This window comes from Achroia grisella, unplaced genomic scaffold, assembly GCF_030625045.1.
Source record: "Achroia grisella isolate CSIRO2021 unplaced genomic scaffold, CSIRO_AGI_Agris_v1 utg558, whole genome shotgun sequence".
Taxonomy (NCBI): domain Eukaryota; kingdom Metazoa; phylum Arthropoda; class Insecta; order Lepidoptera; family Pyralidae; genus Achroia; species Achroia grisella.
This window is the reverse complement of record NW_026712938.1, coordinates 7364-254612: the sequence shown is the minus strand read 5'-3', so window position 1 is coordinate 254612 and position 247249 is coordinate 7364. Positions and strand designations below refer to the sequence as shown.

General features: G+C 33.4%; 7 protein-coding genes and 1 pseudogene across 13 annotated transcripts; 4 read left to right on the top strand and 4 right to left on the bottom strand.

Annotated features, from left to right (window-relative positions):
* The first annotated feature begins 4627 nt into the window (after positions 1–4627).
* Positions 4628–120778, top strand: LOC131848521 (ecdysone-inducible protein E75). 5 transcript variants are annotated; one of them, XM_059198413.1, is made up of 5 exons: positions 4628–5003; positions 106822–106910; positions 114582–114726; positions 118545–118780; positions 118888–120778. In XM_059198413.1, the coding sequence occupies exons 1-5, from the start codon at positions 4733–4735 to the stop codon at positions 120439–120441; spliced, it is 2295 nt and encodes a 764-aa protein (XP_059054396.1). In that variant the 5' UTR covers positions 4628–4732; the 3' UTR covers positions 120442–120778. The 5 variants fall into 5 exon arrangements, with proteins under 5 accessions (XP_059054396.1, XP_059054397.1, XP_059054399.1 ...); XM_059198414.1 differs by lacking the exon at positions 4628–5003 and adding an exon at positions 66998–67181; XM_059198416.1 differs by lacking the exon at positions 4628–5003 and adding an exon at positions 73323–73383.
* Positions 120779–190837: 70059 nt separating this feature from the next.
* On the bottom strand, positions 190838–198475 carry LOC131848510 (pre-rRNA 2'-O-ribose RNA methyltransferase FTSJ3). The gene is made up of 10 exons (XM_059198398.1): positions 198339–198475; positions 197496–198253; positions 196985–197134; positions 196444–196563; positions 195825–195986; positions 193566–193773; positions 193164–193424; positions 192441–192659; positions 191792–191991; positions 190838–191342 (listed from the first exon to the last, which is right to left on the bottom strand). Exons 1-10 carry the CDS (start codon positions 198403–198405, stop codon positions 190917–190919), a joined length of 2571 nt encoding a protein of 856 aa, XP_059054381.1. The 5' UTR covers positions 198406–198475; the 3' UTR covers positions 190838–190916.
* Positions 198476–199341: 866 nt separating this feature from the next.
* On the top strand, positions 199342–203406 carry LOC131848393 (probable Bax inhibitor 1). Its single transcript, XM_059198224.1, has 5 exons — positions 199342–199627; positions 200563–200789; positions 202192–202418; positions 202611–202781; positions 203230–203406. The coding sequence occupies exons 1-5, from the start codon at positions 199581–199583 to the stop codon at positions 203260–203262; spliced, it is 705 nt and encodes a 234-aa protein (XP_059054207.1). The 5' UTR covers positions 199342–199580; the 3' UTR covers positions 203263–203406.
* A 983-nt stretch (positions 203407–204389) lies between these two features.
* On the bottom strand, positions 204390–205950 carry LOC131848509 (probable palmitoyltransferase ZDHHC11B). The gene has a single exon (XM_059198397.1). The coding sequence runs from the start codon at positions 205744–205746 to the stop codon at positions 204670–204672; it is 1077 nt and encodes a 358-aa protein (XP_059054380.1). The 5' UTR covers positions 205747–205950; the 3' UTR covers positions 204390–204669.
* A 90-nt stretch (positions 205951–206040) lies between these two features.
* LOC131848488 (tRNA-dihydrouridine(16/17) synthase [NAD(P)(+)]-like) lies at positions 206041–209867 on the bottom strand. Of its 2 annotated transcripts, XM_059198368.1 has the most exons (7): positions 209511–209867; positions 208601–208760; positions 208146–208341; positions 207786–208034; positions 207074–207329; positions 206817–206981; positions 206041–206364 (listed from the first exon to the last, which is right to left on the bottom strand). In XM_059198368.1, the coding sequence occupies exons 1-7, from the start codon at positions 209724–209726 to the stop codon at positions 206215–206217; spliced, it is 1392 nt and encodes a 463-aa protein (XP_059054351.1). In that variant the 5' UTR covers positions 209727–209867; the 3' UTR covers positions 206041–206214. The 2 variants fall into 2 exon arrangements, with proteins under 2 accessions (XP_059054351.1, XP_059054352.1); XM_059198369.1 differs by lacking the exon at positions 207786–208034.
* A 181-nt stretch (positions 209868–210048) lies between these two features.
* Positions 210049–217575, top strand: LOC131848431 (sphingomyelin phosphodiesterase 4). 2 transcript variants are annotated; one of them, XM_059198280.1, is made up of 13 exons: positions 210049–210265; positions 210775–211074; positions 211516–211618; positions 212055–212271; positions 212856–213033; positions 213176–213468; positions 214101–214284; positions 214364–214485; positions 215083–215300; positions 215763–215893; positions 216039–216143; positions 216391–216513; positions 217236–217575. In XM_059198280.1, exons 1-13 carry the CDS (start codon positions 210248–210250, stop codon positions 217557–217559), a joined length of 2316 nt encoding a protein of 771 aa, XP_059054263.1. In that variant the 5' UTR covers positions 210049–210247; the 3' UTR covers positions 217560–217575. The 2 variants fall into 2 exon arrangements, with proteins under 2 accessions (XP_059054263.1, XP_059054264.1); XM_059198281.1 differs by lacking the exon at positions 210049–210265 and having other exon boundaries at positions 210987–211074; positions 211520–211618.
* A 556-nt stretch (positions 217576–218131) lies between these two features.
* Positions 218132–226170, bottom strand: LOC131848385 (DNA-directed RNA polymerase III subunit RPC2). Its single transcript, XM_059198213.1, has 12 exons — positions 225906–226170; positions 224270–224601; positions 223706–223818; positions 223314–223489; positions 221890–222077; positions 221426–221810; positions 220913–221276; positions 220264–220722; positions 219275–220069; positions 219048–219184; positions 218777–218940; positions 218132–218392 (listed from the first exon to the last, which is right to left on the bottom strand). Exons 1-12 carry the CDS (start codon positions 225978–225980, stop codon positions 218176–218178), a joined length of 3405 nt encoding a protein of 1134 aa, XP_059054196.1. The 5' UTR covers positions 225981–226170; the 3' UTR covers positions 218132–218175.
* A 13409-nt stretch (positions 226171–239579) lies between these two features.
* Positions 239580–246119, top strand: LOC131848422 (mitochondrial Rho GTPase-like; annotated as a pseudogene).
* The last annotated feature ends 1130 nt before the right edge of the window (positions 246120–247249 follow it).

Sequence of the window (247249 nt, the reverse complement as noted above, 5' to 3'; positions counted from 1 at the left end):
TTATCAATCACAAACCGTGAAATTTTGAATGAACGTGTCATTTCGTTCACAAAGTTCACAATCTGTCCAATTTTATTATTCGCAAAATTGTGGACCACCGTGTGATTGGTCTGACTTATAAATACCGCCACCCATTAGTTTGAATGATCAACGTCGTTCGTCATTCCAGCACTTACAATTCATTCATTCATTCAGTACTGTTACCGAGTACTACAATACATACACACGCATTTCAATACTTTATGTAGTTACAGTTGTATACTAAATCTAATTTTAGTGCCACATGATTTAAAATACTTATTTGAACGAACAAATATATATTCATACTGTTATATGGGACGAGATACTATATCCAGGGGAAGAAATACATTGTCTCGCCGCTACATATCGATCGGCGACCGCCACACCGGCAGCGGCGAGACTACCGCTGTCGGATGAATTCACACCGATAGATATTGAAAGCGTTTCAAACAAGTAATAATAAAAAAAGTTCCACTAAATAATTAGGTACACTACGAAAGATTGTAATTGTAATAAAGTAAAATGTGTATTGCACTAAAATTACAATTCGTGAATGAATGTAGTAATGAAAATCTTTAATCTTGATCATTAGTCATCTAATCCGTATGAGCAATGAAAGTCTATTTACAATTGGCAAAGAATCACAAATCTTTACTATGCTTATTCGCAAATTCAAACGCATGTATAGAAGTTATTTTCAGATAATAATTAATTTTAGAGAACAAATAAATATTTTTACCATGTCGGTCCTACCTGGAAACCACTGTGGTTTCTTTCTGGCGAATTAGTCACGGTGGTCTTAAAACAAAATTAACTAATCTTATTAAAGAAAACAATTATCTTTTAATGTATTATGTACTAGAATTTATAATTTCTAATAAACAAGGATGTTTAGATTATACAACAGAATTCCTGAAAACAATAAGTAATAACAAGTGTAAATATTCATGTATAATTAGGGTATTACAGTTAATGTACAAGAAGTAGTATAATAATAAGGGAAAAAAACCTTAGGAATACTTGTGTATTCCTAAGGTTATAGTATAATAATATATATATATAGTATAGGATAATAATAATAAGACGTAGGCTAAAAGGATGTCGCCACAAAGAAAGCGACAGATAATACTTTAAACATAAAATTGATAATAGTTCCACGGTGTGAATGCATGTCATGCAAGCCATGAACTTGCACTTAAGCCGCGCATGCGTGCTGCCTCTACGGCACCCTTGTCGATTGCTTGCAACAGAGCGCTGTCCTGATGCCCTTCCATGCCATCAACTTTCACTCCCGAATCCGAACACGGACATAAAAATACTACGAAAATGAAATGATTTATTTTAAATATAACTAAAGATCTATCTTTATTATATATATTAATTTTAGATAATATTACTACTATAATCTGATGAGTACATTTAATTGAGATTACAGACTAGGTGTTTCGTTTAATTGAAAATTATTTTATGGGAATATACCTAATAGTTCCATTATGTTTTGCTTTATAATAATACAGTCACAAGCTTTATTGCGTGTTTCGATTTAGAAAAAAAAAATTAACTACATTTCCATTATCAAATGTTTATTCAACTGCGGCAGCTATTTTGCTATAATTGCTGTATATAGCGATACCTATTATAATACACTTTAAGCAAGTTCATCCTTAAAATTATGTACCTAGGTTGAAAAATTATGAATAACTATTAAAATATAAAAACCTGGAATAGGTAATTTAATTATAAGTATTAAAATAAAAATCTATTTAGATGAAACTGCAGTAAATGTATATAATTATTATTATGGTAATATCCGTGTGACTGTACATTTAAATTTGAAATAATGAATGATCCAATAATAGTAAAGTATAAGTAACAGTAACGATTAAATAACTACCAAAATAAAATTCTACTAATATTATAAATGAGAGTTTGTGAAGTTGGCGTGAAAGAGTTGCAAACACACATCCTGCCGTGTTTGGAACTCTTTCACGCCAAAATTACTCGCGGATTGAAATGAATTTTATTACATATAACATACGTGTTATGCGAGCAGCAGCGCGGGATTCAACTAGTCATCAATAATACCAATTAAGGTGTCAGGTCATTGATACTATTTGCCAAAATAGAAGTAGCATGTGCGCAGAGCGACGAGCCAGTGACCGCCTCGTACCCTGATGCACCGACCCGCCTCGAAGCCGCCCGCGTCTGAAGCTGCAATACTCACCCACCTCACATATAAAATATAAGTTTATTAATTTTATAATGATATTATATTTATAATGGTGAGACAACAAAAATATTAATATATTATTGTTTTAAATTTTCATGTTATTTAATGGAATCGTTCAGTACCAATAAAAGTCTACATTATAGCATTATAGTAACATAATAAATACTAATTATATTTTCTCAAATGTTTTTAGAAAGTAATAAAAATTGTAATAGTAAAAATAATAAAAAAGTCAAAATAGTGCAGGCAAAATATAGAGTTCGCAACTATATGGGTACGAATTCTAATATTTTACCTCATTTAAAATATCCAAAACTCGTCGGTTATGATATATTTTTTATCATTTAAGAAATAAAAATATTTTTAAACACTTTATTTTTGCCGTTTTAGTAATGCATATTTTAATGAATACCCGCTAAATATGTCACAATTCGTCGATTAAATAGAAAAATGTCATTTTTTCCAAAATTAGAAGCTAGAATTACCTCCTTTTATATATATAACTCAATTAAATTAACCAATCATTATCTAAAATACTTACTTTTAAAATTATATAGAATAATTCTGTATAAATTTAAAACTTTAAAGGGAAAAATAATTTAAATAAATTCAAAAACTTTAAATGCTTGTCTACAAGACAAGACAAAAATGTACATTTTGAATACTGCCATTTTTCTATTTAACCGACGATATGTATATGAGTAATTTGATACTCATTTTAATTATTACAAAGAAAAGTTCACGAGTGAGCAACAAATCCGTGACTTTCCGATGAAGTCAATTATCAGATGATATGCTGGCCGATAAGACAATCGTGTAGTATCTCGGATGATCGATAAAACTTTTTAGGCGTTGTAGAAACACGTTGCAGTTAATACGGTATCTGTTAGATGATTATCATATCACTGCCTGTAATCAGCGAGCGTGCCTCTATGATCACTCAGTATCGATTGTAAAAGTAAATATCGCTCGACATACGCCATGTCGGAATTAAAACAGTAGGCTTGTTATCATAGATATTAACATTGACCGAGTTCAGATTTTCAGATTACTACAAATATCAAAATTAATTTATCACAACGGATTACCGTAAGAAGGCTCCTTTGAAATTAAATCAAAAGAATTTTGTTCCAATTTAAAATTATATTACATGAAAGAACAGAATGCATGTCAGAATAGGAGAATATTATACGTAATGTGTGTAATGTTTATTATAATATAGGTAAACCTGTAATCTCCTCCTCAATTTTGACTAAACTCAATTATCAGTTCCAAAATAAACTAATCATGGATTCCTCCCTTCAATTCTGATTTTCCGTCACATATAGAGTGTGTATAAGAGGATATATATTTTCTAACAGTGAAAAAAAAATATATTTTTATAATGGGGAATTGTATAACAGGGAATAATGGCTTTATTACTAATAATGTACTATGTCAAGTCGTTCTTTACACGGTCCCCCTCTAAACAACTACGGTCAATTCCCGCTGAATTCGCTACACAAGTATCTTCATACACAAGAAAATATCCACAATAGGCCAAGTGAGACTTTATGGTCATCCTATTATCCTCGACCCGACATTGTTTACCCACAACGCAGTTGGTAATTCCATTATCAATCATAAAACAATAAAAAAATATTAGGTATACAATCGCAATATTTACAAAAAATATCAACAATGAAATATGCATTCCGATGTATTTCTTTCCCTACATCTCATAGCGAATATGGGCCAACATTAGTGGATATTCGTGTGGTCATAAGTCAGTCAGTCAATCGTATCAGTTAACATTTAATCATGTTATGGAAATATTTGATGGACTGTGTAAGAAAATTTTCTAATTACTCAATGTACTAATTTTTCAGACATTCTTCCGCAGTTACGTAAATTATGTACTCACGAGAAAATTAATAATACATGACATTAGACGGCTGCTCAAAGATATTGTTTTAAAATAGGTGTACTAAGGTATCATTGTATCGTGAGTGCAGTGCACTCGAGTAAAGGTCAGAGTTAAGGTTAAAGTTGATGGCGGATGGGCGTTGCATCGGCATCGGCGGTGGCGGTGGCGGTGATCGCCTCTGGGCGGGCGGTGCAGGGTGCAGGGCGCACGGCGCAGGGACACCTGAAGGCGAGGCGAGGGGTTCGCTGCAGATTCACTTTCGTCCGCCACCGCCCGCCACGCCAGTGAGAGAAAGTTAGCCGCGGCGAGCGAACGAGTCTCGCGGGTCGAGCGGCGCGCCGCGCACGCACGATACGCGCTCGAATACCGGCGCCAGGCCTTGCCGCCCTTGCACTTCCCATGCACTCGACACAATCGTGCGTTGAAATGTCAATGAAAACTATACGATCAGAGAAGATTTCCGCATTCTTTGTGAAAACTTTGTAAAGCAGTTTTGTTTATAAGCAATTGTTTTATTTAGCAAGACTATCATACTATATATATTGGGTTAGGACTTGTCAGTATTTTAAAGAACAATGCAGTGTTATCCTAAGATGTCGCCTAAACGGGAGCCCTTGGACCTGGGCTACGAACCAGAGATGATGCCGGGCGTTCGCCGGCTGGAGTTGCCGGCGCCGCCGGGCAAGGAATTCCGTGCACCAGTGCTGATAACGGCCCCAACACCTCCATCAGCACACTCGGTGATCCAATGTATGCGACCTCCACCGCCACCACCGCCGCCACCGCCACCACGCCTTCACAAACCGACAATATTCGAGGAACCATCCAGCTCTATTCCTGATTTAGGTAAGTGCAGTAAAAGTTTCTCAATTTTTGTTAAACATTTAAAAACAAGTAAGATGTATCTATACTATATAAAAAATCAATTTTCGTCTTGATTTACTTAAAGTAACTACAACATACGAGTAATTCTCGCTAGTCCTTCAAACGTCAATACCGAAACATCTTGTAAATAAAATATTGTCCATCTTGAAGAACCATTTTCTAAAATATGTAGTATGGGTAAAATATCTCACATGCTAGAGAATTGTATCGCTTTTCCTATAAGTATATTATATTTCACATTTTTGATAACAATCATAGTTACATAAATTAGTGTTATTATTCTCAATTAAAGACTCAATTTAAAATTGCATTATTGACTACAGTCGTGTTGTAATAAAGTTTCATACGACATAGATACGGCGTCACAAGGAATTCAGGATAGTGGTTGACAAGATTGATAAAATTTTAGTGGAATATTTACAACGTGCAAATACATACCACATGTACTGATATCTAGATGTTGCGATTAGTAGATACAATTTTACTTTGCCTTGGCCGCTGCGCTTATACTTCCTGCTTCGGAAAACTGTAACGCGCGTTTACATCTATAAAGCAATTTCCGGGTGATGATGACGAGGTCTGACGAAGGTCGCTTATTGAAATAACATATTTATTAACGATATATGTTGTGTGTTACTAACAACACGAGGGTCACGTGTTAGGACACGAGGATATGTGTGGTTCGGGGTAGAAGGACGAACATTACAAGAGATTAAAAATTCATGTGCGTTTAGTAAGTGATAGGTACTGCGAGCACAACAACTACTGCTAAAAATATTATGAGAGATAATGTCTGTTCATATCTAATTAAATATTTTAATTGCTTACCTACACACTTTTTACCTAGACAAATAAATTTCTTTGTGTATATTGTACAAAAATGATAAGTGATACGTGTTAAAATTCATGTACTAATTCTCAGTCATCATTTAAAAACTTAAGGACCAGTCACATTCAATTGTTTTAAAACTAACTCTAAATTAAAAACAGCAATTCATTATTTACGATCCCATGACCTTAAATCTGAGCTATAACAATGTAAATATTTCCCTATGGAAAGTAATCTTTAAATAATATCCATTTTCGCAAATGTTAGATTAGATAAATATCATACAAGGTCAGTAGGTACATCCTGCAGTGACGACGCGTCATGTCATTAAGGTCACTGTGACATTGGACCGATAGCAGTGACAAAATAATAGCCGTATCTTATCTCTGGCAATGTCAAATGCGCGGGCGCAGGTGCCTGCGACCTCTGTGCCCTGCTTGTTTGTAAACCCTCAGCCAGTTTGACAGTGATCTGTCGGATGAGTCACATTTTTAATATAGTTAATGAAGCAGCATCAATCTGTTCCATATTTTTATGAAAGATTTGAATTAAAGAATTGAACGAAATATGTAATGTTGGGCTTTTTTTCACCAGTATTTTCCACCATTGAGTAGTAGTTAGTACAGAAATATATTATATATAATTAATTACACAGAATTTTGAATATATATTAAAAACAACACGAGGTACAGGCATATAGGTAGTATATACATGGTACAGGTAAATAGTATATATATAGATTTTTTTGTAATATCATCAAATCAGCATTACAACTCGTTATCTTCTGTTGGGTTATAGTCTCTACTTATGTACAAGAGGCAGAATTACCTACTTTTGCCACGCCGGCCTCCGCAGCTCGGCATAGTATGATTTCGACATTTAAATCTCTATTTTTAGCAATATTAGTGCTTTTTCTACACTTGAAATTTACGATATCTAGATTGGGATAAAAGGATGAACCATAATATTTTTACACCGTTAAAAATATTATACAGAGATAGCAAATAATATATGGTAAGTTGGTGATAATAATGACATTTAATTTCATTATGCAATTATTTTATTTCTGGAGCATTCTCCAGAAATAAAATATGAGATGAGCACAGAAAATTATAGTCAGATTTTATATGTACTAGAGATTTAACATATTCTAGTCTATTAGTATAAACTAGCTTCCCGCTCTGGTTACGCATATATAATGAAATAAACTAAAACAAATAAACTAAAACAAAGTGAGCAATTGAACAAGTTACAACTAGAAGAAGCTAGAGTTACTAAACAAGTAAGGAGAAAATAAAGGATTTCAATTCAAAAACTCCGTCAATATTTTTATATCTATGGAGATTTAGAACACAAATTTTCACTTCTCGTGCGGCATTCTACACATTTTATTTCGTTACTCAAGCCTCTGATATATATTAAGTAAATAGACTAATTACGTTTTCTATTTACTTCTACTAACATATTTGAATTAAACTTGATATTATTGTATATTATAGTCAAAATTATTTATAATCCGAATAATTCCAACCAATTAATTTTATATTAAGCGATGTACTCTACAAATCTGCTGAATGCAACTTAATGGAAAATTACACTTAGGTAACAAAGCTAGTAGTTAGCAAAAAGTTGCCATAATAAATTAAAATCGGTTCATTGAAGCAAATATTCTGCGATATATCTGTACCCACGCTTTACCTGTGAATTGAAAAACGTAATGAAGTAGGATGAAAGTTATAGAGTATGAGGTATTTTAAAGACGATTTATGTCGGGCGCATTTTATGTCTAAAGTTTTTGTTGAATATACCAGAACCTATATTTTAGGACAAATATAGTAGGAAGTAGGCATTTCGATACTGTCTTAGTAATAAAATGAACATATATAATATGCAAGACTCTAGTCGTAGTACATTGTGATAGACGTCAGCCTGTCAGCATAATTAATTTTATTACCTAATATTTAAATTATTCGGAGATAGACAATAGTAGTGAATATGAATTTAATTTATTACTTCCTAAAAGTAAATAACAATTTTTGTTTTATTGTGACAAAATCTATACATTTATATAACAAAGTTTATTGTCCCATTTGTCTACAAGTTTGGAGTAGTCTCTAAATTAAACGAAATGCTAAGTTTCACAACTATGAACAATTCTGATTTCTTATTATGCTGTTCGTGTACTATTATTAAATAAAGTAAATAATAGGTCATATTTTTGCAAATAGTAATATGCCGCATGATGTTATCATATCACCATGACCTTCTTGGAGAGTAAATTACTTCCCGCTGATAATCATTTGCGATATCATCGTACTACACTATGATTTCCTCGTTGCAGAAAATAATTAGCTATATTTGCTTATTTTACGATATCATATATTATCAACAAGGTCGCTATATTAATCCAATAATTTATATCATCGATTAGCAATTGCGTAGAATTCTAATATAGCTTTATACTTTTTATTAATTTACACGTTTGTTGGTGTTGTTCCATGTTTTATTTGTCAATTTATAGTGTTCAAGAACATTTATAACAGCTCAGCTGTAAAAAGCATACGTAATCTATATGTATGTATAGAGATGCTATAAATGACTGAGTACACAGTACACAGGGAAGTTGTTGGTTGGCAACCTTGGGCGAGGTCGCAGCGCGGCGCGTCATTTGCTACACTAACAATACAACGGTTTCATAATAGGTATGAATTCTATAATTTTGCAAAATCAGGTGATGACATTATAATGAAAATGATTAATAATACATACCGTCATTACTGTTATCCCGGATAGGGTAGACAGAGGAACGTCAACTGTAAATATTGTGATAAACGCAACATTTGAAATACTCACATTTCGGTCACACAATTTAGATCCAACGTGCCAGGGGCGAGCCTACCGCTGTCTCTCGGGTTAATTTTTGGTTTGCTATCAGTGTTTTCACCTTCCTTTACCAGACAGTAAATGAAAAATATAAATGACACACAAAGATTTTTGGTACAGACCAGAATTGAACTCAAGAACTCGGGTGAAATTTAAGACAGTAAACCACTAGGCCAAGACGTTCTTTCTATGATTAATAATACGTTATTAGTTATTATGGAAATAAATGAAATTCAGAAAGCCTCTCACCACTTCTCTTCGCCCACCACCCCTCATCGTTTCTCTCTTTTTACCCCTCCCACGCGCGCTCAACCCAGCTTCATGTGACCGGGCAGGGGGTCACGGCCGCTTGTATTTCTGAAGCACGTGTTTCGAAATTTTCTAATAATTACGTCTCTCTTTAAAACAATTCGAAAACATTTACATTTAAATAAAACACGACTATAGGCCACAGGTACAAGTAGGTTATAGAAATAGCTCATTGTAGGCAACAGTTGCTATATTTAATTGACTGAAATATCTACAATATTTATATATGATAAAAAGGTCCCGGCCATGCCATAAGGAGCAATTGTGACATTCGTGTGAAAGATAAAATGTCTCATTTAATTACAATCAAATAATCAAAAAACACAGAAAACAATGTAAACATGCGCTATTTTTATTTGCATGATTGTGGCGAGCGGAGCACTGAAGGTCATTGATAAGAAATCAGTAATATTACAAACTTCGCACATACTTCATGTAACCTCGACGCCATGTAATGGTATAATCTTACACGTGCATGTAAATACAAAGGAACCTTTAAATGGGATGTGCTATAATTAACAATACACTCTACACCAAATCATTGGTGAAATTGTTTTCTTACACTCACAGGTCAGTTACGCCATTTGTTTCTATTACTGTCAACTACGGTATGATTCCACCACATTAACACAAAAATTATGTTCCCTGTGCATTAACCGATTTCCTGCAACAAAAATAAAGTCGTCATTTCTTCTAGTGGATTTATCTATCTTACTTACATTGCATTTGCCTATACGAGACCGCCTTTGCAAAATTGTGAACAGTGAATGAACTAAAATGGGTAGGTAATTGTTAATGTTACTATGTACTACATAACTTAACATATACATATAACTCATGTGTTTAACTCACTCAATGTGTTTAGCACATAACCCTGTTTCAGATGGTCGCGGGTTCTATCCTCGCACGATATAAATATTTAGAGATTATTTAAATATTTGTATCAATTGTCTAGTATACATAAAACATGCTCTACTTAGCTTGGCACTAGAGGGCACTGTGTGAGTTATCGTGAGTTATTATTATTATAAATTATTAAAACATTTTTTAATTTTGATTAATAATTGTGATAAAAAAATATTATAATTACACATATAAATAAATCGATACAGAAATTATAATAATATTGTTCAAAATCCACAATAAATATAATCTATTATTTTAAATCATCATTATTGGTGTAACTAAACTAAATCCAGATCGTAGAGTAGTGTAAAAGGAAATACTTATACTATACAGTATAAGAATGTCGGGCTCAGTGTTCAGCGCCCCTGACCCACGCACTTGAGCCCGCGTTGCCATGGTCACGGTCGATCAATGTGGCGCGGCGCGCCGGCGGCGTAGGGATGCACCAACCAATAATGACATGTAGTTTCCTCATTCCTGTTATTGATATCATTTTATATCCACCTTAGGCAATTGAATAGACCTACATGCACTTGTACCAGTAATATTGAATGTCTTACACAGATAAACGGTTTATTAGTATCTATAGTACACATATAACAATAAAAGAGAAATATAGTAACATTAGTTACTATAATAATAATGTCTGTAATTACAGTGGAAATTGTCATCGGTTTTTTACTTGTGATGTGTTGCGGGTGAGTGTATTTAATGCAATTATTATTTTGATGTATCTAGGTGACTGTGTCCCATTGATTGAAAGTGGTAACCACCATCTGCAGAGGTAACATCATAATAATTTTCACGGTAATCTGTGCTAACCTTATTTATTACCTATATTAATGAGGTTAGCCTAGTGGTTGGCTACCTAGCGGAACCACTCTCCTTAGGCCTCTTAGATCCGCAGGGATACTATAATTTTATCATAATTGTTACACAAAAATGTAAAATTAATTACCAATGTACCACTCTACTTGACCACACGTCGCCGCGTCGCCTAAATTTCAATACAACATGATAAGCTTAACGTCGCGCGTTTGTTCGGGAATTATAATCGCAGGTTTACTCGGACTCAAACAAATAAGCAATTTTTTTAACGTTGCATTTGAATACTTTGGTGTTTATTCACTGGGTATCATAATACATAATAATATTATCCAGAGTGAGCAATATATTTTTATATTATAAATCCTTTTATATCTTTCTTTATATGTCAAAAATGTAGAGTTAAACAATCAACATAACTCTTAACATATACTTAATATTGTCAATATTAAGCCAATAATTTAGTTAAAGGTTGAAGAAATGCGGAGGTTAACTGTGACCCATTTTTTAAGGGATAAAAAATGTAATTTAAAAGAAATCAACATCAAATCAAGAAGTTATGACTATAGAATATAAATATTTTTATGAATATATTTAGTATCTAAGCATTTAACCTTGGATATTGCATAAAATACTCAAATGGAATATAATACACATAGAAGCTTCTTGTCTAGAGGAAAATAAAATATCTAGTATTGACAGTTAGTAGTCTATGTGATCGTCTCTATCTAAACTATATGCGATATAATCGTTACCCAGACGTAGATAGATTGGGCTGATCCCGCATCTGCCCACGCTGTATATTGTAAACGATTTTTGTAAACACTTTAGATTATATATAGCGAACGCTACATTTCAACGTTTCATGAAAATATCTAATTCCGCCGAATCCCATTTAAATCCACACGTTGTTAAGATAGTCTATATGTACCGAATAGACAGAATCAAGCTCTAACTTTGCCGAATGACGTAATTATTCTAAACTTATACATGTTCAAGCATTGATAATCATTGTCATACCCATTCTTCTCCTCTCTATACCAATCACGATATGATACAAGTGCAGAAATCCTGACTTGAAAGTGCAGACAATATGCAGGCAGGGGCATGGAGAGAATATTGTTGGCATTAGTGGCCTCATTGCCAGTAATGTATTCTGTCAAGTCACCTCCAGGTGATCACCCCTGGATTCACAATAGTTAATTCCGATTAAATTCGCAATAGTATCTTCATCATCCATTAAAAAATAGTGCATGTACTAAATATGACGAAAGTTATGCAAAAATAAAGTAAATGTATGATGACCATCTAAATACATTTACGTTCCCTTTATCCTATTCTTGTAATTGGACGAGTAGGGCAATGAACCTCGTATAAAAATAAAGAGCTCCCTAAATACTGTACGTATCTACCATATTTAGTATATGTATGTAAGTAACATTTATACAACACGCGTACGTATCGGCTGAAATCTCCTGAAACTCACGCCTGTTTATACGATACTATATTTTTTGTGACTCGGTATATCCTACAATGAAATAGTCTATATTAATAAAACATAATAAATAATTATCTTGCATATATACAGGTAGAAACCATCTCTAAACTGCTATATTTATATATTTTGATATACAATTTATAAATCTTTAAAAATAATATAAGGGGATTCAGAGAACATAATGTTCTCAGTTATATTTGAAAGATTATACAGTTGCCAACTCGACTCCCAAACTGTCAAAAATTTTCCAAAAAAAGAAGCAGGTACAAAATTTTTGAAAACTCAGGTATCTCAGGCTATCTAAGCTATTGCAGATCGTCTAAATCTTGCAATGGATAAAAACAAACTAATGCGTAATCAATGAAATATGAATAGGTTCAATGCCAGAAATATAAAGCAGAATAATAAATAAATAATATTAGTAAGAATGAGTTAAGTGACTTATTTAATGTTAATATAAATAATAGACATTGATATCGGATTAAATAAAATTTAAACCCAGAAAAGGGTTGTATAACAAACAAACCTTTAATACCAGGGAATCAGAAAAGTAAAAGAGATGTTTATACCACGGCGCGCGCAGCGGCCCTTACGCTTGTAGAACCGAGAATGCATAATATTGAAACATTATTGCAGCAGTTCGCAGTAGTAAGTACCTACTTGTATCAAGTCGTTGTGTCGTGACATCATTGACTGTGAAATAGGCGCGCATACAGCCCAGACGTCTAATAAGTATTAAGAGGTGAAGACTGTTAAAAAAATGTTTTATGTTTGCTTTTAAAAATTAAAACATTTTGCAATTTGTTTAATCAAAAAAAAAACATAAATTTTATAAAGTAGTATGAATTTGTACTTATATATAATCAAAATCATCAAACATAAAATTAATAATAAGATAATAAATAAATGTTACTTAATAAACAACTATTTTTTCATGTCTTCACGTGATCTCGTGATAAAATCTATGTTCACGTAAACCAACTTTTATTTTTAAAAAAGTAGTAAAGTTTTACAACCAATTATAACTTTTATTTTAATTCATGTTTACGTATAATTTATTTTATATCAATGAGTATTACTGGTGTTATATTTAGTACGAACGAGACGAACACACTACCACACAGCGTGGTCAATGCGTTACTGGCTTACTTACTACTGCAAATGCAATTTCCACGCCATCAAGATTGGCAGTGCATGCATACAGTCATGATGTCTCTTTCGCACGCATAGGTACTAGTAACCTCGTCGAGTTGCATATAACTGCAATGACTATACCACGGCATTTTCTTGGCCAGAACAACTCTTTAATGAGTCAGTTACCCTAGTACTATTCCGTTTGGGTTAGGTTTACGCTGTTTTGTTAAACTCTGAATGAAAACTTTTCTTTTGAATGGAATGGATGAATTTTTGAATTGAATGGAATTACTGTTTATGCTTATGATTGTTTAAAAATTGCTAATTTTATTAAATATAACATAAAATTATACTTTTAAAAATTATGCGTATGACAGGTAGGTAACTGAATTAATTTTATACAGGTTCCAATTAAAATAATTAGTTATGTACAATACTTATTACACATATAACTATGTATAAAAAATAAACATAACTATTTTACAACAGAATAAAGTTAGGTAGGTAGATAAAGACAGATAAATAACTTTCTTAATTGGTAAGTACATAGTTCAATCTATAATGATGAATATATGTATATGTAGAAAAGAACAATGATATCTAGTCAATCTGCAATAACTATTATATTAAACCTCAATAAAATATGAAGTATTAGTGTTTTAACACTTAATTTAGGCTATATGTCAAAAATATTTAATTTAAAAAAAATATAAAATATGGCGTGTTTAATCTTAAATAATATGCTACTGTCACTTTATATGAAATACCCTATCCCATGCGTAATGAAGAGATGAAATCTATAAGACTGCATTGAGAATATAAGTACGAAACATGACACAGTCATATAAATTTACTTTATAAAATCGTATTGATTTATTATTTAATTTAAAAAAGTGTTTAGTATTTAAAAAAATAACTAAAGTATGCAGTTGTGTAAGTAGTATGAAGTCGGCTGTTCAACGAATACGTAACGTCACCGCGACTCTTAAACGAGAATGTATTTCAGTGCAACGACTTACCAGGACAACATAATTCCCCAAGAATTCTTAATGCACTTTTGTTATATAATTAATTCATCGCGGGTTTTTCCAATATATTTGTGTTAGTGGTTTAGTTTTATTATCATATAGCGGATAACTACAAGATATGATTTTACACTATGAATTAATCAATAATTAGATACATCAATTAATACACACACATATATATATATAAATACTTATTATTTATTATTGTAATTGTGCTGTTATGTTTACCGCCAAAGACAGTATACTTTTTCATTTAGAATAAATGTTTTGAATAACGCACCTCATTGGGCATTTACAATGGACAAAACCCAATTTCATTGAGATATCAAAACACACTCACTTCTACAAATATTTTTCTTTACTGTCATTCATGTACTTACGTACTTATAAGATTTGTTATTGAATATAGTTTAAATGTTTGAAAAGCGTGAAAACAAACTGACAATGAGTATGTGCATTGAAACTGTGTTAAATCCACGAAAGAAAAAAAATATTACGCACTATATAATTTTTTTAGATGTGTAGTATTTATCACAAATGGTATAACAGATGCGTAAGCTCTCGCTTTTATCCATTCTAGTGTAGTGGCGAGCGTTATCTATAATAGGTGTTGCTTTCTAAGCAGTGAAGGTGAGGTGCACACAGCGCGTCCGCCGCATTGCTCCTAGTTCAAGTTTGTTGCGCGAGCGCAGCGATAATTGCAGAGATCGTTGCACTTCTAACACTCAGCCCAGGGGCAACGAACGCGTGCAGCTGCCCGGGAAATAGATCCCGTCTCGACTATTTCAGAGCACGCTCGTTTAGCTTAGATACGCCGTCCTGGGTATTGCATTTATCTTTACTAACAACTCGCCTGTAACGTGAGAAGGTGTAAAAATAAAGAGTACATCAGTAATTAATACCTACTAAAGATTTATGGCTACAATAACCGTTTATTATTAGATGGTATGTATTGCTTATATTTTGCTTGTTATTAAATATTGCTTGTTTACCATCATTGTAATATAAATAAAAGATATTAATATATATATGTATAAGGAAGTAAATGAATAGATAGGCAAAATATTTTCTCAACCTAACAACTACTAAAAATGGGAAAAAATTATTGAAAAAATAATATCATAATTGTATTAAATATAGCCTGTTTATTATATTGAGGTAAGTAAACTCATTATCACAGTGTATGTATATCTGAAAACAACGTGGCAGGTGACGAGCCTACCCCCGATTGTATAAAAATATATTATTTTTGTCTTATTACCGATGTTTAACCGAAGAATAATCAGAAATATAATTTGACACACGAATTTTTTTTAGTGGCTATGAAATCATGTCTCTGGTAAAAGCCGAAGTAGTAATAATATATATATAATATATATTTACATGAATAAATCAGTATCATTGAATTGAATACCTTCACATATGGTTACGTGCATAAAGCGACGATTGTAAACATACCTGTAGATAGGGTTACGAGGTATTGATGTTTGCACCAGCGACTTAGTAGCGCGAAGTTCAACGGGGCGTTGCACTTTCGATGCACAGCGGCGCCCGCGCACTCGCGCGAAAGTGATTGATAAAATGCAATTTGAGCATGGTATACCCACCGTTGACGGCATCCATTCATTATATTATATTTCCTTTAGACACTTGTTTTTTTTACAGGTAATCTTTTCATATATTTATTTTTAAGTAACGAGTTAACTAATTACTAGCATAAGATACTAAATGGTTTGCTTAATTATATAAACGGAAATGTATGTTTTGTATACTATATATATTTCATGCTATAAATAAATACAAAATAATAATTTCTCAGGACAACTCACACAGCACCATCTAGCTCCAAGCTAAGCCGAGTTTGTGTTTAGGTACTAAAGAAATATTTTCTTTATATTTCCTCATTATTTCTTAGTAAAAGTAATTCAGTTTCATGAATATTATTATATGGTTTTGAATAACATTATTCATTAACGATTAGGCTAATAACGATTGACCCGGGGAGGGTCCATTACTTATTAGTGTAGGATATAGTTAGTATATGTTTATGTTGGCTAAGCATCTCGATAAAGTATTTCATTTCGGCATGGATTCTCTTCCACTACTGTGTTGTGTACTTCAGCCTCAGTCACCACAACCCATTGAATTAAAGAGCCGTGATACATTGTATTCTTCTTTCACCATAATCAATATTGATTTCTATAAAATTTTTCACCATTCTTCTTCATTTGAATGTAGTAAAAGTACGAAGCACAATATATGAATAATATAGTTAATGAAAAAAATAATTACAATAGTTAACTGACTAATGAACGTCCGAAATTTGGCTTTACAACAGAATCCAACTTACAGTTTCTTTCTTTGTCAGTTTTTTCTGAAATTGTTTTTTTTCATAGAATACTTCAGATACAATTTAACCTTCTATTAAATAATAATATATCATAAATATTAAAATTGCAAAGAAACCGGAGACAAATAATTATATATCTATCTAATAGAGGATAAAGCCAATACAACAATTTTCTGCAGGTGTGGTTTATTTTTATTACTCAGTTGAGCCTTGTAAGTGCCAGAAGGCTGGCGTGGTGGGAACGCTGGCAATAGAAAAAAGTTGCAACGTTAGAAATATCTAAGCAAGGCGGGTGCAGTGCCCTAGCAGTGCCAGTGACCCGTAAGCGAAAGAGCGTTTGCGTTTGCGCATCCCGTAGCACCACGCTACGAGGTTGCTACGAACTGCATATAACTTTAGTTAAAACTTTTGTAGTATATATATTTGTATATAGTATTTTAGTGTTATATATTTCAATACATCAATACGAAATATCTCTTGAATATTTATATATTGTTATAATAAATATATTATTACTTGTATTCTATAATATAGCAGTATATATTAACTAACTTAGTTAGTTAATCTAATATAAACTCTCCAAAATAAAAATTTTTGTCTCCTTTGGGTAACAATTGTAAAATGAATATATTTTAAAAAGACTTCTAGCGTATGTACCTTGTCATATGTCAAATTATGTTTTCCGTAAATTAGATAATTGTATACCACACGTGTGAGCATGTAATGAATTATGGCATATCAATTTCTTTTTACAATTAAGCTTTCCTAGGGGGCAGCGTTGCTCGCGTCCGTAGGATTTACCATCTTTTCCTAGACCCACCCTACACGTGTCCCCCGGGTGGTGCTAAATGAGCAACAACGCCGAGCAACAGGCGGCGGTGAATAACCTGTATTTGGCTTACACAAGCCCTGAGGAACTAAATACCCTCAAAAAGTAGTGGATTAGAGAGTAGAGACGAAACAATCATGGAAGTAGTATTGAAAAAGAAACTACCCCAGGAGGGTATATAGAATCCCTCCCTGAGTCATGCCCCACGTATTCTGGGGGGGGCACAATCCTACCTAGTGATAATGAGGAGAACAAAAAAAAAACTCCAAACAGTCCGTTCTGGTTCAGCAAGCATTTCATCCCAGCATGTTCAATACCAGGCCAAGAAGTGCCTCCATGGGAAATATACAAAAGGAAAGTGTACCAAGAACTTGTCAAGATAAAGAACCATACCAAAATAAGGAACTGCAATTAGAATCTTGCGAAATTTATATCGCAAACGAACGAACACAAACTTATCCGCCACCATGGCAAAGGGTTCCACAAACTAGAAATCCGAAAAGAAAAAAAACACGTAGCCCATCTCCTGATAGTATCAAAATTTCTAATCGATTCAGTACATTACCCTTAAGTGAAACTGAAAATAATGATAGACAAGTACTAAAAAAGCAGAATTCACCTCCACCTATAATGTTATATGGTATAGATGATATACAAAAATTGACAGAGCTACTTGAAACTACTGCTGATAGAAGTCAATTCACATTTAAAATTATAAACAAAAATCAGTTACGAATCAGTAGTAAAGATGTTGAAACATATAAAAAACTAATAAAGATAGTAAGAGAAAAGGGTCTAATAGGACATACATTCAATAGAAAGGAAGAAAGATGTTGCAGGATTGTAATAAAGAACCTACATCACACCACCCCACATACCGAAATCAAAGAAGCTGTAGAACTCAGTGGAAATACTGTTATCGGTGAAATAATTAATTCCAGATATGGACCTGATAAGAAACCAACTTCAACCTTCTTCGTAAATCTCAAACCTGGACCACAAAATAAGGCTGCCAAAGAAATAAAACACATTTACCACCAATCTGTTATAATTGAGGATCCACAAAAAAGAAGGTCGATGACACAATGTCAGAGATGCCAACAATATGGTCACACAAAAAATTATTGTATGAGGCCATTCAGATGCGTAAAATGTGGACAACAACACAAAACTTCCGAATGTACCAAAAAGGATCGAAATACACCCGCACTATGTGCTCTCTGCCAAGGACCACATCCTGCAAATTACAAGGGTTGTGAAGTATATAAGGAAATCCTTGCTAGAAAAACATTAAGAAGACAAGTAAGTGAAGGAGTGAAACAAAAAGCCACAACTGACCACAAAGATGACCACAAACTACCACAAGCTAATGTTGACTATACTAAACGAACTTATGCAGATACATTGAAGACTGATATCCAACATATAACTGAATCTTTTAAATCCTCTCCTCCAAAACACATAAATGATACTATACAGCAATTACTCGTAAAACAAGCCGAGCGATTTGAAATAATCTTACAACAAATGACTACCCTTATGGGGCTCATAGCCAAACTTGTCGAAAAACTCACAAAGTGACTGTCTTTCGATTAGCAACCTGGAACATCAATGGATTGACTCCAAACCAACACGACGTATATACTGCTGAACGAATACAAGCTTGACATAATTCTGATCACTGAGACTCACTGCACAAACTTTAGCAATGTAAAATTTAAAGGCTACTGCACTTACCTGACTAACCACCCAGATGGTACCTCTCATGGTGGAACTGCAATTGTAATCCGAGAAACTATTAAACACCATGTAATGGCAAATTACGAAACTGAACATATTCAGGCAACTACAGTAGCAGTGGAAGACAAACATGGCTTCTTTAACATCTCTTCTATATACTGCCCACCCAGACATAAAATAGATGAGGAGAGCTTCTCCCAATTCTACAGCACTTTTTATTGCAGGAGGTGATTATAATGCAAAACACACATACTGGGGCTCTCGATTAACTACCACAAGAGGTAGACAACTTAAATCAAGTGCAGAAAAAAATAACTTGACATCCATCTCTACCGGGGAACCAACATACTGGCCATCTGATCCTCACAAAATGCCGGACTTGCTGGATTTTTTTATGATTAAAGGAATGTCTCAGCATACTTTAAAGCGGAGACATACAGTTCATCTGATCACAGCCCTGTTATCTTAACTGTTAGTGTTAACATAATAGTTCGGGAAAGACCAGAAATCATCAGTAATAAAAATACAGACTGGGACTCATTCAGAGAACATATAGAGAAAAACTTAATGCTGAATATCTCATTAAAGACTATCAACGAAATCGAAGAAGCTACTAAATATATAACAACTATGATCCAGGAAGCTTGCTGGAGAAGTACCCCACATCTAAAATACCAGGAAGCATTTACAAACTGGCCACAAATAAAAAATAAAATTCTCGAGAAACGTCGTTTACGTCGTACGTGGCATCGAAGCAGATGTGCTGAAGATAAAACTATTTTAAATAGAGCTATTGTGGAACTAAGAACAATGATACAGGAGCACAAAAACTACACATTACAGCGAAAATTAGAGGCACTGACGCCTACTGTTTCTACAGATTACTCATTATGGAAATATACGAAATCATTTAAAAGACCACAACAAACCAAGCCTCCCATAAGAACAGAAAACAATATCTGGGCTAGAACAAGTAGAGAAAAGGCCAATATTTTTGCCAAACACCTATCTGAGGTATTCATCCCGAATCACGTACCTAATGAGGGATTTGAGAACAATGTGAATTCAGTCCTAAACCAAGATCTACAATTAGATCTCCCACCAAAGCCTGTAACAGTACGAGAGCTTTGGAGGACCATAAAGTCTCTTAAAGATAAAAAGGCTCCTGGTTTTGATCTTCTCACCAAAGAAGTGCTATGCCAATTGCCAAGAAAAGCTGTAGTTTTCCTAACCATTCTGTTTAATGGTATTATAAGAGTTCAGCACTTTCCAGAGCTATGGAAGGTCTCAACCATCACCATGATACACAAACCTGGAAAACCTTCTCAGGAAGCCTCATCCTATAGACCCATTAGCCTCCTTCCAATCTTGTCCAAGCTTTTTGAGAAGATACTTCTGCGAAGAATCCATTCTCAACTTGCACAAAAAAAAATTATTCCTGATCACCAGTTCGGTTTCCGGCATCAACACTCAACTGTGGAACAGGTTCACAGGGTCTGTGATAGAATTCGAATGACTCTCGAAAACAAAGAATACTGTTCGGCTGCTTTTCTTGACATACAGCAAGCGTTCGATCGGGTATGGCATGAGGGACTACTATATAAAATCATATTTGTCACACAGTTATTACCTCCTACTACGATCTTATACAAAGACTCTTTCAGGTATAGAAACATCATCATTCTATGAGATCAAAGCTGGAGTGCCACAGGGGTCAATTCTCGGTCCTATGTTATACCTCATATATACAGCGGACATTCCGAAAGTGAAAGGTGTCACTATAGCCACCTTTGCGGATGATATATTGCTAGCTAGTAATAAAACACCTGACATGGCTTCAACCATTCTCCAGAATGGCCTGGATCATAAAGATGGAAAGTCAAGACCAGCATTACAAAATCTGTCCAAGTCACCTTTACTCTAAAATGGAAATTGTCCACCAGTAAGATTGGGAGATTATGCTCTACCACATAAGGACAATGTTAAGTATCTTGGAGTACACTTGACCGCCGTTTGAATTGGAGGGAACATATTAAAACCAAGAGAGAATGCTTAATGATTCGCTTTAAAAACCTTTACTGGCTTATGGGTCGAAATACAAAACTGTCTATTGACAATAAACTACTGATATATAAGTCCATTCTAAAACCTGTATGGACATACGGCTTACAACTTTGGGGAAGTGCGTCAAAGTCAAATGTTAACATCATTCAAAGGGCCCAAAATATTATACTGAGAACAATATCGGGTGTCCCTTGGTACATCACCAACAACGAAATTCACAAGGAACTTGGCGTACTGACAGTAAAGGAGGAGATCCTCAATTGTAAAGAAAAATATAAAAAGCGACTATGTGACCACCCGAATCAACTGGCTGCTCAATTACTACAAATACTTTACCCCAAGCGACTAAAAAGAAGCGACATTGTGTAATGTTTGCAGCATGCTTAAGGAGTAGATTCGCCCGCTGGGGTGGACACTCCATTCTTAGATCCCACACCCAAAAAATCTGCTCATAGTTCCGGGACTGATTGCAGATAAGAAAAGAGAAAAAAAAAAAAAAAAAAAAAAAAAAAAATTAAGCTTTCCTGAATTGATAATAATAATCTATAATTTAATAATCTCTTGTCAATGACATATTTGTGTTGAGTACTGTATTAAACATAACTCTGAATACGATTTTTGTTATTATATTTTTAAGTATATATTAATAATTAGGCAGAAAATAATACATCGTGGAATATCCTTGTGTATTTATATGTCCTTCGAAATAGTAGATAATAAAATTTCACATGAGAAATTAAATATTTGTGTATTACAGTAATACGCGAAGTAATAATTTATTCGCGGGCAAATTTATATATGTTTTATCATTCTTTGGCTGCATATACCTTTATTGCATATACTGATAAAAAAATTCTGTGCCCTAGTCTTAGACATACCAAATATACACCAAAAACTTTATAAAAAATGTTTCGGAGAACTTGGATAGGAAACACTATGATTTATATGTGCGTATATATAGATTACATAAAGAAAATATCGTTAGAAATTCAAATATTATAAAAAGAAATTATACGATTTTTTTTTTTAAATATTGTACAAGTAAACATAAAACAATACATACATTGGTATTTACCAGTACATGACTAAAAAGACTGATTTGATATATGACTGATTTATTAACATTAAATTAAATACATACACATACATAAATATTTTATTTTCAAGAAATGAAATTTAATATAAATAAATATTAAAAAATACGGTGTAATTATAATTCTGTTTAATTTTTTTTTTACTTGTAAATGCATATTTAAAATTTTTTAGATAATTTTGTTTCTTTTTAATGTGTGTTATCTTAGTCATGTAGTTCTTAGGAATGGGAATATTATATATGCATATTTCACCTTTATTTACAGTAACTTTGGCAAGTAAGCTCTGATTTATGGGGAAACTCCTGAAAGTACGTATTGTAAAAGGAACGTATAAGCTGTGTCATCTTATTTCTCTCCCGGGATGACCCATGGCGTGTCCAGATCGATACCGGAAAACCCTCTGACTCTATTCAGGCAATGAGTCATATACATTAATATTATAAACGCGACATTTTGTAAGGATGAGCGGATAAATGGTTATTTGGAAGCTAAAGCTACTGTACTAATGCGAATAAAATCGGATAGACAATTAAATCATATTCCAGATTAAATAAGCACCCAAGGCTGGACTTCCAAAGAATTTTAGATTTTCGCGTAGAAGAAACATATACGATTATCATGTGATCATATATTTTGTTTAAAATATAAGCGTTTAAGTTTGTAACCACTTAGATTCTATACGAGTATAATCTACGTATATATTGTAATGTAAATACTCAATGGAAAGTGTAAGTGTCATTATGTACCGTATCATTAGAGAACCATATGTAGTTACTAGTTAGCTAAGTTAAGTATACCGGAATACAAGTAAGCATATACCTAACTACATTTGCAGTAATATCAGGTACAAACCCTTATTTGCGTAAATCGTTATTTACCTGAGAGCGTCACGGCCTAGTGATTTATTACCCTGACTTACACCAGGACTTTAAAAGTTCAAATTTAACCAAAAAAAATGTGATAAATTATATTTTTGACTGGAGTCAAGGAAATACCGATATCAAACTAAAAATGAATTCGAGAGACTGTGGAATGCCCACTGTCAAGTTGGATACAAATATACCCTGCGAAAACATTTGTTATGTATCACCATAATATTACAGTCGACAATGCCTCTGACTACCCTATCTGAGATAGCTTCGTGAAGGTGATGTCTATGTCTTAATTATTTACTAAATGTCCTTAAAGGTAGTTTTAGTTATTTTTCATGTTATCGTCATTATAAGTATTGACATAGTTTTCGATTCAGTTTATAAAGAAACTTATAAAAAGTAATTGGTTAAATAGCGTAAAATACGACTTACATTTAGCTGCCGCCATGTGTGTTTGTATTTCAAACACGTACACATGTTGGGCAGTAAAGATGATAATGGAGTTATGTCGCGATATCAATTCAGTGCGGAGATCAGGCGCGGTCAGTTTTTGCTGTTGGAACCAGGGCGCATACAGATGCGGTGCATACGATGTCGACCCGCCACCGGCCGACGACCCGTCGCGCCCGGCGGTTGACCCCACTATACAGCACGCCAACTTCACTACACGGTGCATACACAGCTTTCTCGGTATATACCAATATTTACCTACATCTGTATATACAAAAAAATATGTATGAAACAAGTCTGTTAAAAAAATCTTTACTAATTTTGGAGATAGTTGCATCAGATCAAACCCTTACTTATTTTTTAATATTATAAATTCAAAACTGACTCTGTCTGGGTACTAAAATTACTGAATCGATTTAAATGAAATTTGGTACACAGTTAGTCTAGAGTTCTAGACCTTTAAAAAAAGACAGGCTACTTTTTAAGGCGAAAAAAGATTTGTAGGGAAAGGGATGAAAGGGATGAAGTAGCTATAAACTAGAAAACTATTTTGTGGGTTGATGATCAAATAAAACTAAATATGACATTCGTAGTTTGTATGGAAAATGAAACACTGCAAACAGTATTTATACGGAGTGAATTATTTGTAAAATTAAAAATACTATCCAAGGCCATTATTCCACGTGCACACCATATAGGTTTCTATTACCTTTATATATGTATGTAATTTTATATCAGTAAATATATATTTAAAGAAAATGAAATAGAGATGCCTGCAATAATTGTAACAAAAAATATTGATTGTCCTAACATTAGAAATAGACGCTGGACCGTCCAAGTATTGTGTCGATGCCCGCAGCCAAGGCCTGCCCGGTCAGGGCCGCGATACACCAGTCGATTGATTACACAGTAATACTAACAATAATTTATATTATAGTTCTCCATACATACATATATTTTGACAGCCTCGGAGATCTAAGAGTTTAGCAAACCGCCTTACTTCTGGCGGTCACGAGTTCGATTCCTCGCACGGTATTAACATTTGTATGAATGAGTAGTAGAGTCTGGATATTTTTACTATATGTAATAAATAGCTATGCATTTACAAAAAATATATAATTTATATCAACTGTCTAGTACCTCTAACACAAGTTCTGCTTGCCATGAATCTAGATGTGAATTTCAATTACATAAAAAAATAAACTATTCAGTTTTATTATATATTTATTTATATGTAATATAAAGGAATAACAGAATCTTACTTTGTTTTAGTAAGTTCTGGATATTTCGTGAATGTTAGCGGTTGAACAACCACTATGATTAAGGAGATTGAAGAGTAGCTAATAGATGGTAATCATTTGGCAGACATTCGTCTACTTACACATGTCTTCTTTTGCAGTTACTACTGACACTCACTCGATGTTCATAATGACATTCACCGTATCTCCATGTACACGTAAAATATCATGCAACACGTGTTTTTTTAAATGTTTGTTTTCTTCACTTTAATAATTTGTTAAAATTATTTCATCTTACCAGAGTCTCTTAAGAGCAGAAAATTATATTAAAAAACGACACTAAAAATAATTAAAAACATAAGCTAACATTTCAAATACTTTAACAATTTATTTCAATCTCCTTCGTGTTTTCTTTTACTTCAAATTCTAACCGACTCCTACTCATTTAATGATTTTTTATAATACGTTAAGGTATTTTTTAAAGTTAATATTTTTATGATCAATTAAATAACAATAGTCAACACAAAATATACCATTATTATTAAAACATTGAAGAGAAAACGTTGTATACTCGTAATTAGGTTTGCAGTCTCACAGACCTACTGTAGTTTCTAGCTCGAATATCGGCAACATTATCATGTTTGTGACTGTATGCACGTTCGTTACACGCCAGCACGGAAGCGAGGTGCGTCGGCTTCTCCCGTCTGCCCCCATACCATGAGCCCACCCTGTCTGCAAGCCACCCTCTCGTCCCTTCACCATGACTGCACCACACGGCCCCCCTCTATACCTCCGATGTAATTCACTCTCACTAACCCACTGCAGAACAGTCAATCATGCATATCGTCCTGGCTGTCTAATTCAAGGTGATGCAGTTGCGGTATTTGTATACTGCATGCAATCACACACTTGACTACATGCTAGAGTGCACTAAAATTCGTAGATTCTTATTAAGGAAAGAAAGTAAGATATAATTCGTACATTTAATAGGAATAATATTTATGATAAATTATTTAAATTATAACGCTATTAAGAATTTATTGCTTAAAACTCTGCAGTCTATTAAAATTTTAAACAGAAAATTTAACTTTGCATACAAATTAATTAGATTCATATTGTTATGTCACTACTATGATACTTACTTACGTACTTATACTATATTAAATGTCAATTTTATGTTTAATATGTGACTATTGTTGTTTAGAACTGTTTTGTCAACTATAGAATGTACTGAATAATACTTCCCATTCTAATGAATGGGAAGTATTATGTAAAATAGTTTATTATTGATCCATCCTATATATCTAGTTATATATACGATGGATCAATGATAATATATTTTATATAAAAAAAAAATAGATAACACATTTTTACATAATTCTTCACAGTTGTTAAAGCCTTAAAATAGTGTGTATATTTCATTATATTGTATTTTCTTTATATGTATAATTAAATTTTAATCGCAATCACTATAGGAATATCACAGAATATGCGCAACTTTAAATGCGACTGCAGTATGTGTGTGTGTGGGTGTGTTTTTGTGTAGCCGTATTAAGTTTTTTTTTATAATTTTATTTTTAATTTTATAATTTTATCTGATCCGATCGATAAAATTGTCTACCTTCGTTCTGAGTTCATGTCTTCCAGTGGTGGAGTGACTGTATCTATATTATTTGCATATCTATATACCTTGGTTGCTATTAGTTGTTATTGGTATTTATTATTTTAATTTTAGTCGTATCCCCATCTAGCATCTATGTATACATCCGATTATTGTTAATTATTCCGATTATATTAATGTATATTTGTATACGAAAGGTAACGTCTCGTACAAAATTGTGATAAGCTATAATTATCATTTAACACATATTGGACAAATAATTACAGCTGTCACTATTCCTTATAAAAAAGTTATTAAGAACTTATTAAACCTAAAAGTAACAAAGACACGCTTTTTAATATTGAACAACCTGTAGTTTTTATGGATTTTGATCTGGTATATATTTTTTTGAATATAAATATGATTAAGGATATTTTTCTAAAATTAAAACGACCTGTAATTGTACCGAAATTTGGATGGGATACGCGGACTAAACCCTATCTATTGTAAAAAGTCTTATTATAAAAGGGTGCATAATTGATCAAGACAAAATGTAGTCTAACGTACCTACTGTTGAAATTATCCCTTCATTTACGTTTTTTAAGTCGATCAAAATCGAATTTATAAAGTAAGTGGATACTTTTTTCTAATCTCTCACATGTTTTTTAATTTCATCACCCTTGATGAAAGCTGCATTTATAATTCTCAACAACGCAGCACTCGGGCTACACATAAGTGGTATGTTGAAAAACCTTTTGTAATTTTTCATCTCCATTTCCTCGGGTTTTTTGTTCGCATGTCACACACCGCATCACTCAAAAGCATCGTTGCGTTCTCTTTTTACAATGTCTGCAAGTCGGTGAAAGCGCCAGGGTAGCGGGGCGGGGTTGCGGTGGGCAGGGGTCGCGGAGGGGAAGTGCCCCCATGTCTAGACTGGGTCGGTAGTTTTCCGGGATTCAGCGGCTTTGACTGCAGTCTGCACTGTACGTAAAGATATACACATAGACCGTCTGAGGACCCTCGTCGCGTCAGACGCAGTATATACTACAAATATAGCTACTTTACCGAGCAGGGGTGGAAGAATGTAGCCTTAAGTCAGTAGGGAAGCATCGGAAAATAAGATCAATAATGAATTTATTCATTTAATTTAGTAGTACACATGCCGATTCTGACAGGATTTTGTTGACAATATTGATGAAACGTTAACAGTTTGATAATAAAAATCATGTACCGTTATAAAGCTTTATTAATATTTATGTACTGAAATATTTTCTGTTTCTAAACATTATGATAGTACCAAGTTATAATCAATTGAAACCAATTGGAATTGAATGACATTTACATCTTGTACGTGGAGATAGGCCAGGGATGGCGAATTAATGATACCATAAATGACACGCGACGTATTTTCGGCACCCTTCCGATTAAAACACTTTGCAATTTAGTTTAAAAGGACAAAGTTCACTAAGTATATTATGATAATAAATGAAAACTGTTGAAGTGATAGTATTTAGTATTAACATTAAGGTAATGGCCCATCTATAGCCTCATTAAATATTTTTCTTGAAAATAATGGCATGTTGATACATAAAGATAACATATGTAATAATCCTATATTCAAAATTCAATGCATTGAATGCCACAATGTGTTTTCACAAAATACACCTACATACATACACCCACTCTAATTCTCACAACGGCAATTTTTAGTTGCCTGCACCATCCGCATTGCATGATATTTACGTAGATAACCAATAATAGCTTAATACAATAGCGGCATGCTGTTTTTAAATAAACGAATTATGAATTATTTTTATGAAGTATTTTTATTTTTAACCAACTTTATAAACCTTTATAAATCTTCATCGTGTATTTAAAAGTCACGCGTAATCTAAGTTAATCGTACGCTGAATTTGTTCATTCTTTTTGCAATTATGATTAGGTTGAAGACGATTTTTTAATAATTACGACGAAATAGACGAATTTAATTTTAATAATAAATTAATAATTTATTTCAAGTCAAATGTTACTCACGTATGTACGTAACGATGCATCACTGTATACGTCCAATTACGAGTATATACGATTTCCTCGTCTGTTACGGTTTTAATATATATATTTAGTACAAAATACAACAACTATGACATAATTATAAAATTGGAAAAAAAAAATATTCTGCAGACATGCGTATTATTTATTGATCACACCAAAATATTTCAAGTACACGTATAATGGCATGATTTGCTTACTCGTGTAGTCCTGAAAATGCCCAAGACGAGGAATAGCTTCTGCAGCAACATTGTTGTAATGTGGGCTACATTATAGTTTTAGCAATCAACTCATTAGTTAATGTTGTATTTACAGATATAAAATAATGAAAAACTATAGACCTGATTTAATTTATATACAAAATACTAACATTTCTAAGTATTGTTACCGTTTACATGAACAGGTATAAATGTAGGCGCTATTTTAACAGGCTGACATTTCTATGAACTTATAGTGGACAGTATACCATCCTGTGTATTCTAGCAATCCTGTCTCTAGTTGCAAACAAAACAGCTCATTCAAAGATTATAAGGTGGTGTACAAGCAACCATTAACAATAGATACTTTCCTATAACAAGCCTTTGTGATATCGAGTTATCTTTAGTGCATGTATGTAGGTAACTACTTAGAAAGGTTTTAACTAGTATTTTATATATATAACTATGTTTTGGTCTTTCGCGACAAACGTTTCGACTTCATCCTAAAGGCTTCTTTAGGATAAGTGTAGCGTACAAATATATTAATAAGTTAAGATATTAGTGTAAAGTGAAAAGTGTAGTATTTTTAAAATTATTAAAATTTTTAATCAAAATCCCTGTTTTAGTGTCTATTAGTTAGACACTAAACAATTAATATCAATAAAAAATGATAGTTACTAAACATACTTATATTAGTTAGAGCTTAATTCTCTCTCTGCTAATCAACCTTTGGGAAGTACATTAAAACTCAATTGCGGCATAACATTGAATGGACATATTATTTACATGTTAATAATTATATTTATGTATGTTTATAATGTTGTAAGCAAAGAAATATCTATCTAATTTATTTTACGTGTATCAATGATTGTAAATAATAGTAATAATTTATTTATTTGTTAGAATATGTTAGGTAACAACAATTTGATAGTAAATATGAAAATAAAATTCATCATGTTCTACTATTTCTAGCGTATAAATATTCTTAATATATATAATAAAATATTATACAAATATATAAAGGGAAAATAGTACCGTAAATATTTATAACAACGAGCATATATAGTATCCATGATTATTTATAATGAAATATTGTTATTATACCTATCCTATATCTAAGTCAACCTCGCAAGAATTTATTTACATCCAAATAACGTGAACTTGTTTCCAAAAGTCATATTTGTGTTGCTTTTGTTATAGTCAATAATAAAATCGTCTAGTGAACTTTAGCATTCCTTTTGCTTATTTTGTATGAATTAATTTATTTTATTCCTCGGCTTAATTCTTAATATTCGATGCAGTTTCACAATAACTAAAGACTTCCTGGTATGTATACCGGTTACTTACAGACGTTCAAAAAACTTAATTTCGCTGACATACTGGAATTTGAAACTCTGAGCTATTAACAAGGACTAAATAAAACGTATACGACAAAGGTATAATATAATATATACATATAGATAAAGAGGGAAAGACTATCTGTAGTATATACATTTCATTTCACGTAAAACATGCTGTAACTGGCCAGTAATTAGGATACAGTATAATTATTACTTTACCAATTTATAGTTATATTTAAAAATTTTCATAATTTAAATTTAAAAAAATGTCTGTAGTATGAATTACCTACTTTAAAATTAATATCTTACAATGATAATTATATACCAGTAATAGTAATAAAATAATAATAATGTAGTCTTTTTTAATTTAATAAAAGGCATCTCCTCACATCCGAGAGTTATTTATTAATAATTTCCTGTGCTATATATGAGACATTGTTTTGGTAAAGCGGTAGGTGTCCTTTTTTACCTTCTAATTAAAAAAAAATATATATTCTACTCCCACTAGCTATAACGCGCAATTTCGTCTGCGTCACATAATAAAGCTCGCAATAGGAAAAAATACGTTTCTGCAATATTTTCATTTTCTTTTGGTCGTTGAATGAAGATATATAGCCTATAAATATAATATTCGATGAATGGGGTTACACACTATATAAAGTAACACTAAAATAATAATTCAATTCGATCCAGCTGTTCCTGAGTCTATCAAAGGAATTGAAATTTATTGAAAATATAATTCAATGTTGTACATGAAAAAAATAATAATTGCTTTAAGGCAAATTACGTCTATAAATCTTTCTTTCTCTTTTCTAATTTGCCATATGAGAGTAATTAACTAATTATGGTTATTAATTATATTTATTATTTAAACACGGTACAGTATTGACCTAAATACAATAGTATTAAATCATTCGAACGCTTAATACCACAGTGTATATAATTATACCATAACAGTAATTTTGTATTACCGTAGACACAAACAAAATACTGAACTGAAAATAGTAAGCTAATCGTGTTTCGTAACAGCGGACAGAAGGGAGCGACGTACCTATATTTAGTGAGGCGCGAGGGGGTAAGCGGTAAGCGGTGCGGGGGATGGTGGTGTCGCCGGTGACGCGGAAGCGTAGGGCGGGCGGAGGGCGTTGACCGTGAACGTGGGGCGGCATCGATCCGACAGCCATACCCTCGCGCAATGGGAAAGTGTACTCCATTGCCACCAAAGTTATATCTTAAGAAGATATAAAATCTTAAGAACTAGAATCCCGCAACCTCTCTGACATGTAATGACTGTTCTCTGTACGTACTGAATTAATATAAACGTAGGATAGATAGATACCAGATATTAATTCACTTTTATAGTGTGGACACTAATTCACAAGAAGTCTATCTAGAGTTCTAGACTTTAGTCTCAAAGAGATAAATAAATAAATCTAAACATTAGTCAGTCCGACATGCTCGTTGGTTTCCAACAATGCACTATGTGCTCACGCTGCCTTTGCTTATGGAGAAGGGTATAAATAACAATTCTCTAGAAATATAGTTTTTATACATTGAAATTACTACTTTAATTACTCTTTATTTATTATTCTGTACTCTAATATTGCTAGACAATTGAGTCTGACGTTAAATAATTTAATAAACGGTGATATCTTATTCAGTTATTATATATCTAACGTAATTTTTTAAGATGTTTCATTGTTGTTTTTTGTCTACATCATCTTTGTCTATCTTTTGTTTTTTGTCATTTCTAGCTTCCTTCCCTTGTTTCATACTTTTTCGTTAGTATTAAGTGATATAAAACTACATTAAAGAGGCCAACAACTGTAATAACTTCATGGCACTAAACACTACACAAATTATTAATACCTACAGCCAGCCAAGTAGACAAACTTGGGGAACGCGTGCTAAACGCGTCTGAGTTATTTACGTCTCAGGTTTAATCTATATATTTACACAAAAGGTTTTACTATATATAAGTTTTGGATGTTTCACTAATATTATTATTTTATAAATGTCAAAGTTTGTATGCGTGGTTAACGCATACGTAGTGTTTATATACGGGATTTGAGCATAATGTTACATACATAATACCAAAATAATTTAATTATGTCAACAGATTGACTTTATAAAATCCTACCTGTTAGCTAATCTGTTTTTTAAAAAATGTCAAATAGTTTCTATTTGAATGTAATGTAAATTTTAATTTTGTAATTTAAGTAAAAAATATAAAATATAATTGGGCATATCAATTATATAGGTTCGCGATTATTATGCATACGGGAAAAATTAATTTTATACTTTTATCAATGAACAGTAAACACATATTCTTTATTATTATTACATGCATATACTAGTGCATTAGAAGTGATATGTGTGTTGCATGAATAAAGCACATTTTTGTTAAATCAGATACACACGAACACCAAAATATTTCATTATTATATTTCTACCTCCCGTACTTCCCTGAGCAACGGTAAAGTAGAAGAAAGTTGGGACGAGGACGCGCCCTCTTTTCTCCGTCCCTTCGATCTAATAACGGAATAAAAGTTAGTAGGGTGCCTTGGTCACGAGGGTAACTCATAGAACCGTGCTACGTTTCGTTTCTTCGTTCTTTTATACGATTCTTAAATATGAACGCAATCAGACGAATTTTATTTCATTTAATTAAGATCCCATTGAATACCCCATGAATAATTAAGAAAACATTAATTACTTAAGTTACATCATAAACATAGATAACATTTTCGAGTAGTATTAAAATACATTAGAATAAATTATGGTACTCGAATCTCAAATAATCATTATCATAAATACGAGAATATCTACGTGATCGAAATATGTTTATTAATGTTCATATAAGTGTTCTTGTCATTATCAAATACTACGTACTTTTATGTCAATTTTTACGAGTGGTTTAGCTGTTAAGTTAACATTAGGTGACAAACCAACAAATTCACATTAAAAAGGACAAGATTATAATACGAAAGTTTGATTTTGTATTATAATCTTGTCCTTTTTAATATGATGTATGGTTTATAGATGTTACTTTCTAATTAATTTAACCAATCACTATTACACTATTAGCATAGATAATAAACCAGCCCCTTTATTACAATAGATGGGGGGTTGGTGGTGATAACGCGTGCAACGGGGGTGTTGGGTGGTTGAATGTCGGGCAAGGGCGGCATGAGTCATGGCCGCGGCCGCCTGAACAGATCAATACTGCAAAAGATGTATGCACGCAAACTGCACTATAAAAGTTAAAATAAGACTGAAGAATAACAACATGAAGAACAGATGAAGGAGTTTTTTTATCGTTCCCACTTATCTTGCGACATTGTCAATCCGTTCGAGTATTCATCAGACATAATGTTGTTTCAGAAACGTTAAATATTATCTATACTAATATTATAAAGCTGAAGAGTTTGTTTGATTGTTTGAACGCGCTAATCAGGAAGTACATTACTACTGGTTCTAATTTAAAAAATCTTTTTGAATTAGATAGTCCATTTGTCGGGGAAGACTACATTACGCTACGATAAATAGTAGAGCGAAGCATCAGCAAAAACGCGCGCATTACGCGAACGACACAGCTAGTCTTTGATAAATACTAACAGATATCATTGAAATGCTATAAAATAACATTTATTTATTTTACAATTATTCTTTTTATGAACTGTATGTTCTAAAGTTTTAATGTAAGTCACTATCAGAGTAGTGAAAAGAAGAGAATTTTTAGTAATGGATACTAATGGACCATTTTCTAGTAATGTACTAAGTCACGTCATCTTAGATCCATCCTATCACACTCCGCTGGTGCTGCGCCAGCCACACAATTAGCTGAGACAAATCTATCAGTCCATTCAATTCGTTCATTAAAAAAACTACCAGTGTTGTACCAATAGGGAATCAGTTGTAAATTTCTAAACACATCTCTATTTTGTTAGCAAATAGCCTTTTTAGAAATTGTTACACAAACATTGTTATCTAATTCTATTTCATGACTACATATGGCTTAAAATGAGAATCCTGATATAAACCTGAGTAATAAAATAGAGTCCATTGGTTAGGATCCATTGGTTTAGTTTACTAAATCATGTTGTTGAATACTTACATAAAAATTAACCAACATCAAAAATTGAAGGAGTAGTACCTACAACTATTTTTGTATAATGCAGGTGGTGACTATTTTGGAATCCGGCCATTTGGCGGTAATAGTGTTCCTTGTATATTAATATAGTTTACTGTGTTATAAGTAAGTATACTAAATTAAACATTAGTCAACAGTTTATCAACATTAAGAGGGTCAGCATTATGGTATGGCTCTAGCGGGCACGGGTTTCTCCTTATAAGACCGGAATTAAGCTTAGACATCACTACGTAATGAGGTACCGATTCTAACTCTCGTGGGAAAAGGATACAATAACACTAGGGACAATAACAACTGTCCTATACCCTATATTTTCACTATAGCACCATTACCTGTAAATCAAGAAACAAGGCTTACATACAGATCAAGTGTGTAACAATGATTTATATGAGATAGAGGTACCCACGCAAACGGCTTTGTACAGTCAACAGACTGTAACTACAGTACACTTCAATGTCAAGCAACATTATGTTTTCAGATAAAAATAAACAAGTACCAAGCAGATTTAAAGATAAAAATTAGGAACTTAAACTGTACAGCTAAATTTGTATAAGGAACACATTACTTTTTGATGTGCAATTTTACAACTACGCGTGAAGTCAGACACCTTAGGCCACCGGCCACAAACACAACATTATCATCATTAGGTACATAGTATAAAACAAAATGGCTGTCGCTGTTTGTCCCTATGTATGCTTAAATCTTTAAATGGATTTTAAAGCGGTTTTTTTAATAGATAGAGTTATTCTAGAGGAATGTTTATATACATAATACATGTATACCCGTGCGAAGCCGGGGCGAGTAGCTAGTACAAAATATAACGTGAATAACCGTCTATTCTGTAACACACATAGGCTTAGTTCATCTGTAATAATAGCAACGGTTATTATTTTCCATCAGGTAGGCCGAAGGTAAATCTTCATTTAATATCTAAATCATGTAAAAAAAAAATAAGATTTTTCGCGGTTTTGAAATATCTTCTTCAGCTGTACAGTTCACCGTGCAAGCATTATTTGATGCTGTATATATAGCATTAGATTTATTTATATTATTAGAATTCCTGATATACCACTCAAATATTGACGAAAATTTAATCAAAGTTTTTATATCAATGATTATATTATATATTTAAAAACGGTTGTTCAAAAGGCTTATATAAGTATGCTTATTTCGTACTGCACTGTAAGATCAAACAGGTTGGTTATTTTCGTTAGTTTTGGTGATTAATTATTGCCAGATTTTCTAAGAAAAGTATTCTCACTAATTCTCACAATCGCATTTCTGCCTGACCACAGCACACTGTTATGCCTATGTACTTGCGTGTTTCATGGCATTGAACACTAATAATAATCGGTGAACTTGACATTGAGCACGGAGGCTCGTCAACGTAACAAGATTCAGCGTCTCTTCCGCACTGCACTGCTATATAGTGGTGAGAAAAGGAGAGACTATAATGTTATGTTCCTACGTTCGCGACTGTTTGTAGGTCAGTCGTGTATTTGTTCCGGACGATAGTCCGAAAGTCGGCTGGAGGTTACATTACGTAGGATACATATTTACTTTAGCACTCTACATATATGATTCGTGATGTGCATTCTAATACACCAAACTGAGAGATAATTTGCACATCAACAGCAGAAATATTTGCGCAATTTTATTACCTGATGCCCTCTTTGTCCGCTTTGTCTTACATACGTACCTTTGTCTTATATTAGGAATCTAAAATTACAATGTTAAGGTCGATAGGTGCGTAATTATTTAGATAAGATTGCTTGTAAATTACATATAAAAAATATATGATAAGTTCAACGTAATTTACATACCTACCTAGGTTTATGTCTACATTAATAAATCTATAAAATAGCCGTAGTAATAGTGAATTAATATAATATTCACACAATATAAACTTATATATAATATATATGTACATAGGCTTTATCGTAAAGGGTATACCAACCAATTTGAAAATCAATAAGGGTACTTCTACAATTTTGACAAAGAAGCAAAGTGGAAATTGAAATTATATTTTTAAAGCCTTCATACAAGTCTAGCCTTTAGTAATTCATACTACGCGGACACGTGATAAACTTACAATCAGTATAAAAATTTTAAATTTTCACACTGATCGTACTACTTTGCGTTTTGTTAAGTTTCTTAGGTATTCTTCCTGACTTTCTGAAACTACTTATTTTATAACTAATCCTGTATGGAAAATAAATAATCGTTATATTGGACTATCTAGGAAATTAAAATCTGTATATTAGTTATGTCGAATACCCTTGCTTGCGTTCTTTTTAAGTCCATGTACCACATTTTAAGTTAGAAGTACAATAAAGGGTACTTATATAATTAACTTATATCACTTTTGAAGTCAATGGCTAACAAGCTGATGGTCAGCTTAGTGGTGAGCGATAACCGTCTACTAATGTTCATTTTGCCCAATAATTTCACAACACGTTTAGAATAAAAATAGCATCTATTATACTATATCTATATATCTATTTTTTCAAAATTTCAGGAAGACTATTTGACGTTTATAAAGTGGCAGTAAATATTTAATTGAGTTTGTTTCGGAAATAAAAATGCCATATTAATCGTAAATAGATAATGTTTAATTCAACATATAGTAAGACATTATATATGCAACTATATTTCTTAAACACAAAATTATTCTTAAGGTGGTTACATATACTGGTAAAAGCGAAATCTGTTAGATTCTATGTAACTTTTTTCGCAATGCTCACGCAGTAAGGTAGAGTTGTTCGTTAACGAAAATTCCGATAGATGGCGGTGTACGATTAAGCTAGTAACTTTCAAGTTATCATGTTCGTTAAAAGATGGCGCCACTAATACTTTACTCGGCAAATATTTAATGTCCATATTATATTAGAAAATATCCTAAAATAAAACTACTTCACTTCTATCAAATAGTTTTCAAAATGTAAAATATCCTATTGTTAGCGTTTGTACAGTAAAACTACTTCACTTCTATCAAATAGTTTTCAAAATGTAATTGAGTGTATTTTTGGAATAAGTCTATTGTTAGCGTTTGTAACATTAAATATGTCTACTGTAACTGACCTAACTCAATAATACAAGATACCACAGAATATATAGTCCATGTAGATGTCGCAACCACATTTATTTTGCGTGTATATATGTATGCATATTATTGCATAAAAAAACATAATAATAAAGTTAATATACTTGTAAATTAGAAATATGAAAAAAAAATATAAGTTTCTAAGAAAAAAATAAACAATAATAATAATTGAAAGTTGTATAAATTCTAAATTCTCAGTGCTGCGCTAGCGCTCGTCGAGGTAGGACCTATGCCATTTTTTACAACACCGCTAAGATAAGACATTCGTCAGTGAACATTAGTATAGAGCGACTAAACCATTTTGATAATTTAAGTAATATTTAATTAATTTTGCTAATATATATCTACATATTAATTTAATTGATATATATATATATATATATAATATTTATTTTAGAAATTAGATATAGTTTAATTGACTATTAATCAATTTTGATTCTGAATTATTAGAGTACATACCCAATCACCTTTCTAGTTAGCAGACTAAATAAAAACATAAGTAACAACAGAGTGGTATAAAGTTCTTATATAATTTAAGTAGGTATATTTGGGGATATGAGGATTAGACGAGGGTGTAAATTGATTATTCTTCTCCATTACTTATTGCACGGCCCGTGCCGTGTGTATTTTTAAGACTTGAACGAATTGTTATGATTAAAAATTTTAAATCTTTTATTAGTTTATTACAATAGGGGGTGTGTAGAAAGAAACGACCTGCGCCCGAAAGACTTGGACTTATAGATCTGCGAGTTATTCAGGTCTAAGTTTGCATTGAATTATTTTCTCTTACATTAAGGTGAAATCGACTAATACCATATTTGACTAGTGACACATCTTTTTTCATACCTACCAATGCAGTATTATATGAAATAGAGGAGAGATCAATATTTATTTCTATTTAATGATAGTAAATAAATGTGAAAAACACGGCCGGTATGGCGTTTCGCGGGCAAATTGCGGGTCATGAGTTGTTGTTTACGTCAGCAATTCATATTTGCGTGAGCCACGTAGCACCGCCACCGCCGTTCGCCCGCGCGCCGCCGCGCCGCCGCGCCGCGCCGTCACAGCGCGTGCGTGCGTCATACAGCGGTCGTCGCTCCCCTTTACAGAAACAAATGACGGTGTGACTCATTTTATTTATTGCTTCTTTCTACTACACGTGTATATTTAAAGTGAACTATTTTTAATAACCACATTACACTACACATTACTTATTGGACCAGATTATTTTTAGAACTAGCAGACTTGGCACATAGCAATAGTATTGTTGGAATTAGGCAACCGATCATATGCTAATAGTTAGTAATAACAAATAGTAATATGCATGACACAAAATTTTTGTTTTTGGATAGGTACTAATGTGAAATTGAAGGCGGGATCCCACAAAGTAGTAATAATAATAGTAGTTAATTGTTTATATGGAGTAATGTCAATAATAGTATTCGATATATTTAAAACAATTTAAACAGAGTAACAAATTTGTTCTAACAATATAGACGCCTAAATATATGTAAAATCATACAAAACTTACAAATAAATTCAAATTATAACAGAATGGTCTATATATTATATGCTGTATATAAATTTATATGGAATGGTCTGGAATATTTTATCAATCTCTGAGGATACAGTAAATAAAATCTTGTTTACGCATTCACAATACCCATATGTACAACCATAGTTTCATATCAGTTACATTACAATAGCATCATAAAAGACTATCATGTAAATCTGTTTTCAGAACATATTTGTTATATATAAATTTAAGTATGAGGAATACAAAATTTATTAAGTATACTTTTCATTAAATAAAACCATATTATTGTTTTTAGATATAAATTATGCTACAGCTACTCAACAACAGATGGCGTTACTTGTACTTAAAAATTCAGCACGAGCATATAATATCGAAATGTACAGTTTCACAAATTTATATTTACTTAGGTACACAGATGTAACTTTTACAACATAAATTATATTTAAAAAAATATTATAGTTAGTTTTTATAGCTATTCCTTAATTTTAGTCGGTTAGTATATCTGAATTTATCTACCTGTAGAACATAACACTAATATGGACTGATTCGATTTATGAAATGGATAATATAAAATTACATCCTTTCTTTTTTATTTAATATCGTTCAATATTAGCATTTTCAAGAATAATTAAGAAAATTATTCTTTTTGTGTTATAAAAGGGTCATATAAAAAATTACAATATGACCTATCTAACTACCTATCGACTTGAATTGAAATAATAATCGGTAAGACCTTCTAGGATAATATTAACATGACAGCAGTGTAATAAAATAAAATAGTTTACGTTGGAGAAGGGCGAGCGATATCGTAACTGTAGCCAACGATAGCAGTCGGCCGCCGCAACCTTGCAGAGTTTGTTGCTCCGGCGAATGCGAGGGGAGAAGGGGGCGGTATAACCTCCACTGACACGCTCTAACTAAACTGCAGTACCACAGAACATAAAACATCAGTAGCCCATTGTCCTCAATAATATCAAATCCAAACGTAGATAGATTTAAAAATCCCAACTCACATAAGAGACAATATGATAGTGCTTGCTATGAAAGAGAGTTCCAATATCATTCAGAAATGAAGTATATTGTACTGTGCGATATTCTTCTTGTGTTCTTTAAATACAGTTTTATTTTAGATTCACGATCTCTTTTGTTATTTTTGCATTTACTTATATTTCACAAAAATGTTAAATTTAAAATTATTGTTGAACTACTGATTAATATTCTCTATGTTCATTATATACCTATAGGTAAAATCCTACTTGCTCTAGGTTACTCTAACATTATTTTATACCTATATAAAAAGAAATAAATACGTTTTATCTCATCTATTACAAACATAAGCATTTTAATAGGTGTAACTGTATGTAGTTGCGACTGTATTTCATAGTTTTCTAATAGTATTTTGTCACCTAATAGTACTTTTCATGAAATTAAAAATAAGTAACTTCTTTACTAATAAATAACTTGCTCTTTTTCGTCAGTGATTAAAATAATATATACTTTGAAAGCAAGAGAACCTATATTGTTTTCCGGCGCGTACCGTAATGTGTCATATAAATAAATTACACACCTGTAGCGCCACTAACGGGGAATAATGAAACTATTTTATATTATGACCTTATAATATATGTGCTTAGACAATTTATAGTTTATTTATATTGTAAAATAGTTTGTAATCACAGATTTGATCAAACCATATCTGTTATGCTTGAATAAAAATATTTAATACAATAACAGTACCTCACGAATTAGTTAACTGCTATATGAGGTAATTATGCGATTAGGTCAAATTCCTATGTACGTACCATTTTGAACTGTAGTTTGTCGATACAACTTTCAAACTATATATAGGAGTTGTACATGTAATGAGGTACGCAGGTAGCGACAGCAGTTTGACGTCAAATAATTTTGTCCTTGCATGTAAAATGCGTGCTTTTATATGCAAATAACGCGATAAATACCTGCCGGTTCGAAAACGTAATTAGATAATTATTTAATCATCATACAAATTATCGTTTGTACTTCATGAAGTTTATTGTCCTAAATACAGGTTGTTTACTCCGCATGTTGCATCGCTCGTGAATAATGCCACGCGATTAATTAATAGTACATGATGTTCTTCTGAAACATCTTCATAAGAGCTGAAATTTGAATAACAAGTCGTTCTAACAACAAATAATTTTATAACTGACTTTGTAAACACAGAGGACATTTTAATCCGGATAAAAGTAATTCTAGTTTAATTCAACTATCGCGTAAGCTTAACCGAAATGTCAAATTTCATGACGGTTGGTTGATCCTTTAGGACGTTAATGTATCATAACAAACGAAGAAACTTTCAACTTTATAGTATTTTGTGTTAATAGCAGGTGTCATTTACCTGTTAAGAATTTACTTATGCCAATTGGGGTAGTCTGAGTTATTATCATCTGTCGACGACGTACTGAACGCAGCACTTTACATGACCAAATTTTGCGTTGTATATTTGAATTTAACGTCTTTGTGTGATTTAGTTTAGTTGTTTGTTAACAATATTTCCAACACTGGAGAGTGGATATAAAGATTTTTGGTGTCGGCAAGATTCCAATTTATAACCACCATCTAAAATGTATGTAGAAAAGTCACGATGCTCTGAAAATAAATGAAATAAATAATTGGAATGACGATGGTTTTAAATATTACACCTCCCTGTCCCTTGATACATTCATTTATTTATAAAAATAACTGAGTATAAGGAAAACTTTTCAGCTAAAATTACATCTATAATTAAACGTTTACCCGCAGAGAGTCTGTTACCAATAGGGCTGCTCTACTTTTAAACAAATCGGTTAGCTTTAGTGAAGATTAATCCACCGTCCCTCTGAGCTGATGCCTGCGGCTACAGCTGTTTACGCATCCGACACCCGCGTGACCTATATAATAACGACACAATAGAATTATTCATGAATCCTGTCACTTTGGTTTTATTGCAGAATGAATAATGTTATTACTATACTATGCTATAAAATTCCACTGACATCCCACTATAGCGCGCGGGTATAACCCCATAAGATTGAGCCTTACTTAGCCGACCTTAACCTACTATTAGTACATTGGCCAAACGACTTAGTACAGTATATAGTGGTAATATATCTAGTTTTCCTTCTATATAACCGACAAACATGCGTTGTTGCTCTGGGCAGTTTTAACGACATCCTGGCCAAGAAAATCAGTGACAAAATGTGTATTCCTAATCCTGGACTACACAGAAATAAAATAATTAATGCTTTCTGCATGCAATATTTTGATTCCTCGGGTATTGTTAAATTGTTAATGGATTTGCTTGAACAGAAACTTTACTTACCCGCGATTGAAAGGTGACGTAATAATGTATTGAAATCAGTGTGAGTTACACAACACTGAATATTTTCTAATTCTATTTTTGAACGAGTGTTTGTGATGCGCAAATCGTGTGCAACAGTCTCCCGGTGACCCACATGCGCATACCTTTATGTACTCCAACGTGGATGAAAACAATGTACGTACATTCGTTTTTTGTTTATGCGTCTGCATTTTTTTCGATATCAACATCGTATAAGCATTAATTGTAATTGTTTACTCGTAAGTGTAAAAAAGTACTCTTAATTCTAATCACACCAACTTGTTAATTAAACTTTACCAAAAGTGAACCAGTTGATTTTGATTATAATATTTTTTTATCAATAGATTTTTACAAGGAGCGACTTTTTATTATAAAATAATAAAAACAGCAATGAATGTTATGCTTTATGTAAAATAGCTATTGGTATATTTATTTAATCAAAACCAATTAATATTATGGTCGCTCTCAAAAAGATGGCTTTCAGCAATGAGGCCGCCTCAATGTAATTAATTATACATGTGTAACTAAACGTATTATTTGTGTCTTTTCTCTCCATAGTCCAAACAACGTATACTCTATATATTTATTCCACAAATCACAACAACAGTAAAATAAAAAAGTTATAGCAAATAAGTTTCTATGGTACGCTATACAACTAGAATAAGAAACTCCAAGAAAGCTACACATTTCATATTGTTGCTAAATTATACTACACATCTATTGAACGACTTCATTTCAACGATTTAAAAAGAGAGAGTTCTTAATTCTGGAGTGTTTTTCTTTTTATATATAACTTTTGGGTTTTACTGTTAGTTGCATAAAGTTATGCCAACATTATTAGTATAAATAAAATATTATGTATATATACGTACATTTAACATATTCCAAACATGTCGAAGAAGTATGTGTGTATAATTTCTTTAATTTCATTTTATTTGTTTAAGCTTTTATATTTGCAGTGGTGACTAAAAACGAGAAATTGTAACAAGCATTAAATACTTTCCCAACCCATCATTTGGACTGTAAACAATTTGCGCTTCAGTGCGCTGTTTATACACCCTACTTGTTACAAGGTTGAACCGAACCCCAATGTCCTTGACTCGCCACTGGCTTTTCGTAACTCTCTCTTTAAATTTATTTCATAAAATTTTAAATAAAACTTAAATATTTGCGTGTACCGATAAAAAAAGTGACCGTTAAGTCCTGCAGCAGTATTACGTTGTTTAAAGTTTTGATGACTTTGTGACTAATTATATTATTGTATTATTTATTAGTTCGTGCTAAGAATAATTATATATTGAAATAATTAATATAATTTATACTATATATACATATATGTATATAAAAATAAATACCTATTTCTAAGAAAAATACATAGAATTAATGTTTATTTATAATACATAACTTAATTGTACTACTAAGAACCTAAAATTAAAAAGCTTAAAAATATGATACAATAACAAAAATATATTATTAAATTATTTATTAATATTGATTGACTGTGCTCATATAGTATAAACATCTATACAAAAATAACTCAGATTAGGTATTTACAGAATTCAGCGTGATTGTAACATCACCAAAACCATAAATGACTAAATTTGTTAAAAAATATATTATTATAAGTCCACACTTTTCAATTTTTGATATAATGGTGTCATCATAAGACTGTTAACCCTCCATCGCATGAAGTAGTTTAGAATGTGGAGTTCTCTTGTAATAAAATTTAACTTCTGTAATAATAAATAAAAATAAAAGAAGTGCGTTTAGAAATATACCAATAATAACGGCCAAGAAGCCAGAATTAGACGAAAAACGTGTATCAAGAATCTCATGAAATCTATTTTTTTTCTATCACTCATACAAAGCTATTGCATATTATAAAAAACTAGTAATTAACTGACTAAAGATAGTATATATCGACATTGATATTATTTGGATATGGATTTTTTTGTGATTTTTAAAACGTTAAGCTACATTACATAGTGTACATATGACCCCTCCCTAACGTTTTAAATATATTCTATAGCCTATATCCATCAGGGATAATGTAGGATTGTAATGGTAAAACAATTTTTCAAATCGGACCAATAGTTTAGGAACCCATTCAGTGCAAACAAACAATAATTTTTTTTCTCGTACGATAGAAATATATCAAAAATGTATATATTATATATTAAGTTCAAACAGAATTGTTTTTCCTGTATTTGTAAAATCTACAGTAAATTAAAACCCATCGTATATATTTAAGAATAAACAAAACACATTGAAATCGATTGATTCATATTAAAAATCGCAAAATACAACAAACAGTTTGAAAGTAGCTCGAACTAAATATAATCTAAATAATAATGTAAATGTACAAAATATCCTTTGTTTAGCATATATGTAGATACAAAAGTAAGGTATTACGTTAATCCAGTTGGATATAAAGTTGTCTTGTACTCGTAATTATACCGGTACACTGGTAACATTGTGTTGCTGGCTTTTGTAATTGTCATTACCTATATGAGAATGAGTTTCAAACAGCGCAATTGGACCTAGCGAGGGCGATAATTGCGAAGGTCGTGGCGCAGCTGGATCCAGAATCACACGCCCAACTCCTCCATGTGATATCAATAGTTAGGTAGCTTATGACGATATACAAACTACGCCGTGCAAGCGAAATTATTAAGTAACATTTGAATAATAAAGTACAGTTTAGAATGTACGTTGCTTCGGTCGGTGGCCTTACCTCATTTGAGTTCATGCACCCGCGCAAAACTGGGGCACGTACCGCGTGCTCCCCCCTCCACCCGAGCCCGCTGCCTCCCGTGGTCGTCCCGTTACCTACCACTGGGTTTCATTGAAATTATATCCATTACCTACTTCTTTTTGAAATAATATCTAAATGTATTGAATACAACACAAGCAACAGCCGCACCTTATGATAAGATTGGTCGCAGATTTGGGTTTCGTATTGAAGCCAATGTGTAGTTTTGAAATATGTATATATTTCCCGAGTTAGTATGCAAAATAATAAACATGTTTTGCATACCTTCATCTACTTATAACCGAACTATCTGATTTATTCATAGCTAATATTGTTTGATCAATATTGTTTCATTCCAGCAATCATTTTAATATTGCAAAAGGGCGCTTGTCGCGAATTTTTTGTATTTATAAAAAATAGTAATGTCAAAATATTTACTTTGTTATCTAAGTTTTAGAAGCATGGAAAATAAATGGAACGCTAAATTTCGAAGGTGATGTGGTTTCTAAGTACAATACGACGAAAATTAAAAACAAATCCAAAATTAAAACCAGAACAAAAACGTTAAAATACACATAGTTTTTTATGCTTAATGTTATACAATTAGTTTAAGAACACGGACGCCCTCAAAACAAGTGTAGATTCGGAGAAACCTTAGCGGATGGCAACCCTGCTCATAGATGCTAAAATTATGTGGACGTAAATATGACGAAGCTATTACTGGAGGTAGGGGAAATGCTGTCACCACATAGTCGACGACTGAACCAGTATTGCGCTGTCGAGAGTTGCGCAAGCGCACCGCGAGAAAGTGCGAGTAAAAGTTGACGCAACCCGTGCGTCACACCACTCGCCGCAGCCTCGCCACGTCACACATGCTCATCCTGTATATCAATGTGTGTAAACATATGCGTCTACTGTACGATATGTCTTTAGTACGTGACACGCACTGACGACACTCGATTGCAATCCAATATGTTATACAATGATTCTATTCTAATAATGAACATTACGAAGACGTTACGGCATGAATAGGACGTATCTAGGGTACCTTTTATAACATTTGAATTTCATTTTTCTTAATGAGGCATTAATTAAGCAATGTTAGCATGTCCTTTTACTGTAATTAATCGATTAAAAATAAGAAAAACGAAATAATAACTCATAATCAATACCACAATGCATATTCAATTAAAATTTAAGCGTTATTCTAGCTGCTTGTTCATTTTATGCACCATTATTTCGACAAAAGACATGCTAAGATTGTTTAGTACACACGATATTGAGATTAATGATAGTTTAACTAAACGAGCAGTTTTATAAATAGATGTCATAACAACAGTTCACTAATAAAAATATAATTTTTTATCACGTATTATACAGCTCTTACAGGGAAAAAAATAGGAAATAGTTCATTACATTCTAAATAATTGAAAAAAATACTAATGTATTATTACAAATACAAATATCGTGCGATGTATGTAATCGAAACTTTTTTACCTAATTCATTATACACATATTAGATATGCATATATACTACGTACATGCAATAGGAGGAAAAAGTATCAAAAGTATTTTCAACACACTTTATGATATTGTTTCTAGTTAAATCCTAATTCACTGAAAATTCTCTTACAAAATTACATAAAAGAAGTAGGTCTCTATAATATCTAATTTTTAGAAAATTTTACTTGGAGGGTTGTTAGAAAACCGGTGAACGCGGCCCAGGGAGCGGGGAGAGAGGGGAGAGGCCTGTGGCGACAGAAATAGGGCGCGGAGGACAGAGCAAGGCTGCCCCGATTGCGGGCCGTCGACCCGCGCAAGTACTTGCCTACGATAGCGGCGCGCTTGTGTGTGTAAAACTCCGTAGACTGTGTAGCAGTTACTACGGTGTAGGTACTACGAGAAAATTATGCACTCTGACGTACTCGTAGCAGTTAGCACTCGCTACGATAAAAAAGCATTCGTTTTAGATCATTCGCGGTCTATTTTTTGTTCCTGCATTTTAATTAAAAACACATTTTAATTATGTTAAGCATAATTAATTTTATACAGGCTGTAATTTTCAATATGTGCGCTACACAAATTTATTTGATTCTTATTATGAAGTTTGATAACTTGAAAACTCAAAATCAAAATCTGTTGATTCATGCACATCGATTATTTTATCCATTCATATCGATCGATCATGGATTATTTTACAAAATTATAAAATAATCCATAATCGATCTATATAAGTTATATTATTACTATCCCTACCGTCCAGTTCTGTTAACTTCTTCAGTTAAGAAAAACTGGCAAAAAACTCAAATGAGACTTTTGTTATTATATTTTTCTTTATGTATTTTATTATAATGTCTCATACTGGATAGATATAACTAAATGTCTTCGTATTAACTAAATATAGTAACCGCAGCCTACATTAATTCTGCTTGAACAGTAATATACGGACCAATTGAATAATTATATTACATCATTCATTCAATAGTAGCCTCAAAGATTCAAGGACTTAAGTTTTATGCTTCTACTGTTATTTCATTGATATTTAACCTTTTTTAATTGTTTAACTCTGTCGGCATTTCAGTATATAATTAATTATTTTGCAAACTCAAAGCTTGTCTTTTAAGTTGTTATAAATATTATAATTTATTATTATTATTTACTTCTTGAAAAAATCTGTAAAAGAAATAATTTCACGATTATTTACAAATAAATTAATAGCGCCATCTATCGCAGAATAGTTGAGTTTTAGAGTATCGAGAGTTGCCGCGCACGGCGTTCACTTCGGCCCGCTTTTCCCTACGCGATAAGGGCACGAGTTCGTTGCCCCGATAGAAGCTGACCTCAAAAACGAGGACACTGCAAAATTAGGACGATGACAACGTAATGACTCGAACGCCAGCTCAATGCAAACGAATTTCAACTTAAATCTGGTGGGTTATGAAACACTCCTAGCAAACGCAGATTTGACTACACGTATGTGATCAATTAGGCGAATATGCTGAGTCCGACAGAAGTGAACTGGTTTGCAGTGTTACACTGCTATGCATGATAATATTAAAATATTTAGTCTAGACTTTTGAAATATACAATACTCTTATAATTATCTGACGTGGTAACAACGGAAAAGTGGAATATGGTTATTGGTACCAGATATCTTATCTACTGTTTTGTACATTTTTTTTATATCTTACCTAGGTCTGTCACTTTTTTTCAATATTTATAGAAAGTACTGATTCATTAAGTGGACACTATGACTAATATCCATTTATAATCTTTAATAGCGTAAATACTAAAATGTTTTTTTGGTATATGGGAAAATTGTAGGTAATTGAACGTTAGTAATTTCTTCATGAATATGTGTATTTTATTGAATGTAACTTAACGTACCAATAGGTAAGAAATGTCAGAATTGCAGAAATTGTACAATAGTAATAATATCGTATTTTTGTTATTATATATGAATTAAAATAATATATCGATCTATGTATAATTTGTTAGTTTTGTTCCAAATAAAATTTTATATAAAATATTGTAAAATAGTTATGGATAGAGTGAGTGAACTGACGACGGCGACGTAAGAGTTGAGAGCTCAGACAATTTATTATATAACATATAAGAACAAATAAAGGGTTAAATATAATTGGAGGTATGTAATATTATATTATCTGTGAGTATTGGAATAAACAGACTATAAACACTATAAACACACATATAATAAAAGAAATATGCAAAAATTGTACTTGACTGAGTCTGTCGTCTCTGTATCAAATGCCTAAGCTTTACTTATAATAAAATTGAAAAATGACGACTATGCGATTACTGTCTGTTTGTTTTCAGTCAATAGTATGATATATAATATTTTATGCAAGAGGTTAATTTTCATAGAACATATTGTTACATATAAGTCGACATATAGATTAAAGAGAAATCAGAAAAATACAAGCAAATGTAATATAATTATTTTTGTCAATATTTTTTAATACGCCGTCTACTATTATTAATATATAATTTATTATTATTATTATTAAAATAATAAAGGATGTTGTATAGATGTATTATTTATTATTGTAGTTTGATTGCCGTTAATAGATCTACGACTATAAATATTTAGGCGCATGAAGTCGGCCATAACAAGTTTCCAAATATAATCATGATGATATTATTTAAAAAAAAACCTAATATTTAATAACTTTTTTAATTACAGCAAAATAAATAAATATTGTGACTGCTGTATTAGCCTGGAATTTGGTCAATAGTTCCATTGTTGGTTACGTTATCACTATAAGAAGCTTTATGTACTATTGGATATCGGTGTCTGATAATAATCTTTTGTTTCAGGTAAGTGCGGTCATTACACCGTTGGATAATCAACGTACGTCATGTATATTATTAAATGTGAGTGCTCTTTTTTGCATTTATTTAACTTTGTACATTGTATCCGTGTCCGTCCCTCTATCTTTTAACTAGACACAGATATAAGCCATACTCAGTATTTAATAATATAATTGGATTGACACACTTATGCATTTATATGCGTGTATGTCTGATTGTTACATTTTCTCTACACACGGTTAAACGGATCTTAATGATATTATTAGTAAATAAGATCATGATGGCGAACATAGGTTGTATTTTGTTGTCTTCTATAATAGTGGAATGGCAAATAAAAGTAGTATTTGACAAGATATTCTTGTCAAAATATAGTTTATATACAAATTACGAATAGAAATAGCGGTAAAAAATTACTGTAATAGGCGTGACGTTAATTTATGAATGAGCCCTTACTTGCATACGAAAAAACTTTTTTCAACGGCTTCTATAATGAGTTGGCCTCATAAGGAGCTTTGCAATAAAACAACACGCAAGTCCAATGATGGACTCGCTTCAATGAAGTATTGATTAATTTTATTAATATCAGCAGCAATATTAATCAGTGTCTAATCATGATGTCTAAAGATCATCATAATGTCATAAAATGCTATTCTATTCTTTAATATATAAGGGCACTAACAAATCACATAATGCCTGCACTATGAAATGCAATGGAAAATATATGTTGGATGCACTGAGTGTTGGATCTGGGAGCCCGGGCTAAAAATACCCGCGGTCGTCGAACTGCAAGTAGGTCGCCCGTCGGTCCCTCCACCACTACCCTCTTAGAATAATGAACGCCGTATACCTACACCTACCTATTCATCTACTTATATTTACTGAGACAATAATAGTACGCGAGTCTGTAGGTACTTTCAGAATATATGCATGAGTATTCAGAAGCTTTTCCATCGCACTTTATGTACTGCACTGGCATAATAGATTTTTTGCAAAATTTCTTTTATTGCATATTTGCAATGTATCATAGGGGTATGCTGCTTGACTTTTATTACTATTTTACGTTTTACCTATTTATACGATTCACATGAAACTATATCTTATTACATTAATGGTTATTTCTATTTATTTTATTATTTATTAAGATATTATTACAGGATATTGTTTGACAATTTATAATATTTAGTATAGAATATCAATAAACACTGCGAGTCTTGCAAGTCTCTTTTTTATGTCATTGGAATGGAGATAAACCTGACGGGCTGATGATGGACGACCTGATGGTAAGCAGTAACCGTCGCCTATATTTATGAACAGCACAATTGAGACCATATTTTCATGTCACCGGTACGTTTTCATATCATATCACTAAGATGTCATATCTCTTATTCTGTAATTTCACTGTCTAATCGTACCCTACAACATTAACACTGCTTACAAAGCAAGCTACTTGGTGGCTGAAATAGGCAAGACTGAGGTACCCACGCAGATTTAATATAGGTACTGAGCGGATTATTGTCAAACAAATGTGCGCACAAATGAAGTTAAAATATTGAAACTTGTGTACAGAAGTTTATTAATCCTTGTCCGAGATGATCTTAGTCGGTTATTTAGTTTCTGACGTCAATGTTGTGCTGATTATGATGAAACTTAAAAATAAGTGGGTCATAGACATTGGATCGATTGAACTGTACAAAACGACTCGTTAATAAGATAGAGATTCGTTGAAGATAAAAAACTCAACCACAATTATTACATTTATTTTTATCCGTTGCGCTTCACACGTCAGTCGCCAATTAGTAAAGCTCGGTTGTAAATATGTACAGTTGGATTTTAAGACGAGTGTTACTTTGCTCTACGCGTAGGTGTAGTAATATTTTCACGTATTTCAGTGTTTATTTCGAACACGGTGACGCAAGATCGTCCATTTCTAGGCCTACACGTATGCAGTTGCTGCAAGTAGTTTCATGATGTTTTCAGTTATTCCCCTATAGATGACATAGTTATGTCGTTCGGTGTGAGCGACGGGGGCTGCGTTGCGGTGCGCGGCGGGTGTCGTAAGGCGCGGGTGCATGGCCGGCCGTCGGCCCCGCGTCGACCCTGACTGACTTATCTTGCAAACGTGCGCCGCGAGCAAATTCGCATTCTAATGTTAGCGAATTCAACAAACCGTGGGCTTATCGTTGCATTACATCGGACATCTCTGAAGCCACCACGCATGTCACAATCATCTGTAATCCTAACTAAAAGAATTGATTTATCCATCCACTGTAACAATATGTTCTGTCTAGAAACTTGAATTTTTTGAAAAAATCTCTTAATTTATTATTAACGTATATCTAAAGTCACTGTTAAGAGTTGGAAGACTAATTAAGTTTACTTTCGCTATTAGTAACGATGTATCTATTATAAATGCTTAGTATGTACTTGCATTGACAGAAACACCACACCTGATCAACTATTTGTAAATGTATTTAAGTGCATCATTCAATCACCAGCCTCAGGGAATTTACTACTTACTTTTATAAAACTAGTGTAGTTCGCCTGCATATAAATTGTAATTGTTGAGCACTTGAAGATATTAGTCATGAAGTCGGTAAAAATTTAAACAGTAGGAACACAAAATGCAGCCTTGAAGATACACATATATATCATGCAATGTCGTATTTTTTACAATACCAATGAGTAAAGTACGACTACAGTAGATTAGCTGATGAAAATATTCCTATATTAAACAAATGTAAAGATAGCAAACACAATAACATATCTAAATAATACTTAGTCGATGGCTCCAGGACAAGAGCTTATTCAGTTCATAATATGTACACTGCACGCAGTAGATATAAGAGCTATCTGTAGAAAAGCAATCTTAAATTTTGTCGTTTGAATAACATTCATATATACTTTTCCATCAATTGTACGTAGCAAAATATATAATAATAATCCATATAAAACTTTGTCTATGTTTTCGCTGTATAGATATATAAATGATATTAATCAAATGCATCTTGTGCTCGTAATATTATTAATCAATTGTGTGCGTGTCATTGATCGTGGTAAAATGCAGTTGTCCTTTTTGCATGACAACCTTCATACTCCCTGGCATTTAATGGATACTCTGTATAATAATTGAAAGTAAAACCGTTTGAGCCATTCACAGCTTTGCAACGACATTCATTATATTCCTAAAACCGCGACTTTGTCCGCTTGAACAATTTATTATTGTCACAAATTGGTTTAACTTGGATGTTATTTCATACAGTCATAATTATTTCAATTTTGTTTCACATAATAACCATCTTGATAACAATAAATAATATGCCTACTTTTCTTCTTTTTTTGATAATAGTTAATACATATTTATTTTACTATTTGAATTACCTACTGTCGACTATTTGTGCATATTACAAATCAGATAAGAGAGAGATAGAAATTTATTTTTATAAACGTTAGGCCCTTAGTCTACTAAAATTTTGTAAAATCTTGTTCATTTTATCTTCGAGCGATGTGTCACGCAATCCTATTGTCTAATTCCAAAGGTTTACAATGTTTCATTTTAGATTATTTTTACTGCATAATGTCCTAGTACTAGATTTTTATTTATAGACTTTCAGAAATGGAAAATGAGTGCACATGTATATAATTATGAGCTCTTACCCTGAGCGCTAAGTGACATAGATTATTAACATGCATACAACTTAACCCTTACAATTTTCACATTGAAAGCATTATTCGAATAATGCTTTCAATGTAAAATTTTTAAAACAATGAATGATTTTTCCTATGCACGTTTTAAAGTAACTTCTTTTTTATCTAACTTTTTTGTCTACATTTATTGTAGATAAAAAAGTAAGTCTTAAGAAAGACCACATAACGTATTGTTTGTAATACCAGTATCTCTGCTTTTATAAATGAACGTACATAATTAATCTATCTAACCATATTGCTTGATTATTGACTTGATTTTGACATGAAATATTTTACACACCATTCTCTAACAACAGCGCTGATAGTTATTGTAACTCCGATTGTAGGCTATTTATTTCACCTTGATGTAATGAGGTGCAGGCATAGGCTGGTGTGCAGTAAGAGGCAGCCTAGGCTGGATCTCAACGGCAGAGTGGCAGGGAGCGGTCGCGGCCGAGTCGGACTTCGTTAATACATTCGGCCTAGTCAGCGTTCGTTGCCCCGTAGTACTCGAGGTCGCTGCATAACGCGGCGAGCGACGGTGACGAGCCGAGCTCGGCCGATTACCAGCGGAAATTACCGATTGGATTTATGGCGGGAATTATAACTCAGAGATAAAGAGCGTAATACGACACCGAAATTTTATTTACAGTTAATCATATCGTAATGATTAACTGTAAATAAAATTTCAGTAATGAAAAAATACATAAAATGTACAAAACATTATGATACTTAAGGTAAATGCTATTAATTTCACATTTAAATGTATTCAATGTTGTACTATTTTATTTGCGTAGTTATAGATAACTTCTATATTGTGCAGACTACTTCTGCGTATCGTTATTTATAATAAAAGTCATAATTATGAGTTCTTATTCTTATTCTTATAGTAGAAAGAAAATTGTAATAGGGCTTATTCAAATTACTATACATAATACGCATAAAAGAGCAAAAGTGACCAATCGTTGCATAATCTGTAAGTGTATAACAGATGAGAAAGCAGTGTGACACTTTAACCCAGTGCTGGAGATTCCGGAGTCAGCTGTAGCCAGTCCAACGCACCCGTTTTGCACTCATTAGTATGGAGACAGCGAGGTTCACCACTTTCACTCTCATCAATAACAAGTATTACGCAAGCTGCCGTCACCGACAACTCTCTACTTGCTACTATCTCCACCTTGCGCGCTCCCACCAGCGAACTAGCGGTATTTTGAAAAGAACATAATTCTCGCAATAATGGTGCAACTCCGAGACAACGTAAGACGCATCCTCGAGCCTAATGATAGTCTCTGCAGAAATGAAAGTGAATAGTGTTTCGGTTAGTTTATAGTGGGTCAGCGGAGTAGGGCACCGGGGGTCGACGCCCGCGCAGCCTCGCTAGGTGAAAGTGGCCCTCCTCGTCCCCGCGCCCTCCCATTCCTCCAATGGCGGTAAGGCGCCTCGACTTACCTGCGCACGCGCCGGCTTTTTGCAACTTGGCCATGGAACCTATTACGATAACTGCGAAACCACACTCCAGCAGCAAATGTAAATGCATGGCCTTTATTCGTTCAATCACACGACATACTTAATATACCAACCAATCAATAACATATTAACTATTTATACAATATAATCTCATTTCATAAAAAAAATATAATTTTATATGTACTCTTTGATAATATTACTATGTAATATTATCTTATCTGTACTATTGCTATATCTGAGAGCTTTACTATCATATTAAAGCTCTCATAACTCAAATATTTAAAGTTGCTTCCTAGCTAACACCTACAGTACCTGGTCCGACACCTTAAGAGCAATTATTATAGGTACCCAATTCTATGCAAATGATAAAAACAAAATGAAAACAGTACCTTGAAAAACGTGTAACTGACAATTACTGTATCACGAACCCATAGCCCATTTTTTGTTCTGGAAACTGTTTAAGTGTTACGTCTAGTCAAACAATTGTATTTATTCTTTTAGCCTTTGAATGCCTTAGATAAATGCTATTAGCTTATCCATTCAAAAATAGGTCCGTAATTTTCCCTAATATGACGTCAATGAGTACAGCTTAGTGCTACGGTTTCGTGCAAGTTACGTGTTCATTGTTAAACTGCAAAGAAGAACGAATTAACTGAACGATACGCGAAACTGTTTACGTAATAAGTAGACAGTAACAAGTGATTGACTAGACTCATCTTACGTAAATGTAACGTACTTGCCTACATAGCAAGTATCCCTTATGTAATATTTTAAGGATATAACTTATAATCATTGTGTATTCCTGATTTTTTAAAGTTTTAGACATTTTATTCATTTCAGATATACCAATAATACTAACTCAGATGTCTATCATATCCTATATATAATATTGTGTACTATATAGGATAAGACGTCATGGCTAACAATTGTTAAGAATTGCAAGTCGCAAGGTTATTCGTTGGTATAGTGTCTTATTTGTTTCTGTTCAGAAAGTATGTAGGTCAGTTATACATTAGAATATGAAGTTTATTAAAAAAACTAATTACATTAGCAATGACATAATGACCTACAAACTCTGTCGGCATTTTCAGATTAAATATTTCTGGCAATTCGAAATAACTTCAACCTTTTACGCTCCAACTTAGACTGCAACTGATGTTTAAAATTAGTTCCATTAGTTTTTATAAAGATTTCAATATTGAAACGATGTTATACCCTGCCTCAAGGTGCTATGTGTGTCATGTTCACTTTAAATTATATATATATTTAACTATTAAGGACATTTAAGTTTGATCCGTCTTTGATTATTGGTAGATACTTGTTAGAACTTTGAATCCAACTTATATACTTATGCAGAAAGCACATTAACTTATTCCGCAAATGTAGAAATCTATGTAGATAATATGTGCGTCATAAAATATATCAAATTATTGAAACTCGATTGGTTACAAAAAGCAAGGCAAGTATATGTCGTTCCCAACGTTCTAGAATTACTCATAAATTAACAAAGAATAATTATGCAGTTACGTCGTCAGCGATTAGGTAACTAAAACCATCTGGCGTTAAAAATGAATTGATTCATTTCGTATACAATAATAGTTGGATTTGTTTAACACGGAATTGGGTTATGGAGTGTAAGCGATTGTAGTTTAGATGAGTGAAGTGAATAAAGGCTTAATAAGTGATCCGAGGCTAGCCCGAGCCCAGTTGCGACAGCATGAACAAAGAAAGCGGCAGCGGACCGGCCTTGCAAAGTTCATCGACCGACTTTTGCAGGTCGCAAGGTTTCGCCAATCGGGCTTCTTGTAGCTCCAGGATATTGCCAATTCAGCGCGATCAAGGCTGCGCTGCGCTGCCAATTGCCACTACGAACCTCTTACTTTTAGTTTCATTGTGGAAAACATACCAGGTCCCGGGATATCATTAATTGTTTGCTGACTATAACATAAACTAGTCATCTTTATCATTAAAACCGTATTTCCAATCAATTAATATATTGAAGACAACTCCGAAGCATATTAATTTTATAAACTTGACTTGGCTTTAAATCAAAAATGTAAATCATAACCCTCATGGTGTGATTTTATCCGGTAATTCTAATTTACCAATTTTTAGATACTGTTGCCACTTTTATAGTGACAACAAGTCTTTTTTTCCCTAAGTTTATAATCTTTCAATCTTATAACAAAAATCATTTCGTTTTTTTATTATTTACATTTTTACATTCATACCTACTTATATTCAATTTCCAATAACTACACTGTGTTTTCACTATGTTTGTTATGATTTATTCTTTTTATTTAGGTATATGTTATTGATTTAACTATATGTATTTTATACTTAAAAGCAGCCCAGAAGCCAGCTTCAACAAAAGTACGACTGCGGTCTACACTATATCCTAGGAATTTTTAAAAATATATACTACAAATATTGGACATGCCAAGGACTATCTCCACACATTACCTTAAATGTAAAACATTTTAATGTTTTAAATTCAAACACGTATCACGTATAGTATGTATTAAATATTCTGAAACATTCTGAGCTTTATTTCTACAGAAATATAAATTCATAAAATCGCTGTAATAATGTACAAAGGTTTGTTTCAAATATTTATTGACGAGCGTTCCTATTTCATTTTCACGGCTATTTCATAACAATGAAAAACGACTATATTTATAGTCAGGCGATATAATGAAGGCCGTCCATGTAATACACGTACAAGTGTTCATACATAGTTAAAACGATAAGATTTATTGCCAACGGTAAATCAGGGTCACTGGCTACTCAGATACTACCGTCAGCATTCACCTTGCATGAAAGAACTGAATAAGCAATGGTCGCCGCACATGGTTTTCAGCATAGAGTACGTCCCTATATAAAAACATTATAAAACCTGACATGATAAGTATTTATTTATTGTGCTTTAATTTGACCAAGGCCCGTTTCTTCGTGTGCTAGTCGTAACACCTTAAGGCACTATCTATAAGAACCAGATTCAAATTTTATGAGAGTATTATGAATGTTGGTATGTGTGTAGATTGTGGTAACTACCGAGGTTTTCTCACGAGACTACAGCATGGGGTTTTTCAATAAGAGTATATTAAGGTTTCTTGAGGGTCGGCAACGAGGACGTGACACCCATGGTGTCTCAGATGTCCATAGGCTACGGTAACCGTTTACTATCAGATGGGCTTATGCTTGTTTGCTAACATCTTAGTATAAAGAAATGTAAGTTCTGGACAAATTTTACCTGAGACGAGACTAAATATATCTAGATTGATTTTTTAAATAATTTAACTCCATTTTATACCATACAACCAATTTTTTTTGTATAAATAATAAATAAATGACTAAATGTAAACAAATACGTGACATTTAAAAAGTAGAACGCTATCCAAAAGTATATAATCATGGTCTGTTGTTCTTGACCTACTTATGAAAGGAACCCTCAGTATTTCAGAGTTTTGTTGCTTTGCTTTCTTTCAGTTCCTCATACCAAAATTTTAACGTCGTATTTTTAGAAACGGATCTGTCCTTAATAAGAGAAAGTTAAACTTTTGGCTCTGAAAGGATTTTTAGTAATAGGGAATAATAACCTTTTTTAGTTTAGCTTTGTTAGCAATGTACCATGTCAGGTTGACTTCCTCACCATCCCTCCAGGAAATTATCGTGGTTCATTCCTGGTGCCAAGATAGGCTAATTGATCTGATTTTGTCTTCATTGTATCATTCACCACTGGTGCCCATTACCGTATTGCGTCAACGCAGATGGGTGTAAAATTTTATTTTCAACTATAATAAAGCCTAATGATCACATATTACCAGATTGTTAGAATCGACAAAAGATTATGTTAAATTTTTCCTTATCTTATACTGATTGGTATCAGTATAAGATAAGGAAAAAATTATTATTTATCCTATATATAGGATATATATTATTTATCCTTCTGGATTCCAGGCCTTCGTACAAATATAATATTCCACTGGATAGATGAAGTTCTTTGTTCTCAGGTCCGCTTACATAACCTAGGGATAAAAAAGATCGGTGCAACTGTGTATTCTTGCTTCGTCCCAGCAGGGCGAAAAGAATATTGTGCTTCGACCATAAGATATATTATTACGATAAAAACAAAGAGTGGAGTACGCCGGCGCCCTCGTTCTGTACTGACATACATACATACATTTAAGCCTACATCCATACAAACCCACGGAGTTACGTTCCGAAAACCTAGATGTCGAACGGCAACACGGTTAGCTTTATCTGAACCGATCAGATTAGTCACTTAATCGCATGCCGACACAGCAAATCGTTTAGGAGTGGACTACCGTATACGGAATTCAATATTGCAATGGAATTAACGTTCATTACGGTTTCATTTAATTTAAACAGTTTTGTTCTACAACTCTACTATCAAACCAATCACAGGCGGAGATTTATACAGATAGTGTAACTATTGTATATTCACTTGGCCTTGTCTGTTAGCTAAGCTCGTATGGTAGTACCTGGAATAATATTAAATTAAATTTGGACTTATGTCATTAACAACAAAAAAAAATGTCTCATCGACATTCATAATGTACCGAATAATTTTTTTTTTTATAGTTTTATGTTATCTGTGGTTTGTGTGATCTGTCTTCTTTTTATGTACTCATATATCATATATATACTTTTACAAAAAATATTGACTATTTCTAACAGGGTTTCTCTGCCTAGTTTGGAATTGTCGCTGTATGAGTCTGTTTGATATATCAGTTATTTCTTTATTTGTATATATTAAATGCAAATAAATATTATAGCTATTATGATATTATTGTAAAAAAATACATGTATGATCGTATTTCGACTCGTGGGTTACGAATGAAAACTTATGCCAAACCTATGAAATCTTTTTACATAGAATCACAGTTTAATTTTTAATTTCCTAATAACGACATTTAACAGAAATTAATTTGCCATAGGTTTATTTTTTAATTGAGTGATCACTCTTGTAAATACTTAGCAAATTTCATTGGATCCAGGGGAGAGGATTATAGGCCGGATCGCAATGTAACTAGTCCTAATAATATTGTATATAGCATAATGTTTAAATATATTTTAAGATTCAATGTGTACATATATATATACCTAAGGTAATATATGCAAATTAAGAGAATAAATGAATTAAAATTAACAAATCTTTAACGGTACCTACGCTTTAATTACGGCACAATCGAATTAATGAATGGGCCATCAACCTCTTTTATCTAGGGCTGTCGCCGTCATTGGACAAACCAGGTCGTAATACCACGAAACGTATACGCATGCAATGATGTAACATTACATCCGTGTCACTAATTCGATTATTGTTGTCTTTCGCATAGCAAGTACGTACTATTTTTATAAATCTCTGAAACAGACGTGGTACTTTCGTTTATCAGTACGCACACTAACAATACTCGTATGTTGACGTTTCTTTTGATGAAGCCTGAATGGTAGAAAACCGGTAAAATCTCAGATGCTAATATTTAGTTGAATAAATCTCACGGTTATTTCTACTTACAGAAAAGGTAATTAAATAGGAATTTCAAATTACCTTTTTTAACTTTATAAGTATATATATTATATTAACTTCGTTTGACGTTCAAATGTAGTTATTATGAGATAAATTGCTGTGATATTTTTTTTATATTATACTTTTTATTTAAAGAAGTATTTTATATTCAAAGAAGAATTTTTATTATGAAAAAGTTATTTATTACTCAGTATACTAACTGATAAAAAATAAATATACGTTATTAACCTTTCATGTACATTGGATTATTATGGTATATTGGATGATTATACCGCATTAATATGGTGCCGACCCTGGGTACAGCAACAACCAGTCCCGTTATTCAAACAAAAGACTGAATATGTAGTTTTTCAAGTCATTTCCTGTGGCACGTGAATGCATATGCATACATACTATTATACGAGTGTATATCAAGAGGAAAGAGGCTCATTTACATTGAATACGGCCCTTGGTGACCTGTTTTTAGGGCAGGCCGATCATCAGTAAACTCTTATAATGTTGTTCTAAACATTATATTCAGTTGTATAAAAAATATTTTTGTATTGTATTTATTTCTATGTATGGTATATTCCTAACAATATATATCTAACATGGGGTAGAGGATTACCGCAGAGTAATAAAATATAAATGTCTCGATCAAAAATACCTAATTGTCTTACATCGGGTACAAATTAAAAAATCAATGCAAAACAGATATCCTTGTGTATAATAGACGTTACCGTCATAATTTGAATATATGTATTTCGGATAAAGTAAGGAAATTTCGTAATCGTAGAAATGAAATTCTAAGTTAACCAAGCTCTACAAACCAGTCACATTCACGAGCTGCGTGCCGATTTGAAAAGTGAGATGTGGTAGTGAAATTACTAGATACGGCATGACAGTTTAATCCTCAGGCATGCAACGCTATTTATGTAGATAAAGTGTTCTCTGTAGTGTCATTCATGTATATAGGTGACAGTTACCACTTTTCATGAAGTGGGCTGTCTGCTTGTTTACCATTGTAGTTGTATAGTATGATGTATTGTACACCTACCCTTAATATTGTATTAAAAATATTGGGTATACAACTTGTAACCAAACATTTTTTAGGAGATTTGCTTTAAATATATATTATATATAAAACCTAAATTATTACGTTCAAATTACAGATTACTCGGATGAGTATATACGTATTTGTGAGTAATCAGCTACCTACTTTCAATTACATTTCTCTACGATCTAAATAACTAAAGTTAAAAAAATACAGCTGATAGTCAATAATATTTTATTTACAATTAAATAAAATATGGGCATGTCAAGTTGCGTTTCCATCGATAGTCGAGAATACGAATACCTCTGACTATCCTATCTACTTGATAACAGTCGTGATGGTTGTTCTTAAGTAAGTATAGGCACATGAACATATGTGCGTTATGCACTTTATGTCACGATTGGTTGTTTTTGATGCACTCGTGACATTTTATTCCACATAGCTTAATTGTTTTATAAACTGATCTGAAATGTCATTAACCTCTGGTGATTACCATATTTCTAAAACGACACTGTGGTTTGTATCTAAGACATTGTAATTAAATTCTAATAATGATATTAATAAATTTATAGACATTAATAATTAAAACAAAATTTATAATGAGTTATCTGTTATGACTAAGTTTTTTAAGCCTTTATAGAAACACAAATAAAATGAATAAGAATAAAATTAGAGATTTTCTATTATTACGATCAACATCTACAATATTTTACTTCGTTTCGTTTCGTTAAATTTATTGTTTCCTTTTTAATTTCAAATTTTATTCATCGCGTTATCCTGTTAAAATTTTTTGTAGGGTATTGAAATTAGACTATGCACTCTTTAATAACATATTATTATACAAACGTTAAGAGAATTTTCACAAGTATTACCTAGTTCATAATAAATGGAAACCATTAAAAATACATATTTAGTATTGTTTTTTTATTATTTATTAACACTTTACATATGTAGTATATATATGATATGTGTAAGTGCATGCAATTTCATGTATGTAATTCAAATAATTATTAAGGTAATCTAAATTTCCTAACAGCTATGTAAATTTACTATATTATTCAACAAAAATAAAAACTGACTTCAATTGTGACATATTCGTCTGACACAAGAATAATCACAATCTGTAATTACAGAACCGATGATGATATCGCGTAACTATTCTTTTTGAAGTCGGTTAAAAATACCTATCCATTTTGTATCTTGCCGTTCGGATTGACGTCTATGCAATTGTTTACGAAAGTAGGGCAGCGAGATGATGTTTTTCATAAACTACATCGCGATCATAATGCAATTAGAAAGCGAGTTGCACAAGTGTTCACTGGTATCAGAAGAAAGCGCGTCCATCACAGGAAAGTTGTATTGCTGGAGGGGACAGGTGGGGTAGGGGGCTTTGGCCTGCGCGCACGCACCAACAAAAGTGGTACACTTTCGATCTCAACTCGCGTCGGTGAGAGTTGTGCGAAAATGAAAGTGGTGGTGTCATTATGATCCACTTTCCACGTTCGGGTCAACAACCCACGGGCCCTGTCTCTAAGCTGCATTAATTAACTGCTTCTGCCGCTTTGCTGTTATGTCAAATTAATAATTAGATATATTTGAATTATACAATTCATTATTTTTAACAGACAACGTTTTGGGTTTTGTTCACATATTTAATGAAGACCCATTAATTATTAAATTCTACGTTTCAAGTAGCAAAATTATTATTGGTATATTAAAATTTCATTCAATACATTTTAACTTATATTTTATACAAATTCTTAATTTCGGAGTTGTGTCTAATTATATAGCATTATAGCCTTAGTTATCACCTTTATTATCGAATTTGAATAGAAGGTCGGATTATTAATTAATTTTGTATCAAATTCAAGGCTTTATTTTAATATAGTAATACATTTGTGTGAAAGATTAACTAATAAGCTTTTGGATGCAAAGCACCAGCGCAGCATGAATGTGGAACGGGTCAAAGCTGTATGAATTCCAGAGGGGGTGGAGCAGGGGTGGTCGACCTGTGATGACGTCAGTGCGACCTGATGCTGCCCGGATCAGCTTAACCCGGACTCTGACCTCTTCCACTTGTGAATATTACATAATACAATATGAATTTTGTATAAGTCTGCATTATTCTGCATAATGCAAAATGTTATCTCGGATTCTCTTGACGTCATAATACTGATGTTATATCTAGATTGTACAAAAAGAGTGATTTTAATTATATCTCTTATATCTAATTATATTATTATCTATTATATTTATACACCGATTTTAGATGATTCACTAGTGGGGGCGATACTGATATTACTTATTAACTTGTATATAGGTTTGTCAAGTTTGAGATATAAGAGATTGCTTTGAGCACCTCGTAAACATATTTAATAAAGTTTGTTAAGGTCGTTTTGTATTTTTAAACACTATAAAGAGTATTATTATTAGATATGAAAATTATTACATTAGTAATTTAGAACTTTTTATTCTTAGATGTAAAGTATAAGAAATAAACTTTCACTGAAACAAAACGTAATAATTTATAACTTTAAATTTTACCTACTAATTACTTGTTCACTTGTAAAGGTCGAGTACCTATATAGACATGTAGTCATTGGTATGTTTTTTTGGCCACTCTATGGTCACTTTTACTAATGCCGCTGTTTATTCCATTAACATTACATCAAAACTTTCTCAAACTCACTCTACGGTCGTTCAACTCGTACTTATTGTTACGTCTTATTCTGTAACATGAATTTTACTGAATACAAACGAAAATTAAACCTACTTTATATACAATATTTCTTAGAGAATTAGAAAGAAAAGTTAATTAATGTTTCATTATTAAACATACTGTATTACTTTTTCTTTACACCAAAATATAGATGTGAAAGTTTATAAACAAAGATATTTTTGATATTTGGATAGTTATTCAATCATAGGAGGCAAAACATTAATGAATTTTAATATTTATTCAGACGACTAATTATATTACTAATTATATATTCATTTAAGAGGTTGAGGCAGCGGCTTATTGTTACTAGTAGTTCCTACTAAATAATTTTTCATTATTTTTTCAATTACAAGCAGATGCCCCAATTATTGGTAAATGGCAGTGATCTATTACATGAACAGAATCACGGTCACAAGTCATCATATGACGTCCGCGTTACCCTCATACGTTGCCATTACGAAGCACTAATATTCTACGTCTCTGTACCCTATAATTTCTACTACTAGCTACTTGATAGATGCAATAAGAGACAGAGGTGTCCACGTAGACGACATTATCAAGTCTACCCAGTCGTAAAATAATTTAAATTCATTTTCATAATAAATTGTTTAATGTACACGAAATACAAAAAATGGAATAAAGTTGTTTGCGTTGATATGAACTTGTGATACAACGGAAGGATGAGCATGTAATCAGGCAAGTAATTGTCATTGTGGAAGGCAAGCGGGTTCTCTGTCCCGACCGTCCACCGATCTGGGCTCGACCATCCGGCAAGATCTTCAAGACCTGAGATGATCCAAAATTGCAAAGAGTGTCGGACAACAACTAAGTAAATAGCCAGGAGAATGACGAATTATAGTTTACCAACAGACCCGGCAACGCATTGCTGTGGCTAAGGTCCTTGAGTAAAATAATATTGCGACTATAAATTGAGATGTAAGCTATCCTATCTTTTCGAGTTGGATCAACTTGCATACATTATGCAAATCAGATTTGCAATCGGTTCGGTAGTTTAGGAGACAATCGCGGATGAACAATGTGACACGTAATTTTTATATATAAAGATTAGTTTTTGATTGTAGGTTTGTTGTTAATTTCAACGATGGTATTATCCAAAGATGGGTAGAGCTAATGGCAGTTAATTTGGCGAATACAGTGAAATGTTAAAAAATATTTGAAGATGTAACATCCAGAATAGAATATCTACACGTGAACAGATTCCTAACGGCATAATTGGTTGCCTTGGCCTATAAACTCGCCTCTCTGTTCACCGAACGATTCGCCAATTCTAGATTTAGGTTTTCAGTTCAGTGGGTTGGGTAGGACGCTTCCGATCTTGTCGCGATCATATCAGTCGATGATTATTACTTGTTTGTGTGTGATATATTGTATTACAAGAGATAATATCTGGGCGACCGAATTCGCACACAATTTATTTATTTTTTATTTCTCAGTAATGTTTTTTATCATTCCATGTAAAAGTATTAACAGAACTTGAATGGTCCATTGTCCATGTGTTTATTATAATTATTATCGAATAGTTCTGCAGAGTAATAAATAAGAAAGTCAGCAATAGAAAAAATATTTTCCTTTCTTTTTTTTATACGCTGATTATGATTATTTTAAGCTGAATTTTTTTCTACCATGATTATACTATTCTATAAAACTTCGATTTATGCGCTTCTCAACTTTTTTATTTCTAATACATATTGCAGATTGTCTATTTATCTGTATTGCTCATGACTTCATTCGAATTACAAGGTTATACCTATTTTATTACAGATCTGTTAACTTTCAGAACAAACATACAAATCAATACATACATATATAACACTTCCCCTCTATATGCAAAATAACTATTCAAAATTTCAATAACATTTTATGAATGATTTATCTATACATTAAAAATAGACAAAAAATATATTTTTTATCTATAAAAAAGATTAGGATGTAAAGAAGTGCCTTTCCATGGAGACAATGAAAAGAGGACGTAACAGGTCACTAACTACGCTGACTAATGACCATAGAGACATGAAGCAATTGAACCTGTCAGATAACGATGCTTACCGGCGAAATGCATGGTGCCTCAAGATTAGGAATGCAGACCCCGCGTAATAGGAAGAGGGTGAAGAAAGACTATTAGGATGTCAGTTAATATCAGTATGTACATTAATTAGTTATTGTAAAGAGTGACAGTACGTTATAGTGCTTAATTCTAATAAAATGCTAACGCGCAAGCGTAGGCGGTGCAAGGTGGCATGTGACAGTTGACGAGGACCACGGATGAGTGTAATGATGAGGATCACCATTAGCGAAATCTAAAATGTTCACTGAATAGATAGATAAATTGTTAGCGTGAACATTATTTTCTTTGGATGTCTTACAAAAAAATAGGGTTTTGTTGACCACATAAATGGAGGAATGTTGATAATTAAAGGTGAAGAATAATTCGAGGTTTTTAATGAGTTCCATCCATTAGAAACGAGAGAAATTTAATCTTTCCTCTTTATGATATTAATTTATATATACAACAATATTAAAAATTAAGCAAAGTTTATACTCAAATGCGAACACTGCAAGTATTGTTTTTTTTCTCTTAATTTACAATAGATCGTTATTAAAGGTTGAAAATTAAACAAAAGAATTATCTATTACAAATACAAGTGGTTGTTACTTTATATTTCTAACTTCTTGCTTATTTTATATTTCAATTCTTCCATATAATGTTTTCAATAACTCCAATTTCATTATGAACTATTTGTAATCTCGCTTTTAACATGAAGTTCATTACCAAAGATGAGCTTTGCATTGATAGAGATTATCTTCGATTTAGGTAGGTAATTGCGGATTCAATTTAAAAATCGGTATGAAAACTTTAAGATTTTAACTCAATTTTAGTTTAACTCCCCGTGTGTAATGGGGTGTCAGGGACGTTGTAAGGGGAGCCCGTAGGGGCGGGCGGCCCGTAGAGGCTTCTACGAGTCGACGGGCGGCGTAGCGAGCTCGCGCCGCGCGCCATTCGCGTTGACGCCGTTGCCGGTCGCAGGCGCCCCTCTCGCGCCGGCCCATGCGTCTACCGTCGTTACCAATACCAGATATGACTGTGACCGAGTGTCCTCACCACCACCACCTGGATCCCTACGAGAATACTGAACCACCGCAACCGCCACCGGCGAATGACTCCGACGTGCTCCTCGGCAGGGTCCTAGCAGGTGAGCTGTCAACAATCAGCTGATTGAAACTGTCATTCAAACCTGTTGTTATGCCACGGTCATCTTAGGAATTATTAATTTCAGATTACGATACTAACACTTAATTTTTAATTACAAATATCTGCATTGTTATTTAAAATATATATATGTACATATATAAGTAGAATTATATATTTTTTATTGTTAATACAATTTATATATGTACAGTTGACACTTTTCTTATCCTAATTTCTAGGCTTTAGACTTTATTTATCTGTGGCGCATTTAAATATATTTGGTAGGAATTATGCACGTCCTTTTCACTTTCCTGCGTCGCATGGTGAGCGAGGGGGTGCGCGGGGCACGCGGGACGGATTACAGATCTGGGTCAAGCAAAGTTCGTTGCCCTCGGCCTTCCCGGCTATATTCGACGTCGCTAATCACCGCCACCTCCCGCTGCCCCCTCATCGCCCGCGCTCTCCCGCGTTGCCGTAAGCGCAGAGCCGTACTCAGCAAACATTTATCTATTTGTCAATTTTATTTGGTATCGTATTCAACATATTATAGTTTTAACAAAAGTAATATCTCGTCTATTCTTTATTGAAGAGAAAAAATAAGTTTTACAAATAATTTATTATCTTATCTTTAATTGCATAAGGTACTAAACTATATTTGCAAAAAATGTAATTTACTCTATCTTATATATAGATTATGTTTTACATTATTTATTTATACTAAATCTCAAATATAAACATATTAGTCAATCAATAATGATTGCATTATTTTGCAAAGAGGAATTAGTCTCTGTACTCGACATCATGGTCGAGTCGTGTTTCGCAAGTGGAGCCCATCGCTGAATGCCATTTTATTTTGGAGGCCGCGCGCGCAGCCGGAGGGCCCGCGGTCATCGGCCCCGCGCTATCTAGGTCGCCTCAGAATAACCTAGCGCCGATATTCTAATAATAATACATACTGAACCTTGCAACATGTTGTTGTCTCACTCTTACTCATGATAGCTCTGTATCCGTGAATAGTAACGACATCTCTTTCACAAGACCCTCTGTAAACTTAATACGCGCAGCCACTAGCTAGATTTAACTATCTCTTTTGCTCATATCAACATGGGGAACCTGACATAATAAGCGAATAGGAGTTTCTAAACTTCGTCTCGTATTACTGGATTAATAACTTAACCTATTCATTACGTAACACCTGTTTTTTTTACATTATTCAAGTTAGGTCCCTATCCGTAAATATTATCAATTGCTGGTTTGTAGTTCATTTATTTTTTAAATATATTATAATTATAATTAGTATTATTTACTACACATTAATATTGAAAATGAGTTAGTTTTTTGTTTTAAGATGTACAGTACAGTTCCAAATTTTTGGGAATTTAATTCCAGTATTTCGTGTTTTATGTATTTTGAAAGAACTAAGAAGGATTTATTTGTTATCCTCTTTAAAGTCAAAATAATTTGAAAAAAAGGTTATAAGTAAACCAATAGTATCAAACAAAACTTTAATCGTAATATTAATTTAGTATATAATATATTACATATAATATACACCTTCATACTTGTCTCTAATATGCAATTATTTATATAAATATATTTCATCGGTATTCGAATTCAAAATTAATTCCGTATATATAAAAATGAAATCAAAAATTGAAATTTAGTGTCGCAATTTTTTTAAATACTAGAACAATGCGTTTAGTACGTGTGACGTACACTGCATGCGGCAAAGGCGACAGCGGGCGGTGTGGGGGGCGCGCGCGGCAGGGGCAGCACGGACTCAGTATTGCGATCAAGGCCCCGAGTTCGTTCACCCAGTCGCAAATTGGGTCACGCTCGCCGCCCGCCCCGCGCAAACCACACAAATAACTGTTTAAATCACACTTAATCCTTCCCTGTAATGTTGGAGCTTAATAATTTATTCTATAACATTATTAGGTTGCATTTAATAAATTAAAATACATAATATCATAGATTATTAAGAAGAATAGGACAATTCTGCAATATTACAAATATTCGTAATTATTAATGACTATATTAAATTAATAGAATTTTCATGAAACATTAAAGAACGCCTTTAAGAAATAGACCAAGTTCGACAAACACTTCATTAGAGAAAATAGTTTAAACTTTAAGTACGAGTTTCGCAAAACTATTCCTTTCACCTGCGTGTACACATTATGCGACTGTATTATTGTGACGAGAAATGGAAATCACAGTCACATAATGTTACGCTACAGTCTTTATCTGTCAGAATTTCAATGACCACTTAATATTGGTATAAAACGTTCGTCGCCTTCAGCGAAAGTTTGAAGGAAAAGTTGCAAGTTAAGCGAGGGCAAATGGGGGTTCTGACGGAGTGGGGATAAGGGGGCTTTGAGCCGCGAGAGGCTGCGGGTCGACGCCCGCGCCGCCCTGGCCTCAATTTGATGTGCGCTCGCGTCATACTGCGCGGACCTCGCGCCCAGCCACACTAAGCGGAAAATACCCATCATTTCAGGAACAGCCACATGAAGCTTATAATAATATAAACATTTATTCACAGCATTACATCAGCATTCGTTTTTACAATGTTTCCTATATGACTTAAAAGCTAAAATATACTATTAACGCTGAATGTGACTTCCACTCGGCATTGACATATACTGTAGTATAACTGAATTATACCACATCGCTGATTTTCAGCGGGGCCACCAGACACGAGAGAGCGTACGTACGGAACTTCATAATTTTATGTTTTATTTATTCATGTTTTAGACTGTAAAGAATCTGCATGCGTATCTGAGTTTCACCTATTTCAGCCGCCATGCAGCTTGGTCTTTGATTGATCTCTATTACGGTTGCTGGGTGACATGACATCTTAGGCCTCTAAAATGGCAACGCATAAGTGGTATCACTGGTGCTACATGATAACGTGATATCTGCAATGTTCATGTAAATTACCATCAGGTGGGTCGCAAGCCTGTTGGATATTGTATACATACATAAAAAATAAGAAATATGTAGCCTAGAGATTTACTACTACGAATGAAAGCTAGTTAGTTCAATTTGTTTAATTAAAAAAAAATGTTAATCCATTTGTGTTTCTGACTGATACTACGATGATAAAAATAATGATGATGAATCAAAATTATCCGAGATAGGCTGTAGATTCAAGTATGAGACACCAAGAAGTCTAGCTATGTATATATCTGACTGTGTTAGTATTTCTTATCGGGGATGACAGTTGTAAATGTATTTATTTCTTATTATTTGTATTTATTGTCTATTTAATAAGCTGAGTATGCACGCAGCAGTACGCACAAATTAACTCGATGAACGGTAACTGTGCCAATGGCCTTACACGATGAAGAAATGGCAGTCATGCTCTTTTTCGTGTATTATTTTCCTCGTAACCTGCTAACCTGGCCATGTCAGTATGCAAATATACGATTTTTTTAGCATCACTCAGTCTTTTAAGCACAATACTAATTATAAACACTATACTTGAGTTTCCGAAACACAATATATATTTATTAAAGAACTAGTAATTATTTTTAATAATCGACCCCTAAATTATATTCAATTGGTTGTGCTCTCAAAGACCGTTATACCACAGATAATATAATATTACATAGTTATACTTTCGCAATAATATACTATACTATACCAAATATCCGAAAAACTTCTACTACCGTCAATAATAATTACTTATGCTTTATATTATAAAGTTATTTATACATTAGTTATATATTATATTTACATAATATGATTATTTGCATGGTGCATAGAAAGTAAATTGTTATTTGGAAATTATATATTTTGTTACTCAGTACCGCATTCATGAATTCATTCCAAAGGTTGAGTGATAGAGACAGGGAACTAATCAATAAAGAAATTTTTTAGCATTGTCATTTATCTTATATAAAGCAGGCTTGTAACCTTCATGTAATCAGGTTGTTTAAACAGTCAGGTACATAAGTTAGATATTAACACGTGTATAAATAACATAAAATTTATCAGAGAAGTCATTCATTCATACTTCGCAACTTGTTTGGTTTGTCTTTGTTATTAATATACACAGATTGGTCAACAGGTTTTGGTGTGTTGTAGATGAATCACACTGACCGCACAAAACAACTACAATTCTATATATATGGCCATTTAATATGATAACGTAACCGTTATGCTTACTATATGTTGATGATTAAGTAGTAGGTCATGACGTGAGTCAGTGGTGACCCAGATGTAGCAGGCTGTATCGGTAAGCAGGAGCCGTGCTCTAAATACTGCGGGAGTAGGTTAGGGAGCGAGGTCAACGAACTCAGCCCCTACGTACCCCGCCAAATTGTAGACCTTAATACGTTAAGGAATTCAAAGCCATTTTAATATGATAAAAATAATATCAAATAATTGAAGTAAATGACTAGATCACGCAAAAAGTACTTATTTATTAATGCTGCATTACTTTATTTTTTTATCATATCTACTTATAATTAACCTGTCATCTTCGTTAATCCGTTATTGTTAATTTTAAAACAAAAACCACGTTACTTCCTCGTTGTTAACAATTGTTTATATATTTATAAAGTATTAAAATAGGCTTTCGATTTAATATTTAATTATTTATTTTTTTATCAGAGACCTAAATGCTACTAAAACGTGACATATAAATATTATAAAAAACGTATTACTACTCAATTTAAATATCATCTAAATAATATTTTAATAGCTCTCAATCTCACTTGACAACCTGTTGAGAAAACAAGTCTGTATTAGCGCCACCTAGTGTCGAGTAGATGACTTCATGCGATTGGATAGATGTCGCTAGTAGTCTTAACTGATAGAAACATGGAATACAAATTAAATTCTAGTCGGTTCTTGAATAGTAAGTTATTCACTTAAAATGAACTTACAAGTTTTTCATTGACATATTATATAGTGATAAAGACTAATAATTTTCCATACATATAATATGTAAATATTTTAAGTGTAAGTACTTCGTATATTTACATATAATACTTTTCTCAGTTTAAGAACATTGTAATAAAAATTGTATAGCTATAATGTTAACTTAAACAATATAGTTATAGATTTTTAATTAGTAAATAGTATAGCTAGTTTCCATTTATATAATTCTTTTGATTTGTAAAAGAAATGGTGAATGTACGATTTATACTTAGGTAAATGTAAATAATTTAGTCGATAATGAACATTTCAAATTTATTAGTACCTTGCATAAAAATATAATATTCTTGGTCTTATAACGCAACTTCATCATCAACATAATGAAACATTTAAATACATACTATAACAATTATTTTGACAGAAAATAAATATCAGATGTAATTTGTAACGGGTTAATACCTAACCTGTAAACTCTGCTTAGTTTAGAGCTAGTGTGTTGTTGTGTGTGTGTGTGTTACTTACACACACAACAACACATCTAGCATCTAATCTAAGCATAAGCATCTAAAATACATTTTGTATTTAATACAAAATGTACGAAAATACATATATATACATATATAATATCTATATATATATATATTAATAAGGATTATTTAAGGTGTTGAAATAACCTAGCTAGCAACCAAAAATAGCGCATATTATGGGTTCTGAGCGGCAGGTGTGGGGGCGGGCTAGTGGGGTGCAAGAGGCGCAGGGGTGGCACCGCCGAATGGCCGTGAACTCCGTCGACCTCAGACCCCGGCCCACCACCGCCTAACCAACATTACCTTACTATTGTTACTGCTCACAAAAAAGTAAGAAACAATAGTCTGTAACTGTAATTATCACTATTCTTGACAGTATTTGTCAATATTTTACAAAAAATAGATTATTGGATGTTGATTCAACAGATAATAATAACATTATTTGAGGAAAGGTATAATTCGCGACATCGCATAATCAGCGGTAGTATTATACTTATATTACTTTTACTGTAATTGGTACAACAAAATTTTAATTTTAAAATAGTGCTTTTATAACATTAAATCAGCATTAATTAAGTATTATGCGAGGGTGTTATAGGGGGTTATTCATTGACGTCACGACGGCGCATGCGCGCTGTTCGCCCACGCGACATCTTTCCGTTCTCTGTGCTTTCGCGCCAATCCACTTTCCGCCGCGCGTCGTTCCTAACCTAACTTTAAAGTAATAAATCCGATATTAAAAGAAAATGGAACTAAAAAGTGACGGCAGCTCCTGTTATATTCAGGTTGCAGGTGAGTCATGCATTTTTGCTAGTCGGACTAATATAACATTTTTTGTAAGCCGGTCAATGAACCTTATCTTTAGTTAGCGCGTGATAAGTTTTGGCCTCCAACTTATATTACTATTCAGTAATAATAATACGCAACTGAACATTTAATGAACAGAATATAATTTATCTTACAATAACTACTATAAACTGGTGATTAATTTTATTCCACCGATTTTTTTTTCAGCTTATACTTAATTATACTTTATATAGATACAAGATACGTATTTTTTAAAATATTTAATAAAGTTCGTGAGTATGAATGTATACATGGATGGATAGATGCCTTCTTCTGAAGGACTACTAAACGGATTTTGAAGAAACTTTACAGTAATATATATAGCTTATACATCAAAATAACACATAGACTGCAAATTTCATGCAAGTGAAACCGCGAGCATAGCTAATATATTATATATACGAGATCACGTTACTATATTATAACATGAACAAATAATGAGAATAGGCAATCAAATAGCATATATAGCAATATCAAATAGCATAGTATAGGACACATTCAATAGTTTTATAGTTATAACTTAGAAAATTTTATAATAAATCAAGGGGCTCCGGGTTCTCTCTTTAAATAACGACAATAGTAGGAACTGAGAATGAGTAAATAAATATGCCTAATTATATTAAAGAATGACATTGCTATGATTCGTTGGGAGATATTATAAACTTCATAAAAAAATCATAGGCTGTGTTTTGTACACAATTTACACGCAATTTAGTAATTGTACAGGTGAATAATTATCATATATAACTTAATTATTATGAGAGATTATTAAGAGAACAGCCCCGGCCAGGTGGTCAGCAGTGATGCATGGCACTGAGTCGGTGACTCACGTGCATTCAGACCGGAACACAGAGCCTATTACCTCATTGCACCCTGCGCCTGCGCCGCGCACGGTCACCCCGCTCCATTGCACATTATGCATATTTCATTGTAATGCACCAATATCCGTTCCACTTTTACACATTGTATTACGTATTCTATACGTGATCATGATATGATTATATTACTTTAAACATCATTTGTTGTTAACTTATTATTTGTATATACATAATGTATAAGAACTAGGAAAATATTGATCTAGTATCGTTTATACTCCATAAACTATATATATTCACTATTCCAGAAAAGCACAGATCATGTATATTAATCTCAGGACAATTCACATAGCGCCATCTAGAGCCAAGTTAACCTATCTAGAGCTTGTGTTATGAGAACTAGGCAGATGATATAAATACATACATATATTTTTTTCGTAACCACATACATATTATACATAGAAAACACCCATGTACAGGTATGTTTTAGCCTTTATCATTTTATTTATAATTACGAATACAACGTAGTGCATTCATAGAGTTTTGAATCCATCACTGAAATCTTCAGAGTGAATGCGTTCTTTTGTAATAAAGTTTTTGTGAAAGGCTTGACGTCGCCTTACACTGCATAGATAGAAAAAAATGGTGTGTGAGCCTGAGTATGCGTGGAGTACGCGCTACTATGGGTATGTACTTGGAGTGCATCGCTCCCGGGCGTCGTGTCGTCGCACTGCATATAGGCCAGTGCACGCGAATGCCCGCCCCTCTTCGGGCACGCTGCCACTTCACCCCCGCACTGCACCTCGCGATTTTCCATTTCCATCGTGGTTGACAATTTCGCTAATGTCATGTCATCTTTAGCCAATCTCGTATGTATGAAGGCCCTTATACGTGCCTAATTATTAAAAACTAAAATAATGTCAATTAGTCTTATCTATTTGGAATAGTTTAATTTTAATTCTCGAATGATAAAAATCTTATTCTCAGTCTTATGATTAATGGTTTCTAATTAATATATATTTATAAAAAAGTCTTTATTAATAAATATTGATAACGTCTTATATTTTAGTTGTGTGTCGTTGTGTATTTTAGTTACCAAAAATTCTAAAAGGTTGAATTAAAATGCTAGAAATTTGGAAAAGATTAACAGTTATTGTACACAACCTTGTTGGATATCCCGTAATATGGCGTACAGATACATCATGATATCATATATTGCACTTAAAAATATAGCAGCTTAAGTTTAGTGCCTAAACATTATTAACATTAAAAAATTACTATGATATAATTTACACGTGCTTTATATATGACAACATTTATAATGACTGTAGTAATAAATGACTACTTAGGTAATTTAATACTTTACAGGTTTTAGGCGTTAAACTTAATACCCGTATGGTTTTAAAATTAGCACGTTATAATGCGGAAGATCTATCAGTATTGCGAAGAACGCTCGTGCCCTGTCGAGTGCGGGTTCAAAGCGCTCAAAACACTGCTCGCGGTTTCACAACGTCGGAACAGCAGTCTTCAGCGCTACAGTTGCGTCACTTGCGTCCTTATGAGCTTGGTGAGTTGTATGTAGTTACAAGTTCCCGCGGTCGTTGCCCGCCCGATGCCAGTGCGTGCGCGACTCCCCTATATCGGCTAACTGTGGCGCGGAAACTAAATGCCGTCACCCGCGCCATATGTCGTTACTCGGTCGGTATCGGCACCTAGACAAGCCACTGACAACGCTTTTTCTGTTTCAAGCTAGCAGCATGGCTGTCGGTTTACATCTTTATCGCTATCGATATAAATGTATCGAACAGTGAAAATTGAATTCTAGGAAGATCTGTACGGTCAAAACGAAATCGAATCTTCTTTCCCATTTGATCTAAGGGTACTCACCAATTTCGACTTCGTACGATAATGTAGTTTGGAATTGAATGTATGTTATATCGATAAGTAATATACAATGCAGATGCGAACGCGTGGACGCGGAAACGGGTGGGTACCGTTAAATAACAGTACGGGTCTAGTCTAGAACAATCCTGTGCGGACATGGCGATAGGAACGAGCGACACGTCCTGAATTGATGAACTTTCAGCAATATTTGATAATAATTATAAAAACCAAATTAATATCTTGAGTCAATGAAATTCCGCCAAATTATTAGTGTGAACTTATATAATATGAATTAATGGATTTACCATTCACCCGTTAAACATAAGTAACAAACATTCATACTTTGAAAGCTCTAACTTTATAGAAAAGTAACGATAATTTTAAAATGCCTAAAGTGAGCTACAAAAATACAGTAGAATTCTTAGAGAAAATTCGAGAAAAATTGGAAAGTAAGGTTAGTGTAGATTACAAAATAGCGAAAGTAATTTCGATTATTTTATTACTGTGAAAATAATTATGTAATGCTAAAAAATAATTGAAATAAAATAAAACTACTTATATTTAATGTGTTACAATTTTCCAAAGAAAACCATTGCAACAAACAAGTGTGCACTAGAACAAGTTTTTTGTCATAAGGTGGGCAAAATAAGGTTCGGAACAATATGATTTCAATAAGCATTTATGAATTCGTGGAATAAATAGATAGTAGAACTATTTCACGAAATACTCATCAACCTACTAAACTAAATAATTCTCTACGAGTAGTTGAATGGTTGGGGGTGGATATAGGGTGCTCGGGGAGTCGCGTAAGTAGGGTTGAACGACCTCGCCGACAACATCGTCGCTTTTGTTGTTCGTCGCGGCAATCACACGTTGACTGTGCTGCGCTTACATGCACTAACCATATAATCATATGATATAACACCTAATAGACATTACGTTAATTAGGACTTCTGCCTGTAGTGACGAAGTAGCAATACAATAGTAGTATATTACATTTTTCTTCAAAGCAAAATGCTACCAAGGAAGGGACATACAATATGAGGAAAATAAAACCCAATATCGAGCTGACTGGTCATCGTGATAATAGGCTAAATTCTCGTCTTATTAAAAGAGACCCGGCCCAATAGGCCGATAAAGGGGTAATACTCGTACAACGATGTTTAACTAGTCTGGGCTACATTTATTGCATGTAGACCTACAAATGATTACGTGGTAGGTTAGGCATGTCGATATTATAGTAATTCATTTCATATTTAATTTTATCAAATCTAAATGTTGTAATCTATTCCTGTAGCACGAGTAGGTACATACATGTGCAAAAGATTCATTGACCTCCATAATTCGGTGCTACCTAATCTATAAAATACCGATCGCTGTTTGTAGAGATGTTAGGTTTACTTTATTGAAATGGTATAAGGTAAAAAGTCGCTTGATTTATTTAATAAGTCGATTACCCGAGCTGACGTAAACAATGTCCTTGAAGCGATTCTACAAACACAATTGTACAAATATCTACCACGACTAGGTCACTCACCTTCCACGAACAGCTTCGCGCATTATGAATATATACATACATATATACAATGTTTATCCACCTACATACGTACCACACACAAACACATATGAACAACCTAGTGTAGCTAGAGCTATTTATACCACAGCACGTAGGGATAGCTATTGAAACACATTCATAAAGTAGATGACAATTTATTACATAAGCGACCATTACTAAGTTAACATAATTCAATACTTTTGCCGTAATGTATGTCATTATGGTTATGTTATGGATAATGTTTACATATGATTACATTAACGGCTTCAAGCAATATAGATAAGACAGCGTTTTATTGGCAGTTATTTTTTAAATAAACTTTCTATTTCTTGTATATCTAACGAAAATGAAATGATGGCGCGGAAAACTTCATGCACTATAAAATTTAATTACGCTATGTATGTAATGCAATTATATTTCGTAGCTCTACGATGAAAATGTCCCTTGTACATCACGATGTAATTCACCGATTTTCTTTTTTTTAAATTATAAAATAATAATTTTATTTATTGTCAATTTAATTTCAATTAATACTGTAGATCCAAGTTTAAAGTTCTTTGTACTAAATACTCCATAGCGTGGAAAATTAAAACTCCCTTAATTATAACAAGTAGCCATTTAAAACTGAGATTCTTAGTAAAGTTAACATGTTGATTAAAATTAATCAAATTTTGTGTATTGTATTGTTGTAGAATATTTTGTATTGTGTTCAGTGTAGCTAATTGCTAATAGCTAGCGCGAACCTTATTATGTCTTTAGTATTACAATGTACAATGCAGTACGTATTCATGAGTGCTGTTATAGATATATATATACGAAACTTGCTGTAACAACCGCTACACGAACAGGGTCACTCAAACATTGACTCATGCAGACCACCATAGCTTATTGACATGCAACTTTTGAAAGAAATAATCTACCTAAGTGTATGTATGTCCTAAATGTACATATTGTGCAGGGATGCCAACTGTTCGAGGAAATTTTTATTCTCCGACGAGTTTGTACGAGATTTCGTACCGTATCGTTTCGACCTTTGAAAATTAACTCAAGCAATATAATGTTTGGTTAGGTTAGTCCAAATTCAGCTAATATTCACTTAATATTTTTAATTTCTTAGTAGAAGGCTAAATATAGCTATATTGTGAGACATTTTTATTTCACTATACATACTTTTATCTAGGCTATTGCTAGCTGATAGCCGGTACATGATGAAAATGAGTAATTTTAACTTTAAAATTATTATGGCTGATAATAAATCACCTTACAACGTTCATAATACCACCAGAAGTAAGGCCTTCTGAAGTGTCACCTGAAGGCGCCTAACATCTGAATAGCAAGTCTGTTCCGGTTCCTTGTTTATTAGGTACGATTTTATAAAGAAAGTCTAAGTCATCAAAAACAATCAACTTTGTCCATTGTTGTAAAGAGTATACGTTAGTATCTGTAGATTAGATAGAACAAAATATTATAGTTCTGAATGGGAAAAATTGAAATGAAAAGATATAATAATAATCTTTGATAACCTTCACCCTTAGCCGAGGACCCCGTGGAATTACAAAAGACATTTCTTTGTTTAAGTATGACAAACAAGGGACCAACAGCACTATCAGTGACATACATAGCTTGCTCGATAGTAGCGCAGCCCGATAAGCCGAACAAAACATCAGCTCGGTACATTGACCCAGAATTATATAAAAATGTCCTCGGATTTGATAACGCACTGGCAATGACATTTCGTGATAAGCAACGCTTTTTGGATTCTTTATTATCATACCTACATACTATTTTATTGGTAATTAAATATTTAATACCACTAACACTTATTTGATAATCGAAAACGTGTTCGAAATTTGGAAAATAACATACAAACCTCATGGAGAAATCACAACCTAGATCTGGTATTAGTCATTGTCGATATTGGTGATACGATATTACAAAACATTGCTAACATCATAGAAAAATATGTACAAGTTTCTTCATCACGGATACACGTGTAGGCATTAGTGATCAATCTGATTAGTTACGTATTATATTATTTATATTACAATCAGTATCAACACTACAATTTCGTATTATCATGTCATTACCGAGCACACAACAGAAATAAGCGTAATTAACTTGTTTACATAAATATCTCTTCATGTTTAAATACTGTCGCATTCGGTTAAACCTGTAAGACATGGATACCAGGAAATTTCTGCGTATCAATAGAATGCGGGTAAATATAAAAAAACACCATACTTAGTCTCAAACTTCTGCCCTTCTGAATAGGTTGGATGACTATAAATGTCGACTCTAGACATTTTTTTAAATGTGTAGTTTAGTTCGGAAACATGGGTTCGTTTGACATTTACAAGTATTACCATTATTAATCTATGATATCCCACAACTCTCCCATTTCTCTCTGCGTTGCGCCTGCGCCACCAACACCCGATCTTGTCGTATGCGTTTACATTTACAAGTAAATTATAAATAAATATTGTCCAGATATTCTGTGAAGCCAATCATAAGGTGCTGGTTGTTAAATTCTTGGTGCGTCGACTTGCTCTAAAAATGTTAGCCAGAACGTTACACGGCGGATGTCAACTTTCTCGCGGTTGCGTAACTCGGAGAGATGGGACTGGAACGTTCGAAGTCATCGACCAAGACACCCGCTTACGAAACATAAACCAACCGCATGTGTAGGTACTCAATATTTCTATCTACTTATATGATAGACTAGGTGTTACCCGCGGCTTTTAATGCATGTTCTTGAGAAAAAACATAAGTATGGTAACCTATATCCGCCCGTTTAATATGTTATCTTTTCAGAAAAGGAATTTTCGATATATTAAATATGTTAGACGTATACATTTACACTTATACATTGTTATCTTACTTAATTTTACTATGTTATCTTATTAAATATTGAAAATTTAAAGAAAATTGTACCCATTGAGTTTTCTCCTTTATTCTAGTAAGTTCTGTTCTTATAAATAGTTATCCAAACTGGATGATAGGATGATATGAAAATAATGACGTGTATAAGACGGAGAAGGGACCTGTATAGACAAATATTTTTTATATTTTTCTAATCTAACTTTAAGTCTATTGAGATCCGTTCAATCATGAAAAGATAACAAATAAACAGGCATGTTTTCGTATTTATAATATTAATAAGGATGTTAATGGACAATTCCTAAATCTTATTATTTTAATACGTTAATAAATTTAAACTGTGAAGGAACTGAATAATATTTTATTACAATTAAAGTACATATATATTTAACCTACAGGACGTTTCGAGTATGTTCCACTAGCCGTGGGCTCGAGAAGTTTATTAAACAAATAAAAGTAAAATTTTAACTAATTTTCTAATTCTATGTAATAGTAACACATGACTGGGTTGTCTACTATTATAATATACTAGTAAGGCGTATTTATTATTTTTTATAGTTGTGTTTAAGTTATCGTTATATACAATATAAATACATTAAAAGTGAGGCCTTATTAGACATCAATATATGGAGTGCAGTTCGTTAGAATCGTTACTAGTTGGCACGGAACATTGGGTCGTCGTTCGCGGCTGAGGTCAACGCCGCGGCGCCATCCCACTACCACCGCACAGCCATTGGCACCATGACAGCCCGCCTGTGCTGCTTTCACGTAACAAACTAGACCCACTGCCCACCGATCTTTACCAAGACTTTGTAGGCATCTTATCTAAACTTACACATTCTTTAGTACTTGCAACCTTTTAAACCCTAGTTTGAAAGTACGACTTAAATCAATTATTTCAAAGTATTGATTGTTGTGTTATATTGTACTACAATAAATCTTTTTGCCTGCTCGTAAAGGCGCGATGCAACAACCATAAGTTAAAAACATTGGTTTAGACTTAAGTTCGAAAAATAGGTCACAAATAATCTTAAATTTCCTTTCTTAAGATATTAATATTTATTGTTTACCTCCAAAATCGTCTGACCTCATACTGCTTCCTATCTATATGTAAAGTTATTGTTGTAAAGAGGTCAATACCAAAACAATATTAGTATTTCTTTTGTACCTATATGAATTATTTATTGACTGTATTTGTTGACTTTCTTCGTTATCTGTTTTGTAGGTCAGTGGATGAGTAAATATTGGGGTGTTAGCTTGCCCTTTCTTAATCATTGGTCGGTAATTTAATATAATTTGGATCTTATTTGTATCAATTTAACAAATAACAATACTTTTATACTATACTTCAAGCCATTCTTGGAAAATATGACCATTATAGGTCCCTCAAAATTTTGGTTAAAATATTTCTATATTCAGAATATGTCATTATAGTATCAAATCATTAATATTTTCATCAATTTCATTTAATGAATAGCTAAATGCAAATATTATTCATATTTGCATTTAGCTGAAATGAAATGAAATATTTACCTTTTAAGTGGTCAAATAATATTAGTAGGTACAACATTTTACTTAACATGTAACAGTTCTCGAAACCTAAGAATTTTCAGTAATATTTTTGGTCAATCGTAACCAATTTTCTTTTTACTTCTATTTACAAATTATTTTTTGCTGCATATCAGTAATTTTAAAGATTAACCTTACAAATAAAATATTATATTTTTCTGTGTAATATATCAATTTATTATTATTTATTTATTGAAGTACCAACGAATATGATCAAAAGGGTTATGGTTAATGGGTGAGATGCCGACAATCGTCCTTAAACATTTTACCAAGTAGAATCACGGGTTTTGTTTTAAAAAGTGAAGGGGCCGAGAGCAGTCATGACACGCCAGCAATTATAAGTACGCAGGCGTCACTGAACCCATGTTATTGCGAAACAACGGAAACCAGTCCAGTGTGCCCGCGCGGACCCCTCCCCCATGCTCCCGCCCCCCTCCCCGTTCACGACTCACCTGCTGCGAATTTTTAAAATCCTAGATTATGTAGGCAGTTGACATGCTGCTAGCTGACTCCCAACGTGATTGGCATTTGAAGGCGATCGGTTACATCACCTCTCTTCTTTACTCGGCAGTATGCGTATCGTGGTGCAATTTTTTTGCGAATTTACTTAGTATTGAATTTTATTTATTAAGGGTCACAAGTTTGCTGTGTTGTTTCATGTGATGTGTTCGGCCGTTCCGAATGGATTATGTTGGTTCTTTTTGGATCGACAGGTTCCTTCTGGATCAGTCCCATATTAAATTTATAATTCTTAATTTAGATTTTTTGTCAAATCAATACAAATTTTTGATTGGCCTTTGCACTCCAAAATATAATACAAATACTGAATACATATCAGTGATGGTACAAAACACTATTTTTTTTTATTGAATACCAACCTAAGTAAAGTATTGTATTATCTTTTTATGGTGTCTGTACACCGCCTAGCACCGACCTATAAAGATACGTACTTGATAGTGGTACATTCAGGGACAACGGCCGAGCTGCCTCATTCGCAAGAATCGCAGGTAGGCTAAGGGGTTAAAGAACTCCAGTGTACTATATCAAATACCATTGAACTTGCTGCATCTCGCTCGAACACTGCACATCGTAGTGCATCGCCTGTGCACTCCACACCGTGCGAATCCTGTCACATTACACGCTACGCATACGTATGACATTATCAACTATAATAGTGTACAACAACAAACCAGTTATTATAACCAGTATGTAGTGAGGAGTGACGAGAAAAATTGTTCAATATACGTACGGTGACTACGTCATTTATGATAGGTACTTAATTTGAAACCATTCTTTTATTCTATTCTATACGAAGCATTATGCATGACCTTTGTGATCCCGTGTGATCTTTTTGAAATTTCTTGCATAATTTTCTTAGCTAGAGTAGACTTAACTGTGTGTTAGTAAAGAAGATAAACCAAGATAAAGTAGAAAGTTCAAAGAGGGCATCGACATCGAATTTGCCAGCAGTCCCTCGTAGCGTTGTAGTGCAATTATTAGAAAATAGTGTGCGCGACTTACGTTGTGCTAGTGAAATATCATGTGATAGAATTGCTTGTGTCATATTACTCATATACCAATGTGAGGTACAGACATCAATTTTTTTCCATCATACGTAATACCAACACGTAACAGTAAATGGGTAACTCATTTACAGTAGAGAATTGTTAGCACAACCCCAATACCATCCATGAAGACCATTATGGTCTACTCCTGGCCAAGTTATAGAACAGTCTGTTACTTTCATACTCATAATTTCATACTTCACTGGTGTCCCGCCAATGTATGACATTAACAAAGGATCTCCATTAACATTATCTATTATGAAAAACAAAAACTTATATTCTCCTACCAAGCATATAATGTATTTGTTATAATTTCTACTCTAATCGGTGTACTACGAACGGTTTCACTGTTACTCTACTGAAATGTTTTTACAGTATCAACATGAGTATGACTAATAAGTCTCATAACTTTATGATCTTTAATACTATAATTTAATATTGTCTTCCACGAACTAAATCTACTTCCGCATACTAAGACTAATTGTAAATAATTACAATCTAAATTGGTTACACTATTTAATGTTCTTCAAAATTTAATACGCACTAAATATGAGAAAATATGGCATGCTTAAAAAATATTTAGGTAGACAGTGACGATAATTTCAAGGTAAAAAGATAAAATGTCGTTGAACTTGATATCATGACAAAGTAACACATGTATCAAATGCGTGCTTTTTTCGATGTAGATATTTTATAGAAATATATTATATTGACTATCTAGTTGTAATAAGTTGTATAAATCAATGTGGATTTATTCGACCCATATTTCTATTGTATGTAAATAATAATAATTATATATTAAACTAATTATACATGTAATATTACTATAAAATATATTTTAATATATTTCACCTATAGATATTACTTATACATACTTCTTTATCAAGCATTATTTTCTTGTCAGAAAAATTAAATATGCGGTAGGCATATTGTGTTTTTTAGGCATATTATATGTGATAGGTAACAAACAGAACAAAAGGTTTTTCCTTTTGTTCTGTTTGTTACCTATCACAGAGCAATTACCATTACGTTTTAAAATAGTAAGCACCGCCCTTATAGAACTATACCAAATTGAATCTATATAACAACCTGTAACACTTCTAAAAGAGAAACGTTTGTTTCCCACATATTTCGCTAGAACAAATACTTGCACCTGAATATGTTTAGATCATATCATTAGTGAATCTAGTCCATTGTCCCGTTAGAATAAAAATTATCCGTGTAGCGCAGTTTCGTGTGCGCACGGCGTCCGTGACCGTCGGACCACTGGACCATTTCCCCAAATCGCCTCATCTCCCAGATACCTCGCGAGCTACCAGCCCGCTGTGCTAGTACAGTGGCTCACTGACCGTTTGTCCCCCACCTCCCCACCACCTCTTGCCTACACTTCGCGAATATCCTACAATACAGCGTTCGTAGACCGTAACCAAGTAGAGCTGATGCTACGCGCGACGTAGCACTGTTTCATAACTCACAATACATGTAAAGACACTCTCCACTGAATTATATATCTACTAATTAGTTATTTTAATGACGATAAGCGGTCTATTATTACACATTAATAAATCTTTGATAATTAATAGTCTTTAATTAATAACAATAACAGTTGTTATTACACCAATACTCATTTTATACTTTGTTGTATGGTATATCAGAAATAAATAAGTTATTTATTTGAAATATGTAATGTAAATGTGCTGATAGAATTGTATCCAATTTGAACACGGTTGTTTTTTTAACTAGCTCATATATAAAGCATTGACTTCATTTGCAAGCGATATCGAACTTTCGATCACCTAATTTTCGATTCAAGGATATATTTTTTATACGTATTTATTGTTTTTGTATCATTCCTATTTACTATTTCGCTCATTTATGACTGCGGATATTTTTGTTTTCAATACTGAACTTGTATTGTTTAATTGCAATACAGTTTCAAGTAAACTTATGTAATGTAATATTTATATAACATTAAAATAAAACAAAAATAATACAATGTGTACTTACCCATATAAAAAACTCATACCTTTTAATAAAGTTAAAATATTATAATTATAAATAAAAAATAGTAATTTTATTATAATAACTAATGGATTTTTTTTAAATAAAGTTATTTTTATTATATTATTATTACTGATTATTTAAAATGTAATAACAAAAATATATATAATTTAATTAAAATAGGATACATATGTATTTTGTTTAGATATTTTAATAAATAAACGTCAACAAAGTAACAAAAATAATGGAGAGTTGAAATACGCACTTTGTATGTACAAACATGATTATATAACATTCAAAGACTAAATTATAACAAATATTTGTATTTTAAATTATCGGTTTTCGCCCTTGTACCTGGTCTGATGGATATAGCCGTAGTTACGTAAGCCACATCGGTTGGGGGGGGATTTATCTACGTCGTCGGCCGACACTTGTTTACTGCGATGTGCGCAGACCTTGAGATTCGGCAGCGGTCACTGGCCCGAGGCCTTGCCTAAAATATGAGTACATCTTTTTATTATTACCACTTATTTCCTCTTTCGCGAATACACAATTTTAATCGGAAATTAGTCAGTCTACTAAACTCAACTATTTATATTCGTCACAACTCACAAAAGTGAACATGGAAGCCTTAATATGAACGAAGTAAATACCTATCACGTATCTACACTTTGAAGGCCAAAGAATTATAATAAACACAATAACAGTCCAGCCTACGATGACACGTAGAAAACAAAATTTGAATACGTATATTCATGAACTCTATTTTTTATTCTATCAACAACGATGGAATATTTTACTACGTGGTCTAATTACTTACATCACCCTTATAATAAGGGTGAGAGTGAGCTTAATTTGAGACAAAATGATATTTACTTAGGATATTGTGTATTTTTAAGATAATTGTGCTAAGTATATTGTGGTGTTTGTGTAATATGACTAATACAAATTATTAACGTAAGACCAACGTAATTATCGTGTTCTGTTCGATTTTCACTGCGTCGTCCGTTGACTCCGATCTTGTATGTGGTAGTTGGTGTTGGTAGTAAGCAAATTGGACGTTTTACGCCCGCCATTTGACTGGTGTGGGTATACTTTCTTGAGCTATATCTGCGCGTGTGTGCTCGATACAGCTTCGTGAGACACGAAATTTCAAGTGCGCTCTGGTGATTGGCGATTTTTGTGGCTGTTTCAAGGACGACCAGCCCGGGTTCAGTAGCCACCTTCGACAGTGAATGACACCATTCCGAACGTTGACCCTGCCCGTTTCCTGTGCCAACTAAAGAAATACTCAATAGATCAGTTAAAATTCTTATTTAAATACTAATGTATGCGTGCTGTTTAATCGACTTTGACTTAGAAACAATACACCACATTAGCATATAGAATGATTATCTTAAGTGTTAATGGCCTCTGTTATAGTAATACAACAAACTTTACAGTGTATAAAACAATAAATATGAGGTAAATAAGACATAACATATTAACAAATTAGAATAATTAGCTTATAACCATGTTTCAATCATTTTAAATTTCAGTAAATTTAGATTATAAACCTTGTGGAACATTATGTAATGATTTTTTATTGTTTTTGTTACAGGTAAGATTCAGAAATGTCTTGGCTATTAGAACTGACATGGACGATGCATCGGTAAAGTATTATCTTCAATAATTACAATTAAAAGGACAATCTGTCGCCCGGTTGTAATTTAGACGCTTACATAGCATAGTAGGTCGTCCTTTGTGATTAGAATCTGTGAAATGCTGAAAACAGGAACCATGAGATGGTTGTAATTTTATGCAATTTTATTAAATTTGTATGAACTACACGTGAATCGGCACAACAATTGAAGCGTAGTATTTACCACGCCTATTCTTCATAATAATAGAAAAGAAATTTAAAACGACACATTTGCGAAGAATGCACTTTCAAACCGGTATTGTACAACATTAATGATATCCAAAGTCCGAGATTCCCGCTGAGCTTTTTACGCAAAACCCAAAAATCATTACGGTTATGGTTAAACTCGTAAATATCACCCCATTTGCATTTCTAACGCATTACTGCATGACAAAGACGTTTCAATACTAGACGTTAGTATTATTATAGTTCCTTTTTGTTTCAATATATTTAAACAAATATTTTTTTATTATGTAATCCTGAAACGGTATTCAGTAATATATACTAAGTAAAATATGGCTATGCATTCACCACAACATCTATACTTGACAGTAAGTCTGACTACCACATCCCACTTACCAATCGTGAGGATCCTATTTTTTATTATATTTATGTAGCATTTCACCCGGTACAAAATTTGCTATTTAACTACCCATTATAAATGTCTATGATATATTACAAACTACCTAACTATATACCTACCTTAAATATTATGAGAATAGGTACAATGTTGTGAAAATATTGCAAGGCATCCCGCTGATATTTTATCATTAAGACGCAGATTTAAAAAGCATCCCTTAATCGTGATATCGTTTAGTGACGATACAATACATCTTCTATCTGGGAATGTCGGTTACGAATTCGAACAACAAAGGAAGTTAAAAAAGTATTCTTAAAAACTTCCATGGATGCAGTTTTTGTCCTCAAAAAGGTTTCGATTAAACAATAATTCTAATACTTTTTTCACAAATTCACAGAAGAGTTGAATATCTCGCAAGCTTGCACAAAGATAGACATTCGGCAAAAAGTTGGACGTTACCTGTTCGTGAAATCCGATATAGAAAGAAAGGGTAGGCTGAAATCCGTCGTGATTTTTTTTAACAATCATTGAGCTCAAATTTACCTGGGGTTTTTTTGCAAAAAAAGGCAAAATATGGAATTATAAAAATCGAAATTAAAGGGAAGACAGCAGCACAAGGGTTAGCAGATTTCAATTGATCTATTATTAAATAGAAGCAGATGGCAATGGCTCGTTGCTTTCTGATCCTTTTACAATATGGGTCATGACCATCGGGCAAACCATATATACCTTAACTTAACCCGCATTATAATATTCATTATTGAACAATGGACACCATAAAAACTGTGGTATTTATTGTTCAATATTTCTTGGAGAAACTCTGACAACTATGATCACTGTCCTATTAAAAACAAAGGGCTGTTCTAAGAAAATAAACTATGAAGACATTCCTACCAATAATTTGATTTATAATATTAATTCTTAATTATAGTTTCCGTATTATATTCTCAACTTTTAGGATTCCATAACCCGAATTCGTAACGCAGAACGTCAATTTATCAGCTGATGATTTAATTAATCTATATTGTAAAATTAAATTTAAATAATAAGAAACATATTTGTGTATACAGACGTACGAAGATTTCGCACAAAGGATGTGATTGGCGTGATAATGTTATGTACACCATTTCAAACCACTGAAACAAAGTCAAACAGTCCATAGGCTAATATCCGGTTAGAAATTAAGGGATGCTACTGTATTGATAAAAAAGAACATTTACTTTCATTTCGAAATTAAATTCACCACACCTTGAATTACAAGCATATATTTATATAAGTAGTAATAAGATTAGTCACAAAATATGCTAAAAATAAGAAACGGAACCTAAGTGAGTCATGAGTAATAATGTTTTATATGAAAGACATGGTCGTCGGTTTATTGCATTGGCATTTATTTATTTATATTAATAGAAATGTAATAAAATATATTATTATGGCGATAGTAATTTTTTAATTGGATTATATTATACTAAAACCACAGATAAGATAATATTACATATTAAAGCTTTTTAAAAGAATTTAATAAACATAATGTAAACATGCATACATATATATATATATACCTTTATATGTATGCATGTATACATGTTTATTTATAATAGTATTTCAGAAGCTTTCAAAGAAAAAGTTAACACTATAGTCAAATTACATTTATAATTTTTTTTGTTATACTGTTAATCTATAGATTAAAACACTAATTTTAATGTAAATTTCCAATTGCCTACTTTATAAGCCTAATATGTGATGCTCATATGTATATTATAACAGTACATCTTATATTGGCATCAAATAAGGTATTATTTGATGCCAATACATTATTTTTATGAATATACATTTTTATTAAGTTTCGCTGTCGCCATAGTAGAATGAGCGTGCCTACAGTACCACAGATTAAATAATAGTTACCGACGTTACTGTACAGTCAAAGCGTTAGTGCACCGTTACACGCACTCACGGAGTTGATTGCACGCGCAAGCGGTCGCCGACACCACCTGCTAATATGACCCATGTCCTCAAGCCCCCCGTCCCCTCCCCCTACCACTAACATTTTTTTCTAATGGTTGATAAGGGAATGGTGCACCGGATTACGCTGGCGGGGCACCAATGGATAATGATAAGATGAATATGAGGTCAGATCAGTTAGCCCTTTGTGACAAATTCACCACGAATGGAAGAAGGGGAACTGCCCTCCCACTAAAATGTTACATATAGTAACAATGCAATTTAAAATTGCGTTTCCAAAACAAACAACCCACTTTATAAGATATGCGTTGTAAGATATTATGGGCAAAGACCGACATAAAATTAACTTGCAAAAACAATCATCGAAATCTGTTGCCAATAGGGATCCGGAAGAATCCGTTTTTGAACTCGGTTCTAAATAGTTTAAACTTGATTACTTATAATTTATCGTCTGATATGTGAACATTCTCGATGCTGGACGGGTTTTGATAGATTTTGGTGTAAAAAAAGTCTTCTCACGGGAAGATCATTTACTATTTACAGAGTATTAATGATTTTTTTTTATATACTTAAATATAGGTACATTACAATATTTATTTTTATTTAATGATTTACTCGTTAAATATATAGGTTTAGCGAATCTAAGAAATAACTAAGACGGACGGACAGGAATTACAAAATAATAATAATAGAGTTTCTTTTTTGCCATTTGGCAGCAAAAGCTATATTTAAATAAATATCATATATTTTTACCAAACCACTTTTTTAATGACAAGGTGCAATGTGGTGCCACGTTTCTCCGCCAGCTGGGACACGAGGAAGTGTGCGCACAATGCCAGCCAGCACACAAATTATTACTTGTTATTTGCCAAAAATAATATAGATTCAATATTATTGCTTTGTGTCCAACCATACGCCCGACAAGATTTTTCATTGGCAACTTTCATACAAACAATAAACAATAAAAAACATACCTTCCGGACTGTAATCATGAGATTCGTTAGCGGCAACTGTAGATGTCGAATAAACAAAACTCCTGGCGTGTTGATTTTTAGCTGAAGGTGGCAATTTAATTAAATAAGAAAATAAACATATAGTATATTGCGACACGAAGTTATTGTATAGTATTGTAAATAAAAATTGTCTATGTATTTGTTGTTGCTAGTCTATGAAAGGCCTGGACCGATTTTGACGGGACTCACTCGCTGATAGCTAATAAGATTAGCTATCAGCGAGTAATAAATAATAAAGGGTATCTTAATTTAGAAATCTTATTTGTTTTAATACAAAATAATTTCTTGAACGGTCTTCATACTACCTGACTTATTAGATCCTGTCACTGCTGATAATACTACTAGTATTGAAAGTACGACTGGCAACTTTGTAATATTTCGAAATATGTAGAGTTTGTATACAAATTGATGTGGTAAGTAATATTTTAATCAGTACCCGAATAAAACCTTGATATAAATGTACTTAAATTTAGTATCACATTAGATCGATTAAATTCTCTGATTCTGAAAATGCTTATCACAATACATTGATCAGTTGAATGCTCCGTATGTATTTCGCTACATAGTCGTCAGTTGTACACACATTAAATTACTTTGTAGTCAGGAAGTGCCTACTAGTTCGCAACATCGTTCGCTTAATTAGCATCATAATTAGCAACATATTGATTTAATGGGATTAAAAATAATAATCTTATGTGTAGTAGTAGTGTCTTTCTCCATCTCAACAACGAATATGGCGGAGGATAAGGGAATTGTAAATAATGGAGATTAGACGCTATTACTAGCAATGTACCATGACAGATCGAACTCCACGCACTACTACGCACTCCTAGAAGCTATTGTTTTCCTTTGTTACCACGAATTCACCAGGATTTAACTACTCCTGCTTACCGTATCATCCTCCACTTGTACCCCAAAGCGTTTATTAGTAGTACAGGCGAATGTACCATCATATTATCATCTATTAAAATAAATACTTTGTGATTATGTAATAAATTTCAACTTTCATGACATGTGACAAATACAACGACTGGCCGAGTTTAAACGTTAAGGCGTCAAAAAGTAACAAACACATCTTTCTTATATATGTGTAGGTATCTTATTAATGGCTGTATTTAATTACTATAATATAATATATGCAATATATTTGTTAGTAAGTAAATCTAACGACAGAAGGAAAACTAGGGCTTGTGTGGAAGGGTAGTATAAGGTATACTCTTATTTTTACTATCTAGGTCACTTATTATTTTTACTATCTACTTATTGACTCATAAGTATTCACGATGTATATATTTTACTAGGACCACTCTGCGTTTATGAATATTATGTAACATATTGAAGATACTGTGTTGTATAGTGAAGGAACAATTAGAATGATAGAGCTAAATATTTACGTGTGTGGTAACACACGTAAACAATTTCAGATTTACACTTGTGTTAGATTATATGTTACGTAAGTTATGTAGCAGAATATAATAATAAAATAACGATGCCGATGCCCCTAAATTCAACATTGATGTTTGTCGTACGGGCCACGGGGGCGCCATGCAATAAAAAAACTGATAGAAACCGGTCTGTGATAAAATGAAAGTTGGTTATAGGTAATGTACGCCACTTTCTCCGCAAACCACGCTCGCATATAAACACCATAGTTTCGTCTATCCCTTTCGTTATATAAATACTTAGTTCTACTTTATTACGCCACACTATCGGAAATGTAACACGAAGTTGCGAATATGCTAGGAACATTTTGAACGTGGGAACTATAGATGATTTCTATTCATGTATTTTTTGCTAACCTGACATGAGTATACCCGATGGCATAATATGTATTTGAAAGATTTGCCTTGCCTTATATGAATTCTTTATTTTTTAATACATATCTAGTATGGGTCAATGATATGATTGGAATGGTAAATAAACTTATATCTGAAAGAAATATGATACAATTATTTCCGGTTTTTACAATCAGGTAGACCGTAAAAACCGAAAAAAATTATTGTGAATCTGTCTATTTATAACCAATGAAAGCAGATCATTTTAGAATTTAATAAGTCCTTACTTAATATTGTAAATGTAAAAGTAAGTTGAAATATTTGTTATTTACATACTATTAAAATTATATATTATTTATTTACGGATTTATTTAATAATAATAATAATAATCTCAGGACAATTCACACAGCGCCATCTAGTCCCAAGTTAAGCTAGCTAAAGCTTGTGTTATGGGTACTAGATAACTGATACAAATACATAGATATTTTTTTTTTCGTAAATACATACATATTATACATAGAAAATACCCAGACCGATACAAACAATCATACTCATGAATACAAATGTTTGTGCCGTGCGAGGAATCGAACCCGCGACCATTGGATATAAAGCGGTGTGCTGGACCGCTATACCACCAAGGTCGTCATATTTATTTATTCTATTTCTTATGTTCTGTTTTCTTGTTTTCTTTTCTGACTTTAAAATACGGTTGCGCCTTAGAGACTATTGGTGAGGACGTGTGCTCAACACAACACTGCTCGCATAAGCTTAAATAGCTAATCTAATATTTAGCTAATGAAAATATTAAATTAAAAATAAATAGTAAAATAGTAGAATAAAAGGTATTTTTTGTTTTTTATCATATTTGTTTAAGTTAATACAAAATTAAGAACAAGATAAAATGGAACCTATGGAGGAGGTACATAGATTAATCACTTTTATCTTTGTAAATCTATATTTATGTTGCCGCGGGTGTGGGAGATTTACAGTAGAGGGACGTAATAGTTGGTAAAAAGACATAAAATAAGTATACAATCTAAAAATCGTTTATTTCTATTAATATTCTTAAGTCATATTAGATCTATCAAGGTAGGAATATAAATGAAATATCTTCACAATACCTACTTCTTGACATTTTTGGCAGTTTACCAATATCAATTCTTATGGTGCTCAGAAAGTCATTACATTTTGCAATACCTACAGTGTGTCACGTAAGCAAATAGATATCCTAGATAAGTTTTAAACAAAAACATATTCAGTATTTTAGTGGTCGTCTATTACTGAATTCTAGCTTTATCTACAAAGCCGGTTGCCTGGATGGGTGATTTAAATAAAGTCAAGGGAATCATTTGCGTCGCAAACAACTTTGGGGTCAGTAGACTCGAGTGGCGCACAACTGCCAAAATTATCGCGGGCTGTACACGCGCGCACCGTGCCACCGCCACTGCGGCCAACGAACGAGCCAAGGCCAACCCCCTGGCCCCCGCTATATGCCCGTCCCCTTGCCTCTAACTCCCATTCCTCAGCCAGCCTCCATTACCTAGCGATTCTATGATCCAATCAATCTCCCATATTCCTAGTCTATGTAGATAGAGAATTTATAGTAAAGATAATATTTCATATTTCTTTTATTTTTTGTTACATCATCCACTTTTATATGGTAGTGGATAGGAATACGACTACATCATAAACTACGTGTTCTAATTTACACACACACATGCACATAGTTGTCTGCCACTCATCCTTTTACAAATATGCCCCAATCACTGGAATATGAGTTTTTCATACCTAGTCTAATTTATTATTGTGATATTCAATAATAAATGAGAGTTCGTTCTATGTATTAAGTGGCGCGAATTTTGTATTTTAATCTTCCTTAAAGTCATCAACAGTAATAATCAGGAAATCTAAAAATATGTTTTCAGTATTGTGTCCAATTTGAAATGATGTTCATCCATACATCTGTGCAAGGTACAAATAATTATCATCCATACTTAAGAAAACCACTAGGTCCTGTCAAGGACATCAACTTGTCTATTACGATAGTACACAAAACTGCTTCTTTTGTATATTTGTAAAAATTAACCAATTGATAAAATTTCGCCATAACATACTCCGCTATTGTATAGACTGATAGCAATTAGATATTGTGAGTATATGTAGTGGTATGTGGGCGCGAGGAGCGAGGTGAGTTCGGAGGCTGGCCTGGCCGGGTGCGGAAGTGCGGCGGGTGGAGCGGCAGCGGCAGCAGCGGCGCGGGGCGCGGCAGGTGGTAACGTCAACGCGCGGCCGTGAACTTTCTTTGGACACGTTTTCAGGAGCAAATGCTGCGCAATATTCTAGCCGCGACTCAGCCTGCCGGAGCCCCCGGCCCGGCCGCTGCCGGCCCCCTCGCACCCGCTCGCTATATCTCTCCTAATCATTAAGTATTCGTGGTGATGACAACTGACAGATGATATCACAGAAACGGAAAACTATTTAACGAACAATATTAAAAGCAATTTTTTGTTGGCATTGAAAAATTTAGGTAAATTATAAAAAAATTCGCGTTGTATCTTAATACAAATCTTAATTCAAAAGCCAAAAGGCGTCTTTCACTTCATTACATTTTAATAAACATGAACCTTAATTACTACCTGTATCTATTACCTAGTATCTGTACAAAACTGTAAAAAATAGTTCATTACGTACCTGTCAAAGTAGAGCATTAATACGTACTAGGAAATGAGTATTCTTCCTCATTCTTGTGCGTGATGCCTTGTTGTGTTGATAGAAGTTATAATGTAACGTAACAATGTGTTGCGCGTGTACTTACCCGCTGCCCCGCTGCCGTGAGCGAGGATTATACAACTTGGTGCATCACATCACACATTTGCAGCCGCCAACGCACCTACATGAGCTGGGACATACCTGGTACCCCGAACTGCTCTGATTACGTAGTTAATAAACGACTTTTCTCCCATGCAATACATAAAATTCCTTTAGTCCAACTATTTGCAACGTTCAATTAATCATACACAAACTCTAGAACCCACGTCCAATATCCGATTTATATGCTCTAATTGCCACGTTCGCGTTTGAGTGAATAAACTAGGTGGGGTTTCTTTTTAGTTTTAATCATTCTTACTGTTTAATAAAAACAAGTTTCTGTAAGAGAAATTATAATAAAAACCATTCAGAACTTACTTTAGTTTTTAATATTTTTGCACTTATAAAATTTACATAATGTAATTACTACCTACTACCGAGTACTATTTCTGTACTCAGCCAAATTGAAGGAAATAGAATTCTTATTAATATTTATTGTCCTCTGCTAAAATTTAAAACAGAGGAAGTCGAATGTTGTAAATATCAAGGTGAGGTCATATTTTACTCATAAAACGTAGCTACTGATTCGCACTTTATACATCAAATCATTGTATTGTCTGTCATATTGCCTACACAAGGTGATATATTTAAAAAATAATTATTAAACAGACACTGCATACACACATAATTGCGTAACATTATTTAATGGAAATGCATATATTATGACAGTTTCAGTATTTATTACAAGTACAACAAATTATTTGGAAAATTACGAATGGCAAATATCAAACATGGCATACATAGCCTTGTGCAAATTAGTTTAATGTGTGTGACGTTAGAACAGTGTAGGTAACCTACAGTTTCCTCATGTCGGCATCACCTTGAAGCTGACATTGTGTTTAATTCGGTAGTGTGACATTGACATGTTCCGATATTTGTACGAGGAAGTTATTCCTAGCTCAGTTTTCAATAGTGTCATACAAATATTATAGTTTTAGTACGTTTTGCCTTGCGTATGTTAAATTAAATAATCATTATCAAATTTTCAAACTACGATTTGTTCTTTAAATAGAATACACAAATGATGTAATCACTTTAAAATATATTTAGTAACTTTGATAGGTAACGACACAAAGTAAAATTATATTGGATATTTTATAGTATCCTTGTTATTGTACATATATAAATAGTGTAACATAAATACTTATCGCTATAAACTTGCTAACAAAATATCACCTCGATACGTCACAGAACTGTGCTACACCGGTCAGGGTCGCATGTGTCAAGGAATCAGTTCCTTCTCAAGCAGTGAATGCACATAAAAATCTATATTATGTATATAATAATATTAGATTGTATAGAAATAAATATACATAACCTGATATCGGTATCATAGGTATGTATAAAACTACTTCAGATATCTATGACATTTCTGAAGTAGTTTTATAAACATCACAGCTATCCGTAAAAATGGAAAGAAAATAAAAAATATGGCATTTGCGTACAAAGATCAACAATAGTTCAGACAACTCTAAGTAGAGCTTGTTAAGGAGCCCTAAAACTTGTAATTCTACACTTACTTACTACTCTTATAATTTAATATACACAGTAAAATCCTAATGAGCCTGTTTATATACAGTTTAATGCATTTATGTCATGTAATTTATTTCTTTCAAAGTATTATAAATACCTATATAGCCACCCCATATACAGATCGTTTTTAAAATAAAAGTGTAGCAGTATAGAACATAATACTGTAGACGTGCGACCGCGGGGCGGCAGCGAGGCCCCAGGCAGTTTGAGCTATTAATTGAACGCACCCGATTCGGCCTTGGCCTTGCCACGAGTTGCCGAATCAACCGAGGTCGGCGGCGATTGAGCTCGTCCGGATCACACGGCCTGTATGCTGTCATACCTTCACAGCTCTGACTATTTACGGTAATAAATGACCCCGATTAAATCAATGTTTTAACAACACAAGTTTATTTAAATGTGATGAAATCTAACTAGTATACTTATATACGATCCACTTCCCTTATTTGGTATATGTATGTGTATATAGAATATAAATAAAGTTAGAAATATCTTGACTACAGAATTTTTTAATCTATGTCATTTAAAATATTGTCCCAACAAATATCGTTCCACTGTGTAGCATGCGTCTGTCTTAATTAGAGGAGAATTTATTTTCTACTATTACCACGCTGGTTGGGCGGTTTGGCACAGAGCTTTGTTTCGAGTTTTCCTTCTCTTGTGCCGATGTTTTTGTGCTTTGTCCCTAGTAGCCTCTTACGACGCGCATCGTGCTAAAAAGGAACGGTGACACATTGTATTCTCACTCTGTCATCATCACCACATGAAATAAAAGAATAATTTTCCACTATAATCATAGAATATGATATTGAAATGTATCTTTTCTGTGAGGACAGTGACGGAGCGGTTTGTACCTATGGATTTTTCGTAGGATCATAAATATATTTCTCTCTGCTTAGAAAAAGTTGTATTTCCTCCTTCAATTCGAAATTGAGAAATAATATTTGTTCATGACGTTAGTTGCTAAAATATCTTTTCAGAAAATCTCACAGCTTCACAATTTTAGTATTACACTATTTCTTTGTTTAAGAAGAATGTAGTTACACATCAGATTATCAACGGGATACGATTGGTTGATTTTAACTGCCAGGAATTATTATTATCTTTACCCATCATTATAATTTTTCGGTATTACGAACAAAACATTCATGGCTATTATGGTTGTTGTTGTGGTAACTTGTTGTTTGTCTAAATAGAAAAGTTATTATTGGGGTAGCCAGTTTTAGACTCGTCATCTTCTGATGAGAAGAAAAAAATATTAGAATGAAGTGAGCTAACAGAATCAGAGTCAACCACGCCTGTGCGGGCGGCGGCGTCGTTGACGGTCGCAACTCCGCAACAGTCCGTGGGGTAATTGACTTGTGCTGACCTCGCACTGCTTCGGAAAAACTCGGCGAAGATCGGCCCCCTTCGACGTAAGCGAACCCAGCCCAGGCGCACTTTTGGAAAAGTATTAACTAATCTTTGTCCTGCAACTTTGCTTAAGCATACATTATTTTTCCTAGAAAAGGTTATTCTAAATTGTCTGAACCAAATAGGTAACTTCTGCATAAAAAAGATATATAAATAGATAACCCTGATATATCTCTTTATCGTGTTTAATTAAAAAAAAGTGTTTCTAAGTGACAAGTAATAAATTCGTATTAAGATCTTTTAGATTTTATTTTAGAGCCAGCAATATCGGTCGGCCAACCTACCAACAATAGAAATATTTTCGAATATAAATACTTATTGCATAAAAAGGTGTTTATTAACATTTGATCGGTATTTGAAACGTAGTAAATTTGGTTGCAAATTTACAATAACAATAGGCGGATCACGTTACCGTAGTGCGCATCAGTAGTTGCTGCCTCAACGAGACCTTGACCTCGCTTCAAAACATTCGGCATCGGCTGCCGATTCGGTGGCGATTGCAGACGAAGCTCCTCGTGACTTCAATATACTTCCCAGAACTTTCCGGTCAAACCGCCAGCATCCAATTACAATGTTATTGCGCCTTAACATCCACTGTTTATTTAGAGAACACGTGCACATTAACAAATTTAACAATAATTATATATGCTTAATAGGACACTCATAAGTATGCAGTTGCAACCATAACCTCGCACTAGTTTTTGTTTGCGGGTGTTTCTATTTTACGTAAATTTTGTCACGAACTATAATAATTATCACGTATAACTAATCGATTAAGTTGACAAACATCTCATTCAAATTATTTAACAATAATAATTATGTGTTTAATACAAAAAATATTATCCAGCGTGCGTTTTTATTTGTATTATGTTGCCCTAATTTTTCTTTTCCGAGCAAAATAATATATCACACCTCACATTTCAAAGCAGACCTTGCGGTTTACGATCGTAAAAAGGGATCCTTGACCACCTTTGAACAGAGTTGTTAAAGTTATTTATGACAGGATAGTAAATAGGTCCCGTTTGGCAGCGGGCAGTGAGCACGCTCACTCATTGTCCGAGTGTCCTTCGTCTGTCGCGAAGGTCACTTGCTCCCTTCGTATTATGGTATTGTATTTATTATATGTACTTATTTTTGAGCCCTTCATTACTCATTGTGTATCTTTCAAAAGAGTATTATTAATCTTCTTTTGTTGCTTGACAAATATGTTAATGGTATTTTCATTAAGTGTGTAACTTTAAATTATTATGGCTTATAACAGTTGCGGGTTGATAATCCGGAAATGCGTTTTTTGCATTTCATCAGAAGCCTGTATAAAACGGAAACCTTCATAGTTAAGTTTTACGAATTATAAAAAATGCGTCTATCAATCGAGATCATCAAAAGTGAGTCTCGCCTGTGGTCACATCGAACAATGTAAACTACACATGTGGCTGCCGTCTGACGATGCCTGTCTCCATGTTTTTATAAGGTTGGACAATAAATGGAAATGTTACAAAAAGTTAACACAATAGAGTCTACTTTCGGTCGCATACATTTAGGATTTTCGCTTTGAAATTCGATATTCGCACCCGGGCATTAAAAAGTGAGCGCAGCGGAAGGAAGTAAAAAAGTGGGTTCCTATTCACTTTCACGTTTAATCGTTACGCACATATGTCGCAAACTTTTTTTTGATGGTTTAACCACTTAAAGACCATTATAGGAACACAGAAGGTCAACATAAGGATATTTTATGATGTTACATATTATAGATTATACATTACTAAGAAAACCACAAAAATAGGCAATAACGCCACAAGAGTATTGATAATACAAAAGTTTTTTATTTAAAAACTCTTTTTTTTTCTACAATAAAATGGTAATTCCAATTCTGTTTTTATCAAAATCTCTAATATTTATAGTATAATGAGCGGTTAAATCATTTAGGCGTTAAGAAACAACATACAATCTCACTTTCACATTAGTAATTGGTAATACTGTGGTAACACATATAGTAAGTACGCAATATAACTAATATTTATTAACGTGAAAGTGAGTTTGTTTATTGCCTATAGTGAAATTATATCATTCTTTCATATATAATAAAGTAAATCGTTTGTCGTAGCGATTACCATGTATTTAGTTTTTATAGTAACTATAGTACTTATTATGCTTATATACATAGCATCGTTTTAATAATTAAAAGTAATCTGAAATATTTATTGTGTTTATTTCTGGGTGTAAAGAAGTATTGTGCCAACGTTTTTAGATGAATTGATACTTTTTTTGAAAGAGTTACATCTTGGGGTGCACGTGGGAGGATATTTGCGAAACCTTTAAAAAATGCTTCCTTTTGTGCAAAAGGGAAAGTATTGATGCGAAATAATTGCGGCAAAAAATATAAATAAAGCTCAATAAGTGAACACCTTGTGCATTGGCGCACACATGGGTTATGGAGCTATGAACCAACCCTTTTTCGGCATTTGGTTCCATTTTTATTTCACGCAGTGAAGACACGCGGATGTGTGCAGTATATTTTTAATTTAATTTCTTTTCTATCTCTGTTCTCTTAATGTGTAAAGAAAATAGATTACATTATATCGACGTAACTTCGAAATATGATCTCTAAAATCGTCTCTCATATTAACATATTGCAGAGATTCATATAGACTCGCTTTCGTATGTATAACAATTTACTTAATAAAAGTAGAAGTAGAAGAATAAAAGAAGAAAACAAAACAAGTTAATGTGAATGATATTGTAGATATTAATACTTTAGACACTTATATTTTATAACACAAATCAAACAAAAACATTATACAATGTAATACGTAACTAATCGTACTAAAATAATGTATTTAAAGTAGTATGTGCTATGAAAAACGAGTTTCCATATGTCTATAAAATTTACTGATATATAGTATCAATAAATTAAGCGCTACGTCACGGAAATATAATGTAATCAGTTCAAAATTATTTATGGCGTTATACATAGATCAAGTGTATTCGGACTCTAACATAGTCGCCGTAAAGCGCTTGCGCGCCAATGGCCTTGACCGGCCTGCGCCAAAATTTCCAGGTCGTTCACCCGCCTCGACGCCCACTGCCACACGTTTGATCTTTCATAAATAACCGCGGCAGTACACTAAATTAGACTCTGTGGGTATGCCTATAAAGTCTTAAATTAAAAAATTCAGTAAAAGCCACGCTGTTATATAAAGTTGCGTATATATGTATCAATTGTTGATAGAAACATGTTTACCAATATCACGTAAGTAACAACGTACCTATACTGATGCGAATTTATCTTACGTTTCATTTTTAGATTATGTTATTAATGAATGTGACTTATTATACTTATGGAAGCTATGTTTTTATTACCTGTACATATCATTAATTTTGGGTGGTGGTACCTAAGGCCGTATAATGTTCCTTACTAGGTAGGTACCTACCACATTTTTTTTTATGAATGGTTATGGAAAGGTGCCTTTGTTGTTTACGCTGGCGGGGCACCAGTGGAGGATGATAGGATAAGCATGAAGTTAGGTCAGTTATCCCATCGAGGCAAATAGGATGGATGGATGGGGATTTTTACGATGGTTTCCAGGGGTACCAAGTGGAGCTCAACCTGACATTGTACATATAACTAGGTACCACATTGTTTTATTGTTGTAGATTAGAAACATCCCTACACTTATTTGTGCCAATCGTAGCACTTTCTACGTTACATCTTCATCAGTCAATACAGATAGACCTAAATGTAATAACAGAATCTATACATATTTATATCATTTTAATTCTCGTATCTACCAGCAGGAGTTCTAAGAAACCTACATATAACTATTATATGTATATGTAAATACATACAAATAAAAGCTGGTTAATATCAAGTTTAAAAATACATAATTATGTATTTGTAAATAATATGTGTAATACGATTAGGTGAGTAGTGAAATAATATACTTATATAAACTATTTAGATATGTATATATAGTGTAAAATAGATAGTCGAGACAATTGGTACAATCGTCGGAGAGCTTAATAATCCTAGTGGTAAACAAAACGGGGGCAGTTTGTTTAAATCCCGGAAGTAGGTATGTCCCAAAGCGGGAAGGGGGCAAGCAGGCTTACAGGCCGAGACGGCAGCGGGTCACTCCGTCACGCGGCGACCTACACAGCCAATGCGCTTGCCATCCATTAGCTCGATTTCGTATTCAAGTTCACTCGCGTTCCATCACCAAAAATATTTTTGTAGTGTGACGCAACCAACAGCGGCTTCGTCCCACTCGAACGCCCCGACGGACTCTCTGTCCGTGCCGCTCTCACGCGACCTTGGCCGCGGTGCGCCACAAGGTTCGGGTCTTCGAACTCCAGCTCGAGCAGCGGGCGGCGGGGTACGAGGCGCATATCCCTCCAATGGCTAGCCGCGCACGTCTGCGCGCGCTCGTGATTGGTTCGTTAAAGGCGCGGCAATGACCTCGGAGACCGGAGTTCGAAGCGCGTCGATCCTCGCTTCGAAGCGCAGACCGTCAGGCTTCGTCCGTCGATAGAGGTGAATTTTGCTTAACGTACTACGCTTCATTGTCGAAGCGATTGTATCGCACAGAGCGCTGATCTTTTTGCAGACTTTCACTCTTAAGGGGAGGCTCGCGCGGCTTCGAGCAGGAGCGCGCGCGGCCCTCACTCAGTTCGTCGATCGAGCTCGAGTGAGACGCACGTAGCACGCGCAGTGACGGAATTACGTGTAGCGACCTTCATCCCTCGCGTCGTACCGGCCGTGCTTTCGGCTCATGCGCTCCTGTCCTATATTCGGTGATCGAGCGTGGACGACGTCTGTGACAGGGAGTCAACAGGCTTGGATGTGGCTTACGTGTCGTTTAGTGTAGTGTGAGAGAGGACAACAGAATAGTTTTAATACATATGACTTTAGTGATGTCTCCGGACAGCAGTTATGGGCGTTACGATGCGCCTGCGCCGGCTGACAACAGAATTATGAGCCCGGTGCACAAGGAACGGGAACCCGAACTGCATATAGGTAGGATAGTTTATAAAATATAAATGGAAATGATACTTTTGTACATCACTTCATTAATTCGAATAAGTTTTAATCAGTTACAGCTGACTATATTGTGTATTATAATTTATAATACCCAGCTACTTACCTTATTTATATATTAAGGAATGTATTGGCCCAATTTCCAAACATAACAAAGTTTGATTTGAAAATAAAAGTAACAAGTTACTTGTAATCTTTTTACATGTAGGTACTTCTCAAAAACGTATACGCTAGGCACCATCCTACGTCTTTATAAAATATAGTCACACATTTGACACCGTGTAGGTACGTTATTTTGAAACATAATATGCCTGATATTATATAAACATTTTCAGTAAGTAGGTCATATGCTAATGTGAGGACTTTTTTTGTGTTAAATCCGTGAAAATAATATCACAAAAACAATCGATAATTAAAAGTATTGAAACATTGAGAGTACAGCACATTAGACAACGATCATTAAATTTGTTATAATTGATTAATAGCATTCTACCCACTCTGCCCTTCAAAATATGAAAGGGTATAACAATTAAATGCAGTTACTACGTTTTGTCAAAACGAATGGTGGAACGAATATTGATGGATTGGTTTTAAAATTTTTGCACGGAAGGGTCCAGCGGAAAACAATTAGAATTTTATTGTGTAACGTTAAAAGTTACTCAGTCGTAATGATATCCACATCTCCCCCTTTGCCGGTTTTTGAATGTCAAATGGGAGTAATGTCACACCGTGACTGTAGGGTACAAATATAGATTGATTTAAATTCCTAATGATCTTATCGTTTATTGATTTATACTTTTATAAAATTTTCTCTTGTGATTTTTTTTCTATTATTAACAAAGTTAACCGTTACACCATTGAATAAGCCCTCGTGGCGTAAACACAGAAGTATTAACAATTAATAATGTTACGCCAGTTGTGATGTAAGGAAAGTAAATATTATTAGTGTATTCGTGTACGCGCTCAGGTTGTCGTAGTGCCAGCTGTTCGCTGTGTTACTTTTACTTTTCTCTCCGTCGCTTTTTTCGCAACGAGCAAACGAGGCAAAGTAGAAACTAATGCTAATGTTTGAAATCTTGCCAAGCATTTGTAAAAATAAATAGGCAGGTATACTGATTGAAATCACTTCTATCAATATCGCTTATACGTATAATTATAAAAAAAAAAATTTTTTTTTTATAATTACGTTGTATCTATTTTATCAATGTCGTGTCATTGATACCTATGTCCATATCCTATGAATATACCAATAATTTAAATTTCAACCATTTTCACTTTCGATAACTGTCAATGTAAAAAACTGTGCAGCTGCCATCTAGATAATTAATATAGAATGCGGCTCATTGATTAAATGTGCTATAAGATAATATATCCCCATATAGACTAACAAATTATTTACAAACAAACATCGCCCTGACACAGTTTCGCTACGTGTAAAGTAGCCCGTCAGTATTTTGCACGCTTGGGCGGAGTTTGCGTTACGTGCTCTAAAGACTTTCTCGCGCGCTTTCCTCGCCTTTTAATTGACGTAACGAACGAATGACTCTCACACACGCCGCCACTCAGAAAAACGCGAGTTGCATCACACGAGGAGAAATGGCTGCACGCTACTGAGTCTATTGCAATTGCACCAGTTACGTCTCGCAGCGCTTTCCCCGAGCTATTGTGATCCCCACTCGAACTGAACACGCACCGATGAAAGTGTTGCTTTAAGATGAGACCAAAATTACACGCCGAGGGCGGCCGCCGCCTCATAAAAAAAGAAAGTAACACTGTTAGAAAGCGACGACGACGTCGAGCGTCGACCCGCGGCGAGTGGTGCACGCCAGAAATAGAAAGTACCTTCCAAAACGCCTGTAGTAGCTGTTCCTTTAAGAAATAAATAAACGGCTGGAAGAGGAAAGTGAGAGTAGTCAATCGGGGGCGTCGCCCGAACCTGTTCCCTGATCGAGAGCGGAGTCTAGCTAACGCCTCTCCATTCCGAGTAATGCAACGGAGCCCCGTCGCATATCTCTAATTCAACTTCAGATGTTATTTTCGCCCCGGGTCTTTGTCTACTGCTGACCTACTAACAAAATTACCTTACCCATTAACTGTTTCGCCCATATTAAGTTGTATACTTTGTCGACATTTTACTAATTCTTTGTTCAATTATCTATTAGATAATGTAAAGTGTTCGATCAATGTCCGCAGACAGTTTAGATCACTGTTTTGCTTAGATTACGTTTCAGTTCAACATTATTATCGTTAACAATATTGTTGTTGTATTATAGAGGTCGTTGACTTCATCTAACATGAATAGAGAGACTTGCCACTTTCTAAAATAACTATTCAGTATCACCTTGACGCACGCAACATGATACTGTTACGTCATTTATTTTATTAATGCAACTGACTTAACTTCCTTTCTTTCTTACTTGATACTAAGGTATTATGTATATTATAATAAATAATCTTTCTAAGGTACATATTTACAACTAAATAAACAAAACAACCACAACAGTTGGTATAATATAGGGATTGTTAGTTTGTTACTGCATAATTTTTATGGTCTGTCACAGATAAAAATACTAATTATTCTCAAATATACAACGGCAATACTGCATGCATGCATGTTATTAGGCAACTGATAGAATACAAGTGCTTCTAAGGTGCGGGAACCAACACTCAAACCATCGAACGATGAGGCAGTGCAGTATTTGAAACCGTTACACAAGGTCGTAATTAAAATATGCAATGAGCATGCAAAATGTTGCCTAGTCAAGAAATGCAATATGCATGCACATTGTGTTTCAGTACTTATGTGATATCTTGACAAAGTTGTGCATATATGAGCGATATAGCATATACTTGACGAGAGTCAGCGCCGCAAGGTCGCCAAATTATCATCGAAATCACGTGCGTCGGCGTGGTAATGTTTGTTATACATAACCATACTAGCCCGGATGTTTAGTAAAACGCAAATCAAACTCGTAATATTTGCAACTCAGCTGACAACATCAGTGTGAATATAGAACAGTACCTGACCCGCTCAACTTCGTATGCGTCACGTTTCTCCTTTTTTATTGTAACATTTTAATTTATATTCCGCTCCTATTGGCAGTAGCGTGATCTTATTAACTTTGCAATCCAACGCTGAAATATTTATTCAATTAGGAACGGTAGTTTTTATGTCTTTATTAGGGTTTTTGTAACATTATTTATTTGTACTAAAGATCTGTCTATAATTATTATTAATGAAACTTTTCTTGTTCCAGAATTTGATGGTACCACGGTGCTGTGTCGTGTGTGTGGTGACAAAGCAAGTGGATTCCATTATGGTGTGCATTCCTGTGAGGGCTGCAAGGTAAATATAAACATTATGTTTGTAAACAATATATTTATAAGCTATGTTATAATGCTCACCAGCACCGTATTAATATTATGCCACCATCACCGCTGTCAGGATGTCAGAAATGATAAACTTTATTTGAATGTGCAATATTTTAAAATAGCAAAACAGGAACCTCACTTGACAAATATCTCATGTCGCACCTTTTCACAAAGGCCAAATTTCGATTGTCAGGTGTGTACAGCACCAGTAGTATCAAGGTCGCTCCATACGGAAGACAATCTCTGTGCACTTTGAAAAGCCCGACCCGTTGACCTTATTTGCTGCGAAATGTAAAATTCAATTGACGTCACGTTATTCGGTGCGTATCTTAAAAATCGCTGCATTAAATCGTGTTATACTGAATAGTAGTGATAACTAGACGGGTACCTGCTAACCTCGACTCACGGGTCTGTCGGTCAGCCCCATGCGCCCCAATTCTATTAAACACATTTTATTTATGTTGTTGATACCTGTTACGGAATGATCTCACGGGAACGAACAGACAAATAACTTTTGAACTCGCTTACCCACCATATAAACGCATACGTGTAGTTACCGAGGCCGTCAAATACATGCTGACATCTCTCTACGTGATAAGTTCCTGTTCCTACTATGAAGGTAATGCAACTACTAAATACTTAATTGAAATACATTATTGTATTACTACTTATAGCATAGTTTCGGCACTTTATAAAGATAACAGGCCGTTTCTCTTTCATGACCGATATGCGGAGTAAGTAATGACCAAAAAGTTAATAATAAATTAAAATTATGTTATCACAATTGACATCTATTTCTAGGACTATAAATATCATAAATAGTTACCGCGAAACTCGTTAGTTTCGGTACGTAAAAGTTGCCTAGCGAAAGCACATTACGTGATCAGTGAACGTTCAAGAGCATTGCAGTTCACAGTAATTACTTCCTCGTCTTTGCTATTCAAACGTGTACAAGTACATAGTTAAATAAATAATTATATTTATTCACCTTCTCTTATTGAATAAATTATATGAGGTCGTCCCTATTTGTACCAGTGTAGGATGTTTCTTATGAATCCAATTAGATTTGTATTATTTGGCAAGACTCGACCTGTCAAAGGTCGTATTCATGAGTGTGAAAGCGACGCGAAGGAGCAAGCAGACAGGAATATAAGTGCAAGTGAAGTGAGTCTATTGTAAACTGGTTTATAAGTTACGAGTTCGGTCTGCAGTCGACATTCGACGGGACAAAGCTTGTCCTTCAGCCACGGACGTCTGGTCTGGTGCATTGTGCAGCTATGAACGGACCGGACGATAATAACATTAACTCGGAGACCATTCTTGACACGAAATTTAAAAAAGATTTTAAGCATAGAGTGTTTTTTTTTTTATAAATAATCTGTAAAACCAGGCAGAACTCTTTATAAAGTACTCCGTTTATTATGACTACGGAAAATGGATCGCTTATATTTGCATTTCAAACTCTCCAGTGTTTTTTTGTTGGTTGGTTGGTTTTTTATTAATTTAATTTAACTGTAAAATCAAATCAAAATAAATTCGATATAAATTAAATAGGATTGTAAAAACATCTGTGATGATGATTGATGTTAATATAAATCGTCAATTAGCCTTTAAATCTCAAAAAAATTTTACCTATAGGTTTTTTGCAATAAATAAATGAACTGATATTATTTGAAATAAGACGAAAATGTCAGCTGTTTTTCGTTGTAATAAATCACAACCCGTGGGTCCATTAATGTAATGAGGTTTCATGTGTAAATGAGAAACTGATAAGTTTAATTAAATCACATTCGTGTACAGAATATATTCATGTTGACATCCTAAAGAGTCACTATGTCGTCGTCACGCGCGCCAGCTAACGATAAAGTTACGAAACATATATGGAAGTTCAGCTATTCTACGCTAGATGGCGCTGTACTAATAACTATATTGCTACAGTGCTGCCACTACGTCAGTGAGTAGAAGAGGAAAGTGTCGAGTTGAATGACGACCTAGTGTGTAAAATCCAATGAGTTACGCGCGTTTGTGTACGCATCGGAGTCAACGAACTCGTAATTGTTACTACTTGATTACAAATTACATAAATGAATAATACTATATATAATTATTTTACTACTTGGTAGTTAAGTTAATATTAACTTAATAGCTGTGCAAGATTTTGAAGTCAGAATTATTTCCATACCTACTTATGAATTTAAAAATTGTTGTTTCGTATTCTTTAAAGATAACATACCTATGTATCTTTTAATTACGTTTATGTATTTACTTGAATAATAATAGTATTACAATACAAGTCTGTTATAATGTAGGTCTTTAAGTAGGTATTTCTAGCTCGGGTTACATTTTTATAATGATACACTTATAATTCTTAATCCTTTGAATTAGCGATGATGTCGCGTAGGCGAATATACAGTTGCCACGACAACACCGGTGATGTGCGCTTTGTTCTTTGTTGGGCGGCTTCTTTCCGCGTGTTGTGGGTCGCTTATTTTTCGGCACTAATCTGCGGTGCAGGGCGCGCGGGCGTCGACCCCGCTGGAAGCGCCGCGCCACGCCGCCCGTCCGTCCGTAAACAACTTTTACGGACAACCAATGTACGCGCTACGTGAACGTAACCCACATTATTTTTGAACTGTCAGCTTAAAAGTTCATTGATCTTTGAGCTGCCATATTTATTGAGAGCATCGCGCGCTTGGGTTTGCATTTATTATTTCCTGTTCACATTATTATGTGTGTTATTTATTTACTAAATCCGAATTCGTTAATTGTAATTGTATTATGTTTGGGTACTCAGCGATATTTAAAGTTTAAATAAATAATAGTATTTAATGCATACCTCAGCCTGACCTCAATTTTTTATGCAATATCACTTAGGTTGTGAAGTTCAATGAACGTACTAAGTCCATTAGGTCTGAATACTAATTTTATTCGCCCACCTACCTCACCTGTGTTCCTAGGACTCAAATTAAAAACCAAGTCTGTCATAACAATGTCCCGTTGCTTTTTCATTGTTTTAATGGCCTCATGTAACCTAATCTATTAAAAATATACAAACGAATCAGGTAGGTAGATACCTTTATAGATTACGTTATTGCTTTTGTACTTTTGCAAACGTGAACGGGAAGTGAATCACGAACGTGAGTCAGCTGGGTGTTATCAAGTAAACATCTGCACCGACAGGCACGTAGGATAAACTGTTATGTATGTTTCATACTTGACTAACCGATATGTGTAATATATTTAAAATATTCATCTTCCGTATTTTCGTGTCCGCAAAATTATAAAACTACTCCATACATTGAAATATTTATAATAAATGCTGCATTTTAATAACAGTGTTTCAACGGGAACAAGACATTAATAAATAATTGACAGACAAAAGGAAATAATAGACAATCACCTTATGCCATTTATTACAACGGCATAAACCCTTGATCAAACAGAAAGCACTTATGTGGAAGTCTTGAATTATCCAGCGATGTCGCGATTATTAAAAAATTCACCATACAAATTATAATTATAAATTGAATAAAGTAGTAGCAATTAACCTTTTTAGTGGTAGAATTAATGAGACAATCTTATATTCATATCATACACTAGCGAATCGCTACAAATTCCCATGGGTGTATTTATCGTAGCAATCTTAATTTTTCTTTTGTATGAAAATACAACACATAGTTCTTTCATATAATGCAGCTTTCTATGTGAAACAGTTTTTTAATTGATTTATATATATTTTATTTTATTCATTAAAGAAAAACAAATCTTTCGTCTTTATATAGGACACAGTATACATTAGCTAATATCCTTATATGAGAGTAGAAATAGAATAGAAAACATCTGTAAAGAATAAACACTTCAATAGACGTGTTTTTGATACGACTCACAAATTCACAATAAGCTATAAAAGATAGCCTATATCGGTGCTCATGGTACAATTTGTCTTCTCCTTAAATTTCATTACGAATTGTTCAATAAACTCAATTTTGGATAATTATAAATTTTAATACGGATGAGTTTAAATGAATTTATTTACCAGATTACGGTTTCTATGAATATAAGAATAGGTACGTTAGTTTAGGAGGTTGATTCCACGGAAACAGAAGCGATGCGTCAGCTTGTTTTGATGGCAGCAGTGTTGCGTAGACGATGGTGTCGTTGCCCGGCCCGCTGCACCGTTACCTGCTGTAGCTGTCAAAGCAAGTTGCGACAGAGGCTTCTCCGTTCGCAACATGGATGATATATGTATACGATTGGTTTTCCCTATTAACTTATGTCTCTGACTGTAACACAATTGTTAATATTTAAATTCATAATAATTATTAATTTTGTTCATGATTATTTTATTTTAAATATATTATCTTATTTTAATATTATAAACGCGAAAGTTTGTGTGTATGAATGGATGTTTGTTACTCTTTCACGCAAAAACTACTCAACGGATTTTGATGAAACTTTACAGTAACATAACTTATACATCAGAATAGCAAATAGGCTATATTTTTTGTTGAAATATAACGCGCGAGAAACCGCGGGTATTGCTAGTAAAATATAATAGCCTAATAGATCTAGATATTAATTTTTAAAATTGGAATTCATGGGATATTTGATAACTTTATGCCTCTCAATACATTTTCTAGGTAGATTTTCCGGGCTTAATTTTGTAGTATCGATGAGTGTTTCTATGTAATAGTTATTAGTAGGTACTTAAATGTACAAACTGTGTCAATATAACGTTAACGATAAAAACGTCAGTCAATCGCTTATCGTTTGGCGACTGAGAAATAGCGCTATGTCGAAAAATGTACATAGATAAATGGATGGCGAGCGCGACCCACATAGCTGTACAACTATAAAGGCACATAGTTTTTATACAATCAATATATTTGTATGTACATAATCCGTTTGTGTATCAGCAAGGTACTAAGGTATCAAGCAAGTGCAGTAACAGGAAACTACTTGTCAAGTCGACAGTCTAAAATTTAGATATAAAGACTTTTTCTCATCTTATAGAAAATATCAGACACTTTAATAGATTCAGATACTGACCTCAACAAAATCATAGTAATGAATTCCTGGTGCATTCGCGTTACGGTAGGCAGGAGCACAATATAAGTATAACAAAATATCCCCTTCCACACACACAAACTCTTACAAGGAAAAGATAAGTTGGAACAAATAGCGGAATACCTATGTACCTACTACCAAAGGCACTCGTAACATGATTCATATTATCAAAATGACCTAAAATGTGAGGTACAACAAACAGCTCTAGCGTTATTCAGTAAGCACCGGATGCAAATAGAATAACATTTTTTAGGACTCAAAACGAAGTCACCGTGTTAATTAGTTAGCGGTCGTTGACATATCGAGGTTATTTAATTCAAATGGACACGCGTTCTGTTCTACGTATAGATAGGTGCCTTCTGTGGTTTTCATTATAATATGACATAATTCTTTATACCTACTTAGGTTAAAGATAACTAAAAGTGACCGATAAAATTTATGAAATTGAAGTAGAACTCGCGTCACATGGATTCCCTGTTATCGCAATTCACAATTGAATTTATAACAATACAAAAACGGTCTTTAAATTTTATAAAACCGTCACCTGTATTTATAATAGGCATTTACATGCGGCCAGCCATGAAATACCATCCTGATCATCTGGATGAATGGCGGTCTTCCACAGTACGGTATTCTAGAAACTTTTTGCCTCGCACAACCACATTGTGGAATCACCTTCCAGCAATGGTATTTCCGAACCGATACGATATTGAAACCTTCAAGAAAAGAGCTTATTCCTTTTTAAAAGGCCGACAACGTACTTGCAATTCCCCTGGTGTTGCGGGTGCTCATCGGCGGCGGTAATCACTTACTTACCATCAGGTGAGCCGCATGCTCGTTTGTCCCCTGTGTTATAAAAAAAAAAGCCAGGCTGTAGAATTATATGAATAGACTCGGGAATAAAATGTGTCCAAATAGATTAAAAGGGAAATAAATAAACAATTACAAGGTACTTTTTAACACACAGAAGCACAGACATTACGTTCAAAAGAAATTAGGAAATATTTTTAAGCATTTTCTATTTTTAAATGGTTACGTCATGACATACGTAACATATACACAGACTTAAAATTTAATATTACAGTTATTACTAATTATCAAATAATTCGCAAACGCTTTATCGAGTAGTAGGTAGTAAATATTCTGAAGCCGTCGCTCGTACTCGAAATATAATTCGAGTGATATTTATCATAGATGAAGTGATGAGGAATAGTGCGGGGGAGACGGGCAGGGAAGTTTTGTTTTCGCGGCAGCGGGTCGACGACCGCGCGGTCGGTCACTGCCCGCACTGCGACCAATTATGGGCCACTCGCACAGCGCACAATGGATCGATGGCAGTGCGAAATTGGGCCACCGACCCGAACGCCTCTCGCACCGCCCGGCCCGGCTCGTGCTCCTCATTTGCCCTCTGCTTTACCGCGCAGCCTCCGTACCGTACTACTATGAATACAAATACGAAGATTCTAGCATCTAGCGAATGCAACGTGATCAATCCTCATTGGGAGTCCCCATTTCAATGTCTAGAATATTCACAATTATTTTTCAAATAAATAACTAGTCAGCTACTTTTGTATTAACACAGTAATATTGTCAAAGATTTTAATTATGATTATAAATTAGTAGAATAGTAAAGGTCTATTAAAACTTATTATGAAATTGAAAAAGCATAATAAAACCGCAAATTTGCAGTTTACGAGTAATAACGAAATATTAAATTGATCTATCAATCTGTGTAAACAATAAAATGTGCTTTGATGTATCTTTGTTGTCTATGTCCAAAATTGCTTATAAATAAGCAATACTTATCAATATATACGACCGGTGTAGAATTTTTAACCAAAATCTACATATGAATTGAATACTTATAGTAGCTATATTGTCGTTATAGTGACCGGCACATTAATTAGATCATTACAGCCCCTAGAGGAGCGCGCGCGCATTGAGGTAGGCCGTGACGCTAGTTTGACGTCATCGGGCGTAAATCTGGTCGACGACCTGCACGGGCTGCGCCCTAGCTCCCGGGTATGGAAGGGTGCGGTGGGGAGGGGCACGTTGGTTGTGCAATCGAACGGTCGACGACCCGGGGTGAACGGCCGCGCGCCGCGACGCCGCGCCGGGATGCGCCCGGCCTATATCCGGCGCACCGGTGCAGCGACGGCAGCGCATTCTAGAGCGACGTGGACCGTTAGGAGCGCGTAGGAGAGGCAGCGGGGGCCGGGGGCACTCTCACTTTCTCGGTTGGGTCGGCGGCCTGAAAGTAGGTCGCGCGGGTAACTGTGCCCCGCGCGGCGCAGCGCCCGCACAGTCCACTGTCAGTCGCCATCGGTGTCGGTGCATTGCGCGATAACCCATTGTAGAGTACAGTCACTGCAGAGTTAGCGAGGCGAGTAGTGGTGTTGTTTGTGGCGAGTGTCTTACATAGTGAATAGTGCGTGCCATGTCGTGCGGCGCGGAGCTGCGCGAACGGCACTCGGTGCTGGTGAGCATGCTGGAGTCTCGCCGGGAGTCCAGTGACTCTGGTTGCTCCAGCGACGAGAGTTCCGACGAGCGAAACTCTAATTGCAACTGTGATTCCCAGGGATTCTTCAGACGCTCCATACAACAGAAGATCCAGTACAGGCCCTGCACGAAAAACCAACAGTGCTCCATCCTTAGAATCAACAGAAATCGGTGTCAATATTGCCGATTGAAAAAATGTATTGCTGTTGGCATGAGCAGAGATGGTGAGTTGACCTACATTTTATTATTTATTTTAGCAAATAATTTACCATTTTATTCTAGTAACAAAATTTGCTTTAGACTTTAGTTATAAGGAAATTTATATCAGAGTCTATCTATTGCAAAAACTAGCAAAAAAATGTGTGCAGAATTAGTAATCATTTCGCATAAATACAATTTTATTCAAAGTTTCCTTGTGAAATCGTTTTCCTTGCAATCAAATAAAAAAAGTATACAAAGGAAGAGTTATTGTAAAACAAGCTATTAAATTTAACAATAATAAATAAATTGGGTAAAAGCATATAAAATTTATGTTATTTTCGATATCAATGAAAAATTCATTGATATCGAAAATAAAAGTAATGTTAGAATCAATTGTTATTTTTTCATATTATGCAGAGATATCATACGTACACAGAAATTAGGTCATATTAATTTGGTACTTGGTTTGGTAAATAATGTTGGCATACAATTTTAATAAAAAGGTTTTTGGGTCAATTGATTATGTATCTAATTATTTGATTGTCTGTTTTCACGACAAAGTCTGATAAAATTACATGCCACTATTGTTTACTAAATATACCAAGTATAGTGTAAATTCGTGAAAATTATGCAACTGTATTTTATACGACGTTAATTAGTTGCACGTCGGGCGGCTACTATTTACGTTGCGTATTGCGTACGTGCACATAGTGTATGTACACAATTAGCATGGGAAGGTCGTTTTTCACGCGCCATCTCGCTACGCCAAGTGGGACGTTACGCGTCTGCTGTTGCGGACAGATCCTATTTCGTGAGCGGGGCGCGGTATCGCAGTGGTCGTGCTGCACGCGGGGCAGGGGACCGGGGGCGGGGGGTGTGAGGTCGGTTATGCAAGCGCGGGTGAGCGCACGCTAAGCGGGTCGACGGCCGCAACACCACCGCTGCCGCTCGGCTCGTTGCGACACTTGCTCGCCGCGCCGCACGCCGTTGCTCGGCCGCGCGCGGTGAAAGCGGAGAAAGGCCCATTTCGTAAGCGTGAGAGTGAAATTTATATTTTCACTTTCGTAATGCAGTTCGTTGCCCTCTTATAGTTTCTCCGAATATGACTTTGTATTTATAAAAGTTCATTTTTATTTTTATAATGACTAGCTGTAAATTATAATGATGGTAGACCAGTCACCAAAATTATGGAGGTATTTTAAAAAAATATTACAATAAACGTAGATCGTTATATGTAAAATATAACTAAATATTTATTCTAAAAAAATCTGTAAAAAATCACGTAACAAAAGTATACAAATAATATTATTCGTATTTTGTATACATATATATATCACGGTAAATATACCTTTTATATTATGTGTACAATTGTAAACAATTCTGCAAAATATATATAAAATTAAATTAAAAATAGCACAAAAATAAAAAAGATAAATAATAATATATAAATATAGGTTTGTTACGATACCGTGTCTCATTAGTTACGCTACTCAATAACAGATGGCGCTATACGGCGATCACAGCGCACTAGCTGAAAATGCGGCTTAGCTTGGAACTATATCGGTTGTCATCACAACATTCATTGTAAACCGTATAATCCCTTATAAATAATAATATTATACAGAATTAACTAGTTTATGCTAATTTATAATAATACATATTAATTAATCATGTATAGTTTCTTTATTGAGTTGGTTTGAAAGAAATACTTTACAAACTAGGTAATTTTATTTATTATTGTGATTGGTTTCATTGTTCTTTTTAATTTCTTAATATGTATAGTATATGTATCAGCAATTCCTAGACTTCAGCCACGATATATATTGTGAATTAGGTATATGTCAGTAAGTACACTGTCAAAATAAAAATATGTTAATTTTAACATAATATTTAATTTATTACGATGTAATGCTAAAGTAAATAATGAGTGAGAGTTGTGTAAAGTTGAATCACTTTCTATTAATTACATAAATAAACCACACCTCATAATAGAGCTTACTCAAATCACCATTTCACTAGTAATTATAAAAGCAAAAAATAACGCAGCTAGGTTGCACATAATCGCTATGGTCGTTTCTTCTTCAGAAATCGCTAATAAGAGATTCGGGAAATCGTTCTCATTTCGCATAATTTCAAATCGTGGAGGTTCAAGTGATAGGTAGTGCGCGTGCTAGAAGTGCGGTGATGGAGGGGTATATTCGCGGGGGCAGAGGCCTGCGCGGAGTTTATTGACGGCACCCCTCCCCGCGCGCCGCGATCCCCCTCCCGCATCAAGTTCAAGGTTGGCTCGGCGCGCGCCGCGGCGCAGTGCGAGGGAGTCCGGCCCGCGCACTGGTCGTCAGCCCTCTTACTATCGCTATGACATTACATCGGTCCGCAGTTCGGCTCGAGAACGCGACGATTGCTAACAGTGACTGCTCCAGTGTACGCCGCTCCTACTACATTGCGGTGCGCTGAGCATATACTCTCATTGGATTACATCTACTTACAATTCGGATTACAGTGTTTGTGTTTAATTAAAATATAAGTAGCTGTGCTATGTGACATTGCATTAGTGATTTAATTAATTAATAAAAAACTTTCCAGTAGTTACCAACTGAAACTTATCTGTGGCCATTGGCTGTGAATTAGTAGTTATTAGTGAAAAACTGTAATGGTGTCCGATATGGGAGAAGATTTACCAATCCTCAAGGGCATCCTCAACGGTGTCGTGAAATATCATAATGCTCGTATGTATTATTTATGGGTTTTTATTCAGTGTTCAAAAATAAAATAAATAACAAAAAGATTTGATTAAATATTTAACTTTCTGTAATTAGAAGTTAGTTATTTATATTAACTATTAAGTTTTTTAAAAACATATTAAAATAAAAATCAATAACTTTAACCGAGAAAAATATACAGGAATAAAATTATTATAATAAAATTGTTATTCACTATATGAACTATGAACTTTATTCGATATCAATTAAACAAACAGGTCTTATTTTATTGCTGGCCAGAGGTTGCTGAGATTAATAATTATTAATTTATCCGCTTCTTTTTTATTTTTGAGCTACTATCCCTGTGTAGTATAGATAGTTAAATACTTTAATACTAGGGTTAATAAATAAATATATTTTTGACAAATTAAAGTAAAACATTAAATATTTCTACATAACAATAACAAAAGTTGAACATTACCCATACATTTAAATGTAACTTTTATGTACCTGTATTAATCAACAAAAAGGTCACGAACAATGAAATCGTGCATCTGCGATACGGCCCACATTGCGCAGCGAAAGTCGGGAGAAATGGCGAGAGGGCGCTCTCCGCTTTCGTTTTCAATAGTAAGCCGCACGCTCAAACACTTTCACCGGCGCTCGCGCACGAACGACGCAAGCGGCGCTGCCGCCCCTGGTTCATACTACCTTTCGGTCCGCGCTGTACTTAGTGCGAGAAAGTCGTAACACTTTTTAGCGTGACCTCGCGTTTCGCGCTTTGTCACTCAAACTAGTTCACTTAACCAAGGCGCATTCTGTAGGCTCTGGAATATGAACATTCACTAAACAAGGGTGGCGGCGAGCCGTGAGACGGGCGATGAACTCTACCCCCTCGTCATCAGCTGCGTGTGCACATGGCTCATTGTGTGCTTACATACATGCACAATTAACGACGCGACAGCTGCAGTGCGCTCCACTCGTATGGTTAGCCCCGACCCCGACCTTGCGCAACATTTCTCTTGTTAGCCACCAGTTTTATAAAAAATACAGGATTTATGCGTATGCGCAGATCTAAGCATGTGTGTAATATTGGTTCTGTTTAATATGTTTCTAAATTGAGTTCTCTATTGTTGCAGCCGTCCGGTTCGGACGCGTGCCAAAGCGCGAGAAAGCGCGAATCCTTGCTGCGATGCAGCAATCGTCGACGACACGCGCCCACGAGCAAGCAGCCGCCGCAGAATTAGATGATGGCCCGCGGTTGCTGACGCGAGTGGTGCGTGCTCATCTCGACACCTGCGAGTTCACGCGTGATCGCGTTGCAGCTATGCGCAAGCGTGCTCGTGATTGTCCCACCTATTCACAACCTACTTTGGTAAGTATATTCAAATTGCGAATTTTACATGTCATTTTGAAGTTTTTATTGTTTATTATTTTCTATCGTTGTTATACACGCTAACCTATGTTTTTGTTTTGTTCTAGGCCTGCCCTCTAAATCCAGCGCCAGAGTTGCAATCTGAAAAAGAATTTTCACAAAGATTTGCGCACGTGATTCGTGGAGTGATAGACTTTGCTGGGCTCATTCCCGGTTTCCAGTTACTCACACAAGATGACAAATTCACGTTGCTGAAGAGCGGTCTTTTTGACGCGTTATTCGTACGTCTAATCTGTATGTTTGATGCTCCACTGAACAGCATAATCTGCTTAAATGGTCAGCTCATGAAACGCGATTCCATACAAAGTGGTGCCAATGCCAGGTTTCTCGTTGATTCTACATTCAAGTTTGCGGAACGTATGAACTCGATGAACCTAACAGATGCCGAAATTGGCCTATTCTGTGCTATCGTACTCATCACGCCAGACCGACCTGGTCTTCGGAATATTGAGCTTGTCGAGAGGATGCACTCACGGCTCAAAGCCTGTCTACAGACTGTCATTTCACAGAATAGATCGGATGGAGCTGGTTTTCTACGAGAATTAATGGATACTCTTCCCGATCTACGTACTCTCAGTACGCTCCATACAGAGAAGTTGGTCGTATTCCGCACAGAACATAAAGAATTATTACGACAACAAATGTGGGTTGAAGATGAGAGTGCATTGTGGGCCGAATCCGGTGCTGATGATTCAGCTCGAAGCCCCATCGGCTCGGTATCTAGCAGCGAATCTAGTGAGACAACAGGCGATTGTGGCACTCCATTATTAGCCGCTACGTTGGCCGGACGACGCCGACTTGATTCTCGAGGCTCTGTAGATGAAGAAGCTTTAGGTGTAGCTCACTTAGCTCATAATGGATTAACAGTTACACCTGTACGTCCCCCACCTCGTTATCGTAAACTAGACTCGCCCACGGATTCTGGTATAGAGTCTGGAAATGAAAAACACGAGAGGATAGTCGGTCCTGAATCTGGTTGTTCCAGCCCACGATCATCCCTCGAAGAACATTCGGAAGACAGGCGACCGATTGCCCCTGCAGACGATATGCCTGTGCTCAAACGCGTTCTTCAAGCTCCGCCGCTGTATGACGCCAGTTCCTTGATGGACGAGGCGTACAAACCGCACAAGAAATTCCGTGCAATGCGACGTGATACGTGGAGTGAAGCCGAAGCACGGCCAGGGCGACCGACGCCGTCACCGCAACCACCTCAACATCCGCATCCAGCTAGCCCTGCGCACCCAGCTCATTCACCGCGCCCACTTCGAGCGCCACTTTCTTCAACGCATTCTGTGCTCGCTAAAAGCCTAATGGAAGGCCCCCGAATGACACCCGAGCAATTGAAGCGAACGGACATCATTCAGCAATATATGCGGCGCGGTGAGACGGGTGCCCCATCGGAAGGCTGCCCACTGAGAGCGGGCGGTCTGCTGACATGCTTCCGCGGCGCATCACCGGCGCCTCAGTCGGTAATAGCACTGCAAGTGGATGTTGCGGAGACGGATGCTCCTCAGCCATTGAACCTCTCAAAGAAGTCACCATCGCCATCGCCACCCCCTCCACCGCCGCGCTCCTACATGCCGCCCATGTTGCCGGCGTGAGGCCGGCCCGCGGAGCCGCACGTCTCCGCCACCCCACCCCGACCTATTTTAAATTAAATAAAAAAATTAGTTAATAATAATCGCTCGGAGATCGTTTTAATATATTATATGTGATAATTCGTTTAGGACGCGTGCGTGTGTGGCCGGCGCCGGTCGAGGAGAGCGCAATAGACTGAAAAATAATTTAAGACTATATAAGTGTAATTTATGCAATGCAGCGCCGGTCGCGGTGTGTTTGTGTGTGTATTGTATGTACGTATGTGAGCGTGCTCAGTCATTTGTTTGTTAATATAATGACAGGTTGTCGAATTAAAATAAAACAAACTTGTAAAATTTATTTCTGCATTTTATTCTAAATCACCCATAGGCTTTTCATAATATTTATGAGACTTACCGTAGGACAAAAGGAATAATCAAATATAACAACTGCAAAATGTACATAAGAACTCATATAGCAATAACCTTTAAAATAAAAAAGCTAGACAAGATATGACACATGATACTAAAGTATATGAATCTTAAGAATTAATTTAAATTAACTAAAATATCATACATTGCTTGTAAAAGGCAAAGGTTAGATAGAATACTCAAAAACTGGAATACTTTTACTTAAATGCATCTGGAAGATTTGACGCTTTCAAATGAGTAACAAAATCAATGACTTAAGGGTGTTTACTTTGTCTATGCTCATGAGTTCATTTCTCCAATGAACTGAAAGCCAGCTCTAAATTACATAGAATTTGTGGTACATATGCAAATAAAACCTGATCTAACTTATTGAAGGAACTAAATTATATAAAAATACATTTAGGGGATGCCAGTAGAGGATTAAATAATGGAAATGAAGTCACGTAACTTTATCTATTATCCAGCGAGCTAAAATTTTAATATCTTAAGTCTCGACACCCATTTCTTAGTGTAGTTAAAAAAAAGATTTAGGAACTTACGTAGCAACAGGAGAAACTGCAGATTTACCATATTATAAATTATAATACAATGGTTATTGTGGATGGATAACAGTCGGAGTCAAAAGTTTGAATGAAGTAGGAATAGCGTATAAAGACAGGTCATTGGTATTTAATTTTAATGGATGATAATAGAATGATGCGCCCGCCTGCACTAACAGCTGGCAGAGCACCAGTGGTTGATGATAAGATATGCATAAGGTCAGATCACTTAGCCCATCCTGGCAAATTCACCAGGGTTCCAGAAGGAATTGCCTGGCACTCTGGTTGAGTACATTTCTAACAATGGGGTTATTAGTCCGCATTACTAACTTTTTACTAAATTCTCTATAACCGGGGCATATGGTAGATACAATATAAAATATTACAAAATTTGAAATATTGTACAGGAAATATTTATTATTAATACTCGGAGCAATGATGTTATAACTAGGGCGTTCGTCACTAATGCGAGAAGGAAATTACATAGTCGATTGTTTTGAACCATACCAAAATTGTTAGATCGCGAAGCAACTTTTCTCGTCGAAGGTAACTGAAGAATGAAAATGATTTTAATAATAGAATGGTGTATTGTCCTGTACCGGAAGTCAACCTGATATAGTATACTTTTTGGAATAGGACCATTGAATCCCACCGCTTAGAATGTTTTCCCTCCACCTATAGTACTTGAGATGAGGCCCACTCTAGGTTAGATTGGTCCTTCTTCAATCTACACTTTCGGGTGAATCAATCAAGACGATATATATCTTATAATAAAGTCCAAAGAAGTGTAAATATAATGTCAACTCATTTCTCACAGTTTCTCATCGACAACGAATTTTTCACTATACCTTGAAATATAATTTATCAGTAAAACAGCTGGTATAAATGATCTTTATTGAGCAGACTCGGATGATATAGAGTTTTCATGCGAGTTTTTCTGAGAGTAGTGCAAAAGGGTCTCAGTAAAGTTATAATTAATAATAATTCCACCAATTGAGAGTCAATCTTTCATCGCCTCTGTTCTTTTTGAAGCCATTTTAGATATAAAATTAATTATAAATAACTTTTCGTTTGTACCAAATCCAAAAATCCAGAACCTTCCATGTTCAAAACAATAATATAATTTTCTAAATAAAATAATTAGTAAAAAGAAAGACTTAAGCTAACTTCCATATAAGCCACAGTTCTCGAGCAAACCGGCTCCCAAGTTTTAGCAGTGTCGAAAAACGAGAAGGGCGTGCGGTCAACGACCTATGGTCGATACGATGGCCGCGCGACGCCGACGGCACCCGTTGTACTTCCGCTCAGCACTGCCGCTTCCAGCTTAGTTGACCCCACGCATTAGTTCCGTGTTTCAATACTACAACCAGTGGCCACTTAACGTTACCTCACCAAGGTTCTTGATAATCGCTCATAATTTTTCAATGCTCATTTCAAGTACGATTTAATAATTAAATAGTTTTTCCTAGTTCTAATAAGTACTGAATAATGTATTTAACAAATTACATATAAAAATACAATTATGTAATGATATTTAGGGAGAAGGTAGGTAGGTGGATTCAGGGAACAGAAAAATATACCTACTTAAAAACCATGTGCGAATATGTATCTAATTTGAGGTAACCGGAACTAGACAATCAGTACAAGGAAGTTTGGTAATGAGGTCTACCTTAAACATTATGAAAACAAGGTCATGAAAGAACAGCCTTTTCTCACGACAGTAATGTTTTATATTATATACATACATAACATATATATTATATGACCTCAAATTGTATAAGTTATGTATCTATACATATTAATTAATAGATATGGTAAGGTCAATTTGAGGTCTAGGTTCCATTGAATCTTCTAGACAATATTGAAAGAAATTGAATATCATAACATTGACTTTTTTATATGCTTTGGAAATTGGACTGTTTATGCTGAAACTACAGACCTATTTAAAAAATATATATTGTATAAGAAATTGACACAAAGAGATCTTACAAATTTTAACACTGCCTACAGGGAATAGTGCCTTACTTCTTAAAAATTGTCGAATAATGTGTAACAAAATACCTCAAACTATCCGAGAAATGTCTTTTGAGATATTTCGAAATAAATTGCTTAACTGGTTAGTCGAAAAATGTTTTTATTCAGTACAATATTTTGACAATATTAATGCCAAAATTTGCATGTCTTCAAACAAGGCGGGATGTTTTGAACTATATGGATCGATCAATCATTGTTCAAACTACATTCTTCGCAAATAAACGTTTTATTTAGAATTTATTGGCGCCATCTATCGCCTACTGGATGCAGAGGAAGCGACGAGCTGAAGAGGGTTGTGTGTGCAGTAGTGTGCATGCGATTGCAACGAACATTACTTGCATAACTGTAAACAGTAATTAAAGATAAAATAAACTACATATTTATACGAAATGGACTTATTCAGTCATAATAAGTAATTTAAAATTGGCAAACCATATACCGAATTAAGTACAATTAGTAAAGATGTAAATAATAAACCCCTTTTGACAGTACAATAAATACTAGACGTATATGTATATTTACTTGCTATCAGTCTGTACCAGTCAGTCAGCATCTCCTGTTCTGTTCGAATAATCGATCCAACGAGATATCCCAAATGTTTCGGGGGACGAAAAGGTTTGTTAATAATGAGATCCTGGAGGCAGTCCTCACTGAAGACCATCGTGTTCATTTACTGGTTAATACAGACTTTCTCTTATGTCTATCATATTGCGCGCCATGGTTTATATAACGTTCAGCAAGCTGATACTCTATTCCATAAACATCAATTTAGTATTTATTATGAGACAAACTTAAATTATTATTTAAAAATACCTACTCAGTAGTAATCCGTTAGATTATTCAAAAACTTTCCTTTTTATTGTTAAGTAGGTAATTATGATGTTTACTAAACAAACACTATTTTTTCGAAGTCAGCTAATATTGCTTTTGTATAATTCAATACCTACAGTGTGTCATATAACAATATGACTCTCACATTGCAATAATAACATTATTTTATTGTTTGTTGTGGTTTTTTAATTTGTTCTAAATATAATAATTTACATATGTATGTAGTTTATAGTCATGTAAATAATCGTGGTTAAATTGAATCCATATTAAGTAATTAATTTGTGCTCGGTTTACGAGATATTTGTAATGTTTGTATGTAATAGTATATATGGAATGGTGCACCCGCATGCGCTAACAGCATCCCGGTAGAAACGTGAACGTACTTACTATCGATTCCCCGTGTGCAAGCTTATCCCCCGTGTGGAAGTTTATATTTCTGTTTATCTAGTTCAGCGACAACAAACTTTGCTTTGGTTGAAAAGTGACATATGGCAGTAAAATTGCAAGGTATGAAGGCATGATGACATCATAGGCCTTTGGAATAGCAGTACCACTGGCGTACACATGGTGTCTATGTCCGTGATGCAGTTTATGTATTTTCTATCAGGTAAACCGTCAGCATATTCACCATTCGTGTTATCCAAAATATTTGTGCCTTTTTTATTATTAACTTGTACCCACCCCGGTTTAGAATTAAAGAGTCTCCAATTTATTTTTTAAATAGTTAAAATATAGCCCATCGTACTTTCTCGATAATAGAACTCTGTATAGTAATTAATTACAATCGATTTAGTCATTTGTCAGATGCGATCTATTTGTGTACTAAATTCCATTCAATCCATACATATGTATTTTTCAACTAATACGTATAAAAAAATTAGTTCGGTTTACGAATATGAATTTTTTTATTTGGTACTAAAATACTAGTTACACGTATTATTTCTCATATTGATAGCATAAAAATAGCTGTGACGGAAGACAAGATTTTATTTTGTTATCCTAAACGGTAATTACAATAATAAGAATGTTTAGATATATTGTATATGTGCGGCGTATAATATTGCTAACTGCGTAGTTTAAAAGACCCGCGTCAAGGGCAAATGTTATTGACCGGTTGTGGGTGCAGTGAGCGCATGTCGCGTGAGATGCAGCGGCGCACTGCGACCGGCCGTGCACTTGACTCGGTGCACCGGCCACCCGGGCCTCGGTGCATCGGCCGCGCGTGTACCGGGCTTACACGAGCCGCTGCCACCCCGTCCTCACCCTCGTCCTCAGCATCCGCACCACCCAACTAGGACTATACGCAAACCTCCTACCCCCCCTGTTACAGTGCAATATTATATAAAAGGAAATAATGCAGTTTATGTACTTCTAGCTGTTACACGTGTGGCGCCGTTTATATGAAATTATTATAAAACCTTTCTTAACAGATTAGGTCACGTAGTAAATCTATGTTAAAAAATTCACCTTTATACTATATTTATATATTATACACTGTATACATATTTATACTTTGTAGTTTTAGCTGTGTGTTAGTATAAGACAGGATTACAGATTTTATAAGTATAGACAAACGTATGCTTTCACGGTGTAGTAGACACTAACTTTGTGAAGAAGAAATAGAATATTTTTTTATTATCTAGGTAACAAGAACATACCAGGTACACTAACAGATAATACTAATAATAATCATTTATTCAGCATCATAGTACAGAGTAAATATTATATTTCGCTATGCTAGCTGAAAGGGCCTCCACTCAGCTGGTGCCGCAGCGTATCACTACAGCACTGATTTTCAGTGGGGCCACTTGAAAAAAAAATAGAATTCTTGATGAATTTAAATATATAAAATGAAGATTGAGTTAAATGGATGAATTATAAGTATGTGTAATAAATAGAAGAAAAATATATAAGGATAAATGATGGAAATGTTGGAAACGAGGGAAAACTTTTTCCAATAAAGATTTCGGTACAGACAGATAACTGAAATTGGACGTCACAAATTACATTGTGAGGCCGGGGTAGCATTTCATGCACTGTAATTACTCAGGATTGAGAATTTGGTTCTACTGACTAAGGTCTTGTGGCTAAGATATTAGGTAGTTAGTAACAATCCGTTCGTTACCACGCTACACTACTAAAATTGAATAATTCCGAATGAAAATTTTGATAAATGTCGTAGGCTACATAATATATTATGTAGGTATAGGAGGTATTATAAGTCAGAGAAACAATATTTATTTATTTAGATTTATTATGGAAATAATAATACTATATAAAAATACATATAATGTAAACATTTCAGTAAAATTAGACTGTTGTTTCTATATCATTCATATCTACATATTATTATATGAAATTAATGAAAATGCAAGTATCTACTCGTATGTATGTATTTATTTGTCAAACGTCGTTTAGGTATGTTGTGAATAGTTGTGATGCTATATGTTTAAATAAATAATTAAAACACAAAAAAATTGCAACTAGTTTAAATTATCATTGTCTCTAATAGAGGGCTTCTCAGTTTTCGATAGTTCAGCTTACTTTGCTTGTATAGTATTTTATTACATTTAAGTAACTATAAATTACTTTTTCGAAAGTTTTTGGCACATTGTATGTAATTCGTTTAACTTCAGCTTATTCATCTCCTAAAAATAACTAATTGGTATATTGTTATAATATTTCTGAAATCGATAAGTAAACGTTTTTTTTAGAAATATGTCCCATCAATGGCGGGAGCATTGAGTCCCCAAAACTAGCAAAATGACGTATTTAACTTAATTATTCAATTATAGGGTATCTACTCAATAGATTAGTCAAAAACAGCCTAAAGATTAAACAGGGTCAGGTTGAACAATAAGTATGTTGTCCTCCTGTGGGTGATGAATAGATGACTGTTCTGTTTCGTTATCAGTAGCATCCTTGAAGCTGTTCCCATTATGTGGCTTCTGTAATGACTATAATGCATATAAAGGAGCTTATTGTTACAAATCACATTGTGTAGCAAGCAGCCAATGTCGAAGACCTTCATTGTCATACGGAAAACCCCCAAACCGACCGCGACCTTGCCCGCCGAGGCTGACCCTGCTGCCTCTCAGTCCGATCGGAAACAGGATAGATTATTTATAATTTAATATTGTAATATAATTTTAATTAAATTGCGCTCTACATATATTGTATCTAAACATAAACACTAGTATAATTGTAATTTGACATTGAAAACTGGTAATTAAATAGCTATTAAGAAGAAATTTAATACTTTTAGACGTTATATGACTGAAAAAATATTGTTAGTAGTATCACAGACAAGATAATTTTACATAGTAGTACTAGTATAAATTGAACTGGTAACATATTTTTAATATGTTTTTCGTTATCAATGCAATATTTAAAGGGATTTTAATTATATGTACATGGAATTATTCGAATAATCTAAAAGGAAGAATTAGATTGTTAATTTCGGCGAATTCATGGAATCAATAGTATAATAGTTAACCCAAACATTCGGTCAACGAATTTAGTTTCAGTTCCGCACTATCTAACGTCGCAATATAGGTATTATATTAAATTTTGCAAGAGGTATTAGAGTACAGGCGAGGAGTAGGAGATAGAGGGTGGGCTTGTGGGGGTAAACGTGGGCGTCCGGGCGGGGGTGTCGCAGGGTGGCAGAGGGGGCCGTGCGGGGAGGGCGGGGCGCGGTCGGTCGGCTCCAAGGTCGCAGAGTCACAGCCGGGCAAGGTCACCGTGCCCGCGCGTGCCCGGCCGCCTCCGCATCCTCGCCCCTCACACCCGATAACACCCTAGATTTGCGTGGGAGGTGACCTTTATCCTCGCTCCTCGGGAATAATTGTATAAATATTTAATGCTTTTTCCCTAACCTATACGCAACACTGTTATGTTTTATTTATCGATCACTCACTAATGAAAAAGATTTGCGATGTCGCTATCCTGTCTCTTACATATACAAATCTTCACATCGTTTCAGCTAAATATTGCATGAATGATATTATACTGCTATAAGTTCTGAGTAGCCATTACCTATTGGTTCCTTGTTACATACTTGTGGCCTTCGTTAACATACTCGAAATTACTCGATAAGAGGTATGACATCTTAGTCCTCTATAATGGCAATGTATGAATGTTTATGCATATAGGTATGGTTACCGCGTACATCATATTTCAAAATTCCAAAGACATAAAAAAGTACGTAAATTATACCTATGAATGTGCATTTATATGTATACCTACCTCATTTTTACATTCATTGTATGTGGCACCATTAAAAATATCAAATAAAAATTTACAAATTAATATCTATTCTTTTTTATTAGATGCCTATCTGGCTTGAAGTTCCTCATTTTAGTATTCGCAACAATGCATTGTATTGTTATGTTTATGTTATGTATAATAATTCAGTACAGGTAGGTTTTTTATATACTTTTCTTAGTTGTTTAATTATTCATTACTTTCTATTTATTTTTATTGCTTTCTACATTTCCTACTACGCACAGGACCTACATATAGTGTTAATTAGGTCGCTAAACATATACATGCGTAACTCTTAGAGGTCTTCCGTAGACAATTCTGATCTAGGTCGCGAGGATATGTAGGCGTAGGGATTGAGGACGAAACCACTCGTATAATACGAATTGACCCAAATACAGCCAGATATACGGCCTACAACGGTTGTTATAATAAATTCAGAACTTGGATGGGTACCTAGTTCTCCACCCAATATATCTACTTATAGTATAATAAAAAATATTTTTCCTTCTGTGTCAAAATAATATCCATGCACTACTCTGTAATGTCATATCAGTGATTTTGTATTATCTTTGAAGGTCAAAAAGTACGATAAACCTAGGATAAAGTTAGTCGATCGAAATAGGATGTACATTTAATAGGGATATTATTTTTGAGGGCTTAAGGTGGATATGAAGGTACCACTAGTCAAGTGGTCCATAGCCGGGTGAAACGAAGATGATATAATCTAACACTATTTGTCAATAATGACACATATATTTGTTATCTTTAATTTTTAACATATTCTTCTTACGAGGTCTATTATTTTCATTCCGATAGAAACGCTCTGATGTCACGATTTTTAGTAAATATACATTTTTATTATTATTATTTTAAGATAAATTAGGTTCAATTAAAATAATACAATATTATAATCTAAATAGGACTAAATAAATTTGATTCTCCTCGAATAAAATATGTAGTTTTCAGATCTGCGTCCATGAATCTTACGCAAAGATTTTAACTATGTGTGACACCGCCTTGCGGTGGGCTAACTATTTTAAGAAAAAGATATTAAATATAGTACTAAATAAAATATCAAATAAAAATATTTTCTAGATTTCAAGAACATAAAGTAAAATGTATCTACTCGCATATGGACAAAATACAAGTAAATTTAAATTATTAACAAACATTATAACGCAATCTGTCAATTAATATGACTAATTAATAAAATAGTAGTTAAATTTAGAAATTTCTCAAGACAACTCCGATTAAATATTGTGTTTTGTTATAAATATAGGCTATTGAATAATTTATGGCGATACATCCCCCAGAATACATTTAAGTAGTAATAATGAAATGTTGATTAGCAACGTTGAATTGGAAATTAAATCTGTGAGGAGGCTTCCCTGATTGTTCCAAGGTTGCGAAACGTACACGGTGTCCTGGGAGGGCCGCGTGCCGGAGGGAGCGCATGCGGTGGGCGGGTAAGGTCGCCGCAAGGTCGCAGGGGTCACACCACCATCTATGTCTGCAAACAATATATGTATATACCCGTAAGAGGTACAATGTTGTATCTAATTATTGAAACTATTTCAGACTTTCAGCTGACTTTATTAGGAGTTCAATAACTAAAAGGAAAATTAAAGTAATATGTAAAGTCTGGCCTACGGCTTCGCCCACGCGAATCAGTTTCTAAACTGAGTCCTGTTAGAAATGGTTATTTATAAGAATTATGCAATTAAGTTAATAGTAGATTAAGTTAATATAGATAATATAAATTATAATGAACCTCATTAAAGTTGAATAATCTAGAAATGGGTATGGCAATGTTAGTATTTTTTTTTTGTTATTAACATACATATGTTGACCCACTATTGGAAAAAGGTTACCGGAATTTCTCTCCACGTTCCTTCAATATTAGTGTTCAATAAAAAAGTTACAAACATAATTTGTTGTATAATAAACGACAAACGCGGAATGGGACACACCAATTGATTTCCAAAATGTGTTCAAAATTGGAAACATAGCACATACATACACAAAAAAAGTAGTACGATTGTACGTATATTTTCATTTCTGAAGTAGATTGAAAAAGTCCTATTTGAATAACTAATATTTATGTAGCGTAATGTAATAGATGTCGTAAGTGTCAGTCAATGTCACGAGAAACATTACAGCGGTACTAGGTTTATTGGATATCTCGGGCAGTCTGGGCATATTTCTGAAAACTTGCCCTTAAATTGGTTTACTTTACATTTATTATTCTAAAAATTTCTTTGCAAACAAGAAATTGCGACGCAAACGGTTTTCTCGATAGCACTCATTCCATATAAACGGATAGCGTAGTTTAGAATTAACTAAGCTATTGTTAATGTTTGCATTCAATAATTGAGTTAGTTACTTTTAGTAGGTTTGTTAGTGGTGATAAGCTAGTTAGGACTAATGAGTTCTATAGAGGGTGGGGCCGTAGGAACCAATGCCATAATCCAACGGCAACGTCGGTAGCTTTATCCGTTGAAAATGTGTGGACACCCATAAAAATTCAGCTGAATGTTCTCAAGTACTGTTGATGGAGCAAATAATGGTCCTTTCTGTAGAATATTGGGACAATCAATTTATTTATTTGATCACAGAGAATTTTGTGGAACACACTAGGTCCAATATCTTTTGTCTAAAATTTAAGAATTCTATTTAGAAATAATAAAATTGTATTTGTTTATAAGGACATCTGTCAGATATATCTGGAACATGAAAGAAGGGAACCCATTCTCTTATCGTCGTGAGGTGAGAAGGGAATGAGTTCCCTTTTCTCTTCACATGACCCCTTATTATTGAGATATTAGTAAATAAAATGTGATGCGTGATATTCTTATTTTACGTAAAGGAGGTAACGGTAGGTACCGTTGATTTTTTTATCATAAATATTTTAGAATAACTGGCAGTAATTATTGATGCAGTAAATTTACCGAGTAAATAAAATTACATTTACGGAGGTACGCCATGCACAAAATTGTCTGCGTTGATGCGCTGTTTCAACTATTTCAACCACCACGCAGATTCCCTCTTTTCCTTCCTGATGTTTTCATTTCAGACATGAGTAAAATTAGAGAGTATGGAGAGCTTAAGGAGAAACGCATGAGAGGTGGCTATTTGCCAACGTAATGTCAATAATGCAATTGGTGTTCATGTACATAAATGACGGCCGTCAACTTGCATGCCGTTCTAGATACACAAAAAGTAAATAGAATATGACTGACTGTAGGTAAAATTATTATTTTATTCACTTGTAACATTAAAAAACAAAGATAGTTATTCAAAATTGTGAGCAAGGGTGGACTGATCTGTGAAAGAGATCTCTGCCAGGCATCCTAACGCTGTGACAGAGGTGGTAATAGCGGGCAAAGATAGTGCTCGAGGTTTAGTATTTACAATATTCTATAATATACTTTAAAAAAATAAAATCATACATATTTATTTTGATATCTTACGTATTCTTAACTTATTACATTGGTCCCTCCGCTTGGCCGTGAGCTCCAAGGTTCTGATTCAAAAGAACGTAAAAATATTATTTCTCCAATATTTAAATTAATTACAGTTGAATAGTTTTGTAGGTCTGATGGCCACGCGACCCTGCGAGGACACATTAGCGAGGATGTAGGTCAGTGAGGCTCTACCCTTGACCTAGGGCGCCGACAATGCGCCCCTAAAGGTGCCCGCTATTTGACACAGGCCATTGCTGAATACTAACAGACAAGGGCGTACAAACTTCGGTACATTATTTTACAAGAACCTTTATGAATGTTCTCTATATACATTTGTGGAGTAGAAACAGACTTTGCTTTCGCAAAATTATTTGGTATTTTGCCGCCCCGTGGGAATTTTAGAAATTTCTTTATAGTACACAATTTTATATGGCTATGTAACACATTCTTGTATAATATTGTAATTTTGAAGGCACTTCCTAATATTTTTGAAAGCCTGTGAAGAATTAATAAAATATTATACATACTATGTATATAATATTATTTTAATTAGTTATAAAAGTAATTAGTAACTACAATTATATTAGTACTTAAAAATAAAATAAGGAGGTAAAGTTTGTGTACGGGTAATCTTTGGAACTACGGAACCGATTTTGAAAATACTTTTAGTATTCGATTGCCCATTTATCGAGAAAGGTTAGGTTATACACGCTATCACCAATAGGAGCTAAATTGCAATGAAAAATGTAATAAGTGGGGGAAATAATTTCAAATTAATAATAAAACTGAGCTCGATCTAGGTTGCATTTGGAGAAAAATATCTAGACAATAAGTATTATATAAATCTACGTAGGTTTTCCAGCAAACTAACTACGTATGTTTAATATACTTATATAACTTTTTCGTCATCTTTAATAATATTCCACAGCAATAGAACAAAACATATTATTATATTGAATCTACGAGTATCATAATAATATCAACTAATCATTAGGTAATACTGCGTCATTCGGACAAATATGATCATTTTTGTTTCGGTAAAAGTATTTATGGTCTCATCTGTTGGTATATAATAGTAGGTATCGTTAAATCTGTCACGAATTTCAGGCACAAAAGTTAAAATAATTTATAAATAGCGGCTTGACTTTACCATGACCTTGCGCAAAAATACATCTATCGACATCAGCGTTGCTCAGCGTAGGTACAAAGGAAAATCGTTTTCGCGAATTATTCCGGGAAGTACTGATAGAGGCGAATAACGGGTTAGCTACGATTATTCAGATATCGCAGTGCGCACACCAACTTGAGGAGTGTATCTACTTGGGTCTACGTGTGTGTGGGTGTGTGTGTGTGACATTGAACTTCACACTTCACGCGACGGCGCACGAGTTACGTAACCCGCTCCGGAGTCCGCACCACACCGCAGCTTTACAACGCCACGCCGCCGCGCCGCGTCGAGCCATGCCGTGTCATTGGTCTTGTCTCCACGCTCCATATGAACTGTGAACTTCTTATTTCATAAGTTAGGAAGTTCCATGCAGGGGAGATCTACATGTCAACTATTTTTATAAATAAAAATCTATTTGATAACGTGTCTGATCGTATGTATTAGATACACTCAAAAACTACTTATATATTTAAAACCATTCTTACTTACCATATGATATGAATTGTATTTTAATTATAAAAAATATAGGTCCTTGAATAAAAATTGCAGGGATCCGTCAGCGGGGCCGATTATATAGGTTGTTCTATTATTACCATTACAACATAGACAAGACAATGATGAGTATTATCAGAATACCCATCCAAATTTGTCATAAACTAACTTAAAAATGAACGCTATTCTAATCACACCATGATTTAAAACTACTTACCTGTGTATGTACAATTGTACATTATTAGATGGTCAGAACTACTAATATTGAATTTAGCGGAAAAATGAACATAATGGTATGCTTTCTACACACTTTATCTATCGTTTTGACAATGACATTGACATTGAATTGTGTCGCCGGAATCCGTGTCGTGTCAATTGACTCCAAATTGAATCGTGTCGTGTCTCTATAGTCGTGTCACTGCACCGTTTACATGTGAACATAATACATTGATATGCTCTATGTACATCTACATGTAGCATATCAATGTATATAGAGCATTATTGGGTAATTTAATTCTTTCATTTAATAAACGATCCAATGTTTTTTCCGTAATAGTTTCCACCTTTTGGAGAAAAATTTGAGATTGTTTACATTTTTATAATTTCTGTATTTTCCCTTTTTCATTTTTTTTTGTTTTAGGAGTAATATGCTATCGGGTCTGTATACAATAAAGTCAATATTTTGGACAAATAAACGACGGGCCACAGGATCATCGACATCAAGACTATCCAGCTAAAATGAGAATAGGTTGAAACCATATATTCAGTTAGGAGAGTAAACTTATTTTTCGAGAATTGTCATTATCATAATAAAATACTATACTAAATGGCACCGACATCACAAAAATATTTGTTCACTTCGCTGGGAACATCAGTAAAATATATGATCCACAAATTTTTTAAAAGTTTGCCATTTAAAATATAAGATTTTAAATTTGTCATAATTTATTAATTTGGTTATTTTATTTATACTACGTAAGATTACTTCGACTCTTTAAAGAATAAATAAATAAATGCTAATTTTGCTTATTCTTTAAAGAGTAAAAACGTTATATTATTTTATTCGACCAGCCACAGCGAGTACGCCCAGGTGGACTTTGTACAAAGTCCTTTGTACGGGTATCTAAACTGTCTTTCGTCCTGTGAGTGAGATATGTCAGTGAAATTACAGGGAACAGATGCACGGCTCCCTAATGAGGGGTGCATTTGTCATATTTTGTAAATAGTATATAAAGCAATAACCTTGGACAATTCACAGAGCACCATCTGGTCCCAAGCTAAACAGACCTTGTGTTATGGGTACCAGATAAGTGTTATAAATATTAATATACCTATTTGTAAGTACATACACAATATATGTATATAGAAAGCACCTAGACCAACACAAACAAATTATTGTTTATAAACTAGCGAAACTAGTCACTTTCCATCGGTTTGTTATCCACTCCAGTTCGCACAAAAACAATTTTTGGTATTATAATGCGGTTTATAATTTATGTTTCGGTTAGTGTTGTCCTTGTACTATGGCGTATTAATTTGCAAATGGTCGCTTCCGCGTCGTAGCGCCGCAAGGTCGCCTCCTGTAATAACAATATTTACTGCCGGTGCCGGTGGCCGCGACTCGCGACATAAACGTGGCCGCATCTCATTTGTTTCCGCGAATGATAATAAGCAATTAAATCTTCCTTATAGCACTCGTTGGCTAATAGCTACACGTCTGCTATATGATCAGTAGATATAATTCTAGCATTTTAACAACTGGATCGTTAATTTCATTTTCTAACCGCTAAAGACAAAGGGAGTGATGTTAGTAAAGTATACTACTGGGCCTATGATAAGCGATCTACCATCAGGTCAACCTCCACGGAGTCCATTCTGTTTGCAACGATGGTTGCAGGTTTAACACCCGAACAATACAAATACTTGTTTGGACGATTACGACTGGTTGTAATGGTCTTATTGATTTCTAATAATTTAATACGTTATGATTTGAGTAAATGTACTAAATAATATTAATAAATATACTAATTGTTTACCCATATTATATTATAAGAATACATTGGGACTACATATGAAGGCTAACTATTTATTTATTTAATTCAATTTAATTACACTTAGTAGAAATTATATTTATTACGTCTATAACAATCTGAAAATATAGTAAAACTCAAATTCGATTGGAGTTTATTATTTGTGAAGTTCAAATTTGTAAAATGAATTTGAAAATTGAAATTAGAATAAGTCGGTAGCAACATTTTTTAAATTTAGCCTATCTTGGGCGTCAACATCGTCACGTATGAAATATATAAGTCGTACTTACATACACACCGATGATACACGTGCGTCGTATCGTTTTTCTTTGCTCTGTTATCATGACGCCAGCAGCGCTTGTATACCCTTGACAATTGCGACTTGACCTTGTCGCGTTTTTGTACTGGTTAATCCTGTCTAAATTTATATTGTTTACATAAATATGTTCCTTATTACTTAAATGACTACATTTAGATTTATTATGGTGAGTATTATTTTAATATGGTGAGTATTAAATAGACAATAGTCATGATAAACCTTATAAATCCGAAAATGAGCTGTCTTGACAAGTAGTTTATTTGTTTATTGCTCGAAAATTTGAAATATTTAGTTTGATTGTAACTAATAGCTGACTTAAAGTAAAGGTGATAGTCTTTAGCTGACTAGTCATAGGTTGGCTAGCCCTCCAACAATTTCATTTATATCTTCACGCCAGGCCACTCATAAGGTAGGTAAAATGTGATTATTGTATTTGTGTAAGAAATAATCAGAATACTATATACAGTATTTAGTATTCTAACTTCTCTTGTAGTTACGCCTGTAAGAACATATTGGCTGTGTTTACCGTGAAAATTTCAACAAGTTCCCATTTTATTCTCCTTTCGATGCATATCATGAAACTGACAATAACAATACCGGTAGGCAGTTATAGAGCGAATGGGTACTCAACCGGGTGGCCTCCACAAATAATAATCAATAAAGTGGCAAGTCCGGGTGACGCAGATCGCCGAAGTGGCGCGGGCGGCGGTCGCCTATCTGACTGTTCAAATAGCGGCAACCTTGAGATTCGGCGCGCGACAAGGTCACCGCGCGAATCGTTATCAATGTGACGTCAGCATATGACCTCCGCGAGGTGCCCGAGAGATAACGCGGCTAGATACCGATGGCGACCGATAGCGTCGAGTCGTTCGCGCAGGAGCCGCGCGCGCACCGCGCCGTCGCTCGTCTACACTTCCGCGTCATTACACTTCACATCGGCAACGGCGGCCGTGGCTCTACCTGCTATGGCTTTTTGCACTTACAGTTACAATAACAAATAAAATGCAATATGTGCGCAGATATTTAAATATTTTATTATGGCTAGTCCCAATCGGCTACACAAATACCACATTATATTTTTTTTTTTCAGGAATTTCCGAAATGTAACAACAACAGCCATTGTGTTCCAACTATTCAACGCTTGGAACAATGCCAGATATGAAGATCCGTCGTCGATCGAATCACTTTCTACGTGCTTATCGTTACCGACAGTAAAATATTGTACCGACCTTGTGTATTCATGGCCGTGCAAAAATATCAACATGACATTCAAACGATTTCCCGATCTTTGAGTTGCTAACCAGGAAGCTGCGGTTAACATTGACCACGCCTCACACCTCGAGGCCAAACTCAAATAGATAAAACATGTACGCTGCGTACATCATGTGTTACATACGTCGGCAATAAGCTAATATAGCAGTAACAGTTAAGGACATTCTTTCACTTTAGCTTATTAGTATAACAATTATCTACTAATTATATATTTATTAGCAATAACAAAATAATAGTCAAAGCTATGGCAAATGGAATAACAGTCAAAAGCATTTATTTGTTTAGTTTCAGTTTTAGTCAGTCACTTAGGCGCATCATTAGCTACTACTTATTCTAGCTTAGCTGGCTGTTTCAGTTGAAAAAACTAGCAAGTACATTATTATTATACATTGTATAAATATTTTCCGAGTGTATATAAGCAGACTTCGGTATTATTAATATACCAAAAACCCTTTGACTATAAACCCGTCTCTTAAGTAATTGTTAAAAGTCTGGTTGGTTGGTTGTTTTCTGCTGCGATGGTTTCCAGGAGAGATTACGTGGGGTCTATTTAGTTTGCTCTTCCCTTATTAAGGTGAGATTGACTATCACCCAATTTCACCTTCTTTTCCGTTCTATGGGTAGACTTTTGTTTCTATATTCATAAAAAAGTATTTTCTTTTTCTTCCTTAATCAAAATATTATTAAGCCAGTTGTATGTGTGTTGCATTTGTTTGGGCGAGGCAAATATGACCTGAATCCGAATACGGACGAGAGAAATCTTAGGCGGTGTCGAGAGCTCGAGCAGCGGTGGGCGAAACAACCAGCGGAGAAAGGATTTCTGTCCTTACTAAAAGTAATCCCACCTAAGCTACTGAACGAATTTGTATAAAACTGGTACACTTACCGTAATACTATTCTAGATTAAAATAAGATGCTTTTGGGAAACTTTAACAGTCTTACATATCAACACTGTTTTGTTTTTAATACTTTATAGTGTCATTTTGAAAAGGACTTAGATAGAACCTAAACTTTCCGTAATTCTTCAGCTACAACAACTATGTTTATTTTAAAGATAACAATCAAACTTTGCTTTTATATATAATATGTATCTATAAATAAAAAGTTTAAATATGATGTCAAAGTATAACAACAATATTAATAATTAATGTTCAGTTTTATTAAATAATAATTAATTTAAGAAAACAAGAAAGTTTTCATGTATAGGTGCCATCTTTGTTGGCCACTAGGGCAGAAAGTACATGCGGTCGTTATAAAGTGATATCGCCTCAATTTCTCTGGTGTGATCCGACGCGACACGACGGCGAGGGCGCGGCGACGCGTTGGTCATACATACTGACGCAAGGAGATTCGCTCATACAATGGGCGGTGAAACGTATGGATGCTGTCATCGTACCCCCGTGCTTTGGTTGACTTATAGCTTACAAAATCTACATACAATCATCTGAGATGTGGGTCAGGGCAGTGGGCCACGTAGCCACGCGCCGCTGCCCGCGCAATCTGCACGCTCTATGTTTTGCACCAAACGAGTCCAATGCAATCATTTCATTTCCAATATACATATACTATTATATTTTAATAAATGTATATTGCAAGTGCGATAAAGAGTATTATATACTCGTTTAAGATAATAATAGTTCACCCCGGCTTTGCTCGGGAAATACAACATATTTTAGTTACACATGAATACGAGAATTATTAGAAATAATTTCCATTGTGTTTTATGAGTTCATGGGTGCCTTTCCCTGAAAAAATTTTATGAAAAATGGATGTGGGTGACTACTCCAGTACATACTTTTATTAGTAGGTACCTGACTAAGCTAAAAGACAAGCATTTTCAATTTTTTTTCACGGTGTTGATCATTTTGTTTTATGGTAAGAGATATTTGAATCCTACAAATTTTTACGCCACTATGACGTCCTCTCTTTTCATACCTTCCAATCTCTTGAAGGAATAATATATAAAAATAAATTGTATAATAAATAAATATATAAAAACAAAAGGATGTCTTAATAAGGCTAGTTTTTAATGTTGCATTGTCTATTTTTAAAAGTAACAACACTATTTCTCGATTAAAACATCGTCAGTATAAAATTATTATTGCATTGGCGACATAGTTCTGTGGCCTTATTTTTGGAATTCAAGTTGCTCGTCAATGACTTCGTTACAGTACAATATGAAACCGAGTGAGGTATTTTTCGCCGGTCGCTGACCTGCATTTTTTGCTTACTCTTTTTTAAATTTGATGTTAAGTAGGTACGACTTTAGGCACATTCTTTTTGTTTAACTGAATGACAAATGTGGTATAAAGACAAACGAGCTCAACGACCAAGACGGTCGCCGGGATAAAAATATAAAATAAGAATTAATGTACGAAGATTTTATTTTAACAGTGAATTTGTAAGTCACTTGATTTTACAAATATATATGTGGAAAGTGTCAACATATTGAAATTTACACTTTTATTAATTTATTTATTTGTCTGGCAATCAACATTTAAGTCTTTAAAATTACTTTTTATTTCTGTACTCGCGTCCAGAGTATTAGTATCATTCTCCAGGATGATTAAGTCTGCAGGGTTTCAAACTTTGTGTTGTCGATTTACTGTTGAATTGAAAATCTATTGAAAATATATATAGCAAAATAAAAAAAGAAGAATAATTAATTTCTTTTTAATATATGCAGATTATTTTATGTCATTTTAAACGTCTAATTTAATTTTCCATTTTTATTTTAGTACCTAAGTAATAAAAAAACTGTATTCGAAATGGCAAATAAGTTGACTTTCCACCTGATGATAAGTAGTAACCGTCGCCTATTCGTCGCCGTGTTGCTTGTTCAGGAACAATAAACTGTCAGGCTTGTATCCTGTAATTTCATCCTATAACCGAAACGTAGCTTACCAAGTAAGCTGTTGTTAAGCTGTACCAAGTAAGCTGCTTAACGACTGAAATAGGTGAGACAGAAGTTACCGTAGAGGATTTTTATAAAGCCTACCATTACTAACAAAATTTTACTCCTTCCGTATAATATCTATACATAGTTATATAACTATATAAAGACACAATTACATGTAGGGGGATTGTTAGTATTGTGGATTGATAAACCCATTGTCAGCAATGTACCATGTCAGGTCAACCTCTACGCGGTCCCCCCTGGAAACCATCGTGTTAAATTCCTGGTAAATTTATCACGATGGGCTAACTGACCTGACCTCATGCTCATCTTATCATCCTCCACTGGTGCCCCGCCAGCGTAAACCGTTAGCGCAGGCGGGTGCACCATTCCATTGTCATCCACAAAAAAACAAAACCAATTTCATATAATATTATGTAGCCCTGTCTCTGTGATAAATATAATTCACACATGTTTTGTACGGTCCAAGCGAGGTTAGAACGTGATATATGTTTTGCTGATGGTGTGAAAATTGTACATACAATTTCTTTTAGATTGCAAATACATCGCTTGAGTATAGCGAGCTGCGACGCAAAAGCGCGCGATTATCGCGACACGTGGCACGGTGCGTGCGCACTCCCACGGAACCATAACGTGATCTAATATACGCTTGCGCCATACTACACGTCGCTGAAGTGCAGCTGAAAAATAAACCCTTACGGTATAAATCTAAGTATAACTACTAAGTCGTTAAATCGGCGTTTCTAACAATCAACGTCGATCTAACTCTACTGCAGACGTGATTAATTTTGCTAACTACGGAATATTACGTTTGGCAATAATGTTGATATTCATATATCGATGCCATATAATCAAGAGATCAATATAGCCATTTACCAATGGTGATCCTGACATAGCTATAATGTTTCCATAGGGGCTGCAAGAAAAGCAACTTAGTAAGGTATATAACTGGCAATGAGGGCCAATAGTAACAATCTTCATACTGTTTTCTTTTATTTTATTAATATGGAATAGTGCACTGGTCTGCACTAATTTTAAACGCTGGTGGGGCGATTAATGGTTGAGATTTAATTAGGTCAGTTCATCTATTGTAACGAATTCACCAGACCAGTGGTTTCCAGAGTATACCGCGTGTACACATTGCATTTTGGTCCCATTGCTAGCACTGAGGCCAATAGTCATCTCCGGTAAGATACTATAAAAGTTTTAGACTTTTTTAGTTAAATAATATTGTAGCATGGTTTTACGTTAATGATGATAATAATCATTTTAGTCATTGATTTGTCAATTGATGAACAAATAAGTCCTAAAAGATATCAACAATAAACAATTTTGTGATAACGCTGAGGGGTACAGCTAGTCTGAAATTGTAAAAGCATGAATGATTGAAAATACGATTGAGAAACCGACGATGGCCTAATCATTTAATTAATATATTATTATTGACCATTGTTCTGGGGTCAACAATTATAAAAAAAGCTACGGTCTGTAGACTAATCTGAGGTCACTGACTGATAGTTGTTACGATGGTAACATCACAGAACATATATCGTACGTCATTATATTATAACACACACACTAAATGACACACTATGACAATACTTGCTTAGACAGATAATCTTTCTTTCTTAATAAAATCTGCGGGCCTAATGGATGATCTTTTGAATAAAAAAAATTGCATATTATTATCTATCGAAGACTAAAATATATAGGACTGTTGTATTGATGTAACGTAATTACATTTGATGCTTATTAAAATGTTTTAATTCCATTTTAAAATTAATACCATAAAGAATTCGTTTATTACCCAGCTAGGTAGGTCATTATATAGGTATACAATGATATGTATGTAAATTGTTGGCATTTATTAAAATATTTTTAAGTAGCTACACATTGGTATCGAAATTATTGAGTGTTCTTTTTGTAGACCTGATTTTTGGCACTGAAACTGTAGGTACAAATACCTAGTTTTTGCTTACAACGAGGTTGTTAAATTTTTCAAGGCGTATTTTTTTTAAACGATTATTTTTCTACAAGGTGTGGGCAGTGTGTTTACAGTTGCGAAGTGCTCTGATTTACTGCTTTACATATGCTAAAATTAATATAATCGTTTTCAAGGTTTCATATATTTTCCATGATCGGAGATTAGTTACTTAGTAACTCAAAATTGTCTTTATGAAAATTTGGTCAACTTTCCTCCAACGTTGACCAAATTATCAGTTGCGAAGTGCTCTGATTTACTGCTTTACATATGCTAAAATTAATATTATATTACTAATCTCCGATCATGGAAAATATATTTAATATAGTCAGTTTTCTGAGTTGACCAAATATTCATAACGAGAACCACAAGATTGTCGTACGTACGTAAGATATATAGTGGTATGAATTCTTATTTTAAAATTGCAATATAGAAAATAATAATTATTGCTTAATCAGCAAAAAAATATGAAATTATCAACAATCACATGATGTAATTTTTCTGACATGAACTGTTACTGATTATTAATATAAATTTAAGTAATTATAGAATATTCACATAATAGATATAATAGAGGAGATAAAAAAATACGTAGCATATGATATCAATATTGTATTCTGGTCTTCACTACAAATACCTATTTACTGTTTTAAATTTGACGCGGTCATTATCTATGCATATTATATATATAATTAGTAAAAATCAGGGAATCTCAACGGAAACATTGAACCAAAATCCACAGTTTAACAAAAGTGCAAACCCGTTTAAAAAAATTACAGTTTACCCTTGATCATGGCGGTTGAAACACTGCGAAACGGCAAACGAAATATCGGGAACTCAATAAAAATAAATCGTGGTAAGATCCCGTGACTTTTATTAATAATAATAATACGTACAAATAATTATTTTTACACACTATAGTTATAATTAGGATTTCTTTTTCGTAGACATTTAAAAACACAAAGTAGTATCATAGTACATATATATATATATATATATATATAGAACAAAAACCAAAAATGGTTTAGATTATGTAGTTTTCTCTATAGAATACAATAGTTAGCATATTTTGCTAATGTAAAATAATATCTTGACCGTGATATGTTAACTTTGTTTCTTTAAATATTCGAAACAGAACTTCAATGATTTCATTTTCTATTTTGGAAGTGGGTACATATTTACATAAAAGCAAACTGTCGTTACTTAAGTTCCGCAGTTTTAGTCCTTATATGGCGTGGTTGTCGGGACGGGGGTGTAGTTGGGTTAACCTTGTGGCAGCATCATGCGATATTTTCGCACACAGCGTTAACGCGGAAGACTATTTCAAGAGTCAGGGTCGAGCCCGTCACCCGCGACTACGCTCCCGTTCTTGCTCCATTGCTTACACCGTTTAACGTGACGGACGGGCGTCGGATTACGGTAACATGACGCTTCCATCCACCCTCGCTTGTACCTTTAATAATTTACCAAATCATTTCCTTATTTGACATTTAAAATATACCGTATCTTCTATTTATCGCACTGAATAAAAATAATCCGACCCATTAGCAGAATTGTGCTTACGATTTTACAATAAAACTATTTTGAATTCTATAACTCATAGTTAATAATTGGCTTTTATGACTCAAAACAAATTATACTCGATCAAACAATTAACTCCATTTTTTAAGTTCAGCATTCATAAATGGAGTTTCATAGCGGCAAAATGAACATATATCTAATTAACATGTCGATAATTTGTAACTCATATTCATAGTTAAAGGTTAAGTTGTTAAATATCATGTTATTCAACTGGAACATTTTTAAGAAGTATATTTTAATTATATTTTTTACTTCTGAGAATTAGATATTTTAAAGTTTATAAATCAATTAAGTACAATTTTCATTAGATACATAACCATAAATTTCCAATGAAAAATAACTTTTTACCATTTTTGAAATGATACATGTTAAAAAAATTAAGCACATCTTAATTATTTCTAAAAATAAATATGCATACATACAGATGGTAGATTTACGGTCAGTTCAGTTCAGTCAAGTATCTTGTTTCAGTCTATGCTCTTTCTTCTTCTTCGGAGCACGCACGTGTAAGAGGGTTCAAGAAGGACAATACACCTTATGGCAAGCACAAAATGTCATTTTAATAAATAATTCATAAGAGAAGCATGCGCGCACGTTTGATAGCTTAGTTACATTTTTTTCTGTAATGTCAGGGAACGGAGGGTAGGAAAAAAGTTGAAACTGGATTTTCTTAGCATAGTTCAATACACAGGGTCTAAGTGACTTATGTATTACGGAAAACAAGATAGCAAAACATTTACCAACGTATTTTAATATACTTTCCTTATTATTGAACTTAATATTTTAATCATTAGTAAAATATTTAATTTCATTGAAACATAAAAAGTACAATAGATGCCAATGGCACCGCCGATATTCTTGAAGAATCGAGACGATGTTTGGTGACCTTAACCCGCTTGTGTGAAGGTATAACCTATAGAGTTGGCTGTAAATAGACAGGAAGCCAAGCAATGTCAGAACTCGGATTGAACATAAACCGATCTGATTTTAGAGTTCCGCACGTCTATAGTTACATTAACGGCCATTAATTTTATTTTCAAGTAAAGCAATAAAGGCATACGGGAAAGGAAACTGTCAAAATTATTGAGTATGTTTATATAAAGGTTTTCAGTTATATTATTATTTAATATTCGGTTTGTGCTCTACTTTTTATACAGAACCTATATAAGAAGCATGTAGTGTAGTTATAGTTTTGTTAGGTTATTTTACATGACAAAGGCATTGTAATTTAAATAAATAAGACGTATGAAAGTCGCGACCGATATCACCTCTACTGTTTGTATATGAAACCAAGGCCGATGCTAATGTTGTATGACCTTCATTTTTCTTAAAATTATTCTTGCAAACATTCAATGTCGAGGAAGCTCAGGTGACGTAAACATCTAACAAATAAGTTTAAAATTGTGTTACTAAACGACTACTAGATACTGAAAATATTCACAAACAACTGTAATATTATATTATATGACACATTACATATTATAACCTAATAATAATGAAATAATCGTCTAGAATATAATTATTAACATATTACGCGAGACATGTTAAAAGATTCCGTATAACGTGAATCGGTATTGTAAATTGTTTATAAAATTCGATATGCTGAAAGAAACTCTAGTTAAAAATACGTCGACGGAAAATTAAGTGTTAAAATGTGATGTATATTTTTTACATCCGATTCTTTTATAATTAAAAATCGACTTACACCTTTGTTGATCCGATATTATTATTATAATATTAAAATTGCATTTTTCGCTCAATAAATTTTAATAGTAACAACATAGGGTTCTGAACATTATTTGAATATAAGATATTTCTATTATGTATCAATAGCCTCATAAATTCTAGAAATTTTGCGGATCACCTGGGCGGTCATGAAAATACCCCCATTTTGTTCGACCAGTTTACCATGGTTACTTGTGCCAACTGCTCGATTGGAAAGTTTGCAGGTGCTGCCCGCAATGCACCTGGCCGTTTCACGCCATATGACTGTACGCTGCGCTCTCGTCCTACCTTAGGTAGTTGAAAATACTTATAATGACCTCAATTTTTATAACTACATTGAATTTATATTATTATTTATTTTATAATTATGTACACAACAGCAAAAATTTTATACAAAGTCGTCTGGTTAATTCTGCGTGAGAGCATCAATAAAATATATTATTGATGATTTATAAATTAAGCAGTTAGTATAGATACTTCTAAAAAAATATAACTTGAGTAGCAAACATGCTGATTACCCACCTAATGGTGGATGGTTACAGACGTACGTTCGTACCGACTACAAACATGAACTGCACATTGGATACTTTGTGGTCATGTAACGCCGGTGATGGCTATAACGCGGACCTATTATGACCCTTTAATGTCATTGCCTGTATTTCCCTCCAATCGAAACACATGGTACAAATAAGCTGTTTTGCGACTGCCAAAAACCCACCTATACGACTTTGTAAAAAGTCTGTCTCTGATAATCTTTAACAGGGCAAATCAGGGTTTTTTGTTTCGAATAACTATGGACTGGTTGACGCCAATAGACGGATTTGCACTAAATGATTTGTCTCCTAATGGTTTAATTGCATGATAGATATTGTTATATTAGGTAACCACGAGTGTTCTCTAATCACCTCGATGAAAAGTACGTTTTTTCCTACGTCGTTCGTTGAAAAGGGCCTTGAACTTGCGAGCGTGGTAAACATGTTTGCGCACTGAACACTACACACTCCGCTCTATGACGTCTCACTATCCTCGCCTCACAGTGTTTTATATAGGTATGAACATGTTATACTACACTTAGTTTATATTTTGTAATATCTCTATGTAAAGTATGCAAAATCTTCCCTTTGCATAAACTCGAAATAATTAGATACAATAAGGAATTACAGTTCCTATTACAGGAAATATACCTACACAAATTTTTTTTAATAGAGCTGATTTGAACTGAGTTAAAAAAAAGGATCCTAACTACCAATTCGTTCATATTCCTTTTCTTCTGTATGAAATATCAGAACGATTTGTAAAATTTTACAGAACACCGTATTCGTCAATAACAACACCTCCAACGCCAGCAGGGCTAAAGGGGGCACTTAGATGTGAAGTGAGAAATCTGAAATGAATAAGAGCTTGATGGGAGGTTACAAAAAATACAAAAATAATTTTATTTTTAAGTAAAATCATTCACTCTCTCTTCTTATTGTCATACTAATCTTTACAATAATATACTATAGATAAATAAAAAAAATATGAAATCTATACGGGTCCATTCTTCAAAACGTCCATTTCGCAACAGATAGAACCATCACAAGTTACGCGAGCAAGCTTCGAGCTACAGTTTCCTGGTTGCGGACGATCAATACGCATAATCTCGTAAATAGCAAAAATAATGATCAAGGAAAAATTTCCTGTTTACACATATAGATAAATATTTTATTGAATCCTTTGTGACGTCGTTCTATGGTGACCGAGCCACTGATAATGAGCCCACCAAGGTCGACGCGTGTTAATTACAATTACCGTGAGTGGACATTCTTTGTTCCAATAATGATTAATGCCGGTCGCGAGTGGCGCGTAGTATCGCAAATGAGATAACAGGAAGTGTTCGTCGCGCCAATGTCATGAGCCAAGGTCATTCCTTCATGCGATAGTCTTCCCTGTCCATCATCTGCATATCCCAATTCCAATAGGTAACCAATTTAATCGTCATGTACACAGTTATGTATTGATCTAATCACAGGCTCATTTAGCTATACTAGTGCCGCTTCAGGCTCGCATGTGTTTGGGTATATATATTTTTAAAAACTACATTGTTTTTCTACTTATTATAACAAAATATAATTAAAAAATAAAATTACATTAGGCTAAGCATTTTGAAAGTTTATTAATTTCGTACAAAAAAACTATTGATTTATTATTGTATTATTAATTTAGATAGATAACATTATTTAGGCTTATTAATACATAATTGTTTTTTAAACTACCACCGTACCACAGTTTTAGATTTATACTAAATGTTTATATCACAATCCTAAAAGAGTTTTGTGAATTATATATGTATATATTTTACTAATATAAAAATAATACATTTTATGCAACAATATCTTCCGCTTGCCATTTTGAACACATGCCAAAAAACAATGGCTTTTGTTAAGATAAACACCCTATGTTAAATGTTGTAGATTGTCCTTTTACTTATAGACTATCTATTGCTAAAAAAATTTTCGATAGCGTTACTAGTGTGTTGGATTAATATTTATTGTGTCATTGTCATTATTGACAGTTGCTGATTTTTTGGAACTCAATTACACATGTACTGATTAAATTCTTGGAATAAAATTGAACTATATGGAAACTACACAATATTTTGTGTCCAAAATAGGTTTGGCTCGTTGCTTATCGTGTAAGTACATATTGTTTGTATATATAGTGTACACAGACATACTTATTCCCAGAAATTGTTCTTTTGCTTTGTAGTTATCCAGTTCTTCGTAATGACTGCACCAAAATAAAATACAGCCATTGATAGTATCAATAGAACTGAACAACTTACACTACTGAAATTACTTGTTTAAAATATCACATTAGGAAATACTACAAATATTATTTTTCATGTCTATATTGATTAAATACAACACATCCAATAACACGATATCGATTTAGGGCGTTCACACATCTCAGTGCCGTACTTATCCGCACACGCTGAACATTGTGGATAATGCATAGGTCTGGGTAAACCTAAACCTATTGGATTTTCGATATTTTTACCAATTGTGGAGCTCTATGCATATAAACTACAGTATTTGAGTCTAATCTTTTTTAATTAGATTCAAACAGCTGACCAGCGCAACTATGCGCATTTTCCCCGCTTTTGCATTTTTCATTGCAGCTTTGTTCCTATTGGTCGTAGCGTGAAGTAAGTAATATAACCAGTAGTCTTACCTGATAAATGGGCTGCTATTTTCAAAATCAAATCAGTAAAAGGGGGTTTTCCCCGGTATAGATAATGCAATACCACCTAAACTTGATCTAATCTTAACTAAAAATACTTCTAACAATAAATATTGCATATTTCTAACCCGAAAATTATCTTGCAATATCTACATACTAAAATATATATATACATTGAACTGCTTGGTTTTAACATCATAAATTAAATTATTATTTTTTTTTTTCCTTTTTTTTATATATGTTAGGTACATAGTCTCTGTTACGTACATGGTTGTTATTCGAAACGTAGGAATTATGACCTTGTGACGCCAACAAATCACCAGAACAACAGTTATAGTTGTTTATTGATATATTTAATAAATGTGATCAATAAAATTAGTACGTTCACCAACAACAAATAAAGTCTATTTTGCAGTGATTGCGTCAGATTCTTATCACCAGAGACCTAATCAGAAAAGCTGTAAGACCTTGAGCCTGACCCTGAGTATTTTTATCCGCATTTTTAGCGATCGTTAAATAGGCAACAAAATGGTGTTGGACGGCGAAAACATACAGTACTGTGAAAAACATTACAGATATACTTACATAAAGCAGACGAGATTAAATCAATCTTACTTGTTTTGATTCTTTCAATGTCCTCAATTCAGATGCCGTGGTATTTTTCTTACGCTATTTTTTATATTAGCACACTTACTATTGTGTATAATATAATTAGGCCGCATTATTTACTAGTACGTGTAGCTACCACATACATACGACATGGGTGTTTTATTTTCATCAAGTGTATAATAAATCCTTCTCTACAAAAGTGTCGATTATTATACCTCTAGGATATATTAGGGACGGTGTCCCCCATAAGTTATGGTATTTCTAAAGCATATTTTTTATTGTTCATTGACCTGACTAGAGAGATGTGTAGGTTCAAATAAAATTTGCTTTTATTAAGTATTTACTTTTTTCTCCAAAACAAGATAAAAGTCGGTAGGAAACACTCGAAACTTAAAAAAAGGAAAAAATCAAACGTTTGTACAAGAAAAATTACGTTATTGTTATATAAATGTGTGTTGTAAGAAAGTTTTTTTACATAAGGTATACAAAAAACATTAGTATTATAGATAACAGAATATTTAATAAAATTATGTCCAAAATGGTTCTGGTAGCGATGATATGATGATAATGGTATCTACATATAAGTTTTCATTTGAGTATAGTTTACTTTTATTACGTAAAATATTATATGTATGTTATCGGTGCTTTTAGTATAAGTAATTCCGTCTTGATTTGTTCTAGATCTAAATATGTAAACCAAACTATCATACCGAGAAATGTGAAATGTTTTATCGAAATACCTATAAATAATGTGACCAGACGTCCCGTTTAGAACGGGACTGTCCCTTTTTATGATTACGACTCCCGGTGTCCCTGAAGTTGCACCTGGGACGCGAAATTGTCCCGTGTTCGGAAACTGCGAAAAGTTGTGTAGTCGGCCCATTGTGAAGTTGATAAGATGAATATAAAAAAACGTTGCAAGAGTGTCATTCTTACATAAAATCTTCACTAGCTATATTAAAGCAAATCAACATATTTACTTATATTTATCGGGTATATGTGTTTCATTCATAACTTTTAAGCTAACTTTTTAATTTTTTTTTCATTGACTTACTGTTAATCGACCTGTATGAAACGATGTCCCGGTTTGTGTCAAAGAATAAATGGTCACGTTACCTATAAATCAATAAAAAAAAGAAAATTCAAAAATGGAACACTGCTAATCCAGTATAAATTAGCGGCAAATTTGCGCGCCAAATAAAGTTTATCATTTCTAAATGCGAATCCATGGACTTCAATAAATTGTTTTGTTTGTATATTATGATCATATATGTGAACATTTTTAATATTTGAAGAATTGCTGGTATATTATTGAATGATAGAGATGGAGCGTCAGCGAGTGGGAGGTCACTACGCCGGTCTAGGAAGTCAAACGATTCGACCTCGGATATGATGCAAAAAATATTCGAGGAAATAATATGTTACACATTCACCTCTTCTGTTTCATTTATCGCTGGTCTTAATTTTTATGAACCACCCATTGACAAGGTTTCATTTCACGACTAAATAATGTATTTAACTGTTGTCATTACTGAGTGAAGTACCTATATACACTCATATATTAGTAAATAAATCAGGAACTTATTATTCACTGAAATAAATAAAATCAGAGTCTCAATTTACCTATTATTACTTAAATTTTATTCGTTCGTAGTTTGTATATAGTTTCATTTCAATATTCGTCTAAATAAATACAGGAAACGTAATGCCATATCATCTCTATATTAAAGTTAACGACTGCGGAAAATATTAGAAGGCCATACTCTATTTGCAAAATAAAATATTAAACATATAGATATATTGTTCCAAGATAAATGTTTAAATAGAGTTAAAATATTCATAGACGTGAATGGCATATTTATAATCGTAAGAAGTCTGAACCTAAGTTAGTAGCTACTCGTATTGGCAAGATCTTTTTACCACATGATTCTTGACTCATTGTCCAACCAGACAAACAATTCATTAATCTAATCAACTGTATGACGCTACATCCTCTCAAATTTTCTGAGAACCGCAACGCCAGTTGGCATTGTAACTGAGCTGCTTATTTGTAATGGAATCAATTTGTAGAATTACACTTCAAGAAGATATAATAGATAGGGGTCTTCTTTACATTACAATATTTTACTGATGAGTTGTCCCGTTTTCCTATACATTTATTATTATTAGCGTATTAGAATTATACAAACAATAGTTTACATAAAAAAACATGTTATGTATTTAAGGCGGAAATATAAACTAAAAGTAGCCTGGTGAACGGTATGCCTTACATATAAAACCGATATCTGTGTACCGATAATGGTTTATTTTAGGTAAGGAAAATAAAATAAATAACAGTAGATATGACTGTGTCGAAATATCTAAGGTAATAAGGAATAAGCTCAGATAGGTAGTTTATTTCCCTTACCCTAATATACCGTCACGACGGTTATCCCCTCTAATCGATCCCCCGTCCAATTCAATCGAGGATCGATATTACGATGGCCTGACCCGAGGTTCGAACCCTAGTGGTGCCCTCAGACTAAGTCGTATCCGTCAGGCGGGAGTTGGCCTTCAGCCGCTCCATAAGTCCTTTGGAGTGCCATCTAGACTCGCCGCCTATTGCTAAACTGTTAAGGCCAGCTGCGGCCAACAGCATTAGAGTAGTCTAAAAAAAACGACGATTTATCTGACTACCCTGGGGTAGTCAGTCAGTGTCCAGCCAACTCAGTGTGCTCAAATATTGTTTGCTTCTCATTTACGAAAATATTATGTGTTTATAAACAGTTTCAAAAAAGTTACCGTTTACACTAATAAAAGCTTATTTATAATAAAATAAAATTAATAAAATATATTAAAATAAAATTGAAAGAGTTTATTTATATTATTTATAATTATTTATTGCACCAATATTGAAAGCAGATACATAACAATACATAAAAGAAAGAAGACGGTCTTATCGCTAATGCAATCTCTTCCAGACAACCGTAGGAAAGAGAGTTATACTAAAAATAAAGTAAATGATAATAAAGTTAATGTAGAAAAAAATTTACTTAAAATTTGTAGTACTGAAAATATTATCTCTATACACACAGATTGAGTGCGTAGTATTTCTAAGTTGATTCATGTCTCTTCTTTGTTAATGTGTATTACTTATTTAAAATATACCTAATGTACAAGTATCTTGCACATTCTTCTTATAATGAGTCTGTATTCCGAATGAGTGCTAGAATAAAAAAAGGACTTATTCAAAGTCCCTGTATTAAGCTTATGTGAATAAAGTTATTTCTATTTCTATTTCCAACGTGGCAGGCAGCGAGCCTAACGCCGCCCATTTCGCAGATTAATTTATGAATTAATATCGGCGTTTTACCAGGGACTCTGTCAGAAACATAAATTGATAATATGTTTTTAGTGACAGACAGATTTGAACTCGTCGTCAGCTGAAATATAGCCATTCGGGTGTGATTGAGGGTGGTAAACGACTAGACCACGACGCTATAGCATCCTTATATTATGGTTAGCTAATATCAAAATGTTACACACAGAAAAATTTTCAATTTAATTATTTAATATTAAGTATGTGAGAGCGCCTTGCCCTGCAACTAATAGTATGTTAGTCGGTCTAACCGAAACATAACATGTATAAGGTGTATGTCAGATCTGATATAACAAATATCAGATCTGACCTACACCAAAGAACTATATGTCAATTTGTATTTCTGGTGGGCTATGTCTAACCCGAGAGACAGTGCTGGTAGGATCGCTCCCTAACATGTTAAATTCAAATAAACCGAAATCTCAAGCGTTGCATTAAAAACTACGTCGTTAGACAATGACAATGCACCTGACTACTGCCTCCAGGACAACAGTCTAGTAGGTTTATTCATTTATTTAGCAACTACATTGGAAGATATACAGTACCTACTTAGTACTATACAACTACATATGAATTGCTTACTTAGACAAATAAATGAAGGCAGGTCATAACAGACTAAAATTTTGTTATAGAATTTTAAGATCTCTTGGCACCGATCCTTGCAAGTATTTCTCCAGAATCTCTTATACAATCCTGCCTGTGGTCAATGACGTCAGAGACGGGTCGATTGTCGCCCAATGTTATGGCAGTACCTCTACTACATCCATTGTTCTCATTTGCTTGCACAACACTGTTTGCCAAACATGATTATATCCTCGATTGTTACTGCTCCTTCTATCAACAAAAGAGCCAGTAAGTACGTCGTGACATTGGACGGTATTTGAACAAAGGCAATTGATATTTTATCAAGATGGCATGCACCATCGAGTGTTGTATTAAATAGTAGTAACAGGACATGCATAATTCTAACTATAAGTAACAAAATAAATTACAATATCCCATGCCTATCTAAATTTTGTGAAAAAGTATATCTATACTTTTTCACAAAATTTAGATAGGCAACGATATATTTTTTTTAATGAAACAGTTTTTATTGCAAAACGTAAAACCTTTTGAGTCTAATACAATTACATATTAATAGACCCCGAAATTTGACGTTTTAAAAATAATAGCGCTGCTTAGCTTCGGATTGTCTACATATTATTATATTAATACGTGAAGCAAAACTTTATACCCCTTTTACGAAAATTGCACAGACGAAAGTATGAAATTTCGAACATTTGTAGTTTACATAGAGAAGGAGGAGGAAGAGTCCAGATTGTTAATATTTTTTTAAATTATGCATATTAATACATTAAAAAAATAAAAAAAATTATACTCATGACTATATACTTGGCACTCACATGCATATAAAATAAAACCTTAGTAATCATAAAATTTTAATTACTTATGGTCGAATTTCATTAGGGGACCAGTGGTGGTGGGAATAGTAGTGACTATAACGACCATTTATATAAGTAATCACAGACAGTTCTTTATAATTAATATACTTAAAAAATTTACCAAAAATATAAAGTTGCATCACAACAATAACGAATATTGGTATAAATTTCTACAATCCAAGGATGTTCTTTCTTTTTTCAAACCAAAAATACAATAAAGTAAATTTAATAATACTATACAACTTCTATAAAGTCCCTACGAACATACTCTATGCTTTATATAATACAACTTAAGAACATGTCATAAATGTTTTGGATCGTTTCATTCACCTGTGAATTTGTGCTTGCAACTTTAGCTTTCATGTAAATCTTTACAAAATTTACAGGCGTGAAATTTTATTGGTGGACTAGAGAGAATATATATTTATTCTCTACATTTATTAATATAGAGGTAGATATAGAGCACAATAAATCGTATATAACAATTACCCATAAATTTGTATTAAATTAATAGATACACAATAACATATTTTCGCACTAATAATAAGATTGTAAACAAAAAGTATCAGGGCAAAAGTACAGGTTATTAGATGCCCATAATTGTGTAAATTCAGAGCAATTACAATTCTAACAATTGCAATTTAAAAACAAAAAATACGGTATAAAGTAGTGTGCTCGATAAAAGCTTAGCTATTCTTTTTCGTTATATAGTATTATTAGATTGATATTGATAAAATTTTAATATTATAACACAGAAAATAGAAAAAATGTAATCATACTACGGATACATACCACGGAATATTACATACTCTTAAAAATAATTATTTCAGAAATAGGTCCCCCTCCTGTTATTCATAACGTAACTAATTATTTATAATAATATTGTATTTTATACTGGAATAAAGAATATTACAGACAATACTATATAATTATAGATTGTTGTATATAAAATATGTGGAAGTATGATTGTAATCAGATGGATTCTATTTCATTTGTATTCGCATGTATTTTGAACCGCGCTTTTAAACTGATTTCAATTTGTTGTTTAATTGTTAACCAGTATTATTTTACCTTTAAATATTTTTTTACCGTTAATATTATTTAACTTGCTGATATGTGTCGTATATGCTCTTGGGCGTTTTTTCTATTCACATCCTACATACTCGGCCTACCGACCACCGGCCTCGTCCCGGTTTTATGTAAACAATACAAAACTCTTGCGCAATAAGTACTTATTTACATATAGGTTCAGTACATCCTTGGCTAGGTGCATCGAAATTCAGTTTGTTTATGTAATTGGAACGTCAATTAAACTGACGACTCACCTCCTGGCTAGCAGTAACAGTAACAGTCGCCTATCGTAATAATAGTCGTTATCACGTGACGACTCATGCGTTACCATTCCGGATAACTAAGATTTTATTAGTAGTAATTTCACTGCTTTCTCTCATTCTTCAACCAAAAGACAGCTTACAAAGCAAGCTGCTTGATAGCTGAAATAGATGAGACAGAGGTTCCTATTCACACTTTTTGCAGAGTATACCCTGGTGTTTATATTACATAAATATTTGGCGATAAACCGTGAGTGAATTGACCTGAGGACAGAGCATTAGATCGACCGACCTTAATCTTGAACGATAGAGCGACGGAGCAGTGGCCCCGCCTTATCAGCCACTTGTTGCCTTTCTTTAGACTTGTTTACATCATAAACACACGCGATACATGCCATAAACACTATTAATAGTGTGTTTATATTTATAATAATTACTTGCATGAACTTTGTAATTAAATTTATTGTTTTGGTTTTCTTTCTTAGCGCATTACAGACTTACAAATCTAAAATAATATGATTTTTATGTTTGTTTTTTCAATAAGAAGCGTAACATATAAGTTTTATTAAAATATAGAGATTCCTACATCATTGTGACGGCTTTGTACAAGAAAAACTCGGCCAGATTGTAGTATTTATCATATGTGCGAGAAGACATTCGCATTAATAATACAAACTAAATAGTTGACCTACGGGTCAACTATTATATAATACTAATATCTAATATCGCTCATAGTAACGCAGCGTTCGTTAGGAACATTTTCGTTTTACCCTTTTTTCTACAATTGACTTTGCAATTCCGACTACCACGCAAAAGTCTTGTAATTTTTCAGGTTTATATATAGTCCATACACTCCCAAGTATGTTTAACTTTAGATCCTTGCAACCTCACAAACTTTACCTCCTCATAATATTAGTATAGATTACACATACCTACTAATGTCTGGCTGTTTGTTTGTTACCATTTCACAGTTAAATCACTGTAAGGATCTTAATGATACTCGTAATACGTAAGGATTTTTGTATAGCGAGAACAGACATAGACATGGACATTTATAAAATAAAAACGAACAAAATCACTGGTAAACAGCCTGTATCTAATAAAACCCTATAAATAATGCACACGAGACAATGTTCGCGGTAGTATCCTAAGGTGTCACCTTTTCGCAATTAAACGCTGGTATAACTGGCATATTACGAGAAAGACGCAGACTATCTTTTATCACAAAAAATAATCTGTGCGATCATAAAGCTTTGTGCAGACGAAGCCGCAGGAAATAGCTAGTAATATTAGCAATAATAATACTAACAGTAGTCAGTGGCTTTCCTCTCTCAATTTTTTATTACTATCTATAGGTGACCTTTTATTATTCATACACACATGCCTACTATCATTATGATTGACAAACAACCAACCAATGTTTCACATTTGCTTATAATGGACTTAGTTCATTTCTTTGAAGACAAATTATCTTTCAATTACAGATACAGATATCCTTCAAACTTTTAAGGTTATACCTACGGACATTGAAATTTTGCACAAACAAATATGACGATTATACCTGTTAAATATAATACTGACTATTCGATTGAATAAGATAAAAAATAGCTCCTGTAGTTCCCCTAAAATATGAAATTTTGTACATCTCATCAGGAAGTGAAATAACTCACTTCGACATTATCAATATATAGTAAAAAAATTATCATGCAATATACTTTACTAATATAGAGGAACAACCCCAGCGTTGTCCAGGTGCAAGTAAGTGTTGTAGGGATATTTTATTTGTATTGCAAACAAAAAACAACTCACGCATTTTACTCAAATATTTTTGAATAACAACAATAACAATAATGTGATACATTAGATGTATCAGTACTGAAGGAGGTTTAAATGAACTTAGTTACACTTTAATAGCTCAAATGCTACAGATTCGAATTGAATTTAGTAGATTGTTACTAATACACTATATCCCAGATATAGAAGTTTTAATTCGTGTGGTTATAAACATGTGTATAATATGTAATTTATTTCATACTAAATGTAAAACTATAGAAATATTTTAAGGTCACGGTCAAGTTCTTGAGCTTGGAGGCCAGGATTAGCTTGAGCAAGGTAATGCCGCCAGTATCTAGGGGATTCTGCCAAGACAATAACATGGCCCAATTCTGTCATATTAGTATTATAAGTCTGGAGAGTTAGATGAAACTACAAAGTTTGAAGGCGAATGTTATTAAGCATGCTTATACGTACTGGTTTAAAACTACGTGATAACATATCGAATTCAAGTGTGGTCTACACTATAGTAATTGTATGAGAGTGAACTAACCGTTTAGTGATACTCGTATATGGAGTAAGCAAGACTCGGCAAGAGTCAGCCACATAGTCTGAAAAATATAATTTCTCGATTACCCCGAGACCCCGGTAACCTTGTGGGTTAAAAAGACAAATTTAGAATTAATACATATATATATTTGATGTATCTTAGTACTGTACCTAGTTGGTGACCACTATTATTGGACAATAGAGAGGTTGTGATAATGATGATAATGTCGTGACTTGACTGACTCCACCTAAATATACCGAAAGTCCAAAGGTTTCTAGGCAAATAAACGTGTAAGCTGTCTTTAAAGATCTTTAGGATAGGCAGTTGCTGGGAAAGAATTAATTTCGCGAATAAATAACCACTATCAGAAAGGCACAAAGGATCTCTTGTACATTATATAAATAAAATAGCATTCCAGGAAAATATTCTTTGGGTTCTTTATTACAATTGTCGCTCATCGAATTGTTCACTTATCTATGTGTACATTACACCGCTGAAGCATTATAATAACAGCTATTGTGTACCCTAACATAAGGTGCACCTTAGTGATAACGATTTTCAAAACCCCATTATGAACGACGGCGCCAGCCATACAATATTTGCACTAAAACATCTCGATTTTTATAATATATTTGAAGTGCCCAGTAAACACTGATAAATCCAAAATATTGCGATTTCGAGGAATTCGAAAATGTTTGTGACCTGTATATTTATCTTATCTATGAATGACAAGACTATGAAGATCATATTGTATTTTAACTTCCTATATACTAACTTTGTAGGTATATATAACATTTTTGATATAATAATATTTGTACAGTACAACCGACCAATGAAAGACCTTAAAAGTAACTACGAAACGAAGAAATCATATTTCTATCTTATCAATGAAATCAAACACATTCTAGTGTTACGAAATAATATCTTTTTTAGATTGAATTGTATAATATATAGGTCAGCTTGAACGAAATCATGGATAAACTTATATATAGCCTATATTACACGTATGGTTACGATAGATTGTACAAATTAAACAAAATAAGACATAATCCAATACGTGACTTATTCACGCATGCAATAATATATTTTTGTAAACTATTACCACAGGCTCGTAGGAATTATTTTACCTCTAATAATCATAGTATTAAATTACACGATTAAACAATAGTAGTAATTTATTTATAAGTACAAAAAAATCGACAATTTAAATTATGTGTACCTACTTGAAAATAAATATGTTTATTTATCTGATTAACTTGGCGGAATTGAAACATTACATTACTTAACTAATGAAATGATATACGGAATCTCAAAATTACAAGTTTCTGAATCCACAAATTTTTGATGCTCTATTTGATCAGCCAAAATTAATTTTTAGTAAGGTGTTGAAGAATGTTATATATTAAATGAAATATGTTATACTTATTACAATTTTTGATTTAATTCTTACCATACAACTAATCACATGATTGTCTCAATAAAACTATGTGATAATAAAAGTTGATTTTAACACATTTTATTGGACTACAGAATTTTTGAATTATATATTGCTAAGCAAACAAGCCTTTGATTCGATCGAGACGTGGGCTGTGCTACAGTCTCTCCAGCGGTGCCAAATTGACTATCGATATATCGAAGCGTTGAAATGTTTGTATGAAAACGCCACTATACGACCAGAATTCGAAGCCTATCCAACTGCAGCGAGGTTTCAGACAAGGCGATGTCTTATCGCCAAAGCTGTTTACCGCTGCGTTGGAAGATGTCTTCAAGCTTCTGGACTGGAGCGGGCTGGGCATCAACATTAACGGCGAGTACATCAATCACCTTCGATTTGCCGACGATATCGTGGTCATGGCTGAGACCCTGGAAGACCTTAGCAAAATGCTCGAAGACCTCAGTAGAGTCTCACAAGGAGTAGGTCTTAAAATGAACATGGACAAGACGAAAATTATGTCAAACGTCCATGTCGTACCTGCTCCCGTAAAAATCGGAGATTCTACACTCGAAATTGTCGATCACTACGTATACTTAGGGCAAACTATCCAGCTAGGTAGATCCAATTTCGAGAAAGAGGTCAATCGTCGAATCCAACTCGGATGGGCAGCGTTCGGGAAGCTCCGATATATCTTTTCGTCCAAATTTCCGCAGTGTCTCAAGACGAAGGTTTACGACCAATGTGTGTTGCCAGTGATGACTTACGGAACAGAGACGTGGTCGCTAACTATGGGCCCCATCAACAAGCTCAGAGTCACTCAGAGGGCAATGGAGAGGGCTATGCTCGGAGTTTCTCTGCGTGATCGAATCAGAAATGAGGAGATCCGCAGAAGAACCAGAGTGACCGACATAGCCCGAAGAATTGCGACTTTGAAGTGGCAATGGGCAGGGCACATAGCTCGTAGGACAGATGGCCGTTGGGGCAGTAAAGTCCTCGAGTGGCGACCACGGACCGGAAGACGCAGCGTGGGAAGGCCTCCAGCAAGGTGGACCGACGATCTGGTCAAGATCGCGGGAAGGCATTGGATGCGAGCAGCGCAGGACCGATCGTCGTGGAGATCTTTGGGGGAGGCCTATGTCCAGCAGTGGACGTCTTCCGGGCTGCGATGATGATGATGATGAAGCAAACATCGAGATTTTATATACTAAAGCATATTTTACGAATTAATCATAAGGAGCCTTGAAACCAACATATATAGATTACGGAAAAATGGTGGCACACCTGTCTTCACGTATATTTTTTATTATTATTTCGTATACATGGAATTGTATGAATAAATATTGTACATGAAATTTAAACATAAATGTGTGGATTTTATAAGTTTGTTTAAAAAATTATCCAATGAAAATTAACATTCGATCCTTTGTCAGGTGAAGATTATAAAGGCAAAAAAAATGCATATGTATGTAGCATATTTTGTTACAAAACTTATTAAAATATAATCTTAGTTAAGATCATTCTGAATTGCTAGTGGTTTCGCTGCAGTTGGTTAACGTGACTAATTCTATCATCTTCTACTTGTACTCCAGCGTCCATTAGCCTATACACTCTATCATCCATAAAATCTCCTGCACGGAATCAATGTCAATATGACTCTTGGACAAAATGTCTATGAAAATTGTTACTGTATATTTTACCATATAAATACATATTAAAATGTGGTATTATAGTACAAATTTAGTAGTTTATAAATATTTATGTAAATTTTAATTACTTTTAATATAACAATACTTAGCTACATTAATAAAAATAATGCATATCGTAACTTCAGATACGCCACCCGTATGAGGGTCCTCGTACAAATATAAGATTTTTATCTATGTATAAGGATGATAATTGTCTAAAACCTACAAAAATCGATCAAATTTGTAGGTTAGACAATTTGAACGGATATGTGAGATATTATCGAATCTTTAACTTCTTGTTACGAGGCTATATATATTTAAAGCCTGGTAATCCTACGTAGCTTTATAAGCTTTGCATTTATGTATCTGACTCATCGATATAATATGCCTATATTTAATATATGATATCGATACCTATACAATGTTTAACATCTGCTTGTTGCCTGAAAAGCCTGAATCATCAAGTTTCAACGATGCCTTCGGAAACGTATTGATACAGTCAGTGGTATGAGTGCGTGACTTAAATGTACAATGTTGTTATTTATATATTGTAATACGTGCACGTACCTACGTGTATTGCTCGATCACTTTGGCTACGGTATATGGTATTTGTGTACATCATAGTCGAAGAATCAATCGAAATAACCGTCGACTTCCTTATTTGTCGTTGGGTTCGTATTGTTGCTAATATTTACAATAAAAATACAATTAATCACCAAGGCCACCATGACCTTGTTTACTAAGAACCATGTATCAGTTGATGATACTTTACGTTCTTGTTGTAAAATTATATTCAGATTACATTTTTTTCTGAATACTTAATTTTATCATATTATGTTATCTGAGATTTTATTGATTTCACCTTTTCCTTTGAACTCTGGATTAAAAAAATTACTCATCATATACAAAATAGAAAATAAGATAAAATCAAGTGTTGTATCTACAAAATTTTTACTTTAGAATATAAAAATTAAATGTTCAAGGATGTCGAATGATAGATCATGTTATCAATTTAAATCATAGTGCCTACATCACAATATCTAATGTTTCTACATCTCTATTCATTGATGTGGGTACAGTAGCTATATAAAGAGTGCACTCATATGGCAGTTAATAATGTTTAGAAAAAGGCATATTGCGCCGAGTTTAAACAAAGGGTCAGATTGAAGTTTTATCCGTCAGGCCGAAGTTGGCCTTCTGCCGCTCTTTAAGTCCTTCCTCGAGTTTGAAATGCCCTTTGCACTAACCCCATTTTAGTCCAGTGTCGCTGTTAGGCCAGCTGCAGAAAACATCATTCGAAAGAAATCCTAGTAAAAGTAATAAAACACGAGATATTAGTTCTATTAAAAGTATAATAACATAATTTCTCGTCAAATTAGATATTTTTCTAATTATAACAGTTTATTTTATTCGAAAACAAATTAATTGTCATGTGGTTGCCATAAACATCAACAAACAACACATTACAAAGATTATTAATACTTTGTTTCTATTTTTATACAATTATTCGTAAATATGAGAGTTTGTCATCATTGAAATTATTACACACTTTAATAGAATATGTATACGTAAGTACCTACAATGAAACGAAGTCAACCTATCTTACTTTTTCTCTAAAAAATATATCTACTTTGTTGTTAATTAATCAATTAAATAGAGAGTTTTGTGGTAGTTTTTTATAAATAATTTAATTATTTCCAGTCTCATAATGAATAATAAGTAAGAGTTTCAATACCATAATACATTATGTACGCCGGCTGTACCGAATTAAAAGACGTTCATATTTGTCGGTCATTAACAAAAACAAATACCAATAGACATTGAAACAAGAATGTGTGTCAAGTGTATACGGCGCGGCGTCGAGCCGTAGGGCCACGGTTGCATCTGCCGAGTGCCGCGGAGCGACGGAACAGGGGCGTCATTGTTGCTGCGATGGCTCGACTCGTTCGACGGAACTTAATTGGCCCGACCTAGCTCGTAAAAGCGTTGTAAAAAGTGTGAAGGTCTGGCGGAGGTAAGGACTCGGCAGAAAGAGGTCAAGTGTAATGCTTCGCGTTCCACTGACCTCATTTAGGAAACGACTGCCGCTACCGAGTGGCGCGCTCGCTCGCCTTTCGTACGAATATGTCCTAGATTAACAGTTTCTAAAATTACTGTTCACCTACAATAAATTTTCTAAAATTATATCACTTAAATTATTTCACAGTATTAAAATATTAAATTTTGTAATAGACATTAAGGGTTAGTAAAATTAAAACTTATAGAAATGAATCTATTATAAAAATTAAAGTTTGAAGTAAAACGTCATGGCTTAGTAATTTTAAAACTTGGACTTAAACTCCTAAGAGGTCGTTAGTTCAAATCTGGTCGATCTTAAAAAACTTTTAAGTCTCAATTTGTGATAAAATTAGTCGAATAAACGGCGGTAGAACCGCCTCCTAATCTTTCTATCCTTAGAATTTATGTGTGTATGACACATAAATTCTGAGGCGTAGGAAGTAGTTTGCGGCAATAGAATGGAATAAATAAATATAACTCGGGTTATCTAATTCCCTCTAGCCCCGAAAATATACCCAATGAAATGTAGAAGAAGTAAATGTTATATTCACCATATCGTACCGTCGTCTATCTACAGTACCAGGAACATCACTTTATGTGACAGCCGGAGCACCACTCATTGTTGCTATTCCTAAAACGTCATGCTTATTCAATAATTTCACTGTGTTATATCACACTTCAACCGAAACACATCTAATTGGCGACTGAACACATTATACAATATTGTTTCTATCCACAGAAAGACACACTTTTTCATATTAGCATATATACTGGTATAGATGGATCAAGTGAATACACACTTTATAAAATGTTTATATTCCTGAAAAAGGACGGGAGATGTGACCTTCTGTTATCGAATGGGACCTTGAATGGCTATTATTAATGATTCGGCCGCGAAATCGGAGCGCTTACATATTACACCAAACATCCAAATAATACCATATATTCCATAATTCATCAAGACCTTGGCCCAATTGTTGCGGGCCAATGCTAGCCTCAACGTGCCTGCGGCTTCCTCTTTGCCCAACATTGCTCTTCAACCTTCCATACTTAGCTACAAATTAATATTACAATGATCTAGTTTCACAGGAAAAATCAATTTAATAATTTAATATCCATTACTGAAACCTAAGTTTTATACAAATTCTGATTAAAAAGACACAGGCGGCGGATGGACTCACTTTCAATTAATATTAACGCTATTAATTTTCACTAAAAGAATTTTAATAAAAGGAACTTCTTAAATATTGTTGAAATGTCACTTGCTTTAGAAGAGAATGACTTGAATGTCTTTGGTAAGTAGGCGAATAAATAAACTACAATTTGTACAACCTTAATATATGGCATCAATTATCAATTTGTATATAATAAATATAGTTACTAATTTATCCTGTTCATACTTACATAATTTGCACTCTTATTCTACAATATTATTATAGACTAAACAAAAATAAAATAAATAATTAAATAGGCCTGTCATGACTGCATTTAAATTACAAATAAATCATGAAAGAGATAAAACGTCTCATGGTCCTTCTTTTAGTAGGAGGAACACCCAGACAAAAAGATGTAATTATTAGTAATCGCATATATTTATTTTCATATGACATTTACAATGAACAGGAGGTTAACCAAACAGTTCTACCGCGTACTAATCACAATATATGACTTTGGACGATCAAGGCAAAACAGCGAATGCATTCAATTTTCTTAAATGACCTTTATGTACGTATGGACACACTTATTGTTTATTTTATTCAAAATCCTTGTGTATAATGAATGGTGTCCTTATACAAGTGTGCAGTTGTATAACAAAGAGCTGAATTCAAAATGCCTACCTGTTTGACTATAGCTATTATTACACGGAAATAAGTTATAGAGGTCACTATGTTTATTTTTTTCTACATAGTTTATTTTATGAAATTGTGGTCCTTTTATATTGGCGTTAAAAAAAGAAGAGTAATTTTATCATATATATTTTTTACCGTAACACGAGTGTCATCACGGACATCACAACAATATTTCTACAATGTTTTTATGACGTCCGTAGCACTCTTAATGAGTCAACATTGAATGGCTTATAATGCAATAAGGCTTGTGCCTTAAAAAAGTAGTAAAATTTTGCATTATGGTTATTGTTAACCATAATGCAAAATTTTACTACTTTTTTCAAATATAATTGGAATAGGAAAGCTGATGTAAGCGATAACCGTCACCTATACAACGGACATCACCTATACTACGAATGTCGAACAGGCCACGGACATCACATTATCAAACTATGATCTCAGATTTAAATATAAATTTAGCACATTTATATGACTACAGTGCGTCAATATGTGAACTCTTCTCCAGACCTCCGCTGAGTAACAATTCAGTTCATGATTACTCATTAATGTGTGGTTTTATTTTTGTAGTATGACATAGATACCTACAAACACGCATTCCTAAACGTTAGCTAGATATCTCTCACCGGTTAGTTATTTTTGTACACAGCAACAAGCGAATGAACAATACATGTAGATCTAAGTTAATTACAGGCCGTGCACTTTAAAATCATAGTTTGCTAATATAAAATCATACTAAACTAATTATATCATGCACATACACATATAGTTATTGTGCCTCTTTTTCTTTTCACTTCACTACACACAAATATCAGTTAACTACCTATATTAAACAAATTGTTTCTCTAATTTTCGAAAAATATTTTTATTTCATTATAATCATCACCTTTACCCAATATTATTCTGTTGTTGGACACGGAAACTCTTCCTATAATTTTATTTATTTTTTCTCATCTCCTACTACTGTGAATTAGAGATTCGTTTGTCTAGTCACAATCCTGAGAATAAAAGAAATGGTGAATGCCGAAGATGGATTCACATGACAACTCCTATCCATAGTTGTCGCAATATACAGCATACTACCGTAGGGATAGACCTAACCCTACTTTTTCTGTTACCGCTCATAAGTCTTATATAAGGCTACTACTACCGTATAGACAAACTAATATCACGCCTCAAAATTATTTTTTATGCACGTCTTCAACAAAATTGAACTGGGCGAAAGTGGTAATGAAATGTGTTTATATCTATTTCTATAATATATAGGTATTTATTATAGAACCGTAGAGTAGAAATAGGTCCCAATGTAGCACATTCCAGTTATGTTATATACTCAGCAGTTTACTGCTTACTTTTTTTTTATTAAAGTGTTTTTCCCCAATTGATTTCAATTATAATTGATTGTAGGAACGAAAAAAAACACCTGTATATCCCTCTCAGTCACCAATAAAACTTTTATCAATGTGACCGACAAAGGCCCCGAGTTGACACAATCATAGACTCGTCTTTCATAGGCATCAGGAGAGCATGGATAATATTACTTCAAGGTCTGATGACGGGCTGACCTCGGCGTATCGGTCGCGGAGGACAGACGGTCGCAAATATTTGCGCGCGTGTGAGGCGAACGCGGTTGGTGAGGGGGGCAGTGCGGGGGCGGGTGACCTTGCCTCGCGTCTGCCCCGCGACCTTGATCTTGAGACGACCGACAGCGCCCGCCCTCGCGACTCCAACAAACGACACCTACCGCTCGGTCGCTAAACTATATCCATTGTATTGGCCCATTAAATTTGATAAGTATTACAAATGATGAATAGCCAAGTCAGTTTTCAAACTTGCACCAAATCTAAATAGGTATTAGTTGCAGATTAAGAATAATTAATAATGGGAGTTAGAGACCAAATGTAGCAATGTGCCACATTAGGTCGACCTCCACGTGTTCCCCTGTAATGTGTATAAATTAAATTAATTATTGATACATTTATCAGAATGACCTGCCTTCATGATCATTTTATTATCCTTCACTGGAGGATGACCGTTCCATTGTCATATATAAAAAAATATATATTAGGTAATGGATCCAGATTCGACAATTTAAATTACATCTCTCATATCCATTATCATTAGAAAATGATTGGCAAAATAAAAACATTTTTTTTAACTTAGTAGTTAGTATTTTTCGGATTGGGTCGAGTACTCCTAGTGATTCAGTTTGTCCCTCATTTGATGTTTGCATTGAGTGAGGCACAAGCTGAATCAAATTTAAAATTTAAATATGTATTTACTTGAGGATTTACAGACTTTTTCGTTATGCGAGGAACAAGGAAACGAAACAAAGTTTTCCAAATGCCTATACGATTCTCTAAAGACGAAACCGCGAGAAACAGTTAATTAATGAATATATGTAATGCTAGATGATCACGCAATTAACCCCGGTTATTAACCCAGGACAATTCACACAGCGTTATAGTTAGGTATCGCTTGTGTTGCTACTAGATTACTATAGGTATATACATAGATATTTTTTTTGTAAATACATACTTAATATATATATACATAGAAAACACCCAAATCAATACAAACTATAATACTCAAACCAAAATATTTAGACGGTGTCAGGAATCGAACCCTCGCCTATCAGAAGTAATGCGGTATACTAAACCGCTACAGGCTGTCGGTATAACATTAGTTTATAACTTTTTTGTTTGTAAACTAAAAATACGAACGCTAAATTTTAAATAAAACTAACTACAATAAATAGTGAAATCCGTACTTAATTAGGTTAAATCGTATCGTAGATTAGCGCGCACAAACGCACATACAAAAATGTGTTAAAGAATAAACACACGTACTGTGTACTCGTTACGTGACATTATATACTTACACGGTTATTCATCGAGGACACAATGGATATAATATGGGTAGTTAATTAATTATTGGCTGACCCGAGGTGAGGCTATATTGTTGTTTTTAAAAATCTCATTAATTCTACAGAACCTACAACATGGCCTGGATGGTGCTGATGTCTTGTAACACAATACATTACTATGCGATTTCTTTTCGTTATGGTTCGATGAATTTTGGTATTTATTATAGTTAATATTACAAGCTATAACTAATTATAGGAAATATATTAGTTATGCTATTTTTGCTGCTAATTAATAATATTGACCTCAGAAAAGTAGTATCGACTTAATATGTTGTTTTATTGTCTTATTACTGGAATACTGCTGCAAAAGCCAGTTGCAGCAGTATTCTAATAATAATGCTGTTAGCCGCAGCTGGCTTTTGCAGCAGTATTCACCGGCACACACCTTCACCAGAAAATGGGGGTGAGTGCAGAGGGAACTATTGCTATAGTTCCACAGAAGGACTTATGGATGGAGCGGATGAAGGCCAACTTCTGCCTAACGGATACCTACGTATTTAGTCCGTGGCCAACGGGTTCGAACATCGTCTCAAGCGTTCGTTCGTTCTTTATTTCTTGTTATGTTTTATTTATTCAAGTAAACTACTTACATTTTTATTTGTATTCAGGTGAACGATGAGTATTTTAAGTTTCGACATTTGCAAAATAAACTAAACATTATTTTCGACAATTTTTGGCTTTGTTACAAAAGTCAAAATAACCCAATTGTCCTTGATGCATTTGCCAAAAATTTTAGTACTTGTCAATTATTAGGTATTTTCTTTTGAAAAATATATTTTTGTCTATCATCTGAGAACCATCTCGTAACCTTGAAGTAATTGATTTACTGTTTACATCTTTGTTAAGTGTGCTTATATATTTCATAATTATTTAATTATTATTTTGAGGATCAATTGTTTAAATCTATGTAATTAAATATCTAAGTTATCTTTATGTTTCAATGACATGTTATGGAAATGGTCCACGTGTCGGTGGACCGCGATAAGTTGCATCCGCTGATAAGGAGAGTAGCGCGTCACTGCGCTCGCGCATTTCTCCTGCACCCCGCGCCATCTTCACGGCCGCCGCAAGGTCGCGCGTGTGCCCTGCAACGCATCAGCTACACGTGTAATCTCATGAAATTATCAGGATTGTAAAAACTAAGATAAACAAATATGTATTTAGTAAAAAATATCATCTGAAGTAAGTAACCGCACAATGGTACGGCATGAAAAATCATAAAGCCTGTTTTTATTTACATGTGTCTAATTATATGACTTTACTTACCGTAAATTCATGTATTTTCATCTTATCACATGCACTCCTAGATAAATACTGAGATTTAAATTATCCTATTATATTAGCTCTTATTACATAATTATGTAAATCGTGTTGTGATTTACATAATTATTATGTAATAAGAGCGTGATAGTCCTATATCTCCATATTAATAACAACGTGACAAAAGTATCAGAGAAAGCAAATTAATCTTTATATAGACTTTCTTTTTATACTGAAATTAAAAAAAAATTGTAAGCTTCAAACAATAGTAATGTACTTTTTATGTGGTAACATATTTCGAGTATAACTTAAATATAATGAAATATAATTTATTGTATCTGTTCAAAGCGATTTTGGCAATTCTTGCACGAGGCTGATTCACTGCAATCTTTTGCCTGAAATAGATTTAAATATATTTGTCATATGATATGATATGACGCACATTTGAGCACTGCACACCTGCTATGATATAGATAGGTTGGAGAAGTCGAAGCGGAAAGGTCGTCGTATCAATTTGTAATTTGCTATCGTTGAATGTGACCGGCGCGGGCGCCGCGTCCCTGCCGGAAAGGGGGGTGACATTGGCCGACCGCTGCGTTTTTATACAACTGTTTTGACGTGTTGATGCATTATACTTAATATATGTATGCAAGGTTATTGTTGGTTACTACACATCAACAAAACATCGGTCTGATAATGATGTATCAATAACTACAAAAGTAATACCTATGTGTAAAGCTGAGGAGATGTATAATAACAATATACAAAACCTGACAAGGGCGATATTGTTGTGTTATTGGTACCACAGGCGTCACATGATGACGTGATGGTCATGTACTTAGGCTACAATATCCACACTTACCATCAAGTAGGCCGTTAGATTGCTTGCCATAAATGATTTTCATCCCTACACAAAAAAAGTAGAGCATAATTATGTGAATTGAACTTCGAGTCGAAAAACCAATATTGTTTTTTTTTTTTTTTTCGGACTACTCTAATGCTGTTGGCCGTAGCTGGCCTTTACAGCTTCACCGGACGTTATGGGGCGAGTGCAGATGGCACTCCAAACCCGCGGAAGGACTTATGGAGCGGCTGAAGGCCAACTCCTGCCCGACGGATACGACTTTAGCCTGAGGGCACCACTAGGGGTTCGAACCTCGGCTCAGGCCGTCGTAATTTCGATCCCCGTTTGAATTGGACGGGGGATCGATCGGAGGGGCGCCCGGGGGCGCCGGTGTGGAGCGCCCGGGCGCGCGTAGGCGCCCGGTTGAATGCGCGATATTGTGTGTTTGAGGTCGTCGTCTTCGCCGGCGAGGACGGTGTCGTGTTTGTGTAAAAGTGTAGTCGGGGTGGAACGGGTGGGCCCGTGGGGAGATTTTGAGGTTACCTGCCGTTATGGGGTCGTCGGGGTCAATGAGAACGTGCCTCGGGCGACGTTGTCGCGTATGTCGGATATTACTCCTCGGTGCGTAGTCGACCGCACTGACTATAAGCGGATTAGGGTGGGATTGGGCAGAGTCGAAGTAGCGTCGAGACGCTTCCTTCATAAACTGCTTGATGGAGGGCAGATTAAGATCGCGGTGGAGATCTACGCTGCGAACGAACCACGGCGCACCGGTGGCTCGACGCAGAAACCTATTCTGAATGACCTGCAGCAGACCAATATTGTATCAACACTTTTCATGAGTAATGACGGTTGTTGCATTAATATACACGTAACTACGTTGATTTATTAATTTTATTCAAGGGCAATGTAATATTGTTGAATGGCGTACACAGTCATTGACAGTAAACCCAATTTGACTCATCTGTACATAAACATAAAGTAAGGGCCGCTTGCGTCAATGAAACATGAAAAACAATAGTAGAGACGATATGGTGAGGCCATAAATGATTAACTTATATAATGTTTATTTATTAGACGTTAAAGCGTATGTACTATAATATGTACATAATTAAACAGACATTGATCAAATACATGTACACGTTACTCTAATTAATATTCGAAATTAGAATAGACAGCAATTATTACGAAACATTGTACGCTGAAAATAGTCAGTAATTGGTAAATACAAATATTAAAAAAAAAATTGTTGAAAAATCTGAAATGTAACTTTACATCACAGTCAGATTTAATCTCACGACCTTTATGGCTTGTGGCTTCTGGGAGATGAAGGTGTTTTTTTAATTTATAATTATTTCTGTCTTATTTAGATAAAAATACGATATCAAACTACATACTCTTTAACTGCAATCGATGGTCAGGGCCTAGTTACCTACTTGAAAGATGTGTGGTATGTTGAGGCTGACATATAGTGCTCTCAGAATTTGAAATGGATATGTTCATCAGGAGTTTTCTTGCTTGTTTATAGATTTAGACACTTGAAATAAATTTACAAGTTTGTACATAATAATAATATTTAATCTTTATATTATTGCTCCCATGGAATCTTACAATGTAAATAAATTATATTTAAACTTTTATGTTATTCCTTGTGAGAATCTGAGTCTGAACTAAGTCGGAACCTGTATTACAGATCTCCAGGCTCTCTCTGGGACCTTATAGTACTATGTAATACGTCTTTAAACATATTAATAAATCTGTTTGTGAGGTCAATATCTATCCCCGTTTTTAATAATATATCACTGGACTCCATATCGTCGTTCACTATCAATTTATTATACTCAGTGTCTATAGGCGAATTTTCTTGATTAATATTTATATCACAGCCTCTTATGTAGAAGACGGTGGTGTGGCAACATACATCTATTGAACCATACTAACACCTGAATGTGTACAGGTCGGCGACAGCATGTATTTATAATAAGTTACGAACACATGCATGTCGAGATTGGTGTCGACAGGGTCAATATGACTGACCGAATGGCGATGAAATATTATTTTTATAACTTCTGTCTGCTTCTGTTCTGTTGCACTGCGCTCCACCACGGAAGCAACAAAAGCTTTTTTATTCGACAGACACTGCTTTCGTGGTCTAGCGGCGCGCGGCGTAGCACAACGCCGTACTTCTAATAGTCGCGGGTCGATTCTTCACACGGTAGAAGCATTTACATTCTTTGTATTGATCTGGGTATTTCCTATGTGCTATATGTACATAGAAAATACATTGCACAAACGTTTTTTGTTAATAGAATAATTCTGTATGTACTACTCTATTAACAAAAACACGTTTTTAAGTATTTATATCAGTTATCTAGTGTCTATAACATAAGCTCTGCTTAGCTTCCGACTTGATGCCGCTGTGTAAATTGTCCTGGGTTATTTATTTCAACAAATGTCATTTATGATAGAGATTGTACAGTATCATTGTATGATAATTGTGAATTAATGACTAGATTAGTTAGTTGTGTATATAATGTTATATTGAACTATTCAAGCTCTGGTCTGAATATAAAGATTACCTTATAAATATTTTATTTCAGGAGAAAATCAATAATCTAGGCAACATTCTTATGGACTGGTTGGTGAGATTACATAAAAACAATTATGAATGTCAATTCAGAAATTGGAAAAGATATCACATAATGGCATATGTAGTAATATTGTACCTTACCTGCTGGATACTAAAATTCCAGTTGAATTGAAAATCTCCTTTTGGTGTTAGTTTTTGAGCGTAAATGAATATTTTACTTTGTAACGCAACGAGTTCAAAATATGAAGGAATTAGGAACCTATTTCCAAAATTAAATAGGTACTATAAATAACCTCTGTCCAAATTAGAAATAGAACAAGTTTGGCAGGCCGTTGGCAGTTGCAACGTTATAATTAGCGATGCATAAGCGAAGTGGCTTTAAAGGAATTAGGTCGTAGCGTTGCGAGGGGGGGCAGAGGTGAAGAAGTAGGCGCTGCGGGACGAGGGGGGGTATAGTCGGAATTCGCATAACGTTACGTCAGGGGGCGTCGGCCTCGCGGCGGTCAGTGACCCGCGGCTAGAGATAGTGAGCCGCTAGTCGCACGCGCATATTTACGCACTACATGCAACAACATACAGACACATCATTGATCAACACACGTCAACACGAAAAGGTGTGCACGCATAAATTTAGTCGTTTGTCATCAGTTTCCACACATAATTGTACCATATTATATGACATATTTTAGAAAATACGAACAGTAAGTTCTGTTATTGCTATAAATATTTAATTATAATAATAATTATAATTTACAAATATATATGTATTCTATGATATATTACTAAAACAAATTAAATATATCTATGAAATTTTTCATAAATAAATTTTCCTTTAGTTTTTATAACTATTATATTTTTTAAGACCAGAAATACACTGATGCCCAAATCTTGATATAATTTATAAGAAATTGAAACTAACAACGAATACATCATTCTCGTTGTTTCTGATCCAGACATAACCAGCTGGTCTCCTCCTGAAATTCCGATCGATCGATATTGAATTGTGCTATTTCGCACACTTCATCCCCTTGAATTGTTCTCCTTCTCTTAAGTTCCACATTTAGTGATAACTGAAGGATTTAATTAACATTCAGTTTCCTCTTACTTGAATCTCCAATGAATGATAAATGTATTCGTTACCTGCAGGCTGATTTGGTTTGGCATCCCGTTAAAAACATACCACCCTTATCCATAGCTTCACAAATCAAAGCAAGCGGTATGTAACTATTTGTTAATTCTTTTCACGTTTCTTTGTTCTGTTCACATACAACAAGTAAGGTAAGCACTTCGTACCTACAATCATGTCAAAAATCTCGTAGTCCAACGTGATGTAGGTCGTCGACCCGCTGTATCTCGACGGTTGAACTGAAGGTATACACACCTACATTGTGCGGAACGGGATATGATACGGTTTATTCTGTTCAACGCACATAGGCAATTTATCTGTTTCAATGTACAAAATAAATATTATATTGTCTATACATATAATAAAAATATAAATTCTCTGTGTGTGTACATGGAAGATATAGGAAAAAGCTATTAATGGGGGATTTCATCGACCTAATACAAGCTAAAAACAAGATTATTAAAATTTCTATCTGTTTAACTGGGTGTCGCTTTTACTAATGTTATGTGGTTTTAGGAATCTGTTTACAAACAATAAAATTATGAATTATTGTTGTTCCGAATATAATATAAAATTACAAGCTCAGATGGAATATAAGTAAAGGACTATCTTTGACCTATTTCTAAATATACCTATCATCGTAATTCACTGACGAGATATAGTACACTGAAATTGATTTTAAACTGAAGTAGGTATAACTGTTGATTTTATTTTCATACTGATCGTATGCAACATGCATTTTGTATTATAGACTAAGGTTAAAGAAATTAGTGAATAATATGAACTAGTAAAATCCCTAACTTTTAATAAATAAGCTTAATCAGCATATATTGTGGTAAATTATTCGAATTCAGTATTAAATATAACAATAAGTATGTTCAGGCAGTTAGCACCAAATACACATACCAACAAAATAAATTAATTTAAGTTCAAAAGAAAATACATTTTACATAAATATTTATATTCTATTGTATTCTAAGTGGTACTACGGTAAGCGATCTATATAATATAATAATTATTCTATATAAAATAATATTAAATAATTGATAAGTAAATGTAAATTACAATGATATACAAACCTTAATAAACGTAATTGTATTTACCTACAACCAATTGTTTTGTCGAATACCATGTTGTAAGGCATAGGAAAAGTGGATGTAATTACAAAAATGTGTTTACTAATTATGCTCAAATTTGCCCATATAAATAAATAGTGTCAGCACAATATTGTATTATTTAAATTTATGATATTTAACTTACTGGATAACACTTGTTTGGTTCACTGGGACAGATACTTCTGTCTTCGTAAATTAACCTATTATTAAGTGATTTTACACAAATTGTAGTGTTTATTTTCTTTACGTATTTAATACAAAATAAACGTTACTGTAATCTAATTATTAGTTAGTATTATAAACACATGTGTATAATTTATTGTAAGAAATATTTCTGTCTAATCATTATTTCAATTGGGTACTAAATATGAATTTTAGCCGACATTTTAAAGAATTAAATCGTTCTGACTGTGTATATTGACCAGAGACGAATATTTACAACACACTATTTTTAGCGCGTGCCTAATTTCTTTTAAAGTAAAGCATAGTTGTGATCCCATTACAACCGGGGAACCATTAATCATGCTATTTGGAAAATAAAAGAGCCTAACTTTCACATAGACTAGCGCATTGACGCAGCGTTCGCCTGCTTTCTATTCGAATCCGCGAACTAATCTGTATTGTCGTAATCTGTAACATATCCAGCAACCAGAATTTTGGATAGAGTATACGCTGTTATCAATATGTTGCGTACTGAAAATGCTTTGACACCTACTCTTACATCCTACTTTTATTATAAACGCGGAAATATGTGGGCATGGACATTTATTAATTACACTTTCGCCTAAAAACTATTAGATGGATTCAAATTAAATGTATTTAATTTTACCCTAATTATACTCTCGATCAATACAGGGCTTTTTAACAAGGCTTTTAATAAGTAACACTTTTACTAACAATGATAAATTATAACAATGCTAGAGTTACAAATTCTAACAAGTTGTACAATTTGAAAAAGTAACTGTAAAATAGTTCGACTCTAACAAAATCGATTTTAATTTATTTGAAATAATATTGCTGCAAACAGTAATATTTAGTTAGGTCTTTGAACTCACAACATCACAAATATAGCTAGTACTTTTGTACACATAAGCATAAGCATTCACAGCGAAATAATGACGATTGTCTCCAAGGAGAATCGCGGTCGTGGTCTACTCAACTGATACGGATTAAAGTTATGCGTAATATAATCAGAATTATATTTTTTTATTTTAAATATTATTTATAGTAATAACGTCTGAGTGATATTTTTAATAATATCTAAAGTCACAACAATTACTCCAAGTGACTCTACTTTTTGTTGTTTATTGTTAGAGTCACTGTATAAGAACAATTATCAACAACAAAGTTACATTCACTCGTAAATTAAAAAAAAAAATCACTAACGTTGATTTCCGCAAATAACGAATGTAGCCAAATTATTAAATCCGGAACTTGGTAATAATATTCATACAAACTGTAGCTAAATAGATTAGATAAAAAGTGCGAGAAAGCGTACGTGGCGCGGAGCGAGGGGAGAACGGGTGGCCGAGAACTAGGCCACTTTCATTTTCGTTCATTTCTTTTCGGATGCACCACGTTGAACATTTGTCGTACTGCTTAGCACGTATCCATTACCTCCTTTCTTTACGTATATATTAGTTGAACTTGCTTTTAAAATAGCAAACTTATAATATTAATGATATATCATTAAAAGTGTTCTACTTTTTAATTAGTTATGAGCTATGAGTTAAATCGCATAAATAAAAATATAAACTGGACCAACAAATATTATCTGCATAATAAGTAAAGAGATCGTAATTTTTATTAATAACCATTAATATAATTTATTTATTTAAAATAAATCATCTGCATGCCACTGACAACTACTATACTAGGTAAACCAAACTAACTAATATTATATACCTATAGAGACAAAATATTTGTCAATATTTATGTGTCTAAAGGATATTTCCCAGAACGACAGTACCGAATTTGAATAGTACTTTCTCCAGAAGAAATGTTCATAATAATACAATGGTCAACCCGGCCGAAGTTAGGACAGAGAGTTAGTTTATGATAGTTAGAAATATACCTGAATATAGATAAATATATTTGAAATTAATTAACTTCCTGACATTGTAACTGAACTTAGTACAAGAGTAAACAAAATAAGACGTGTGCACATGTTAACTAATTTCAGATAGTGTTAGCTTTTAGTATCTGTCACTTTCACAATGACGATTTAAATTTGGCATAGATTTTTGTAAGCACTTGTCAATAAATTAGGTTCGAAAGTGAAATTTTCGGTTAATTGAAATCAAACGTTAAGTGAACGAATAATAGCAATAGCAAAAAATAAAGTTTTGGTATTGTATTTCATTCACTCAAAATTTTATTTCAGTTTACGTCGTGTGATGTTTCATTATGAAAAAATATTATAAAGTTTTATTTCATAATTTCATATATTTATAAACCACGTCGTGTGTATGACACATTAGCACTTTCCCGGACGCGACCTTATACTTATTTCTAAACTGCAGAAGAATTACAAGAAATTAATTAAGTACAAAATCTTGTGTTATGTACAATATGATAATATATATCTTATATAGTTATTTATATGTATTAGTAAATTTAAAACAGCTCTCGCTAATGCTCCACTACGCTTTCTGTTTATACCCTAAGGTTAGCTGGGCTGGGAGAAAATGCCATACGCTCGCATTAAGCTCGCCTGTTGTACAAATTTTTTTTTTTATTCAATAAAGAATATATAAATAAATAAATATGACAAAAATAATTCTTCCCCCAAGATATTCTCCAAAAATGTAATGTCATCTGAAGTAAATAAAATTATTTCTTACTTTTTATGTGTTAATAATAAACATAGCCAGATAGTTAGGTTCTGCATATAATTAACAATTTAGATATAAACGCTTGCGAAAAGGGACTTATGGTATATAATTAGGTATCGAAAAGGCAGTATATAAATTACGCTTCAAGAACAAATTAAGGTAGTAGGTACTAATCCCAGGGATAGTAAATGGGACATGCTTGTAAGAATGTTGAAGACGTCCGAACCATTAAGGTTCGGAACGTCTGCAACAAACTTTAGTACTATGCAGCTTTTATTATGAGTACTAGACAATTGAGAGAAATACTTAAATATATATTTTTTAACTACATACATAATATACACAAATCATTACAATCACTCAAGCCAATACAAATAATAATATAATATAATAATAACATACTCATGAATACAAATGTTTGCATCATGCGAGGAATCAAATCAGGACAATTGGATAAACAGTGTGCTACAATGATCGACCCCTGAGGCGGTCAAATTATGAATAAATAATTCAAGACTCCTTATAACCTTATAACCAGCAAGCTATTCAAAATTTTTGTTTGGTTTAATTAAGGTTTTAATTTTGGTTAAAGGTTTAATTGTAACTACTAGAGTTATACAAGAAATAAAAGTGAATGAGGTGCATAAGTGCAAAGGTGTGGACATGTGCAGTAAACGAGCGCATGGCAGCTCTCTACCTCGGCAGACAGTAGGAGTAGCCAAATGCACAGTGGTGGCAGCTGCGTGCGCCTGCGCACAAGAGCAGTGAAAGTGGGTTGAATGCGGCGCCATTACTTTCAGTTTCTCTTGCGCGCACGCCCGATAGTCGGCTTGTTACAATAAACATCGCATCCCGTAGATTTCTCGCTCCGCTAAATTTCACCTTTTCTACACTACCTACCATCGCACTGTGTAGTTTGACCCGCCAACCATGGACTCTCCGTAGAAAGCTGAATCGATTTCTGTTATAAATTAGGCGACTATGTTGCAGAAATTAATGTTTTAAACGTTATTACAATGACTTACGTCGTCGTTGTAATAACGTTTTACCTCCCTTGCAGATGATTTATAAAATATTATATATGTATTTTATTATACTGAGCAAAAACAAGATGCGTTATACATTCTTGAAGTACAAAGTGCGTTGTATTTTAATATTCTCGTATATTTAATTTTCAACAATTTCCATGTTCCTATATATTATTAACCCATATTTATTAACCTACATTTATTTCGCTTTAATATTATCTGCGAATATGGTTGTCCTAATAAAATAAACCTTGAACAGCTAAAACTTTCCAAAACTTGTATATGTAGTTGAGCTATGTGGAAATGTTAAACTGAAATCTTCAATTATCGAAAGACAATGTATTTTTTATAAAAAAAAATACTATCATCTCCTGTTCTACGTAAACTATAAGTGTGTGAAATTTCATATTGCTCCATCCGCAAAAGAGAGGTAAAAAGTTTTTGCTTTATGTATTAACATAATGATAACATCGTAAATTAAAAACATTTGAATTGATAACCTCGATTTTGAAATCGATGGAAAGTCTTTCACATGACGTTACATGTAATGCTGCATTCTATTCTATTACGAGATTTTAGACGGATTGTACGGTAGAGTCTAAAATGGTCGCAGGATTTCTCAATTCCAATCATTGAGATATTTGGACTCCAATGTTATTGGATAACAGATTGGCAGTCTATAGAACGTCTCATAAAAAAGCTCAATTCATTTATATAACAAGAATTGTTTATCAAAATATAACTTTCGTTAAACAGAATTCCAAAAAGTGCTTTTGTAAAGTGACAGTGAAAAGTGGCCTAGAAAGTTAGGTACTTTAGACAACAACGCCCGCGACGCCGCACGCCGCGACCGCTTGCTACATACATTCATACATACATATACCTCCATACCCGAAAATCCGGTTCACTTATTTATGAGCTGTGATGTCTACATCCATACTGTCCATACCCTCCAAAATGCCTCAAGCAACTAACACAGTATTAATGTCTACCCACTATAGTTATGGTCCATCCATCCATCTAGCGTTATACTTCAGTAAATACTAATGCTATTGACCTGAAATTAAGTACTTCAGGTCAAGAACGTTTAATGAAATTTACTTTAGTTATTTATTGAAATTTGAGATTGTTATTTATGTATTTAGTGTTGGCCAAATCATGCCATGCCATTAGCCATGCATAATAAAAAAATTACATCATATTAAAAATCTTAACAGAGTCAGTCAAAGTCGAAAATTAAATATAAAACCATAACAAGAAAGCTTGATTTCGTCCGGGTTGAGTCTTTTATGTTACTGAACAAACAGGAGAAAAAATGGTAAATATCCAAATAAGTAAATATACTTTTATATCTAGTAGCTTTTCTGTGTAATTCAAATAGTAAATAAGCTGACGGGTCACCTGATAGTAAGTGGTAACTAGCGCCACTATACATGAACAGTCTTGTGACCAGTCAAAATTATATCTGTCACGATTGTATTTGGTAATGAATGTTCAAACACATTTTCACAAGTTTTATTACAAAAACACAGAGTAAACAAAGGGCTGAACTGAAGCCACCAAACGGCCCAATAAAAAACCCGTTACTTTGAATAAAAAAGTGCTTAACAAGGAAAGCTACCGAACAATTATATATTTCACATAAATTGTATTTTAATAAAGCGACAATGATCAATTATATTTTCATCAAGCTTATAATGTACAAATGTACAAAATTTTAAATATATTTAATTCTAACTGTACCCGCGACATCGTCCGCGTGCAATTAAACATTATTTTTCTAAAACAAAAGTAGCCTAAGTTACACCTTATTACATCAGCTACCTGCCAGAAAAAGTCCTATCAAAATCGGTCCAGCGATTTCATAGATTAGGCGGAACAAACAAATAGACAGACAGACAAAAAATGTAAAAAATGTTATTTTGGTGTATGTACCGTATTTATATTCATATGCTACATGCATAAAAGTAAAAAATGGTTATTTCAATGTTACAAACAGACACTCCAATTTTATTTATATGTATAGATGTAAATACAAACAATATAGTGCAGGCGCCAAAGGGAGTTGAGTATGCAAAATATGAGTGCCGTATTCTGTCAACGGATTCATGTTCAGGAATGTCCATAGTTTAATAATCCGAATCTTGCCGGTCCATTTTTATGTGATAAACAATTTAATTGTTCAAAATCATCCTAGTAGCTGAACCATTAATTTTAGAGAAAAACTTATTAAATAAAAAATATTCCCGATATTGTAAACTATAACTTTTATTCTTATATTGTAATTATTTAACAAGATATCTTAATAAATAGGTTGAAAAACGGTCGAGCGGACCTCTCGCTCGCACTCATATCGTACATACAAGCTCTCAGCAAGACTTAATAAATTTAAATACATTCAAAATTTATATTATTGTTGGTATGGTACTTATACATATAATTCAGTTAAATAAGTACAATCCTATTGGCGATTTTGCCGACGGTTTATTAAAAGAATATGGAATTCTTTAATTTGCCTGGCGTTAAGGGAATAGACGTAAATATTTGACGATATTTCTATAAAATTTTTGGATACTAAATTATGGAGTAAAGGCCAGATATCATAATTTCCAACCATTCAACAAATACTCCTGCTGATTGTAAAGCTTTTCTTACTAACGCTCATAATAAATTGCAACTCGTTCGATTTCTTTGCGCTAATGCTCCAAAATATGCACAAGTAAAAGAAGACTGCGAGATGTATATTTGTGGAGGATTCGATAATCCAACTAAATGTTTCAAGCTGTAAAGATCTTTAATTTGTGAGGTACTGGAATTACAATCAAACCATTTAGAAGCTGATTCAAGAATGTTCGTCCACATATTTCACGTAGTAAGGATTCAATCTGCTTATATTATCATATATAGATAGAAAGATTTTCTAGGATGCCATTCGGCTGCTGAATACCTGAGTGAAAACATAAGCAATATTTTGCCAACATTACATGCCGTTATTTCACGCTATGGGGAAAATATTTTCCTTAAGGTGGGTATTTACCTATGATACTTTAGTACTTTGCCACAGTGGCCATACAACGAACTGTTTATGTTTTTATATACATATCAGCAACAATGATAATGGGATAAAGTACAAAAGTTGTAGGTATATTCTTCACGTAATGGGTTAAAATTCTTAGCATAGCATAGGCATAAATGACTACATTATTTAGAGTAATCCAGATCGAAGAAAAATGTTTAGGATTGACGGACTTATAGTGAAATATTCGTACATGTTTACAAATTGTAATCTAATTACCCGATTGTCCGTTGCAACTCGATGTGTGGTAAATAATAATAATAACCCTGGACAATCCTCACAACGCCATCTAGGCAGAGGTTGCGTTATAGTATTTATTATTCTGTTATCTGTGGTTATGGTTACTAGATAACTGATCCTTAAATACATCTATTACTAAATACTCACATAATATACATAGTAATCACTCAGACTGATATAAACAATCATACTTATGAATACAAAAGTTTGCACCTTGCGAGGAATCGAACCTGCGACCATCAGAATAGAATGGTGTGCTAAATCGCTAGACCACCGAGGCTGTCGAATAAATAAACTGTAAATATAAAAGATTCCGTTGCTTCCATTGTCGAGCACAATTACAGAAAATAAAAAAAACTATAGTTCATTTCATACAAACAATTCTATTTTGAAAATATATAAACAAATGTATAAATCTGCCAGTGATCCTCATTGTAGGTCTAACAGTTTTGTTAGCATGAGCGGCAGCGGTTGCGGGAGCGGACGCGAAGTGTAGCAGAGTATGCGCCGTGTCAGCCGGTGTCGGTGAACCCGCGCAAGTCAAGGGCCCGGTCGACGACCGCGTGCGGCGTGTCCGCACAAAACGGCCACGCCAGTCGCCACTTACAATGTACCTACCTAAGTAACCGCGTTAAGCGTTAATGTAACATATTTTACAATGTAAACATGTAAATAACTGCAATTATGTAGCAACGCTACCGCTTCTACCTACGTCCTAAATAAAAAATGTAAACAACTTCAAATTTGATTTACGTAAGTATATCTGTTTCTAGAGTTTACGTTTTCCCTTTACTTGCAAATTTAATTTGAATAAAACATAATAAATTGCCAGTATATCTGTCAGTGTATCTACGGGCAAAGAAGGGGTGTTGCTGATGGTTAATATTATTATTATTTTATTTGTGTTCATGGGAACTAATTACCATATTGGTAGTAATATACCATGTAATATCGATTTTCACGCGTCTTGATTGGATTGTCACTTCTGTAAACTTTCGTGGTGAATTCACCACACCATGAGTACGTTATCTGTGCACTAGGTTAACTGATTTAATTTTGCGCTGCCATGTGCGCTTCTTCATATTTATCCATAAAAAAAAACAATAACTACGAGAAATATAATCCTTTGCCATTTGCATTGTTTAGGGTACTTCCTAGATAAACTGCTATCTAGCTGCCCTCACTCACATCAGTATTGTAGAGTTATACCTAGGAATTAGTATAGTAGTAACGCAACGATGTCTGGGAAAGGTTCAGTAGTTGGTTATTTTAAAAATAAGGAAATTTAACTAACTAGCTCTGCCAAGCAAGTACCTATGTATTATGTGCTTCTTTTTAATAATTAAACTTGACATATCTTTTAAAGAATAAATGTATTTTGTTATAAAATAGTAAATGAAGAAAATAGAGGTAATATATCTTTTTAAGAAAAGACCATTGCTTTGAACTCTAGGGTTCAGTGAATTTGAGGTTTGATTAAATAAAACAAAATAAGTTATCTTTTCTTTATTAGCTAATAATTATTACACAGCGTTATGCGTGTTTATCTTTATGGAACGAGGTGAGAGTGTGCTGCAACCGTTTTGTTCAGTTTGTGCTGAGTTTGTAAATAATCAGTCAAAACGTAGGTAGCTGTAATGCGTACATGCAGGTCGTCATGGTCGGTCGTCGAACTCGCTCTACTCGCGTTCAACTTATTTTTAATCTACATTCGAAATAGAAGGTTTGTTTTATTTAAGGTTATTAAAATGTGACATATATTAATAAAACAATAAATAATGAAAAATTATATTTGTTCACGAAGTCATCGTATTTGGATCTTCTGGAAATCGACATTTGTCGAAGAAAAGGCAGGCAAAGAAAGAACTATATCTATATATAGTTCTTTCTTTGCCTGCCTTTTCTTACAATAGCCTTTATGATAATTAATCATATATTAGTGACTAGTGGTTATCTAATTTATAATATCTCTATACTATATGTATAGTTTTCCAAAAAAATATTCTTAGTGGCTACTTACATCTTTACTCTAATGATGTTAACCGCAAATGGCCCTAAAGCCGTAAAACATTTTCATCAGATAAAAAAAGGAAGCAAATGCAGAGGTCATCTGAAACCCGCGGAAATACTTATGGAATAGCTAAAGAGCAACACCTGCCTAACGAATACCACTACAGTCTATGAACACCACAAGGGATTCAAACCTCGACTTAGGCCGTCGTGATTTCGATCCCCGTTTGAATTTTGAATCTAACTTCAAACAACAAAGACATTATGTGTCTCTTAGAGAATTTAATTTCAACATAAGCTCGAGTATACTTGTAAAGAGACGGAATTGAAACAACATGAAAACGAAGAATACACAATGAACGACAGCTCCGCAGTACGTCACCTGTTTTATTGTCGAGCTGTCGCTGTAAAAACTTCTTTACGGTATTTGTAAGAAGAGTGGCGTCACCTTCGGTGGTCCTATTTTAGAGTCCATTTCGGCTAACGACCGCTCACGTGGGGTTAATCGTGGTTCACCTGCGGTTAACTGTGTGCACATCGGCTTTGTTTGCGACGCTTTGCTAGACCTTACCGCAGAATCGACCGTGAACGTGGTCGCTCACCCGCGCCGCACACTAAACTTGCGAACTTTATATTGGGCGGGGGCGGTGGAATGTCCACGAGATTTGCGACATGTCCCCTCAAAGAGGCAATCCATCTACGACTCGATGAGTTTCAACACGACACTAAACTTTAGGGTTTACTTAAAATAAAGGTAGTTTCAAAATCCTGTTAGTTGATTCACTTATGGACAACATTGAAGGTATCACTGATATTTCTTTGCCTATAAACAATTTATCTGACTTCTGATGAAATTGTAGTTACATTTTAAATGGGTATGTAAGTAGTTATATATGTATATTCATAATGATAGGTATGCATATTTCACCCAGTTGTATATTTTGTAAATATTTTTATATTCACATCTGATTACCATTATTTTTACTTTGGTGACAGTATCTTTTCCTGATTAAAAGTATTTTTAAATATAGGTACTACTAATAATAATATCAGTATAATTCACACAGCGTCATCTAGTCCCAAGGTAAGCATAGCTTGTTATCGGTACTAGACAACTCATATAAATACATAGATAAATTTTGTTTTAATAAAATGAAGACAGGTTTACTCAAGCAGAGGGCTTTGTATAAAGTGTACCTCAATAAAAATAGCGAATGCACTGTAAGGTATAAGGTATTCGCTTACATCTAGAAACCTTAAGAGAACAATGTTAGCATTCATTTTAAATTAACCCAGTAATATTTACATATTTATTATTTTACCTATAATATTAAATTATTAAAGTACCTACTATTATATGAACTGTATACTATTTTACTAATTATTTACAGAGGGACATTGTGCCAAATATCTTAAAAACACAACGCATATAATTGTTTCTAAATAAATGGACATATGTGCCACAAGATATGTAGGTATATTGTATTTATAAAAACATCTAGTTGTCTTACTAGACACTGTCTGTCTGACTAGATGTTTCGTATGTTATCGTAGTACTCTACGATAACACAAACTCTGCTTAGCTAGGGACCAGATGGCGCTGTACAAAATGTCCTGATGATAACTTTGTACTCAAGTTACGAGGGAACAAATAATCTTTATACTAAGATTTTGAGATGTAGTTCGTGAATTATTTCCTTAACAAGTAACAACGTTCTCTTGGTCTGTTAGATGGTCGTACATGCTCCTTATACTCTTCTCATATTATGTCATTTATTATAATTATGATGCTGTGATATGAGGATTACATTAAATATATAGATTCTCGTGTATCTCGTTAACACTGCAGTTGTAATAATAATATTGACCTCTTATATATAATCTATCAAGCAAACAACAAAGGATTTTTAAAAATTTAACATCATTTCGCGTACATACCATATTATTTTCTCCTTTTGGCAATGGGCTTTTGTTGTCCAATACGCTACTTTCAATTGACGGGAAACAGGACAGGTAAACGAATAGGAATTTAGGAAAGGGTTTAGTGATTATGAACTACAGTTTCATACTACAGTGCAACCTCGATATAACAAATCGGAGGGGAACAAGAAAATATTCGTAATATCAAGTAATTCGTTGAACTGAGGTTTGTTATGTTGAGGTTAGGTTGGTCTAAAATTCGTTATAAAGAGGTAAAAGAATAGTGCATGATTTTAATCTTTTACTGTTTACATTCAAACCACTTTCTTCTGAAAACTTATCTTTAAATTTTAAAATTGTAGCCAATGTACTTGCGGGAATCCCGCACTTATTAGCTATGTCAAATTTTTTCGTCACAGGATTTTGGTCAACATAATTAATGATGTTTCGCTTTTCTGCGACTGAGCCATTTTAACTTAAATCTTTAACAATAGTGACGAGCAGAAGTGTTTACATTACTTTCCATTAAACATCAAAAAACAAAAAAATACTTTACGAACAAAAGCGTATCGAAACATGTCGAGACATAAATCACATTATAAGATTAAAGATAAGATTAAGAGTTATATTATTGGTGGGAACTTTATATAAAGGTTTTGGGTTGACAAAATTCGTTAATTAGAGGTATGAATACTTTTTCTTGATAGTTGAAAATTCGTTATAAAGAGGTTGTTCGCAAAGAATGTTCGCAATGTAAATGTATATTTTATATTGACTCTTATGGACAATTCAAGGGGATTACGAAGAATTTGTTAAATCGAGGAAGTCGTTATATTGAGGTACGTTATATTAAGGTTGCACTGTATTATTATTAAAGCTAGTAATTTGTAAAAAGAATGTTCAGGATGAGTGAATATAGGTACATCAAATAGATGTAGGGAATGGACCTATTAAACAAATGAAATCGTATGTTCTTGAGTATCTTAAATGTCGTATCACTATGACCTTTATGATCGTTAACAGGATTTCTTTATTTTATAAAAGTAGGCCTTGTACCTATTTAATAACTTTTTATTATTCTCACTCTGTGGCATCAAGACTCGAGGTCATTTATGGAAGAGTGTACCTATAGGGATAAGGGAGGGACGTTTGGCGTTACTGAGTGGAATGGTACTCGCGCCCGCGACCTTGTGAGGGCGAGGTCACACCACCCGCGTCGCCCCGCTATTCTCCCGCACCCGTCACCAACTACCTGCGCCTCGCGGACGTCACTCGGAACTCTCATGCCTACATAGCATAAATACAGATATAAGTATAGCCAATCCAATCTAGTAATTTTAATTTTGGGACATAACACGACTTTAAGAAAATTTTATAATACTGCTCACAGTTAACATGTATTGTTGTTACTTCAACTAGATGTATGAGCTACTCCAACTCTTCTGCGGGTACAATCAACGCAGGCAGGATCACCATTCCATTCTCGTTCTCAGAAAAAATATACCTACCTATTAATAGGAATACGCAGGGCCGGATTAACCATTAGGCAGAGTAGGTACTTACCTACTACCGATGGTTGGGGGTTCGATTCCTCGTACGTTACAAACATTTGTATTCAAAAACAGAATTGTTTGTATTTGTCTGTACATTAGATTAATAGATTGATAATATAATTGTGCAAGTCCATACTTATTAGACTTAGACTTAACAATACTCTTTTCAAGAATTTTTTTAGAACATTTGTGGCCCTAAGCCACGAAATAATCTCTCTGAGAATAAGTCTAATAAACACAATGTTTTCTCAGCTCAGAAAATTATAGATATATCTTCGGAATACATTTTATAGCTACTAACAGCTACTTTGTAACAATAGTATTTTATATAAACTGTTATAACATTATCTGTTATAAGGCCTGTTTTTTATAAATTGCGATAATAATATAATTTCATGTCTTGGCTATAAATTATTTTATTATACATATATATAACAAATTGTATCACATAAAAAATTTTTCACTGCATGTAAATAGGTCTTTATATATAAGGCAGTTCATTAGCTCTTACAGTACGTAACAAAGCATATTGTGACAGAAGCGGCAACATCAGCTAAAAGCCCAAATAACCCAAAACGCATTCATTGCATTTATTAAAGATATTTTATGTATGAAAAATTTATACTAAATGGTATTTAGGGCCACAAAATTCCATCATTATCGTAATGAAAAGTGGCGTATTAAAGCCATATTCGTCAGGTAGGAGTTGGTGATCAGCCGCACTATAAATCCATCCGCGGGTTTGTACACATTCCCATTTTCGTTTGGTGAAGCTGTAAAGGCCATCTGCTGCTAATAACGTTAAAATAGTTCGAAAATATAATATAATTATGAATGAGATACCTATTTTAATTTATATTTAATTTGCGACCAGTCCCGTCTTCACTCGTATAAAAGGTACTGTTGTGTATTTATTTTCACTTTTCACTCAATTTCCACCCTAATTCTTGCGGAAAGTAATTCAGTTTCATGAGCATTCTACCTGGTTTTTGGTTAAGCTTACAAATGTCCATCTGGAATAATGTATGTACAAGTATTGTTGTTCTTGATAATACATTCCTACACATAAATTACCGTACCCATAGCCAAAAAAGAAGTGATGAAAGCCTCTCGTATACGGAATATTGAAATAGAAGGACTGTACTATAGACATATAGAAAAATCATTTTATTAAGTACGATTTGTTTGATGCGATGGGTAGGTAGTAGCAGGCTATTGGTCGGGTGGGCTGGAGTCGAGCGATGACGGCGGTCCGCGGCCTTGGCCGTGATCATGCGCTCGATATAGCCCGGCCACCGCCACCACCCGCCGCCTACCTCCTACTAAATATCTCCCGGTCTCCCCACACCACACCTTTCTCTTCCTTCAGAATTTCTGATGTTCACCGGATAATTCTAGAGCCGTTTTTAAGACTATTAAGTAACAGGCCTCATTACCTACATACAGTATATCCATGTTAACCCACAAAAGTAAAATGAATGAGAATAGAATAGATTTGGATGCGCATGCTGAAGTCTTCCAACAAAACAACGTAAGATGTATTCATTATTCATTCTATCTTTATATTAAAAGTTCAGACTCTCATAATTTTCTATATTACCCAATTACTTTTAAATTACAATATATCGGAACATAAAATTAATAAAAGCAATATGTAATATTATCTCTTTATTGGCCTTTGCAACTAGGTAGGTACAAAAGAGTCCAATTGTTTTATTTTCTTTGTAACAGAGGCATTATATGGCAAGTACTTAATGACTAATAATACTGTTTATGTCAGTACTACACATAATTAGTTATTATTAACACAAAAGACTGTAGAAAAATGTATAATATAATTTAGTAGGCTGACTGCGTAGTTAGAGCGAATCAGAATTAGATACCAAGGCCAAAAGACCGAAGTGATATCATTTATATGGCGTGCCTGTCCCTGAACTCTGTTAAGTGCGAGTGACGCACGTGGCTTCAAATATCACCCTGACCTTCCTCGTAAAAATAATCTTTGTAACGTCAGGTAATGGGCCCTCACCCCAATGTAATTGCTATGGGTCAACATCATTATTGAATTATGCTACACACGATAAATTATTATGGTCAATTGGCCACACATATAATAATGATTTGTTTCATCATGTGTAATTGATAACGTCCCACGTTTCTTATATATAAATTTAGATCACAATTGTGATTTCAAAATTATTATTCAGACGGTATTAGTAGTTAAACAGTTTATGTACTGGGCAAAGATAGTATAATACTGATAATACTTGATCTAAGCAATGACGGAATGCATGCGGTCAGATGGAATTACGATCCCGTATCGCGATTTCGGAGTCTGTCTAGCGCCGACTGGAGGAGAAATTTATCAAAATAATAAATATTTAAGAAAATGATAAAATTAAACAAAGGTAGCGGAATAATATTGGTGATTCAAAAATGTCGTTCGACAGTAATTGTAAAACTATAATATATTATTTTTATATATAAAAACGAACCCTATTTCTCTTGGTCACGGCCACTCCCTTATTTCGTTCATCGTATTTTTTTCTCTAGTACGGAACTACAATTTGTGTAGAATTCCAGGAAATTTAACAACTATATTATATTCGTGCGTGTCACCGCTCACGCATTTACTAAGATGGGAAGTCTTCTAACTAGTATTAAATAGTAACCGAGACTTAGCTCATGTTATTCATACTTTTTTGGGTTAAGGCCTGGGCCTTCACCCCAATTCTCTGGGAAACTTCCATGTTCAGAACAATATTAGAACTTATGTAACTTTCGTTGTAACATTGTCAAAATACTGAACAAATATAACGTGGTACATATAATTAAAAAAACATCATACTAAAAAAGTAAAACTGCGGTATTAGTATTGATCATATGTATGAAATACATAATTTGATTTTGTGATACTTACCTGTAATATAACCTTACCTTTTTTTTAACTTGGTGAAAATCCCTCATGGAAACCCGCCCGCCCCGGGGGAGGCAAGCGGGTACTGTGAGACTCCTACTCACTAAAAACTCCAAGATGCCCCTCATCCAACGCCATGTGCCGCAGTCGCGGGATCGAAATCAGTCCACCCCGCGACGGATATAACCTTACCTAGCGCAAGGTTGATGTCGAACAATCAACGATTATTTATCCGACAACCTGACTTTGTCCTCGGTCAATATGACTATTATTTGTATATTTAATGCCTATGTTAGAAATTGTTTGAAGCAATAGTTTTATTTGCATATTTTTAAATTAACATATTCTAGTTTTCATTTTACCGTTTTCCAATAAAAATTATGTATTAAACTTACGTTAATTTTTACTTTTATAACTATGTACGAGGATTTAAAATGTGTCCTCACCCTCGTTATTGAAATCATAGATCGATGACGATAAGTTTTTTCATGAAATATTCAATTATGTACACTGTTTTTAAAATGTGACATAACTTACAGTAAAACAATTTTCCCTCAGGCACAATTAAAAATCTTCAAATACCATCTCTGGTAGCTGACTTCTAGGTTTAAAACAAAAAATATTTGATAATTATCTGTTTATTTTTTTTTATAAAATTACTTTTGAAACATATAGGCACATAATAAGTATAATTAATTATTATTTAGCTTTCTTCCCTTTCTGTTTTGTAACTTTATTGGACTTCGTCTTCTTACCGCGACCCTTTGTTTTCTCCTTGGCCTTCTGTGCACGCATGTCTTTCTTCATTCGCGGGTCCACTACTCTGTATTGCCCCTTAACTCCTTTCGGCCTTTTCATGCGTTTTGCGGTATTATGTTTTTTGGCAACGACATATGTAATCTTCTTCTTCCCATCTGACTGTGCCTTTTTATACAACTGTCTAACTTGCTGTGCTTTTTCTCTTTCTGATATATCAGCATTCTCCATTACTGCTTCCACTTTCTTTTTCGCTCGCTCCATTCGCTTAATCATACGTTTCTTCTTCCTAGCTTTTGCCTCTATTACTTTTTTAATAGGCCTTGCATTTATATCCTGTAGCCTATTTTTGTACTCTTCTGTATATATCTGAAAAATATCAATCAAAATTTATAACTTATTAGTATGTATGCTGTACATAAAATTGCGATTGGAATATTGGTTAGAAAATGATATATATAACTAATGACGAAAGGTCTATAACATAAGCGGGTTTTATCAACTTCCATTTAGATATTTAACACTTATCGTAATAAGTACTTTGTAAATCATCAAAACTGTTTTATGTATTTATATAACGTCGAAGAAGTACATAGTAAAACGAAGAAGTATATGGTATTATTAATGCAGTTAGTAAACTAACCAATCCTAAAGTTACAAGTTTACTTGAACCGAAATTATTTCTATTTTTAGTTCATTCTCGTTCGTACAATAAATATTTGTAGAATCGTTTAGTCGCCTAATACAGGAAATAGAACAATCTTATACGTATCCAAGATACAGACCAATTTTTTGTAATTCGTCAAATCTTTAATTACCTCAGGCACTACTACCGGTTTCCTCATATGTTTTTTCTCGTCTTCTACAAACCAATCCGGAAGATTTGTATCATTAAATGCATAGCGATTCCATGCATCGTCGATTAAATCTCTCTTGAATTTCTTAGATGTTGCTATCATAGTACCTAATGCTAGCGTCTCTGCGTCCATTTTAAGTTCTTTTTTTAACTTTTTCAATTCTGGAATTATAAAACAAGTACTGTAAACTTCTTAAACGTAAATTATATGTTATCATTAATGTTTACAAATTCATAGCATAAACTAAAAAATACTGTTTTATGGAACATATTTTAGCCGCCAAACAACTTTGTATGCTGTTTTGGTTGTGGGATACAAATTAGGCAGTGAAATTACAGGCTAAGAGGTCGTCTGGAATGGAAACGCATGAGTGGTATTGCAGGTGTCACACAATAACGTGATGTCCGTAGTGCTGTTCATGTAGGTATATACGCGACGATAATCGCTTACCGGCCTTAGGTGGGCCGTCAGTTTGCTAGCCATTCCAAATACAATCCATACAGCATTACACAAGTTTTTGTTATGATACCTACTTCTCTTCTATTTACATTATTTATAAATTATTTGCAAAACAAAAATAAATACAAAAGAGTATTTAACTTATACCTACCAGGGTCCTGGGACACAACTTCGAAACCATCTTTTCTTCCAGTTCGATTACCACCTTTTCCATTACTAGGATTGACAGTCTCCTCCACATCATAATCACTGTCAGATGTATCATCACTATCATCATCATCAGACTTCTCTGTATCACTTAACCTTCTCTTCATGCTGAAGTTCTTTGATTGAGTTGTGGCAATGTCAGTATCTTCAGAAACTTTTTTTCCTAAAGTTAATATTATCATAAATAAAAGAAACGATTATTCATATTAGTAAAAAATTATTTCTTGTTTTTATTTTATTCATATAAACTTAACATAAGCACTTTTGAACAGTCATATTTTCTTTGATTCTACCACTCATTTGATATGCAGCATCATCACACATAGAATGAGTAATGAACTTGTGTTGTTTTTTTAAATAAATGTTCAGCATTATATTTACAGCAGTTTGTCCCGAAAGTTGAATAAGTAAGTAAATAGTTACTTGAGTAACAAAGTTATACGTACAGTGATATATACAGTCATAGTTATCAGAACAGACCATTACATAAATAGATCGTATAGAAAAGATAAATGTACTCCTTTGCCCATTTTGCCCGCTGGGATAGCAACAATGAATAGAGACAGTTTATCACTGTTGCTTTTAAAATCACTTCTTCTATTATCACTTTATAAGAGCACATTCAAATCAATACATTTTCAACAGAAATATAAAAAACGCCTATAACCTTTTTCTTTGTATGTTTCAACCATTTTATCTAAATCTACACCCTCGTCACTTTCCTCATCCATTTCATTGAAGCAGTCCTTTTGAAACCATAATTCTGCTTTCAAAGTCCTCTTCGATACAGGATCTGTATTGTCCAAATCTGTCAGCAATGGATTATTTTTCGGTATAGTTGGAGTTCGGGTCATATTACTGTTCCTCAATGTGTTCAGTTTAGTCAATTTATCCATTTTCTTTGATTCATTATCAGAATCTGAGAATGCTGTAATAAAATAGTGATGATAAACTTAAAAGGTTCTAGATTTTCAATGAATATTTGATATTAATAATAATACAATTAATTTGTAAATTAATATGTAATTAACAGCAACTACAATCAACATATAACAAAAAAAATGTATACCTAAAGATTCTTTATCTTTTTCATTTTCCGAATCAGATTCCATCTCTAATTCACTGTCAGAATCTTTATAGTAGAGTCCTGACGAGTCCAATTTTGATGATTCCACATCATATTTCATGTATTTTGCCTTTATTCTAGGTTCATCATCTGACTCGTCACTGGCATCCGCTACTATGTCAGGCCGCTGGTCAATAATATTTGCCAATTGCTGGAAATATAATATATATTATTATTGTTTATTTCTAATATTGTACATCAAAGTCATTTTTATCTATTTGTCCACTTTCGTCATCTAAGTGACACAACACACTTTCATTTGTATGTATATTTAATCTTTATTAAATTAATTAAATCAGGATCTTTATTTTTGGCCACTTGGTAATTATTCCAAATCCTTTCCTCTTGTATGTAGTTTATAAAAATTAATATGAATGAAGTTTCTAAAAAGTCATGTTCAAAGATATTAGACTTAATATCTTTGAACTGATAGACGGATTAAGCCGTATTAATCCGTACTCATCACTATAATATTAATTTATATTATTCACTCCATTAAATTGGCAGTGATTTTCATTAAATACTAGCTGACCGGCGAACTTCGTATCGCCTAACTGTCGATTCTTTATTTTTTAGTTTATTTAAAACTTATTCTGCTATTTGGGCCGTCGGGTCGAAATTTATAAAACAACTAAAATTATATTAATAGTCAATAAAAAAACAATTTCACTTTCTTTTTATTATGGTGTTGACTTATTATAATTTATTTTATTTTTACTTATTCGAAATTAAGTTTAAATTTATTTTTATTGTAGTACTTTATGATACACAGTATTCTTTAGGTGAATAATGGCAACTTCATCAATAGTAGGTGCATTAAAATGTTCTGCTAGTTGCCCCACAGGAGTTTTATCAGCTCTAATAACAAATGTGATTATCAGATGGCATCATATCTTTAAATAATATAATCAATTGATTGTATTGATGAAAGTGATATAAGTTTTATAACTATTCAAGTATTAACCACTTCACTTTATTGTTATGTGACAATGTAGATTGATTTCTTGTGGAGAATTGCCTTGCCTTGTAGTCGTTATCCGGCACTGGTAACAGAGAACTTGCTCTGTAATATTTGACTTTCTATCTAGAGTGTATTGTAAAAAAATATATGGAATATAATAGTTATGGTTAATAAACATTCAATAGCAAATACTATTACAACCCTAAAAAATCTGCATGAAATTTTTTCAAACTATTTCGTTGCTCCAAATAAAATCATTTGACGGCGGTTGTTGTATTGTTGAATATTGTTTAAAAAGAATATGGAGTCTGTCTCTATTCCTAAAACCAATGAGTACAATGGCTCTGGAGGTGGAAGCAAAGGTATCAATTTCACATTTCCATTTGCAACAAAATTCGTTAGTTTCATTTTTGTATTTCAGTGCCTAACAATATGGCAATGAGTTCATAGGTCCAATAGTAACACAGATACTGTAATCAATTAACCTATCGCAAAAGAAAGCAGCTCGATTCAAACTTGCAACATTATTAGTCGAATGTCGCGCTTCGCGGGTGTATATTGCCCAAATTCTTTCATGTTCATTGCGATTTTCATGTTCCTGGGCAGTATGATTAGATGAGATTCGTTGCATTTCGGGCTCTTCATTAATTAATTTAATTAATGGAACTTGCAGACCTTAGACTTGACTGTAGAACATTATGGAGGCATATCTTATTTACAGTCTGAGTTACAATCACACAATGCTTTTAAAATGTTTGTCTTTTAGATTTGTAGTAATATTATAGATGATCAATGAGACATTTACATTGCAAGTGACATTTTATTACTGACAACATGTTTTTGACTAATATTGACACACGCCTTCTCGGAACCTCTCCACTTACACTTGAACTTTATTATATGGTATTAAAGTTCAAATTAACTTTTAAATATCATTACGAAGCGTTTGTATGGGAGTCTTCCCAGAACCTCTCCACTAATATTTGAACTTTATGGTATGGTATTAAAGTTCAAATTGACTTTTAAGTATCATTAAGAATTTTTTGTATGGGGTTACAGAAAAGTGTTGTTTTTAGGCATTTTTTTAAATTTTTCTCTCCGTAAGAACCATTCTCGTACCTCGAGAAATATTTTAAAAAAAGAATTATCGAAATCGGTTCAGTAGTTCTCGAGATTAGCGCCTACCAACATATTTAGCGATTCATTTTTATATTATAGATTTAAATTACAAAGTGACTTACCTTAGCATTTTTTATATCTGATAGTTTAAACATATCATGATTTTCCAATATTGGTCCATCATCACCTTTCAGCACCATCTTTAGATTCATCTTTTCTGCTAATTTCTGTCGTTGCTTGTTTAGCTGCTTTCTCTTTCTTTTTGATAATCTCCTTTCTTCATCCTTTAATAAATTTTATCATATTACATTAGTTCAAAAATAAAATGAGAATAAAATACATTATACCAATCATGACAGCCTAGGTGGTCTAGTGGTATAGCTCATAGTAAAAATATTTGTATTCATGAATACAATTGTTTGTATCCATCTGGATGTTTTCTATGCATATTATGCAAATATGTTATATATATCTAAGTATTTATATTAATTATCAAATAGCTATAACACAGGCTCTATTTAGCTTGGAGCTAGATGGTGTTGTGTGAATTGTCCAGGGATATTATTATTATTATGACCCTACCAAATAGTTATATATACAGTCATGGAGAACACCATAAATTCAACACCAAATAATTTATTCTACCATTAATTAAAAAATAGTACTACTAATAAACACTGTTTGAGTTATTATAAGAATAGCAATTAAAGTATAAACTTTCTATTTGAACAAAATACAAACCTGGAGTTCTGCTATTTCTTCATCAACTTTATCTTCATCATTCGATTTTTTTTCTTCAGTACCATCAGTATTGATTTCACCATTGATCACCTTCTCTTCATTTTCATTGGATTTACTTTCCTATAATATGAAAATAATACTTAAATACATACACCTTATAATGATTTTTATGGTTGTCATTTCATATATGAAAAGAATATGTTTTTTATAATTTAAAAATAAATATAAGAAAGATATAAGAAAAATAATGCCAATGTCAAAAATTTATTGCTAAGTTTGACATTTGATAACATGGCAGTACAAACCTAAGGAAATATGATATACATTTTCTATTTTAGGAATTATCTAATTTTGGTAAATGTTACAAAACATCTTAATGAAAGAAACAATAATTTCTTTACTAGTCACCTAGTTCTCTACTAGTAACACCATCCTTGTTAATAATTGTGTAAATGAAAACTTAATCCAGCAAATAAACATAGCATTATTATTGCATACATAAACAAGGTAAATAACTACATAAGTTTATTTATAACATTACCTGTGATGTCTTCCATTCTTTAATCTGTTTCAACCAGCTTAATAATGCTTTCAGATCTTTACGACCAAGAACTTTAATGTCTTTACAGCATATTTTGATCTCCTCTGTTGTTTTAGGGTGTTGCTCAATATTAATATCATCAATTACAATCTGTAAATATTCAATATTAGTTTTAGTATATGTGAAGTATTACAGTACTAGACAGAAGAGAGGATAGTTACCATATTTATTTTTAATCTGTAGATGTTATGTAAAACCTACACAATTCTTGATGGTCCTACAATATTAGTATAAAGTAACAGCTAAATAATATAAAACTCAGAGAAATCATTATGCCAGTAATAAGACACAAGTTATCATTCTTAAAAAACAAATGGTTGCCAATTACCATTAAATGTGGCAGGGTTATTGCTATCCCAATTAAATTAAAGCATTGTTGTAATAATAATTGACAGATTAATAAATTCAAATATTATAGGCTTTAAAAAATATTATAATTAGATTGACATACCTCTGAGCACTCTTGTAGAAGGTCTATTGGATCATCTTTAATTATAAACTCAGACACAGGAATTTTATGATGTGTTGTGTAATCATTCTCTTTATACCCTTCAGCTTTTGCCTTCTTTTGTTTCTCAGGATGTAATATATTGTTATGTTGTTTTTTAACTATTTCTAAATCTTCAAACACATGTTTGGGATCGAGAAATTTAGGATCAATAGTATCTGGTGCAATATATCCTTGGCAAACAACAAAAATTTCAGACGATTCATTACGGGATGCCTGTGGTTTTGTGGCATGAACTTTTTTGAAGAATTGCTTTAAAACCCACAGTAGGGCATGATAATCTTTAGACCTAAAAACTTTTGTAACAAACCAACCATTCTCCCTCAAAAAAGAAGTAGATAGTTTTAGAGCACTCAATGTAAGACATGCTTGTTGGTAGGCATCATGGAGCCAATTTAAACCTACATTAGGGGCACCATCATGAAGTACAACATCTGCTTTCCATGTTTTAATTTCTTTTTTAATGGCAGTTTTGCATTTTTCTGTTGTTATATCTTGTGTAAGACCAATACAGCCAGGCACAGGTTTGATGGGAAACAAATCAACTCCAATAACAAGGCTAGATACAGGCATGTTCTGATGTGCCACCTGCATCCAACCACCGGGCGCGGCGCACAAGTCGATACATACTCGAGATTTTTGCAGAAACCCAAATTTCCTATTTAGCTGAATTAATTTAAACGCAGCTCTGGAACGATAACCTGTAAGAAATGGTAATATTAAGAAAAAATGTGGTCAGTAGTAGTTATAGTAATAACACAAAAGAATAGAACAACAATAAATTACCGGTTTCCTTTGCTAGTTGGTAATATTTATCTTTTCGTTGTTTACCAACTTTGGTTTTTTTCCCCATTTTTGTAAATAAAGAACATGAAAACAGTTGTGGTAGCTAACTTTGAGGTTATTTCTTTTTTTTTTCTAGTTTCATTACGATTTAGAGATGAAAATAAACATATAGTAACATATGTGTTTTTGAAGGCTCATGTTCATTAATTAGCACTATCGTCTTTTGATTTCCATTATAAACATCATATCTCTTATTATTATTAGGATCAAAATAAAAAAATGAAAATTGCTCTTTTGATTTTCAAGCCGTTTTTTAATATCGGTAATATTTGCACGATTTTTATATTTATTGTTAGATTTTCATATAACAAAGTAAATTTAAACGATAAAGCTATCGTTAAAAAGCATGCTCGTTTTCATCAAACCGCTTTATTTGAAAATGGTTTGTTATTTATGTGACATATGTTGTTTGTTCTAACTTCTAGTTTTGTCATAATACTGTCTGAGACAGCTCAGCTCGTTTATCTATATCCAATATATGGAAGTCATAAATAAAGCTATGTTTTTGCTTTTTTTAAGCTTTCGATGTTCAACGTACATCCTTCACGTTATTAATGATTTGTGTAATGTTATAATACCAGTTTAGAATATGGTGTTGTGTACAATGCAGTAGAATTCTAAAACTTTTTCACGATCTATTATATCATATTGACAACAAGGCGCAAGTAGATTCAACATCTACGCTAACATGAAAATTAAAATAATAATGAATTGCTAAAAGAAGTTACAAAAAACACTTTAACCTTATAAATATAATATAATAGAAACACCTATATTACAAACACGTGTGTTAAAGTATTTAAAAAATTGTTAGGATATTATTTATGATTAAAAGAGCTGGTACTCTAAGTCATAAAAACCATTTATTAAAATGAATGCCCAACACCACGTCAGTCTGATATCGTCACGTCAAGTTATGACTTATGACGTCATTTCATTAAAGAAATATCTGTCAGAACTCGCAAGAAAATTACGTTCGACCCTCTAGTTTGTGAAACTGTCTAATTTTACCTCACCAGATTCTTTAAAATCTTCTGAATAGTCTAGAATTATTTTATAAATTTATAATTTGTAGTTAAAATAATACTTTGCATATAATTTGTGAAATTTTACTTGGAAAATAACTGTTTTAGCTAATTTGGGATTGAGTAATATCAATTGGGCATTGGTAATATCTTCAACATGACGCCCAACATTCAAACATTCATAAACAGCTTTCAAAATAGACTGTGAGTATATATCCTCCGTAATTTTTCTTGTTAATCTATATTCTACGCCATTAAAATTACCCAGATATACAAATTACTTGATATACGTCTCTATACTCGAGTCCGAGGTCACTTTATTCTATTGTTTTCTAGAAAACTACGTATGTCTGTTATTCTTACTGCATTTAGTAAACAATCATGGCATACTTTTTTATCGTTATTATTCATAAAAAAAATCTAAAAATAAGACGCAATTAAAATTATGTTTATAAAAGTATAAATTAGTAGTGTTATAGTTGAAAGAGTATGTTTTAATCCAGTCAATGTGTATGTATGTATGTGCAACATTGTAGAACTTAATAAATAAACTTTTCTTTACTGTGGATAGATTACTCTAAAAATTAATGTCTTATTGTTATAGTACCCACAGTTCATAATTAATAAACAGTTTAGTCTCCCGAGATAGATTCTGCATTTCTGTGTTAATGTATATAACATGTATGCAAATTACACTGATGTACACTTTCTACTATGTAATACATATGCAATACACATTTGTATTCAAATAGATGACAAGTAAAAATTATTTCTTAGTCTAAATTTGATACTCAATGTTTTCCAAAATTAATAATTATATCACAGGAAAAGATAGAATAGCTCCATTACTTTAATACCTTTGAAAGTCTATATTTGTATACCAGTATAATTAGTGTAAACTTCAATGATTTCCTACATCATAAATTCATCCATTTTATAAGTAATTTGCCCCTCATGGCTAGATTTCTCAACTTATAATAGTGGTACCATATACTTACAGTTTTGTTATTGATTTAATGATTTATATATATCTACTTTTTAATCTATCTACAAAATGCAACAAAACTAAGATCTCTAATTACTAGATATAAATTATAAAACATTTATTTGATTTCTATTATTAAACATATATTTTTTAGTGAACAGCCAGTACGCCAGCATCTGAAAAATGTCTATGGCACATTAACAATGACATGTGGTGCAGCCACTGCTGGAGTGTTTGTTGACACATACACCAGATTCCAAGCAGGATTCCTTTCAGCAATTATTGGTGCTGGCCTTATGCTAATGTTGATTGCCACTCCAGACAATGGCAAAAACACAACTTTACGTCTTGGATATCTGCTTGGGTTCGGATTAACATCAGGTATCGTGAAAATTATGCTTTAAATCAGCATTCTCTAAACTAGATAGGATCTAGAGCCAATAAAAATGACTAAATTCATTGGGGGCTTCAAAATATTTGTAAATACAAAAGCAGGTATAATATCATTATTTTATCATTGAATGCAACACAAAAAACATAATAAAAATCTTCAATGACTTGAGAATAACCTTGTGTAATGAAATCTCATTGCCTTGAATGACAACCCAATAAACAACAGTATTAGCAGAAAGTGTTTGAAAATCCCTATTATATGTTTGGGGAATTCCCCTAGTGCTCAAACAGTGGCGTGCGTGGCGACACGTAATTGGTTACACTCCTAAAACATTTGAATTTTGTTGCCACAAATAGAAATAAAAAGTCCTGTCAGCAGAAGAGAAAATGATTTGCTTTATCAAATCATTTGGAATTGCAAAAGTCATATTTCTCTCTTCAAAAATGTTGTTATTATTTAAATAAAGAAAATAACAAAATAATTAGCGAGCCGCATCAAATGCATGCATGCCGCATGTGGCTCGAGGGGCGTGGTTTGGACAGCTATTTTTATAATATTAGTGTGGTTTAGCTCCTCAACAATTTTAATTTTATATATATATTTTTGTTAACACAATTGACAACTGTGACGTCATAAGAGAGTGATATTGCATAATGAAATAAATGTTAAAATGAAACTTATATTATATAAGCTACCTTCACCAAGCTAAGTTCACACAGGTGTCTTAATGTTTTCTACCAAAGTATTGAATTAGTTCATAAATAGAAATAATCTTTATTCAAATATACTAGTGCATGTAAGTTTTGAATACTAATATAATTTTAATTATACTACCACTCATTTGGATTGCTGACTCATTACAAGAAGAATAAGAAAGAAACTTGCCTGCTGGACTTTAATAGACCAACAGGCAAGTTAATAACATAAACATAATATAAAATTAATACAAACAGTTAAATAACAAAGTTTACATAAGTAAATCAATAGTTATTTGAGTAACAAAATAACTTAATAATAGTTATCAGAGTAGCCCCACCAGTACCAGAGTATAATGGGTAAGCTAGCTATCACTGCACTCAATATTTTAGGGAGCCCCATGACCCGTCCCACGTGGTGTCGTGAGCCTGTCTGGACATTTAAGGGAACATGATTTCAATGATGAATCAGTCAATTACCATAAAATTAATTACTAACTTTAGTCAAATGCATTTAGGAGAAAAAACAGTTTGTTTTTATTACATAAGCCTTTATTAGTGCAATCCCTAACTGTTGATATTGTTAAACAAATATACATCATTATTCAATATGGTTATGTCATATTTAAAAAATATAAATGTAATATATAGTATAATGGACAAATGTTATTATTAAAAAAATATTATGTTGCAGGAATGAGCTTGGGTCCACTATTAGAGTATGTCAGCGTTGTTGACCCCTCCATAATTGTAACAGCACTTCTGGGTACCACTGTTGTCTTTGTGTGCTTCTCTGTAGCAGCCATGTTAGCTGAACGTGGCAGCTGGTTGTTCCTCGGTGGCCCATTGATGACTTTGTTTACATCCATGTCTCTAATAACATTAGTCAACATCTTCACACAGTCACATTTCCTGTACCAAGTAAGTGTTCATGTATTATATTTAATTATTGTTTATAAAAATACAAGGGATAAAAATGTTAATGTCCATATCTGCCTCATTACTCTGGTTCTTTGTGAATGATATTTACTTTATAAAAAATAAAAACACTATACAATTTATTTATTGGATTCAGCATTGAAGTTTATACAAACGTGTTCAATATTTTTATAGGCTCACCTTTACCTTGGCCTCGTCCTTATGTGCGGCTTTGTACTATTTGACACTCAACTAATAATCGAGAAACGCCGCATGGGAAATAAGGACTTTGTACAACATGCTTTGGAGCTGTTTATTGACTTCATTGGTGTATTCAGAAGACTGCTTATTATTTTAACACAAAAGGTAAAACATTTCAAACATATAATAATAATAGTGATACTTGATTTGTACCTACCATATAAATTATAATATGTAAAGGAAAGACTACATATAGCAATTGAAATGAAGTTGTTACCACATTTAATGAAAGAAAATATGTTTTCTAAAATTAATTATTCAATGGATTTGTGAAGGTGCTTAGTTTATGTTATGACTTGTAATATGTAGTTTTGATCCAGTCTTTTGTATTAGGCGGGCTTGTTACAAATAATAAACTTTTGCGTAGTCATAACGTAAAGTTAATTACCAAATCCCTAATTTAAATCTTTGGTACACAAGTGCCATATAATGAAGATAGAGTGAATCATTAGACAAAACAAGTATTTTAGCTTGTTTGCGCTATTAGTCTGAAGGCACTCTGTTCAATTGTTATTTTTTTTATTGAAAATCTGAACATATTTTTTATTTACAGGAAGAACAAAATCGTCGTCGTAAACGTGACTAAATGATGTCATTTAAAACCTTTCAAGCACCATCAAATTCATTTATTTTAAATAAATATATATACTATAATATTATGTAACATATTGTGTGTTAGGGGATTTCTAAATTCTTTAGTGAAATAAATTTATTGGAAATGATTGGAATAAATGTTTCTTTAAACCATCTTAATCTCATTATTACAAAATCCTCATAATGATGTTAGTTCTCATAGCGAATATTGAATATATAGATAAAAATCTTAGATTACTGTATACATACTCGTATATCATTGATATGTAATATTATCTTATCTGTGATATACAGTTCCTGTACAGGTGGAATATTATAAAATATCATAGAACAATAATAAAAAAGATTTATTTTATTTTATAAAATTGGTGCCATATACAACGTGACGATCAACTATTATCATTACCTAAATAAAAAAAGTCACTGACAAGCTTTCTTCTAAAAACAAAATTATTAACAGCTATTTTGTATTTAGCTATAAGTTGTCTAACTATTATTCTAAAATAGAGCATGTACATATCAACTGTACCTAACGTCTTAAAGACAAGGAACACTTGAAAACCATAAATATACAATTATATTTTAAATGCGGGCAAACGTGTAGAATAGTTTAGATATAAAATATTTATGTTAAACTAGCCTAATTTTTTTCGATAAATATATCTTTATTTTGTATGCAACTGAATTGGTAAACAAGTTTGATAGGTAAGTGGAATCTGTCACGCGTCACCTACAGGTACGTGAACAGCATCAGAATTCATGTTATCTGACGCCCGTGGTATTGCACATGCATCACCATTCTGGTCCACCAAGGATTATTATGAAATAATCCTTGGTGGACCAGAATAGTGATCGAGGCTCGAAGAGTTGAGATATAACATCATTATTATATGTCAACTCTTCGAGCTGAAACACAATTCAGATGGCATCCATTAATTACGTGAGTTGTGTAGGGAGGAGGGTTGGAACTGAATCTCAACCAAATTCAAATGAGGGAGACGAGGAGTAAGATAAAAAAGATATCCCTTTCAATGTTATGCTTACTTAAGTTTAATAGTGTAGTAATAAACGCATGAAGGTAACACGAAAAACCTATATTTCAAGGTTTTTCGTGTTACCTTCATGCGTTTATGCAAGATAGGTCTTGTCTCCCTACAAGTAGGTACTATTTCTGTGGATGGTGGAAGGCATATCAAGATGCATTATTCACATTAGTTTCACAGCATGCAGCGTTTTAAATGTCGTAGGTTTATAGCAAGTTGGTACATGTTTTCTCAAAGGAAACTTGTGGAGGAAAGAAAAAAAATTTGAAGTAACGCAATTTATATAAAAGCTTATTATTATTGCGACTTCGTACTAAATACCTGACTGACGTGATTAAGTAATCGTATACTATTTATTAGCTACCGCTACTATTTTCTTTGTGGGGATGTATTTTATTCCTGTCATAAAAAAAAATCTTTTTTGCTTTACTTAATTCACTATTGATTATTACACCGATTAGGTTTGATAAGTTTGGTTCACTGCTAACTGGCGAATTATTTACTTTTTCTAATTTCCTTGGATCAGAATCTCCTATTCCCTGTTCCGAACATTCGATTTCCGAATGATATGTTTTACTTCGTTTTTTTATTTTACCCACGTTCAATTTATTTGATATATTCATTCTAGGGCAGATACATTTGTTAAATGTATCCGATGTATCGCTTTTCATAATATACTCATAAGTAGAAACACCTAAAATTGATATATAAATATGAAAACAACATAAATGTAATAAGGCACAAGCGATTGCAAAGGCACTAATACAAAGTATTATTAATAACACTAAAAATATTATAGATTGACTGCAGTATTTAATGTAATGGGACTTATCGACCGTTGTGCAGTTTATAAATTCCTGTGCTGTAGGGCTTAACCGTTGTGGATACAATATAAATAATACTATGTCAGTTACACATAGCGACGACGTAATGACAGATATCAATAGAGCAGTTATAACGCTCGCTACAAATGATGTATAGTTTCTCATTCCGACACAATTATTTAACCACTTGCAATGGTGATCGAAATGATCCACACACTTATTGCAGATGCTGCAGTGTTTGGTTTTTTTACTGCTTGTGTATATGTTGCATAGATGACACCTCCCATTTTCAATTACGTGGGCGTGAATACTTCGGTCGAATTCTGGCACATTATTCCTCGGCAGCTTCCGTAAGGAGTTTTCACTTGGATCGATATAAGATGCTGTAACATGTGACACCATGTGAGATATATATAGGAACATGTACGTGGCTAAAGCTACGATTCGCAACTCATCAAATTGAACTTCTGCGAGTATCACAATGTTGATTGTTCCAGTAATAACAAAAATAATCCAGCCAATAATTTGCTGATAGTTCAGCGGTAGTTGTAGACCATTTATTCTCCTCTGAGATATTCTTGTTTGACTTGAAGTGCAACATTTATGCATTTGAATAATATTAGATCTCTACTCGCGGGCGGATTTCCTTTCATTTATTTTCAATGACATCTAAGGGCTCGGCTCTATAACTGCGCGCGCACTATGAATGTTTCATTTAAAACTATTTACATGATATGTCGTCCATAAAAATGACATCACCTTATTAAATTAAGAAATTAATTCAATATACTAATCGAAATCCATTACATATTAAAATAACGTATGTTGCAATGTTTGGGTTTGATATCACTATGGTAACTTGGCAAGAAATAACTTAGTTTTATCTATAAAAACTAGGCTTAAAACACCATATGCTAATATTACAACAATATATTATAGAAATTATGTATAGATTGAACCACGACCCAACTATAGTCAAGTATGGTCAGAGGAGGGTGATAAATAAATACTAATATTACATTTTCCTTATGATAATACATAATTATATTTACATGCTTCAAATAACAGATTGATTTCCTATGTCTTATTGTCATTTTCTATAGCTCTATTCTTAGCTAATTGGCGTTTTGTATGTACAAGTATCCTATGACCTTGGCAGTCCAAATTCTCTTCATAACATTTACTTTTACAACATTTCTTGCAAAGCTGATATACGCATTTACCACCCTGTAAAGAATATATGCATAAATATAACACAGAATATACATAAGGAATTAAAATAAATAAAAAATAATACTGTAGGTAACCATCAACAATATTAATATCTTTTTTTTATTTTGGAGACAAACATTCATTATGTAAATATACAAATAAACATATTTTACAATAGACTTTGAGCGCAGTAAATTTTTACATAATTTGATTAATAAGATTTCATAACAATTCTATAAAACATTACCATATCTTCTGAATTTTTTTAAAAATATGACTAAATAATATTTTTCTTTGTTTGTATTATATCTACAGACAATTTCAAGTGTATGCTTTTTAAGAAGATAAAAAATTTACAATACTCCTAAAGAAAAGAACAATTTAATTCAAATCAACACAAATTGTCAAACTGTCCAAGATCAACATTAATTGAGAGGCTAAAATATTGATATTATCAATATGCTTACAAGTGGATTAAGGCAGTCTTCTTTCATACAGATTTCTCCACTTCGCCCAGTCTGATTTTCTGCCTTAATTGGTCTTCTCATGATTCTTCTTAATTTCTTCATTTTCTTTCTAGATATAGTATTGCCATCTGGGTCCTCGTGAATTCGTTTGTGAATATTTTCACCCTGGAAACAAATGAACCTAAACTACCATATCACATATAATTATTTAATAAGACATCAATATATTCATATAAATAATGGAATATACATTTCACCTGATCTTTATTATGTCTTTCCATTTTCATTGTATGCTCTTCAGGAGACATTCTCACATAAGGTTGACATATCCATGGAGGCAACAGCAAGTTATAACCAAGCTTAATTATACTTTCATCATTATTAAAGTGTTTTAGTCCTTGATGATAGTGTAAGTACCTCTCCTTGATTGCAAAACACACTTGCCTAAAATGATTAATATTTTGTGCTGTTGCTAAGAGTTGCCTAACTTCGTTATTGTCTTCTACTATAAAGCTGTAACAATAAAAATACAATATTTATTTTCAATACTAAATTTAAACCTAAAATTTTAACACAGTACTAAGCAGAAATATAATTGTTTATGAAGGATTATTTTGTATAAAACATTTTATAAGAATTGTTCATTACACGGTACTCTGATCAACCAGCAGTGCGACCGTCCGGTCCGTCCAGAGGACACCGACAATACCCGAACAGAGCTGACCGCCACTTGTGCATAGTACGGCGGCAAAGTTACACCTTATTTTATAATCTTGTAAAGAATCAGCAATTAAACTATTTATTATATCAACATTTGTATTATTGGAGCTGCTGAAGCTCCAACAAGAATAAATATAAAGTTTCAAATGCTGTGTGGTAAAAGGATTAACACATTTCAACACACTATATTTTAAACTATGTTATTTATACTTAATGTGCTTAATATATGTTGATAAAAATTCAAATTACATTTTGTGGAATATTTTAAACAAATGTCCTCTGATGTATGAAGATGGACAAGGGTATTTCTCTATAAGGTCAAGATACTCGTGTGCGATCTCCCATGTTAGTGGATTAATTCCTTCAAATAGAGCTGGATTTGTTAGTATCCCTTCTGCACTCATTATACCATTAACATTTGTACACTCCAAACATCTATAAACATCCTCAAGACATTGTATGTTACCATTTGCAAACATAGGTATTGACACTGCTTCTCTGAAAACATAAAATATAGTTTCAAACTTATAACAGAAATTTAATATACATAAATACAGTTCAAAATTAATATTTTTAAAAGTAGAACTCTTCATTATATTTGTGACTCACCTAACTGCCTTTATATGTTTCCAACTAGCAACTCCAGTAAGAGGTCCTTTTTGTTCTCGTGTCCTTCCATGGACTGTCAGGAGTTTGCAACCTGCTTCTTGCAACATAAGTGCATACTTCACAGATTTATCTACATCTTCGAATATTCTTACTTTACAAGTTATTGGTATTGAAACTGCTTTAGACATAGCAGACACTGCCAAAATAAATAGACAAATTAATGCTTACAAAATAGATAATAATGCAAATTTTATTTCCCCCTTTTTATTTTAGGGGCAGAGCATTTACAAGATTACAGCATACCTTTTTATGTAATTATAGACATAGTTATGTAGTTTGTAGTCTCTGTGCCAAACAAATTGTGTACTTTATTTTTTTTTATGTTAACATGTCATATCTAATCAAAAATCCTCTTATAGTTTCTAAAATTGTATTTAATTATTATCATACTTTACCAATGCTTTGTAGTAGTTCCCAATCATCTTGAAGATAGGATCCATATCTACCTCTCTTTGCTATTGCTTGTGGACATCCCAGATTAACATCAATAGCATCACAGTACTGTTCAGCTAATTTGGCAGCAGCAGCCATTACTTCAGGTTTGTTTCCACAAAACTGTGCATAAAATTAATTTTCATTTAGGACTCAAGCTTATAATTTATAAAAGTGTAGGGGTTCCTACACTTGTTGATAATGATAATTGATAATCTACAGGGATGATAACTAAAAGACACGTCCCATAGTAAGCGCTTGATGTTATACACTGATTTATTGTATAGTAATTTATGTATAGTAAACTACACGCACAACAGCCCGAATGAGAGGCCAATTGCGGAAAATGGAGTCCAACCTATGTATAGTAAAATGATATATGCTACGTAAGTGATAATTTATAAGTTATTTTATGGTATCGTGTTCCGTATAAAAAGGTTAGGAGAAAATACTTCCATTTTTTTCATAAATTGTATGATTGTTATCTTATAACTTACTTTTATATAATATTCTATAAATTTGTTTCCTTATGATTAGATTTTTTATGTTTTATGTTTACATCAATAAAAGATTGCTACATTAATGAGTCTTTTTTAATTTACCTTATTTTAAATTCACACTAAGTACATATTTGTGTATGTGGTAACAACATTGATACCAATATTTCACGAAAATTCACTGGTGTGTGTTACACTCTTGAGAAGCTGTCAATGACTAGTGTTGGTAATGCATTACACTTCACAAAAGGAATCAATGACGAGATAGAGACATATTAATAGTATTTTGTTTATGCATCTCTTATTGACATTGCTGCATCATTAATTTTTGTATATATCGTATTGTTAAAGATATTTTAAACTAACTGAGAAGTACCTGTACTATTAAAGGACGATCTTCTTCACAAGTCTGTAAACTATCTTTTCTATATTTTGGATCTTTTATGAAGACATTGCTATGAAACATCGGAGAATAACATAACTGAGCTCCATGCCTTCGGCAAAGAAGACGCCAAGCAAGTTCACTAGCATCCACCATTGGAGCAACCACAAAACGTGGTTGTCCTAATTGTTCAAACCACTCATAAGACATATCAGGTGAATAGTAAAAATATATAAGCCTAAAGTCTGTAAATAAAGATATTTTGTAGGTAATATAATAACATCTTGTCAGTAAATTCAATTTTAATGATCTTCGACTTCGGGATCTACCTACAAAACTCAGCCTCGTGTCTTTGACTTTGACATTTTGTTCGACAATTGTTATCAGTGACGTCAGTCATTGTCAGAGTTTTTTTTTACTTCAGGCTCCGGCTATTTGTTTTGCCATTATTCATTTTTTAGTTTTTTTTAGTGCTATTGTCAGTTACAGAAATTTGTGCGGTATTTAGTAGTAGTAGTGGTATTAGAAATTTGTGTTTGTAATTACTAATTCTGTGATATAGTGTCCACAGATCACCTTTATACAAGCGATTCTAAATATTTTTATCTGTGGCTTTGGCTTATACAAACACTGAAATTGAAGCTTTTGTAATACAGATTCTACTTCTCGTTTTTCTATATATTTTGCTATCAATATAATATATATTTTTTTAATTGTCCCAAACAAACATAATGGCTCAAGATTTAATGGTAGTATACTATTATTTCATCTATTTTGTTTATTAAAGAAATTTAGATGTTCTAGCTTTGAATAAAATAGTGATCCACCCCGGCATCTCTTGGTTGATCATAACTTTAAGGGTTTTGTATAGATTAATTTAGCTTTTATATATTATATACAGTATTCCTAATTCATATTAACTATGTCATTCTGGAGTTATGTATTTTCTGATTAATATGTTTCAAACTGGAAGAATTTCTAAAACTCTGGAATCATGACATGGTGCCAGAGTTTGCTTTTTGATAAACAATCTTTCTCTTTATAAATGCTGAATGGAAGTCACATTCAGAGTTACTAGTATGTTTTAGCTTTTAGGTTGCATTTTAAATAAGAATACTGTAATGCTGAATAAATGTCTTTATTATTATTACTATAGTATTAGTATAGATATAGATGAATATATTACGACATTTTCTTCAGATCAATTTGTACTCAATTATATTTTTAATATAAATATGCCATTTATTTTCATTTTCAGGGTCAATTTTATACCTGTCTTAATCTGCCATTACAAGAAAGACTTATAGAGCTGACAAGAATTATTGATACAGGGCCAACTAAAGACTTGCAAATTTTGTTTCCACAATTAGTGAACAATATTTTTGCTTCAACTTTCAACAATGGATTTGGGCTGAGAACAATTACCTTTGATGGGGACAGATGTGCTTTTGAAATTTTAATGAAATTCCTAGAGCCTTTGGGGCCAATGTTTCGCTTGTGTTATAAGCTTTTATCAGATTCACTGTTGAAATACAATTTGCCATTAAGTGTATTGCCGGTAAGTACCTGTTTAAATTTATAATCAAATACAGCACATTAATGTTAGAAAAATGACTAAAAACAAATAAGTATTTTAATTTTAATGCTGTTCTTTTTATAAATCTTTCAAAGTAATTTTACTTTGAGTGTCTTATTCTTTAAATTACAATTAAGTAATAACCACATGTAGTATTTATGTTGTTTTAGTATATAGAGATTTACTGTAGAAACTTCTCAAAGCGTGAAACAAAATTATACAATAAGCTTAAATATAAAAGATCATAATATTTTTATAAAAATGGACCAAAAATATACAATGCCATGTTAAAAATATTTTCGTATTATTATATATATTTTTTATATAAATTTAGAACTCTAATTCTACAGTACAATATAAGTTTATATGAGACAAAAAAAGTAAACATAAACCTATAAAATTAATAGTATGTTTTTGTTTCAGTTAGATTTGCAAATGACTTTGGACAGAGGTAGATGTCCTCAGTTTTATGGAGATATGCTGACTTTGGATCCACAATCACTAACGATGGGAGCTTTAGCTTTGAGTATCCTTTTATAATATCATGTGAAAATAAACATCGCAATATAATATAATTTTATTTACTATTTAATTATAAAAATCAGAAAGGCAATATTAATTAAATAAAACTTATAAATTAAAATTAGCTACAAATTTTTATTATAATGCCTAAAGGTAATCATAATAATATTTTTTTTAAATGGTAGTTTCAAACTTTAAAAAAGTTTTACTAGCTAGAATTGGTTAGCATTTGCAATCTACATCCAAAAACAGCCTTTTTATGTGATATAATCACATGGTTTTTGCTTATGGGGAAATGTGAAATAATGTCCAACCCATACTAAATGAGCACTATAAAGTAGTAATGTTGCTAGTAGTAATTTAAATACAAAATCTAGTTGAAAATTATGTGATTATTATCAATATTTTTACCTATTATTCCTTATATATGTATACAACAGATCCATTTGACTATTACATATTTAATTTTGCCTTACATTTAGTTAGTAATAGTCAAAATAAAAGTTCCTGGGAGAATTGGAATAGTGTGTATTTTGCATTAGCATGTGATTATCTTACACACTTTTTACCATCTGATCCTAATGTACTTGTCTTGCCACATATACCATATTATAATGGGAAGGTGCCAATGGTAACACCTTTGCAAACTTCTAGCAGGTGATTTGTCTATTTATTACACTTTTACGACTCGTAACTGATACATAGGTTGGCTGTTGGAGTGAGATGCAATATGCATTCATACAAAAGCCTATAATATCCCAACTACAACTGTAACAGGTTAAAAAATGTAACCGTAAAAACCTTAGGTAAACTATGTATTAAATCGTCTATATACCTCAATACCACCTGCCATTTCATCTGCCAATCAGCTTACTTTGTCAACTGTGCTTCATTGAAAGAGTGACAAATTGCAGTGATATTGCAGAGCCCAATCTCTGTCATATCACTGCTTCAATAATATCATATAGCCTATTGAGGCATGACATATTATATTAGTCCTCCAGAAAGGGAATGCTTGAGGAATATTGCTCTGCCATATGTATGATGTGTATCCTTGGTGCTGTGCATGGATATAGGTGAGGGTTGCCATTTACCATCAGGTGGATTCAGCTTGTTTGCCATTCTAGTTATGTAAACAAAGGTGTGTCATACATAGTAATGGAGACGAATAATTATTATTTTATATACAAAAATATTTATATATAATTTATTTTTTGTAATCCTAAAAAACTAATTTGTAGGCCTCTCTATTCTCCTTCATTGCTTTTAATACCTGATATATCTGGTATGACCAATCAACACAATCAGCACACAACTCAGTCGCAGTCACGTAACGAAGTCTGGCGCTCCGAGACAGTATTGCAAGTCTTTATTGACATTTGGATGTGTGTGGAACAGTGTAATACAAGCAATGTTGATGTAAGTGAAGCCTAATAAAGTAACATACAGATAAATACATTTTCAAATTAATAATAATAGTATAGATATTCAATTTCAACTTGTGAATCACTCTTGCAACTTCAAAACTTGCAATTCAAGTAAAAAAGCAAATTATTTTCAGATGTACCAAAAAAAATACACCACTGTATTCTCAAGCCCAGAACGTGTAAGAACAGTGAGAGTACTTGTGAAGCATATACATTCGTATTCTGCGAAACATTTCACAGATCTGACATCTCGTTCTTCTGCACTACGTAAATACGCACGACAGATTATGTGTGTGCGTGGATATCATTATGTCCAACATTTAGTTACTACATGGCCATTGGATGCTTCGTTCAGACTGGTTATGGAATTATGGTTGAGTCTTATCCAGCCTTGGAGATATACAGATAATAATATAAATCAAGACAGGTTTGCTCTTTTTTCTAAATATACATTTATAGTCTGCAATTTACATATTGTGAATAAATATGTATTATTAGTTGCGATAAATATAATAATAATAACACTGGGCAATCTGCACTGCGCCATCTAGTCCCAAGCTAAACAGAGTTTTTGTGTTAACTAGATAACTGATATACTATATATACTTAAATACATCCATAATATACATAGGAAACACTCAGACCAATACAAGCAATCACACTCATGAAAAATATGTTTGTATTGGTTACTCGGCGGCAGTACACTCGCTCACGCATTAGTAATCAAATTATCGTAGTATTGGTAGGCCCTGGGCAACTAGTGTCCTATTGCCCATCTAAAACTGTTGGAACTGCACTTCAGTAGGCACTACAAGCCTTATGGACCTCTAATACTAATGGCAAACTTCTGTTTAAACACGAGATCTTCTGACGATTTACCTATACAGATACACAGTTCTTCCTTCTGGTAGTCAAATAAAGTCTGGTTCACGTTCTCTTTTACCTCGTCTATCTCGCATTTTACGTGGTCCGATGTCTAGGCTTTATTATACTATTTCTTTTATACCATGCCTTTCTTTGTTTTCTTTACCTTAATATGCTATAACTTGTCTTTAATAGGTATGTAACATCAAACAATAACCAAGAAGAAGGAAATAGCAATACTTTGGATGCCAGCTTCACTCAATACATAGCTGAGAACTTTCCATCTTACACTTGCATCTTTCAATCTGTGTTACCAAGATTTTTGAGATTAGATTTGACTGCGTATAAGAATGCAATTATGTTATTCAGGCTGGGGAAGGTAAGTTAATCACTAAGAATGTAGGTAATGTAAGTGTTAAGTATACAATTTTTAATGTGTATTGTTTCATTTTATGTAGGTATTCTCACAGCAACATTTGGTTCCAATTTTATGGAATTTGGAGCAAGCAATTACTGATACATCTTCGGGCTTACATCAGACTCCAGACACTAGTTTCAATAATTCGGCTATGGAACAAAGGTAATTACAATAAAAGGATTTTTTCCTTTGTTACGTATTTATTTGTGAACCGGATTATCTTGTATGTCAGACTGGCTGTTGAACCCTATTATATAATAATGTAAATTTTCTTATTGTAAATAAAAAAATTGCAAGTACTCGAAGAACAGAATAATAGTATTATTCTGTTTTTCGAACATTACAGCGAATTACAACAAACAGATCTTTATCTGTTGTAACTCGCTATGGTTGAAACTTAATTCAAGTAATAAAATGTTTCTATTACTGACAGTTTAATTACAATTATATTACATTTTTTAATATAGTCCTATTTTTTAAAAGTTGTTATAATCTTAACAATAATATAAACCCGAAAATTTGTAAGTATGGATGTTAGTTATTCCTTCACTTAAAAACTACTGAACTGATTTTTATGAAACTTCACAGCTCATTCATCAGAATAACACATAACTTATATTTTTTATTGAAATCTAACGCAGCTGAAACCGCGGGCACATCTAGTTATAATAATAAAGTTTTCATCGTCGTGGTATAATGAATTGCACTAATACTTTTTGTTTCACATCGTATTTTAAAATGTTTATTGTTTACCTGTAGTTATACATATAATGGAGTGCCTTTACACAAATGGGTTGCTGTAGCAAAACAAGCACTGTCTGAATTTAATTTATCAGCAAATTATGAATATGATCCTATATGGACTGACAACAAAAAGCAGTATGCAATTGAATTTGTACAACGAATCAGTGCATCCAAAGTGATTTCAGAAAAAAATTTTGATGAAATTTGCAAGAGGATGGGTCAACAGAATCGAGGTATGTAATAATATTGCATGATGGCTTTGGTGGTCTACCGGTTTAGCACACCACCTTAAGTCCAATGTATTTTGCTGCAGTTGACTACAGCTCCAACTGCATCATACTTAACCCTCCTTTCTCCGTACAATTACTTTGTATTTTGTTCTCCCTCCACCCTTTCTTTTTGCTCGGATGATAAGGAAGATATTTCCACATTTAAACAAACTATCTTCTGTTTTATTATATACTAGCGATCCGTCTCGGCTTGGCACGGATGCATTAAATATCTTTGAATTCCTCAGCCTGTGCTATACATTATACATATAAACCTTCCTCTTGAATCACTATATTGCTGGAAACTGTATTAATATCCGTTGCGTAATTTAAAAGATATAAGCAATGAGACAGCGGCGACGGCCTTGTTTTATAGTATGTAAAAATTAGTATAAATTGTACGCGTTTTATAAAATTATATTTCAGGTGTCTGGAGAAGTATAAAACATTGGTTTTTGCTGGATAATCAATGTGAGGATGATATATTATTGGAGGAGACCAGAAGAGTTCCAACTTATTTAACTGCTTCCATTCATCACTTCTCAAATATATTTGGTGTACGTGATTATTTGTTTATTACATTTAAAACATGATAATGTTTTATCTAAATCACCAAAATATCTACTTACTGCAACTTCAGCGTAACAAAAAGAAGGATGGAAAGCTCTAAAAGAACATTTTTTAAAACACTTTTTTTTTCAGTTGAGTGAAAACATTGTACTGCCTCCTGAATTAATTACAGAAGAGGCATTGGACCATTCTTCTTTTGCCAATTCTTCACATTTTTCGTCGCATATAACTAACAAAGTAAGTGTACGATAGTAGTTATACGAATTTTTATACTTGTCATGTTGTTGAATATATTATATATATTTTACGCAAATTTACTGTATGTCATACGTAATCAAACATGAAATGTTTCATATAAAATTGCTAAATTTTAATTGTATGTTTATATATATTTTTATCTACTAATAATACAAATGGGAGATTATCAGATGATATAAGTTAGTTTCTTACTCAGTCACCTGTTGAAAATAAACTATTGTTACAGCTCAGAAGTAAGGCGACTGAAGTTCATTATATGGGTGATCCAGATCTGATGCCAATAGCTTCATATGAAAATACAATATTAGTTAGAATGTTGTTTCAAATATCTTCAAGAATTAATGAAATGGTAACTACATTTGAAACTATAATTGAAATGCGTAATAGTAAATAATAAAAGTATACAGTCGCGAATTTTAAGTAAATAACTCCCATAAGGGGTAATTAGGACCATCAGAAGTAATGCGGAGTCCTAAACCACTATAGTATCAGCTACCAGTTCAAACATGGCTGCTACATTGCGGTTATTGGTCACGTTACTAAAAACCTACTTCCCCCCAACTGTCGAATTGTGTGGTGATAGCAACAGTTGACATACCAACATTTCGCTCATTGTATTTGAATCGAACGTGGCATGAGCGATCCCACAACCGTTTCTAAAGAAGTATTAATTAGATGTTGCCTCACAAACTGAATTGCAAACGCAACGCAATGGAATATACATCATACAATGTATTTAATGACGCCAGGTATACTTTTCTAGTCTATAAGCGAAGGGTACCATTTTCGTCAGGTGACCTGCATATCTCAAACAATAGAAACATTTTCTCTGGAATGGCAACACATGATTGGTATCAAGTATGTCACATGATAATATGATGTCTGTACATCTGTTCAAGTATATAGGCCACGGCTACGTCTTAATAGCAAGTGCCCAACGTCAGTTCGTTTGGCATTCCAATTTCCTAAAAAATAATGATAAAAATATCTTATGAAAGAAAAATGATAGTGAAGATTTAGGTTTGTAGCTCATATTACAAATTGTTATAATTATTATCTCTTTGTTTTCAGTTCCGGGAAGAATTAATGACTTTATGGAACAGAAATAATTTTTGGGGGTTCGTAGCTCGAGAGATGTTACAGAGACCATGTACCATTCACATGTATATGAAAGATGCAACGAATCATCAGAATGTTGTGAGTCAAGATCTACCTGCGCGGTTGTCCTTAAGACGGCTGGGTTCCCACTCATTTGTTTTCTGGATCAGTTTAGGCTATATCTTTATGAGGTTGTTTTCTTACAGCGGATTTACATATGTCCTTTTCGTGATTTTGTTTTGGGCTTTATATGTATGTACAAAAGTATGTTTAAAAATGTTAAGAATCATTCATTAACTATGGAATCGATATTGTAGAAATTTATAATGAATAAAATATTTTTGATACCCTTATGTATTATTATATAGTATATATAAACGCTGCGGTCGTATCCGGTGTCAGGTTTTGCTTTCCAACTATACTTGAGAATGTTGATAATTTAAGATGTAGCTCGACTAAGATATCTTGGTCCTGCAGTTACAATATACCTTTCAAATTACTAAGTAACTTACTCAATAAGTAATATTACTACATCTATGCTATTTTAAATAATAAAGTGTGCCGGTATGTTAGCTTTCCTCTAATAAACGGCTGAACAGGTTTAAATAAAATTTGACGAGATATAGTTTGTATCACTACGAAGGACATGTAGTGATCTCAAAAATATTCTACATTCTTAAGCCACACAAAAATGTAATATTATTGTGCTGATGCTAATAATATAAAGGTTCTATAAAAATAGTTCTAGTATATTTGTTTGCTCCTAGCCACTACCACAAGTACCACATGGTATAAAGTTCATTCCTGTTTTAGATAAATTACTTTTTTTCGTTTCATAATTTATTAGAAGCCGGTAATAATAGCAAAAATCTGTTTTTAATTGCATTTATTAGTGTTTGTAAACAAAATATGCTTATGAATATTTCTTGAGAGTAAGTTTAGGTACAATATTCATAGAGGCGAGTTCTTGGAACAGCAGCTTGCAGGCATAAGGCATATCGACAGTGGATACGGCGGCTGATGAACGACAGGCATGGCACCAAGCTCGACTAGCAAGACGCCCACACGCGCCGCAGATGTCTGCACTGAATGCATCCGACGCAAGCATCAGGCGTTCCATTAATAGCATGCTGAAATGTTGGCAGAATGGTAAAACTACAGGAGAAAATAACAAACAATATAGATAATTACTGTTGCAGAAAATTACTATGCATAATCATAAAAAAACTGTATGCACGAAATCGGTGGGTATTTTTATGGTGCACCTGCCTCTGCTTAAGGTATACGCTGGCAGAGCATCAGTTGAGGAAGATAGTGTAAGCATGAAATCAGGGCAGTTAGCTTACCGTGGCGAATTAACTACAATGGTATTACTACTCCCTATTACTAACAATCCTCTCTCCTCATACATTACAGCTTTGACTAGCTAGCTTAAAGCATGCTATCGGAGATAATATTACATTTTATTGTGTGTATATAATATTAGTACGTTGTTAATTTAATAAGTATAATACCTAGCACCGTATCCGATAAGGCAGTCTCGCTCCATTTCGCCGAGTCTGAGACCACCGTCTCGGGAGCGACCCTCGGTGGGCTGGCGAGTCAGAACCGCGCGAGGGCCGCGGGCGCGCGCGTGCATCTTATCCTGTACCATATGTTTCAGTTTCTGATAGTACACCTGAAAGATTTTTTTCACAATATATCTATAAGCATTTAGATTATACGTACAGATTTTATTGTCAGGATGAAGCAAACACTACGCGACTTAGCTACGGAAATACTCACGGGCCCTGAATATATATACGCCTCCAAAAGTTCTCCTGTTAAGCCAGAATAAAAAATATCTTTCCCGTGGTAATTGTACCCATGCTTTTCCAATTCATTGCATACATCTACCACTTTTGAACCGCCGAATGCAGTGCCTGAAATTAAATGAAAGTCTTACTTATGGTCAAAAGTGTAAAACAAAATAATTTTTCTAATGCTTATTAGTCTTTTCTAGTTTTACTCACCATAATGAAATTTTCCTTCCATTAAACCTGCTTTTCCCGCAAGTAGTTCTATAGTTTTACCGACTGTCATTCTAGAAGGAAAACCGTGAGGATTCATAATCATGTCAGGGCAAATACCTCTATCATTGAATGGCATATCTTCTTGCTGCACTATAAGTCCGGTGACACCTTTCTGACCATGCCGAGAACTAAACTTATCTCCGATCTCTGGAACTCGTGTTTGTCGTAATAGTATTTTAATGAGTAATGCATCTTCAGAGTTAGAAGAAACCATTACTTTTTCTATATATGATTCCACAGGGCCTTTATAAGTTATTGGTGCTTCTTTGTATTCAACTTGTTGAGGTTGACCTTGAGACACAGGGTTTGATGAAGCTATAGGCATTTGCTTATTAATTAGAACTTGTCGATTTTCAACCATTTCGCCCGGTGCAGCTATACCATCAGAATCTAAGAGATCATGTGCTCTAATCACTTTCCCGGTGTTAGCATCCCTTGATGGACCCCATATTCTGTCTGAAGTCTGGTTGCTGTACCTTTTCATAGTTGTTTTGGCACTTTTGTACACGAGACATCTACCATAACCACGGTCTATGGATGCTCGATTAAGGATCAATGCATCCTCAATGTCATATCCACTATAACTCATTACTGCTACAGTAGCATTCTGACCGGCGGGTAGTTTGTCAAAGTTTGTTAACTCAATTGTTCTTGTTTTAACCATAGGACATTGTGGATACACTAAGTTATACATTAGCGTATCTATTCTATTTTTTTGATTGTATCCAATGGTCCCTGGAAAAATTTACTATGTACTTTGATGTATTTATATTATTTACTAGGATAATATAGACAAGTAGAGAATTAGAAAATTTTACAGTACAATTAAGCGACTTTATAAATATGTTAGATTTGAGAAAGTATAGCTTACTATGTAATTTAAAAAAAACCTCGAATATATTTTTTAAAATCATAATATATTAACTTACCCATAGCTTGTTTTCCCATAGCACACTGGTAAGTATTCCTAGGGCTTTGGTTGTGATGGGGGTAAGGTACGAGCCCTGCGCACACGCCTAAAATTGTAAAAGGTTCTATTTCAAGATGCGTTGTTACATACGGATCAATCTCCGCTTCAACTGTCGCAATGTGACTATCATTTTCTTCATTTACATCTAAATATTCAATTAGTCCATCAGTTAGAAAATCTTGAAATTTTCTTATGCCCCTATTTAATTCATTTATATGAATTTGTAGTACTAATGGTAATCCTTTTTCCACAATGATGTACGGCCTGCAGAGCCTTCCGCCATCACTGCATATATAGACCGTTCGTTGGTTATGATTGGGATATATTGATACAAAGGAAGACACGAGTCCGCGTCTTCTAAACATTCTGAATACCCTTATCAATCTTTTATATTGTCTTGTAACACCTAAAATGTTACCTGTAAAAAAGTATAAACAATATTATTGCTCTGAGGGATACTTCAAATAAGATAATTTAAATTTGATTTAATTATGAGATACAAACACGAATATAGTGATGCTCGAGAGTTCAAGTGAAAGACTATGAATATTTTATGTATCATAAGCATGTACATTTAAATTTAGTTACCATGATAAAATAATAATTACCATTAAGAAACACTATATACACAGCCGGATGATTGATTTCTTCACCTCCAAGAAGCTTTATATCTTCCACACCAGCATTACACGCCAACCTAGCTATAGGTTCTTCAGAGCACTCAGTTGTAATGTGTGTCATTAATGCTAAATTTTTAACAAGACCGCATCCTTCTCCTTCGGGAGTGTCGGAAGGGCACAACATTCCCCATTGAGAGGGCTGTAACGAGCGTGGACCAGACACTTTCCTAGTTTTTTCAAATTGTGAATTGACCCTAGTCATCATACCTAATGCTGAAATATAGCTAAGACGACTAAGGACTTGAGTTACACCATGCCTTTCCATTTTAAAGCGCTTGATAGTCCAATTACCCTGTAAATTTGATAAGTTACATTTTATCTAGAAAGTGCACATAAAAGTAAATACATTCTGATTTAATTCCATTGCAACTCATAATGATTGCTATTACTATAAAAAATATACAGTAATGATTAACACAAAATTATTATCTACATGCTTACTGTAGAAATTGCTGCAAATAAACCATTTGTAATCAAATCGGGTCTCATATGTTTTACAACATCAAATGGTGCTGCCTTTACTTTAGGAATGATTTTTTCGGCAATAGATTTCAGTTCCCAATTAAACCTTTTAAACAAATCTTCAAACATTAGAGAGAGCAATGAACCAGCAAGCTCAAGTCTCTTGTTTCCATAATAATCAGGATCATCAATGGCTGATTTATTTGACTCTGCTTCTATTACTCTCTTCACCATTATAGCTAAGTATATAGCTTTTACGTAAAAATTATAGTTTTCAACTGTGACATGCGCCAAAATAGTGGTAGCTAAAAGATCTCTGGCTTCGTCTACAGGGGTGCGGCTTTTTGAGTTCACTGTCTGAAACCTATAGATAATTATGTTTTCGAATATATAATAATTATAACAAAAAGGTGATATTTTTGTATAAAAGAAAATTTGTGTACCTTTTTACTTTGAGTTTGCTACCAATATAAGCAAGGGCTTGACTCTGTGTGAATATTTTTAAATTATGACAGTCCATGATACATGGACCCATTTTTTTTACTGTATTGTCATCAGTTCCAATCAGTTGCATAACCTCTTGGTCACTGCAGATACCCATCGCTTTGAATGCAATTGCTATTGGTATGTCCTACAAAATTAAAAATTAAAATATAAGATTTTATTACAACAATGAGTAATAGAAAATCTCTGAGGTTATTCTATACATTTGTAAATCGATTTATGTTTTGTTTGTAATAACTTTGTCAACACAAATTGTGCTAACATTATTCTAACGATATTCAATATTGTTGATCGTCACCGTAATAAAATTATGTTGTTTCCAAGACGCGTGTCTATATAATTAAAAAATAATTATTATATAAGAACTATTTTATTATATATCTTTTTATATGCGAATATTATGAAGAGGTAAGAGAGTTTGTAAGGTTGTAGAGAGTTAGTGCTCCTCCCTTTATCTCCCATTGGGACCGGGGTGCTTGCCTTGAGGAAGGGAACGCCCTAATCTAATGTCCCCATAGGTGTGCGCGTGTACTCACATGCCTCCACAATGGAGTAGGGCAAAATAGGTCGCCCTAACTACATGGAGAAGGAGCCTGCCTGCCTGTAGGTGTTGTAACCTACAGGGCAGACCATCGTCGTTGGAGTCGAGGTAGAATGCGCATGCGAAACCCCGAATGGGCAAAGGCGTTTGCAGGTACACTGTGCGGTTTTTTAGTGGGTAGAAATCCCACCCCGTCATCCATCTGGCGGGGCGATTTTGCAAGAATTTTACATACTATAAAAAAAGGGGGTTAATCTCTGGATCTACGGAACCAATTTAGAAAATTCTTTTACCCATAGAAAGTCACATTATTTGTGAATGTCATAGGTCGCAATGAAAAATGTAGCTGAAACGGAAAAAGTGACTACGCAGGCGAAGTTGAGCTGGTGATTTAGTGGATAGAGATAGTGGGAAAGTGCCGGTGACATGAATATCTTTAACTATTATTTAAAACAGCAACACGCTAGTTTCTTGCTCGATCTTCTTGTGATAAGAGAGCTTTTAAAATATAAGTATAACTATAACCTAATTTTAATAGCCCTATAGACTTCGCCACTGAGATTTGGCATGTTATAATGTTGTGAAAATTTCTTTACTAGTTTTATTTGACTCATTTGACAAAGATTTTGTGATTACCATTCAATCATAATTTCTTTAAGTGTAGTATTAAATTTAAAGAACGTCACAGAAGCCAATGTAACAACCCAACTAAACATTTCATTTCATTTTAAATGAATGGATATTTCATTTCATATACCTATAAAATACTGTTTATTAATTCATAAAATTAAAAGCAAATTAACTGAAACCTTAAAAACTTACATCAGAGAGAGCATTATGACGTAGAACATATTTTCCATTTTTGACTATAACATTTGTTCTAGTTTTCTTCTCGTGGGTAGAACTAGTGACTTGACACTGGATGGAGCCCTTAAATTCATCAACAATCATACGATTTCTGGATAATTGTTCCTGAATTAAAATTACTTTTTCTTGTCCTGTGAAAACATTGTGAATAAAATATTATATAAATTAAAAGAGAGCACTTAATATAATAATAACTGTGTTATACCCAATATTTTGTTCATAGTACGATTAGTAGTAGATTTTTCACAGCAATATAATTAATTCTAAAATTTAATATTTCAAATACATATTTATAAATCAAAGAAATGACAGAGATAGTATTGTAACATATAAATAAAAAAAAATACCTCTAATAATGAAGTAACCACCAGGGTCATGGGGACACTCATTTAACTGTGCCAATTCAAAATCACCTTTATTCGTTAGTACACAATTTGATGATCTTAACATCAGAGGCATCCTGAGACAAAATATATTTATATAAGTATTAACCATTCTCAAAAGAATGGTTACAGTTCCAATGGTTTCTCTGGGCTCAATTCCTATACAAGCATTATTTATTAATAAAAATATATCAGATTCAGTTAGGTGCTTATATTATTTATGATGTATGTTATAAATTTAAATGTATCTATCAATTATGTGGTAATCAATTTATGGTACCCATAGTAAAAGAAAAGTTCCACTTGGCTTGAGAATAAATAACATTTGTATTTTTAAGCAACTGGAATGTGAAAAAGCCCAAATACATGAACAACATTACTGACATCACATCTAGATGTGACATCCAATACATCTCTATTTTTAAATCATGATATTATATTTCTTTAATTCATATGTTATTTTTATTCTTTATTTCATATTCTTCTGTATTTCATATTTTACACTAAAGTAATTGAAGAGCCACATACCGTCCAATCAATTGTTTATTTTTTATTACACGTTGATTACCTCTGATATACTCTATATCAACAGTAATAGGAGCTGAATAAGTCATATCTCTTAGCCGACATTCATGGGGCGTAGTTGGTTTTGTTACATTAAAACCTTCTTCAAGATCTGGCTTACCAACATATGCATTCAGATATTTAATGTAAAATAATGGGTCTGCATCACAAAACACTTTTTCATTGGCCTGCACAATTTTTTTTATTTCCACATTTATGAAATAATTGAATGAGTCAATATGTTGTTTCACTAATCCTTTTACTTGCAAAAATGATGGAACAAGTTTCCATTTGTCCTGAAAAAGAAATAAATACAAAGAGAATTTTTATGCCTCTCTTAACGAAATTTTCTTTACATACTCTTTAGACATGAACATAACAATAATTACATTAATTTTTTAGGTGAAATACCTCTTAAATTAAAGTCTGTTTCAGCAATAAGCTAGGATATATATTAGTATTATATTTTCTATGGGTAATAAAAATTTGAAAGGATATGTTCAAATACAAATGAGTATCTTTTAAGTTTTTTTCTTATGGATAATCATGGAATCATTATTGTAACCTCCTGAGCTGGAGTGGAGGATGATAAGAAGAGCATGAAGTACAAATATTTTTAGTATTCAGTATGATTAGGCTAAAAATGTGTAAAACCAAACAGTTATTACAAATTATAAATAAACAGTGGTTATTTCATAAATACATACAGTAGTATTTTTTTTAATGTACTTTACAATATGGTGACAAAAAGAAAGTATTAACAATTATTAGTTGATTAATAAAATAAATAATTACTGATGTTATGTGAATGCCCACTTTCCACTATATGAATATTCAGTTAATCCTAAATAATTATTCTTAAATTAATTTGTTTTCATATAACTCACAACAGTCCAAGGTGATACTGGTGTGAAGTATATAAATTTCGTATTAATGTTATGAAAAACATTAATACTAAATTTTAAGACTAAGTATCATTTAGAAACAGTCAATGTGTTTTATGAGAATAGATATAAAATTTTACAGTGAGATAGATATGGATATTCTGGAATTACCTATAAATAAATTTAAAACATCTATTAGACTATTATTTACTACCTAATAAATATTAATAATTAATATAATAAGGCAACAATTGATCATGCATTGTTTTTCATTTATAATTTTTAAAAAATCAGTCAATGTTTTTTGCCAGTTGTTCTTATTGCAACATGTAAACTGAACTAGATAATGAATAAATGTTAATAAAAAATATTGAATTTTTAATTTATAAAAATGTCAAGATTACATATCTAGCACACTAACTATGCCATTAGTTTAGAAACTGTGTTGACGACTTCAGTAGTCTAGCGGTTTAGCACCCTACCTTACTTCCGAAGATACACTTATTTGTTTAAGCATGATTGGTTGGACTAGTATGGGTGTATTTTATGTATTACAAAATGTAGAGTTTATATTAATAATTAGAGTGGGTAGTTATGGGTACAAAACCCATAATACAAGTTTCTTTTAATTTATGTCCAGGCATAGGCGTGCGATTATCTGGTTATTTCATAAAAAATACTTAGGGCCCTAACCACAACATTATTTGTTTACTAACCTCTATATTCTTTATAGGCTCTCGTAAGCCCTTATTAGAATCCCAATCCGTATTTTTTTTTATTAACTCGCCCATGGTTCTAAAATAGAAAGAACTAGTTACAAAGGATCAGAAAATTAAAAATTGTTACTTCATTTTATTCGGTGTTAATAGGTTAGGTTTTGAAAAAATAAATAGAATTACTGACTGACATTGACAAACGTAAGTCAACAAATCAATGTACTTTGTGACATGTTTCAAAAATAAAAAAAACCACAGATCAAGATTTGTAACTTCTGAAGACAATTATTAGAAAAAAAATAATATAAGAAAATATTACTGAAAACAATGGCTGTATGGGCTGAGTCCTTTTACCTTTCCCTAAAAAGGGGAAAACCGAACCAAAAAAAAAACGATCAGTCCGAAATATTAGTATTAGCACAGATAACATAATATTACATACAGATACCCCATCCCATACAAGAAAATGGTTCCTTCCTAACTCGGGCTATTTTATTTCGCCACCGTAGCCGCTAGATGACGTTGAAGCAGTTCGGATTACTAGTGGCTGCTTAGTAACAAAGCATGAAAATAGATGGCAGTCAATTCAGTCTACATGACATCTGTTTTGCAAAGATATGTATATAATAGATATGTAGGTAACTGTATCGTGTACCTCATTAGGGACGATTCAAGATTCAATGTAAATGTGTAGGTATAATATCGTTAGCCGACACTCTGCAGATATGGCTTATGTGCCAATGTATATACCTATTGTGTTATGGTTTATTTTACATTCCATGCCTATTTTTTTGATATGTTGTAACGCGTCTGCGCTATACGTATAGCCTGATTTTGATACGTTTATACTCGTACGTATCAAAATCGGGCTATACGATTTTTTATTTCAATCGTTATATGTATGAGACTGATTTTAGTTACAATTAATTTACTGGTATATACCTCATGTATTCTACGATGTACCCCTCTCTTTTACCTAATGAGAATTCCGCTATATCTTATATATAAATTTTGTATCACAGTGTTAGTTGCCATATTTCTCCCACATTTTGATGAAATATGATATGTATACTTGCCAGGTCTGAGGTAGGGTTGTTATCTATTTTTTATACCCCTAAGTCATAGGGGTGGCCTACCCCGAAAAAATATTTTTTTATATTATGGACAATTTTTTATTTATTTATAATGTTACATTGAAAATACACACACGCCTAAATTTTCACCCGTCTTTCACCAACCCCTATTTTTAATAGCGATATTATTACAAATATTATAAATGCTAAAGTAACTCAGTCTGTCTGTTTGTCTCGCTTTCACGCCAAAACTACTGAACTGATTTAATTGAAATTTGGTAGACAGATAATGTAGACCCTGAGAAAGGCTACTTTTTAATGCGAAAAAGTATTGAAAGGGGAAATGAAAGGCTATATGAGGATATCGTAATTTTTAAAGTCAGATCTTGTAATATTAAGTGAACAGGGTCGGTCTAAGTTTTTCATTATTAGAAATGTGTAACGGGGTAACACGTTATTTAGTGCGAAATTTGTATATTACAATAAAATTTAACTAGAAAATATTATAATGATGTCACTGGGACACTCATTGCCTTAATACTGTATCGTCCGTTAGTCGCGAACTTTCTGGAAACACGAGAGGCGCGCTCCTATTGGTCGGTCGGCGCGGTTACCGCGCGTAGATGAGTAGATGAGGTAGACGAGTCTCACGGCGCCGCAGCGTAAGTACTTACTATACATATAGGTGTTACAAATGTTTTTATTACGAGTAATATTACTCTGTTATCTAAGCAAGTAATGTGTGCTTATTTTGAACTTGATAACATTCTGAATTACTCGTATATCTTTTAATATCTTTAGCGGTATAAACCAGGTTATGTACTACTACTAGTATTGTTAGTGAGGGATAAAGTTGATGAACAAAAATAAAACAATATTCGTATTAAAAATATATTCATCTAATATTTTTGGCATTATTTTTAAGTTTCTTCCAAATACAAGGGGTCTGACATGTGGTGTTATGTACCTACATTAAAAGATAATTTTTGAAATGTATGAAATTTTTGGAATGTATGAAATGTATGTACCCACATTAAGAGATAATTTTTGACATGTATGAAATGTATGAAATAAATGTATGTACCTACATTAAAATATAATTTTTGAAATGTATGAAAGTAATGTATATACCTATATTAAAAGATAATTTTTGACATGTATGAAATGTATGTACCTACATAAAAAGTTCATTTTTGAAATGTATGAAAGTAATGTATGTACCTACATTAAAAGATAATTTTTGATGTATGTATGTAAATGTATTTTTGAAATGTATGAAATGTATGAAAGAAATGTATGTACCTACATTAAAATATAATTTTTGAAATGTATGAGATGTATGAAAGAAATGTATGTACCTACATTAAAATATAATTTTTGAAATGTATGCACCGTACAATAACAATACTAGGGAATGCAATCCCGACTCGAGATTGCAAATTCGGGATCCCGCGGGATCCCGGGATCCCGTCTAAATTTAAAAAAAATGTTGAATTCAGATGACTGAAAAAGCTAATAACTGCTTGTTTGTGATAGTGAGGTTAACTAAAATAACATATTACTCGAAAGAAAATAAAAACCTTTATTCTTTAATCTTACCAACTAAATAATAATCAGGTTGCAAGGAAATTAACGTAGGTAAATTAAGTAATCAAAACAATAAGCTTATTTCAAGGGAATTAGGAAAAAGAGTGATTTTGAAAATGACTCCTTAAAAAACAAAGGGTATTAATAGTTTCATCTGCTAAACGGCATCTAATGTCCGTTGCAATGTACCCCGCTGCTGAGAATGCCCTCTCCGACTCAACGCTGGTTGGCAACAGCGTGGCGAAGCAATTATATGCAAACTGCAAAAATCGCCCCCTTGTTCCTCCACACTCAAACAAATCCATTTCTTTTTTAATGGTAGATTCTAATTTGTCTAAGCTCGTGGACGTGGATATACGTGCAAAAGGACTTTTAGAAGCTCGCAGAGTTTCTTCTAATTCCTCTTGAAGCGATTTATTAGTTTGTGCAGCACGTAAATTCAAATCTTCTGCAATCATTGAAAGAGGCAAGTCATCTTCGATTAGTACTGCCGTATTAATATCTGCTTGGTTTGGTTCTTTACGATATAATCGTGTGATTATATTTTTTATTTCTTTTTCACTGCCGCCCAATCCCGTCAATCTCGAACGGGATCTCGTCATATGATGCGTCGGGATTGATCTCGAAAAATTACACGAGATCTCGCGAGATCGGGATCCCGCGGGTTCGGGATTGCATTCCCTAAAGAATACACGTTAAACATCATACCACAGAGTCATACGCAAGTTAAAAACAAACTGCTATGATATTAATGAGAAAGGAAAATCAACTTTATGGTATTCGAGTTAGGGTCGATTTCTCTCTTTTATTTAAATACTATTTTAATCTTACCAGTTGCCAGTATTCGAAGACAGCTACGATTCGTACTCGATATTTTAAATTATTATGTAATCGATTTTTTAGTACAAATGTAAATAACCAACGACACTAATAATGTACTACTATATTCCGTTCTTTGAAACGGAACACTGCTATAATACAAAATAATGAAAATTTACTGTTCACAACGACTCATTAAAAGCATCATCGAATAATGCGCTGTAATAAAATCCTGTTATCGATTATTCAAAAAAATCGATAATACATGTATTTATTTTTAATATGACAACACTTCATACATAAGTATTATTGGAAATAGTATTACTGACTTGTTCGGCTATTTTTTGGCATTTACTTAAAAAAAAATTATATGTTTAATTTACAATAATAATATATTAAGTGCTTATTATTGGAAAATATAAAAAAGACATTTAATTAGGCCGATACAAATGACGACAATGCCATCTATGAAAGCATTTTGAAAACATTGAGCCCCATATTAGCACTGATTAAAGTGTAATTAAGTACTGGAAAATAACAAAATGAGTAAATATATGAAAATTACTTTTCTAAACGCATTATTTCATTTTAACATGTATATATAACTTTTTAAAAATTGATTAAACATTTTTGAGAACACAGTTTTGTTTTTTAAAACGTTTGCAAAACTATGAAGAATTCCATCGATACCAATCACGCCATCTATATGCAACTTTTAGCAATAATAATGGCTACTTCCTCATTGAGTGCCACTGGTATTAGTATTATTTTAGTAGTGCTTTATTCATGACCTTCAAGGAATAAATTATTATATGAGCTTAGTACAGTTTTACAATTTTAGTAATAATTCATTAGTATTAAATTTTTTCCACAGTATGTACAATGTAGATATATATCCCATCAATAACATAAATGTGAAATGATAGCCGAGTTTAATATTATCACAGATAACATAATATTATATTATGATATACGCCTTGATTGTTGACTTCTACGACAAAAGAGGTGAGATCTAAATGGGTGCCAAGTTCAATGGTCTGTCCTGAAATGTATTTATAACAATATAAAATATCATTTCTTCTTATAACTAAGGATAATATACTGTAGGTCTGACTTGGCCAGTTCTCATATACCAATTATTACTTTCGATTGCTAGTTACTACTAATAATAAAATAGGAACCGACAAGTTTAGAACTTGCGTAGGTTACAGTATATTTCGTATATGAAAACTAGCCAAGTTAGAACTTAGGCTACAGTATATTATCCTAAGTTACAAGAAGAAATGATATTTTATATTGTTATAAATACATTTCAGGACAGACCATTGAACTTGGCACCCATTTAGATCTCACCTCTTTTGTCGTAGAAGTCAACAATCAAGGCATATATCATAATATTAAACTCGGCTATCATTTCACATTTATGTTTTTGATGGGATATCATTACTTTTTGTACATAAATTATACGAGGTACTTATTTATAACTAAATTAATACCAAATTATTTTTGTAAAACTACTGTATTTTCGTATGTTTACGGGGTATAATTGTCTTTTTTTGTGTTATTTTCTATATTTTCTTGTTACTTTTAAAACATTTAAAAAAGAGTATCGATGTGCGCTAAATATTGAAACAATAATTAATACCAAATCTCAGTTAATAACATAATAAATAAATAATAATTCGACTATACTCTGTCATAAGTACGAGTATATTTTAGACAGAACCTGAATTAACTGCAACTAGTGTTTACCGCTCAATGCAATAGCCCAAGAGCCCACGACTGCCAGACATACGTCATTTTAATAAACGTGAAAGTTCTTGTATGTGTGTCCCAAACACAGGTAAGAACGATCCCCAAACATGAAACCTGGATCGTGGTTCCTTTGGCAGGTACCAGGTAACAAAGGTGTAAAGAAAATCATATCAAATTCGTTATTTTAAGAAACTCCATAGTTTCATATATTGTTCGTAGCATTATAACTTGCGCTGCTCATTTCCAGACCCTTAGTGTGGTTCCAACCCCCCGCCGGGCCCCCTAATCTATACTACTTTATAAATAAACTTACGTCATTTCAATAAAGCTGAAATTTATATATATTATTGAGAGTTCTCTCAAACTGAGTTTGCTAAATTGCCAGACAGTTTTCTTGGTTCCTTATCCTACCAGACTCATTGAAACCGTATATTGGGTAACAACGGTGTACACAATTTCATATTAAATTCGTTATTTTAAGATGCTCCATTTTTTCACATATTGCTCTTAACAGTATTATAACTTGCTCTGCTCGTTGCCAGACCCTTAGTGTGGTTACAACCCCCCGCCGGACCCTCCTAAACTATACTATTTTATAAATAAACTTACGTCATTTTAATAAAGCTGAAATTTATATATTATACTTAACATAAACAGTACTGTTTTTTAAAAAATTAAAAATCCAGGTTAATATTTTACAGGGGAAATTTAAATTATATAGCACATGAATTAAGGATTCTATATTTACATTATCGAAAGCACCTTTAACATCTAAAAATACACACACAACATTGGAATGACTTAATTTTGCTTTTTTTAATAGGGATATAAGAGTTACAAAGCTTTCAGAACAACTTTTGCCTTTTCTGTATCCAAACTGAATATCTGGCAACTTATTCTGTGTTTCAGTAAAGTAATCCAAACATAATTTTAACATGTTTTCAAATAGACACCTAGACACAATGACAAGGAAATAGGCCTATAAGATGATGCACAGTTAATATCCTTATTTGGTTTCAAAATTGGAATAACACCCTGGGTTTCCAGGATTCGGGTATTATTAAATTCTCCCAAAGTTTATTGTATATATCTAATAGTATTTTAATTGCATTTGGATGTAGCTATTTTATTAATTTATATGTAATATTGTCCAAACTTGGTATTGTATCTTTCCTACTCTTAAGCGAAATATGAAGCTTAGCCAGTGTAAAGGGTCTGTTGAGAAAGGAGTCACTGTCATTTTTATCAGATTGATTCAATATATCAACTAAATTTGCATCATTGCATTGTGATGGAGCTGTCAATATATCTAAGAAACTTTGTACCTAGTCATCATTAAAATTTTTGTTGGAAAATGTACCTATCCTTTTAAACTTTTTAATGGAACTCCATATTTTTGAAATAGGTGTCATTCTATTGAAGCTACTACACAACTCTACTTGCCAGGAATCTATGCGTTGTTCCTTTAGAATTCTTTTTTTTTTAGCATTAACATTTTTATAATTTATGAAGTTAACAATTATTGGGGTAACTATATTGTATAAGGGCTCTCTTAGACTGTTGAACAGCATCATCACATATTTTGTTCCACCAAGGCACTGGTTTTCTTAAAGTGTGTATAGTTTGTTTAAACTTCGATTTTGGTACTGTCTTGTCTCTGATGTCATATAAAATATTAACAAACTTATTATAAAATTGTAATGGTGTGTCATTATTTACATTATTATGTACATTTAAGTGGGAAAAAATACTTTCTGATAAAGAAAAATATTTCGGCCAGACTGCTTTATTATATAAAATTTTTTCTTAAACAGCTCGGACCTCATACACTGATTGCTTCACATTTACACTTACCTGAGTTGGATAGTGATAGTTGCCCATCGGGTCATCATGGACTTCCCACTCACAGAGAGGAGCTATTCGGGGACTAACTAATGATATATCTATTGCTGATGCCTGCCTGTTTGGCGATTGAATGGTGGTTGGACTACCATTATTTAACACACATAAGTCAAGTTCATCTATGAGACTGTATATGATATTACCTATACTATTGTTTGTATGACAACCAAACAAAATATGATGTGCATTAAAATCACCCATAATGAGAAATGGCTTAGGAGCACTAAGTAGAACTTTTTTCAGTTTGTTGGTATCAAATCTTCCATTAGGAGGACAATACACACATAGTATGTTTAATTTGCCTATGGATGTTTCTATTGCAATACATATATTCTGAATTGATTCATAAAAAGTAGTAGTTATAATGTCATATTTCAAATTTTTTTTTATTAAAATACCAACTCCATTGTGTGTATTTACTGAGTTTTTTAATATGAAGTTATAGGATGTAAATTTAGGAATTTTACTGTTACTTTTAAGCCATGTCTCATTAATGAGACAGATATCAATATTTTGTTCATTTATATATTTTTGCAACAGAGCTTTTTTACTCTGTAAGCTTTGTATATTAAACTGGGCTATATTTAAGTATGTATTCATTAAATTAAATTTGACAACAATATTTCTTTTATTGTCTTATTAGTTATTGACATTTTCTCTTTGTTGTTACTGAGAGCAACAAGAGATTTAACTAATGCATTAATTATAATTTCATTATTTACAATTTGATCTGCATTGAATGTAGTATTATTATTATTTACATTTTGTTTAAATTGAGAATTATATACATTTAAAGATTTCTCTAAAGTGGGATATACTTTTGGGGTTGTACTACTTGAGGGCATACTCACAACAGCGGCATAGGAGTGATTGACATATTTACTTCTTTCTTCTTTTTAATGGGACAATCTCTCGAAATTGCTAAGTGGCTAGCACTACTATTTATACAAACAATTTCTTCTACATCACATTCTTTGTATGGGTGTTGACCAGCACATGATGAGCACATCTGTGAGCTACGGCATACTTTAGCTGAATGGTTAAACTTCAGACATTTGTAACATTGGGCTAATGGTGGAATATAAGTGTGTACAGGATATCTAAATAATTCTATGTAGGCATATTGTGGTAAAGTGGTAGCTGCAAATGTGACGGCTACAGTGCCCAATGGAGATAGTTTTCCCTCTACTTTTTTCATAAACCGTTTGATGGATATCACTTCGGTATCACAACTAATACTTTTACAAATTTCCTCGTTGGACATGTCTGTCGGTACGTATCTTATGATACCAGTTTTTTCTGTGATATATGCTGGTACAAAAGCCTTGAATTTATATTAGATTAAAAAATTGTTCATTTTAAAAAAATATTGGCTGGTGCGGGTCTTCGAAAGGTCACACCTATTTTATAGGCGTTTACTCTGTGTACACCTACACTTTGCCTTTCACATTTTCGGTAACTTTTTCATTTTCTGTAGACTCTACATAGACAACACAATCTACACTATGATTTTCAGGAAACTGTCTTTTGTAATTGTAATTTTGTTTTGTATACATTTTATAGTCCTCGGATATAGTTAAATGATTCGGCGACATCTTCCGTTTTTTGCCGCGTTGACTTTTTCCACGGTCGACGGGTTTCGGGTTTCCCCCGTCGCTACTATCACTCATTTTCTCTACTTGAGTTACTATTTAGATATTTACAATAAGATACACAATATTTACAATAAAATTACAATTAAAATAAAAAAATCAAAAAGGAGAAAATTTAAAACACCCGCTCAATTTGACTTCCCGACCCAAAATATTGGATCTGAACAAAGTTGCCAACACAAACAACAACAAAGTACACTAGTTTTGTTGACTTGGAAGTAAAGTTCTTCAAGCCCTGTGACGTCACAGCACAGAGTAATTTTTGATTAGTCAGTGCTACAAGTAACTACAAATATAGTACACATACTAGTTAGTAAACTACGATACGTATGTGCTAGTTATTGGTGTAATTGATATTTTTGAATCAAAATGATCAATGGTAGTCATTTTTATCCAAAATTTCGTTACATGTAATAGTGGTTGTGTGGGTTTTTGGGTAAAACAGCATCTAAGTTGAATATAATTTTTATTTGATATATGTCTACAAAAGCAATCTGATAGAAACAATAGAAGACAGGAAACAAAGCAATATCGTTGACACATAACTTTCCATCGAGTGTACCGTGCCAGTACTGACACTCCTCTTCACGGTGTATGTCGTGGTTAAGTTAACCCCAAGCTTCTTCTCAATGTCTCCAGTCGCGGTCCAGCTAAAGCCTTTGTTAACATGTCTGCTTCCATTTCATCAGTAGGTAGATATTTGACTACAATTATACCGTCTTCTATACAGTCTCTGATAAAATGTAGCTTTAAATCAATGTGCTTTGATTTTGAAGTCACCATAGCATTTTGGCTAAGTTTAAGGGCGGCTTGATTGTCGTTAAAAATTGTTATGTTATTATAGTTTGTACCGAGATCTTTATATGTACTCTTTAGATGAATAGCTTCCTTCGCAGCTTCGGTCAGGGCTGTATATTCCGCCTCTGCTGTAGACAAAGCGACACTCCTCTGCTTCTTAGACATCCAGCTTATGGCTGTCCCAGCATACTTGAAACAGTAACCTGAAAAAGATTTTCTATCAATCTTACATGCGCCCCAATTTGCGTCCGCCATACCATATAAATCTTCTCCAGTTTTTCTAAAAGTTAGGCCGACGTTTTTTGTCTTTTAGCGCTCTTGAAATGCTCCTCTCCATAACAATCATTAAACTGGGATAAGTAGCTAATGGCAAACATGATATCGGGACGAGTAGCTACTGCCAAGTACATAAGGGAACCTATTAAATTTTTATATGGGATATTTTTCTTTTCATATTCTTCTGCCTTTTGTAGTATAAAGCCTGGCTCCATGGGTGTCGATACAGGCTTACAATCTTCCATTTTGTATGTTCTGAGAACATCTTCAATAAATCTTTCTTGGTTTAATTTTATTGTATTATTTTCATAAGTTATATCTATACCAATCAGTCGTTTCGGCTGACCTAAATCTTTGAGTTCGAATTTTAAATTTAAAAGGTCTTACGCTTACTCAAGTCCCGTTATTCTAAAAGAAGTTAATCTTTTAGAATAACGGGACTTGAGTAAGCGATTAATAAATCATCAACATAAATAGCAATGATTATTTTTTCTCCCATTTTCTCCTGTATGTATAGACAGGGATCGGCATTTGATGACTTAAACCCTACATTTTTCAATTCCATGTCGAGTTTTTTATGCCATTGCCTCCCCGCTTGCTTAAGTCCATATAGAGCTTTCATAAGACGACAAACTTTCCCTTTTGGTATGTTTTTTATGTCCATTAACATATTCATTGTTTTATTGTATAAAGTCAGATCATCTTTTTCACTCTCATCAACCAGTATTTCTGTTAAGTACTCTTCTAAATAGTCAGGATATTTCATTATAATATATTCTTCTAGTTCACCATTTAGGTAGGCTGTGGTTACGTCCATTTGGTTTAACTTTAGACCTTGTTCCATAGCTATTCCGATAACCGATCTGATTGAACTTAATTTTGCGACAGGTGCATACGTTTCATTGTAATCAACGCCTGGTCGTTGAGTGAAGCCCCATGCTACAAGTCTGGCTTTTCTACTAATTTTATTATCTGGCCCAATTTTATTTCTTAAAACCATTTTGTAATCTACTTCATTCATGTTCTCTTTCTTTTCCTCTATTTTCCAGGTTTCATTCTTAACATGTGCTCTAATTTCAGCTTTTATCGCATCATGCCAGTATTCATGAGTTTCACTTCCATCAGTCAAACAAGAAAATTCAGAGAATAGTATACTTTCATTCGTTTCACGTTCTTGTCAAATTCGATGTAATACAGCTCATTTCTTCTTTGCGCTGTAATTGCCACCTCGCCGCTTTTCTCAATGACGTAGGCTTTGTCTTTTTCAAAAACGACTTTATTTCCTCTGTCAGTTATCTTACTTACTGACAATAGATTTATTGATACATCCGGAACATACACTGTATTATTCAAATTGTAACCTTGATTATTTGAATTTACGGTTACTATTCCTTTACCTTGAATTCCACTGCTGTGCTTACTTGACGCTAATCTTAAAGTGCCGCTGTCTGGGGTCAATTTAGAAAAAAATTATTTATTGTTGCAAATATGAGATGAACAGCCGCTGTCCAGGCACCATGTATTTTCACTAGTGTCTTGTTCTACGTTGCTAAGGCAAACATTGAAATTTTTGTGTTGTTTGCCGTTGTCTCTCTCTTTGCCACCTTTCTTCTTTCCCCAACATGCTTCGGTGGTGTGGCCCTTTTTCTTGCAATTCTTGCAGTATTTTTGTTTCTTATTTTTAAGATGATATGCTTCAGAGCTTTGGCCTTGTTCATTACCGCTCCTGGCCTGATATTCCTCCAATATTTTTACCTTCAGGTCTTCGGGGTTTGGTAATGAATCCCGTGACTCTATGGCTATTCTGAAGTTATCAAATGTTGCTGGTAGACTATACAGTAACATAATGCTGAGTAACTCTGGAGGTATTTTGATCTCCATGTCAGCGAGTTTATCCACGATGTCCATGAAGTTATTTATGTGATCGCGAATATCTTCTCCAACATTCATAGGCTAAAGCGTATGAATGTTGGAGAAGATATTCGCGATCGAACCAGTTGTTTTAGCAAGGTCGCTTTTCTTGCTGGTCCGGCGCTCTGATATATTGATTTTAATTTGTCCCAAACAGCTTTGGATGTCATGCAGGCTTTGATTTGTTTTAATTCCGTCGGTGATAATAAAAGTAGAATTTCAGCTCTTGCCTTTAAGTCCTCTCTATTAAATTCCGTCGTTGCCGCTGCATCAGCACTGGGTGACAATGTTTTTGCGCCACTCACGATATCCCAGTAATCATTTTTGATCAATACGGCCTGCGCTTGTAGGCTCCAAGTATCGTAATTTTCTTTGTTTAAAGGTTCTATATTGCGGAAACTCGAGGCAGATGCCATTTTATTATTAACCACGCTCTGCTACCAATTTTTGAGGGTTTTTGGGTAAAACAGCATCTAAGTTGAATATAATTTTTATTTGATATATGTCTACAAAAGCAATCTGATAGGAATAATAGAAGACAGGAAACAAAGCAATATCGTTGACACATAACTTTCCATCGAGTGTACCGTGCCAGTACTGACAGTGGTTGATAATAAATGTTTTTCTTTCTTTTTCTTTTATATAATTGACAGCGTATAATCTAGGACCTAGTTAGTAGATATGTCTATGGCTTTTCATTTAGAAGCTATTATTATTATATAGCTTCTTAATGAAACGTGAGCTTAGACAGAGAGTTCATGTTTTTGGTCTCTTTTGTTGCAATTATCGTAAACATAAACTTCACATTTATAAAGAAATAACCAAACTATGGAATGTTTGGAACACCAGAAACATTGTGAATGTCGACGTTAGGTATCAAATCTGACTACTTTTTACTCTTACTACTCGTAACACTGTTATTATATTCCACCACTATACAAGACACTTTTTATCAAATGCGAGCATATAAAAATAGTGTCCATGGCAATATCTAAAATGCACAAAAAAGTAACTATGTAACTACAATAATTTTTGGATTTTATTAAAGAGTGATAATGAAATGTACTCGTACAAGCACCATTTCATTATCATCCCTTAATAAAATCTAATGGTTAATGGTTTACGCTGGGGAGAAGATTGCAGTGACGGGCACTAATGGCCTTATATACAGATTATATAAGGCCATTAGTGGAAAGTTCATTATCGACACCAGGAGAACAGTTCATTATTGACAGTCTCAAAACCCCACGGCATTCCTCTCCATAATGCAGGAGTCACGGGGCCGCTGACTTTTTAACCATTGCTATCGTGGACACCTTAGTTGAGATTCACCCGAATACGAAATGCGTATGACGACTCCTTTTGTGTGGAGGGCAGACTAAAACCCCTAAGACTCCCAGCACAGAGCACCACCCTTTCCGCACGTGTTTCTATAACGGAGTCACGGCAGTAGCGGTCCTCCACATGATGCTCGATGACCGGTATGGGTCACACAGAAAAGAAAACCCACACCACCGCCAAACTCGACGGCGTCAGGACACTTAGTTCATTGTTACTAATTCACTGGTAATTTATCACTGCGATTGTCAGGGAGAGACCCGTCGAGATGAACTTGACAGGATACATTGCTAGCAATGGGATCGTTAGTCCATATTACTCACAATCCCCCTCCTTTCAGAGAGCTGTTCCTGGTGAATGTTTTTACGAGCATGAGCGATACGACAAAAGTTGCCCGAATGGTACTCTAGGGACTGCCACTCAATTATCACAAATAATTAAAAAACTACAATAACTAAGAACGTATAACAATAAGGTACTACAGGTGCTGTATTAGTTACTTCGTTCTCTTCTCTGTAGTTCATTAATTGCTCTGTGTACTAAACTAAATAGTTACGGTGTATATGTAATTTATTGACATAAAAATTAAAATGTAGTTTATTTATTAATTCATCAAAGAAAAAGTCAAAATAATTTGCAAAACCTACATTGTCACAATTACATATAAAATAGTATTATGTTGTTTGGTTCACCGAGAATGTTTTTGTAACAAGTGTTACGTAGTGTTTAAAAATGGTATACGAATCTCTACCACGCACGGTTCGTATCCTTTTGCTTGGTGAACCTGGAGTAGGAAAAACTTCCTTAATTCTTTCTTTAGTGACAGAAGAATTCACTGACCATGTTTCCACCGAAAGCTGAAGAGATTACGATACCCGCCGATGTTACACCTGAGCAAGTACCTACTAACATTGTAGATGTTTGTGGTATGTATCAATCTTATTTTATTTTGATCATGAAACCTCAGTCACTTAGAACATCCTAAAGAGTCCTGTCATGTATTATTACTCTTGTTATCATATAATACATATCTAAATCTAAAGAGTTACAAAATCTAGAAACAGCAAATTGAATGTTACCTGATACATTGTTACCATAATTTCAACATTAGTTTGAGTTTTCTCAGTCATATGTTTTTTGAAGAATGTAAAGCCAAAATCTTGTTTTACTGATGATAATATTACAGCTACTGTTTTCTAAAATCTTACACTCACAGAGAAGTTAGATAAAAGTTTGTATGCAATCAGGAGTATTATGAAAATGGCAATGATTATAGAGCTTCAGGTAAATTTATTGCACAAATAAAGTATTATACATTACATTATTATGTTTTTGTAAAATAATTCTGTTATTATTTGCAGTTGCTGAACAGTCCTTAGTACAAGTTGGAGAAGAAATAGAAAAGGCACATGTTATATGCATAATTTTTTCAGTAGATCGTAAAGAGACCCTGAGCAAAATAGCATCATATTGGTTGCCATTTGTGAGAGACAACTGCCCAAATGATTACAGAAAACCTGTTATTCTTGTTGGAAACAAGATAGACTTGATTGATTATTCTGTAATTGATGTAAGTTATTTATTTTTGTAATATAAAATTCTGTTGATATGTTTTCGAGTAATATTTATTTATGCATTCAACCCACACTCATTTTTTCCTTACTTAATTATCATTGGAAATACATCTTATTGCTTAGAGTTGGCATAGCCTTCTATAAGTAACTAAATATTTGGACTCTGTTCTGACAGGTGCTGTCTATTATTATTGTTACAGAATATCTGGGATATAGCAGAGGAGTATCCAGAAGTGGATAGGTGTATAGAATGCTCGGCGAAAACACTTGCTAATGTATCGGAAATGTTTTATAATGCACAAAAAGCTGTACTACATCCTATATGCCCTATATATTGTATTGAAGAACAAGAGGTAAGTTGTTTAAAATTGGAGATAAGTAATTTGAAATTTACTACACATGTGAATAGTTAAATGTCACCTTATTATCCTGCATTACTGCAATGCTGAAAAGAATTAGGGCAGGAGGAAGCACTTTATAATAAAAAAAATGTATGATAGGACTTATAAGAAACATATAAGTAGTCTAAATATTTTATTATTTAAATTTGATAATAGAAAAAAAATTGTAGTTGACAGAGAAATGTAAGAAAGCCCTCACAAGAATATTCAAAATCTGTGATTTGGATGGAGATGGCCTGCTGGATGATTACGAAGTAACAATATTTCAAAGAAAATGTTTTGATACACCTTTGCAATTACAGGTAATCTATTTATTTATACTTTTGTATACACATAATAGTAATGGCCTCAAAAAAAATGTTATGGACAAACTTTCATACTCGGACTGATTACTGAACCAAATGTTTCAAAAACAATATTATCCAATTTTTTTTATTTAATTAGCCTCAAACCAAATCCATCCGTTTCAATCTGTCTGTTTGATGTCTAGTCATGATTAAACACTGAAGTGATCTTATTGAAATTTGATGTAGACAGTGTGTGGTGTTTGTTTGACTAGAGCAACATGGCATTCTTTTGTTTAAATAGCAAAGGAATGTGGTAACTGACAGGTAATGGCTAGTATAGCTAAAAGATAGCATAATTAGCAAATTGAAACCTTCAAGAAAAAAAGCTTATATCTTCTTAAGAGGCTGGCAACACACGGATTGCGGGGATGTTCATGGGTGGTGGCAATCACTTACCCATCTGATTGTCGTAAGCTCGTTTATTTCCTATGCTATGTAAATATATATTAATAAAAAAACTAACTTTGAATTTGAAGTGTTTTCTATGATTTCTCAAAAGCGTGGTATTTGTAAAAACTCTTCATCAGCCATTATTTCATATTTTTCAGAAAAATTAAATATATGGAAGGAAGAAAATTTCTTAAATTAAATCTGATTCTAACTTGTAATTAAGTGAGATATTATAATTGCGCTTATTATTTTGCTCTAGGTTTTAGATGAAGTGAAATCAGTAATTGCCCAGAACATAGGTGGTGGAATTGAAAATGATTGTATAACAGTAAAGGGTTTTATTTTTTTACATTGCTTGTTTATACAAAGAGGAAGAAATGAGACTACATGGACAGTGCTTCGTAAATTTGGATATGATGAGAGTTTAGAGTTGACTCATACTTATTTATATGCCAAGTAAGCTAATATCATTGCTATTTATTATTATGAATGACTAGCTGACACAATTTGCAACTTTTTTCAATGCAGCTCCATTCCTGTTGTTTGTAGCATGATGCTATATAGCCTATAACCTTTCTTAATAAATGGGCTAACCAACACAGAAAACTTTTCAACTTTAGTTTAGTAGATCCAGAGATTACCACCTACAACATCACAAACTTTACCTCTTCATAATGTAATCATAGATGTTTTAATAAAATCAGTATAATCAACCTTGACCAAAAGGCCTCATTTCAACGACAAAAATAGATATTTTAGACGTTTGTTATTTGATATGAACAATAATCATCACAAATAACATAATATTTTTTTTGTTTACAGTATAAAAGTACCTGTAGGATCTACATCTGAACTATCATATAAGGGGCAGCAATTTCTGACACAGCTCTTTGAAAAATACGATAAAGATAAAGATGGAATGTTAAATCCAACAGAATTAAAAAATGTGTTCTCATATTGCCCACGGATTCCTTGGCACAATTTACGGTACACAGTTCCAACTAATGAAAAGGTAAGTAAAATTTATAACTATCACTAATATCATAGATTGGTTATTAAACCAAGTATTAAGTATCTGCTTGTATCTTTTATGGATGAATGTAGAAATGCATTATTAGAATTTCAATGGTTTTCTCATAGGAAAGCTTGACATGAAAGAATATATATAAGTGCGACCATGAGTCACCATTCCTTGAATAACTGTCTCCATATTTTATTTATTGGTATTGACATGAGAAGATTGACATTCAAAGTATATAATTTTATTACTGTTTCTATTACAGGGTTATTTAACGCTGCAAGGTTGGATGTGTCGATGGACCTTAATGACTTTAATGGACTTGCAAAACACTAGTGCCTATTTAGCCTATTTGGGGTTTAATTTTCTTGAAAATGAATCACAAAAAGCAGCAATACATAGTAAATATTAAACATTATTTTTTTAGGTTGCAATTGTACAAAATCACTCAATAAATATTGGAAGCATCAGTGGACTCAGATAGATAGATGCATCTATCAGATATAAAAGTAGTTTATTGCAGAAAGCACAGATTGCTATGATACTGAATTTAAACACAAGAGGAAGAGAAAAAAATTTATTGAAGCTTTCAATGTATTTTCATAATGTTGTAACTCAGTTACTCATGTTAATTGGGTCTAATACAGGAATAGTAATTATATTATAGACGAATGTTTATTCAAGTATACATAAAACCACTTACCCAGTTTACTACTAATATCTGTTACAATGCCAACAAAATTTTTAGATAGTACATAAAACAGATGAAGAAATAGTTAAAAAAAAATTTTGTTTTTATTTTGCAGTAACACGCGAGAAAAAAGTGGACGTTGCCAAAAAACAATCTAGTCGCAACGTTTACCAGTGTCACGTTATCGGCCCAAGGTCGTGTGGGAAGACGTCTATTTGTAGAAGTTTCCTCGGTATTGCTCATAAGGTATGAATAATAATATTTTGACTGAATAAGACAACAAACAATATAAGACAATAAACTTATTTTATTTTAACGTTTAGGAACATACAAAATTACTGTAACATAATCATGTAATCCTAAGTCGCGAGTGTACTGCTGAACCGATTTTAATCAAATTTGGCATAAAAATAGACAATCACAAGGATGGGCATAGGGTGTCTTTAATTTCAGAAAGGAGACAAATTAACAGAAACCATGCATTAGCTAATGCTGTAATGTTATACTAAAATCCTATATCTTAGAACAAAGCTTATATACCTACATACATAATCTATAATCATTTTTGTAACAGAAAATAAAGCCCCATGCCAACGAGCGTGGCGACAGTAACCTCATAGAGAATTGCTGTATAAACACAGTGCTGGTGTCGGGCAGGAGAAGTATCTGGTACTGAAGGAGATTCCCATCACTCGCGTTTCGGATCCATTGCAGCCCCATGAGGTGAACTGTGACGTCGCTTGTCTCGTGTATGATGTCGCTGCCTCCCGTTCCTTCGAATATATTGCAAGAATATACATAGTAAGTAATCATAGCCCTAAAAAAGTATAGAGTATATTATTTCTCGTCAATTTGTTAAATTCTTTAGTTACTTCAGCCATAGATAGAAGATTAATAAAATTTAGGTACAGTTTGTAAGGAACATCGTGACATGTAATTATGTTTTATAAATATGATAAAAATTATGATACAATAAGTTTGATGTCTGTAGGTGGTAATGATAATCAAGCATAGCTAATAATGATTAATTTTTTTCTTATAATTACTCTAATATTTAATTTGTTTTTCTAAATCTATTAGTGTAAAATTATAGCATGGATAAAGTAACAGATGTGAGCTGTAAACGATTATAATATGGAATCTATCTCAAAAATGATGATATACAATAAATTCATAATCTGAGACTAGAAGTGGTACTGAAACTTATGCTTTTATCATATCTTTTCCATTAGTTGCTTTGAGCAAGTGCCATACAGTTCTACATGCACTGTCTAACGTTCTAATTGAGTATTGTCCTTCTACGATTTAATAAAAAGAATAGTCCCCTGTTTCTTTTCTTTCAGAAATATTTCGCAGAGAGTCACATTCCTGTACTGATAGTGGGCACAAAAGGAGACGCATTAATTGCTCGGCAGGAGTATATGTTGCAGCCTGAGGTTTTCTGCAACAAGTATCAATTACTTGCACCCCAATTGTTCAACATCAAAGAAAACAAACACGACGTGTTTATGAAACTAGCCACCATGGCAGCATTTCCGTAAGTATAATATTTTCGTCCATCATAATTATACTATATATATACTACTTTATTTTAGACATTCTTTCACAAAAATTATTATATTCTTAGTTTATTTATTAAAATACAATATGCAAATATGGATTATAAAAATATTATTAGTCTATTTTTATTTCTTAATGTCATACGAAAATTAAATTTACAATATAGTGTTTTTACTATAAATGAACAAAGTGTATATAGTGTTTAGAAACCATATAGGTACCACTCACTCAGTGATGCGTTTGCAATAACTACATAATAGTATTTAAAATGTATTTTAAATTTATTGCTTGATAATTAAAATTGCTAAAGTAACAGTATTTAAATACTGTTATTTTAATTTTGTCTTTGTCAGTCAATTTCAAGCTGCTTGATTTTATTCAGCAAGCACAGGTGAGTAACGTCATTATGTACCTATATTTAAGTTTATGAAACACTGGACACTTGATTAACATTTTGAGAATTTACTAACCATACCTAAGACAGTAATGTGGTCTGATCCGAGTTTCAGTACAGTGCAGATCTGTGTTCAACTTCATTATACATAAGGTACACTGTGCTTATCTCTTATAACCATCGGCCATCATATCAATGATAAAAATCAAATACTAGTCTGACAACTCTCAACAGTTCTTGATGATAGTATTTTAAAGCATAAAATGTAGTGCTTTACTCAATATTCATATATAATGTCATTACCACAATGAAATGGCTGCAAACTGAAACAGCTGCTTGGCCACCAAGTTACCCACGCCATTGACTTTGTAATACAGTTTTCCTTTTTTATGTATGACAGAAGTGAGTCTACTTATGTCTCGGATAAATTAATGTGTTGTTGTTTACCATCATAAAATAGCTGAACAGATATATAGAATAAATTCATCAAATAATTTTATGTATTGGTCTCTTGACAAGTATCGATATCTTGTTCTTGCGACTAGTGAACTACTAGATGACGAATAACATTTATATTCCAATAACTCCAAATATTTTGCAGACATTTGAAGCACTTCACGAGTTTGACCGGCGAGAACTCCTCATGGTGGAAAGCTGGCATCGGAGTCGCAGCAGCCACGGTCATGGGATTCCTTATCATCAAAATTTTTAGCTTCCAGAGACGATAAAATAATATCTACGCCTATTTTGCTACTGTACATAAACTGGTTGTATTAAAAATAGTATTAATTCTCAATTATTGCAAGGGAATAGTTTCAAGGGAATTAGTAATATAGACCAAAGAGATATGATAAAATGGATAGATATATGATTTGTTTCAGTTTTAAATAAAATGCATCAATGTAATAATTTTGTTTCAATTAATAGTCATCAGTTAAACTGCATTACATTTTACATCACCGCATTTTATCCCGCGACTCATTTTAAAGTCATGAGTTTCGGATTTCGTCTGGTAATAACCCGGCCAAAATTGCAATATATGTATGGTTGGCGAGCACGCATTACAGGCATCCATCGATAAATTATGTCACGGTAAGGGGGAGAAGGGGGTTGACATACATAAGACGTGTGACATGGAGTGAAAGGGATCCTAAATTTCGTAGTCACATTTCAAAATCTACGATTATGTCACGGTAAGGGGGAGAAGAGGGTTGACATACATGAGACGTGTCACATGGAGTGAAAGGGATCGTAAGTCAATTTACGAAATGTTAACTATTGCAGCAATATTTAAGGCGACGCATCGCAAATATTGACCTCAGATACCTTAATTTTTCTCAGCAATTACAAATCCTTCGGGGCTGATATTTAGGTATTTCATTTTTCATATCTTTGACATCATATTGACAGTTCTCGTTACATGATTGATTAACTTTTGTAGCAGAGAAAAAAATCTCAAAGATTGATTTTATAAAATATATTTTTGATTTGTATAAGAAAACGGGACTGATTTAAGACCCGAATTTTCCAATATACATTATACTAAATACACACATAAATAGTGTATAATTCCGATGTATATAATAATCAATAGTTTTTAATTAACAAGATAAACTGTTTTTCCGCACAAAATCTCTTGCTCACAAGTTGTTTTGTATGAGAGTTAGAGCAAGTCAGTCAGTCCCCGGCCCCTGCCAACGTCGGATCTGTGCTTAGCGCGGATAGCCCGCCTGAGAACGCGCGCTATCAAATCGTAAATTATTTCGTCATACTATACTGCGTACGCTATAGTATGGTGCGGTGACAGCTACTGATTTTACATTAAACAATTACTGTATTCTAGTTAATACAGTTAGAA

Coding starts and splice junctions, on each gene's coding strand:
- LOC131848521 (XM_059198413.1), top strand. CDS start 4,733: ATGCAGTGTTATCCTAAGATGTCGCCTAAACGGGAGCCCTTGGACCTG. Junction 5,004..106,821: donor CAGCTCTATTCCTGATTTAG/GTAAGTGCAGTA, acceptor TTCTTGTTCCAG/AATTTGATGGTACCACGGTG. Junction 118,781..118,887: donor CCTATTCACAACCTACTTTG/GTAAGTATATTC, acceptor GTTTTGTTCTAG/GCCTGCCCTCTAAATCCAGC.
- LOC131848510 (XM_059198398.1), bottom strand. CDS start 198,405: ATGGGGAAAAAAACCAAAGTTGGTAAACAACGAAAAGATAAATATTAC. Junction 197,135..197,495: donor TTCTACAAGAGTGCTCAGAG/GTATGTCAATCT, acceptor GAATATTTACAG/ATTGTAATTGATGATATTAA. Junction 193,774..195,824: donor CAGATATAAAAAATGCTAAG/GTAAGTCACTTT, acceptor TTATATTTCCAG/CAATTGGCAAATATTATTGA.
- LOC131848393 (XM_059198224.1), top strand. CDS start 199,581: ATGACGCCCAACATTCAAACATTCATAAACAGCTTTCAAAATAGACT. Junction 199,628..200,562: donor AACAGCTTTCAAAATAGACT/GTGAGTATATAT, acceptor TATATTTTTTAG/TGAACAGCCAGTACGCCAGC. Junction 200,790..202,191: donor TGGGTTCGGATTAACATCAG/GTATCGTGAAAA, acceptor ATTATGTTGCAG/GAATGAGCTTGGGTCCACTA.
- LOC131848509 (XM_059198397.1), bottom strand. CDS start 205,746: ATGCATAAATGTTGCACTTCAAGTCAAACAAGAATATCTCAGAGGAGA.
- LOC131848488 (XM_059198368.1), bottom strand. CDS start 209,726: ATGTCTTATGAGTGGTTTGAACAATTAGGACAACCACGTTTTGTGGTT. Junction 208,035..208,145: donor AAACATATAAAGGCAGTTAG/GTGAGTCACAAA, acceptor TTATGTTTTCAG/AGAAGCAGTGTCAATACCTA. Junction 206,982..207,073: donor AAAGACATAATAAAGATCAG/GTGAAATGTATA, acceptor ATTTGTTTCCAG/GGTGAAAATATTCACAAACG.
- LOC131848431 (XM_059198280.1), top strand. Junction 211,619..212,054: donor GATGGGAGCTTTAGCTTTGA/GTATCCTTTTAT, acceptor TGTATACAACAG/ATCCATTTGACTATTACATA. Junction 214,486..215,082: donor AATTCGGCTATGGAACAAAG/GTAATTACAATA, acceptor GTTTACCTGTAG/TTATACATATAATGGAGTGC.
- LOC131848385 (XM_059198213.1), bottom strand. CDS start 225,980: ATGGGCGAGTTAATAAAAAAAAATACGGATTGGGATTCTAATAAGGGC. Junction 223,490..223,705: donor TGGTTACTTCATTATTAGAG/GTATTTTTTTTT, acceptor ATGTTTTCACAG/GACAAGAAAAAGTAATTTTA. Junction 222,078..223,313: donor GTCATAATGCTCTCTCTGAT/GTAAGTTTTTAA, acceptor TTAATTTTGTAG/GACATACCAATAGCAATTGC.